Source organism: Miniopterus schreibersii, assembly GCF_964146895.1.
Source record: "Miniopterus schreibersii genome assembly, chromosome: 9".
In the NCBI taxonomy this organism is placed as follows: Eukaryota; Metazoa; Chordata; class Mammalia; order Chiroptera; family Miniopteridae; genus Miniopterus; species Miniopterus schreibersii.
In genome coordinates, this window is record NC_138118.1 from 53,144,283 (window position 1) to 53,432,640 (window position 288,358).

General features: G+C 35.2%; 1 protein-coding gene across 2 annotated transcripts; it reads right to left on the reverse strand.

The window, feature by feature from the left end:
• Nucleotides 1-25,301: 25,301 nt before the first annotated feature.
• SEMA3D (semaphorin 3D) lies at nt 25,302-206,612 on the reverse strand. 2 transcript variants are annotated; one of them, XM_081147361.1, is made up of 18 exons: nt 206,312-206,612; nt 142,660-142,848; nt 124,508-124,668; nt 106,346-106,408; nt 98,078-98,197; nt 93,346-93,439; nt 90,645-90,773; nt 81,793-81,935; nt 66,058-66,172; nt 64,843-64,912; nt 62,053-62,197; nt 50,271-50,493; nt 48,036-48,124; nt 45,506-45,547; nt 42,504-42,661; nt 40,251-40,315; nt 34,261-34,400; nt 25,302-27,150 (listed from the first exon to the last, which is right to left on the reverse strand). In XM_081147361.1, exons 2-18 carry the CDS (start codon nt 142,808-142,810, stop codon nt 26,731-26,733), a joined length of 2,328 nt encoding a protein of 775 aa, XP_081003487.1. In that variant the 5' UTR covers nt 142,811-142,848; nt 206,312-206,612; the 3' UTR covers nt 25,302-26,730. The 2 variants fall into 2 exon arrangements, with proteins under 2 accessions (XP_081003487.1, XP_081003486.1); XM_081147360.1 differs by lacking the exon at nt 206,312-206,612 and adding an exon at nt 202,418-202,438.
• Nucleotides 206,613-288,358: the final 81,746 nt, after the last annotated feature.

Below are 288,358 nucleotides of genomic sequence, written 5' to 3' on the forward strand. Positions count from 1 at the left end.
CTCATCATTAAATAGCAGACATTTTGTGGAATTGATAAATATAGTCTTCAACATTAACTAAATAATCCTCCCAATAGTCTGGTAAAACAGATGGAGAGAATAAAACAGAGAAGTTGTTAAGGGGCTTAACTCAGTCCATAGAGACAATCTTGTGACTTAGTTAGTATTGGACCTCCCTAGTTTAAGTTTATGACACCTTCTCTTCTCTTCCATTTTTTACTTATAAATAGCAACCAAGTCTCCAAACCACAGCCACCCCAACTCTCACTCTCTTGTGCTGGTCTTTAATTCTTTTCATTTAATCAAGAACAGGACACAATGCTGCTGCAAAGGGAATTCCAGCTTTATCATGTGTACACTTTCTTATGTATCTAATCATGAGAATTAAAATGGCTTTTAATAAGAGGTTTTTCCAAATGGATAAATATTTTGGTTTATTTTTTTAAAACGGCCAAATTAGTTTGAAACACATTGTTTCGATCAATCTTTAGGTTACTTTTATTTTTTGCTCCTTGATGCAATCAATTCCTCTTTAATTAAGTGGAATAAGCTCATTATTGATTTCCTCTTGGTGACAAGCACTTTGTTAGCCACTAGAGGAGCATAAATGAGTATAATATGGGGGCCATCTAAAAGAAAACCAGTATGGGAAAGGAAAATGATGGATAAACAAATAATAATATCATAGTAATGTTGATAATTCTTGGCAGTTCATTTTGTTCCAGTCCATGTGTTGAGCATGCCTCACTTCATTTTATCCTTTGATGTAGGAGCTATTTCTATTCTCATTTTTTACAGACCATGAAACTGAAGCTTGCCAGGTTAATGCCTTTTCACATTGAACCCATGTAAATAACTAATACCCCATTCTCCTATTCAAGGCTCATCAAACAATCTTTTAATACTTCAATGTTTCATATAATTTTTTCCACATAAAGCTTGTCTGGCACTTTCAGTTCTCAATATAATTAATACTTTTCATTCTGGTTTATATTTTTATGATTTTTCTTGGCTTGAATTCTAACCCCAAGTCTAATCAATTCTGGGTTAGTGAAAAATAGCATTTCAGAATCTTCAAAGTTGAGAACTATTTTGTCAATTATTTTTAGGTAATGATACCATGTCAGTTTTCATGGTTAGTGGTTTTTCTCTCAAATACCAGCTAATCTTTGGAAACTTTCCTGACTTTCAGATGGATGTGAATGCTACTTTTCTATTGCCTTCTAAAGTATTCCTACATTGCTATATTTATTTTTATACCTTATTCATACAATATCCTTCATTTTCAAATGGTAAATATCTTAAGACAGAAACTAAACCTTTCTAAATTTGGATTCTTCAGGGTCCAAGTTTGGTATATGGTAAGTCTCCATGTGTGTTGAACTAAATTGAATTTTACTTTCCTTAGAAGAGCTATTTTCTATGAGGTCTTTAACCTTTCCTCTCATTACTTATTCAATATTTCTATGTCTTTACCTTTCCTTTTTTATTTCTTCTTGTTTCAGAGGGGTAAAGGTTTCTCCTCCTTTTCAAATGTATACCTTTTCAAATGTAGTACCATTTTTACATTGTGGTTTTAATTGATATATGTTTCTACTTGGCCAGTAGCCACTCAGTATGTATTCCTCACTCTCAGAAGCTCTTATGACCATCTCTTCCTATGCAATTGATTATAAGTTTTATTTATTATTCAATTTTTTAATTCATTTTTTTTTAATTCTCACTCTAGGACATGCATTTTATTGATTTTGGGGGGGGAGAGAGTAGCCTTGATCGGCTGCCTCCCCTACGTGCCTTGACAGGGGATTGAAAGAGAAACATGGGTACGTGCCCTGACCTGGAATTTTAATAAGTGATTTATATAAAATTATTAATAACATATTACAATTGTTTTGGTAGTGTCTTTATAATAATACTAGACATGACACAAATACCTGAAAGAACTATAAGAACAACACTACAGACAATGCAACAAAGTGAAATCTCATCCTACCAAAACAAAGTTGTGTTTAACAGAAAAAACTTATTTTTCCTTGCTTCAGCTTTTAAATAGAAATTAATTAGATTACGTTAAATTCAAAATTCAGTTTCTCAAGCATTCTAGCCTCATTTTAAATGCTCAGTATTTACTGTGGAAAACCGTATAGCTGTACATGCTTTACTTGTTTCTTGTTTCTGTTAACTACTGTATAACAAACTACTCCCAAAATTAGTGCCTTTAAATAACAATAATTTAGTATATCTCATAATTCTTTGAGCTGTCCTTGTAGTTATTTTCTGTTCTTGCTTTATGTCTCTCATCCTTATTGTGGTAGAGAATCACTGGGCTGGAAGGTCCAAATGGCTCTTCACAAATCTGGCTTTTGGGCTGGGAGGGCTGGAAGGCTGGGGTGGTCAGACCTCTCTCTTCTTCCCTGTAATCTCAGGGCCTGTCCTTTACACATGCTCCCTACACATGTGTCGTCTCTCCAGCAGAATAACCAGATTTGATGCATGGTGGTTCAAGACTCCCCAAAGCTCAAAAGTTGAAACTTCAAGGCTATTTTAAGGATTAAACCTGAGACTTGCATATTGTCACTTCTGTACTGTTTAACTATTGCTATTGTTTAAAGTGAGTCAAAGCCAACACAGATCCAAGGTGGAAGGGAAAATACATAAGGGAATAAATACCAGGAGACATGTGTTAGTGATGGTTTTCAACAAGTATTTAATTCACAAAGATTGTCAGTGTTAATTCTTATAATTGTGTACTCTTATTTCAAAGTAACAGAGATACAGAGAAGTAAGACACATGCTCAAGCAAGGGTGCCTCAGGAAGTGGGGAACCTGAGATTCAAACCCAGACAGCTGTTCCGGTTCCTGAGCTCTGCCCTTTTTGCAAATTGTTTAAATATTAAATTCATTGATGTAAACAACTTTCATGGAAGAGAGAGAGAAAGAGAAACGGGTTTACTGAGCAATATTTTAAATCCCTGATGTTATGCTTGTTATCCTTAAAGCTGTCATTAATCGAAACTTCTTACAGTCAGCACTAATTACATTTGCTGTGAAAAGATCTCTTTTTCTTCCTCCCTCTCTCAATCTTGTTCCATCTGGCTCTTGCTCTTATACTCTCTTTCCACAGATAAACTGTGATGGTTGTGTGGAAATTTCTGCCAGCTTTACACAACCTTTTCATGTAGAAGTCTTGGTAAACACATTTTCATCTAATCACCCACCATTCAGGGCTCTTTGTGCTGACCTTAAACTCTTCTCCTTCCTAATCACTGAAGACTCATCAGTGCCATTAGTAGTTCCGTGTAACAGGATATGTTTGCATTCCATATTTTTCCTAGGCAAAGAAATCAACTCTGACAAAGTAATGACCTCAACATAATTGTCGTTAACAAAAAGGTTACAGTGTTCTCACCAGAACCATAGAGCTGGGAGTCATTCTTCTTTGTGACTACATCTTCCTTAGCTCTGAGCTCTTTAAACAAAATAAATAATCATGCCTTATTAAGCACCTGCTCAATGAATTCGGAAAATCAGACTATGGTGACATTAAATCCTGACCTTTGACTTCTTCTGTCAGATGTCAGAATGATTATTTCTATTGGATCTTGGTTTGACATTAGGGAGCAATTGGCTAATCCTCAGATTCTCCAAACTTGCTCTCTGGTCTCTTGTTCTGTGTCTTAGATTTATTATGATTTATTCACCATGTGAGGTAACAGGATCTCCTTTCATCTTAAAGGGACAACGTCTATACGATTTGGAGTCCTAGTTCTCAAGGGAACTTGGGGGGAAATTGGAAAACTTAGAAATAAGCTGTCACCTCTTTTCCCTTTTGTCTCTTTTTCCTGATATAAAATTTGGACAAGTGTTTAAGTGAAGAGATTGGTGAGAAGAAAAGACACCAGGCCTAATTAGTTGGGACTCCTCATGTGAGGGGAAACTATTAGAATAACACCACACCCAGTAGAAGAACTATGGATTTGAATAGCTTTTCCCAATAGTGAGCCTAACATACTTGTTTTGAAATGTAATCACTGGGCCTTTAGTATTTAAAAAACATAGTTGGAGTTAACATTGCCTTTAATTTACAAATATGAAGAAGTTCAGGATTGTGAACAGCGTCAGCCCAGATTATACACAGAATGAAGTTTGAGAAAAAGGGTTTTAATAGACCAGATGGGAAAGAGAAATCTTGGGTAAAAGGTGTACTGAAACAGAAAATGTAAAAAAATGTAAAGCATAGTAATCAAACATCTATCATATGGCAAGTACTGTGCTGGGCATATCATTAATAGAGAGGGAAACTGAGCAATAGAAGTAGTGGCCCAAGAAAAAGAGCTAGAATACAGGCAGTAAAATAGAAAAAAGAAAGCACCATTAAAATAATGAATTAACATAGAACTTTCTTTTAAAGAAACATCAGAATATAACATCTATTTCATAAAATCCCAAAGCAAAGCACCACAGAGCTCTATATCCAACTATGAAAATGTAAATGGAAACAGACATCTTTTGCCAACTCCCATGCAATCTACTAAGCTTTATCAATTTACTAAGCTCCCCAATTCATTATTCCAATTCACTCCTTACAACTCACTCATTCCCTTTTGCTGAAGTTATCCACAGTGTTTCTTTTGTTTGTTTCTTGAGCTGATACTGGTTCACCATCAAACTTTTAGAAATTTTGTGCTGTTGTTGACCCATGTGTCTTAGTTTTGTTTCAGAAAATACTAGCCCTTTAAGGATTTGAGATAAAAGCTGCTAAATAAAGAGTCTAGGTTCAGTACATAATAAGATTGCTTAAGGGGAGGGAGGAAATATAGAGGATAATAATCAGAAGGCTTTATGGAAAGAGCAGGGCTTTTATCAGGCATAGAATGAGAAATTAGCTAGAAGCCAGGGGTTTTGAAGGAGAACAAAAAGAAGGGTAATGGTGATGGTCAAAGAGGTAGCTATGAAATCACTAGTGGCTTTTTGTTTTGTGCTGTTTGATGTTGATTTTGTTTTATTTTATTCCCTCACCACCCACAAAGATTTAAATCTGAATCTCAAATAAGAAATGTTTTTATTGTATTCAGAGATTATAGGGGAAGTTGAAAAAAATAATTCAAAGTAAAAATTGAGAGTGGCACCCTGGCCGGGTGCCTTAGTTACTTGGAGCATCATCTTGTACAGCAAAACTTCGTGGGTTCAATCCCCAGTCAGGGCACATACCTAGGTTTCAGGTTTGATCCCTGGTCAGGGCTCATGTGGGAGGCAACCAATCTATGTTTCTCTCTCACATCGATGTCACTCTCTCTCTCCCCCCTCCTCTCTCAAAAATGAATAAACATATCCTCCACTGAGGATATTGAGAGTGGAATGGTTAGATTTCCAGGAGAATAAAGTTTTGAAAATGTTGGGCCTCATGCAAGGAACTAAGAAGTAAGAAAGAAGTGTAAGAAAAGCTATTAAAAGTGTTTAAACCTCCATGGATTTTTGCAGTGGCCCCAACAGAACTGATTACTTTCAACTTGACCACGCTAACTGAGCAGTAAGAAATTTACCAGAGATACTCAATATACAAATAGAATTGACCTGAGCTACACTAGTGAGACACACATCACCCACACAATTAACTTTCTTTTGTTTTACCCAACGCACATACTCACAACACACATTTACTCACATACATGTGCTCACAGTGAGCATGTTATTATTATTACTATTATTATATCTCAAGCTAATAATGAAGACATCTGGAACTAAGTGATCTTATTGATTAAGATGTCAAGGATTCTGAAGAAGAGTTGTATGGTAATAAAAGAGAGAATAAAATTAGGAGGACATTTCAAAAGATATTTTAACAAAAAGAAATATGGGATGCATGTAGGGCTCTTGGCTCTTTTGTTCAGCTGCTCTCCAGAAGTAAACGCTTTATGGGAATTTAATAAATACTGGTTGACTGAGTAAGTGAATTGTTCAAGGCCAGTGCTTCCATACCTTTTTCATGTCACAGTAGGCTTAGAAAATATATGATAAATAAGGGTAAACAGATGTGGTTTCTTGCAGCTGGAGAGGATTGACTCCAAGGGTTCTAGCCTACCCCAGGTCTTACAGAATGCCCAAAGGATGAGCAGTGCAGTTTCTGAGCACCTGCATGTGTCATGGCCCATTGCAGGGGAAGCACTAGTGGAGTCTATGAAAACTTTGCTTAAATTATACTTTTCTTTAGGTCTGACATTAGCCTATTCTGACTTTTATGACTTCTGGACAGATAGTGCTTTGGGTGGGCGAGGTAAAAATGCTCCCTCTACATGGCTTCCCACTTGGCAAGACCTATGGCTTGGCACTAGATACGATGGGCTGGATTCAATCCCTGTTCACCATCCATTGTGTACTCTTAGATAATATATTCAGTCTACTTTTTTTTTTCTTTTTCTTTTAAGCAACTAATTTTATGCAACCTCCAATCTAGTAGTAAATGATTGCTTTATACTTTTAAATTTATCAGTTTTGCTTCTTGTTTTCTCAAGTTTCAGAGTTCTATATTCTTTTAAATCTATTTGAAAAAAAATAGAAATAAAAAATTGTATCTTCCTCATTATCTTTGTATTGTTGGTTTGGTTTTGCTTTCATTGAATTTATGTTAAATCACATCTTCTAGTGATTTGAGTTGAAGTCAAAGCCCACCACTCAGAGTTTTCAGGAACACACTTGTTAGGATTGGTTGCCATGCTGCTGACATGTGAGTTATCTGGAGAAGTTTTGGAGAGGAGCTTATTATAGTATCGGGGGCTTGGACTAGGTGATTCCAAGAGGAGATGGAGAAAGTGGAGGCCCATTTTGGATTCAGTGCTGTCAGGAAACCGGGGTAGTTCAATGACTGATTGTCATAGTCATTTTTGTTTAGAAGATGAGAGGATTAAAGCCAAGCTAAAGTTGTCGTTGATAAAGAAGCAGTTGTCCCTCAAGTTAATCAGCAAGGGGGCTGTTATTTTTGTAGTTGTGGAGTCCTCGCCTCTGTCTTATTTCAGGCATAATCATGGAGAAACTTTGTCTTGTCCACCATAGTCACCAGGTGGTCAGGTCTGGGTATTGTTTATATTCTGTAAACATTGTTTATGTTTAGTTGAGTTGGAAGCATTAGGCTTAGCTACCAGGCCTCCAACTTTGTTGATGCAGAATATTTTTATCCATGTGTTTATTGTTTTCTATTTGCTTAAACTTCTTCCTAGAGATCTTTTTACTAGAGACTATTGATTTACATTCAAGCAGAAGATGGGATAGATCCTATCAGAGAGTGGTGTTGGTTCCTTCCTGAAATCATTTAATCTACAGAAAAAGAGAAGGCAAATAGAGCTACTGTGGATTTACTCTGCAGTATAAAATACCTCAGCAGAGTCTGAAAAGTCACAGCATGGAATTTTGCGCCCGTGAAGCCACCCTGTGGCACAAATCAGAGTCATAGATGTCTGCATTCTGCCTGGCTTGGCAACACAATTCAAAGGGTAGTTCCCAAATACAGGATCTCATTTTGGATTGATGATCCCACTTACTTCAACTTCTCTCTTGTGGTTTCCATTTGGGGTAAAGGTTATTACTTGGCTTTTGTCAGAATTATTTCCAAAGTGCAATAATATACAAAAAATTCCAAGTGTTTTTTACATGCTATCACTTAAACTTATCCCATCTGTCTAGATATAATGAAGACTGAAATTTCTGGGAGGTCTTCTATTACTTTTACTACTATACTTTTCTTTAGTTTTCCATACTGATAAAGCTTTATCTTATTTTTATATCCTGTTGCTAATTTTGATGGAAGGTGGCAGGGAAAAAAGAGGAAGGGCAGTTGGTTTGGGAGGTAATCATTTCACTCTCTTATTTGGAGAAATGTATGTGATTTCTAAAGACTGAAAGAAAAAAGATATTTTCATAAGTAGTATTTACATTTTTACATGCAAATGATTTAATCTCTGCAAAATTTCATTAACACCCAAATTATCAGATAAAACTTTTCCTTCCAAATGAGAGAAACAGACTATGTAGTAAATAGACTTAAAGATGATCTCAGTGCACTTAGTTAAGGAAAGACTTTGGTGTCCTGCTACGTAGCCCAGCATTTCAAACGTAGACGTATCTGAGAGATGACCACTTAGCCAACTTACGAACTTGCAGGCTTGTTTTTAGGAAGTATTTACTCAATAGAAATTAATCTACTGTTATACTTCCAACTGCCTTCCTCCTCTCACCCAGAAAATCCTAACAAGTGACCCTTGACCCCAATAATTGTAGATAAAGGGAATGAAGGTTTTTTGATGTGCTCAGAAAAATACAGTTCAGAAGTAAAATAGGAAGTCTACACTTTCTGTGTCCATCAGTGTCTGATAAAAGCAAAATAGCTTAAAATCTTTATTTCTGCCACTGCTCACTGAATTAGATGAGATTAATAAAGATTGATTAACTTTTAACTGTATGTTATTTAATTGCTGTCAGAGATACAATCATGGACTTTGAAAAATGAGAAAGAATTTGGAAGTCATCTAACTTTATGTCTCAAACTAACATAAAAAAATGTGATCCAAGTTCAATTAACCTTGTTAAATACACCTTCTCCCCAAAAGGTGAATTGCATTCTTAATTTATTTAGTATTTCATTTATAAATATTCACTGTGAATTTTCAAGATAAGATATGAAAAACAGTATTTCCCAAACATATGTGATCAATCAACCCTTTTTCAATGTCATATCGGTTAAAATTTCCTAGAAGAATATTTTTAAAAACACTGTTTGGCAACATACCTGTGCCAACTTCTTCATTTTCATGAAAGAAACCTGGCAGAGATCATCTAAATGATATATCCATACTCTGTTAATGTCAATTCCCTGTTCCCAAGACTCTGATTTCCAGGCTTTTCCACTGCATTGCACATTTCAACTATATATGCATCTCACCACTAGATGACTACTGTTAAAACCACTTATCTGCATAAAATTATATTACCTCTTTATTATTTTAGGACATACTAAAAAGCTGTTTCATTGTGCAATGAATTAACAATAAAGTAAATAATCCTAAACTGCCAAAGCTGCTTTGCTTTATTCTTTTTATATTTGACTATCTTGCCAAATACATACATACATATATATACACACACATATATATGTGTATATATATATGTATATATATGTACATATATATATATATACTGTTAGTATAAATCAAATAATACAAGACTGATAGGAATAAATATAAAATGGATGATTTTGTTTAAATATTTGATTCTAGCTAGCAAAATAGAGTCAAGTCACTGAAGTTGGCCTCTCATGGTCTCCTTCATTGCCACAACTGCAAATTTAATCTGAATCTAATGTTTATGTATCTATTGCATACTCAGAGTAAAGCACTGATTGAAGCCTCTTTTATAAATAAGCATTTTTGCTATTAGTCAAGTTACACATTTTAATAATATACAAAATATATTAGTTTCTTGGAGGAAAGTATTAGTGGTAAAGTTATTCTGGGAGCACTTAGCTCAAGCAAACAAAACTAGGGTGGGATTGTAACTGTTAAAGATTGAGTCAGGAGAAAAAAATAATGCTGCTTTCATGCAAAGATCTTTTGGAACTTTCCTCTGGAAGGCTTTTAAAATAGGTGGTAAACTAAATAGTAAGTATAATTTTACAAAACTGGAGATAAGTTAGAAAGTAAAATATACCTAAAAATCCAATTATTGCCATTAGTAAGAACAGTTATTTTTAAACTAAGATAAAATTTGAATTAATTTAACCATCTTGTACAACAATTACATTATTATCATACTTTCACAAGAAATTCATTCGTGACTGCTTATTATTTTAAAAAGAATTTTTGATTCCAGTGTCACAAACATTCTAGATAAAAAGTTATCAAATTCTAATGGAGGGTTAGCTATCCATGAAAGGGACTTATTTATTTTTCTTTCTTGTGATTCAGACACATGGGTGTCTTGGTCCTCAAGAAACCTGATAACATGAGGTATAAGAAATAGAATCTTTCTCCTTCCATCTTTCCCCATGTTACTCCTCAGCATGTTTCTCCTCTTTACAGTGTGAAGATCACATTTTAAGTTCTTTACCTGTCCCACCTATGTGCAACTTAAAATGGCTCTAGCCTTTGCATATACCTCTTCTCTGGAATCAGACTTTGGTTATTCAGCCCTATGAAGAATCCAACAGTGAGATAGCACTACACACCTATTAGAAAGGTTAATCCTAAACACTGAAAACAAAAAGTGCTAGTGAGAATTTGGAGCAACAGGAACTCTCACCCATTGCTGGTGGGAATGCAAAATGGTATAGCCACTTTGGAAAACAGTTTGTCAGTTTTTTACAAAACTAAAGACACTTTTACATATGATCCAGCATTTGTGCTCTTAGATATTTACCCAAAGGCACTGAAAACGTATCTCCATACAAAAACCTGCACACAGATGTTCATAGCAGCTGTATTCATAATTGCCCCAAATTGGGAGCAACCAAGATGTTTTTTAGTAGGTGAGTGGATAAACAAGCTATGATGCATGCAGACAATGGAATAATATTTAGCAATAAAAAAGAAATGACTTACCAGAGCTATCTAAAATAGCTCAGGTCTGAAAACAGTCCAAGTGCCCATCAGTAGATGAGTGGATAAAAGAGCTGTAGTACATTTATACCATGGAATACTACTCAGTTATGGAAAAGAAGGATCTCTTACCCTTTGAGGCAGCATGCATGGACCTGGAGAGTATTATGCTAAGTGAAATAAGCCAGTTAAGGAAAGACAAATATCACATGATCTCACTTATTTGTTAAATCTAATGAACAAAATAAGCTGATGAACAAAATAGATTCAGAGATAGGGAAGCACAGAACAGACTGATGAATCTCAGAGGGAAGAGAAGGGTGGAGGGATGGGAAGAGATTAACCAAAGAATTTTTATGCATATATGCATAACCCATAGACACAGACAATAGTGAAGTGAAGGTCTGAGGTGGGGTGGGAGCGGGGTGGAGGAGGTCAATGAGGATAAAAAAGAGGGACATCTGTAATACTTTCAACAATAAAAAGACATTTTTAAAAATAAACAAACAAATACATAAAAGAAATAAGCTATCAAGCCATGAAAAGACATGGGAAAATCTTAAGTGCATATTACTAAGTGAAATAAGCCAACCTGAGAATATTACATACTGTATGATTCCAACTATAAAACTTTATGGAAAAGGCAAAAAACTATAGACACAATAAAAAGATCAGTGTTTGCCAGGGTTGGGGGGTGATGGGGAGGAGAGGAGAATAAGTGGAGCATAGAAGATATTTTAGGGCAACATCTTTATAATAATGGATATGTCATTATACATTTGTTCAAACCTATAGAATGTACAACCCCAACTGTCAACACTAAGGTAAACCATGGACTTTGGGTGATTATGATGTGTCAATGTAGGTTTGTCCTTGGTAAAAATGCACCATTCTAATGAGATTGATAATGGTGAAGTTATGCATGTGTGGGGGCAGGAGGTATATGGGAAATCTCTATACCATCCTTTAAATTGTATTATATAGTAAACCTAAAACTGATCTTAAAAAGTCTTCAATTAAAAACAGAGTCTATATTAGAAGTACCTATTGCTGTGAATTTCCAGCTTGATTCTATATTTATAAAAACAATTTGAAGTGTAAATTATGTTGAGCTGTTTCACAGGATCCTTCAGGAAAAGCGTAATATCAAATTCATCTTTGTGTCCTCAAGAACCAAGCAGTGCCATGCAAGTAATTAAAGTTTGATAATTATAGTTATAATGAACAATGGATAAACACTAAATGAAGTTAACTGCCCAAATTTGTAAAATATGTTATTCTTCAAGATATAGGAGTTTGTAAACAAAATGACCAACCATCTTGGTTTTCCCAAGATTAAGGGTTTTTCCCCAGGAGGTAGGACTTTTAGTGCTAAAAGTCCAGGACAGTATTAGGTGGACAGTGATGATTTGCCAACATATTTGTACTTAGGAAATGAAAGACAGGGAAAGGAAGCTAGAAAAATCCTCAGTAGTTCCCAAGGAAGGTAAGGTTTGCTTCTGTAGCCTCCCAAGTAAGCTTTCTGTCCTTGGTCATTTCCTTGAAAGCTCTCCCTGCCCAGGGATTCTTGACTCAAGCTACTTCCTATCTCACTACTTCTCCTTTTTCACTTACCCTAGACCACCTTCCTAGGACACAGAAATTGGGACAACAGTGCCTTAACCAGCTCTATCCTTGAATAATCCTTTTCTTCTTTCTGTTCATTGAAACTCACCTAATTTATTCTATTTCTTCAGAGGTTATACTCATACTACAATAAATAATGCTGCCATATATTCTAATTCCTGCAGGCATGTATATTTGCATATTCACTGGACAAATATTTGTACTTGAGACTTGTGTCAAGGGTTATTCAAGACCCTCCTCCCCCCAAGACAGATAATAAGAAAAGGCACAGTAACAACCTTCAATAAAATTACATATGGACATGCTAACAAATAAATATATAGTTGGTTCTCTTTGGGGGCTGTAGTCATGTCTTATAAGGCTGAATTATGACACCAAACCACTGCTCTTAGGGGAAACACATAGCTAAGTTTCTGCGAGTCTCTAGTCACATTTTCATCAACCAATTAACACATAACTTTGTTTTATGTGTTTCTGTTTAAAGACATCTTATTCAAATACATTGTTGGTTCATTAACATTGCGCTCCAGGCCAACAGCACTATAACTCATGCCTGTACAAAGCTTATTCACATGTCTGCAAATGACTGCAAGAACACTGTACCTATTGACTTTAGGGTTACAAACCAATCAGTGAGAAGGAAAATTCTCATACACGATCCTCAAATTATAAGGATCAACTATCATTCAATAAACAGAAATATTTGGGGATAAGAGAGCCCCCAGGACTAATGGCCAGATACAGAGTAGGATTTATCAAGGCAGCACTTTTAATATGAGGCCCTAAAGATGTATGCTTGCCAAGTGGACAAAAAAAAATGAGAAGTCTAGGTGGAGGGCACAGCATATGTGGGCAATCAGAAGGGAAACTGCATGTGTTGTTCAAACATAAAGGACGGGGTAAGGGACTAGAGGAATATGAGGTGGAATAGTGGGAAGAAGCCAAGTCAGGAGGGTTTACTGTGACATGAGAAGTTTGGAGTTGGTGAATAATAAAGAAATATTGGAGAATTCTTAGGAAAAGCAGTGGAGTTATCAGATTTCCCCTTTAGAGAAATTTCACTGGCATCTTTATGAAGGATGGATTGGAGAGGCATGAGGCAAGAGTCAGGGAACCCAGAAAGGAAGTGATAACAATTTTGGCAATCCTTCAAGAGACAAATGGAGGTGCCTATATTAAGGCCAAAATAATTGATAGAGGGAGAAGGCAGACATGAAAAGTGTTTAGGTTCTCCTTTGAGTTAATAAACAAGAGTTTACTAAAACAAAATAATGGTAGTTGATGTCAGATTTGGGACCAAAATAAGGAGAAGTAAATTTCTGGATGTTGCCCTCACTGACATAAATAATATGAGGTCATGTGTTCAGATTTATTTTATTTCCAGATGACTGGTAAATCCAGGAAGTGATAGTGAATAGAATGTTTAGCATAGGAGTCTGGAGTTTAGAAGAAGAGGGTCAGTACAAGATGCTTATGTAGAGATCTTTAAAATAGAAATGGCAGACAGAGCTGAAGGCATGAAATAATTTATTTATGTCAAATAGTTATAGCTAATGTTTACATTGCACATTTTATGATATTTTATTATGCCCAATTTACAGGTGGGCCACAGAAAAGATAAGTTACTTTCTCAAAGTCAAATTGCTCTCAAATAGTAGAGCCTGAATTTAACCAAAGGAAGATGGTGTTAGATAACTTAGAATCTTCCCTGAAGTATATAAAAATTTAAGAACTAGACAAAATTATAAGAACCTGAAAAAAGACTTTCTTTACTGGCCATAACTCCACCTTATAAGTCTCCCTATCTCACTGTCTAAAATCCCAAATTCTAAATGTTTCTATGACTTCCAAATCAGTCTTAGAATTTTAGTGCCACCCTTTGAGCCTTTTATTTTCCCTTCTTTCAGGCCTTTCACTTGGCTTCTCATTCAGGTTTTATTCTCTGTTAATTTCTAACTGTAATCTCTACTACTCTTTTGTTTACCAATCCAACCTGCCTCATACCCGTATACTGGCTTTGTTCACTAGCCTTCACTTCTTCACATCACTTCTTTAATTCTTGATGTATCAAAACCTCTTAACACCTGCTAGATGTGGGCATGTTGTGTGTGTAAAATGGATATATATAGATAGATATAGATGATATATAGATATAGATGATATAGATATAGATGATGATATAGAGATAGAGAGATAGAGAGAGGAAAAGAGAGAGAGAGATGATGGAGACAGAGATATATATAAATATAGATATGGATATAGATAGAGATAGAGATATAGAGGGATGATATAGATATAGATGATATTGATATATAGATTTTGATGATGATATAAATATAAATTATATATAGATATAGATGATATAGATATAGATATATAGATATAGAGATATAGATATAGATATAGATGATATAGATATAGATATAGATATAGATATAGATATAGATATATAGATATAGATGATATAGATATAGATATAGATATAGATATAGATATAGATATAGATATAGATATAGATATAGATATAGATATAGATATAGATATAGAGACACATATAGATATAGATAGAGACACATATAGATATAGATAGATATAGATATAGGTGATATAGATATATAGATATAGGTATAGGTATAGATGATATAGATATAGATGATATAGATATAGATTAGATATAGATGATATAGATATAGATATAGATATAGATATATAATAAACAGCTAAACATGACACCTACTATTCAGTGCCATGTGTTCATGTCTAACCAAGATGGGTATGTATTAAGTCCAATGAGTGTGTGGTTGAACACTTGTTACTGGTTAACCTGTGAAGATAAAACCAGGAAGGATATTATAGAGTTTTAGTAGGCTAGAAAAAACTATGGGAATCATATAGGAGATGATTTCAGGAAAAGCAAGAGGTAAACCTCTTTCAACCTCCTAGCATCCTAAGATATTCATTGAAAAACATTGACTTTTCCATGTACCTTTCTGCTTCTTTTTCCCTGATCAGACTGATTTCTTACCCCATATATCTTCAAAGCAGAGGAAGCTAGAAGGGTGAGTCAAGATTGCACACACACACACACACACACACACACACACACACACACACCCTACCTCATAAATATGAAGAGTTTAGATTCTGCATCTAAAGAGATAATTCTAATTAAATCTATCTGATGCTATCTGCACTTCAACCATGACATGGGATCTTCTACAAAAAGGTCCAAAAGGGAAATAAACCCGTCTGTTTTGTTTCACTCTCTCTTATAGTATAGGACAATTACGTAGTGCATATTAATTCACCATGTGTTCACATAATAAATCATTTTTTAAAAACTGACAGGGCCTGGACGGGTGTGGCTCAGCAGTTGAGCGTCGACCTAGGATCCAGGTGATCGGGGTTCAATTCCCAGTCAGAGCACATGCTCGGGTTGCGGGCTTGATCAATGATTCTCTTCTCATTGATGTTTCTATCTCTCTCTCTCTCCCTCTCCTTTCCTCTCTCTGAAATCAATAAAGATTTTTTTTTTTAAGTGACAGGAAACAATTTGAAATAAAGAATAAAATATTGGTGGAAAATTGCCAGATTTACCCCCACTAGTAACCTACAATTTAGAACATTATTAATCAGCACTCCTTTACCTTTTTTCCTTTCTATTTTTGCTCCTAGTAAGTCAGTCTTAGAAAAAGGTGTTCTTTCTCTGGTTCACTGCTTTTATAAGTAACTTGTTGTGACTGCCTGCAACTTGTTTTGGAATCCACTCTTCCGTGTGCAATCATCGGGGTGAAATCAGTCCTGCACCTTGGTCAGCGTGGAATATACAAATGCTGTTCTGGAGAAAAGCACAGCCTGCTCCTATTGATAGTGTCACTTGATTACAAACTTGGCTCCCTGGAGAGAAAGAGATCTATGCCAAAAGGAAAAATGGACTCAGGTCTTCTAAAGCCTCCAGCAGAGGTTTTCTGCCTAAGATGCCTCTTAAAATGGAGCCATAATTCACTTGAGTTCTACAGACACTATCACTCTACTTCTAAGCAAAGGAGCAATAACTTTTGATCAATAGACCATCTCATACTTAGCAGAGAACCTCAAATTGATATTTATGTGATCCTCACTCTGGAAACTACAATTGATCTTAGCTGAAAAGATAATGCTAAAATACAAAAGTAACTAAAAATTATAAAAGGGAAGGCTTTGGTTTCACAAATGTGAATGAATAATTAGAATGCAATTAGCCTAATTTATGAACATGAATATTTTAACTGGTGCCACAACTACCACCCAGAGAATTCAATGTCAAATTATTTTATCAGGTAATATTAAAATGTTTACTTTATTAGATTGTTAAAATAATTTAATGCAGATTGCATTAAATAAATATTGGTTTCTGTAATTATTAGCTTTTAATAAATAGAAACAAAGTTAAATCTCCTTGTAGTAGGAATGAGATTACTTAATATAGGCATTTTTAATATACAAATGGCCCAAGAGACAATATTATTATTGTTAACAACTTGTAATTTAGAGTCAGACAGGCAAGATTTATCTAGGTTTTACAACTATCAGCTTTGTAATATCTGTGATGACATTAGGGCACACATTCTCTGCCAATCTCTGCTTCTTTTTCTGAAAAATGTGGATAATAATTCCTATGCCCAGGATTTTCAACCCTTTTCATCTCATGGCACACATAAACTAATTACTAAAATTTTGTGGCACACCAAAAAATTATATTTTTTGCCAATCTGACAGAAAAATATAGGTATAATTTTGATTCATTCACACCGGAAGTCTATTGTGTAGGCTGTTGACATTTTTTTATTTGATAACCTAAGGGAAAAGAAGAGATCAGTGCCCCTGACTAAATAGTCAGGTATTGCATGTTTTAAAAATTCTTGCGGCACACCTGCTGAAAATCGCTGCCTATCCCTGATTGTTATTGTGAGCATTAACTGAGATCATGTCTGCAAAGTAGCTGCCACATAGCATGCATTCAATAATTGGTAGGTATCCATAACTTTCAGTTTTATTATGTTTCGTGGCTTGAAACTCAAATCACCTTTTCCTCAAGAAACTTTTTTTAAAATTGTGACCAGTATCTTGGTGAAGTCCATGTTATCAATATTTCACTCAAAAATTAACTAAAATAAAAAGCAACATTCCAATGAAAACAGCAATCTAAGTATCCACTTAGGAGATCTGGCTACCTTCACAGGAGGGAGCCCTCTTCTTGCAGTAACATCCGTGATGGGATGTTTACCCATGAAGGGGCAGATGTTCCCCTTCCATGGATGAGTAATTCAGCAGCTGTCCTCTCCTGTTAGTCTCCACAAAGGCAACACTCTCGCCCTTCCCAACCTCAGCTTCAGAGGTTTGAGTTGATTACAGTCCACAGTTCATCACGCATTATTATCAATGGTTCATGCAAATCCTCTTTATTTACTTGTTTATTTTATCTCCATATCTAGGCTAACCCAATATATTTGGAGAGCTATTGAAAGAGTATAAATGGAGGCATCAGGCCTCAAGCCAGTGACTCACTCTCTCTGCTTCATGAACTTCAAGGGGCCTCAAGCATATGTGTGTGAACACCCCAGGCCACACATCTGTATTCCATCTTCCACCACTCCCACATTCTTGGGCCTTGGGATGCTACACTGACAAAGACTCTTTCCCTGACTAAACTTCAGTCAAGCCCCTCTGAGGCCTATTCTCATCTAGGCTTTGACTTTAGGCTTCAGGTCTATCCTGTTGGTCATGCATCACCCAGTTTTTGCCAGAATCCTACCAAGTTGGTTTAGCCAGAATCCACCATTACCCCTGATGTTTCCTCTTAGTAATTTTCCATCTACTGACTCCCACCATGTTTCTTAGCTATCAACCCCTACTTGTCCATGCTGAATTCATAATTGAGCCAAGTTTTTTTTTTTAATTTCTATAGAGGTTGTCCTTAAGATATATATGCCTGTAAATTCAGTTACTGATTCCTTACATGCATCAATATCTATGTTTCCCCACCAGCAAGACAAGATTTGAGCACACTTTCATTTTCCTTTGGTCTGCATCACCTCTCACACCATTATATTGACATTGAGAGGGATAAACTGGAACCTTACCCATTCTGTCATCTTGTCAAGAGATGCCACAAACCATTTCTCCATGTTAGTCATTCCTTTGGTGAGATAAAGTGGAAAACAAAGACGAGTTGCCTAAATGTGTGTGGTGTAAGGTTCCTTCTTAGATTTTCTAAATATACATTTTATCATATAGATCTCAGACAACTCTTTACATACTTGAAAATAATTACTTTTATATTTTTATTAATTAGATTATTTGTACACTTGATATGCAAAATGCTGCTGTATAAATACATTATGAATAGCTTTATTGAATATTAAACATGTGAAAGAGGATTGTACCTTCTTGTTCTTGCTTTTATATACTGAAAAAGAAAGCAAATAGTTCCAAGCTTGGCTAATGGCTAGGAATGTTTGCTTTTCAGGGGCAGAAACTTGAAGAGCTGATTTCTGCTTATCAAATTACACACATCATCCTCTGTTCAAAATAAATTGAAAATTCTCATATATAAGTATTTCACTTTTTAACATACATAATTCATCTTAAGTAATGCTTCTTAATTTTTCTAAGTCAGAGTCAGAAATTAACTTTATTTTGCTACTTAATTGTTAAAATGTGTAAGTGTAACCAGTGTAAGCTTAATCCAACTGCATTTCTGAACCAATAAACAGAGTGAAAAATGTACCAAGAAACAGTGTTGTAACTTTGGTTTGTTCTCATTTAGCACCGGACTTTAAAGGTAGACTGTATTTCCAAGAATTCCTTTTAAGATGTATGTATGTACTCTTTAATGTAAGTTGAATAGGGGAATACTATACTAAAAATAAAATAATTTAAAATATTATTAACCAAAGCATATCTGTTAGAGAAATCTGTAATCTTGACTGTGCTGTGAATATGAACTTAAATCTTTAAAGTTTTCGTAAAAGACCTTGTCAAAGTCCTTGTGTTCAAACAAACCACCCATTACAAGCTATACGAACCTTTCTACCAGTTTAAACCTTGTAGTTTAGGGCACTGTGTCTCCCTGAATCAAACAAAATACTCCAACAACACTTTTGTAATAGTTTTGTTTAAAACAGATGAACATTCAAAATGAAAATAGACCTTCATCAATTTACCAATTTGATTTAAAAAGAAGCACATGGGGTAGGAATTTTAGAAAATGCTTTCATTTGGGGGAATTTTTTCTTAAGTAATGAATCATAATAGTTTTGAGGAAAACTCTTTTGTTGTTTCAGAGCACAGGTTTAACTGTCTTTGTTGTTGTTGTTGTTCGAGTCTGGACTAAACATTAAGAATAAAGATTTAGTCCTCAAGAAATTTAGCTTCCAGTGGAAGAAATAAGGAAAAATCATAAATTTTTAAGTTGTTTGGTACTTTAGAGATATATCATTGAGGTACAGATAAATTAATGATAAGGTGCACCAGGATACACACTAATTAGGGTTCCAAGTTGACCACCCAGTTCTGCTTACAGTCCCTACCACCTTGCTCCTGCCATCTAAGGCAGTGATCACAAAATAATCCCAGCTTCATTTCTCCTGAGCACCAAGCTCATATACCAGCCTGCCTACCATCATCCTCAAATCATCTCAAATTCCCAGTATTCAATGCTGAAACTATAATCTTTTTTCTCCATAACCTTTTTTCTCCTCTATACTTTTTTTTTTTTTTTTTTTTTTAACTCTCATCAACTCAGTTGTAAAGCACAGAAGTCAAGGGTCATTTCTGATTTCATGTTTGTTTCTCCTATGCAAATCTGATACAAATCTCATCATTTCTCTGCTTAAAAATACCACAATGTCTCTCCCATCTACATGATTAAATATCTAGTCTGAATCATAAAGTTCCTGATATTCAGACCCTTACCTCCTGGTCCATCTTTGTATGGTTTCCACACTTAAATAAGGTGTAGTAATTCTCACTCTCAACTTTTCCTATGGTCACTGAAACTTAGGTGTACTTTTAAATGTCCAACAACACAAACCACCACAGGAGATTTTGAGTTTCTATGTGTTTTTCAATAGTAAAAATGGCTTGTAGGAAAAGGCTACGATTATAACACAATTCAATGATTAGAGATAATTACTCAAGTAATTTGTTTCAATATATTAAAAGCTTAGTGGGACATGGACTATTAAAAACCCTTTTCCTGATTCCAAATGATAACTTCCCATCTGGTAAATTGGTTTCATTTTCTTCTTATGCAAGTTTATATACTTTAAGACTGTCTGAAGGTGCCCCCTTATACTCTACAATATGTATTTAAATAGACTAGTCTTTCACTAACCGGACCCAATAAAATTGAGAATTTGCAAAAGGCAAAATTTGGGGTTAAAATTTGGTCCACATAAACAAAACACTCATAGTAAATTAAAAGTGTGAATTAAATTGATAGAGAACCCTCCCTATAGAAAATAATTTGTGGTACCGTTTAAAGACATTTTGCTAGATATAAATATTTCTCTTTCTCTTCCAGTTACCTAAAGAGCATGTGTTGGTTTATAAATTTGATATGTAAACCAGAAAGAAGAAACTCTGTTTTTAAATATCAACCTTGAACAGTGTTCAATCTAAGAAAGGCCAACAGTGTTCAATCTAAGAAAGTCCTTTGGCATATTAAGCACATAGTTCCTTCTCTTAGATGCCTCAGACATTTCCGTAATAATGTGTTGCTTTGAAATTAGACATTATCCCAAGGAACCCGAGGCCAAACAAGGTTCTACCTGTCACGTTTTGGAAATAACCAGGGTATCTAAGAAAGTTCATAATGTAAGAGTAACTGGAACTAGAAGTCTGCATCCATTATGATGGCTGAATATCTAATATTTCTATTTAGTAGCCTTTTCTCTCTTTTCCTTTCCCTTTTTCTTTTACTACTGAGAAATCTGTGTGTTTTTAATTGAGATTTAGATCCTTAATCTACTTTTTTATTTTGAAATATTTCAAGCACAAAGAATTATGTTGAGGGTGATATGTTTAAGTTATAATTCAATGCCCAACTTTATCAAATATTAACATTTAAGTAAACTAGTTCTTACAAATATATGTAACAATATAAATATAATATTGGGTTTAGATCTATTTTTAAAGAAATAAAACATCACTGAAACAACTGTAACTCCCTATGTCTTCACTCTTTCATTACTTAGAGGAAAATCTATTTTGAATTTGATGCATAAATTTTCCAGAATTTTTGTTTGTTTGCTACTTACACATGAATGTATGTATGCATAAGCCGTATCATTTGATTCTGTAAACTTGATATACCCAGTATAATTCTGTTTGCATTCCTATACTACTTGATTCTATTCCTTGAACATTGTGTTCCTGAGATTTTTCTATGCTAATGCATGCAGCTTTATAAAAAAAAATTATACTTCTGTACCCATTAAGTGACTATACTTCAATTTATACATTGTTTGCATAACTTATAGCTTATTCTTTTTCTATTATAATTAACACTACAACAAATACTTTTGGAAACTGCCTATTATTGCACATGTGGGGAAGGTTCTCAAGAGTATATAGTTAATTGTACAAAGCTGGTTTTTGGAGTGTGCGCATTATAAACTTCATCGAATATTGCCAAATCAGTCTCTAAAATGTGTGCTTGAACCAATATATACACAAGAAAAAGTATATGAGCTTCTGAAACAAACAATAAAGTATTTACAGCATCACCTTTCTGAGCAAGCGTTTCCTGGACAAGTAAGCCATGTTAATGAAGATAAGTTGTATGGTTACAAATACTTTTGATTCTCAACATAAATATTAAACTCTTATTTCTTTAGTCCTAGATATCATTCATATAGCTTTCTATATTCAAACAAATACAACTGGGATTTTCTCAATTATTCATCTTCTGTTGCATTTTGTTTAAAGTAATAGCTTGGACGTGATCTAGGACCTAAGAATGCCCTATATAAAAATATTTTTTCTTTTAAAGATTATGCATTACTTCAAACTCTCATGTTTGAAGCTTGTCAGAGTGCTCAGAAAATCTGACATTTCTCCATGCAACATCTCTACAATTTATTTCATTGCCAGGATGGAGGAGATGCTATAATAATATTATCTGCTTGTGAATATAAACTATCCCTCATGTGTGTACCAGATTGGCAAAAAAGTATAATTTTCTCTAGAAGAAATTTAAGAAATGTCTTTATAAAACAAACAAAACAAAACCCTTGGCTTACTTCTTTAATAAATTATACAGCTAAACATATAGATGAGTATTTTAAGAATTCACTTATAAGATAGTAACTTGAAATCTTAAAAGTAGTCACTTGTGATAATAATATTCATCTCAGTCCACCAAACTTTAAATAAAGCTTAACTATATAATTGTATTAATTGGGGAGAATCACTTAATCTTTTTCATAAGGAAAATTATTGTAAACTTACAATGCAGAATATATCTACTGACAATTGTCAGGAAATATTTTCTTTGGTATTTGATTTAGTGCAATATTACTGATAAAATTTAGTTACCATGTTCAGGGGAGAGAAAACAAAACTTGCACACAAAACAACATTCTGTTTATCACCATAGAATACTAATGTTTGTGTTTTATTATAATACAACCAAAATATACATTTAACAAATTTCAATTATTTTAGATTACAAGACTACATTTCTCTTAAAATAGCAAAACTATGAATTCAAAATTGACTGCTAAGCACTTACAATACCAGAATTAAATTATACAATTAACTGACAGATTCTTGCCCTTTTCCCCAAAAAATCATCTATTGTAAACTTACCATAAATACTTTATACTACAAAATATTTAAATGAGAGGTAAAAGTCATGTCTATGTTCCTGCCTTTGCACTGTCAATGGGTAGCATCTTGGAATTTTAGATCTTATTTTTTAGCCTCACATGTAAGTTAATTTATTTAAATATTGTGGTCTTCTTCTGCGAGAAAATATATCTTTCTATAAAAAATTTTAAATATTTTTTTCTAAACTATCCATTCCCAACAAGGTGAATCAATCCCAACATATTGTCAAAGAGAAAAGTAACTTTCTAAACAGAAGCTATTTCAGGTTTTAATTCCATTTGTATTAATTACATTTATGAAATATATATTTATTTAAAATGTTAGTGTTAAATGAATGTTTTTGTTCAATTTAATATTTTTCCGACATCTAGATGATATGAAATTATCCTTAAATTTTAATTTTGATAACGTTCAAAAGGAGGCAGTGCCGACTGTTAACTACTTTTTTTAGTTTAGACCGTACAATCCAGCAGGAACAAACTTGATAGCATATGAAGAACCAAAATATAGGCCTAAGGCAAAATTCAAGACTAAGACCATTTTGCAGGCAGCATATATTAAATAAGCATTATTTAGTCAACAGGTTGATGAGATTGTGTGTCCATTATAGTTCTACTACTTGTGGCCTTTGCAAATTTCTAAATTTCTTTATGGCTATTTTTTCCTTCTCTTAAATAATTTGGTTGGTTTTCAAAAGTGTTTATTGAACAATGTGAATGTAATATTTTGAGCTCTTTGGTAGGGGGAGGGTTTTACATAAATTAATTACTCAACAATCCATTTCTAAACAAACTTTTTAAATTCCTAATAAACTGGATGTAAAATGAGTGCAGACAGGCAGGATTCTATGTAGCAGCATAAATAGCTGGAATGAAATGCAGGCAAAAATAGGAGAGTCAAAGACATATGTATTCAAAATGGGAAGAAAATATGAATCCAAGAACAAACATAGACATTTGAAGACATCTTCATAAAGAGCTAATTTCTAATTAAATGTACTTGAAAGTATTAACATAATTTTATTTTTCATAATTTCAAAGAGAATTTGGTAAAACCTTCAGTGGGAGGAAGTATATATATTGTGCCTTGTCTTACATTGAACATATTCACACTGTTCTTCAAGTGTTCTAGGCAATGAAATGGTTAAGAAATTAAATGTAGCTTAGATGTCTTCTATCTTTATAAATACACATAAATCTTTGTCCATATGTTTTTTTAATTATATGACATTCTATTTTAGCAACAATATTTTAAGTAATTATCATAAATCAATAGTTTTAGATCCAAAGCAGCCAGAATATTAGCTGTAAATTAAAATAGGTTTCCCAAATTTGTCTGAATAACTATGAAAAAAAGAACTAATTTAAAAATGTCTTGGACATTCATATTTAGATGAAAAACAAATTTATTTTCACTAGTCAATCTTAGAATTTGAGCTTCTTGTAATTTTCTCAAAGCCATCCATAATTTGATCATTACTGTCTGACATACAAATATGTGGAAATCTTTAAAAAATAAAACATACTCCCACTTACTTACTCTGAGCTTGCTATGAGTTCTTGGAACATTTTAACCCAGCAAATCAACACTTATAAACACTCTTGCTATGGTATCTAATTAGCTGTCTGATCCTACAACTATTCTTCTGCATTATTAAAAGAGTGATTTGTTCTGGTTTGCTTTTTTTAAAACCTAAGTTTTAAATCCTTACGTTTTTCTTATACAGAAACATCTACAAATATTTATGAGTTTCCTATCAAAAGGGGTACTTAAGCTCATATATCAGTGGGAGTACTTTGAGATAAGTAAGGGGTGTGAATAAAATGAATGTAAGATAGAAAGGTTTGAACATCAAGTCAGACATAGACATGATGCTGAACACTGAAATAGCTGCTCTCTAATCACACAGGTTCTCACAGGCTTTTCTTCCAAGACACGTAGAATGCATGAGAAACCAGCAATGCCTGCTATTTAGTTTTCTGAAAAGCTGCCTTCCATGTGAGGAAGTGACTAATTTTTCATTTCACACTAAAAAGGGCATGAAAAGGCAAAACAGAAGAAGGCTAAGGGTTTGGTGGTTAAGAAGGAAAGGTGAGTCCCGCTCAAATGGGCAGAAAATATACCATGCATGTTCAGAAGTAAAGTCAAACTGGAAATATTTGAAAGTGCTAACAAAATACGAAAAAGGTTTGTTGTGAGCTTGTTTTTTTTACATGCAGTAGGCTTATTTATTATTAAATTACTAAAAGAATGCTACTTGAATTACAGCACATAATCTCAGAAATGCAAAAAGACTGTGTGGAAAAAAAGATGTCAAAGAGTTAACTTAACCCTTTCCGTTGTCAAATTTTTGCATTCGTTCTGTTACTTAACAATATATCTCCCCGCTTCCCACCACCTTTGTCTACCTAATTCTATCTCTATGTATGTATATATTGTTTTCTTCTATTCACTCAAATAAAATCCCATAATCCAATATCCAAGCGAATAAAGGCAGTAAATGAAAATAATTTATAGAGTATGATGAATTTTTAGGAAAAATACTGACATCCCCTTGGTTGTAAATAAATTCGTGTTCATTCTTCCCATGATCCTTTAGAAAATTTACTTTTCCTCAGACTTTTGCAAGCAGTGTTTTTTTATATAATCTAGGATTTTTTTAACAGATGTATTATAAATTGGCAGCTACTTATACTCTGGTGAATAAAGCTACGTTACATTTCACCCACTTTATTTGTGACTGTTCTTCCTTTTTATGGGGCTATGAGTTTTCCCCAAAGCCAGAATTTATAGCTGTCTTTCCTTCTGTCTCTTAACAAATCCCATCTGCATGCCTTCCCATTAGGATGCAGTATACATCATTAGGTTTCCCTTCTTTTATTTAAATGTTTTCCCATATCTTGCTTAAATATTTATTAAGCATTCTGTCCTTGTAAAGCTCGGCATACCATCTAAAAACACATAACTGAGCACCAACTTCTCTCTGTGAACCTGTTTCTCCTGGTAAGTCATAAGGAATCCCGGGAGGAACATTTATAGCCTTCAGTAAATCAATGCTGTAGTACACTAAATGACCCCTGTGGTCTGAAAAAAATACTGCACCTCTCCAAATTCCTAAACCATGCACCAAGAGTGAATGGCTCACTAGGAAAGTTCCTGATGGTATATGAGTGGTCTGAATTTGTGTCTTCTCTCCAATTCCTACCACAAGGTAGCCAGTTCTAGAGTGAAATGATTTATCTGTTCATAAGAACATATGGCACAATAGCATGGTAAACTCCTTGCTTAATGGCCATGCAAGGGAAACAAAGCACCTTAGTACATTATCAAATGAGATGTTTGCTTAGCTCACTTATTTACATGACATCATAAAGTCAAAAATTCAGAACATAAGACATTTACAAATGCAAAGTCCCTATTCTGAGGATAATTCTTATACACTGCGGGTACAAGTTTAGTTCTTGGAAAACTGGTTCAGATGACTTACTTGCCCTTCCTATGCCATAGTCACCATACACAGAGTTACTGATTACTTTTCCCATGCCTTAGCAAAACTCCATGGAAAACTCTTATGAGTTAGTATAAAGGATGTACAAACAGAAGACAGTATTTTGCAGGTAAAGAACTCTTTTCTTTAAATAGAAAACTACGTGGCCACCGCTCTAGGAAGCTTATCTCCATGATGTCTTCGGTTGCGTTTCTTCTTCATTTCCTGCATGTGCTTCCACTTTGGGACGCCCTTGTTTCGCTGTCTCCGCTTCTCCCTGTGCCACATCTGTTCGCAGTACTGGTCGAGGCTGAAGTTTGGGCTGCTAAGGATTTGGATGTAGTCTTTGTATCTTAACCGTGACTCAGCCAACAGATCCTTGACCTGCCCCTCCTCGTGCTCTGCCCTCTGGGTATTTTCCATCTGTTCATTCTCAATGACATTCAAAGTCAGCTTCACTATGGTGTGGATGAAAGTGTGCTCCTGTGCCTTGCAGTAATACATCCCAGAGTCCTTCTTCTGCAAACTTCGAATCAGTAGCCCATATTCTGTTTTGATGATCCTTTCATCGGGTTTCAACTGCAGAATTGGAAAAATGTAGGTAATAAATGAAAACCAGAGAGAGCTATGAGCAAATGAAAACAGGCTACATAGTTTTACTTAGATGAACCTAAGATATGCTCCCTGTTTCTCTGTCATCAAGTATAATATTATCAGCCATAGCCAAAGAGTGAAAAAATTCAACTGAAGTAATAGCCCCCAAAATGCATGTTTGCATCTTATGATACCTAACTGAACCTTTGGAATACAATTAGCTTTTCTCCCAGTCTATGGATAAGAATGAAAAGTTGTAAAAAATGAATGAAGTAAAACTGGAAACTATCAACTGACCACCTTCACAGAGATTTCAGATACTAATGGGTGTTCTAAGAATTTCAGAGGAGAATGTGACACAGACAGTCATGTATAGACTAGAACAATGATTTCAAAAGGAATTTGCTCTGTTTTCTAGATATCACCAAATAAATGATCTGAACAGCATATGGAAACTGTAAGTGGTGACTTGTTAAAAGTCAAATGGAAAGGCATGGATACAGCCTTTTGATTGTCAGAGCTGTAAGTGAGCAGGACCATAGTCAGGAGGTTAGCAACATTTAAAGCTGAATTTCCCTCTTTACTCTGGATTGAATTTTGATACTGTGTGTATATATGATACTTTGGAAGATGTCATTTATGGAAATATTTGCCATACCTCGATATACTATAACATGGTAATGTGATTTCAAATGTGAGAACGCTCATTGAACAAAAAGAACCTCCCCTGAAATGCGATGCTCTTTACCCTTTGAAGCAGCACTACTGAAAGGCAATTCAAACATTTAAGCTGGCCGGGCCAGGCCCACAATCTGGTGTGACTAGCGAACCTATCTTCAATAAAACTAAAGGCATGTTTACTGACACCGGGCCCTGTTTAATGTGAAGTATTGTTAAGTGGCTGGGCATTAAGTAGAATCACAACAACAACAAAGAAGTCTGGAAGATTTCCAGTTTACACATCTGCCCCTGTACTGTAGACTTTCAGTGGATGGAAATCAAGGAGGCATAAAGACGACTAAATTAAATTTATTCACAGTGGGTGGACTAAGCTCTGCATCTTTATGTGAAAAATATGTAGGAAAAATCCCTCAATTCTGGAAATATGAGAAAAGGAAAAGAAACATCTCTGGCTACCAGCCCAGTTAACTAACAAGTATATGGCCAACCACCCTCTGTGCCAGAGAAGTGCAGCTGGTGGGGTACCACGCGAGGCCACAGGCAGGTCACAGAGCAGATCCCTGGCTAATGAGGCTGAATGGTCTCCAGCCCTGCCTTCACTCTGCACGCAATCCACCCCATTAGGGTTTTGTTTGTTTGCTTGTCTCCCTTACTTTGCCCATTTTGTCAGCTGGGTGTGTACTATTTTTTCTAAGGAATTTATTCTAAAAAAAACGGACCTTTTTAAACGCTATTATAACACAAACTAATCTTGAATTCACTTATATCCTCAGTAACCATAGGAGCCTTGTGCCTAAAATAAATGTGAATTTGAATTGTAGGGTTCTAAGAGGCCAATCTGAAACAGAAACTACAATCTCAAATTTAACACGCTAGATATATTTTTTATTTCAAATAATTTTACTGTAGAAATACCTTTTAAAATTTAAATACATCTTATAACACAAAACACTGACTCCATGAGCCTAGTTGCCGGTCCCTATCTGCTAAGCTTCCGATGATAACTCATTTATCTTCCTTGCTTGGTCTCCCATTTATCAAGTTGGTGACATAGCATATGGTGTTTTTTGGGGGCGGGGGTGGGGGGTTAAAAGTAAAGCTCTTTGAAGGTTGAAGTGTGAAGTATTATTAGCACACTATATGTTGTTGGAGAGGTGATGTTCTGAAGCCTTTATTTCTGTAATTCTTTTAGTAGAAAGTGGCCTATGGTTATTAGCATGACAATCAAAGCAGGCAACCTCCTTTCCAGTTCACATCTAGATTTCCCTTCGTGGCTGGTATTCTTGCTAATGTTTAAACTGTTCAATGTGGCTTTAAAGATTGTCACAGCTGTGACGCACTACTTTTTATTGTTCTCTTTAATCTTCTGACAGGAAGAAATTATGACTTTGATTTCACACCAAATATACAACACTCGGTCATTATTTTTGCTATTGTCTTTTTGTATCCTGTTTACTTTGCTGCACTCTGAAGTCTTTCCACACTGCCTCTGTCCCCCCAGGACTCAGAGTTTCATAGACACCTGGCATCTCATTGCTCCATTGTGATCCTTCCCCTTTCCTTTTGTCCCATGGAATGCTTAATTTTTCTTTGGTTTTTGACCTACAGATATAAAACTTGCTTTAATACATTTTAGGCTTTCTGGATTTATCTAATGTCTATCAGATCGTGCAAGTGACTTTTCCTAAAATTTCAAAAATACATAATGGTGTCTCTAACAAAATACATTTTGAATGACATATTTTCATAGGGCTTTTGTGATCGACAGACAGGTATGTGTGACCCAGAAATTAAGTGGTTGATGAACATTTGCCTACTTTACATTCTCATTCACTGTAATGCTTTCACTCTATGCTGGAATTATGCAGACTACATCTCGACCGTGAAATGTCAGCACAGTCAATTTAGAAGATTCAGCTCTTTTACAAAGAGATAATGTAATCTCTGGCCACTAATTTAAACTCATGGAATTTTCTCCACTCTAAAAGTGATAAGTAAAAACTGCTCACCCTTACAAATCAAAACCATGCTTGAACGGGGGTCGACTATCCATTTGCCTAATGTGAACAATGATAATATATTTGGCATTATTAAATGTAGACCTTCAAGGAAGGGCAATTCATTTAAAATGAGAAGAGTAACATGGAAGGGACAAAGGACATTTAGGTACTAAGCAGCAGGTAAAGGTCAGGGACTTCCTTCTCTGATAATAGCAGTCTAACGGTAATTCCTTTGCAGATAATTCACCTGTCATTTCTTTCACAGCGAAAGCACTGCACATGTCTTAGATGTGACTGGGGCTTCAAGAATATCTCCTTTCTCCAACAAACACAGACGGAAGACATTTAAAAATAGTGCTGAGGCAACTGGCTCATTATTTAAAAGAAAAAAATTGAATTTATATATAACTAACTCCTAGATTTATTTAATATCTCTGAGTAAATTTAAGTATAAAATGTAACTTGTAATTTTAAAAATAAAATCATAAAAAATCTTTTTTTCTGTTTCATTGGACAAGGAATTTTTAAACTTAAGTGAGAAATCATACAAGTATAAATCAATAGCTTTATATAAATTATAAATATAAATTATAAAACTTTTGTATGTTAGAATCACAAAAAGTTTCAGCAATAACATTAATAAAAAGTTACTTCTAATATGTATATTGAAATGTCAATATCTAATATATATAAATGGTTTGATAAAATAATTTTTAAATAAATACATTGATGCAGACCAAGCAAATGACAGGGAATTTTACCAAATGCAATTGAAACCAATAGCCAAGAAACATGAGAAGGTAGTTCACATCCAGTAATAGTCAAAGAAATAAACATTAACACAATATAGTATTTTTCCTATCAAACACAGATATTTTCTTAAATTATAATATAAAATTTTGCCTCAGGAGTTCAGAAAGGGCACTAATATGCTGATTTTGATGGGAAATTGGCAATATTCAGTTGTTTATTCGAAGCCACAAAGACAATTAAAGCCTTTAACTCATTTATTTTTCTTCTGTCTGTCTTAATAAAATAGAAAAGTAGAGAAAGATTTAGATATAGGGAAGTTGATTACCTTTCTTTTGAGAGAATACATGAGCTATTTAAATAAAACATGGAACATTTATGATGACTGTGACATCAAGACAATGGGGGTGGGGGACAGGAAAATATGGTCTTAAAATTGAATGACAAGGGAAAATGCTCACAATGTAATGGTTAGTGGGGAAAAGGTGGAATAGACATCAAAATACGGTATTTGTGCTCATCTACGCTTAGGGGCCTCATAGTTCTTTATGTGTTACTATATTTCCACAACCATTGATATCACTGTTATAATAAAAAGAACAAAATAAAACAAAGACCTACACAGAAAACAATGCAAATATTTGAAGATACTTTATAAAATATTTTGAAAATCCACAGAAAAAAGACTACCCTAAATGGTATGAGGTATTGCCTCTCTTATTTATTAATACCCCAAAAGTTCAACAGAAGCCTGGGGACTGCGATTAACTCGCTGGTTATAGCGTAAACATCATCCATTTCCAGCACAGCTTTGTAAGAAAGTCGGCAGATAACTGACTCATGGCCTCCTCAACAGCACCCAACTGTGAGACGGCTCAGTAAGGAAATGTCCTCCCCCTGGCAGAGAAAAGCCTGGTGACAGCCCCTGTGCCACAGGAGATCCTGGTCCCTCCCTCAGGCTTATTTTGGGTGGAGGAAAGATTCCAAACGGTGACCTTCCTGGTAAGGAGCAGAGGGCATCCTGCTGGGAAAAATGTTTCAAACCTCAGCTGGATTTGGCCCCTTTCCCCGGCTCAGGAAGCAGCATGGCAGAGCCTGCACTTCGTGTAACTAGCTATTTACAAAGATAAATGAAAATGCCATTGAAATATTACAGCTCAGATACTTTTAAGTAAAATTCAATAAATATACTATTTCTGCTCCATTGAAATTCATGGAGCATGGTACCCGCCGTGACTGTATGATATACTGTTTAAAAGTAAACTAAAGTAATGCATAACATTTTCAGGAGTATGAAAGATGTGAATGCAAACATGCATAGTCAAATGCATGTATCTGTAACTGGGAGATTACCCCAAGCAAAGGACCATACTTTTTTTTTTTTAAAGACAGATTAAATTTACTATGAAGGAAAAATCACTATTAAAAAATTTTATTTAACTGAAAATAAATGATCAAACTTTATTTATAATAAAAATATTTAAAATACTGGTTTGGAGCATTTAAAAATAAACTATTGCAATGTATCTATGAGAAAATCTGCATGTTAAAAAATTCGGGTAACATTCTTCAATATTTCTTGGATAAAAAGTAAATGCTTTATAAGTTGAAATTAAATAAACTTCTATGTCAGATAATATTTCAATATATACTGGTAAAAGAGGATCCTTAAACATTTAGTATAAATATGGGTATGCCATAATTTTAGAATTTATGGGCATCAATAATAATGAAAAATCAAGTTTTCCTGGAGCAATCTGACATCATAAGGGATGAAATTATTCCCTTGGTATTAAGTATGTTGTGTCATTATTTTGATAACAAATTTTATTCTTAAAGATCGATGAAGAGAATCATATTAACTTTTTAATACAGGGTGGGGCAAAAGGAGGTTTACAGTTGTGAGTACAAGAAACAGTTCTTTCTTGTATTGCTATTTATTAATTATTGTATTATTTTCCATATGAACAACTGTAAACCTACTCTTGCCCCACCCTGTATAATGGTGGAACATATCTTTGAACCATTTTCTTATGATAAAATTTGATTCTCGCCCAGCCAGGTGTGGCTCAGCGGTTAAGCGTGGACCTAGGATCCAGGCGATCAGGGTTCGATTCCCAGTCAGGGCACATGCCCGGGTTGCAGGCTGTAGCCGATCAATGACTCTCTCATCATTGATGTTTCTGTCTCTCTCTCTCTCCCTCTCCTTTCCCCTCTCCGAAATCAATAAAGATATATTTAAAAAAAAAAAAAATTGATTCTCCTACATCAAGGTTTCTCAACTCGGCACTACTAAAATTGGGGCCAGATAATTCTTTATCGTGAGAGATTGTGTTTTGTGGGATGTTTAGCACAGTCCCTGACTTCCACCCACTAGCATCACCCACCAACCCACCCAGGCTGTCACAACCAAAATGCTGCCAAATGTGAATACTCTGAGAGCAAAGTGCCCTGTGGCCGAGACCACTGTTCTATACTAATGTTTAGCTGATTACATGTATTATTTTAAATGTTTATAGACTATCAAGGAGGCTGGTATTTTAGAGAACATTTGGTCATCTCCTGATATGACAGAGAAACTGAGTGTTAGAGAAGTTATAACCTGCTCATAAATCCTCGGCAGTCAGGCTGTGCATGTGATCAGTGCTATTTCCTGTTTTACACATCCTCGCTGAGAGTATCTGCAATTTTATATGCGTGCTTTACACTTTGCTTTGAAATTCACATTCCTGTATGTATTTTCCCATTTTATTTTCACAGTAACTTTTGAATTTATCTTGTTATAAAATTCTGGCCCCCAGGGGCTCAGTGATATGACCAAAGGAATTCTGAACCCTGTATTCATTCCATTACTCATTGCAGTGTCCTTAGTTTAATATTAGGAATTTTATAACTCTAGAGAGAGTAGCAGTGGTATTTTTTTTTTTTAGGCACTGAAATAGAAAAAATATTCTGCCAATTAACCTTTGTTTCATGATTTTCAAACAATATTAATACAGTATTTTTCAGACTACTCAAACTCATCCCCTTAAATTCACATTGTTAGACCTCACAAAATCTCTTGCAATGTGTTTCAATCACACATTTGTGCTAGAATGACTAGACCAGAAAAAAGTAAAAAGACGAATAGAACATTCATATTACTTTTCTCTCTGTAGGTTTAATTTTAATACATAAAAGTGAAAATGTACATATGCCCAGGTACTTATCCAACTATCATAAGGTATATATTTCTTTTCTTTTTTTTATACATACTTGACATGTTTCATTTTAGGTTCTAAACTGAACAGAATTCAAACTAAAATTTAGTCCTTGTGCTACAGTGAAGGGAAATATTGTGTTCTTGTGCTTGGTGAGGGAATTGTTCTAAAATACAGACATTCTATAAAAAATAAAAATTCAAAAACATACAAATTTCTTTTTTAAGCACTCAACCTGCTTTTAAATATATTTTATTAGCACATTTATATTAAATTAGGCTCTTCTTATCTCAAAAGCATTGTTACCTTTGGTGTTAGTGAGTATAAGCTGTTATTTTCCTTTTTATCAAATAGTGATGAGAGCACCATATGGCACTAAAACTTGAACATCCTCACAACCAAAACCTGATTTAAGTTTTATACCATTTTCCTCAAGGAGAGCTTTTTTGATGACGGTGACTTACCTCCTCTCGGTGTTCCTCTCCTGATCGCTGGATATACCACTTAATAGATGCTTGTTGGGATTTAGGTATACATTCCAGAAAGGTTGAATTAAATTCAATGCCAAAAATCACCTTTTCATCAGCAGCTTCATGAGTAATGCCTGGAAAGCAAACATGGAATAGGAGATTAACCTTGACCTGATTTTAAAAGCAATGGGAAAATAGACTGATTTAGAACAGATGCCATGGGGGAAAGATTCATACACATTATTAAAGAGAAAGGAAATTCATATTATAATATTGTTACCTAAAAGTCAAATATTATCTAATAGACTGATTTTTAAAACTCTATCTCTTCCTTGCAATTTTCACTCTTTTGTCAATATATTAACTACTTGCATTTGACTTTTTAAAATGAGAATTCATAAGAACTAACTCTAAACATTGAGCCTCTTTTTCTGAGCTGAAATGATTAAACCATTAACATTTTTTAATGCTTTAATACCTTTTCATTTCTATAAAATATAGCCAGTTTTGTAGATAGTTCTGGAAAAGCAATTTACTTCACCTTTAAATAGAAATTCTATCATAAATTGGTCCACAGAACTGATCATATAACATTAAGAAATTCTGATGTCAGAAAAGTAAGTACAGTGGTCTATACAGAGTTCATTCTTGTATTATTATTAATTATTGTATTATCTTCCATACAAGCAACTGTAAACCTACTTTTGGCCCACCATGTTTGTTCTTTTATTCAAAGAGGGATACTTAGCCCAACATGCATTTGCAGTAAGATAGCTGATGGGATGCTAAAGGAGCAGCATCTCAGACACCTTATTCTCGTAAATCAACTGCACCATCTGAAATACATTCCATCCTGAGTAGCCAAAGGCTGTGTCCCATGTGTGATCTAAGATCTGTAGCTCAAATTTGATCAAATGAAAAATGACGGCTGTTCAGCCTGGCCCAAACGTGCACTTTTTCATCGTCTGTTCAGATGTCTCAATTCCGCAGATGGGCCTACTTAGCATTTTAGGCATAAACCAGAGTAAGACTTAAGAGACCTAAGTGAATCCTAAGTCTACGCACACAAAATTATCAGCAAATGGCATGAATGCACATACATCCATTGGTTAGGCTTCTTTTCAAGAAACTTCTTTTGAACTTATTTGTGTTTTACCAGCAATGGTTAAGTGAGGCATGCCGACATCATTATGATCTGTGTGTCTGTAATGTAACCTTCAAAATGTGTGGATTCCATTTGAAATCTGTGATCTATCCACTGTCTCTGCCAACTGAACAGATTATAACTACAGTTTTCACAGTTAATAAATTCCTAATGCACAGAAAGATCACCAGTGCTGATCTGGAAGAGAAGGACATGCATCATTTCATAGCCACAGACACAGTTTTCCTGAGCAAAGGGGGTTCATGAACAAAGCAGGGAGGATGCATATCGATTATTAGGTGACAGGCAAAGGCTCAAGAGAAACTCAACTGGACTGATTCAACCAAAGAATTGGTCAATTTAGTAAAAGTTAAATGAATAAAATCAACTAATAAAGTGAAATAGTGAACTGACTGCATAAAATTCTTTTTCAAATCAATAAAAAACAGTGACCCTTGGACACAAAGTCATTACTTTAACTGGAAATAATTTTATTGTTGCTTCCAATAATGTTTGTTTCATTTCTGAGTTTTAAATTTATTTTTTTGAATTTAAAAATATATGTATGTATGTGTGTATATATACATATATAACATACACATACATACATATTATATAATACTCTATGACTATCAATGTTTGAAAGTGCAGAAGTTGTTTACAATAATGTTTTAAAATAGAATAGCTCTTCATTAAGTGCAAAATAATTTTAAAGATAATATTTTAATTTTCCAGATTACAGTAAAAAATTTTTCATCATGAAATATCTGAACTATTTCTTTATAACAAATATATGACATGACACTGAAGCCACATTATTAGTCACTTCATCAAGATTAGATGTGGTTAACATGGTTAAAGACAGTTCATCTAGTGCATTTTTGATTGTATGTCATTAATAACCACACATTATCACAGTATACAACAAAGTAACGAAGGAAGGAGGAAGGAAGGAAGGAAGGAAGGAAGGAAGGAAGGAAGGAAGGAAGGAAGGAAGGAAGGAAGGGAGGGAGGGAGGGAGGGAGGGAGGGAGGGAGGGAGGGAGGGAGGGAGGGAGGGAGGGAGGGAGGGGAGAAACAATTATTTGCCAATTTTATTCAAGACTTAAGTAAAGTACAACACATATATATGGTGAATTATAAGCAAGTCATCTCTTTTCTTCTTTACTATCCGCTATTGTTCAAACTTGACCCCTTCTCGCCCTTAAGATTGAAAATGTTTTAGTTTTTAAATACCCTCAATCACTAATTCTCACAATTGAGTCTCTGTCTCTGGCTTCTCCTATTCTAATCAGTTATCTTTAAAGGCATCAATTATTTTTATATTTAAAAAAGACTTTTCATAGAAATATTAAATAGCTCCTTATCACCCACAGGATAAACATTAACTCCATAAAATAACAAGGATATAACACAAACTACCCACCCCTATGTGAGATCTTTCTGATTCTAATTATCATTACTTCATCTACTCTATAAATTTTACTTTCTTCTTATAACAAAGCTCAAATGCTGTCCATCCGAGTATCCTTCCCTTTATCCATGCGTTACCCAAACTTCTTGAGTGCTTCCACACTGACATTGTTAGGTGCTGGGGTACACTGCCGACTATGACAGGCAAACTCACTGCCCTCAAGGAACTTACATTCTAGCGACAGAGACAAAGTAATCAAGTGCAAAAATAAATAAAGAATACAGTAGCTGGCAGTGTTATGCAGTACAAATAAAAATAAAGCAGATTAAGGAATAAAAGGTAGAAGGGGAGAAAGTTATTTCAGGAAGGGTGTCTCTGAGAAACTAACCTTTTAAAGCATATATTAAATGATGTGAGGATGGGGCTTTGTGGATACCTGAAGAGAAGAGTTCTTCAGGTACAGAGGATACAAATGCAAACATAGCTGAGGCAGGAACCAGCCTGGTGCTTCTGATAAAGAGAAAGCCAGTGAGTGAGCCATGTAACAGAGGTGTGAGAGGGTATGTATTAGGAATCAGATCTAGGCATCTTGTAGGCTGTGGAGCTTCTGCTAACTGTTCTTAGAAGCTAGTGGAAGATTTTGAGTAAGGGAATAATATAATCTGACTGAAGTTTTTAGAAAGGTTACTCTGGCTACTGAGTGGGATGTAGACTGAAGGGAGGCAAACATGGAAGCAGGGAGACTGGCTGAGCAGATGCTGGGGAGGGATGGTAGATTCTGTTGTGCTGGCATCTCCGGAGGTGATAAAAACTAGCTGAGATGCTGGTGATAGGATGTGAAAGAAAGAGAAAAATAAAGATAGGACTCCTAGCTGCTTTTTGACCTAAGCAGTTGGGTGAAGAGTTGTGCTATTTATTAATATGAGAAATTCTGCAGAACAGATAAGCTTTGGAGAAGCTAACAAGAATTCTTTAGCAGATACAATTTCAGATGATTTTTAGGCATCTACCAGGGGTTTTTGAGTAGGCATATGAGCATACAAGTCTTGCACACAGAGAAAGTTCAGTACTAGCTTATGAATTTGAGAGTCTGATAGTATTGACACCGATGGTACTAGGGAGTGAATAGGGGGAGATTGGGTATTCAGATGGTGGGATCAAAAAGAAAGTTAGGAACAAAAAGAAACCTGTAAGATAAGAGGAAAACCAGACAGATGTGTGCCGTGAAGCATAGGTGTGCTGGGACACCAGCTCTGAAAATATAAAGCCCTGATTTGCAGTGTTTGCTCATTTTCCTGGTGTAAAATGCTCACTATGGTTGATTTAAATGACTAGTGGTTTAAAACCAGCTCACAAATTTCCTAAATAATCAACAACCAGTTCTCATGGGGCCATAAGAACTGGCTTCAGAACATCACTGCATGGAAGTCAAGTAATGAAAGTGTTTCAAGAAAGAAGGAGTTAGAGATTAAAAATGGAAACTGAAAACTGGCCACTGGCTTTGACAAGTAGGAAACTGCTGGTGACCTTGATTGGAAATGGATTGGGTACAGTGATGATGATAATTAGAAAAGCCTGTGTGCAATGGGTTATAGCAAGAATGGGATATGGTGAAGTGGAGACAATAATTGTAAGTGCCTTAGGCAGCAATTGTGTTTTATATCTCTTCATAACATTTATCACTATCTGACATAACATACATTTTACTTGTTTTTATGTTTATTGCATGTTCCCTCTCCTAATACACACTTGAATATAAGTTCCATGAACGCACAGATTTTCTTCTTTTTTTTTAATTGAATTTATTGGGGTGACATTGGTTAATAAAATTATATAGGTTTCAAGTGTACAATTCTATGATACATCATCTGTATGTTGCATTGTGTGCAGATTGTTTTCTTTTTGTTCACTGATATCTTCTCCAGTGCCTATAATGTTTCCTGATAAATCTCATATGCACATGTGGAAAACTGTACACTTGGCACACAGTGATGATTTTCAAATAAAACACTGGACATGACAGTGAGTCACGTACATATCAGAATGAGAAGTCAAAATATAATTCTAGGCCAGAGTTTATTTTTTAGAAGAGTGAAGTTCTGCCTGGCAGGGCGTGGCTCAGTGGTTGAATGTCAACCTAGGATCCAGGAGATCAGGGTTTGATTCCCAGTCAGGGCACATGCCCGGGTTGCGGGCCCGATCCCCAATGACTCTCTCATCATTGCTGTTTCTATCTCTCTCTCTCCCTCTCCCTTCCTCTCTCTGAAATCAATAAAGATATATTTTTTTTAAAAAAGTGAAGTTATGAATTATAAATAATTGTGGGAGAGCTTAACTAAAGAACTTATACACATGTATGCATAACCCACGGGCACAGACACTAGTGTGGGGAAGGCCTGGGGGGTGGGGGCGGGGGGGGTGGAAGCGGTCAGTGGGGGAAAAAGAGGCCATCTGCAATACTTTCAACAATAAAGTTAAATTAAAAAAATAAATTATAAAACACTGCTGGATCCTAAGTTATGGGCTATAAAATTTGGGTAGTTTATTCAATTACAGGGTGGTTACTAACAATGTGATGAAGGGTGGGCAGTTCTTTTCTTCCTCCAGCTGTGTGTGTGTGTGAGTGTGTGTATGTGCACATGTGCACTTATATTTTCTATCTAATGGCAGAGCTTGGCAATATAAAGTAACTAAAGCTCTAGAATATATAATTTTGTAGATTTTTCCCTGTTTGCACACTTATTCCACAAATTTCTTTTAGTCTCCACTCTGCACTTATCATATTCAGATGCTCAAATTTCTATGAAATTTCCTCTGAACTGTACAGCCTCTGGTGATCTCTCTTTTTGCTAAACTCCTGTATCACTAATTGTGCCTTATGACTTCTCCCCAAAGAATTGTAAGCTCTCTAAGGAGTTTCTTTGTCTCAAGGTATAGCTGAGACAATTATATGCACATGGAAGTCACTAATAAACATTTACTGACTGAATGAAGACCTGAATTAATAAGTGAATAGAAATAATGCATGAGCTACCTAAATCTTCTTTCTAGAAAGTGCCTAGCCTACACTGCCTTTCTGGCAGGGTCTCTGAGTTTTCTCTAAATGTCCATATGTTTTAGACTATATCCTGCTTTATCTTTAATAGCAGTTTTCAAACTTTACAAGGATAGATAAGGCACTAAAAAAGAAAAAAAAAGTATAGAAATTTTAAAGGACATATGGAACAACGATATAACAAAGGATTATTCACTTAGGCACATGGACAGGGTGTTGATTTATAAAATCTCCTGTTGCTTTTCCAGAATATAAGCATTACACAAAACAAGATCTTCCTATATAATAGGTCTTCCTATGTAATGGAAAAGACACACAAAGACTAGGCTTAAAGTTTTAAATGAGAGAAAAGGATATTGAACCTATACTTACTGTCTTCTATGTCCCAGCACTGGGTGATTGGGTCGCCATACTTGACATCTTGGCGTCTAGCTCGTCTAAGAAAAAGGGATTAAACTGTTTAGAACTCCATGCACATTAAATGAAATACAGATAATTTACAGCTAACTCTAATAACAGTGGCAGACGCAGAGCTACGCTTATCTTACTACCCAACTTAAATGCAGGTCAATATTCCAATCACTCTAACATTAAATCAAATATTAGTAGTAGCAGAGTCCTAATGGGGTGAATCCTATTTGGGCAATAAGATGATCTGAATTTTATTTAACTACCACAGTGTACTTTTTCTCTGATTTGGAAAACAAAATAGGTTGACAACTATCATGCAGGTTTTATATACATAAAATGGGAGTAACCATCCCTACCCTCTTTTTTAAGTCAGTCATAGAGTAAGTAATAAGATGTAAAAAAAACTTAGTGAGTAGGAAAGCACACACAAATACAAAACACCTGATCATGTGAAGATTCAGTCTTACATAGATTTGATTAAGCAACAAGTTAAATACTGTCACCTGAAACAGAAGCACAAGTTTGCTATGGTGTGAATAGCCAGATGTTTGTATCTGCTGACACGTACTTCACAGTTTTCTGATAGTAGTGATGATGATAATAATAAAAAAAAATAATGGTTTCATGCATTATTGTCACACATTTTCCTTAAGAGAAAATAGTAACTACTGTATAAAAAAAGAAAAAAAATTGCTACATCTAAGTTAATCAAGTATTACATCATTCCAATCTATCTTCATTTGCTTTGGCAACTTTATATCGTCACTTCATAGTCATAGTAAACCTTCTGCAATCTCTAGAGTGTTCCTAAAGAGCAATGTTGACCAGACGACAACTCTGTGCAAGAATCATCTACCGTACACGGTTTTCAGCTCCTGTGGACCCTACGCTGGTAGGGGAAACATCACAGTGGCATGTCTGCCAGGTCACCCAGAGTCTTGGGAAGTACGTGAAGAAAAACTTATGATGGTATAAGGTACATAGATCAAGAATGTTTTTAAATCTTGACTTCTTAAGAAACAGGGTCAATTCATCAAACTGAAGGTTCATTACCAACTAATGAGCATTCTTGTTTTTTAATTTGAAGAAGAGCAGTCCCCAAGTACTCACTGTGATGAGAACATTCTTGAACAAAATCTCTGGAACAAAATGTAGATGACTTTTTACTTTCAACTTTTAATAATCCCCACTCACACTTAATTCAGAGATTTCAAGAACTATAAAATGCCTCCTAATTTTAAGCAGTATCTGCTATTGTACTATACTTTTAATCTATGATCCCTGAAATTTGCAATTTGACAAATTAGTAAATTTATTTATTTTTTTTAAAGTGCATAAGTAGTAGTGGAACTAACATATGCTCACCTGTTAATCTTATTTTGTTAATAAAGACCTAAAGATTTGAAAAATACTATATATAATTTGCTGTTTTTCCTAGAGGAAAACATACTTTGACAATATTTTAGGAAAATGGTGTTACAACTACATTCCACATTTACAAAATAATTATATCATAATATATTTAGCCAGCATCAGTCATAGTGATGGGCAGTCAGGTTCTTAATAATAAGATGTTGAAATAAGTATCTTTGAACATATATATAACTTTGTCGTACTTTTGCCAGTATGTGTAGCATAAATCCCGAGCTGGGAATTATTTATTCAAAATAGTATTGTTTTTAAGGCACATAAAGCCATGATCTACAAACAGCAGGGCACATTTTGATGTTTAAGTATATATGAGTGACAGAAATTGGCCAAGTTGAGTTATTACCATAAAAGTAAAATTGTACTGGGCTGCTGGATGTGTTATGACTGTATGTAACCCACACTTTTACAAACACATACATCTACACATGATATGCAAAACAGTAGAAATATGAAGGAAAAGAGGAAGGAATGTAGAAAGAGTAAAGTAATAAAGAAAAACAAACTTTTAATGGTGTTTAACATCAATGAAGAAAAAGAATATAAACAATTTATCAGAATTTTTAAAAGTTCCACATTTCAGAACTTCAGAACATTCTCTTTATTCTTCAAATTTTGGTGTTATACAAAACTGTAAGAATATTTTATTTTTAATATTCCTACTGTAGACCATGTTTTCTCTATAATAATGTTTTGTCTTTGATTTAAACTATAAGACAAAGTACTCATGTGAAATATTCATTGTATAGAAAGGAAAGCATCATATTAACTCCATGTGCCTCTTACCTTTTTGAAGTGGGTGTGTATCGAGAGCATGCAGCTCCATCCCAGGCGCAGTAGGGGTCTCTGGCAAGACAACAGTCCGCACAAGCTTTCCCGTAAGTGTCACATCTGTGCAATGAGAGCTGAACCAATCCATCTCGGGAACCAATGTACAATTGTTGCTGCAAAGCAGGCAAAACAAATGAATTAGCAGCATCTTTCAAACTAGTCTTAAGAACTTCCCTTTCTTGAATACCACATCACAGATCTAAATCTGCCTCCTCGGGTATCTCCATAATAAACACTTGTACAGTCACATAACAGGGAGTAAGATAAGTCAATCACTTCTACCTCTGGCAGGATGGTGGCTTGAAGACCTTGATGCTGAAATGGACAGCATTCTCTAGGGCTAGACTAACCTTGGCAGTAATTTAAGAAGGTTAAAAACCAGCTGCTAGACAGGAATTAAGATGTCAAATTCCTTCTCAGTAGATGAAAATATTCTTTGGTAGAGTATATCAAGCACACATGCTATAGGCCATGCTGATGGTCCTCACCTGACATCATTTCTTGCATAAGAGATGACTGAAAAGAGATTTAGAAAACTTTCCTGAGGTTTTAACTAACCATTTCATTTGCGAATGAAGTGCATACTGATTGCTGAAGGCAAATGGGTTATTAGTGGGAGGAAAAGTATTTGGTATCACTGTGAAGAAAGTATTGAGGAGACTTGAGGGATACCATATCGTACATAAAGGCTATAGGATGCCAAAAAACCCAGCAAATAAAATTACATTTTGAGAATAAGTTATGAAAATAATGCACTGCTCTTTATGTGTATTCATTTGAATGTATGTGGTAGTGGTGAGAGAGTGGGGGGAAGAGGGTGGTACAAATGAATAAGCCATAGTCTGTGCCTCCAAGGACTCATGGTCAACTCTACAGGACCGCGTGAACCTTTATAAGGAGAAAAAAAAAATCTGAGAAAACAGATATTGGCACAAATAATATATATGTACTCAACCTACAGAAATCTGTCCTATACCTCTACCACCCATTAAACTGTCACTTGAGACTTCCTGGTGGCTAAATGCAATGTGCATTTTTTAGTATTTGTTTTACTTCAATTCTCTATAGTGTTTGACACTAAGGACTTGAAACCCTCTTTACTTTCTGTTTCTTCCTCTTTATTCCCGCCTGACTTCTGTTTCCTTTGATAATTCTTTTCTTTGCATTAAATGTTGGATCTCTCTCTTTCCTATTCTCACTTATTTACCCTTTTTATTGTGCAAAGAGGTAGAGGTATCTTGAAGATAAAAATGTGGACGCACTGATTCCCCTAAATCTACTCCTGTGACCCCACTTTGGCAAGAGGCACCACCCCAGTCACCCAAGACACAAGTCTGGGAGTTGTCTTTGAATCTCCTCTCTCTCTCCTTCAGTCTGTCACCTTATCTTTTCCACTCTCTCGAAGAGAACTCTCTAATCTATTCCTCCCCTCCCTCCCCCCCCCCGCCACTGCCTTGGCTTCAGTTCTTATCATTTCTTTCCTGGATTACTTCTAAGTGTCCTAATATTTCCGCTGGCTTCAGCCTTGTTTTCCAACAACTCCCACCTCTAACCCAAAGCTCAATCAACCCATCTTCGGCACTGCCCCACCAGACAGATCTTTCTTTTTAAACTGATCTTTCTAAAAGGAAAATCTTATCACCACACCCTCCTGCTTAAAGATTTCACTGTCCTTAGATAAAACTGTTAAACATTTTAGGAGGACACACAAAGATGTACTTAATCTTGCTCTGTCTTATTTCCCCAGACTCATTTCTGGTCCCTTGTCCCAGGAGCACAGGTATGTCCTTTGCTCTAAATGTACAGAAACTTAAGAGAATAACCTGTGGTCTCTCCCTCTTCACAGCTTTTCAAAGCTTCTCCTCTTCCCCACCCCATCTCCCTTTATATTGATCTGGTTGGCTGCAACACCCTTGATGGCTCAGGTTACATATCTCTGTTGGCAGCTGTCTTCCCTGGCCGCCTGGCTTCTTTTTAGACCAGTTCCCCTCCTGTCTCCCTAGTACATGCTTCCAATGTTCTCCGCACTATCAGCAGCTCCTTTGTCTCCCAGCTCCACCATGAGTTTCTAGAGACTAAGGGCTGTGCCATCCATGCATTTCTTTACCCTCCAAGGACAGCAGAAGTCCTTCAAGAACTAAACATTGAGTGAATGAAAAAATTAATGGAAAATACTGAAGAAGCAACTTAGTTAGATCTTTTCCCTAGTAATCCCTGTACCATACCAGGCATAGTAGTCTAAGACAATTTTAGCAAAACTTGAATGTTGAACATATTATCACATGATTTTCTTAAACTTTAAGGGTACATGTAGAAATGGGAATGCAAGTCTTAATCTCTTGAATGAATTGGGACTTGGGGTATCATATCCCAGAACTGTGAAATCATATTAAGTATTAGTTATTATTATTAGCTACTGTTTACTTCACACTTGGTGTACCAGCTGTCAGTCTAAAATTTTGCATTCAGCATCCTATTTATTAGAAGAAGTGGATATTATTTTTCTAACTTTGCTGTTGAGGAAATTGATTCTAAGAGTCAGATGTTAAATGATATATTGGAGGTAAAATGTTGGGCTATTTGCTACCACAGTTCATAGTCTAATTGCTAGACTCCCTGATTAAAAGCCATTTTTAATGATTAGGGCTGGTATTCTACATGAATTACTTTACAGCCTGAACAGAAAGACATCCTCATGAGACTAGAAAAGTGAATTTAATTTTCAAGAGCCAAAGGAAGAGGAGAATATATTATTCAATTAGTGAAATTTGGTTTCATTTCTCTTAAGGCAAGGCTGAAATGGTAACCTTTAGTTATAAAGTAAACACATACTCTAAAGCTTTTTCTATTACTTATAATGTAACTTCCAATTCCAATGGATTTTCCCTAAAAAATGAACTTTGATTCAATTGCCCTGTTGCTCTGTGGTTAATTTTTACACAAAAATTAGAAAATACCTGCTTCAAAGACAACTCCATGTTCAAGATGATTGATGAGTGCTGAAAAAAGAAGTTAAATGTTAATAATCATTAACAGTCTTTTGTAGTAGACAGTATGTTGTTTTATTTTGTACCAAAGATCAATGAAATAAACTTCAAGGCTCCATTATATAGGGGAGGAAATGATCTTAATGTTTGCTATTTCCTCCCAATGGGTAGTGATTCTACCTTAACAGAAATGATCAAAACAGTTATTTTAAAGTATCTGATTAAAGAAAAATCACCTAACTGTATGAGAAACACTACATTGAGAAGCGTTCCCAGTTACCCACAAGGTTTCTCCTTCTCAGTCTGCTTATCTTAACTGCTTCCATATAATTCAAACTAGTGTTGACAAGGACATCTCCATAATTATTTATTACCTTTCTCTGCTCTTACTTAGATCAGTAGTTGAAACACTTGTTCAAGTAGCAGAGTTCTGAAGAGTTATAGTGCTCCTTGTGGATGACCACATTCTTTATGGAACACTGCAAGATGCTGATGCACATGATTTCTTGGTATAAACTAGGGCCAGTTTTATTTGTAGAAAAGGTGGCTCTATGCATGCAATATAAAATCAGAAAACTTGAACACAAAAGTTACCAAACTAAAAAGGATGGAATGTTTAAAAAGTTTTCATCTATCTATCATCTAACATCCATCTATCTATCATCTATCTATCTATCATCTATCTATCTATCTATCATCTATCTATCTATCTATCATCTATCTATCTATCATCTATCATCTATCTATCTATCTATCTATCTATCTATATCTATCTATCATCTATCTATCTATCATCTATCATCTATCTATATCTGTCATCTACCAATTTATCATCTATCTATCAATCATCTATCATCTACCTATCTATCTATCTATATCTATCTATCATCTATCTATCATCATCCATCACCTATCTATCTATATCTATCTATCATCTATCTATCATCTATCTATCTATCTATCATCTATCTATCTATCTATCTATCTATCTATCTATCTATCTATCTATCATCTATCTATCATCTATCTATCTATCATCTATCATCTATCTATCTATCTATCTATCTATCTATCTATCTATCTATCTATCTATCTATCTATCATCTATCTATCTATCTATCTATCTATCATCTATCTATCTATCTATCATCTATCTATCTATCTATCTATCATCTATCTATATCTATCATCTATCTATCTATCATCTATCTATCTATCTATCATCTATCTATCTATCTATCTATCTATCTATCTATCTATCTATCATCATCTATCTATCTATCTATCATCTATCTATATCTATCATCTATCTATCATCTATCTATCATCTATCATCTACCTACCTACTATCTAAATTCATTTATTTCTCACCAGTCAATATTTACTAACAGACAAACAGTAGTATATGTCAAAAATTTAAGAAAATATATGAAGAAAAAATTTTCAAGTGAGAAAGTTCTAGCCAATAACTTTTTGTTATGTATTTAAGAAAACAGGTTCATTATTTAATCTTAACAGTGAAATCCAAACAATTCCCCTTGACCGCTAACAGCCACTGAATGAGACTTATTCTAAGGTACCTATATGTGCGGGGGGCTTTATTTTTGGCCTCTGGATTCATATTTCTATTTGACATCAGCTTCTCCCTCAGAAACCACCCAAGGTTTTGTTTTGGGTAAATGCCAGACAGCAGGTCTTTTTCCTGTTAACTCCTTGACCACTATTATCTTCACTATGTAAACAGGATCCTGTGGAACCCAGCATGTTAATTAACTTGAGCCCCTCACAGTGGAAGGCTCTACTCTCTTTTAGGGCAATAAATGTTTACATGGAAACAGCCCAATTTAATAAACTGTTTCAACAAAAATGTTATAAAAGGCTCAGAATATTTTTAAAAGCTTTTCTAAGAAATACAATTTTATCTCTAATGTTATTTTCAGAAAATAATTTTATATTGAATTTCATTAAGGATCTACGAAGAACATCACAATCCAAATTTACTATTAAAAGTTAAAGACATTCCCCAAATCCAGAGAGCTATTATTTTAGATCTACTCTTTTGATTGGTGAGGGAAATTAAACATACATGAAGACTTATTTTCATGCAAACTTTAAAAAAATTTTCCTTACAGAAAAGCAAGGGCACATGAAAGAATTCTTCTAGTTTTCTCAAATTCAGTTGAGGAAAAACTGAAAAGTAAAATTAATAAAGTAGAAAAGCATCTGGATAGTAAAAGAGACCCAGGCTTGCATCCACTGTGGCAATTTGTCTGGCCATACGCTCAGAGAACGCAGTAATGAGGAGCAACCCCAGGAGCCCGAATTCAGTGGTATTCTACAGGGAAAGGTGAGTCCTAGTCTTAATTGTTTTAAACATGTTTTCCATTGTTTAAGGAAAAGGAGAATAAAGGTGCTATTCACAAAGAATTCTCCTGGAAAAGTGCTGATGGCTTATATCAGAGCCTACTCGGTTTCACCAGAACTCTGGACAGAGTCTTACCTTGAATATCTGCAACTCCTCCAGGACTACTTCTTCCATATTCCACTTCTCCTTTGAAATGCTGACAACTTTTAGGACCGTTCCAATGTCTGAAAAAAATGTTACCCATGATCCTGCTATTTCTCGTTCAATGTTCAATTGTATGTATATTCCTAGCAACCTTCACGTGACACCCTATTTTTTTTTAAATGTCTTTCAAGAAATCAGATTAAATGAAGCATGCAAGAAGTGGAGCTTGATAAATAAGATTCTCCCTTTCTGAAGTATTATAGCTTTTATCTGATAAAATACATATTTATAAAGAAAATATTAAAAGACATATGCTAAGAATATATTCCTAATAAAAACAATATCTATGTCTCATTTAAATATTGGTTAAAAGATAGCAAAAGTGGAATGATATTTTGAAATTTAATTTAAAAAGTTAAATATATTAAAGTAAAAAATTATTTCAATGTAAAGAATATTTATTCAGAAACTAAAGTTTTGTTTAAAATTATTTTAGTTAAATTTAAGGCTATAAAATAATAATATAAACCCAAAATTAACATTTTGAAAAGATGTCTTAAGTATGAATCTTGTTTTGCAGTTCCTCAAGGTGGCATACTGTGACAGAAAGACAGTCTAAAGAACATTTTAGAAAAAGAAAAGAATCCCACTTGCAAATTAACTTATACCAAATAGATGCCTTTAAAGTTCTAAGCACTGGGGTTGGAGTATATTCACATGGATGGTTAAAATCCTTTTTGCAAAAATTCATCTAGATTATTCACCTCTGTTTTTAAATGACTCTGGGATCTTTACAAAATATTAAATATAAATTTTCCAAATGTCCTAATTGAAAATGTATCTTACCATCCCTATAATCTAATCAGTAAAAGTTAGGTAGTACCACCTAGTGGCAGAATGGCATTTATGACATGAAATGTTCAAAACCTCAGAATGAGCTTTGGGTAGGTAGGAGAAGTTAAGTGGCAAACTTGTTAGAAATAGTGACAACACAATTATTTCAAGTTCTGACGTTTCAGTAGCAGTCTCTGCAGCACTGGGAACATCACTTTTTTTCCTTGGCCTTGGCATTCCCATCTGCAACACAGTCAGGTTTGACTAGTTTCTTGAGAGCTATTGGAGTCTGTCACACACAGGCTTCCTAATAAACCCAACTTCTGTACAATCAATATAATTTACCTTATATTTTTAGGATATAATTATTCTAAAGTTGTTCTGCACTTCTAAAAACCTATTCCAATAAAAATGTTCATTTCTTGAAAACTCATTAATTTCTATCATTATGCAATGTTTGATCCATTAAATTACATATTAAGATGTAATGCTTTTGTATTAATGATACATGACATTATTAGATAATACCTTTATTTTTGAGATGTGCTAAATAAGTAATAACTCTCTTTCTGGAAAAAAGACATTTTTTTCATTTAATAATTACTAAGTTGGCAGACAAAATAATAAATAAATAAAACAGGCTCTAATAATGAAAGTGATATTTAATCTACAAAATTCAAGGGTAAGAAAAAATATCTTTAAGAAGTTTCTGCTTGAAGAACTTTACAAAGCAATGGTAACTATTTTGGAAAGCCATCTTAACTCATCTTATGTCACTGATTCTCAAAACTGGGTGAAAGGATTCTTTGGGCTAAGGGTTATCAAATATCTCTGTAGGGATAGGGAAATGTGAAGTTTGAAAATAAAGAAACATCGGTATGTCCTACTTGTTTAATTTTAGTCCACAGTCATTCAACAAATAGGTATTGAACACCTAACCTATAGCGGGCACATTGCAGTCATCATGAGCAACTATATTTTGAAATCTCAAATAAACACTAAAGGAGGCTGGGGGACATTTATGACTGTTAATTAAAAACACATATTATGCAACTTTAAGAAATACTAACGAACAAGTGATCACCTGGGAAAAAATGCATCTATTCTGGTCTGCAGAATTTCCCAGCAAGGTAATCTCAAGAATCTTTAGATACTTAAAACCCAAGGAAAGAACTAATGAGAAAAAGAGGCAGATGTGGGTGTGGAGAGGGGCGAGGGGTAATTTTCCTATAAAGACTGAGGCATTTGAACACAACACAAAAATACTGACTAGATATTAACTAATAATTACTCATTTTGTGTTTGACCAAGAAATATTTTTGAAGTTTTTGTTTTCTTCGGGTAATGGTAAAAAAGGCCTTGGAAGGAAAGCATACTCCTGTTCTCGGGTACCTGTTCCCAGGAACATGACATCATACTGTCCGTCTTCTGCGACCACATGATCCACCACGATCTGCGTCAGCCTGTAGTCCACGTTGATTCGCTTGAATGTTGGCCCTCCGGCCACGGGATATACTGACTTATACATCACAGGGTGCCGCTTGATGAAGCTGACCACATCGTCTGGAAAATCTCGGGTGGACTTGATCAGCGGGTCATAGGTCTTGCTTGGACACTGGAAAGAAACGAGGGTGGTGTTGTTCATGCACCTGAGAAATTCCCACTGCCTTCTAATAAAAAGTCTTATCACAAATAACATTAAAGGAATAGTGAACAGGATCAGTGTGGAGTCACTTGTACTTGTAAGAAATGCAGTTTACCTCAGATATAGCTAAATCCAATCTTTTCTCACCAAATATTATAAATTATATGTATTTATCTGTACTTTCTAAAGTTTCCACAGCAAGTTTTGCTCCCATGAAGATTTTTATTTCTTATAAAAATACATAAGGTTTTAGTAGAAATAATTATGAAGAAAGGAATCTAAACATGGGGATGTGAGAAACCATTATTTTCAATTTCTTTCAATTAATTTAAGATTTCAGTTTTAAATTAAAACTATAATTATAACTGGTGTGGAAATTAATACAGTGAACGACTGAATACTTCTTCCCCTAAAAGATCTCTGAAACTTTCTCCCTTCTGTCTAAAACTGCCTGTGTGCCTTTTAGTGTCCACCAATTCAACACTTAGCATACCCTGCCCCCTGGTGGAAAACAGAAAAATTCTCACTAGTACAATTAAATGATTTGTTATCTTTATCCAAAGAACATGAATAGATAATTACTTTATAATGACTCTTTTTAGTACATATCTCCACTTCTATATTCTAAACCTATTTTACAATTTCAGTATACTGTAATTTAGTAAATTATTGCAGAATAATTCTGTTATCTCATTTGAATTTAACAAGCTAATACATTCTTTTGGAATAGAAAACTTTGGCTATATGATGCAGGCATGGAGAAGAAAATGAGTGACACTGAGGAAAACTTTTAAGAACGTGCTGCTTTCTCCATATTTTAGTTTTTTGACAAGTTGGAAATAATTTCCACTGAACTGAACCATTTATACTAGGCAGACATTAATTAAAATCATGTAAAAACTCCAAAATACACTATACTTCTTGGTTAAAGCATTCAATAGGGTCATTCTCAGGGAACTGATATCTTTAAAGGCACAACATATGACCCTGGCCCAATATTACACCAATGGCTCAGTAAATTTAAAAAAATATTTTTTTAAAAGTTGTACAAAAGACTCTGTTAATGATTTTTAAAATTCATTTGAAAATATCTTTATCACAAAAAAACACACACACATCTTAATAAACCGATCTTTTCTTGATATCTATCTATCTGTCCCAGGCCTGCACCAAAGAGGTTAGAAATATCCTAGAATATTACTCATTTGGTAATTACTTAGCATATTCTCAGCTGGATGCTGGTCTAAAGATCTAAGTCTGTGTCTGCAGGCACTGCTTCTAGCACTCAGGCTTCAGCCAAGTGCAATGTCAACTCTGTAATGGAAGGAACCCCATATTAAATAGATTAAGCTGCAACTCAAAATGGATATGGAGCTCAAATGATTCAAAGCTTTTGCCCAATTAGAGGCTGCATGTTTGAGGCCCAGTTAAAGGCAATTTATAGTGAGCTTATAGCTTACAATGCCTGCGGTACAATCTGGCTGGCCTGTCATTAAAATCAAAGCAAAAGCAAGATTTTGCCTGCATTATGTTTTCGAAACAGTCCTCCAACTTAAGAAGAAAAAAGAAGTCTTTTGACTTTGCAGCTGTAGTTACGCAGTAGCCAAAATTTCAAAAGGAATATGACATTGATACCACAGTTTTTGATATTGAATTTTCAAATAATTAGGAATTTTACTGTGAGAAAGGATAGATGAATGAAGATACGAACATTTAGTAAAGAAACAAGTAGGACAATTTTCCTCATTGCTCACCACTGACAAAAAGGTTTAAGTGTAATAAAATCTAAGAAAAAAAAGAGAAGAAGGAAAACCTGGTTTCTATTGACTATTATAAAATGATCTTTGAAAATGTATGTTGTTTTATGGCAGCTTTTCCTCATGGCATGCTGCCAATGTTTGCATAAGATCTTGTTCCTCTAGGTCGCTGCCCGTGATCTCCCAGGTCCACTATGCTTTCACAAATGAAAGTGATTTGGTAGAGTTGCTCCCTGAGGTTTAAGATAGTACAGTTTGAACCAAATATTGTTATTGTAGTACATTAAAAACCGGAGGAATTTTTCCTTTGATATCATATAGCTGTGTAGCACACCGATCGAAAAATAACCTTGAGATGCTAAGCAAACGATGCAGGTAAGGGAAAAACAGAAAGAAAAACCCCGCAAAGAAGAGGAGAGTGTGGGAAACTGGCACATCTAAAGCACACGAGCATATTTGACTGTTTTCCTTCAGAAAATCCTATAAAATTTTCCTATTGCAGCTTTATATACCAGGTATTAAAAATCTAGTGGATTTTTCTCTGCATGTATATAAATTTTTTTTAAATGCTTTTATTGATTTCAGAGAGAGGAAAGGAGAGATGAGAAATATAGATGATGAGAGAGAGTCATTGATCGGCTGCCTCCTGCACGCCCCCCACTGGGGATCGAACCCGCAACCGGGCCTGTGCCCTGACCGGGAATCGAACCGCGATCTCCTGGTTCAACCACTGAGCCACGCCAGCCAGGCTGTATACACTTTTTAAAAAAATTTATCTTTATTGTTGAGAGGAGTAGTACAGATGTCCTCCCCTTTTTTCCTACGAATTAACATGGTCCATCAGAATATACTGTAGAGGTCCATTTATTTCTGCCTCTAGCTTTCTATCATCTGCTTCACTTCCACTAATTTAGCTACTATGACTGTAGGGAACAAATCAAGGAGCTTATCTGTGTCTCCATCTTCTGTTTTGAAAACTCTAAGATAGATTAAAATTTGAGGGGGGAAAAGAAGAGAGCAATTAACAAAAGCTTAAATGTCACGATCTGGCTGGAAATAATACCGGCAAAAGGGCAGAAGAGAAAAGAGACCTGCCCAGACACACCACGAGATGAAAGGGTAAACCCCACGCAACAAGCCGGGGTTCAGGGCCTATCTCTCGTGGCTGGCGGCCACAGCTGGCTAGGTGTGATCATGTTATGCTTGGCAGATCTGTGTGTTTGTAGAGGGCCTTTAGAAGTGTAGTGGGAAGCAATGGATAAGAGAAGAAAAATGGTTTTTATCCAATGAGAGAACTTTGCCCCTTGGCCAGGCACCAGACAGCTGTTACAAGTTTTCTCCCCCTAATGCTTCAGGCTATTCTCTGCAGGTTGCAGTTTCCTTTTAAACAAATCAGAAGAATGACTAACATGAGGGAAGAATTGGCACAAGGAAAAAACTAAACCAGGCTTTCATTTCTAGCAAACTGGGAAAAATAAACTAAAACGCAGGGAAAAAAAGTCAGATTTTTATTCATAAAGTAAAAAATGCAGGTTTAATAGGGACCATCCTATCCTTGGCTTATTCAGTTCAGAGTCAGTTTATAACAGCCATGGACCAGGAAAGACCCTACATTCAATATCAGAGAGAAAGGCCAGGGGTACAATGCAGAGGTAAATTTGTCTCCCTCTTTCTTTTTAAGGTTCCCTTTCCTTTAGAGGAATTTCTATACCAGAAAAAGAAAAACACTGTTGAACATAATAGGTAGTCTGGGATTTGGAGAACCTAATTTTAAAAGTGAATGTTGGCTCTATGGAAAAGAAAGTTAAAATCAGTTGCCTCTCATCATTTCCAAGAAACACAGCCTACGCACTGCCAAGGGGAAGTGAAAACAATGTTTTGTCATATATCCCCTTCCATGTAGCCAGTGTTAGGAATTTGGCATCAGGAGGCCCAGATTCCGGTCCTGCCTCTGATTCCAAAATCCAAAACCTAAGAGGACTAGAATTAAAGACATCCTCGGTAATTTGGAGAAGCAATGACAAAGTAATAGCTTGTTATCTAACAAGTGGAAGGCCAGGCAGTGAATGCTGAGGAGAAAATAGAACTATGCATTTTCACATGACAGAGAGATGTCTAAGAGCCAGTGATGCATAAAATGAGATTTCCCTAAAGTTTTCCACAGATTTTAAATTAGGAAAACCTTACTTAAAACAAAACAACTAAACAAACAACAAAATGCTAGCTACATTCCTCAGGTGCATAAATAAGAAGATGGCATGAGACACTGTGAGAGAATTCTTCTGTATTTTTCAGTCCCTGTTGGTAAGACTGACAGCCTAACACTCCACAGATCGAAAGGAAGTTCAGGATACTATCTGTAAATTACGTATTTTCTTTGGTCAGGCATACTTATGTTTGTAAGTCAACCTTTAAACATCTCTTATTTACAATATAAACAAGAAAATACTTATTTATCAAATTTAGGAAATTAATGAAGACGTAAAATTCTGAGAATCATCAGCTCTCTAAGAAAATGTGACCGTGCAAAAGCCAAATATTTTAGGTACGTCAGGAGAGAAAATAGGGCACCCAAAGAGTTTTGGAACGTGTGTATTCCATAGTCATCTCAAACCCCTGCTGTTTCCAGGGTAAGTCGGGATTTCTCAGCAATCATTCTGGTTCTAGGTTAAGCACCATTACAGATACAGATGTGTCTGCTGGATAGATTGAGTTATTGACATTAGGTAGCACTATTCTATGATGCAATCCCTCCAGGAATTGCTTTGTTAAAGCAAGATCATAAACCGGTCTCAGTTAAGGCAATGCTTATCTGGCATGTGAAAGTAAAAAATGCCTTTCTAGAACATGTGGATATGCCAGGTCCCAGAGCTGGGCCACAGGAGCATATTTGGTATGATGAACTTTTCAGTGAATCTGGAATCAAAACAACTTTGTGATTTTTCAATGTCTTTTATAGTGTTAGAAAATCTAATAATGTGATAGAAAATAAATTAGGTATATTACACCTATCCACATCCACAACCTGTTTGGAGATTTCATCTCACGGCAGAAGGGCCCTACTGTAAAGGGAGGAAACTATTTCTCCTTTACATTTGATTTTCTCAGAGGAGTTGCACATAGTGGGGCTTCCTGTTTAGTGAAGATTTGAAATGTTACACAGAGGGAGAGATTTCATTAGTTTACATTAAGTGGTAGGTGCAAACATCACTTAAGATTGTTTTTGTAGTGGGCCAGTTACATTAAATAGCTAATATGTTAATATATAAATATTAATTCTGAAAAAGTATTTTTAACTTTTCTAAATATCTGAATTCCCAAAATAGGTTTGGAGAGGGGAAATGTGTATACAGGGGACCATTTGAGATATAACAACTATTACTCCAGTTTTTTACAGGACATTTTTATATTTTTCTTCTTTTCTTATTAAAAAGATAAAGATTTTGGGGGGTTTAAGCTATGAGTGGAGATTGCAATTTGTTTATCATTGACCAACATACACAAAGTAAAATCAATGAAATCAAGTTACAAAATTAAAAAATAGTACTTATAACTATCTCACTTTGCTCCCTACCAAAAACAGAGCCTCAGTCAGAAAATTCATGTGTAAGTTTTGATCTTTAAAAATAAAGTTAAAAAGTTTAACAGTAAAGACAGTAACCATTTGGGGGGAACATAATTGGCTATTTTTACAAAATTAGAGGTTTATAAATTGTCAAAAACTGACAAAATGATTCATGAGTAGTGAAACATACATTTCTTAAATATCTGAACTTCAAAACCCAGTACTTTGTACATTTTGGCTACTGGGAATAGTGTGGCAAGGATCAAGGGGGTGCTAATCCCTCTTCAAGATTCTGATTTCAGCTCTTTGGAACAAATACCCAGATGTGGATTGCTACATCATACAGTTTTATTTCTAATTTTTTGAGGAACCTTAATACTGAATGTGGAAACAACTTAAATGTTCCTTGATGTATGACTGGATAAAAAAACAATGTGGTAAATGTATACAATGGAATATTATTCAGCCTTAAGAAGGAAGAAAATCCTGCAACATATGACAATGGAGACGAACCTGGGATATTATGCCAAGTGCAATAAGTCAGTCACAGAAGGACAAATATTGCATGACCCTACCTATATAAGTTATCTAAAGAAGTCAAACTCGTGGAAGCAAAGAAGATAATTATGATTTTTTTCCCAGAAATTGGAGAGAGTATAAAATGGAAATTTTTAATCAATGGGTATAAAATTTCAGTTACACAAGATGAGTAAGTTCTAGAGATCTACTGTGCAACATTATGCCTATAGATAACAATACTGTATTGCACACTTAAAAATTTGTTAGGAGCTCAGCTGGTATGACTCAGCCATTGAGCATCAACCTACGATCCAGGAGATCATGGTTTGATTCCTGGTGAGGGCACATGCTCAGGTTGAAAGCTCGATCCCCAGTGGGGGGTGTGCAGGAGGCAACCGATCAATGACTCTCATCATTGATGTTTCTATCTCTCTCTCTCCCTCTCCCTCCCTCTCTCTGAAATCAATAAAGACATATATTTTTTTAAAAAATCTGTTGAAAAAGTAGATCTTACATTAAATGTTCTTACTACAACAAAAAAATTTTTAAGTACCTTCTTCTCACTTTTTTGATAACAGACTGGTTTAAGAACTGAAACTCACTTTTAAGTAAACATTAATATTTTGCATTTATGCATAAATCCTAAAATTCCTTATAAAAACAGAATAAAACTACAAATATATATCCTTTATAATAAATCAAATATCAAAAAAGAAATCTTCTGCCTTTAAAAATCTTCCCCAGATTATGAGTTTTCTAGCATCCTGTTATTTTGGGCATGATCTCAGTTTGATTTCCACATCTGGCCTGTACCACTCCCTGTATCGTACATTAGTCTATATTTCATTTCACTTGGAGCTTCTTATTACTAAGACCCGCAGTGTAGTAATGATTTCCAAAGTCCATTTGAGCAAAATGCGGCTTGTTCAGACATGCCATTTGGACACCAGAGGGCAGAAGAATCCCTTGAAGTGAAGGAATTCTGTAAGTGTATCCTTAAGTCTCCAGGCTTATTAATTGACATTGTAGAGTAGTGATATCATTGCAGTGCTAAGCTTTTAGGTTTGACTTGTCACAGGAAGTACATAACTATGTCAGAACTAAAAAACTAAAGTAGCTCTGGCACCTGAAAGTTGTAGTATTTATTTACCTGGGTGGTAATGTCAACAGAAGGTACTCCTGGGAGAACCAGCAAGAACTCAACTCCAACAGCAATATGGATGCAGAAAATGTAAAAGCAAAGGTGGTTCGTAATAATCTATTTAAAATTTTTCACTTGAGTAGAAAGTGGCTTTCAGTCAAGATTCTGACATTTCACAGAATGCAAATTACTCAGCAATGCTTTTATTAAAGTCTGATGTGATTCCCTCCAATTAAAATAAAAGGAATGACAAGTGCAATAAGGCTTCAAAACTTCATTATTATTTGTGCAGAGAACACATCCACCCCTGGGGAAACAATGCCAGGTTTTGTTTGGTTGGTCACTTTTATCTACTATGAAGGTAGAGCGGCATGGAGGGTAATAGCATTTGGTTTGCAGTTACTTAGATCTGAGTTTAATCACAGTCTCATCACTTCATAAGCTATGAGACCATGAGCATGAGTTACCCTCACTGGACTTTTTCTTATCTGTAACACATCTACATTATGTTGAGACAACACGTAAGTCCTTATCACTGTGTCTGGATCCTGAGGCATGTTCAATAATGGGTTTTTTTACTACAATTTCTGACCTGGAGGTTTGTAGAAAATAAGAAGATTCAGAGCTTTACGTAAACAAAAATTATTGAAATTAGGCTGCTTAAAAACATATGAGAGAGAATGTAGAAAACTGTGCAGACATAATTTTAGCGAGGGCAAACAGTGGTGTATCAGTCAGGTGAATTCAGGAGTAGGTGAATATTAGAGAATATTAAAGAATAAAGGAGAGAAGACTGGTCAGAAAACTCCAACATTCTTCTTCGTTCTGCTGTTTAGCAACATAACATTGGGAAACTTAACTATTCTAGGCATCAGTTTCCTGCTCTGTAAACTGAGGGGGATGATGTGGTCTTGGTCACCCATTCCTGTTCTTAGATTCTCAAAATCTTACAAGGGTATTTACTTGTTACACTGGGAAATATAATTTCAATGATTTTATGAATACAGAATTATTTAAAATGGTAAAGTTAGTTTATAAAAAGTATATTTGTGTAACAGATTTTCACATCAGATACACGATGTTCCTAACTTCAACATCAGCCCTCCAAAATATAAAATAGTATGTGGAAAATCCTACTAAATAGAACTGTATGCAAATAAAGAGTAAAATATTTTTAAAAATAACTAAAGTAATGAAGCCAAAAGGTTACTCATTTATTTATGATTTTAGACATTTTCAAATTTGGTCATAGTGATTTCAAAGAGAATATGAAAATAACTAAGTTCCTTAGAAAGAATTGATATCCTTTGGATACTGTAGCTTTCTAGAGGAGAGGCCATCACTATTCTCACACAGAACCAATTAGAATAGATTAGCCAATAAAATGTAAATTTAAAATACCACAGTATTTTTGTTTTATATAAATAAATTCTTTAAACTGCCTTATTTGGTTCCTCCCCATCTAAAATCAGCATAGACATAATCTGAATTTAGTTCAGAACAATGAGAAAGACTCTGCCCCAGCCTTTTAATCAAAACTATAAAGCAAAATACATAACCTCTGACCATAACTAGGATTATTTTTTAAAATCTAAGCTCTATAAATAAGGACATAATCTGCCTGATCAAACACTGTTCTGCTATTTTCCTGAGGGAGACATCATCTCTGTCTCCGTCACCAACAGCAGCCTGACAGTGGGCTATGGATAAAACATGACTTATAGGCATAATTCTCAAAGCTCAGCTTCAGGTGTAAATATGTTTAACACATTTTTTAAAAGTATAGGAATTCAATGAGAAATATTGATGTTTAGAAATGATCAAGGAATAATGCTGTTAAATGGCACTTCCTTATGCCTGATAATAGTTTTCCTTTTTTAAACTGATAAAAGGAAACATACATATTTCTTTGGTAGTGTGGATACCAGCTACTCCCGAGGCAATTTTAAATTCTTCAAAAAAGAAAAACAACCTACTCTGTGAACACCTTATATTTCAAATTCTCAGCAGCACAGACTGGTTTGTTTACCATAGTGTGGTGCTTCTCTTCTCACTGATGAAAAACCCTCCTCACTGACATGTATGTTTTACTATGTGAGGGTCACACATTCACATTTCAGGGAAGTGACTGTGTCCGTATGAAGAGAGTGACATGACATGTGAATGGTCTTTTCGCTTCATGTGGCATTCACAGCTTTTCAGGCTGGGGCAGGGAAGCGGTGACAGCGACCCCCTCTGCAGCACCTCTAACCTACACTGTAACTGGAACCCAATGTAATCTGGGTGATCATTATGATCATTTCAATTTCTTAGTATCATAATAATTAACTGCTGTATGTAGGTATGCAAATAACTTTCCATAATTAATGCGAATGGTTTCAGTCCCTAATTCTTTCTCCTGTAGCATTCAAATGAGTAATTAAAAATGCTTTGTAAAATACATTTTCATTGACTTGAAAGAGACAGGAGGAGAGAGGGAGAGAGAGAGAAACGTCAATCAGCTGCCTCCTGCATGGCCCTACTGGGGATCAAGCCTGAAACCTGGGCATGTGCCTGACCAGGAATCAAACTGGAGAACTCCTGGTGCATGGGACCAACTGAGTCACACCGGCCAGGGCTTAAAAATACTTTTGTAGCCCGGCCGGGCGTGGCTCAGCGGTTGAGCGTCGACCTAGGATTCAGGAGATCGGGGTTCGATTCCCGGTCAGGGCACATGCCCGGGTTGCGGGCTCGATCAATGACTCTCTCATCATTGATGTTTCTATCTCTCTCTCTCCCTCTCCTTTCCTCTCTCTGAAATCAATAAAGACATATTTGAGGGGAAAAAAAACAACTTTTGTAAACGGCCTGAAGAGTCATAGTCTTTATTATTGAAAACAAACTCCTGTAGAAATAGCTCAGAATGTGATAGTCTATGATACTAGACTATCCTAGTATGAAAAAACTTTCCCAGCCAGAGCTCCCTCTGAATTTTATTACTCTTCCTTAACCCCCCCAAATACATAACATTTTCCTTACATATAATATACATGTGTGTGTATAACGTATATTCAGTAAAATATCTTTCATGGAAAGGGAAAATAAATATACTTTAACAGCACAAGTTTTTAATATGGTATCAGTACAAAGACTAAGAGCGTGGACTCTGCCTCCTGAGTATCTGAGTTTACAACTCAGCCGCACCAGTCACTGGCTTCGTGACTCTGGGCAAGTTACTGCACCTGCCTGTGCCTGAGACTCCTCATCTGTAAAATAGCATTAATAATGATAGCACTTACTTCATAGAGTCATTATGAAAGTTAAGATTTGTAAAACCTTTAGAAGAGTACTTACACACTACGTTACTGTTAAATATAAAAATAAGACAAGCAAGTACGATTTTGATGTACAAAGACAATAAAGGGAATCATGAATATCATATTATTTACAAAAAAGTTATTTCCACAAAAGTTGTGATTATCTTTTAATCATCCCCGAAGCATATTTACATTGAGGGATTGTGAAGGAGAAACAGACATGGCAGTAAAGTGTGTTTCCCAAATTTAATTTGGTTATATAACAAGAAGAAGAAAAGAGAATTCAGAGAGCCTGGCTGCCAGCTGTTTCCCCTTTAGGAATGAACATATGAAAAAGCAAAATTCAGTAGAATTAGAAGGGTTAAGTCAACAATTTTTCCCAGAGATTTTGATGATTATTTGTACCTCTTGGTAGAAATATTTATAATGAATCCTAAATTTAAAAATAGCCATTTTCTTTATATCAGTTCAATATAATATTTAATATTCAATATATATTGAATTAGAACAATATTATTGGTTCAATAACCAATCCTAAAATATTTAAATAACAAACTGTTTATCAACAATAAAACAGAAGCCTTCCATTTATAATGCACATACTGATTTTAAACTGCAATGTTTTTTTAAAACGGATGCATAAACTCTAAAACACATTTCTTGTTTCATTTGTGTTTTAAACATGATTTATAGTATTTGAATGGGATTTTGTATGGAGGATTCTCTAAGTATTTTCCCACCTAAAATATGCATATTATTCCAAGGTACAACATAAAAAAAAAGATAAATGTGTAACATGAAATGAAATAATTTAAATGAAACTTTTTAATCGATGTACTTTTTTAAGAGTAGGAGTGGGAACTCTAGCCATATATATTGCTGTGTGGGGGGAATAATACTTATTCAACATTTCCATCTAATTGAGAATATTTGTCATTATAGATACTAAGTCATTTTGATGATTCCATAGACTTGCTGAGGATAAAAAAGCTCTACAGTATATTCTCAGCATAGTCTGCACTTTAGGATGGAGTCCACTGTTACCTGTATTACTCAAAATTCTTACTCAAAAGAAAAATATTAAGTTTCAGTGACGAATGGAAATGCTAAAACATCACTGTAAATAAATAAAAGTTATTCAACAAACCCACAGTACTTGTTGCTGTGTTGAAGAACACAATTTATTACAATAGATTTAGAAAGAGAATAGGGACTTAAGAAAGTTATTTCCTTATTAAGCTGGGTACATACGGTGCCAGGTCGGGGATAAGGGATTCTTCCTTCATACTGCACCCAGCGATGGTCTGCACTTTCCTTATGAGCATAGGGGCCATTAAAAACTGCTCGGATGTCAGCCATGCTGTACACACAAACGGCAGAGCCTTTGAAGATGGAGCTGAAAGAAAGCAACATGATTCAGTCCTGCGCTGGGTCATTCACTGGACACTTATTGAGCACAAATATGATGGGAGCTGCAGACAAAATGTAGGTATGATCTCAAGGATAAAGTGTATTAACAGTTACATCACAGGTAAGTACAGTGAGCTAAGAGCACGTGAATGGGTACCCAATACTGAGCTGTCTGGTAAGTTTTCAGGGAGTAAGTGGCATCTAAATGGACACTTAATGGGTAAAAAAGAATTTCCTAGAAAAATTGGAAGATAGAAATATGTAGAAAAGAGTATTATATTTATCCACATGCCCTTAAATTTTATTTGAAAATATTAGAGCAGAATGCCTTCTAAAGAAATTATAAAGTAAAAAAGTGCATTGCCTACTTTTTAAAAAAATGAATAATTTAGACATGCAGTTAATAATTATGTGTCTGTTTTATTAAAGTGAGTGAATGACCATAAACACTGGCAATTCATTTCCTCATACAATGTTTAATTAATTTAAAAGTCTCAAAACAATCTTTTTTTGCCCCTTGTTGAATCTGAGTTTATGTATGTAACTTATCTGATGCTTAAAATTAATCATAATTACACAGGATTGGAGCACATATAATTAAGAGGCAGAAAAGCTCCATGGGAATTTAACAAAGTTTTGCCAACTAATGATAAAAACTGTTAACACAGCCATCAGATATTCTGTATTTGATTTATTTCTGGAAATTAAAATACATTTTCTCTGAGTCTAAAACTTTCAATGATTCCTGTTCTTAAAAGCGAGATCACCCTTTATAACCTGAGACATATCATCTCAATGCTACACAAATGAGCTAGGAATTCTCTTAGCAGGGGTAACTCACTCATTAATAGTCTTGGGACGACATTCATGGGAAACATTGGGAGCTGACAGTAGACAGGAGTCTGGGAGAAAACTAGCTGCTAAGAAGGAAGGTGATGTTCCCATAAAAATCGCATGAACTGCCTATGATATTTTAAAAGGATGATGCATCTTGCTTAATGACATTGTTATTATTGCAGATTAATTACATCTTCTCATTGGACAAAGGCTGTGACATGCATCCCAACATTACCTCAGTCTTGAAGGCAGCTATAAAAATAAGATAATAAAATGCACCAAGAACAAAGAACTAACTTGTAACTTCACACTCTGGGTGGCCAGAAACTTGGTAAGAGGAAAAGAGAACTATCTTGGGGTTACATCTCCCTGGCACATAGCTATGCCTTGTGTGTGGAACACACAGTGACTTCAAAGGCAGATCTGTGAATGGAGAAAGGCCAAGAGACTAGGGCTGAGATACTTAACTTGAGTAACTACAGGCACTTGCTCTTCCTGCACCTTGTAGTTCAGGAATAAATTAGCAGAAAAATGGAGTCGAAAATAGAAGCTTCTTACAGTATCTTCTTTATCTCACATTTAAATGTTCTCATGTTCTATCTTATAATCAACCAACAAGTCAGACGTTTTCTGATATATTCTGAGCCAACAGTAGATTTGAGTTTATACATAAGGTATAATGTATATGTAAATGACAGTAATGCCACATAAAGGAAATTATAATTTACCTAAAAAAATATTTTAATCATTTAATCAAAAGGAGGTAGTAAGACCATTTCTCTAATACCAACAGTAACACTGCCAATTTCTAAAGTACTAATATAAGTATACATGGATAAAGACTGATAGCAGAGCTGTGGAAAAAGTGCAAAGTATTTCAAAGAATGTACTGTAGGCAGCAATATGTAGCAGGAACAATGGTGCACTTTGAACACTGTCCACTGTAACTTACTGAATTAAATAAAATTAATATTAAATAAGATTAAGTAGGGTTCACGTAGTCGTTAAGAAAGTTTCATGGATGCAAGAAAAACTTTTAAGGAAGTCACCGAGATTCAGTGACAAGTACAGGACAGTATTATGCCTAAAGAAGAAAAAAATGAAGCATAACAATTAGGAAAACACCTTAAGTTTTAGTCCCATTTTTATTACTAACTGGCTCCTCTGTTGAAGGCAAGCATGCAAACTTCCTTTGCCTTTATTAGTAGAGCAGGGAGAATATGGTGATAATAGCAGCCAGACTCCCATCTTCATAAGGTGATGAGGAAGTGCAACTAAGACAGCACGTGATGACATTTTAAACGTCAAGAGTGTCCCACGTCCTGATGACAGCTTAGCCAAAGACTGAGACATGTAGTGCTTTAGTGCTACCTCTCTGTCACGCAATTCGGTATATTTATTACGATGAGTATATGCATACGCCTTTGTGATTTTAGTCTGAGAATTTAGCTCACAGATATACCTGCTCGCACAGGAGGTGACATATGCACAAGGTTAGTCACTGAAGCATTACGGGTACTAGCAAAGGCTTGGAAACAATGGAAACGTCTAGGTGCAGGGCACTGTGGGAATCAATAGTGGCAAATGATATAGGGGACACTGCTGGGGTAAAAGAACAAAGACACATTTTATGTATTGATATTAAAAGATTTCTAGGAAACAGTAGGTGAAAAGAAAAATGAAAAATGCGTATTTTTTTCACATGAAAGGAAGGGACAAAAGAACATAAAACTGTATCTTCTTACTTATACATAACAATTATCTAGAAGAATTACAAGTATTTTTTAAACTTACCTGGTTGTGGTAAAGACTCCATATACTACGGGATTTCTTTCATCTCTTGTGGGGAGTAAGTAAATATCTTCTATTAATGGGAAAAAATAATGATTCACTATATTTTTAGTTCTTGAGTTTACAAGTTTGCTTTTTTCTTTAATAATACAATATTTCTGAGACTGTAAACAGTATATAAAATGAAGATAACAGTGAAAGGCATTACATTACTAAATAAGAAATTAAGGGTAAAAGACTGGTTTTCTTACTAGCTGTGTGACATGAGGTCGGACATTTAACCTCTTAGGTATTTACTTCAATCACCTGTAAATGGAATGGTTTGCTTGGTAATCTCCATAACTATTTCCAACTAGGAGTATGTGATCTCACATAGAATAGAAATGAAAAACATAGGTAATTTTTATCTACCAGTGTCAAAAGTGTTGTCCTGTAATTATGTCAATTTATTAGTAATTCAATTACTTATTTGGTAAAAGTATGAAAATAACTGCACAAGTTAATTACTTGTCTAATTACCTGTGCAGCATTGATACTAAAGTCTGTGTAATATTTTTAAAGATTATTTAAGACGTGAGCATGCTTATAGTTAAAATTAGAGATCATCCATGAATGCTGAATATATACTTTAATACTGCAAAATACAATCCTGACAGAATCATCAATGATACAACCATTTTACATTTCCAACAGAGACAAGTTCAAAAAGATAAAAGCTAGTAATGTTAATCTTACATGAAATTGAAAACATTGCTCCTTGAATTAGCTTTGAGAGGAGTAAAGTGGGGGAATGAAAGAAAGAAGCTCTCTAATGCTTCTCGGAGTATTTTTATGAACAAGTTGGAGAGACAGACTTCACCAAATCTCCCATGCTCGCCAGCAGGGGGCAACCACAGAATAAGGAACCCAAGGTCTTGCGACCTACACACAGACAGTGGCTCCTTCCAAAAGGAAAGACTACATGGCAAATGAATGGGCACTGCAGTACCAGAGCTAGTATCTTTCTGTCTCTTGCTGTAGAGTTTAGGTTCCCTCTTAACTTTGAGGGTGCTTACAAAGAGAAGAATTTCTTCATTACAGTGGGCACTCAGACTTGTGCAAATTTAGTAAGAATCACTCCTGCAAGATGTACTGGGCATTTGGGGCTAAAATAAAATAAATGCTTAATAAATTAGGCAATAAGACTTTTTTTTAAGAAAAATGAAACATGGGACTTACGAAGCTCATCAAAATGAGTATCTGCCCCATCACTTCCAGGAATTGAGCAAATCAATCTGGCCTTAAGAAAAGTCGTCCACTTGTTTATCAGGCTGCGTTGTCCTCCTACATCATTCTGAAAAAAGCAAATCAAGATACAGATTTACCATCATGATTCTATCACCAACTAAAACTGGTGGTGATTACACATGATGTTATTAATGTCATTGCTTACAAAGACAGAGAGCCTACTTATTTCAGTCTTTGAACTTTCAAATGAGGGAAAAGACGGTTTTGTATCTAAACATTAAATGCTTTTCTCATGGCTAACTGAATGCAATGTAAGCAGCATACATGTACTGAATGAGTAGATGCATGAAAGGCTACAAGTAAATAAGGCAGGTTTGGAATCAATCCCATCTCTGCTAATTCTTGCTCAATGACCTAAAAAAGCTATTTACTTCTCCAAGTCTCTGTTTTCTCATAGATAAAACATAATGAATGCTTTTAAACATGATTATTTTGATGACTAAATGAAAAACGTATTAAGTGTTTAAGTATATTAAACTTGTATAAATGCTAGCACTGACTTGTATATTATGCGTACGATTTAGGTCAATATTTGCATCCTTAGAAATAGGTCTCAGTATAGACTTAAAAATAATCTTTTCCAAATTTAGCGCCCTACTAATTAAACTCCAAGGCAACATAAACATATACACAATAACATACATGTAAAAGCAACCTTGTTTTCCCATATTTTATTTTACTCTGAAATATTTAATTAAAATACTTTTTAGATATTTAGTAAAACATAAACATTTAAATCAATTAAATAGAATAAACAGATTTATGTGTGTTACATGCCAGAGTCAGCTCCAACTCCTGGTAACCCTATGAGTGAGTGATGTCCACGATGTCCTGTCCTCAACAGCCCTCCTCAGCTCCTGTAGACTTGTGCCTAGGGCTTCTTTTATAAAGTCAATCCATCTCACATTTCGCCTTTCTCTTTTCCCGCTGCCTTCTATTTTCCCCAGTATTGCTGTCCTTGCCAAAGAACCCTGCTTTCTCATGATGAGCCCTAAGTAGGACAATGCTCTAGGATGCATTTGTTGGTCTTCCTGGCAGTTGAGGCTATCTGTCGAGCTCTCCTCCAACACCGTATTTCAAATGAATTTTTTTTTTCCCTATCAGCCTTCTTTATCCAACCTTTGCATTCATACATAGTAACTGAACATACAAGGGTGTGGATGATCTTAGCCTTGGTCTCTAATGACATATCTTTTTTTCTTGATGATCTTTCCTAACTCTTCCATTGCTGCCCTTCCAAGTCTCAGCCTTCTCTTGATTTCTTGGCTGCAGCCTCCATTTAAATTGATGACTGAACCAAAGTAAGCAAACCTTTAACAATTTCAATGCCATCATAGCCCATGTTGGCATTGTGTGTTTCTTCTGTAGTCAGGATTTTTCTCTTCTTGATGTTTAAGTGGAGTTCCGCTTTGGCACTTTCTACTTTCGCTTTCATAAGAAAATGTTTCAAATCGCTGCTACTTTCTGTTCGGTGAGATGGTGTTACCTGCGTATCTTACATTATTGGTATTTCTTCCAATTTTCACTCCTCCTTCCTCTGAGTAAAGTCCAGTTTTTCATTCTGCATATACAGATAAAACAAATAGGGAGATAAAATGGACCGTTGCCTGACACCTTTGCCAGGAAACTATTCTGTCTCTCCAGGCTCTGCCCTGACAGTGGCCTCCAGGCCACAATACAGGTTACACATCAGGATGATTAAATGCTGAGGCATGCCCACTTCTTTCGGAGCAGTCATACATAACTTTTCATGATCCACACAATCAAAGGCTTTACTGTAGTCTATAAAACATAGACTAACCTTCTTCTGGAATTCTTTGGAGCGCTCCAGTATCCAACAAATGCTTGCAATTAGGGTGCCCCTTCCTTTTCTGAATCCAGCTTGAGCACCTGGCACTTCTTGCTCCATATAAGGTAGAAGTCTTTGTTGCATCACCTTGACGATCACCTTATTTGTGTGGGAAATGAGAGCAATGGTCCTATAGCTACTGCACTCCTTGGCATTTCTTTTCTTGAAAATGAGGATCTATATTAAACATTGTTTAAGGCCATTGTTTTCTTTTCCAACTTCTTGACATTTTCTTGTTAGAATTTTGACAAATTCAGTCTCTGTGGCTTGACATAATTTTGTCGGTATCCTATCTAACCCTGATTATTTCTTCCCAATATTTCCAGGGCAGCTTTTGCTTGTCTTTCTAGAATTACAGGTTCTTCCTCATAGAAATCTTCTGTAGTGTTATGTCATCCTTTTGTCTCTTCCGTATAGGTTTTCAGTATAGTTTCCATTTTTCATTTATTTTCTCCTGGTCTGATAATGCACTCTCTTGTGGGCATTTAGCATTTCTAGTTTAGGTTTGATTTTCCTTTTCATTTTGTGAATCTTCTGGAAGAGATCTCCTATTTTTTGTTTGTTTTTTTTGTTTGCTGTTTTCTTCTATCTCCTTTCATTGACTACTCTAATGATTCTCTTTCTTTCTACCTGATAGTCATTGAAAAACTGTGTTCAGAATTCTAAGCCTGCTTTTGTCATTTTTCACTGTTGCCAGTCTTTAGTAATTTTTAGTTTTCTTCTGTCATACAACCCAACATGGTCAAACTATTAAATAATTCACCATACAAAGATACGGTTATTATTTTTAATTTAATATATCCCTATGAACACTAAATTAATATGACTTTTTGTTTGACTCAACTAGATCTGCTATGCTTATAATAAATATAATGAGACTGTTTCATGGTATATTAAGTACTTAATTTTGATTTACAAAAATTACCTTTGGGACCACTATTTCTATTAATGTATTTATCTTTAAATATAAACTCTATAAAAAATTATATCCTTCATGTAATCTATGATCTGTAAAGTTAATATACAAAGTTCACTGTCAAATTTCAGTCTAAATATTTAGGAACTGCCTTGTGAATGTTTCTTTTATCTCTGAAAGTTAAATTAAATTCCCAAAAAGCATCTAAATGACTACTTCAAACAGGAGAATTGAAAGTCATCTAAATAGTTGCTGTTCTTGAAGAAAGGGGGAGGAGTAGGGAGAGATCCCTTTCAGTATTAACATGATGTGTGACAGGGACATCCAATTTTTAAGATGATATAATGATAGTTACAAAGCAAATCTCAGAAACCTCTTAGATTTGGGGGAGAGCTAAAAAGGCAATTAAGGTCCTCAAGACTGGAGACTCTACCTATCTTTCTAGCTTTAGCACCTCACACCAAGGGTGTACCATGACACCCAGAGTTAATCATGTTTTACGTTCCTCTCTGCTAAACAACAGAATTATTTTCAGGAATAGCTCTCTGTATAATTACTGGTTAATAATTACACTTTATTGGGTTGTTCTTTAGGGTTATAACAAAAATTTTGAAAAGAGTAACTTTGAAATTTTAAAGCATCCAAATTAAAGAACATATTTCATTTATGAACTAAAATTTGCACAAAGCAAACAAGGTATCACACCTCACAGTCTGCACTATGTTTCACTGTTTTAAATTTTGAATGATTCCAAGTCATTGGGAACTTGCTCTTAGAACACGTGTGTAGCTGATGTGGGAAATTTTAGTGGGAAATTGAGCACAGGCTTCCTTGAAGAGTTAGTTCATGTGTGTTGGAGGCTGACTATACATATATGTATACATATACATAATAGAAACACGGTGGTAACTACAGCAATTATTTAGATCTTGGACAAACAAAAACCTTTTCTGGCAGTTGTATTTTGGCACTGCTACTGTTTAGAATTGCTAACATATAGTGATAATAAAAAGGGGAAAAAATCTAGTCAATTTGCTAATAATTTTTAATTCTCACCAGAAAATGTACTCCCTTATATTCCTTTTACCCAGCATCTACTCGAGATATGTCACTAACACCCTGCTTGCCATGTGTTTAATAAACACATGTTTAAAAATTAGTGACTAACTAAAATTACAAGATAAAATTGATGTCTTGAAAAGTTTAGAGAAAACTATAGATAAATGCCAAAAAATCTGTATCTCTTCTGAATTTTCTTTTCAGTGGCTTCCTTGAGAACAGACTTCCTTGAAGAGTTAGATTTAATACTGCCTTTAAAATGACAGGTTGGTTCAGACATGCAGAGATCAGTTCAGGAAATATTCTAAGTGCTGGAAACTAGGGGGAAAAGACAATAGGAGGAATAATTCAGAACATATATGGAGAACCAGGACAAATTTGGTTTAGATGAAGAATGTGATACATTGAAATAGTGGAAGAAAATGTTATAAAAGCAAATTGGAGTAAGATCAAGGAAAGCTTTAATACCAGGCAAAGCAACCATATGTTTTTAGTGCACAATGAAGAATTACTAAAATATTTGGTAATTAGTAAAGAAATGAAACAGGAATTTTTCTTATAAGAAAAAAACACATAATGTTTTATATAATAACTTTCTAGAAACGTGTATAATTGCTCTTAAAATTATATTTTATATACAGATTCTATTAATTATCATTTCTCAATAATAAAAAAATAACCTGAGTGTCAGCTAGCTATTGGATGATGTCATATGTCTGTAAATGTGAAGGCAGCTTTATCTAGATATGATTTTTATTATTAATGTTAATATCCTCAGATCATTTAATAAATATAAATCCAGATGTTAATATGAATGAGGAAATACGTTTCCTCCTAATGTAATAACAAATCGTGCATTAATGTATAGCAGTATTTCAGTGAGAAAATATGTTATCTGGAACTATTTAAAAGAAAGATATTTTCAAATGTATTTAAAAATACAAGGTAAGTTATCTGTTCATCTTTCACATGATCCTTGATTTATAACATTTTAAATTCACACACAGAGCCTTTATGTATTTTTTTAGCAGAGCCCTAGGTGTATTAAACAAAACTTTAGTTAAAACCTTTCTATTTTAATGTATTCTTCTTACACACTTAGATATTTATTAAATTTTCATTGCCTAATTGTATATTTTGAGAGAGCCAGCATAAGTACAAAAAAGTGTTTGATTCAATATATATATACATATATACATATATATATTTGTGTGTGTGTGTATATATATATATATATATACATATATATATATATGAAGAAATATATCAACTATCATGAATATAATACCAGGAACTATGCTTGGTTTACTGCTTTACCCCTAGCACAGGGTAGTTGCTCAAATTATTTTGCTAAATGAATAAACAGACAGGTTGAATATTTGCTTGACAACATTCCCTTAAAAGGTGTACACATCCTACTTGATCATAAAAAGGAGCAGTCATATTCTCTTTTTAACATTTTATTAAATAAAAGTGACAATGAAAGTCCACTTTCAAACACTGTTCCTCTTTCTAATTGCAATTATCATCCATATTTAAAACAAACCATGAAAAAAATTCTACTAGCTCAAAATTTTAGACAGAAAAGGGATTTATGCCATAGTTGCATGTTTTTTAACCTGACAAACAGAAATTGCAATCCTTTGAACAAAAGAATCTTCAAATATCCTTGCCTACCCATCTAGCAGCATTCCCTGGCCCCTCAGGAATAAAAGATTTTTTAAAAATCCAGGTCAGAAATGAAAGCCACCTGCTGTCAGCAAGGAAACAAGTATAGTTTCTGGGATAATAGCTCTCAGCAATGGATTATAAGCATTTAATGACTGGATAGTAACTCTTACAGACATCCAGAAGCATGACCTGGATGGCAAAGTTCAATTCACAAGGAGTTGTATTTCTCTTGCAGGAAAGTGTCAGTTGGCTGACTTTGTTGACCAGCACTCAGTCCCTGGATTTGTTTGCAAATCCACACAATCTCCCCTGAGAGCTTTAAGCCCAGAAGGGGGCTGAAAGGGGAGGTAACCACTTTTGTATTAAAGTGTCACCTCCTTGCTTATTTTTGTGAAGTTCTAAAGAACACAACCTCTCACTAACACAATAGATTTATTATTGAGATGTCAGAATCAGCAGCTTTTAGTCACCCTTCACTCCTACGTGTCTCCACTCTATTTATCACAGCTTCTTTGTGGTCGATTGCCATGAGCCTTGACATCCTCTACACAAAGATGCAGATGAAAGTAACAAAGAAATTAAATGTAAACAAGCCCAACCACATGGGTTCAGTCTGGATGGTGAGTACAGAGGGTCCCTGTTTTCTTATTCCCTATAGTTTTTTATACCTTTGCAGTATTTTTTAAATTTTAAAGTGATTAATATAAAAAAGAAAAAATTCAAAACAAAACAAACTTTCAACAACTTTAAAATATAGTATGTCTGACTCATTTGATTGGGTAATGGCTGCATGCTATGAAATACTATGATTTTCTAATCATAGTAACTACTAATGGGTAGATCAGTCATGAAGCAGGGAACTGGTGATTCCATTTTCCTTCCACTGTCCCAGCAAATGCACATCCCTATAAATCTTACATAGACATGTAGAGTAGCTAAAAGCTGTCACACATGAACTTTTATTGAGTGTGTCTTTTGACCCTTGGGTCACTATGCTGAGGTCATCTGTTAAACACGGTTTTATCTATGTGTACTATCCTCTTGGAGGATCTCTCAGCACTTTATAAATATTGTCATTTTCACCTGTATATTGGGAAACAGAAGCTTGTGGAAAATGTAATGATTGACTATCAGCTCCTATGCTCTTAAATCTTGAAGATTTTATAAATCGATGAAATCTCTAAGACAGTCTTGAACATGTTGTATTCTATTAAAATATGGATGTGAGTTCAGAAATTTGTAACCATACTGGTGAGTTTGAGTTGAAGGACACTAGGCTTTCTGATCAATAAACATTGGAGAATGACATACCTTAAGCACTTTAAAAAAATGATTTGGTGCTGGAGTCAGAGGTTATAAACCCTCCTTTGCTTAAAATTTAGTTCTTTTGCCTAATGCTGCTCTTCTGCATCTTTGTGCAAAAATGCCCTGAAACACTATGAACACCCTAAGCATCTTTCATGCACCCTCTCCCCAGTATAAACCATTAATAACACTTAATCTCAGAGATTTTAACTTGAACTAATTCTGTCCACCTTCTTTTGAAGTGCTATCTAAATACTAGAGCAATCTAAATCAATAAAAATGTGTTTCTGTAACTGAAATTATCACACTGAGGCAAACACAAAGTTGACCCTTTTTACAAATTTAACAAATAATATTAGGGCAATTTAATACTCTTGTGTTTTCAATATAATGTCTGTTGTGTTTCAATACATCGTTCATATTTTTAATATGATATGCCATTTATAACAACAGCTGTACCTAGCAGTTTTAAATAGTCTTGTGCTGAGATATGCCTTCAGATCACCACGGACCCATTTGCACCAGGAAATACTGGAGATATGATCACAGCGACTGACACTTCAGAGCAATTGTACAATCTATTCTCTCTGTGCTTCCTCAGTCTTCACTTAGTTATTTCTAGGAATAGATTTTAGAATCTTTGGAAACTTGATAAGGATGGTCTATATATATGGGTGTGTATAAGTAAATAATAAAAAAATATTCAAATATAGGATGGCCTATTTAGAAGCTTGAAATTAGGATCATGATGTGAAAGAAACAAGCAAAACCTGGAATAAAATCTCAAGGGCCTCATTAGAAGGGCATTCCATATACTATATTAAAATAGATTGTTATACTGAGAAGAAGAACTTAAATGGGGATATTTTAATACATTAAATGAACTAATGAAAGATGGTGAATTCCATCCACTGAATTAAACCAGAGGACTGTTGCATTTTCCTTTTCAGCCTATGACTCTTCTTTTGCAATGTGCTACAACTATGTGTCATGTAACCGTTTCACTGAGATGTCCCCCAAAAGTTCTGACCACTAAAATATAAAAGAAAAAAAAAAGTCTTCTACTTCATCTTCTAATAATCTCAAAATACCCTATGTATAGTAGAAGAAACACAACCATACAAATTCAAACATCTCACACAAAGGAGAGGAGAGGAAAAAGCACACAAAAAGCTTGCATGGCAGGTACTGAACACAGTGGTTTTCAGAGCAATCAACTTTGTAGAAGCTTTCAAGGCAAAATATAATTTTTTCCCTTAAAAAAGAACTCTGGTGTTTAGAGATGACTGTTTTTGATTTGCCATTGAAGAGTCAAAATGGAGAACATGTTTTTGTAACTACTTCAAAATCTTGTAAAAATTAAAAATGCAGTACTTGGGTAACATACAATGTTAAATAATTCAGTTTCTAAGGTTTAACAGATTAAAATGAGGTGAATCTAGGCATTTTAGGCAGTCTTTCTCAGGTAGGATCAGTTCATTAAATTAAAAATAAAAAGCTACAGCCAGCCCTATAAACCCTCGCCTAGGAATTTCTGACAGGAAAACAGATGGTGGTGGAGCAAAAGCACATCTGTAACTCGTGGGCTCTAAATCTCTCATTTAGGTTGTAAGTGACATGCTGAAAGTAAGCAAAAAACCACAACCTGGCGGAGATCAATAAATACGGAAAGTGTCATCAGCCTAAAAACACAAATCCTCAAAGGCAGTAATTGTCCAAATAGGACCATATATCAAAATAGACAATACAAGTGGAATCGAGGCAAAGGGCTATTAATTAGCCCCCCCGGGCAAGTTATGTGAAAGGGCCATCCAAACTGAATTCCTGGCATGGACAAAGGAAACACTGCAGAACAAAGAGAGCACTGGCATAACCTACAGCTGGAATCCGGTGTGGGCTAGCGAAGTAAGCTGCCGGACAATGCTTCCAAAAAGGAATAGAATCCAAAAATCATGCCAAACAGCCTGGAGGCGGAAAGTTGTAAGCAGGCCTCACTGAACTGACTGGAATTTCCACACATTAACTTGCAGGGTGGGTCTTCAAGGGACACACACTCACACACACTCAGCAGTGAACATCACAGAGAAATAATAGTGTCTGAAAGGCCTAACTTGCAAAGCAAATAGCGAAAATTTTTTTCAGAGGTTTTCATTTCATGCTGCTTCACCTGTTGGCTCAGTCAGCATTCATTAACCTCACCAAGAAGATCTGTGTAACTTGCCACCCGTGAGAGCGGCCCAGGGTGTAAGGTGCACCATTCAGTGCTTGAAAATATCGCCTGTTCTATAGAATCAATGAATCAGAGCCCGGGAAGGACTTTAGAAATCATTCTTGGCTAAGTCCCTTATTTTATTTTATTTTATTATTTTATTTATTTATTTATTTTTAAATATATCTTTATTGATTTCAGAGAGAGGAAAGGAGAGGGAGAGAGAGATAGAAACATCAATAATGAGAGAGTCATTGATCGGCAGCCTCCTGCACGCCCCCGACTGGCGATTGAACCCGCAACCCGGGCATGTGCCCTGACCGGGAATTGAACCCTGATCACCTGGATCCTAGGTGGAGGCTCAGCTGCTGAACCACGCCCGGCCAGGCTAAGTCCCTTATTTTAAATATAAAACAACTGTGAAGGTAGTTTGGGAAGTATTGACACAACTAATGGATAATTCATAAGTAAATGTATTCTGCCATGTGCAATGACAAGCATATTGAATTGGAAGAGATTCTTGGATGAAGGTACTTTTTCTCCTGACATTGTCACTGATCAACATACCCCTATGAAATTATCTTCTAAGTCAGTTTCTTTACTATTTAGTATCTCTCCCTGTCCACACCTTTTGTCCAAAATTTGCATTGTTCAAATTATTGATACAATTTCACCAAATACGTCTCCAAATTCTTTTGACTACATCCAGACATAAGATCCAAATATTGCTAAAAATGAGGGCAAAACAATAACAGTAGCTTCAATCTTTAAAGCTATTAAAATATTAGCTCTTTCCAATAACCTTTGGTAGCTAACCTTTCTCCAACCTTCAATACACATACATGACCACTCTTCTGCTCCTAAGCACAGTTAGTTGATCTGGCTCCAAAAGTGTGCATGTAGGACATATGTGTGTGTGTGTATGACTTTTGTTTAACTCACTGTGGTATGACTATGTAGTTACATTATTTACAAGTCAGCCTCTTAGATTAATTGCTTGAAAACAAAAATCTATCTAAGTCACCCTTGTTTCCCGGCACTTCCTCAGTATCTGCACAAATCCGTATGATCTTGTTTAAGCCTTTCATTTGATTGGCAAAAGAGTCACAGAAGAGAGGGGTGTCCTCATTTTCTAGGTTAAGAAACTGAGCTAGGAGGAAGTAGAGCAGAGGTGTAAATCTAGATCTGATCTTAAGTTGAATGTTCTTTTCATTTGGGCAAAAGTTATCATCCTTACTACCTGACTTCATTTTGGTGTTGACTTTATTGACAACTGCTTTTTTCTTGAGGATTTTTCTTTGACATCGGACAATATTCGTGCCCAGCTCTCCGACTAGATATCAAACTCTTTCTTCTCAATTGTCTTTGTAGACATTTTCCTCTGTTCTTTCTTAAATGTCACTTTCTCTTAGGTTCTGTCCTTTCTCTTTGATCTTGCACTACAAATTTTCTTGGGCAATTTCAGACACTTTAATAACTTCAAGAACCACAACTATACTGGTTATTTCCAAATTCATCAGTCCAGACACTACTGAGACTCTGGTTCTTATTTTTCAACTGGATATTATGACAGCATATCTCAGAGCCACAATAAGTTCAATATGTCCAAATATAAAATCTATGCCCTTAAAATTTTTGGTGTCTCTTGTCCCAAATATCAAAATGTATCTCTTTGCACATTTTCTTAACCTCTGCCTTATCTTCTGGAAACCACAATTACTAAGAATATAGGAGTCTTTGTCTTCAGGGCAAGTATCAAAGTCTCTGGGATAGGAGTTAGGGAGAAATAAAATGCATTGAAGACCTAACAGGACAGGAGCTTGTTGCAGACTTGCATATATATGGTAGAGTCAATATCTGCAATATCAGTCAGTCCAACCTATAAATGAGAAAGATAAGGCTTCTGAAGACTGTTGAAATTTTATGTATGTTTTAAAGGGAAAACAGTCACTATAGTGATAATTTTCCACTTACTCATTATAGTCCAGCCACAGTGAACCTCTTTTAATTCCTTAAATGCTTTGAAAAACCAATCTCTGAGATTTCACATGTGCTTTTCCTTCCACCTGGAATTTTTTTTTTTTTAAGTTTCTTTTTATTGTTGAGGTTATTATAGATGTCCCCCATTTCCCTCCCCTTTGCCCCACTCTGCCCAGCTCCCACCCTACCCCTGGCCTTCATCACACTATTGTCTGTGTCCCTGGGCTATGTATATATGCATGTAAGTTCTTTGGTTAACTTCTTCCTACCCCCCACCTTCCTTCTGAGATCTGTCAATCTGTTGCATGCTTCCATGTCTCTGGACCTATTTGTTCATCAGTTTATTTTGTTCATTAGATGCCACATATAAATGAGATCCTGTGATATTTGTCTTTCTCTGACTGGTTTATTTCGCTTAACATAATAATCTCCAGGTCGATCCATGCTGTCTCAAGGGATGACATCCTTCTTTTTTATAGCTGCATAGCCCACCTAGAATATTCTTTTTCATCCCTGCCATCTTTGCCATACAATTTCCTAATAACTTTCAGCATTTGGTTCTAGTTACTTTCTCAGAGATACGTTCTACTCATTCTTCCTACTTGCACCCTTTGATGTTTTCATTATAGTGTTTATCACACTTTCCAATTATATATTAATCTGTTTCCTTGTTTAATGCATATATCATCTACTAGGTTGAAAGCTCAGTGAGTACAAGTATGCCTTTTTCTTCAAGAAAACTTCTATAAAACTACTGTTTAGCATAGTGTCATACACAGGGTCAGTTATCTATAAATGTGTTATGTAAATGAATGCTTTGGTAGTCTACATTCCTATTGTAGCCTCTAGCCACATGAAACTATTAAAATTAAAATTAAACAACATTAAAATCCATTTCCTTGGTCATACTAGTCATATATCAACATGAACAGCCACATGGATATTGTGTTGGAGAGTAAAGACAGAGATACTGTGTTGGAGAGTAAAGACAAAGAACATTCCCCTCACCACAGAAAATTCTACTGGACAGCATTAGTCTACAACAAACAATTAATGAAAGAGTGGTGATAAATTAAGGACCTTTTAAAAATCTACTCATAGATTCTATCTTAGAAATATCTTTTGGACTTACTCATATATCTTCATTCCTACTATCTTTAGGAAACCACCTAACATGTCTCCTAGGCACAAATATTTCTCAACCCAGATGCATTCCTCAAATTATTGCTAAATATATATTACCTATCAAGTCACATATCTGCTTAACAAATTTATAACTTCTCATTGCCTACAGCATAGAGTTTAAACACCTTAACATAGAAACAAGACTTCTTATCTTCCAATTTAGCACCCCAATCTCAAAATGACATGATTCCCATTTACACCTCTGAGTTCCACTTGTAAGATTTCACGGTTCTGGAAACAAAATATACTCTGTAACAACGCTGCCTAAAATACCTGTCGCCTCCCCACTAGGACCCAATTTTTTAGCTTTACTGAATACTCAGAGTTCTCAGATCTGAGCTCTATCACATTATATTGGGATTATCTTTTTATATTTCTATTACGTTCACTGTACTATGAGGTTCTAAAACAAAAAGATAATAGCTTACTTATTTCTCAGTGTCTAGTGTACTGCATTTTGCATAGAACTTATATTTTATTGTTGAAATAATGAAATAATAAAATAGTGAATAAATGGGTTATGAAATTTAATAAGATTCCCTTTATTCTGTAAATGATTCTTTAGTCATTCTTGTGTAATTTCAACCTACTCCCAAAACACCTTCCTCATCACTCACTATATACTGCTCAGTCTGAAAGGAAGATGTTTGACAAGTCAATCAAACAACTTTTACTTAGTTTAGGAGCTGAAGAGGTGGGGAGCTTTTAATTGTCAATAGTTTTTCATTGGGCTGAAATTATTGGTTAAAAATTAAAACAACAATTATAGCAAAAGCAACAAAACCTGAATATTTCCAAATAAATAGGTTCTATGGAAAAATTCTGGTGAAAAAATATTATGAAGGACTTGCATGTTAGTGCAAAGATTTGTAAACTCAGTATAGTATGCAGTTAACTCTTAGTTCTCTCTAACATGATATCATCCCTTCCTTCTTAGATTTTTGCTTATATCTATCAAACACAGTTTTGTTTCATAGCAGAGATGAATTTTGTTATTATTTGTTGAAAATAGAAAAACAATCTTATAATAATCCAACGGGGGTTAAAAAATGAAACAACAGAGAGAAAGATATTCCAAATAATGTCAAAATAACATTTTTTATGTGAAAAAAAAATTTAACAGTAACGATGATGTTGTTGAGTAGCTGTTTGTTAATTACATTTTTTGGTTTTTTTCAGGACAAGACTTTAAAAAAAAAATTTAATCTCGTCAGTGATGTCTCCATTTAGAAATGCTTACTTTTTGCCACATGTTAATCCTAAATTATTAAATAAAGTTAAAGACATGGGCAGGGCATGTTGCAATTGGGAAATTACAAAGAAAGCATTTAGAACAAAATACTATATGTCAACGTTTGACCAATAAATCATATGTGAAGTGGTAAATTCGAAAGATAGTGTTCACTTAAAACAGTGATTGAGTAGAGATATACTAATGTGAGAACCTCTATTGTATCTTTTAAAAAAGAAAACTCATCCATCACATGTCCTTATTTGATCTCACAATTTGTTAGCTTTTTATCCAAAAGCAATAGCATGACAAAATCTTGCTGTGTGGCCTCAGAGGTTTTGTGGTGGGAAGACTCAAGCATTAGAATTCTCTCTGCCTTTTCAGTCTGTAGGAGTTTGTTCATATTTAAATAAAATATCCCATGGCTGACACTTAAAGTCCAGATTATATTTTTAATAAAAGAATTTCATAAATGGGGCAACTAAATTTCTTTTTAATATATTTCTCCACCTCTAAGATTAATTTTCAGTATATTGATAGGATAAAAATATTCAACATTATAAATGAATTTCTATCAATTAATTGAATTAAACCTATCAAAAACTAAGTATTGCACTGGTTCACAAAACACACAGTTGTAAACCAGTTCATCAGAAAGTGACTCTTGAAATACACTTAATTGATTGTAAATCTCACGACATATTTAACATAGCTCACTTATACAAATGATGTCAGGCCATAGTAAGGCCTTTCAGGGTCTGGATCCTGCTATTGTAAGGCATGCTTCAGTACACCAACACATTAGCAACGGCCATTCATCTCCAGGCAAGAGGCTTCAAGAGAATTTAATGTGAATTCTTAGACTCTGAAAGAATGAGAATGCTTTTTAGAGAATCTGTCCCCTGGGGGTGAAGGGATCAGTGAGAGACAGCATTACCGGCTAAGTCACTAGGTAAAGAATCATCTGTGCTCACAGGTTGGCTGCACTCAAAAGTCATGTTTTCATTAGCACCTTTGAGTGCAATGATGGTTTGTATTACTGTCCCTGGAAGTATTCAAAAGCCTGAGGGCACAGATTGAAACAAAAAGGAGATAGGCTCAGATGGAAGAAAAAGTTTGTACAAGGCCTTAGAAGCTTCCCACTGAGAATATTTATTAGCTTAACATCTCTTCCTCTTAATAACTGAGTTTATACTGAAGGTGTCTGTCTATTTAAGAAAAGTTATTTTGTGTGTCGTCTGATACACCAAGGGGTTCTGGGTTCTACTCCTTGTCAGGGCACATACCTAGGCTAGGGGTTCAATCCCGGGTCAGGATTCATATGGGAGGCAACCAATGGATGTTTTTCTCTCACAGTGATGTTTCCCTCTCTCTCTCTCCCCCCTCCCTCCTCTCTCTAAATATCAGTGAAAGTGTGTCCTCAAGTGAGAATTGAAAAGAAGAAAAAAAAAGAAAAAGTTATTTTAGTAAAGATAAATCCAACCAAAAAAAATAACATACTAAAGTTATAAATAGATCCAGTAGCATTATTATTCTACAAAGCTTATATTCACTCAAATGAGAGTTTTGATGGCACAAAATGTGTCTCATAGAGTTTCTGTATTTTCCTGTAACTTACACAAAATAGCAATATTAAAAAACTAATTGTTACCTTCTTTAAAATAATTGTTGTGTTTTGGTTTATTATGGTTTTTTTCCTCTTTATCTCATTTTTTCTCAAACCCTAAACTAGATTAATGTTCTAAACATATTTACTATAGTAATACTATAACCATATTTTCAACTTATTTGATCCAGGTAAAGAAATATTTTAGATGTGCCATGAGATCTGTGTTTTGCTAAAAATAGAAGATATGATTCTTTTAGTGTTTAAGTTACTCTAGGGATTACATTAAGCTGCTTTCAATTTCAAAATACGATTATTAAATGTATAAGAACATTTTAAAGTCCACAAATTAAGACAATGCAGTGATTTTAATGGAATATCAATAACTAGCAAAGGGATACAGCCCATCAGTGAAAGGAGGGAAGTGTCAAAAAGACTCACACCTGGGCAACAGCTCAGGCATGGGAAAAGTAAACCGTAACATTGGAAAAATTGAACCTTTTTTTTCCTTTTGGACCTCAAAAATTATACATGTAAGATAGTATGAATGTATCCTACAACTTATAAATAACGGACATTAACTTTTACTTCCACAGTACATGGGCAATTGTTCATACATACACATATATACCTAAGTAAAATAAATATATCTTGCCTTACAAACTCTTCCAACCCGAGAAAGGATCGTCTTATCGGAAGTACTGCCTTCTTGAGATGATTCACGAAAGAAGAAATATATTTTATCATCATCTGGATTATAGGTGTCTGGTATGGGGAAAGTTCCAATAAATTTGGCTCCTGTTTGAAAGAAAAGAAGCTATAAATTAAAATACTGAAACAATTTAGCCACAACACTACTGGCATCTTTTGCATGTAATTAGCAGAACTAAAAAAAATGAAACATGAGTGTAATGTGGGAAATGAGACATATACAAAAAATAAATATGTCACATGTAGAAACATGTATTTGCATGAAGAGGTCCTGAGAAAGTTCTCTAGGAACTCTGAAGAGCAAGTGAGAACATGACTGGCTGATATTCACAATTTATGCAACTCAACTAAATTACTTAGCCCTTTCAAACCTAAAGATTTTATGACTTATAGTCTTTTTCAATTATGGAGTCACTGCTTTTTAGCCACAATATCTATTATAGGAAGCTTAGGAAAATCTATAAGCATATCCTAAATTTTGTCATATTATGGAATTATTTGCTGTATTTTGTGTATTTGCCAAAGGGGGAAAAATGGGGGAAAAAAACACACAAATACTTAGTGTGGGGGTCAACTCCAGTATAGGCTTTGGAGACATTGTCTCCAGGTTTATATCACGTCTCTGCCACTTATTGGAAAGGTTACCATAGGCAAATTCTTTATTTACTCCAGGCCTCAATTTTCTCAACCCTAATAAGAGGCTAATGATATCATCTACTTCCTTAGATAACTGATATCACAAATTAATATGTGTAAAGCACTTAATATCTGACAGAGACAGACACATAAAAGTTCAGTAATGTTTATTATTAAGATGATTGTGATGATTATCATTATTATTATGACCACAAAAAAGAAAATAATAAAAAACTGTGCACATCCGAACAATTGTTAGAATAATATGTAGTTGCTAATAATAAAATAGTTCTAAATGTGCAGTCATGGAAAGATGTCCATAATACAGAGTACGTGAAAATAATATTGGCAATACTTTAAACCCTTTGTATTGTATCAATGACAAGTCAATCTGAGTTACTAATTCCTTGTTTATGAAAAAATGTTCAAAGTCACTAATCATCAGAGAGATACAAATTAAAACCACAATGGGGTACCATGTCACACCTGTCAGAATGGCTCCATCAACAAGTCAACAAACAACATGTGCTGGCGAGGGTGTGGAGAAAGGGGAACCCTGGTGCACTGCTGGTGGGAATGCAGACTGGTGCAGCCACTATGGAAAACAGTGTGGAGTTTCCTCAAAAAATGAAATATGGAGCTGCCATTTGACCCAGTGATCCCACTTCTAGGAATATATCCTAAGAAACCCGAAACACCAATCAGAGAGAACATAAAACTGAAACTCTACAGAAATTATAAGAATATTATTGGCTTGTTTTAAGTATGTGAGCTTATATGAAGATTAATGCAAGTGGAATTTATCATAGCACTTAAATATGATTTAAATAGATGTTATACATGTAGCATGATGACCTCTGCAACATTAGTATCCTATCAGAAATATTTTTAATGATTGAGCTGAATTTATAAATTTAAAAATAACATAGTGGTACAAAATTTGCATAATCTCTTTCCAGAGAGAAAACAGTCATCTGAATCATTAAAAAGAATTCCAGTGTGAGGTAGAGAGTTGCTTATAAAGTGTTTCTCGGTCACTCGGGTAATAAAAGTGGTTAAGTGGGCCAATTGTTTGCTGTTCACTTGTTTTTAGAGTTCAACAAGAGAAACAGAATTGTACAATAGAGCAGGATGTACACTGTCTAAAAGGAGAACAAATAAATAAAGTAATTCGTATTCTCCGTTGCAGAGATATGCAGAACAACCACTTTGGTTATGCGAAGCATTATCCAAATGTTGCCTGGTATTATCATTTAAAGGGTCAAAAGTTAGAGTCTGACACCAGTCTACATTTCAGAAATTTCATTATGACTTAAATTGGGAATAACAAAGTAGATACTTTCCCAAGTTGTGTTTATTGTAACAGTCAACTAATACAAGATGGAGCAAAAATAGGTTTTTAATTGTTTGTATGAAAAATAATACAATAATTAATAAATAATAATACAAGAATAAACTTTGTGTTTCATGTACTGGTGATTGTAAACTTACTTTTGCTGTATATAACAGAGGTGATGTTGTGCTTATTCTGTGACTTTTGATTTTATTGGACTCTTATTTTTTTTTATTTTTAAAATATGTTTTATTGATTTGAGAGAGAAAGGGAGAGGGGGAGAGAGAGAAGCATCGATCAGCTGCCTCCTGCACGCCTCCTACTGAGGATGGAGCTTGAATCCCGAGGATGTGCCCTGACCAGGAATCGAACCAGTGACCTCTCCGTGTTTGGGACCACGCTCAACCAACTGAGCCACACTGGCCAGGGCTGAACTCTCTTTTTAATGTTGGTTTGTTTTCCAGTACTATAAGAAAATTGTTTGGGAGTACTGTAAGAAAATTGAATGGTGGAACTGTTTAAGCCAAATGTTTACTATATTAAGAAATCTAATTATGAAAAAAAAAAAAGTATCAAACAGTACTAGATTCTGTGATTTAAACAATACACATATTTATTAGCTAAAAATAAATACATGTTTCAAGAATAGAAAGTTTCTTTCTTGCAGATTCAATTGAGGTCTTAGAACGCTGATGTTAGTATTTCATGATGGAAACTCTTTTCTAACTTGCTGCCTAATTTGGGTAAAAATAGGTATCGTGTAATCAGTGTATGACATGCATTGTTGCTGAATTAAATAATTTAAAATCATAGCAATAGACACCTGGGCTCTATTACAGCACATTTCCCCCCTTTGGCGTTTGAAGCACATGTCCTAATAGGGATGGAGTTTGTACTCATGCGTTTTCACAAATGAACTTTTAGCATGACACCAAGAGTCACTGCCAAATGAAAATGGCATAAATCCACGTGGCCTGCAGGACACATCATTTTTATTTCTCCCTGTGAACCTCTTCTCACCCAGATGAGCTCACCTACACCATGGCAATACACAGTGACTTTCTTACTTTCCTTTACTTTTTCTTGTACTATCTTTTCCCTACTACTTTTAAAAAAATGTTATTATTATGTGTGGAAGGAGAATTTAGAGATAACAGAGCACTCCAAAAGAAACCAAGTAAAAACTGCCTCCATATGTTAAAAATGAAAAATGAGAACAAAAGTTCTCCTTTACTTCAGGTAAGGAAACAAAAATATATGCATCTGAGGGGTCATCATTTGTTTTCATTTTCCATACTTTAGTTTTATCCTAAAATTTTCACCAAAACTCCACTGTGTTTGAATAACCACTCTGACTTGTACTTATATTCCTATTTCCCGATATGTTCTAAGATTAAGTTGAGAGGGGAAAAAAGTGTGGAATTATCTAAGCCTTCATCTAGAACTCCCCATACTATTTCTATTTCACCTTTGTAATTTTTCATTCTCCTGTTAGGTATTTAATAGATGGGTTAGTTTCTCAAAGAAAGGGTCAGGATTCTTACTAAGTCTTTTGGAACTGGATTAGACAAAGTCTAGAGAAGTTCTGACAAGGATCCTTGGACTAGTAAGTGTAGAGGTTAACTGATCTCACTATGGCTAATTCTATGCAGAGCAAAGAACAAAATATTGCATGCACAAACATCAAGGATTTTAAACTCCCATAGTGGTTCAGTGATAAAAACGGACTTATAAAAGATTCTTGTAGTGTCATATTTTTAAAAAGGTTAATTACTTAAAATCTGCATTAGTACTCAATTGTAAATTTAAATTTTTTATTTCATTTCAACTTAAGACAATATCAATTTATCTTTATAAGAGTTTAGTTCATCTCAGACATGTAAAAAGTAGGATTTTAAATTGAAAATGGAAGTACAAAAAGCAAAATTTAACAGAAAAAAAAATCTCAAACTGTCTAACTGGAAATAAATAATACAATAATGTAATATATAAGAAGAAACAAATGAGGTATTGACCTTATTGTTTGAAATATCAAATATTTGTCAGTTCTTTCAATCTGGCAACAATTTTACGAAACCCAGGGGTGAGTTTCACATCTACATGCTAAATGAATAGTAAAGAAATTTAGCACATGTGTCGCATTATGCTATTGTGGGCTCTTGTACATAATTAATAAACAGATACACTTTATACCACTGCTGTTCAATAGAAATTTCCATGATGATGGAAATATCTTTTATCTGTGCTATCCAACATGGTAGTCCTTAGCCCACATAGTTATTGAGCACTTTATATATGACTAGTGTGACTAAGAAACTGAATTTTAAATTTCACATGTGGCTGGTGTCTGCCATATTGGATAGTGCACCTATAGAGTAAGTAGTCTGTGTCATTGGTTCTGCTGTGTTAGGTACAGTGCTAAGAAAGAAACGGAGCTTTATCCCCATAACTGCCACCAAAATCAGAGTCAAGCTTCTAAAGTGAGGAGACATGATATGCTGTTCTGTCCAGAATTTGGTATTGTAAAGGAAGGGTGAGCCTGGCAGTTAGGAGACCTGGACATATCCCTTCTTCACACTGTTTCAATCTGTGGAATATGAGGTTGAGTAAGATACTGTCTGAGACGACACTCATTTCCAATACTCCACACAGTCCCTCTAACAATCACTGTGTTTTGTACCTTACACTCCTGATGCTAGCCAGATGACCCCACTGGCCTGTCTTTGGACCTGAGGCTGACTATATCTGAAAAGTGGCCACTTCTCAGAAGGGGGGATAGAAATTCTCCCTAAGCAAGTCCATCTTTTTTGCCTTGGCATGTAAGGTGCTTCCTCATCATAAGAATCATATAGTTTCTGTCATTTCTCCTTTGCTCTGTTCCAGTTTTCGTGGCCTGAGAAACTGTGGACTGACTGGGTCTTCTGAAGCACTGTGCTCTTCTAATTCTGGTCTGCTTGTCCCTCAGCAAACCTCTGACCTGATGTTCACACTCACTGACTCCGGCTAGACTGGAAATTATTTTTGAAAAAAACAATAAAGCTGTATAGCTTGTTTGGCTTAGTGGTTAGAGCATCATTGGCCTGTGGACTGAACGGTCCCAGGTTCGATTCCAGCCAAGGGCATGTACCTCAGTTGCAGGCTGGATCCCCAGCCCATCAGGGCAAGTGCAGGAGGTGATGAGTCTCTCTCACATCGATGTCTCTTTCTCTCTCTCCCTTCCTCTCTCTGTGAAAAGCAAAGGAAAAAACACCCTTGGGTGTGGATTAAAAATAAACAAACAAACAAACAAACCAATAAAATAATGGCAATAAACCAGGGATAAAGTGATGGAGACCTATAGGAAGATGATGGCCATGGAAAGAACAAGGTCAATAGATATTTTGAAGGAAGTAAAGGCCTTAGAGAAAGATTAGATAAAGGGGGTGAAGGAGAGGAAGGAAGCAAAGATAATTTCAAGGTAACTGGGTAGATGAAGTTAAGCAAGTTAAAACAAATAAAATTCAGGGAACTGGTATTAAAGGAAAGGTTACAAAGGGAAAATAAGATAATTTTAAAGTTAGACTAATAAAATTTTAGATTTTAGACATAATTAGTCTTTTATATACCTATCTGCACATCTAAATCCACCTATGTATGTATATATTTGAGGAAATTCAAACAAAGGATCACTACACAGCTTGTAAAAATCTCAGAGCACTCTAGTAGCATAATCAAGGCTAAGGCTTAGATATCTTTATTCTCATATTAAACAACCAGTTTCTCCTAACCTGAGATGAAAATATAAGATATCTAAATAAATATTTTAAGGCTACTTAGTTCCAAGAAAAGGCTGGAAATACAGTTTTAGGAAACACTAGAACACAGGAAATAGATGAAACTATTAGAATGGATGAGTTCACAGAATTATAAAATGTAGAGAGAGAGAAAGGTGGTCAGTGTCAAAAATGCTAAATAGATGTCAGAGAATCAGAGCATTCATGGTTTTAGTCCCACCCTTTACTGCTCTTACTTTCAGGAATAATGATAATGATGATAATGAATTGCTCTTAAAACTGTCTTCAATCAGACCTCTATATTTGATTTAATTTAATCTCTACAACACCCTGTAATATTTTTATTATTCCAAATTTTCAGACAAAGAATTTGGATGCACGGAAATACTTGACCAAGGTCACAAATAAGTGATAGTAGGTATTTAAACCTGGGCAATTAAATTACACAGAAACAGAGCTATAATTTTTGTCTAAACTGGGAAACACTTGAGAGTTAAAGAACAAGAGAGATAAACTGGAAATGTCTAGGCAAACATGGTAATATGGTAACCCTGTAATTAACCACTAAACAATCTGCCACGAATGTTCTAGAACCATAAATGTTCTCTTAATTTTTAATCATTTGCTTGCATTCAATCCATTGAAACTTTCTGCTGTGTATACTTTCTCTTACCTCCAATTTCTTCCTTTCTGATTAATTGCAATTTTTTTCCCAATATCCAAAATCTTCTTTTGAAATCTTCCTCAAATTCTTCTATTCCCAAACAAAGATCCTCTATTTTGAATATTCATTCCTGTAGTCTCCTGTCCACCTCCACTGCCACTACCTTTGTTCCTGCGCCTCCTCAACTTTCTCTTTTTGTGCAACGGGCTCTTCTCTCTCTGTCTTCATTCCCCTTTAGTTTCCCCTCATGCCATTGTCAGTCACCGTCATCAAAAACAAAGATCTGATTCTCTAATTAGCATCAAGGAATGGGGAAGGGGGTCAAAAGGAACAAACTTCTAGTTATAAACTAAATGAACTATGGGGGTGTAATATACAGCATGGTGACTATAGTTAATAATACTGTATTGCATATTTGAAAGTTGCTAAGAGAGTAAATCTTAAACGTTCCCGTGAAAAGAAAAATTTGTTTAACTATGTCTGGTGACAGATGTTGCTACACTTACTGTGGTGATCAATTTTCAATATATACAAATATAGAATCATTAGGTTGCACACCTGCAACTAATATAATGTTATATGTCAACTATACCTCAAAAAAATAAATTAAACCATAAATAACTTCTCATTGGTTTCAGGATAATATTTACAGCTTTTTAGTTCCATCTCCCACTCTCTTCCTATGCTTCAGGCTTTCGTCATCCATGAGGTCAACAACCCTCCTGTATAATCTTTCCAGGCCCACTGTGTAGAACAGCAGTCACTATGCCATAGGCCCTCAAATGTTTATTAAGGGAATGTTCAACCAACTCAAAGGCTTCTTACTTTGTCATTTTCTTTACATAATCCTAAGAACAGCATGCTAGGAAAATAATAGTCTAACAAATATTTCCTACATTTATTGTTCTAGCAGCATTCAGGCTTCTTTATGGACATGTCACAGTTAAGGAAAAGAGTGGAATAATCTTTTAAATGGCAGTATAATGACATTTGCCATCCCAAGACTGGAAAATACAATCTATATTTCATTTTAAAGTCGTAAGTGTATCTTGGTACCTAAGCAGATAACTAAGCTCTTCTGGTGGTGAAATCTACCGGGTCCCTCTCAAATCAAGTATTTCCACAAAACCTCACAATGCTCAGGAAGATTTGTGTTATCTATTAATAGGGTTATCTTTTGGTCAATGAAAATGACATTGTTGTGTAAACAAACAGATCTGGAAGTTCTGACAAAAGAAATGCTTTTCCCTTTTGTTTATATTGTCATTCCTTAAGTGATATGGAGAGATAGAGAGACAGTCCCTAAGAAGTCTCTACCCCTGCCACCTCCACTAAAGCCCAGTACTTATGGTGGGAATGAGAAATGCTGTCAGCCTGGTGACATAGCAATGTTATGTGATTCTGCCATGCAGTGGAATAAAGTTCTATGTTAAATGAAAAACATTAGAAAACTCATGATAAAACCTGACCTGCAAGACAGTGGAGGAAAACAAATCCTTGCATTATTCCTTGAATTAAATAAATACATTTATGTTTTGTTTTGGGTTTTTTGGAGGGATTTGTTTGTTTTATTGAAAACTTGCTGTATGAGTCCTAAACAAAAAAGTAATCAAACTAATGTCAATATTAATATGCTTAAAAATTTGGAGGGAGATGTCTTAATCAAAACATAAATTATCTTCTTTGTTTCTTTCAATCCTCACCCAAGGGTATTTTTTCCATTGCTTTTCAGAGAGAGAGAGAAAAAAACATCAGTGTGAGAGAGGCACATTGATTGGCTGCCTCCTGCATGTGCCCGAACCAGGGCCGGGAATGGAGCTGCAACCGAGGTACATGTCCTTGGCTGGAATTGAACCCGGGACCCCTTCAGTCCGAGTACTGATGCTCTAACTACTGATCCAAAACAGCTAGGGCATAAATTATCTTTAAACAAAGAAGTTAGCATTATAATCTAACCCCTTTCCATTATGGTCATAGACAGAATTTGGCTCAGTCTTTAAAAGACAGACTGCAGGTGAAAGACTGCCAACTTGTAGCCCATCTCTGCAACTAACAAGTTGTAAGACCTTGACCAAATTACTCAACTTCTCTCTACCTCAGTTTACACATCTTTAAAAAGTGTGTAATAATTATATGCCTCATAGGTCATTTATGAATATTCAAAAATCAATTAGAGCATAGAAATGTCAAGGACAATAGCACACGCTCAATAAATGTCAGCTACTATTATTATATACACAATATGTCCAACTTATCGAGAAATTATTTCAAACGTTTTTTATAATGTTGAGCTACATCGCTTATCCCAAAACACATCTGAATGAATAATAATGACTTTCTTATCTTCCCCAAAGCAAGGCAAAACAATCAAAAGTGAGAAAATCACTAACCATTGAGCCAGTAGTGCTCTGAAATGTCAGTTCTGATGTAATGGTGGTCTTGAATAGGCCCGAGGGACCGCGTGAATGCGGTATCTTTGCCAAGGAAATCAGAAGCTGTTCCAGAGTAGAGGTACTCATCTGGGTAGGAAAAAGAATACACAGGACTTCTAAGAGTTTACCAGCAGTGCTATTTACAATATACTAATTTCACAGCATGAAACCGAAGAGGTTTATTGCTTAACATCAGAATATATTGATGTTATAATTCATAAATTTCACATTCAGATTTTGAGAAATTTGCTTAACGAAAAGATAACTCAATAAACTTTGGTAAGCTGATGCTAGATACTTGAATATGAAAAAGGTCAAAGTCTTCTGAATTAAGAACTGCACGCGTACTGGCTGCTCTTATGAATTAGCTCTTCTTTCCCTTCTCCTCACAAATAATTCAATGATATATCATAATTAGGAGTTCCGCCGTAGCAAAACAAAGAAATATTAAAAAGTAAATGCCATAATGAGGAATGGATTGTGTAATTAGTATTTACTTAACCGACACAACCTCAATGACCACAACTTTTCTTTGCCTAATCTCTGCTGAAAGGGAGCTTTCAGCACTGAAGTCATTCTTTGTAATTATAACATTTTGCATTCCTTGCAGCTAGTCATGTCTCTAATAGTTCTGATAAACAGGAATTCCTGAAAGGGGAAAGAAGGGAATGATGTTGCTATTACTGCATACCAAACTTCTTTGTCCTGTTATTTATGTAAAGTGCATATCCATGTTTTATGAGAGAGAGAAAGAGAGAGAGAGAAAGAGAGAGAGAGAGAGGGGGGGGGGGCGGGAAGGGGAAGAGGGGGAGAAAGAGAAATGAAGCTAGAAAGGAAGAAAGGCTGAGAGGGGAAAGGTGGGTAGGAAGATAAAGGAGGGAGAAAAAAAGGAGCCAGGAGGAGAGAAGATGACATGAAAGGAAGGAGAGAGAAGGGGAGAGGGGGGAAAGCAGAGAAAACCATTGGTGGGGGAAAGAGGAGAGGGAGGGTAAGGTTCCTCAGTGACTGTTAGGGTAGTGGAAGGTGGCCTGAAAAGAATGTTATCCCTATAGTAGAATATGTTGTCCTCTTGAGAACTAAGGTTCTAATTCAAGAAATCTTCATAGCCAACTACTTTGGGTTACCCTTAAGAGGCCCAAATAAAAATGGCTAATCTCTACAGAATATTTAGATTTTTTAAATGCCTAAATAAAAGGACAACTAAAGACATTGTTTTGTTACTGAAATCTAATTTTCTTCAGAAACGTATCTTTGGGTTTTTTGGAGGAGTTAAGTATAAGTGATTTAGATACTTTCCATGTAAGTTTTTATTGAACTAATTGAGACAACCAACCTAAATAATGGCAATAGTCAACTTCCCAGGGAAAAAACAAACAAAAAAACACGGAAGAGAAATAGTCAGTTATGTAAATATGTACTATTTGTAGATCTGGTACTGCTTCCATCTCTTAAAACATTTCTCTAAAATATATAGTAAATGGCAATATTTCATTGTGGATCAATTTTTTTAAAATAGAGATACAAAAAAAAAGCAACCCATCAACAAAGACATTATGAAAAAAGGTAAGCGTAAAAAAGACAAATGATTAGTTTGAAACAAAACTGCAAAAATTTGAACATCTTGTCAGAAAAAAATTGTATGTTTCAACTCCAAAACTGACTCTGTAGATTCAGGCTTTAAAACTGTCTTCTCTGTATTTAAATTACTTAGAGATTCCTAAGAGGGGTCACCAATGCCTACCATCTATTGTTTCTTTATTAAGGGTGTGTTAACCCTTCTTGACAGATTAGAATCACAAATCATCTATCTCATTTTTTTTAGGATAATGACTGAACATTAGTCACGATTTTCAAAACACACAAAAACACAAGCTTTCACTTCAAAGGAAGATCACTAGTTCTCACTAAGTGAAAATTAAAATGTCATGGTGCTTCACTCTCATAGACTATTCAAGCATTTGATAGACAAGTTAAATAAAAAGAGAATAAAGTCACGAACCAAACCAACACAAAAAGAGCTCTTATAATGGCTGAAATGGCCGACATTCCTCAGAGCAGACTTCAGACCACACAGTACTGCCTTCTTTAAACAGAACAGTCATCTTATAAGAAAATTTAAGATGTATACAAAGCAGAAGACTGAATGTGCTAGTAAAAAGTAATGAAAATGTGAAATTTTTACTAGCATGTGAAATCAGAAGAAAAGGCGTTATAACATTCTGTACTCTACAGTTTGATTCATTTGTTTTATTCATTTATCCACCAATTTCTTATTATTAATACTTCATTTATATCTTAAAATTTGTAACATACTATATTTAAGGAATTGCTAAATTTATAGGGATATAGCTTAGTATAAGAAAATCTGAGACATTTAAATGTAAAATTTTAGAACAAGTGAATGTGTGTCCTTTGCATTAAAAAGAATTCAACCAGAAGTTCATATAAAATGTAACTGTGCAGACAGTAAGGACGGCCAAGACCTCACTTTATTGATGAGGATGGTAAGTGTAGAGAGATTTGGCACTAAAACACTATAAACCAATAGCCAGTGGAAGATTCCAAAATAATATTTAACTCAATATGAAAATGTAGGTTAATCTACACATACCTTTTTAGAAAAACACTTAAAGCAAGAGCTGCCTGTGATTCATCTTACCTGTCATTACTGAAGCAAAAGGCTGTTGAGGATCAAAAGGACACTTCAGTCTGCCCGACTCCAAATTGTGTGTGTCTAGTTTGAACATAACTTCCTGTTATGAGAAATATTAACACAAGTAAGATTTCTTAAAATACCAGAATCAGCAAGAACATAGGAGGTAAGAATTCAACTCTAACTCATTAATTCATCAATAACTGGTTGCGCATATAGCATGTGCATCATGCTGAGCTCCTTAACTCTTTAGCAAATATTATTTTTGGCAAGACTCAATCTCCATGTTTTGGTCTCACTTCCCAAAAGTAATAATAATAATACTGAATGGATTTTTCAGTCAGAAGTACTAATATACTCATAAATTCATTTAGTCTGGACCACTATCATTATCAATATCACCATCAAACACACATATTTCTTAAGCTTAATAACTAATTTACTGAGCCTAACAAGCCAATTTCCCCATCTAAGAGATAAATTTACTATTATAATTATACTTTCATAGCTATTATGGTCTATTTACCTAAGCATCTGCAACTATTCCAAATTACTTAAGCCTTGTTGTATTTTGTAATTTTAGTGACATAAAATGCTCTAAGGTAGGAAGTTCATTTTCATAGCTGCCTGATGCATGCGGGCAAAAAATATCCTGTTACAGTATTTTCACTATTATGAAAACACTGTACACATTAAAAGCCACATAGTTATTTTGGCTGAAACATTTATTTGTACAATAGTGGCCACAGACAGAATGATATTGGCATGCTTTTAATATTCAGGAAAAAACAACATCTTAAAGTTGAACTTTCCAAGAAAAATATGAATGTATAATGAATATGGTCCCACGAGCTTGAGTGTTTCAAAACAATGACAACACTACCATCCAGCAAAAAGGCTGATGACTCACCCTGCCTAAGCACTAGAGAAATTCAGCATTTCAGACATTCTGTCTAGATGGTGTATCTACAAAGTTCTATCAGAGCACACATACATGTCATAAGAAAGGACCATTCCATGTTACTTACCTAGAAAGCAAGCAATGAAACAAAAGGGATAGAGGAATTGGATTATTTATTGTATTATGTGCCATGTCAGATCTATTTCTTATGAACTGGACCAACAATAGCTATAGCCTTTTAAAAAATAGTAATAGTGATTTAAATAGCATGATTAAAAATTGTTGTTCCATAGTTCCAAGTAAATGCACTTTAACACTAACAGGAACCATGGGCCAGAAACTTTATGTACCTTGTCTCACTGAATCCACACCATAAACCTAACAATGGAGCTGCTTTAAGAATTCCAGCTTTATAAGAAAAATATTGAGGATAGAAGGGTGAAGCACCTTGTTCAGCATCACATAGCTAGTAAGACGCAAAGCAGTAGCTTGAACTAGAGGCTGTCTTCAAAGTTCATGCTTTAATCTACCTCAGAATTCAAACTCATGCACTTAAAGTGTGTGGAAATCAATTTATCGTAGCCTCACAGTGACCATGTAACATCATCAAGCCCAAGTATATTTTATTAGAACAGGTTAGCTAATGACAAGTTATGAGAGTGGAGAGTAGGCAGGAAAAAAAGTCCGGTGAGAACATATTCAGGGCCTGCTTTCCAACTGTGGATGGGGCAGAGATATGTCAGGGGGAAAAACAACAACAACAAAACACTTGTAGGCAGTGGCTCTTTATGTTTAAATATCATTAAGGGAACTTTATTCTTTACAGATCAAACAGAATGGTTGACTCTAACGCCTATAATGGAATATTGTAAAGGGAAAAAGTGAGCTGAATTCTGGTATGCCAGAGATTAGAGTGAAAAGCTGAAAAAGAAAACCAAGAAAATATCTGAGAGAATGTCACAGTTGATGCAGAGTACTAAAAATACTCCCTTCTACTTATACAGACTTCTGTTTTCAAAATGCAACATTTCATTAAATTCTCAAGATAAGCCTGTAAAATGGGTATTTGTAGAGGTTGAGGACAAGGTCTCCCTTATAATCTCTTGGAGAAAGGAGGCAGTAGGAAAGCAGGTTTCCCTGAGTCTGAGTCAAGGACACCAACTGGAAAATGATGTAAAAAATAATGGCTGATTAAATGGGCTTCCTCAGATAAACTGACTGAATTACATGGCACTCCAACTTTTGAGACTTCAACTTTGTAAGATTTCCCCCCCATTTAATTACTTTATTCTAATTAATTATGCAAAAAGCATCTTAAGCTGCACACAGAAATACTGTTGAAATAAAGCAAGAAGAGTGATAGGAAACATTTAATCATCACAACTAGGCAAAATCATTATTAATACCATTCCCATTTAAAGATGAGATTTTCAGCAGCAGAGGGGAGAAAGCACATACTTCCAATCTAATTATTTAATGGCTATCAGGCACTCCAAGCTTTGCAGAGTATATGTATATATGTATATGTATATGTATATGTATATGTATATGTATATGTATATGTATATGTATATGTATATGTATAGCAAATGTTAATTTTGCATAAAATTTATATAATCCTTTCGAAATCCTTGCCTTCCTATGTTCCTGTGGCCTACTATGGCTGAGTATTAAGTGGCTGGAATGTCAAAGCCTATACTATAATTTTCTCATTTTATCCTCAAAATTACTCTGTGAGGTAGTTAGTATTACTATCATCATTTTGTTGAACAAACAGAAGCTTGGAAAGCTTATGCAGTGTACATAAGACGATGGAGCTGGTAAATGACTGGAGCCATAATTCAAGCTCTGGCTCCTCGAGCTCCCATGATTAGTTGTTGACAGCAGCCCTGACTTCTGTCCTGAAATCCAGATCCAACTTCCCACAGGCATGACCTATTGAACATTTCTCAAATGCAGAATGTACAAAATGAATTCACTCTTCTCCCCACGAACTTGTGACTATTCTCACCTCAGTAAATAACATCACTCTCCAACTCACTGCCAAAGACAGAAATCTGGGATTCATTTCAGCCTTTTAATTCTCCTTCCCATTGCCCCAGCTGCACTGAACAGGAGTCCCCAGAAAGGGGATTATCCATACTTCTCTCCTCCACCCCTTTTATATATTAGTTCCCTCTTCTCAATCATCTCCTGAGAAACCTTATTTATTCTATTTTGAAAATGGAGAGCCTTCTAAATTTTCTCTGGAAGAACAATGAGTTCCTGGGACTAATAATTCATTTACAAAGTTAACAATCTTCAAGCAGGGCTGACTACAATTACCTGTACTCCGGGCCAGCAGCAAACTCACAAGGCTCAATACCCCTGTCCCCTCATAATTCTCTTACTCTCACAGAACTTGTAAATTTCACTGTCCTTGGGTTTCTTGACAGTCCCAAGCTAAGTAATTAGCTCCATCTAAATTCCTTTTCAGCACTTGTGACTTTTAGGAGCTCAAGAACACTCTTTGCATCCCTCAGCAGGCTGTGAGTTTGGCCTTTAGCCTCAGGCTTCAAAACACATCCAAGCAGTGGGGCTATCTCATATAATTACACCCTGTGCTGTGAACTATTATTATATATTATCCTTCATCAAAGCCAGGCGAGAGAACATTACACAAACAACAAAGAATGATGAATTCAAGTTGCCAAGTCTCCTAGTGGCTCAGAGATTTAACTATCAGGGTTGCTTTATTTTCAAACAGTTGAGACTGGCTGGTTAGACAAGTTGGTAAATTTATCAACCAACTTCGAGCGAGGAAAATTTATCCAGCCACGGTTGTGGGTTTGATTTCTGCATGAATCAGTTAAATCAATGTAAAGAAACCTGTTCCATAAACTCAGACTTTAAGTTTAAGCATGTAGCCAATAATCCTACAAATATGTGTGGTTGCTCACAATAAGTATATACATAAACATAGGATGACAGTGCAACCCATACAAAGATACACTTTAGAGTACATGTTCTAAAGCTCATGCTTGCTCTAGAGACAGGCTGCTTTGGTTCTGTTTCTTACTAAATCATTTTTCAGTTGGGTGATCTTGAACATGTTACTTAAATCCATTGTAATTTTAGTAACTTGTAAATTGGGAATAATAAAGATACTAACTTCATTAAGAGTGTTGTGAAATTTCAAAGAAACAGTCCATGTAAAGTGTGTGGTACTATCCCATGACACAAGAAAGCACTCTAATATGTTAGTTATTAATTAAATTTCTGAAATCTGCATGTTTCTCATTTATTGAAATGCTCATAGGTAGCTGCAATGCATTATTCCAAATTAACACATATTTTATTCCCACTATATCAATTTGGTCCAGCAGAAATAATAGGTCCCGTGTGCTAATATGACTATATACAGTTATTAGAAAATCATTAAATTTTCTGTACTTAGTGTCCACCATTGTAAACATAACAGGTCAAATTGTTTGGATGGGGAAAATGAAATTTCTTATAAGATACAATTCCATTGCAAGGTCTTTGGGGAAATGGATTTTTACCAACAGCAACATACAATACAGATCTAGCTGTAAAGGAACCTTAAGAGAAAATGAAGACATACAAAGAGCCCATAGAAAACAAGCACTTTCAATATTTTGCACTATTAATTTTTATCATCTCACTAAAAAAACTTTTAATAGAAAAACTTTTATTAGGTAGATAAAGTGTATAATCAAAATGGCAATCCATAAAGTGGTTGGGAACATGGGTTCTTATATAGGACATAAACTATGACTCCATCTTTAGCAGTCAGGTAGTACAAAAAATTGTTTTCAAACAGTTTAATTATATTACCTCTTTGTAGACTCCAAGATCAATATATCCACATATTGGATGAAATGCTCCAGTTCCACACACATAAATGTGAGTTTTGTTATAGGGTTGAAGTACTCGAATGAAATTTGCACATTCTGTCTATTGGGCATAAAAAACACACAAAAGCATTAGCACACAATTCAAGTTTTTGGAAGATTATCATTCATGCCACCTGGTTTTCAAGTAGATAAAGCATTAAAAATAAGGGAAAAAATGAAAAAGACTTGTGAGAAATGTTTAAACACCTGACTTCACAAAGGAGGTAAAACAAATTAGGAACTGGCTTAAATGAGTGACTTTGAAGCTTTTTGAAGTTTTAAAGGTTCTGCACTAATCAGAGTGCGAGAATGCACATCTCTAGAGTGGTACTCAATGCAGTCTAGAGAATGAATATACATAGAATATTAATGAGGTATCCATACTTTCAAAAATTACCTAGAGAACAAAACCCGTAATGTCCTGATGTTCACATATTGTCCCGCATATAGATTCTACTGTTTGCAACATCAACTGTCTCAGTGACACTGAAGAAACAAAGAATACAGGTAGGTATTCCTATATGTGTGTTCTATTCTAATTGGCTGGAAAGCCTTACCATTTTATTTCCATTTATTTTCAATATTACAGAGTCTTTAAGACTCAGGCTAATTCTTGTTTATTCCAAGAATGTCTTCTATTTTCCATGGATTTTTTTAAATAAAAAAGTCCAATTTTTTAAGAGATTTTTACAATTCTAATTGTCTTGCATATGCTTAGGCCTAAAAATATTTCTTCGCTACCTCATTATCTTTATAACAATTATCTATAGTGACTCTCAATTTTTCATAGTCGTTTTTGTTATTATATATTATTTTCAATTTACCTCCCATAAGTGACTTCTTATCATTACAAAACTATTGGAAACAGTTTCTTAACCCTGGCTTCATGATTCTTGGACCCAAAGACTCCTGAGAAAATACTGGGCTGTAGCCTACTTTTATTCTAGATGGACTCTACCCAGTTGCTTAAGACTATATGAAAAAACAGTATTAGTCCCTCAGCTACACAAGTAAAGGATGTTTCTTTATCAGGTAAGAATTAGCCTCTCTAACTGGAGCAGGATCACTGAATGTGGCTACTTAGATTGTACACTGAAGAAAAAAAAGTCATATCTAAGGATGTACAAATCACACTACGGACATGACATATTTATTGTATTGAATATTTTCATGTGTTTAGTTTATGTTCTCATATTTATTATATGTAGTCTCCTAAAAAGGAACATTTTATATTCATTAAGACAATTTTCTGGCAGATAGTCTTGTTTAACAGTATCATATTGCGCCCGATTTTCACCTTCACGCCAAGGTGTTTGAATAGAACTTATTTTCTATTTGCAGAAAGGCACCGTAGGAAATTAGCTTCATGTTTCTTAACATGTTAGGCAATCTCAAGTAAAAACCTAACTCAGAGAGTAAATATGCCACACTAATAGTTTTGAACAAATAATGGGAACACAGTAATATGAAAACGTCAAGGCCAAAAGTGTAAAACTGTATTCAATCACAAGATAAACTGTAATGATGGCTTCATTGCTAAGGTAAGAGGTTCTAATGTTCCTTTTATTTCATTCACTCGTGCACACTGAAGGACTTTTATCTCTTGGTCTTTCCCGCCATGAAGAGATTTATGCAAGGGTGAGATCTACACAAAGAATAGTACACAGGGAGGGTAAGAGTAGAATTATATGGCTTGAGGGAGGTGGAATTGATTCACTGCCAGTTATCTCATCATTTTTTCAAAAGCCCAGTTTACCAAACTGTCCTGTAATTGAAGGGTAATTGTTATGGATTGAATATCTGTGTCCTTCCAAAATTCATAGGTTGAAACTCTATCTCCCTAGTGTGATGGTACTAGGAGAGGGGGAACTTGGAAGGTACTCAGTTTAAAAAGAGGCCATAAGAGTAGGATCTTCATTGATGGGATTAAGAAGAGATTGGGGGGCTTGCTTTCTCACTCTCTGCCATGTGAAGATATGACAGGAAGATGGCCATCTGCAAGCCAAGAAGAGAATTTTCACCGGGAGCCAAATCAGCCAGGAACCTTCATCTTGGCCTTCTCAGCCTCCAGAACTGTGAGAAATAAACATCTGTTGTTTAAGGCACCCAGTTTACAATATTTTGTTAGAGTAGCCCAAGATGAAAAAGACATTAATTCTACAAGATTCTGAACTAAATATTTGTATAAAGAAATAAAACAATTCCCTTTCTAGATTATAAATTATGGAGACAGAAAGATTAAGGACTCTGAGAAACACAGCACTGTTTAAAAAGGCAAATAAGGCCCAGAGGACAGTTTTATACAGGTAAGAGATATAATTCTAGCCCTGGCCAGTGTGGCTCAGTTGGTTGGGCATCGTCCTGTGCACCAGGAGGTTGCCAGTTAGATTCCAGGTAAAGGGCACATGACCCCGGTAGGGGGCATACAGGGGGCAGCTTATTGATGTGCTCTCATTTCAGATGTTTCTTTCTCTCTCCCTCTCTCCCTTCCTCTCTTTCTAAATATCAGTAAACTATTCTTTACAAAAGGATATAATTTTAATGGTTATAAAGAAAAACTCTGAATCACACCAAAAACAGTTCACATCCTTTAACTTTTTAAAAAATCTTTTTTTAAATGTTTTTATGAGAGAGGGAGAGATGGGGGGAGAGAAGGGGAAAGGGGGAAAGAGAGAGAGAGAGAGAAACATCCATGTGAGAGAGAAACATAGATCAGTTGGATCCCCAACACACCCTGAATGGGGAAGGAACCCGAAGCCTGGGTATGTGCCCTGACCTCGCTATCCAACCGGCAACCTTTTGGACTATACCTAACCAACTAAGCCACACAGGCCAGGGCATATCCTTTAACTTTTTGGGGGTACTTTGTTTCTGACTTGGTAAAATATTACCAAGGTTTTGTTTATGAAATCCCTCCCTTCTCTCAGATTGGGGGGATGTGGAATAGAACAATGTATGGATGAGTCCTGAATTACAGGACCTAGTTTACAAAAAAGTCAGCTCTGCTCAAACTTTTCTGTACTGAAACTGATAGAGGTTGATGCTCTACGCAGCCTGGAGGCAATGAAAAGGCACAGGCTGCCAGAAGGAAAGAAACCTGGGACACAGAGATCCTAAAAGATAAGGTCTTGTAATTCAAAATTGCCTGGAGTGGACATTTCAGCCAAACCAGTGATGTGAGGCAAAAACTTTACAATGATTTCCCCTTTAATTTGTAACTTATTTTTTTTGGGTCTCAATGATTGTGTTGTTTTCTTTTTATGCACAAAGTTTCCAAGTTTTGTTTAAATAGTATGAGCAATAATTAACTTGATTTAATTCACTTAGTGACTGGCATGGCTATTAATGGTAACATAATTCTGTGAGGCATGAAGAAAGATAACTTTGAGAAGCAGCTTTTTCAACTTTCCCTGAAAGCTGACTAATTTGTCAGCTATGGCCCACAATGGCAAGGGTTGTTGCCTGTGACCAAACAGTTCAATTCAGTGAGTAACATGCTTGTCTTTGGAAAAGTATTGAATTTCTCCTTCCTTCCCTATTCCTCCCACCTATTCCCCTTACCAGCTACCCCCCCCCCCCAGTTGGAAGAGAGATGGAGAGAAAGAGAAAACAAGCTATCAACCTTTTAAAATTCTCTCAAGTAATGTTTGTTTCAATATTTTACTTCTCACGTACATCCATACATGTTTATGTAACTAACTAAATAAAGCCAATTTAAAACTGAGTTAGCAGTTGGAGAAAAGACAAATATGTTTTAGTCTATGTAGTAACACTTGGAATTTTAGTCTCCGCCTAGATACCTGGAAAAATATTAGCAAAAGAGAAGTACATGTAATTCTCTAGACTTAGATATGGTCCAATTAAATCCAATACAACTTTATATGTATTTCTGATAATTGACTTATAAATTGTTAATTTTTATTTACTTGGGTTATATAGGGAAAGGCAATCATGATTTAAGAATCTGGTCTGTTTCTATTTTTAGTGTATTTTTCAGAACGTTGTGATCATGAATTTTTTTTTTTTTTTTTTTTTAGTGTTTTTATTGATTTCAGAAAGAGGAAGGGAGAGGGAGACAGAGATAAAAACATCAAGGATGAGAGTCATTGATCAGCTGCCTCCTGCAAGGCCCCTGCTGGGGATGGAGCCTGCAACCCAGGCATGTGGCCTGACTGGGAATCGAACCGCCATCTCCTGGATGTTCAACCTGGTCGATGTTCAACCACTGAGCCACGCCGGCCAGGAATCATGAAACATTTTTGACATTCATCACATGCCTGTCATTGTGTCTTATGTTACATTTGTCTAGCAGACCTCAGGTAGAATCCAGTCTCCAGAGATATCTGTTTAGGTCTTATAGTTTTGAAAATATTTTAACACTTCAAAATAAATACACGAAAACGCAAATATCACATTTTTCTCTTAAAAAAGGAAGCTCTAACAAAGGAGATTTCTACAGAGCTAAACTCAGCTGTGGTAGAAGGGCAAAGGTAAACATCCTAAAGAAAAAAAATTGAGATATGCTTACTTAAATATTTAAAAGTTTATATCAACTAAGACAACTTGGAAAGAATATTTTTTACATGAGTGGGTCACAAAGTAATAATATACTCTGTATTTTAAATATAGTTGTATATCTGCAAATCTTGAAAATCTGTAAATAATCAGTAAGGAAAAGGAACACACTAAAATTTAAAAATGAACAAATTGTAGGGATATGCTATTCCAAAAAATAAATTCTAATTTTAGAAGTACATAAAATATTTAGTTTTAATAGTAATGAAAAATTTCAAGGTGAAACAACAAAATAACTTTACTTTTGTTGGCAAACATTTAATATACTTATTTTATTCACTTATGTTTCAGTGTTAAATATTAACTATGTGCTGTACCCAATATTGGCAAGGATATGGGAAATAGACTCTCTCATGAGCATCACCGCTGGTTAAAGCGTAAGAGGCAGAAACTTTCCAGAGGGTCATTTTGCAACGTGCATAAAAAATTTTATATCCTTTGACCAGTAATTCTAGTCAATAGTCAAAGATGTTCACAATATTTTTATATGAGGTTTTTCATGTGCAGCATCATTTACAATAATTAAAATTGGATTTATACCAAACTTCTAACAATAGGGGACTGATGAAATAGTATATAGAGGAATGCAGTACAGCTTTTAAAAGTAGTGTTATAAAAAGGAATTTAATGGCATGGGAAAATGTTCATGGCAATCTGTGAAGTGGAAAAAAAGTGTTTTAAGGGCTACGTATACAATGATTTCAGTCTGAAAAATAGTAAATAGATAAGATAGAAGAATAAACATCCTAATGTCAGCAGCTATCCCTGGGTAATGTTCATGGGGGAGGAAATATTTACAGATGATTTCTATATAATTTGCAAACTTTCTACAATGAACACTTTGTTTTACTTTCAGACGTTCTAAAAAAAAAAAGAAAAGAACATCTAATCATAGAACCTTAGAGAAACAAGATCCTTTAAGTCTATGTAATGTCTCCATTGACAGGTTGTGCGCCTCCACCGTCAAGCTGACGGAGGCCAGGCTGCCTACACCCTGTGCATTCTTTTGCCTGGAGTGACCTGTTTACCCCACTCTTCAGAGTCAGGACTAAAGACATTTCTTTAGGGACTCTCTTTTGAAAAATATCCTAAGCAGAAACAAAGTACTACCAAATAGCTTCCTGTCATCTCTTTCTTTCCTTGAATTAATCTGAGGACTGTGTTCTAGAAAATGGAATAGTTCTCCTTGGTTTCTTCATTTTCTACTCCCTCCCCACCCTAATTAGCTAACTTTCATTACGGTAAATAATTCACTATTTTTCAGTTATATAGTACCTTTGTGTAAAGGGACAGTCTTTCTAAACACTTGTTAATCCTAAACACACTCTGGGGAAGTAGGTAAAAATTACTAGAGAGAAGGAAAAAGAAAGGGCAATGTCAAAGGCAGTAAAAGATGTCAATAAAACCGCTCACTTGTCTCAGTTTTCTGCTGGCAGAAATCTATGCAAGGCTGAAGAATTAGGATCTGTATTATGGTGACACTGAAGAGAGAAATTATTTGAAGGATAACATAGATTTCAGACCTTATATGTGGAGTGCAGACCTTTATGTGTGGGCTATTGTGTTGTGTAAGAGCACAGATTGTGGGGGCATGACTTCTGTTTCAATTCCTGGCTTTACTATTTACTAGATATGTGATACTGGGCAAGTTATTTAATTCTTTCTGGCCCCAGTCTTCTCATCTGGAAAATGAAAAATAATAAAATCTAGCATACAGTGGTCACAGGATTAAATGAGATTATAAATATAAAGCATTAAAAACAATTCCCAGAACATGGTGTTATAAAAGTGTTAGCTACTCTTAGTAACTCTGAAATATATTATTTTAAAGAGGCAAATTAAAAAGGAGACAAAGACTTGAATTATCCCTACACGATTCAACATCAAACTTTACAGACTTCAGTAAAAAGAGAAAAGCTCCTCAAATCTCTAATCTTGGGTAGGCAGGAGGTGTGTTTAAAGGTTAGAGGTTATGACTAAGCTCCCCAATACAGCTGAATTGGAAGAATAGTTTTCATATGCTGGGCCCTATGTGCCCTAAGATGCCACCTCCAGAAAAGTATATCACCCTTTGCTTTAACTTGATAATAGGGGCAACTGAGTTACTATATAACTAGAATTGGTGAACATACTGAAATGGGAACACTGTCACAATTAAAACCCTCACTGACTGTTTGACCTTGAATGTTTATCCCGCATCTGAAACTCCATGGGAAAACTGACATTAGTTTATTGGAGTAAATTTAATTACCCCTTTTTCTACTTGCATTCTTATCACACACTCAATACTGGTCAAACACAAATGGTAAGGTGTTTGTGACAAGCTTTTGCTGTACATCAACAAAATAATTTTGAAACATAAATGTGTCTGGAAAGGTCACATTTAACACTGAATACAAATCAGGCATAATCAAACTTTCTTTGTTTCGTTTTATTTTGTTTTGCAGTACTGGGACTGTGTGTAAGGCATCCTTTGAGTAGTATCTGTATCCCTCATTAGACTGAAAGCTCCAGGACAGCAGATGCTCTATCAGTTTCATACACATATTTATGCACCGAAGAAATGAGTAAACCAATTTGTTGTCTCAGATTCTTAGTCTTCTAATCTTTCCCTTAATTCATTCAGCATCATGTGCCATATTATGTTACTTTTATCACATTAATAAAGTGAGAATTGTAAAATCTAATTATGCTTTCATGTAACACACTATTGGTTGTTATTAAATATGAAGGCATTGCTCTGGTTAATACTCCTGGGGTATTGCCGTTACAGGCAACATTAGAGAGTGTTGCAAAAGAAGCCTCAAGATGTCCAGGTTTCTGCCCAAAGTTAGAACCTCTTATCATCTTGAGTTACATTCAGGAAGTGATTTATTTGCCAAAAAAAAGAAAGCAATTCTCCCTATCACCACAGTGCAAGAAGTCAGGGCAGAACACAGAGCATCTGGCCTGAATCAGAGCACTCAGATGAGAAGAGGCAGGCAGAGCCACAGCACTCCGCAGTCATCGCTGGAGATAAAACAGGCAACACAATTTGGGGGAGCGGGCAGGACGACTTGGACAATGCAAATGCAATCCAGACAGGTCACCCCAAAGATGATTAGGTTGGTCACACGTATCTAAGGCTTTTCTCTGGTCCTTAAGGCAGCTTAAACTAGAAGTTTATATTAGGACCCCACTATTTATCCTTTATAAGTTATTTTATATAATTGTGCTTTGGTAAATTTTAGAGTAAAATATTTCAAGTTTTTATTCCAGAATGTTGTGTCATTCATTCTCAACCAATCTTTCTTAATATCTCTATATGTCAGGTTTTGAAAGAATCCTTTTGGATTTTGTAAGTTTAATTTTAACCCAAATTAAATTAGGTACCAGTTATATGTTTGTAATGCTAAAACTGAGGACTTGTGTACATTCACAAAATGCATACAAGTAAATTCAAAATACATAATCTTAAAAATACAATATTTTCTGATAGTTTATTTTTTAATATAGCATAATCTCCACACAGAATAAGTTAGTGTAGTCTTAAAAATAGTACACTAATGCCGTTAATTCAATAAAGCCCAATATAAATATTTATTATCATATCAGTACCAGTTTAACAAAGATTTTTTTAAAGTCTCATACTTACATTGGCATCTTTCCCAGCTAATTTACATAATTCCACCCGTTCCTTTGCAGCAGGCCAATAAATCTGTAAAACATTTCAACATTTGTTAGAATCGAATATCTAAGACACCTTACAATTCTAATTAAGGAAGTGAATATGTAAATTTAAAGAGTGAATATCAAGCCAAGAACATGTTGTTAGATATGATATGACGTACAAATTTTGAGATTTAAATATTTTCCAAAGTCACCCTAAAAAATTTCTAAGATAAAACTGTAAAGAACCATCTACTTTTATTTGTTAATTTTCTTATTTATTTTTAAAGGCACTTAATAATAAGTCAGTTATGTTGATAGAGCCATAAGTTCTTATTGTGATGTCAACAGAATTTCAGATTAGCATTTGCTTAAGTGAGGAATTCTATTTTTTACCCTGTTTTCTGTGTTTACTCATTGGTGGTGCATTATAAACATGTGCAATGAGGTGTGGGCAACCGCTCTTTGTCACAAGCAAACATTATCACTCCAAGTCAAAAACTAGTGTGAACTTGTTGACAATTCAGGGTGTGGCAAAAGTAAATTTACAGTTGTTTGTATGGAAAATAATACAATACGTTATAAATAACAATACAAGAATAAACTCTGTTTTGTGTACTCACAACAGTGAACCTACTTTTGCCCCACCCTATTTAACACAGATGGAGCTCAGATGCATCCGTGACTTAGCTAAGTATTATATGTGCATCATCTTATTTAAATCTCACAAGACTTTATAAGATAGCTGTACTTACTCTCTCCATGTTCAGGTCAGAAAACTTATTCATACAGCCATGAAGTAATTTGTCAAGGACTGTGAAACTAGTTCACAGCAAAGCCAAAATATGACCCAAACTGTCTCCTGACCTTACAGGTGGAAAGGGGTCTCAACCACCACATAATAAATATTACTGGGGCAAATATAATTAAGACAAGGGCAGCAAACTCCTTGGTTGGTAGCTTTTAATCATATTTTAAAAGTCTTGAATTTATCAAAAAGGGCTTTTTGTTGTTGTTGTTTAACAAATTTTAGAAATTCTGTCAGGAAATTTTTGCAAAATAGGGTTCAAAGAGTTACATGACTCCATTAGCTTACAGAAAGAAATGCTCTCTATTAAGCTAAAGGCAAGAAGAAACAAGAAAAGCAAGCTCTGAATTGCTTTTAATGTTCCAAGAGTTCCCAACAAACCTTTATTATGTTTCTCACCAATGTTAACAGAAAATGTTTTAATAGGTGAGGAAAAGGAAAATATCCTGAGGGAATACACTGAAAGAAACTTGTTAAACCTGGAATTAACAAATGATTTGGAAATCTCTAATGTTTATATGATATTATCTTCATAGCGAAATTTAGGGTTCTATGTTTGAACAAAGAAGAACAGAAAATTGTGCTCAAACTCTCTTAACAGCAATGAAATTACTGAGAATTTTAAATGAAGCAAGGTTGTTCATTTAGAGAACACTTTAACAACCTGCAATCCAAAGGTGTACACAGGCAGGGTGGCTGAGCCAACAGGAGCTCAAATGATGAGCTAACCTTCACATGGTTCATAATAACGACCTAAAGATGCTAGTTATTCAGACATGGTTTAAATCACTGCAATTATACTTGCACACAATTTAAAAAGGTAGCCAGCAGCAAAACATGAATGAAAGGCAATAAGGGTGGATCTTAACAATTCATATTATGTGAAAATAAATATTCCTTAAAATTACAAACAACATGATCCCCTTAGAATAATGTTAAAAACAACTAAAATAAAATAGGCACTTTTCAGGTGTATATATATATAGAGAGAGATATAGATGCAACAAATACGTAAAAAGAAAAGCATAAGAGTCATGAATACAGGATTCAGAAAGATGGTTACCCAAGATTGAAAAGAGAAAAAATTGGTGCTAAGAAGCAAATTATTTACCACATCTTAGCCTTTGTTCTGGATGACACATTTTCAGGTGTTTAACACATAATTCAAAGCAACTAAGGTAAAATGAGTTAGTAATTAAATAAGCCCAAATGGTCCATGGGACAATTGACAATAGTCAGTCATCAACTGGGAATTATGAATAAATGAATAGTAAAAATAAAACACTGTAGCTGGCAGGAAACTTGAAAGTTTCTTCAACTTGTTTTTTATTGGGGTGTTTTTTGTTGTTTGTTTTTAATCTCCTTTAAAAATGGCTTTATAGCCTCGGCTGGTGTGGCTCAGTTGGTTGAGGGTCCTCCGGTGCACCAAAAGGTCTCTGATTCTATTCCAGGTCCGGGGACACACCCAGGATTCAGGTTCAATCCCGTCAGGGTGTTGCGGGAGCCCAGGAAGCAACCAATTGATGTTTCTCTCTCACCTTGATGTTTCTCTCCCTCTCTCTCTTCCTTTCTCTCTCTCTAAAAATCAAGAAAAACATTTAAAAATAAATAAATGAAATAATTTTTAAAAATAAATAAAAATGACACCTTTAATTTATGAAAATTTTGCCCCATATTTGGTCTTTTGAACTCAAGGTATCCTCTCACTTTTTTTCCTGCTAATTCTTTTTTAAAAATGTTTAATTGTGATAATCTATATATATATATAAATTTGCCATCTCAGCCATTGTAAGTGTACAGTATTAAGTATATTCAGTTTTTGCAATCAATCTCCAGAATTCTTTCATCACGAAAAACTGCAACTTTGTACTCATTGGTTTTTCATTATTATAGTGATTTTATAAAAGACAGCTTTGTATCACTGGTCTGAAAATAAATTGTACCCAGAATGCATGTCTATGATCTCTCAATTTGTTCAATCTTTTTTTTTTTTTAAATAAATCTTTACTGATTTCAGAGAGGAAGGGGGAGGGAGAGAGAGAGAAACATCAATGATAGGTCATTGATCGGCTGCCTCCTGCAGGCCCCCAACTGGGGATCGAGCCCGAAACCCGGGCATGTGCCCTGACCAAGAATCGAACTGCGATCTCCTGGATCCTAGGTCGATGCTCAACCCCTGAGCCACGCCCAGCAGGGCAATTGGTTCAATCTTTACCTCATTTTTTTGGTCTCTAATCTAGATTAATATTTGAGTCCTTTAGATATGTTAGATCCTGTTCTTTTTATTTTATAAGATGGTCAGATTTAATCACACTTCAGAAATAAATTTAGAACAAGTATTTATGGATTTGGTCAAAGCGGAATATCTTATTGGTATAAATACTACAGAAAAAAAAAAATCTAGACCTCTCATATAAAGTAAATGAGACTTAAAGAAGAGAAAGGTAATCAGAGGATTCTATTTTTAACCTTAAGCCAGTGTACTGGGTGATTGAGTTAAAGAAAATTGTGCAATAAATTATGTTTCTGAAATTTAAGTATATTTATGGGGGCTTCAAAAAAGAAGGAGTTATTTAAAAATTGACAAAATGTGGAAACAATCTTGTATCATTTTTGAAATCTAAATGAAAGTCCCAAAGTGACCATAAAGTAATTACTGATCATTAATCATTTGTTCATTAGGCACATGATTATGAAGGATATGCCCAGAAAGGTGTGGCATTGAGGTGCTAAGATCTGAGAAAGGAAGCCAGCTCTGTAAATAGAGGAACTGCATTTAGAGTGAGAAGAGAGAGCATGAAGGATGGAGCCACTGTGCTCCAGGGGCTCCAAAGAACACCGAGTGGTAAACAAAAGTTTCTGTCAGTCCTGACATCTGAGCCAATGCTTTAAATTATTTGTTCTTAATAGTTTCAACATTAATGTAATAGTTTAGTTTAATAATTTCAACTCTCATTTTGTCTTAAGAACTTGACATTAAAAGAGTGATTCTAGATTTTTTTCTCTTTGCAAAGAAATATAAACATCCAAAAGATATTTTAACGGCTTTGTACATTTCAGTTACTGATTATACGTCATGTAATTACAAACTGAATATGTCATCCTAGTTAATGAAGCAATAAAACTAAAAGTACAAGTTTCAGAGAATTGGTATTTGAACAGTGGGTAGATGTTATATAAAGATACAAAAAACTGGGAATTTGTTGGACTCCAGAAACCAATTTTAATAAAATCTTCTATTTTCTGTTTATGAAGTGGACATTTTCCCCAAGATGTTATCTCATTTTTCATCATTTACCTTCAATCCCATAAAGTCTAGCACCTGTTAAAAATACAAATTATCCCTGGAACATTATTATTATTGCACAGGAATTCTAAGATAGTATCACAAAGATAATTTTACTTCTTAAGGTAACATTCAAGCCTCAAAAATAAAGATTAGTAGGGATTATATGTTGGCTTATTTTGACACAATGTTGTCACGAATCTAGAAATAACAAATAAAATTACCTAAGTAACAACTACCTAGGAGATATCTGATTACCTTCCAGACTCCAAACATTTACTTAAAAAGAAAAACCACTGTAGTTTTGCCAATATTTAAAAGTTATAATTTTATGTTGGGATTTTCTTTTATTTGCCACCTAGTCATTAGAAGGTGCTTTTGTGTGTGTGTTTTTTTAATATTCCTTTTGATTTCTTTTTGGTTAAGAATTTAAAGAAACAATTTTTCTTAATTTAATCTAAAACCAGAAGAAACTAAATAAACCACACTTATATTTACATAGGGTCTGCAGAAATATGTTTAAGTAACATTTTTGCTTCTCAATAATCTTTTGAAATGATTATGTGATATATATCTCTATCTCTGTCTATGTAAAAACATTTCACCACTCAAGACTCACAGAGGAAGAGATAGCGATTGGGTATAAAATAACGTATTTCATGTATAGCTTTAAGTTCCAGCATAGTTAATACAAACATTCAAGAAGTACCTAACATCCTGAGATTATTTCAGTAGCCCAGCCAGTACACTTTGAGATTACCTCACACTTAGACAGAAACCACACCTCACACTTAAACATACAATGTTCACAATATCTCTAATAATCTCTCCTGAACACTAAGTAATGGAAACAGCTTTCAGGCAACGATTATCAATATTCTCAATGCTTTTTTAATTCATCGGCAGGAAAATAACCTATACATTTCCTTGCCTTGCACAAGCAGTTTCATGCCATATTAAAGTTTCACGAAGCAGGACAAAACACAGACGGACACCCCTCATTCTAAAAGCTGATGCAAGCTTTGTGCGCTGGTAGCATCTAAAGTTCCTGCAGCTGGAAAGTTACCCATAAATATTTTTCCTTTACTTGTCAAAGAAAGGCATACTAGAAGTGGAGATGCCACTTGCACAACTGCCATGTTTTAACTGTCCTGAAATACTCCCACACAATTTTGGAGAGGCGTAGTCTCTGGGGTCTTGGAGCTTAGATATAAAAAATCTCAAATATGTAGAAAAGTTACTGCTGCTTTCTCCACCTACATGCAGGACAGATAGCAGAAATCAGACAGATCTCTGTGGGTCCAGATGAGCCCAAGAATCCCTCTCAATATAATTATCCAGGGTGTAACCACTAATTTTACCACCACTAAATAAGGGGTTGCAAATTGGTTTGAATTTAGTGCCAATCTTATAGATGAGGCTGATAACAGAGAACTGCTGTGGGAAGCAGGAGTAAATAAATTTATAAGATTTCTCCACTTCAAAGTGATCATTTATGGTGTTAATTCTTTAAAACAAGTATGTCTGGTTTTCTGTAACTTACACTCTTAACCATGCTGGTATGTTTGTTTTCATAATGTTTCACAATCAACATTAATCATTTCCAAAAAATTAATTTTTGCATTAAATGAGGAAGAATCAAATAAAAACATCAAAAAATAAATATATGTAGTGTTCTCTTCAGCAGAACCATACACAGATTAGTATTGCCCCTGAACAAAGATGACACACGAATTTGTGAAGCATTCCATATTTTTTTAAAAGAATGTGAGTAAATCTAAATATGTATATATTTTCCTTTTAGAGTTACAGAACATAGATTTACCAGTATGAGAGACAGCATTCTAATACAATGAAAAGTGTACAGTCACTTTACATATGTTCATTTGATAAAAAGTTATATTTTAAACACATTTTTGCAAAAGAGTTTAATATTAATTTTCTAATGAAAACACAGTGGGGGCTGCATATTTTAAAATACAACCTTTGATCTAGTTATTTCTATTGATGTTATTGGTTTATATTTATCCAAAAACCAAAATAGTTTGTTTTGTTTTTGTTTTTTAAGCTTTCTACTTCACTTTGAATACAAATAGGCAGGAGGAACTCACAAGTAAAATACTGCAATATCCCTAACAATTATTGTTTCATTCATAATTTTTATAATTCATTAATCATTAGTTATCATTTGATAAGGTGAAAATGTCAGGCAATTTATTTTTAATTATTTAATTCTAGGCAAGTTACAGGAACATTCAAATAGTGATAAGGCCTTATAACAACATCCTAAGGAAATTCTAATTATATCTGGTCTTTGTTTCATCTTTGGAGAAGCAAACTAATTGACTCAAGTTAGCAAGTACAAGGTCAGTCAGATTCCCTTTGGCCTAATTCAGAGATGCCAGAACAACTGAATAGAATACAAAAGAGGAAGTCACAATTGATCCATAAAACATAATTAAACATAAACAATTCAGAGCCATAAAAATGCAAGTGGCCATCTCTAATGAAGAATAGGATCCAGTTTCTGAATGGTTGCAAAGAAGTTGGGAAAATGCTACTCTGAATGCTGTATGGTACAAGTATTCAAACAATCAGGGGAGCAATCACCACTCTAGCTTCCAAGGACAGAGAGGTAAGAGTTCTGAGCTCAGAGAATGACTATTGCAAACGAAGGTCAACACCACCAAAGGAAAGCTTGCATAATTGAAACTGGCTGGGGTAGACATTTTTACAGATGGGAAGTTTAAATTCTCCAGTCTGGGGTCTGATCTGCCCATGGAGCTTTCTTCATGAAGTCTTGGGTGAGAATAGTGTCCCTTTCTTTCTTAGGACTCAGCTCAAAATTTCTTTTGCATTTAGCTTTCTTCCCCCAACAAACTTGGAATTTTAATACACTTTTGTCTACCATATCCATCTGCCACTTTCTTTCTGCAAGTAAGTTCAGTTTGGAATATTTTCCTACATAAACATCAGTGAAACACACTGGAATTCAAGGACGTGAGTTTGAGTCCCTACTGTACTGATTGTTAGCAGCTAATGTTAAACTTTCAAATATCTCAGAATGAGCTTGTTTTACCTGGAATACTTTTGACCTCCTCTGGATGGTCCCTTCCTATAAATGTCCATGTTATAATATCACCTCCCCAGAAAGGCCTTCTCTGAAGACTGATCGAAGGTAGTTTCTGAAGAATATTACATTTTTAAAATAACACTAAGTGATATTTTCTTATTTTCTTTTCTCTTCTCCATCAACCTTCCCCATCGCCACCCTGAAATTTAGAGGCACCATGAGAACAGAGGCCTAAATGGTTTTAGTCTCCATTATATTCCCAGCATCTAAGAGCACTAGGAACACAGTAAGCGTTCAGTAAATATGTATTGTAAGAAGGTGAAAGAAATGCTATTGTATTACACAAATTTTAAAAAATTTTAAGGATTCCACAAATGGATTGGTAATTTTGAATTTGTGGTGCAATTATGCTTGCTGCCAGATTTCAGAATTTTGTAAGGAATGCAGGTCATAGTCTCCGTTATCTCGTTAAAGGGGTGTATGGCTCATTGAAGGTTAGCGGCCACCACTCTTGAGTGACCAGGGACATTGCCTGTTCTTCCTGCCATCCTCAGCACCTGGCACAGTATCACATACATAATAAGCATTAATTACTACAAAGTGATCTGCACAGTTTCCCTGACAATGGAGACAGAGTTCTTGTCAGAGTCCTGGCAGACGTGTGAGCAGTCTGACAACATCCTGACGGTCCGTTACAGTGACCAGATGGGACCTGCACATCGGCACCCGAGCTGGGGAGCCAGCACATCCATGAACGGGGCAATTGTTTCACCTCTGTGATTACAGACAGTATGTGCTCCCAGCCCAGGCAGTAGGAACAGATTAATCACCATGAAACTAAGCAGGGTGCCTTATACCAAAAGTTAATTTATTGGGTTGTCTGCATGGTTTCCAAGTGTTTATGTTTTCTTAATTTCATGTATTAACTAAGAATAAAGAGGATGGCAATCTTCTTTTAAAAATAATTTTATTTTAAATAAGAAAGTATTCTGAATCTTTCCCCCTAAATAATAGACTTACAGGGTAAAGCATTAGATGAGAATGTCTTATTCAACCATGAAGTGAGTTAATGAACTCGAGTCAGAAGGTCATTCTGATTTGTAAAAGCATTTCTTCTTATATATAAAGCAAGCAAGTATAGAATCCTCATGCATGAAAACCCTCTTGTTTTAGACCTCCTTAAGGAAGGGAAAATAACAGTCTTTTCATGCTACAGAAAGATGGGTGTTTAGATATTCCACTGAAAATATTATATTTAAAATTATAAATTCATTTAGTTTAGTTATTTTCCTAATAAAAATGCCTTAAAACAGGCATAGTTTCATGAATTTCAAGTAATCTGACTAATTTTTATAATATTACATACCTAGTTTTCATGTTCAATTAGAAGAAAAATAATACAATAAGTACATTATGATTGCCAGGTGGAAGAAAAAAATATTTGTAAATGTAGAATTACTCTTTTAACATTCTGCTAAATAAAAAAAGTCAATCCTCTTAAAGTATCCACATTCTAGCATAAGCATTTCATCTTTAAGTTTATCCAATGCTTCCTTTTAAATAATTCTGATTATTTTTTGGTTAAAAAACCAACAGAGTCAAGTTCTTAAGCAAATATGAGGAACTAAATTTTAGCAAGGTGAAATGAAACTGTCTCTAGTTATTCCACAAAAATATGAAATAGACTATATAATGTACACACTGCTTTGGTACATTGTTTTTTCATTTTAAAACCAGTAAGATCCCCCCTCTCCCCAAAACATTTGACAATTTTTTACTTTAAAAGCAAATATAAATACTTTAAACAGAAAAATGTTAAGTATTATATTGCTTTTGCCTTCAATACCATAAGTTTATCTAGAATGATTTTGTTGGGTGGGGCCCAGTTAAAGAGCTTCACTTTTGCTTAGCTAACATAGCAATTCTTTGAACATTTTATGTACAATATTTAATGTTGACAGTCTCAAGAGAGAAAAAATTAATCAAATAAAAAGGAATAAAGATGACAGTATTACCTCAAAATGACAGTAAACTATTTAAAGATTAATTTCTAAGATTATTTAAAAATGGATCAGTACAGGTCCTACACTTTTTTGTTGTTGTTGTTAATTCTACCCCAAGGATATTTTCTCCATTGACTTTTAGAGAGAGTGGAAGGGAGGAAAGGAGGAAGGAAGAAAAAGAAAGAGAAAGACAGTGAGAAACATCGATGTGAGAGAGACACATTGATTGGTTGCTTACTGCACTTATCCCCTGGACTGGGGATCTAATCTGAGACCCTTCAGGGCTCAGTAGATGCTCTAACCACTGAACTACACTGGCCAGGGCTACACTTTTTATCTAGACGCTTGGTTATAGCTTAACTTTGCTGAAGTCCAATAAAAATACTATTGAAAAGCATGGGAAACAAGATGTAAAAGAGCAAATGTTTTTGATTGAGACTATTAATAGGCAAAAGGTAAATAATATAAATAAGAATAATAACATTTTCCATTTGGTTACTCCTATGATTCCAGTGTGTTTACTTCAGGAATGATATACAATGAGCTCATCCACTACATTTGGAGGTAGAGCAAAGCTCATTTTATGGCTTATATAGTATAGCAAGATGTTAAAAGAGAAGTTTTAGCTGAGAAAAAAATTCAAAAAGAGATGCTAGCTTAAGATGCACAAATCTTCAAAGTAGGTGGCCAAGAATCATTTAGATGTTTTCACTCATGTTCAAACTATAAAATAGTTGGAAACTTGAGAAGAATATTTTAACTGAGACAGATGTATCACGTTTCTTACTACCCCTAAGGCAAGGAGAAGGTGACAGGGAAGAGACTTCAGTGGGATGCTAAGAAGCACTTGCTACTGAACATGTAATGTGTGGGACATCATGGACTAACGTCTAAAGGTTGAGAGAGAGACTAACAAGCTACAATGAAAACAAAGAATAGGCTCAATGGCTATATTGGTATCAGCCTGAACTTCCAGAGTGTGCCCAGGAAAACGCATGTGAGCTTCCTATGGAACAGATGGGAGCCATACTCACTCAAAAATTGGATGGCATGAGATCACTTTAGGTCTTGCTCAAGAGAGTCAAGAAAATACTTCAGAAGTTAACACATGGAGAAACTGCAATCGGTTTCAGGATAAAGAATTAGAACATACCAGTTAGAGGAAAAATGCAGTCATTCTAATCCAGAGAACCGCAAAGAAAAGAACTCCAGAAAATGGGAATTCTAAAAACTCAAAAAGGTGCCTATGAAAGGAGTTACCCTCAAACATCTGACAAGGCCAGAAAGCTCCCTGAGACAATGACAGTAGACACTTCTCTGAACCTTCTCCTCCTCCCTTGTCCTGATTTGACTCCAGAGGGGTCAACCCTGTGGTTAACAAGCTTCCAGAAAAGGAAGAGCACTAGGTAGAAGCAGCATCTGAACATTTCCCTACGCTGGGGCCCTCCCTCACACGGCATGCCCAAGCAGGGACAGGTAGAGGGAGAGGAGGTTCAATTTTCTTAAAAAATATTTCTTTATTGATTTCAGGGAGAGGGAGAGAGAGAGAGAAACATCAATGATGAGAGAGTCATTGATCGGCTGCCTCCTGCACGCCCCCAACTGGGAATTGAGCCCGCAGCCTGGGTATGTGTCCTGACTCGGAATCAAACTGAGATCTCCTGGATCCCAGGTCAACACTTAACCGCTGAGCCACGCCCGTCCAGGCAGGAGGTTCAATTTTAAACGAGGTTGGAAGTTTTATTACATTGGACTGAACCTTTTAACTGTTGAATAACAACTGTCTATACTACCCAATAGTGACCTCAAAAGCCACGGACCTGCCCTGGTCAGTGTGGCTCAGATGGCTGAGCACTGTCCTGTGCACCGAAAGGTCACTGATTCGATTCCCAGTCAGGGCACATGCCCAGGTTGGAGGTTTGATCCCCAGTTGGGGTGGGTACCTGAGGCAACTAATCGATGTTTCTCACATTGATGTTTCTCTCTGCCCCTCTCTCTTTCTTTCTCCCTAAAATCAATAAAAACTTTTTTTTTTTTTTTAAAGCCACGGGCCTGCTGAAGTTATCAAATTGGCCCAGGAGAATAACTGAAAGGGATTATGGTAGGTAAAATAAAATTCTTTATTATTACTCTCTATGAGTTCACATACCAGGTGTGATTAGACCAGTAGGTGAAATAAATAATAACTGTAGTCTCAGAGTAAGTTTATTTCTCATTAGTCTACTCATCTGCCTCTATAGCCCACATGAAAAGAAAGAAGGAAAAAGAAACCAAGAAACACATGTTTGAATAAAATAGATACAAAAGCAGTGCTTAGTTTAATAAATCATTCCCTTTGTGACCTGTTTGCTTACATCCTGGTTTAGAGACTCATTCCACCCATGCATGGTTTGAACTGGCTCCAAAATGAGTAACATTTTCAGATGGAAAGATCCCAACAATTCATTAACTCAGAAGCTCAACTAAGTAACATAACCAAACAGAGAATACTGGACATTTTTTTTTCACTGTCAACTATGACTCTATTAAAAAAAGAGGGAGAGACTTTCAGCTTGTGTATATTACTCCTGATGTTTACATAGAGAGGGCCTTGGGTTTTATATGAATTATTGTTAGGGCTACTTAAGGCTGGCTAAAGTGAAGAATGTCCACTTGTAGTCACAGTGACAGATGGCATGTAGTTTAAAATCATTTGTTTAGAAATCATTGGTCCTTAAACCATATTGAAAAAATGTCAAACACTTTCGTTATTATGATGTCTGTCCTGAACAGGTTTCTAATGCATCACTTATAAATGAATGATAAATGGATGTAAATGTCCATCTACAGTTAAACCTTTTTCAAGGACTATTAAAATGCTTTTTATATATACTTCCTCTCACCGTAGAGATAGGGTAGGATATTAAAGGCTAGGGCAGGGAAATTTAGTTTCCTTAACTTAAACCAGCAAGTTTCAACTGGTGTGTCACAAGAATTTTTAAAACACACAATACCTGACAAGTAAGGGGCACTGACCTCTTTCACCTTAGACTGTCAAAAAAATGGCAAACCAACACAACAGCCATCAGGCGTGAATGAATCAAAATTATACTTTTTCTTTTTCTTTTTTTTTTTTTTTTTGTCAGATTGGCCAAAAAATATATCTTTTGTCGCAGAATTTTAGTAGTTTATGTGCAGCAGACTAGATTTCATAAAGCTCGGATTACGTAAAAATAACAGAGAACTTTTATTGAGACAAATAAACTCTTACATAAGCAAGAGAGTATTTGTAAAGGTTAGAAGATTTTTCAATTTTTACCATGCAGGGTGGAGAAAAACAAGTTATCTCAAGGATGTTTATTTGCACTGTATACTTTCCAAGACTATCTCCTAAAAGAAAAATAAATCTTTAAAGATAATTTCTTTATAGAACTAACTAATCTTGATAATTCTCTTCAAATAGACAATACACACTCTTCCTTTTGATTGGCTGAGAAAACTCTTTTTTTTGTTAATCCTTACCAGAGGATATTTTTTCCCATTGTTTTTTCAGAGAGAGTGAAAGGGGAGGAGAGAGAGGGAGAGAGAGAGAGAAAGGAAGAGAGAGAGAAACATCAGTGTGAGAGACACATTGACTGGTTGCCTCCTGCACGCACTCTGACCAGGTGTGGGGGGTGAACCCACAACCCAGATATGTGCCCTCGACTGGGAATCGAACCCATGACCCTTCAGTGTGAGAGGGCCGATGCTCTAACCACTGAAACACACCGGCCAGGGCTGAGAAAATTTTTTTGTTTGGCTCAGGTTACCTATGTTAATGAAAGAAAAAAAATCAGTCCTCTAAGTAAATTAAATTTCTCAGAAAGCTTGGTTTCTATTCCCTCTCACTAAGTGTAGTGATTAGTGTGATTGATTTCCTAAACATTTCTCCCACCTGAGGTAACTGACTGACATAGGCAAACTGTAATTACCAACCCCTCTTTTGAGTTTAAGGATTTAAATGGAAGTGTTTCTAGCCAATGAGATGTGAGGGAGGGTTCTGAGAAAGGTTTCCTTGCTCCTAAGAAAGAGATATAATAAATGATGGTCTTTTATCCCTTCACATTTCCTCCCTGCACGTGATCCATGAAACTGTCCTAGCAATCTTGCTACTGGCTTAAGGATAATGCCAACACCCAGAATGGCAGACGGAAGAGACAGAGAGAACTGGGTCCTTGATAACATCATTAAGCAAATGATATTACCATCTCCATAAAGTGTGAGTGAGGGAACAATGAACAGTGGATAAAAACATGCGCTGGGAAGAGCCTTAGAAGTCAACAGGAATCTGGAGTTCATTCAAGTTCCTCAGAAATCAAGCACTGCCAGAAGTGTATAAGCCAGTAAGAAATATGATGATTTTTATTTTTTTATTTTTTAAAGAGATAACATTGATGGTCATGGTGAATAGATTAGATAGAGAGAAAATAGAGATTCTCTTTTATAAGATAAATCCAGCTAAATAATGGTATTATCACTTACACTAGAGGAAAAAACTGAAATGTTTGCCACCTTATCAGCTTGGCCTGTCAACTGAAGCTTTTGTTGGAACTGCATCAGAGCTCAGCCTCCCTTTGTCTAACACTACTTCCTTAGCGACCCTCTCACATGTGTTGATCCCAAGAACACTACCTTAAAAATATCCTATAAGCTAACTTCATCTCATAGTTAGCTTCTGGGGGAACTCAATCTACAACAAAATAGTCGGGAGTAGTAAATACAGTTCCATGTCTTGCCCTTGGAATGGGATCTCTTCTGACTGGTTCTAATGGCTCTATTGTAGTCTAGTGCTGGGGGAAAGGTATGTCAAATAAATGTGCTTATTTGTCCAAACCTTTCCTAGAGAGAAATCCACAGGGCATTCCTTAACTAAGGAGAGGCCTTATAGAACAAATTTAGAAAAGACTCAAAATGTGAGGTATCACATTTTCAATAGGCACAATCTTGTCTATACAAAAACTTTAAGGAAACATATATCCTTAATTTTGACACTTCATTCAAATATGTTCCATAGAACTGGTGTTTAATTTCCCAGAGGAAATGATCATATGGAATAGCCAACTGAAGACCAGCTAAAAAGAAGTCTTTGGGGAGGATGGTGAAAGAAGGTGAAGTACTTGGCCAAAAAACATGCATAAATAACACTTGGACAGATAACAGTGTGGTAACAGCCAGAAGAAAAGGGGGTTGGGGAGTTAGGTGGAGGCAGAAAAGAGGGGGAAATGGGTGTTGAAAGAGACTTTGCTTGGGGGGTGAGCACACGATGCAGTGTGCAGATGATAACCTATATGGTTTGGGGAGCCAATGTCACCCCAATAAATCTAATTAAAATAATTTTTTTTTGAAATTTAAAAATAAACTTATATAGCTAAACACCAAAAAAACGAACAATCCAATTAAAAAATAGGCAAAGACCTGCATACACACTTCTCCAAAGAAGACATATAGATGGCCAAGAGACATATAAAAAAAATGCTCAACATAAGCCAGGCCAAGGTGGTTCAGTGGTTGAGTGTCGACCTATGAAGCAGGAGATGACGGTTCAATTCCCAGTCAATTCTCATGCCTGGGTTTCGGGCTCGATCCCCAGCATTGGGGTGTGAAGGAGCAGCCGATCAATGACTCATCATTGATGTTTCTATCTCCCTCCCTCTCCCTTTCTCTCTCTGAAATAAATAAAATGATATTTAAATAAATAAGATCTCATATTTTAAAAAAATGCTCAACCTCACTAATCATCAGAGAGATGCATATTAAAACCATAAGATATTACGTCATACCTGCCAGAATGGCTATCATCAATAAATCACAAACAAGTGCCGGTGAGGGTGTGGAGAAAAGAGAACACTTGTGCACTGTTGGTGGGAATGCAGACTGCTGCAGCCATTGTGGAAAGCGGTATGAAGATACCTCAAAAAATTAAAAGTGAAGCTGCCGTTTGACCCAGTGGTGCCACTTCTGGAAATAAATCCTAAGAAACCCAAAACACTAATTCAAAAGAATATATGAACCCCTGCATTCACTGCAGCATTACTTATAACAGCCAAGCTATGGAAGGAGCCCGAGTGCCCATCAGTACATGAGTGGATAAAAAAGACCATGGTACATTTACTCCATGGAATACTATTGAGCTGTAAAAAGGAAGGAAATCTCATCTTTCGTGACAGCACTATGGACTTGGTGAGCATTATGCTAAGTGAAATAAACCAGAGAAAGATAAATACCATATGGTTTCACTCATTTGTGGAATCTAATAAACAGAATAAGCTAATAAACAAAATAGAAAAAGACAGATAGAGAATAGACTGGCAGCTGTCAGAGGGGAGGGGTTTGGAGGGCTGATTGAAAAAAAGGTGAAGGTAGTAAGCAAAAAGAAAAAAATCTCATAGACAGTCAACAGTATGGCGATTACCAGAGAGAAAGGGGAAGGGGGGAGGTAGAAAAGGGTCTAGGGGGAATAAATGGTGAGGGAAGGAGACTTGATTGGGGATGGTGAACACAATTCAATATACAGATGATGTATTACAGAATTGTACACCTGAAACCTATATAATTTTATTAACCAATGTCACCCCAAGAAATTCAATAAAAAAAGTAAAAATATAAAAAAATTAAAATTTCCCAGAGGAAAAAATTCCCAACCAGTCACTCATAACTCAATTATGTGTTATATATTGCTTTCACTCTCAGGAGTACAAAGGATATCTTTCAGCCCACAGAGTTCCAACTTGTGTGGTTTCTTCTATAGAGGAGTTTGGATTTTTGCCGAGCGGCACTGAGCCAATGCAAACCATGTAGGTCTAAACACTGCTGAAGTACTACATCTTGACACTTACTTGCTGCTGTGGAGTACCTTTTAACACTGGAGTGATTTATATAAATGTTAAAGGTGGGTACCTACATAAATATAAATTCATACCTTTACATACATAACCCCGTTATGAATTATACGTTATAAAAATATAAAAAAATATCAGTTAGCCTGAAAATCTCTAGCACAGACCCTAATTTTATAATGTGTTCAAATAACCATTTATTTCAATAACATCATAAGGGAAATCAATATTTCATAAATATTTATTTTATTAAATATTAGCACATTTCAAGAGTGGAATATGGCCAAAGAGAGATTTGCTTAAAATAGTCACAGAAGGAAATTGTGCTATCAGAATTTATTTTAAGCAATGATCTAATACACTCAGTTCAGATAAATGGACTTTTTCTTCCAATCCCTAAAGGCAGGGAACAGCACAAAAATAAATTCCCTTAAAAGTATGAATTGCCTTTTGCTATTATATTAAAACTGAGACATATTTGGGAAAATGCTGTTAGCTATGGAGTATCTCTTAAAGCAGTACAGCAGAGTTGACTAAGATTTTCTTGGGGCTCTTTTAAAAAAGATGCATCCCCTGCTAAGATATTTACTGAAGACTGAGATATAGCTGATGCCATTAATAGGCTCTCCTAGGAGTACTAGTCCTTAAAAAAATTCCTAAAGAAAAAAAACACACCCTTAAAAATAAATGGAATGGAGAGTAAGGGCAAGCTTTTTTAATTCTAGCACACAAGCAACTGCTGATTTCACTTTATTATAAACAATATCCAGGCTATAGAGTAATATTTTTTTTAAATCAGATACACATATGTGCTTGCAAGTGTGTTTAGATTAAAATAAGTCAAAAACAACCTCTGGTAATATTTTTGCCCTTACACTTTCTTCTAGAGATACAGATTACATGAAATGCATGCATATACGTTTGCATTCAAAGACTATTTTTTTTTTTTATCAAATCTGAGTTTTCACTAGACATAACTCCTTTTCCTTCAGTGGACCTCACTCAGAAATGTGTGGAAAAGTTAAAATTTAAAATGATTAAAAAGCAAAAGCCATTGTTTCTAATGCAGACATTAATTAAGCAATATTGATACATATGGAGATAATGTCCCTGTGTGGACTAAAGCCCTGAGTGCCGATAATGTTCAAATAACTGAGCAACTGATATTTAATTATTAAAAGCATCTCAAAATTACAGAGTTAATTTAACGTGGTCCTTGTAGGTGAATGCTAATGAAGTCCTAAGATACCTATAAACAACTCTTTTTGAATGGGGAGGAAGTCTAGTCACCTGAAATCTTGCAAAGACTCCTAGTATTTCTTTTGGAATACTTCTAGAAAAGAAGAAAAAGGGGAAAAAACAAAGATACTTATAGATGCAGAATAGGTCATGTAGAATGTCTTCTCAACCGTCATTCAATCCCTTCTAGCCTTGATATCTTTGCTTGCATAGATACTGATATTTGCTAAACTACTAGTTAATAATAATTACAAGGCCTAAGGTAGGAACTCTTTGCTTTGGGTATCACGGTGTTAGTTGAAAATGTGGAATAGAGCAGCAATTGCCTTTTGTGTTTTGAATAAGTAATATATATTTTCTTTCAGTGGTAAGATTATTTTTATTGAACCCATAGTTAGTGTATCATTAATTTTCACTATCTGAGCGTGATTGGGCCTTAGGAGAAAGCTGTTCAGATATAAATGGGAGTGTGAAGAGAGTGTGGTGTTAAATTGCTACCATAGTCATGTTATCAATTTAAAGTAGGCTTATTTACAAGAATTGCTATGAATAAAATGTTAACACTTGATGAATAACTCACGTGCTAGCTTTTCAATCCAAAACTTTGCATTCATACTGTATAATGCAGTACTAGCTATTTATTACTTTTTCATTTCTTTTATTCATATTTCAAAAGGTTATGGTATTATACTCATTCATTCTTAACAAAGAGCATGTATTTTTACTAAAATCCATAAAAATCTAAAATGTATATCAAAAGAAATATGTTATTTTTTTACATGTAAATGACCAATGGCATTTGACACTGAGTCACTTAAAACAGAGAAGGAGAAGGGAATAGCTGAAAATAAATGCATCCAGTCAACTATATATAAATAAACTGACCTTCTTAAAATTTTTGTTTAAGTCAACCAGACTGAGCAGGAAGATGTGGTCCTTGGCTCCCAGCAGCAGCCTGCCCCTCTCCTCATCTAATAGAATTGTTTGGAAATCCAGTCCTTCTGATGAACCCAAAAAGGGAATACAGCTATTTGAAAGCAGCAAGTCTATGGGAAAGTAAAAGAAGAACAAAATGAAATTAAAAAGTCTTAATATGCACAATATTTATTTACCACAATACATACATTGTTCCACTTTGTAAATGCATAAATATAGCATGAAAACTCCAATTTAAATATATGCAAACAATATACAGTTTTTAGTAAAATACTTATTTAGAAATAGTTGCAATTAGTGTATTTTTATTTTATCGATACATTTATCTTAACTTATAAAATGGATGATATTAAAATGAATATAAAACATGCTCATACAAAAGAAATTAAATGTAAAATATTTTACAACCCCATGTTCACCTTAAGTTATAAATAAACTACTTAAGTCATAAAATAACTACTGTAATATTTGCAAACTGATTAATCAATATATGTAAACTAAGCCTCAAACTAAGTGTGTGGTAAATCTTATAGCATTCCTTCCCCTCTTATTTTTAATAGTGTTTAGATTGATGCCCAAGTTTGCAGGATTACACTGTGCCTATTTCATATATTCAGGAAGACGTAAACAAAGAGGCCGAATCCAAAAAACGTGGATTCTGAAAGAGATATGATCCTAAGCTAGTAATAAAAGCAGAACTGGAAAGCAAGAAGGGACCTTGAAAATCAATTCATGCAAATTTATGATTTTATAAATGAAGTATTTCATTCCAGCAAAGTTAACCACATGCCCCACAAAATTATGTGGTGGCAAAGCTGATAATATGATCTCAGTCTCAGTCTTCATTTCTCTTCAACCCTTGTCTGTAAGTCCTAATTCTTTATTTTATTTATAATTGTGTTCTATTTAAGTTTAGGTCTGGGTTTATAGGAATCCATTTTTATTTTATTTTATTTTTTTTTTCAGATTTTACCTCAAGTACTTATCACACCCTCTCATTTTCTACAACTCTAGAGTACTAAATACCAATAAGGTAATGATATCATTAATCACTTATTAAAGTCCATTATTCCATTATATGCTACTGGATATTATAACAAAATCATTATTTTCAACTAATTCTAGCTCAGTTGGTTAGAGCATGATCCTGATACACCTAGGTTGTGGGTTCAATCTCTGGTCAGGACACATACAAGAATCAACCAATGAATGTGTAAATAAGTAGAACAACATATCTCTCTCTCTCAAATCAATAAATTTAAAAAAAAATTGAAAAGATAATATTACTGAAACAGGCATCTAAACATACTTTTAGAATGTATTATGGCAGTTTCAACCTTTGTAGAATGGATATTTAAGTCCCTTAAATTTAAGGCCAATACATTCCATCTATCAACTGTGGGCTTCATGATTATTTCATATTTTTGAGAATTCCCTTCACTCTCTTTTCTAATTTATAATGATTAAATCTTATTTCCCTTAGTCACTAGGACAGATTTTGTCTTAGTTTTGACAAACCAAAAGGCTATATGTTGAAGATGTGATACTATATGAATTCTCAAGTGAGTGTAGCTTCACCAAACATAAATATCTTACTAATATTTATGAATCATGCTTTGTGTACATTGGATGAAATCTGAACTCTATACTAATTATTTTTCTATTAAACTAAATATAACTTTAGTGGGTTTTCAGACCAGAGACACAATGGAATAATATATTTTAGCATCTCCAAATGCAATAAACCTATTTTTGCAGGGCTAATATCTAAAAAGCAGTCCATACTTACTGTTAAGTAGAACTGAGGAGAGAAGAATGAAACAGAGAGAATAGATAAGACAGATATGATCTAAAGCCTTAACAACAGAAAACATGACACACAAACCTTAATTCAATCAGGCAATTCTGTATCTTCCATGGGAGTTCCCCTTGTTTAACGAAGAATGAAATGGGCAAAGTGGAAAATGTAAGGGGATTTCCAAGAGTATATGTCAACCCAATTAATAGAGAAAAATAACTTATATGATACAGATCCTTATTATTTGAAGTGTCCATGGACAACAATCAACTATTTTGACCCATGCATTGCAATGTTACTTACAAAATGAAACATGGTCAAACCTAATAAGTAAGAGTGGGCGCTTGAGGTGCAGACCTCTGGATCATATCCAGGCCACACAACTCGGGCTGTGTGATCTAGGAAAAGAAATTTCACTTCTCTGTTCATTAGCTTTCTCATCTATAAAATGAGGATAGCCTGGCCAGGCGTGGCTCAGTGGTTGAGCATCGACCTAGGATCCAGGCGATTGGGGTTCGATTCCCGGTCAGGGCACATGCCCGGGTTGTGGGCTCGATCCCCAGTCAGGGGAGTGCACGAGGCAGCCGATCAATGACTCTCTCATCATTGATGTTTCTATCTCTCTCTCTCCCCCTCCTTTCCTTTCTCCGAAATCAATAAAGATATATTTATTTAAAAAAATAAAAATAAAAAAATAAAATGGGGATAATAATAAAATCTATGTAATAAATACCGTAGGTGTGAGAAATAACTGAGTTAATATATAAAGCATTAGAATAGTGCCTGGCACACAGTAAAGGCTATGTAACTTTGAGTTATTATAATGATAATGACGATGATGTATTTTTTAAACTCTATGCAAAATCTATAAAAAAGAAGGAATAATATGCCCCAACTCATATGATTCTCATGAAGTAATTTATATAAAGTTCTTAGAACAATGCCTTGAAGATAGGAAAGTTCAATGAATATACACTGTTATAAACTTGGGGTGGTGAACACACAATGCAATATACAGATGATGTGTCATAGAATTGTACACCTGAAACCTATAAAATTTTATTATCCAATGTTGCCCAAATAAAATAAAAAAGGAAAAACATTAATTGTTATTTTGAACATAATTATTAAACTCCAGTTTGGACCAAATAAGTCCAATAAAAGAAAAACATTATGTCATCATCCATTAAACCTGGCTTATGGAGATTAGAACATCTCTATTTTTTTATAACATTGAAACAATATTAAAAGGCTATTCAGACCACAAATATATATTAGGATCTATCACGTAAGAATTGGGCACATAGTTAAGGTCTTGGAATGACTGAGTCCCACCTTCAAGGGGCTCACAGATCATTGTGCAAATAAACATGTACATAAAATATAACCTAAGTAAAATAAATGCTAATAGAAATATACACAAAATGTCAATACATCTTTTTAATAATTAATAGCTCATCATCTTACAAAAGGAGGTGATATTTGAGAATGGTCTTGAAAAACAGATAAGAGCCTTACAGGAAAGATGTAAAGAAAATTATATTCTAGGCAGAACAACACTAGAATGTAAAACGGCATAAAACACCACATGTTGCAGTTACATCCTGTATTTTTAATATTTCTCCTACTCTGGAGTGGGAGCTCCTTTGGGGCAAAGACCATGTTATAAACTTACCTTTGAATCCCCAGCATCTAGCTCAGAGTCTGAGACAAATTTACTTCATAAATATTTGTGGAATTGAAGTAGTTTAATATGAGGGCACACAGAGAATATGTGGGGTCCTTGAGATGTAAGGCTAGACATGAGGCAGCCTCCAGGTAATCAGGGCCTAAGACGGCAGGCTGGGGAGTTGGGTATTATGCAGGTAACTGGAAGCCACTAAAATATTTTATTAGAAAGTGACAAATACTGTAACTGAATGTCAGAGAATAAGTGGCTGCAGTGTTCAGGATGGAAGAGAATCAGGAAAGGTGGGGGCAGGGAAACTACCCAGAAGTTTCTGGAAGATGGTGGGTCCTGAATTCTGGCAATGCCAACTGGAGGAGGAAGATGTTTAAGAATCCTGAATCTCATGTTGTGTTTCTACTTATACAATGAGGACAAGAAATATAAAGTTGACGTAGTCTTTTGCTTTATTTTCTTTTACCATAACGAATTCTATTGGGTTCAGTTTCAAACAAATTTGACAAAGAAAAACAGCTGCAAAAATAGTGACTAACCTGATGTATTATCATTTCAAAATGATTTAATGCTGCCTTGTGACAATGTTAGCATCAAAACGATTAAAGCATGCTTCACCAGTCCTTTGTAGCCAAACTAAATAATTAGACTTAGGCATTACATATGAAAATTTCTCAGGCTGACGCACACATTTTGAAAAGACCTTGGGACAGGGATTGGGACAGGTTCCCTCTTCCCCAAGCAGCTTATCTTTCTTGCATTTCTGCCAAACTAAGCAAACTCATTTTTGTTTCCACAGGATCATCAACTAAAGCCAAGAGGGGGGGAAAAAGGTTAAGTCCAGAGACTGCATCTTAACACCTAGAGCTAATACACACCCAGGATTTCAGAAATCAGAAATGGATGCTGGCCCTGCAGGCGGCAAACTCATGAAAGTTAAACACCAATAATTTGGCAATATATTTCAGAGCTCAATTTTCTTTTCAAGTGTGTGATTTTTAATATTGTCCACAGTTTATAATCCTTTTGAAAGGGAATTTTGTCTCCCCCCCCTCTTTGGGAGGGGTGTGAGCTTGTTGCTTCTCACACGCCTTTCAGAGGAGGCTGCTCTTCTCTTATTTAACCAGCCCCCCTTTTCTCAGATGCCAGCAGCACATAACTCCACCATAAATGCATTCTTTGTTCTACGTACCTAAACCTTTGACTTAATCCTCCATAATCACTCTTTCTAACTGTTCTTTTAGCAATTCATTGTCCTATCACCTAGTTCTCAGTTTCTAATCTCATTCAATTGCCCAGATCCTCAAGTTCCTACTCTTATATTCACTCTTGGAAAATCTACAAACTGATTCTTTCTTAACTTAACAAAGCAAAGATATGATCACTTATTCCACTAGTTTAAGTCTGGAAATCATGCCCATGATGGATTTTAATGGAATGATGACAGACAAGTTGTTCATGACCCATGATCAGTAAACCATTACAGAGCAACAGAATGATTTTGAGGATCCAAAACCCTGTAAACAACATGATATTTTCATGTTTGTATGTATGGGTGCATTTTCCTGAAGAGTATGTCCAGAGTCTTCATCAACAACTCCTATATCTTACAAGGGGGGGTGAAAAAGTCACAGGGAACATTGTACCTTTCCCAGATATAGCTAATAATTTTAGTTAGAATAATTTCTCATTTCTAGCACATGAAAGTGAGTCACTATCCTCATAAAATTTGAGTTTTGAAGGCAAACAACGGACTCATCTAAGATTGCCAGGTACTTTGCCCCTGATGCAAAGACTGATAACAAGTTCCACTCTCATGGATTTTACAGCCTAGTGGAAAGGAAATGCTTATCCACAATGAAAATAAAAATATACTTTTGAAAAAGGAGACTAGTCCTGAAAGTAATAGACTGTTAAATATCTTTACTAGTAAAATGAAAGGAACTTCCTATCTGCATTTCCTTTAGCAAGCCAAAGAATGCTACTTCACTTCTCTCATCAATAGATGTGGACAGAAAAAACAAATGATCACTAATCTCCTTTCAACACTGGAGACCTATGGCATTAGAACTTTATGTTTAACTTTGTTAAAACTGACGATGCACCAAGTAACAAACTGCCATTCACCTGTCTATGGCCATTGCTTGGAGCAGGTAATCTCCAAGCTTTTGGAAGATTAGAAATACAGTCCAAAGCAACTAGAGCTACAGGAAGATGTTGTCAATAATTCTGTTTGACTCCTAAATTACCAATTCAGTGAAGTGCAGAACAGTTAAACAAGCTTCACAAAACCAGTTTGTTCTTGGTGGTGGAACAAAGTCACAATAAATCCTTTCACTCACAGCCAGAAGTTACTCATATGGGGGGGGGGAGGCTAAAGATCCCATAATCCTTGCTCGTATTTGAAATAATGTTTGTTCTGAAAAAAATTCTTTGTATCTCCCTTTTAGTGTCCCCTAATACAATAGTTCATGCAACCTGAAGAAACATTTGACCTGATGGTCTACATTGTCCTCTTCACCTCACAAAGGAAGGGAGTGGTTAGTCACACTGAATCTAATAAATTTAAGATTAAGCACCAAAGACTTCCTCAATGTCTGCCTGTTAAATGAACGAGATTCCAAACCCTTGAAACCCTGCATTTATTGCCAGAAATCCTGAACTGGGTGGAGTTGACAGTTTCTCTCATGAGAAGGCCATGTAGCTAAAAAATGGTTTCCCATAGTCTTAAAAACAAACAAACCACTTAACAGGAAACTTTTTTTCTTTTTAAAGAAGAAAATCAAGGTAGTTAAAGACAGAACTATACAGGGTAAGAAGAAAATCACCCTTGAGGAAAGTCAATTTCCAACCTACTCCAGTCTAAGGAGAGAATGTTTCCACAGCAGAGATAGCCTACAATCAAAAATGAATCCAAATCAAAACCCAGTCACATTTCCCTACCATCTAAGGATATTCAGCACAAATTCTTGTCCCACCCATTCCTCTTTTCCTGCAAGGAAATAACCCTTATATCTGTAGGGCGGTTCTGAGGCTTCTTAAATACAGTCATATCTCCAGTGTGTTTGCAAAACTGTCTGAATAAAAAAACGAAGAAATTTCTATTCCTGCCATCACCATAAATTCAGCTTCTCTCCTTGATCTTTGAATTCCCAGGGCTTTCATACTGCCTTTTAGTATCCAAAGATTCTCTCTATGAAATTCCTTTCCAGAAATGTTTTGGCTACCAAAGCACCACCCCTACCCCACCCCCACCTTCCACCCTCCCACCAAAAAAAAAAAAAAAAAGCCTATCCTCAGTTTGGATCAGGAATTGAGTAAAGGGAGCAAACTGTTCACTCCAATCCAAAAGGAAAATCAGTCCCTAATGTTTTGGCTCACTGAGTCCCTCTGGCTCTCTGTGAACTGGTATTTGCTTCTCCAGCTTTTAGTTCAAGGCAAAGCATGAATTCTCTATTGGATTCAATCTTTGGAAAATTAACTCATTTTATTTTGGCCCCACCACTTCCAATTGATTTTCTGAGGATCGAGGTAATATGAAAAGATTTTGGTTACTTCCACCTATCAAAAATACCAATTAACCTCTACCTATATACATTTACTCTCCAGAGCTAACTGCTCAAAAATTATCAAGTATATAAAGAAAGAGTATCAGTTAAACCTAAAATCCTTACAAAAGACTACTTCAGAATTATAGGTGCATATTATATTATTGTTATACGTTCCTAGGTGAGAAGTCCAACCATCTCTTCTTCACGTTTCCATCTACATTCATGCTTTTAAATCACAGGTTTATTCATATTTGGCTAGCTTTCAATAGTAGATGTTCTATATAATCCATCACATATGAGATTAGTATTTTATGTTTATGAGGCCTTTTAAATTCTCAAAAGCTTCGCTATGTTAATTTTTCCTATTAACTTATAAAAAAAAGTTGAGATTGCCTTGACCAGGTAGCTCAGTTGTTTAGAGCATTGTCCCATTATGCCAAAGTTGCAGGTTCAATTTCTGGTCAGGGCACATACAAGAAACAACCAATGGATGCATAAATAAGTGGAACATCAAATTGATGTTTCTCTCTCAAAAATAAATAAATAAATAAATAAATAAATAAATAAATAAATATTTTAAAGGTTAGCATTATAAAATACCTAGTAAATTTCAAGAACAATGTGATAATAAAATAAACTTCCTAAGAAATAGAGGATAATTCAGAGGAAGATTGATTCTACTTTGACAATCTTTTTTTTTTTTAATATATCTTTATTGATTTCAGAGAGAGGAAAGGAGAGGGAGAGAGAGAGAGACAGAAATATCAATGATGACAGAGTCATTGATCAGCTGCCTCCTGCATGCACCCGACTGAGGATTGAGCCCGCAACCAGGGCATGTGCCCTGACCGGGAATCAAACAGCGATCTCTTGGATCCTAGGAGAATGCTCAACTGCTGAGCCATGCCCTGCGGGCACAATTATTTTTCTTAACTCCCTTCGAAGTACTGAGAATTTCTCCCTTTTCAAATTTCAAGACACCTGTCATAAATGAATGTGGATTTGTTTTTAATCAAGTATGTGAATTTAATTTTTAAAAACTCAGAAAATCATATCTCAATGCACCATCTACTACTGATTCTAAAAATCAAGACAAATGTGGCCAGAGCAAATAATTTCTCAAACTAAGATCACCACAAATTAATTTATACAGCAAAGAGTTACAAGAATAACTGAAAAGATAACAATTTTTAAAATATTACTTTAAAAACTAATTATATTAATCAAAGTTAAGGATATGCATATCAAAAAGCATTAAAAGGCATATATAAGCCCATCTGTCCCCTCTCCCATCTTCTGGTCACCCCCAATCTATCTCTCACATTAACACATTTAGTAGTTTATTTTTCTATTCATTTTCATATGTATATGTAATATGTATATAATACTATCTTTTAAAGTGTAATTTTTAGACATTTCCATTGAATTTCTTTTTACAGAAGTTGAGAACTTTAGCTTCTTTTTGCCAGCTCTCTTTCCAACCAAGCTCTTATTATAATGTCAATTTTTATGAAACATGCATTTAATGATTCCATTACTAGTGCAAGGTAAATATTCTTCCTTATTTAGAAAAATAGTGTTTTCTGATTATGCTTTCTTTCTTTAAATAATGTTGCTTTTATTAATAATTTCCCAATTATTACATTTGCTTATTATTTCATAAGATCACGATCAAATTTTTCTACACTTTCTAAAAAAATGCCTCCACAAAATTTTCAGACGAAATTCTGTCAGTGTTTTTATTTTTTCTCCTGGAGTTATTCCTTTTAGAGCCTTTCTTTCTCTTTCTACAATCTGAACTGGCTGTTCTCTGGCCTGAGGAACGGCTACCTCAACTTCCATCTACCTCTTTTCCATTATGAATCCGGGATCCCACATTTTCCCCCTTGATTTATTTTCTTAATTTGGTGAGCACATCTTTAGAAGTGTCCTGAGAAAGGCTGACTGAGACTTAAAATTATGGAAACTTTCCAGGTGTGAAAATGTTTCTAATTTACTTTTATTGATAGTTGGGCTCACTACAGAATTCTGGGTTGAACAGCATTCATCCTCAGAGCTCTGGGGCATTATACACTATCTTCCAGCTTCCAAAGTCACAGTCGAGAAGTCTGATGCTATACCTTTCCCAAGCTTTTGAATGTGTCTTCTATTTTTCTTGGTAGTTATTTGAATCAGTGCCTCACTGTTGTTATTATGAAAATTTGAAATAATTGGCCCTAATATGTCTTGGTTTTTTGTTGTTGGTTTTCATTTGTTTGTTTTCATTCATCATGCTGGGTACTCAGTGTGAAGTGATCTGAAATTTAATTTCCATTGATTCAGAAAATTTTCAGTTTGGCTATTTATTCAGAATAAACAGATGCCAATTACCTGTGGAACTTTTCTCTAGGCTTTCTCCAGAAAAGATCCTTTGATCAACTGCCCAAGTAGGATACTGCTGGTATAGGTGTGCAGGGAATTTGTATCAGAATATGCACATGGACTTCCAAAAGGGAGATTAAAATACATTATAAACAATGTTCTCCAGAAATTTAGGCAGTATGTATAGGGTATAAGAAATGAAATAATGTTTCCCATAAATTGTTTTTCTGTCATAAATTGTTAGTTTTCTACTGATGACTTCAAAATAGACAAAACTAAATCCCACTGCCTCTTCAAAGTAACAGACTGGAAAGTATTATGCTAAGCAAAAAAGCAAGTCAGAGAAAGAAGAGTATCACATGATCTCACTCATATGTAAAATATAATGAACAAAATAAACTGGTGAAAAAAACAGATCCAGAGACATAGAAGCGTGGAACAGACTGAGGGATCTCAGAGGTGAGGCTGGGGTGGGTGAGTAGGTGGGGAAAAATTAAAGCATTTATATGCATATATACAAAACTTATGGACACAGACAATAGCATTAGGAAGGCTTGGAGGGTGCGAATTCAGGATGGAGGGGATCCATGAGGGGAAAAAGAGAGGATATCTGTAATACTTTCAACAATAAAGTTAAATTTAAAAAAAAATTCCAATAGCCTGCTATGTATTGTCATTTTCCTTCAAATGTCTCATCCTACTGACTTTAATGACATGACCTAGTCCCCACGCTGGAATTATGAGAATCATTTTTAGGTTCTCTTCTGTATTCCTTTACTCTTTTTTCCCTATTTAATTGGTAGCTCTAAGTCTATTTCATTTCACTTACACCAACATCCAGCTAAATTTAAAGCATTGTAGTTTCCGTCATGCAAGTTTCCTATTCTTCTCATCAAATATTTATTCCTATTGTCAGCCAGGCTAAGATCCATATTACTACTTCTCTAAATTATTGTAACAGGCTCATAAACAACCTTGTTCTATGTACCCCTCCCTTGCCAATCCTTACCACATAATGCTGCCTACTTCATTTTCCCCCCATAAATCACAATTAAATTAGGTCAATTTCATGATCTAAATCCTCAAATGCCAACATACACTTCATTCAGTAAACCTTAAGTTTCCTCCAATGTTCAAAGTTCAATTTCGTACCCATCTGCCTCTGAAATTCTTGTAAATGTTTAGTTTATTTACCCTAATCCTATGGCATTAATTTTTGCAGTTATTTTGTCCCTTAAAAAGAGTAGAGGCCCTTGCAGATAAGAATAATGCCTAAATCACTGTGGTAATTCCTCATCTTTTCTTGCACATAAGTCTAATAAACCTTTAACTAGTGATTTTTCAAACTAGTGATTCTTGTTTGCATTGGTTTATCTACCTTTCATCTAAGGCAGGATTTATTACAGGCTTATTAATAATTTAGAGAGGTTAATGTGCCATTTAAAGATCCAACTGTGGCTCTAATGCTTTGCAATCATAAGAGGCTCCCGCAGTGATCTCCAAATGCTCGTGTGTGTGTGTGTGTGTGTGTGTGTGTGTGTGTGTGTGTGTGTGTGTGGCACGGGGGGAGGGGGGAAAAGGAGGTTGTTCTGAAAAAAACACTCTAGGGCAGTGCTTCTCAGAATTAAACAAGCATTCAAATCAAAGGGGATTCTTGTTAAAATACGACTCTCATTTAGAAGTTTGGGAGGGGGCCTGAGATTCTGCATTTCTAACTCCCAGATTATGCTAATGCTACTGGTCCTTGACCACAGTTGAAATAGAAAAGCTAAAGAACACTGTGGCCCATTGCACTGCAGAGCTGGACGCCTTCCTTCTTCACATGAGAATCTCTCTCAAACCTTTAAATGACGACATGTAGTACTTTATGCAAGATGACCAAATTATTATTTTTTTCCTTTACAGTTCTACATTGGTCAAATCTGTACATCCCTAACTTAATTAATTTAAGTTATAATGAGCTTAATTGCTATAAGTGATAAATGACCTGCTTAGATTAAACCAATGATGTTTTAAACCCGTTTTCTCATACATAGAAGGAAAGTACATTCATTTAATATGCATTAACCTGGAAGGAAGGTGCAAAGATGACAACCTGTGATTTATTAGGGACTTTTAAGTAAATTTCCTGTTACCTGTGGCAGCAGAAATTCTACCTATGATGCCTGAATATAATTATATTTTTAAAGACCCTAAATTTTCATCATATCTTACTTCAATTAATTCAATAACATATGTTTGCTCTCTCTTTGTAGCCTGGCAAACATCCATTTTGTGCTTTATAACATCCAAGGAGGCTTCCCTATATTATTTAATTTCCAAATGAGAAAACCTTGAGTCGGAGCAAACAGTCATTCTAATGCACCATGAACAGTACATGCCAGAGAAAGAGCTAAAACCTATCTATGTCTTTTATCTCTAATCCCCATTAGCCACTACAGCTATAGTTTATATTTTAAGATTTAGCATTACTTAGAAAAACACAATTCTTTATCAAAACAACTCTACTTACGTTTATGGACTATACCCACAGACAAGTTCACTCCTATTGCTTCTTCCACTTCGCCATTCCATTGGGATTACTGAAATATTTATCTTAGTTTCTCTACTGTGTCTAGCACACTGTGGCTTTAGACAAATAAACTTTTTTATGAGTATCTTTCTTTATAAGTAAAAAGCACTTTAGTTCTAATGTATGCCTCTTTTGAATTAATAGAATTAAATCATGTTTATCGGACTCTTACAAAAATGCAAAATGTATATTACTAGTTCTTAAGAAACAGAGGGCCATTTGTCAGATTTTCTGTTAAAAAAGACCCAATAACATCTATTTTTAAAATGTCCATAAATTTATATTTTATACATGTATTGAAAGAATTTACTGTAAAAATTCCTTTAATAAGACCTAAGGAATGAAAACGAATTTTAGGTAAGTGAAAAAATAAAACAAGTAGTTGCATATAAAAGTTTTTATCTCCTCAATAATTTATAGAATAGTAAACCAACTACATATAAAATCTGTTCAAACAAAACATTTTTTAACCAAAAATAGTTGACTGGGTTTAATCCCTCAAAATATTGCCCTTACTTAAACTATGGCCCTTCTAAAGTCCCTTCCACATTTATGTATAACCAAAGACACACCAAAGCATCTCATTGACCTTGCCAGGAGGACATCACTGACCACTGCAGACCTCACTGATTTTTATGGATCTTCTTAATTCCAGGAGTGTGTTTTGTAAAGGTATTTGTATGGCAAGATGACAGCATATGTTACCTCATGTAATTGTGTAACTTCCACCACTTTGTGAACCTCCACAAATTAATTAATGTTTAGAAGAGTGCACCACATACAGTGAAATAGATTTTAATTATTACTGAATAATAGGGTTGGACATAGGTAAGTTGAAGTACAAACACTGTTGAACTGAAAAGTAGACGACTTGGATCAGTTTTTGAATTATCTATTTATGTGACCCTGGGGTTATTATTTAATCTTTCTGGAGTTTTAGTTCCAACTAAACTATACTATATAGTACTATACTATATATATACAGTATAGTACTTATAGCATATCACTATATCAAATTGAACACATTCTTCCTTGAATATATTTTATATCTTTTTACCCTCTTTTTCCATATAAACAACAGTTGACACTGATAATGAACCAAATAATAGTTTATTATGTAAAATAAGCCACTTTTATTAACTTCTAATAATAATAATAAGTTCTAAAAGTAGCCTATTTTTAGAGGGGGAAAAACGGAGTTTCTTTAATATTTTCTTCAATAGTGTATGGATTATCCCATATCTCTTCTGCATCACCACATCAATCATTCCTTTCTTAGATCATTTAAATTAGCATATAAATATGCTGTTATTTAGCACATTAAAAAACAAGTCTCTTCATCACATTGTCCTTCCAGCTACTACTGCCTGTGTCTCCCTTACAGGAAAAGTCCTTGAAAAAGTTACCTATAATTGTCTCTAGTCCCCCAGCTTATGCTCATAAGAATACATCCTAATTGTGCTATGGCTCCCACATTCAGATACTGGTCTCATCAACAACAGTGAAATGTTGATGTCAAATCTAATGTTAATTTTTATTTGTCAACTTTCATAGCACATTAGCTGAATATGACACTACTGATAATCCCTTTTCCTTTACTTTTTGAATTTAACTTACTCTGTACGAAACTCCTGATTTCTCTCCTACACACCTGGGCATCAGGTGGCAAGAGCATGGGCCTTGAACTAGAGAGATGAAAATACACAAGTTAGTTCTGCCATTTAATGGCTTCTTGCTTTGGGGCAAGGCCTTACAGCTCTGAGCCTCAGGTTTCTTATCTATATAATGGGTATAAAGACGATGGTTTTCAGGGTGTCATAAAACTTCAACATGGTATAATCTAAGGAAGGTTCCTGAACCAGTCACTCTCTTGCTTTATATTCTTCATAGCACTTCCCACTATTTTAAAACAATGTTCATTTTTTTGTTTACCTGTTCATTGTCTGTCTCCCTATCTGGAAAAGAAATTACAAGAGGATAGTGACTTTTCTCTGACATAGGACAGTGCGAGGCACAGTGATTGCTCAATACATATTTGTAGAACAGGTGAATATATGGTAACTATTAGGCAAGTTAGTGTCCTTCCTGATGTCTTATATGTGTGGGTTCAGTATTAACTAGCTGGTGCTTTGTAGGTTTACTGTGATTCTTTGGGATAGCAAGACTTTTGTGGGGAAAATATTGAAATGCAATTCATGCCTGAATGCTCATTATAGGCTCTAAAGGATATAGTTAGAAAATAGACTATATAATCTTGGGTGGTGAACACACAATACAATATACAAGATGATGCATTATAGAATTGTACACCTGAAACCTATATACTGTTATTAACCAATGTCACCCCAATAAATTCAATAAAATAAAAAAACAGATCTATATATCTATTATAAGCCATTAAAATATAAGTTAATACTAACATCTAAAATAGTAAAAGAAAAAGAAAGGCTAAAGAGAAGATATAAAAAATTAAAAAAAGATAAAAGATATTCATCTTAAAGATAAAAGATAAAAGATATTCATCTTAAGGGATGGATCTCTATATATTAGTTAACTGTCATTTCTTCTTCCTTTTTAAAGTTTTTGTCCATTTCCTCTTTAGCTATGTTATTTATCTCATCTTCTGGAGTTTTCCAAACAAATAACATTGCAATACTAGTGATTCTACATATAAATATCCTTAAACCATGTGAGTTCCTTCATGATTATGAGATAGAAAATGTTTACACTATTCCTAGATTGAAGTAAATTATCTCTTAAAAATTATTTTTACTTCATCTGTAGTATAAACTGTACAAGTCACTGTGAGAAGCCCATCTTGTAGTAATATATATATATGTTATAAAATATACATATCTTATAACACAAAATCCAGAAATATAGAATTTTCTGACTCAAGGTTCCTTACTTATTACTCAAGAAACAGCTTTAGCATGAATAAATGTGCAAGAATGCAAAATATGCAACTGAAGAGAAATCTCTTTATACAACAATAGAACCAAACAAGCTCCTGTGGATTTAGAGGTTCAAAGCTAAGTCTTTATCAAAAGGCATTCTTTGGATAAAATGGCTGTTACATTTCCTTTGGCCTTTAAGAAATTCCTCAAAATAATCTTCCAGCTGTTCGAAATAGCTAACTCTAGTGATACTGGCTGCGTCTCTGATCAGCACCTAAGGGAGCATGAATTATGGAAAGGAAACAAAACAACGCTGATTTTGTGCCCATAAAAATTAGTTATTTTTGAAACCCAACTTAATTTTTCATTTTGGCTGATTTTTCTAACCTCACATTCTGCTAGTGTTTTACTGCCCAAGTACAAACTTTTAGACTCTATTAAAACTATCTAAGCAATAGGTGGTACTAGCTGATCTCAATTCATTAGTCACAATCGTAAGAGAAAGAAAGGTAGAAAATGCCAAGGGAGATTTTGGTTATTCTCTTAAAAAAGTAGGAAGTGGTATACAAGGAATTTTTCTTGCCATAACCCTAAATTAGCAGTAATTTTTACGTCATAATTTTGTATATTTAGGAGTAGGCCAGTTTTAAGAAGCAGTATGTCAGGACTGAACTTTCTAGATAAGGCAACTGTTGAAATTTGTAAAAGTGGATGGGAAATGTAGACTTCATAGTGCTGAACTGATGATTTCCAAAGAGAGTGCCCACATTCTTTAAAGTGGAAATAGAAGAGTTGTCAGTAATTCTCATAGCCAAGATGACTATTATTGGCATACAACCTGGAAATGAATGGTTAATAGCAGCTACTGGAGCCAGCTGGAGTGTGCCTGTGTTACTACTGAGGTTGAGTTGGGAAGACTTTTCTAAAATTCCTACCCTGCATTCAATCTTTGCTACATTTAGAAACCTTGATATGTAGATAACCTACATGTAGATCAAAAACTAAAAAATACATTTCCGAAGTATACTAAATATAAGAACCATCAAAAGAAGAGTTCTTAATTTATTAATCCAACACTTATACCAGTTCTCCTTTTATATAAGCACTAGGTGCTGAGAGGCATGAGAATCTATGAGATAAACAAGATTTTAATCTCTTATAGGGTTGAGTCCCAGTCCAAAAACATTTATTAATACAAAAAAAACCTCTAACTTGGGAAAAACTTTGTTAATGTTTTTCTATTTTTAATAACATGTTATTTTTAAATGATCAGCTTACTGCATTTGAGTAATCCCTTGTATGAAAATTTGATTATGAACACCAATTATCACAATGACAATCTACTTAGCTTTTTCCAGAAATTTATCAAAGGACATAAAATTCCATAAATCTGTAAGTCTTTTTTGGCCATCCAGTGATCTTTTTTTCTTTCTTTTTGGCCATCCAGTGATCTTAAATATAGCATGTGGTCTTCTTCGACTCCATTCGGTTTTAACTATTGAAACTCATATAATCAGTTAGTCAAATATCAGCTTGATGTTTCAGTAAACTATAAAGTTCACCCTGGTGGGTAAGTGCCTCAAGAAAGAACCAGTTATGTCTAGGGTCTGCAAAATAGGATTAAGCATCAAGGTTCTATTCAGCATAGGTTTGACTCATGAGCTGAACCATGCACTAATTTTCGACCTTGACAAGTTTCTCAGTTTCTCAGCACCTCAATAACCTCATACATAGTAAAGAGAATGAAAATAATTCCCACCTCACAGGGTGGTGGTAAAGATGAAATGACATAATTCACACACAATCCTTACACCAATGCTTTGCTCCTAATAAATCCAGTTACTGATTATTAACTACTATTAAACTTTCTTCACAAGTCTGATTTATTTTATATTGTTCATCTTATCAATGCAATATTCCTGTTATTCACTAATCGTAGAATCAGATAATGTTGCCATTTTTTCTTTAATATCTTTATTTTCAAACTTTCTATATATCTCTTATTGTTTAGTGTTAATATTTGTTTTCTGTTATTTTCTTAAGATAATTTTAAATACATTTTAAAATAAACAAATCTAGCATGTGCAATATGAAGGGTTATGAAAAATCCATATAATTAAATAATTAACATGCTTATGAGAAGAGAGAGCATTTCCACAATCTGGAAAAGTTTCCTCTCTTATCCATTTCCAGTCAATCCTCCCTTGACCACAGAAAGGCAATGTTCTGGATTTTTTTAACCATAGATTAGTTTTATCTGTTCTAGAAATTCCATACGACTATAAAAACTCAAAAATAGTATGTTAATTCATGATATAAATTCCAAACAAATACCAACATATAAAAATGTGTAATAGGTATGCTAATTCCACTTACACTTGACATCAAATTAGATTTTATTATTGATATTTAATTTAAGTTGAAAATAAGTTGTCTTAAAGATCAGAGTATTTTAAAACCACCATTATAGTTTTTTACCTGCCAAGTCCAGAATAGAGGAGTCTACATTCCTCTCATTATTTAAGGTATTAAAGAAGCCAAGAGTACATCATAGAAAAGAGAACAAAAGAAATCTTTGAGCATGAAACTTGGCACTCTGTCTTCTCTCTCATATATATATATATATATACATATATGTATTGTACATACATATACACAAGATGATTAAATATAACTTATATGAACTTAGCTTTTATATTAATTTAAATATTAAAAACCAATTAGCTTAACAGATTTCATTTCTGAAACAGTTTTTTGATCCTTTTAAGCCTTTCATACCACCTTTTTAAAATAATAAAATATGTATATGCTTCAGATGTTAAAGGTATTTTAGTGTGTTAAAATTTTTTTTGAAGATATCTTACTGTGTTTTTTTAAAAAAAATTCCTCTAGGAATAAACTAATTAGTAGCAGCTACATTAAATAATGGTGTGGGGTTTTTGGGGTCTGTTTTGGGGTATTGATTTGTTTTAATACAAAACTGTTACAACTTGCAGACCAAAATTTCCTAATTATACCCATAAGTAGTTGATCATTGTAAATAACTGAATGAAAAGTGTATCTACACGTACAGTTTGGGCACCTACTTTCCTCACAAAATAATAAATAATTGGCCTTTGTGTTCTATATTTTTTATTAACTGAAGCCAACACTATAAATATGTCAGTGAAGTCAGCATTCATTTCTAAATAAAAGAAATACAGTAATCAAAAAGACAATCTGAAGACATTTACATCCTTACCTTTGTAGGTTAGCTTGAGCCGTGGAATATTTTGCTTAGAAGTTCCAATGACCGGAAGAAACAGCATGGTCATGCTTAGCATCATCAAGGCATGAAAAAAGTAAAAATAGTAGCTTTTGGACTTTGGTCTCTCATCTTTATTAGCATTCATGATGAAAACAATGTTCTCTTTGAAACAGTGGAAACAATCTAAAAATAAGAAAAGAACTGTTAACAAAGCAGTTTGCAGATTTTCCAAGACTTACTATTATAAATTTATGAATGTAAATAGATTTTAAAAAAATAACTGCTCCTTCTCTCTTGTTTTGCTCTTGCAAATTGTCGCCAGGAAAATGATTCAAAAATGAGAATGAAATCAAGTCTGGCTTTACTCAGTTGTGGAAATGAATGCATAACTTAAAATCAACAATTTATGTTAATTAGCATATCTTCTACTAAATTTTTTATGCGAATGTAGGAGGAACCCATTCTTTCCGTAACTTGAATTCCTTGATCAGATAAAACCACAGGTAGAAGCGTACTCTTTCCCCATATCATCCCCAAAGGAAAAGATCCCCAAGCAAAAACGAATAAAAGCTGTCGTTTTGAGGGAGTTCTTTTGCTTCTGACTTAAAAGATATTTTAAGTGTCTACCTAAAATTGGGAAAATTGGACATGATCAGGTCAGGGCCACCAGTACAATTTTAGGCCTGGGACAATGCAGTCTTACTTGCACCTATACTATTCTACATAGGACAACACTATGAATAGAAAAACAAACTGTAAAATAAAGGGTTTATGGGAGGAAGGAGGTGGTTATTAGGTTGCCATAAAGAAGCTGCCTTGGTTGTCTTTGTTAAGATACGAACGAGATCAAAACTCACATATTTCAAAATAACCTTAATAACAGTCATTACAAATAACATTCAGTGAGCATTTATATATACTAGATAGTTTTTAAAGTGTCTTACATAAATTAAATGACTTAATCCTATTACATTAATTAAAGAAGGAAGCCATTAGACCAATGTGGCTCAAAGGCCGTGATGGCCTACCTAAGCAAACTGAAATCTAAGCCTATGAATGACTAAAAGTTATGAACTCAAAATGCTAAGGACGGCCAATCACAAAGAGCCAACTAAGCTTTAAGCTACAGCTTATCAAATAATTTCCTTTCTTTGCTTCCGCACTTTCTTTATATAAGTCTTTTCCCTGACTCCTGATGGTGGAGTGCTCCTAACCATTTCTGGTTTGGCACTGCCCATTTCAAATTGATTTTTGCTCAAATAAACTTTTAAGAATTTTAATAAGCCTCCCTTTGTTTTATTGTTTTTATCGATGCCAATGACAGCCAAGAAAGATGGGTAATTATTTCACAGATGAGGAAACTAAGGTAGGATTTATATAGTTCTCTCAAGGTCACACAGGGAATAAGAGATGTATTAAAACATTTGTTCTGGGCTTTAGCTAAAGTTGGCCTTCTAAATCCCTAAGTCTTTGGGTGCTTTTCACTATGGCAGACTCAAGTGATCTTCAACTCTTGATGCAGTCCTTCAACTTCCCTTCCTTCTCCACAAAGCTACTGCTATCTTCCTAAGAAATCACCCATAGAAAGGATCTTGCCATTGCCACAAAACAAAGTCACTTTATCTGGATTAATTTTAAATTATGTGTTTTTGAATTACTCAGACACTTAAAACATACGTCCTTGTAACTTTTCAATTAGACACTTACATAGTAAAATAGATGCATTCTTTGACTTCCTGATTCTCCTTCAAAACTTCCTGCTTATATACATATAAGAATATGTGTGTGCGTGTGCTTATATATATATGTATATATATATATATATATATATATATACATGCATATATATACACATACATACCCACAGTTAATAGTCATTAAAACCACAGCTAAACCTCATTTAGTAAGGTGAAAATAAAGATAAGATTCTTTTCTGAAAAGAGGGGTTGGTTATATACAAATAATTAAATTACCATGAAATAATTCCTAAAATTGAGATATTTCTGGAATTTTAGGGAAGACAGCTCAAAGAAACAGCACATAGGTTTAAGGAAGATTAGTTTCATGGAGGACAGATAAAGGAGAATGGAAAGCAAAAAAGAGGCAGTTCAAGAAAATAGTGAAACCTACTTAAGGGTTCCTGAAAAGCCAGAAGCATGATAGACTTGGTTAGATTGCTGAGGAGAAGGCAGAGACGGCAGTGTAATCCAGTAAGGTGGAAAGAGAAGACACCAAAGAAGAACTTGACCTAACTCTTAAATGTGTCTCATGCCTGTCCCGGTACCTAATATATTATGACGCAAACTGTGCCGTGACTCCCCACTGCCTTTGCTAATAGATCATGGGTGCTGCTTCTGTCCATATTCACCAGGTTTCTCTCATCCCATCTGCCTGTTCCTTTCACTTTTCCCTATATGCACGTGTTAGCAGAACACAGGTATCCGATTGCAGCAGATCCACAGCCTTGACATACAAACATGTATTCCTCCACCTAGCCATACCCTTTGAAAAAAAAAAGCGAAAGGCAAATTGAATGTAGAGATTAAGTATATGTTAAATTTTTCATTAGGCTTAGTTTTTCTGGACCTCTGGACATGTGAAATACTACTTTTTTCATGACATTCAATAATGCATGTAATGTGAATGTATGTTTATGCAAAGAGGCAAAAGAGAGGAAATTTTCCATGTGTGCATTTTATTAGCAATAATGACTTCAGTACAGGACATTTCCTGGGAATTAATGGCCAGTTGGGGTTAATGGCCCTTGGCTATGTATTGAGATATCTACTCCTCCAACTGGTCATTAATCGCTATGACATGCCCTGTGCCTCCAACACTATAAGTTAAGAAGATTGATGTTTTGGTTTTCAATGAACAGTAGTCATACTGTTCCTTGTAACCCAACTCATTAATATTGTTAAATAAGTTAAAAATCAAAGCACTGCTTTCCTTGCTACTATGACATTCTGATAAGTACCTACACGTGCTGAAGCATATGCTAAGGGTGAGGGACAAAATAAAACACAAATCCTGAACCTGCTGGAACTTTTTATTTGACTTTAAATATTTTTCTACTATAAAACAGTCACTCTCTAAAATCTGCTGCTCCTGATTCTTTGTTTTTCTTCCCAACAATCTTTTGAATTCAATAGTTAATCTTTTAATTGAAATAATTTATGGTTTAAATGTATTGCCAACAACCTCCCCACTAATCTATTCATATTTTGCTATCTTCCATTGCCTGTCTATGTGTGTGTGTTTGTCTGTATACATTTTGTATACGCACACACGTGTGTGTCCTGCATCTGGGAAGAATTATAGAGAGAAGTAGGTGCGATTTAACCTCAAGTGGGTGGATTTAGTGAATTGCATAGGTTATACTGCATGCTACTGTCTGTAACAAGCTGGACCTGGAGCCAATTAACTGCATGTAATCTATTCCAGATGTTCACTGGGACAAACAGCACTCTTGGGGATCTTCAGATGTGGAGCCAATAGGGAGTGTTCTGATTATGAGAGATTTTTTACACTGTTCCACTAAATCAGAGATCCAAATGCATAATCTAACACTCAAAAAGGCCTTGTACCATTTTCCAAAAGAATGCAGAGTTCAGAACTTATTAGATGGATGGTAACTCGTCAAAAATATTATTTGAGGAGTAAGGAATAGATGATTTTATAAGTGAACTTCATAGATTTGCCTTCTTTAGTTATATCCATTTGTTCCAAAAGTCACTAAGGGAAGATAATGTATAATTATGGTGAAAAAATTGATTCTATACATAGGACATGAACTGAAATACACACTAAATCTTCACACATGAAAGCCTTAAACACTTAGATTTCAGTTCCTTTCTCAGGGCTGTGTGTGTGTGTGTGTGTGTGTGTGTGTGTGTGTGTGTGTGTATAGGTAGGTAGGTAGGTAGGTATGGAAAGGAAGGAAAGTAACTCATGTGGGGGTTTTTGTGGGGTTTTTTTTTAATTTATAAAGACATGTTCTCCATACCTTTGTAGTGCACATAGGGGAGGTCACTTGAGAACTTTTTTAAACTCAAGAGACACAAGTAGCCATGACCACCCCCAAATTAAAAGTGGAATCTCACTTTGGCCTAATTGTAGCTCATATTTTTTAGTTATTGTTTGATTAGATGGCTTTCCTGTAAGGTACACAAAATTGAATTATTAGTACCACTACTTCATGTCAAAAATACAGACAAGAAACCAAACAGAAATTAAAGAAACTTGAGAGCCAAAGAAACAATATAGGTAAACAAAAAGCTTTATGTTAGCAGAAGGCTATTTTATATTCCACTGATCAAGTGCAGTGTTATCAAAGAAAGCAAGTAGTATGTAGAAAGATCCACCAGGATAGAGCTTGGAATGCTAAGTTGGAATGTTAAAATATACACTTATTTTATCTCATCCTTTCTAAATGTCTTTCTTTGTTTTCTAATATACATAATATCCTGCTACTTCATTGCAGTAAGGGGTAGGCAATCACTAATCAAGTGTACAATACTGTTACCAATGAGTAGAATTTATAGAGCAGCAAATTTTGGTTGAAAAACTTTAAAGGTCCATTAATGGACTTCACTGTTTTCAGATGTTATGAATCCTTCATCAATTGATACATTCCCATAGAATCTGGAAGACCATCTGATTTTTCAGATATCATGTAGAAGACAATCTTTTTTAAAAATTAATATTTATTGTTGAAAGTATTACAGACACCCCCCTTTTTCTCACATTGATCCCCTCCACCCTGCATCCGACCCCCCCAGGCCTTCACCACACTATTGTCTGTGTCCTTGGGTAATGCATATAAATTCTTTGATTAATCTCTCTCCACCCACTTCCCCACCCCCCCTCCTTGCACTGAGATTCATCAGTCTGTTCCATGCTTCTATGTCTCTAGATCTATTTTGTTCCACAGTTTATTTTGTTTATTAGATTTCATATATGAGTGAGATCACATAAAACTCAAGTAGGAAGAATCAGAAAACCTGAATAGACTAATAACAACTGATGAAATTGAAGCAGTAATAAAAAAACTCCCAGCAAACAAAGTCTGTGGTCTGGATGGCTTCACAGAAGAGCTTTCTAATTCTTTAAGTTGTAGGATTAGATAGTTTATTAAAAGTTTTTCTTGCTTTTTGAGATAGACCTGCACTGCTATGAACTTCCCTCCTAGGACTGCTTTCACTGTGTCCCATAGATTTGGGGTTTTTGTGTGTTCATTTTCATTTTTTTACAGGAAGTTTTTGATTGCTTTCTTGATTTTATTGGTAACCCATTCATTGTTTAATAACACGCTATTTAGCCTCCATGTGTTTGAATGTTTTTGAGTGTTTTTACTGTTGATTTCTAATTTCATGGCATTGTGATATTAGATGTTTGATATGATTTCAGTCTTCTTGAACATGTAGAGACTTATTTTGTGTCCTTACATGTGGCCTATCTTTCAGCATGACCCATGTACACTTGAGAGGAATGTGTATTCTGAAGCTTTGAGGTGAAATGTTCTGTAAATATCAATTAAATCCATCTTATCTAGTATGCCATTTAGAGTCACTGTTTCTCTGGTGACTGTGGAAGATCTATTCAGTGAAGTCAGTGGGGTGCTGAAGTCCATGGCTATGACTGTATTGCTTTGATCTCTCCCTTACTGTCCTTAAGGTTATTATTGATAGATCCTTATTTATTGCCATTTTAATTCTTTATGCCTATATATCTCTCTCTGTTTCTTCTTATTATTACAGCAGTCCCTTTAACATTTCTTGCAATGCTTCTATTTCTACTTTTAATTACAGCAGTCCCTTCAACATTTCCTGCCATGCTGGTTTGGTGGTGATAAACTCCTTTAGCCTTTTTTTGTCTGGGAAGCTCTTTATTTCACCATCTGTTTTGAATGATAGCCTTGTTGGATAGAGTAGTCTTGGTTTCAGATCCTTGTTTTGCATTACCTTGAATACTTCGTACGGTTCCCTTCTGGCCTGTAGAGTTTCTGAAAAGAAGTCAGCTGACAGCCTTATGGGAGCTCCTTTGTAGGTAACAGATTGCTTTTCTCTTGCTGCCTTTAAGATTCTCTCTTTGCCTTGAATTCTTGGCATTTTTATTATGATGTGTCTGTGTGTGGGACTCTTTGGATTCTTCTTGTTTGGGACTCTCTGTGCCTCCTGAACTTGTGTGACTTTTTCCTTCACCAGGTTAAGGAGTTTTCTGCCATTATTTCTTCAAACAGGCTCTCTACCTCTTGCTTACTTTCAACATCTTCTTGCACTCCTATGATGCAAATATTGTTACATTTCATACTGTCCCACAGCTCCCTTAGAATTCCCTCCTGTTTGTTAATTTTTTTTTTTTTTTTTTTTTGGATTTCTGACTCATTTTTCCTACCCTGTCTTCTAGTTTGCTGATCCAATCCTCAGCTTCCTCTAATCTGCTGTTTATTCCATCCAATGTATTCCCTATTTCTGCTGTCACTCTTAATTTCCTTCATAGTTTCCATATTTTTTTTTCATGCAGTTGTGCATGCTTATGATCAGTATTCTGAACTCTATATTTGATAGATTGCTTATCTCCATTTCATTTTTCTTTTTTCCTGGAGACTTCTCTTGTTCTTTCATTTGGGGCTTGTTTTTTGTCTCCCCATTTTGGTTGCCTATTTGGATTTGTTTCTATGTATTAGGTAGATCTGCTAGGACTCAGTGTTTTTAGAGGATCTCTGTTGCAGGCCAATGTCAGACGCAGTTTGTTACTGGCCCTGATAGCTCCTATTTGGAGCTATCAACAACTCTCAGTTTGAGGTCTCCTCTGCTGCAGGGTGGGCGCGGTTGGACAGAACCAAGATGCACACCAAAGTCTGCTTTTCCAAGGCTCGGGTCCAGAAGCAGACCAAGCAAAGACTCAAAGCACTCTGAGGTCTGCCTCTGCCTGCAGACTGATTAATGTGATTCTCTTAATGATCTTCAAGCTGTAGAAACTCCACAGGAGGGTGGCTAATTATTATCAGTTTCTTAATGAGCCTCAGACTATAGAAACTCCTGTGGGTAGGGCAAGATATTTTCCAGCAGGGTGGAAAATATCCCCCCCGCCTAGGCAAAAGTTGCTTGGAAGGTAAATGTCTGCTTGAGAAAGATGTCCTCTGCAGTATGGGGGAATGACTCAGCACAGGCATCCAGAGGGATGCCCTCTGAGCTCTATCTCCAGAGCCCACAATCCTAGATTCTCCTCACACAGCTCCAGTCCACCCTGTCTTCCCTCTGCTGGAGCCCAAGGTGAATGGCTGCACATGAAACTTTGTGCATTGGCTGTTTAAGAGGGTGCCTTCATTTTCCCTGGCACATAGAAACCCAGCCACTTTTCACAGCCAGATGGTATGTGGGAACCTTTCTCAGTTCTGGTGCTTTTGGCTGGGAAGCCCACCCTGGGGCTTAGTCCCCAGAGTCCTCAGTGGGAATCCCCCACAGCTGAGATATCCCTCCAGACCTTCAGCTGCTGTCTGTGGGAGCCCAGCCAGCCCTCTCGTGCTTCCGCACTTCCTACCAGTTTCTATGCAGTCTCTGCTTTAGGTCCTTGGTTATGAGGGTGCTCTCCAGCTACCTAGTCTTCAGTTGTAGTTGGTTATTCAAGATTTTTTTCCTATATTTTAGTTGTAATTCCAGTTTGGTCCCAGGAGAGTTCAGTGTAGCTTCCACTCAGTCCGCCACCATATTTAAACTCTTCAAAGACACTTATATTTAATTAAATGTTAATCTATTTTTTGACATCTTTATGATAATAGCCAGTGATATTTCACTACATATAGAACTAAATATGACCATACCAGTAATCAGCTGTCAGTAACTGTCAGTAAAGATAAATTACACTAGTTACATTTTTATTTGCAGTGGTTTAAACACAATGTTTACATTTATAAAATATATTGAAAATATAGTGTTGTGTAAATACTTGCTCAACAAAACACCATTGTTACATGTTGCTTGGGTTTGCTTGCCTTACAGCTTTGTACTTATAGCCAGATGAAATTCTTCAGGATCTTACCCTTAATGAATCCATCTCAATAGAAAATAATATAATAGTGATATTTCAGAAAATACATGTGCAACCTGTTAGATTTAATATAGTGGATTGCATTTTTTCCTGAACATAACAGTAACAACAAAACAATTCTTACATTGTAAAGTGGTCCTAAAGACACAAGAGTCCCTAGGGTCTAAACTGCTCAAATAATTACACATATACATAAAAACAATAAAATACTACTGTAAATAATCTTACTGCTAATCATCTTCCTTATCCTAAATATTATATCAATTTGCTATTCAAAGCAGAGCACTGATAGTTACCAATTTGTAGGTCAGAGAAAGCACAAAAAACATATTTAAATTTTAATTAATCCACAATTCAAAGATTTATGATTTTCCTTTTCAAATTCTCACAATTGAGAGAGCATTTTAAATCATGCACCTTTCCATGACCAAGGTAATCATATTCCTCACCCTTTGGTATTCTGATATGCTTTTTGAGAATTGTAGAATATTTACAGATACTTTATAGAAATATTTATATAAATTATAGAAAAAGTGTCAAATTTTAATGTCTGGCTTTTGTATGCAAAATATACATGTGTGTTATTTAAACTGATTGTTTTGTTAAAACTCAACACCCTCCACCTCAAATAGTCTGGTATGTGCCCCCTACTGTTTAAAGAATTTTATTTTATAAATAGAATATTGAATAAAGCAAATTAGAAATTACTGAAATCAAGAAGGCAAAATAAGTACATTTTCTTGAAATAATAATATAAGAATAACCATATATTTGTTATTAAGAAGGTCCTCTCTCTAATTTATTTTATTCCTTATATCTCTTAGGAATATCATTATTACCAAACTGAGTGATATTTTGGTAAATACCCCAAAATTTTAACTTTCTTCCCTGAAGTACACATTCAGTTATTAGTTTAGACATTGAGTTATATATCCAATAAAGGTTTTCCCAGATTCACATTTCTGCTACTGTGAGCAATAACTGGATTTAAAACCTTTTTTAAAAATTGACTCTCCAATGACAAAATGCACAAAATAGTCTATATGCAAAATAACTTTGTAGCCCATGGTTTTTGTATCAGCAGAAAAACTGTGCACTTGAAAACCTGTCTTTCAAAGTAGCCAAGTTATTTTATTATATTATAAATAAAAAGATCATGCTGCTTGCTTCAGCAGCACATATACTAAAGTGGAACCAATGCAAAGATTACAAAGAGAAGAGCATGGTACCAACATGAGAATAACATGAATTCCTTTTTGTTTCCTGATCTGTGCAGTGATCCTGTATTTTACAATTTGCACATGTAATTATATTTTTCAACTTAAAATATTTATTGAAAAGAGTACTATGTTAAAGGAAGAAAATAAATCTTTTATCACTTAATGCATTCTTTATAGGACTATGAATCAGAGATTTATCTCATCATTACCTCAAAAACAATATGTGGAGGTTATTAGTTACCAATTTGTAAAACTATCAACCTATTATACAAAACCACTTATGCATAGGAAAAAGTATTTAAGTAAGTTCCTATAGTAAATCTAACCTATAACATGGGTCCCCACTATATTTAATTTATAATTTAAGATTGTAACTATTTAAACTAGTCAATAATAATAAACTAGTAAAATCATTTTTAAGACATATAGTATAGAACAATTTTAAGGATTCTCTTTAAAACTAACACTTTTAAATAAAGAAATCTTAGACAGCAACATCTCAGACATCTCTCATAGCAATATGTCTGCTGATACATCTCCTAGGGAAAGGGAAACACAGGAGAAAATAAACAAAGGGGACTACATCAAAATAAAAAGCTTCTGCACAGCAAAAGAAACCATCAACAAAATGAAAAGGGAGCCCACTGTATGGGAGAATATATTTGCCAATGATACATGTGATAAAGGGTTAATATCCAAAATATATAAGGAACTCATAAGACTTAACAAAAGGAAGGCAAACAATCCAATTGAAAAATGGGCAAAGGACCTAAACAGACACTTCTCCAAGATGGAAATATGGACGGCTCAAGAAACATATAAAAAATGCTCAAAGTCACTAATCATCAGAGAGATGCAAATTAAAAGAACAAAGAAATATCACCTCACACCTGTCAGAATGGCTACCATCAACAAATCATTAAATGACAAGTGCTGGGAGAAAAGAGAACCCTGGTACACTGCTGGTGGGAATTCAGACTGGTACAGCCACAATGGAAAACAGTATGGAGTTTCCTCAAAAAATTAAAAATGGAATGGCAATTTGGCCCAATGATCCTACTTCTAGGAATATATCCTAAGAAACCCGAAACACGAATTAAAAAGAACTTATGCACCCCTATGTTCGTAGCAGCACAATTTATAATAGCTAAAATCTAGAAACAGCCCAAGCGCCCATCAGGAGATGAGTGGATAAAAAAGCTGTGGGACATTTACACCGTGGAATACTATGCAGCTGTAAAGAAGAAGGACCTCCTACCCTTTGGGACAGTATGGATGGACCTGCAGAATGTTATGCCAAGTGAAATAAGCCAGGCAGAGAAAGACAAACATCACGTGATCTCACTCATATGTGGAATCTAAAGAAAATAAACTGATGAATCAGATAGATACAGAGACATAGAAGCATGGAGGAGTAGGAAGAATTTCAGAGGGAAGATGGAGGTGGGGAGTGTGGGGGAGAGATTAATCAAAGGACTTATATGCCTATATACATGACCTATGGGCACAGACAATAGTGTGGAGAAGACGTGGGGGTGGGAAATGCCGGGTGGAGGAGATCAGTGGGGGGTGAAGGAGGGACATCTGTAATAATTTGAACAATAGAAAAAAAAATGAAATCTTATCAAATCTATTAGCAACTCCAATACTTAACAGCAACCTTCTTTTTTTAAACATTTACCTTTATTGTTGAAAGTATTGCAGATGTCCCCTTTTTTTCCTCATTGACCCCCTCCATCCTACACCCCAGGCCTTCACCACACTATTGAAAAACAGCATATAACAGGAAAAAATGGAAGCTTGCACTTCATATCCACAAAAGTTCTCCAGGAATGCATGTATTTTGAGATAAAAAACAAACAAACATAGTAAATTAAATGACTCCTATGTTGTCTTATTCTTTTTTAAAGGTAAAAGATGTGCTAAACATATTAACACTAATTTGTTTATTTCTTCACTATTTAATGAAACAGCTCAGGGAATTAAACATTTCTAACAAGGTAAGTTCCATATATATAGGAAGAAGAGTTTAAATAATTCACTTCACAAACATAACACTATCTAGGATTAAAAATAAGCAGTGTGTGAAAGGAACATAGTGGTATATGTAGAATTTAGGAACTCGGTCTTCATATCAGATTTGAATTTCAGGATATTTGATCCAACTTGGCTACTAAAAATTGAATAAATAAAATAACAATTGACTGTAAATGTAATTAATGTTATTTTATATTAATAAATGAATAAATTAATATTGAATTGGACAACTGATTAATATAAAGAAGACAGCCCTGCCAGGCATGGCTCAGCAGTTGAGCGTCAACCTAGGATCCAGGAGATCATGGTTTGATACCCTGTCAGGGCACATGCCCTGGTTATGGGCTCAATCCCCAGTCAGGGGAGTGCAGGACGCAGCAGATCAATGAATGGCTCATTCATCATTGATGTTTCTGTCTGTCTCTCTCTCCTTCTTCCTTCCTCTCTCTGAAATCAATAAAGATATATTTTCTTTAAAAAATATGAAAGCAGTTTTATCCAACAAATAAAAAAAATTGTCCAGCACTTTAACAGTAATAGTTCTTTAATGATTGTTGTTTATATTTCTAGCGATAATGACATAGAGTAATGGTTTCCACCTTGGTTCTATTTTAGAGCCCTATGTCCAGTATATAAAAAATAATCAAGGAGTATTAGCCACTTAAAAATTATTGTATTCAATTTATTCTAATTTTCTTTTAAAATTATTTTAAGTACAACAGCAAATTATGGTTTTAAAGACAGTTAATAACAACCTGAACATATGCTTACAGTTTATAAGTCCTTTATAATAAAGAGATTCCAGGAAAATATTATATAACCTCCAAGATTATGGACCCAAATGCAGAAAATAATTATAGCAGATCATCAAAACAAACAAATGAGCATGCAAGCAGATAAACTCCATTTTTATGGCTTATGAAGAGATAATCAGTAATTTATGAAGAACGAGGCATAATTGTATCTGGAGTACTTCCAATGTTATTCATCTAAATCTAATCATGTAATTTTTCAAGAAAGGAAAAATAACTAGATACCCAATAAAATAATAAAGTCAATATGTATAATACTTGACTTTAAGATTTTCACTTGTATTAAAAAGATTAAAAGAATTGGGCTTCTCTTGGTGTCTTTTCCAGACAGGATACTAGCCTTAAAAGGGAAATCGGAATTTAAATAACCTTCTGGGTTACACAAAATTGAAGGATACAGTATATTTAATGATATATTCAAAGCATAGCATTAACTTTTGCCTCTATTTTTTGTATTGAATAATAATGTTATATATACACTTTTAATTTTTTTTTATTTTTTCAATTACAATTAGTTTACATTCAATATTAGTTTGTATTAGTTTCAGGTGTGCAGCATAATGGTCAGACAATCATATATTTTACAAAGTTTTCTCCCTGTCATTTCCAGTACTGACACCATAAATACTTACTACAATATTACTGACTATATTTCCTATGCTGCACTTTACATCCCCATGGCTATTTTATATCTACCAATCTGTACTTCTCAATCCCTTCCCCATTTTTTACCCAATCTTGCAACTCCCTTATGTATACTTTTAAATTTTTATGCAGCTATCCATCTATCCTATTTAATTCAATGTAGTGCTACTTTGCATTACCACACCTCACCTTTATGTTTAAAATGGGCATAAAAATCTTTAATAAAATCTTATTAAAGTTCTTTGTTTTTGACTTTCGTTAAACAAATTACTATGACTAATTATGATGGTGCTTAAGAAGTTTTCGCAGTTTAATAAATTGCTGACATCGCTTGATGTATATATAGGATTATTTTAATTTTAAAAAATATTTTTATTGATTTTTAGAGAAAGAGGGAGGGGGAGAGAGAGAGAGAAACATCGATGTCAGAACAGAATGTTAATCAGCTGACTTTTGCATGCCCTCTACCTGGGGTGGCGCCCACAACCCAGGTATGTGCCCTGACAGGGAATCAAACTGGCAACCTTTTGGTGCAGGGACAATGCCCAACCAAACTGAGCCACATTGGCCAGGTCACATAGTATTAAATAGGTAATTAAAATAATTTTCCAGCATGAAAAAAAGTCATGTTTAAAAGCAGTTATATTTTATCCAAGATCAATTTTTACAAGTTTTTTTTACTTACATTAAAATTATCATTTTATTATTAAGTATTATTTTGAAATTCCTGTGAGCTTACAAAACATGGATGATCTAACTTCATTATTAACACCTTATAGTATAACAACAAAACTTATTATGTTTGATATATAGTAGTAACTCAAAAATAATTTTTAGCTTATTGGCTATAATAACCCAGAAAACATGGAAGCAATACCTCCTGACTGAAAGTATGACAAAATTAGATATTATGTTAATATTTAATTAGGTTTAAGTAAGTTAAAAAAATACAAAAAACTTTCAATTATATTTTAAACCATTCCAGATCTGTACACATGCCAAGTATTATTTACAATAGGTTTCAAGATTGCTGTATTTATAGCATGCCAAAGATTTGAAGTTGTCTCTCCCAGAAATTCAAAGACCTATTATATCTCTTAGAACATCTTAATGTATCTACTAGCCCTGAGATGGTATATAAATACCACACATTACAAATTACTTCCATATTTAATAATTATTCAAATAACATTTGCATAAGAATTCAATGTTTGTATAACATTATCTTTATTGCTCTCAAAATGAATATTTCAATTCATGTCATTCCGAAACAAATAAAACTAAAAAGAAATATGACTATTGTATAATACCAAATAGCATTACTGTAAAATGATTAAATATTGTTTTATAATTAATACAAGTTTTAAACTTTGTTTATACACACCACCATAAAGTATGACTCTACAAAATTTTATTTCAGAAACACTATTAGATTCACTGAATATGCAATACAGAAGCACAGTGGTAAACCCTGTTAAAAAGTTCAGGGCTAAAGCTAAATTAATCCCTTTTACCTACATTCTCTTAATACATATAAGAGAGTAGTTCCTGGACTCACATATTCATATTTTAATAGGAACTTGCAATTACTCAGTGCATGAGCCGTATACCTATTTAAAGAATAAACTGGGATGCTATCTTATGAAATTGTACAGAAATTTCAACTTCTTTATCAGGCAGCCCTTATTTCTAAACACACTTCTGGTCTTCCTTATGTACACATATTTTGCCTATTTTTTTTTTTTTTGCATAATTGCTCTGTTGAAGCCATGTGCTGAATATTGAGCTATGCAGTTTCCTCTCCCACCCTAATCATATCTTTATCTAGTTCCCTATTTATTAGAATCAGCTTCTTTCTTCTTTTTTGAGATATAATTGATATGTGACATTGTGTATCTTTAATACCAGTTTTTGAACTGCTTAATCCCATCCTTATTTTCTCAGCTATATCTGAAAAACTGGATTTAAATGACCATCTCATATCTTTTTGCCTCACTTAGATAAACAGGGGATTCCTTAGTTGAGCACACAGCTATAGGTGATATTTCCCATTTTTATTTTTTACATATTTCTCTCTTAGAGAAAATGTCCTATCCCCGTCTGCTACGTGACTTCTGAAGTTGACTCAGAAGTGAAACTAGCACTGTAGTCTGGATTTTAAAATACGGAATTCATCTTAAATAATCTCTCAAAATCCTCAATAACTGAATGCATTTATTTTTACCATGTGCTATATAGCAACTGAGATAAAATTCTTGATTCTCCCAGGGGTAACAGAGTCTAAGAAGAACTCTGGCCCTGGCTCTGCTATGGTTTGGGTTGTAATCCTTGTTTTGCGACTTATCAGCTTTACACTCAGAGAATTCACTTAATTTCTCTAAATTCAGTTTCCTCATCTATAAAATAAGATTATCAGTTCTTATGAGATGATTGTTGCCAGAATAACTCATGGAAAGCACTTAGTATCTTGTCTGGCACATAGCTAGTTCTCAAAAAAGTTATCTTAAAGGTTTTCCATTTTTGTATGGACTGTGACAGCAACTAATTTTCCAAAAATATTAATTGAATATGAAACTTAAAAGGAAACCTGGAAACCCCCATTTTCTCCTATCCAGCTTGCAAATGTGTTTGTGTGATTTGGCATTAGAGTTCCCAATCTTCATTCCATATTGTGAAGTTTTTCAATGCATAATTAGATAAGATTCCCATTACAATAATAATAATACATTATTTTCTCTGAACTTCCAATTTGTTGAGTCCAAATGCACTGCCAAAATGAAATCCTAAACAAAATAACACACTTAATTGCTCTAATGGATATGGAAATGGTTAGAAAATAAAAATAAATAGAGTGAAAAAGAAATGTTTTTATTTTAAAATATTCAATTTGGGGTTACGAAATACATTTGAACAAAAGTCTATAAAGGATGTCTTAGAACAGAGATTAATATTTATAAACAGTTTTGACAATAAGCCAACTGAAAGCTACTTCTGAAAGCTTATTTGGATATATAAAAGGCAAAAGAGTTTATACAAATAAAGAATTTTAGCTTTAATTATAATTGTTGTACTTTATCAAAGTATTCAAAACAATAAACTATTATAATACAGTAAAATCACAGTTAAAAAAATACCCTGTTCCCAATAATATTTAGGTCATTGCCTACATCTCACAATTTGCATTTGTACATTCCAGAACAAGTGTGATCTCCATCTAGGGACACATGTACTTCTTTTAAGCCACATAAAGGCAAGGGACATCAATCACATTCACCACTGAAACTCTAAAGCCTAACCTGAAGCCTGGCACAGAGTAGGAGATGACCATATACTTGTTAAATAAATGTTCTTTTTTCTGTTACTTGCTCACCTGATGGTGTATGGCAATGAAGTAGCTAAAATCCCTATATTTAATCCCTGTATGTGTCATCATGAATCACGAAGACATGAGAAACTGTGTAACCTCAAGAGCACCAGAAACATGTGGGAATTTGGAGTTCAAACTGAAATGACCAATGGCTGCTCCAAAGATTCAGGCCTAAATAAAAATAAAAGAAGTAACTGGGTGGGTCAAGGACATTCTTGGTATCCCTAAGGTATCTTTTTTCAAGGATTTTAAGAATCACATTTTTCTCTAACCTTGCTTGAGAATGTTACACAAAACTCTATGTAAAATGGGGCCGTGAAATAGTGAAGAATTTGAAATTTGGAGTCAAGTGAACTTGGGTATGAATTCCAGTTTTATCACTTTCTGAACAAGCAATTCTTCAAAATTCAGGAAAAAATGGCAACTTTCTTGTTATTCAATTTGAAATAATATATAGTAAAGTCCCTACAAGCACATGGTAGGTATAAAATAAACACAGGCCATTGCAATGATTATTCCTTATTACAAATGAGGACAGCCTCATTCCCCCAGCTGGGTATGGTCTGCCAAAGAACCCCGCTGGTACCTATGATTTGGAAGTGAGCAAATGCTCACTAGCAATTCAGGAAATTCTGTTAAGTTCCCTCCAACCCTCCTAACCCCATGGTCTCAGTAGAGAAAGTTTTATGATTAGAAAATGGTATTTTAATGTGATTTTTACTGTCTCCTTATATTTCTCCTTTCTTTCTGTCGATTGTTGAGTTATCCAGAAGATGAAACATAAAATTGAACATTATCAGAAATTAAGCACACATTTAAGAATTACCACGTGGAGGAGATCAATGGGGGATGGGGGGCATCTGTAATACTTTGAACAATAAAGATAAATTTTTAAAAAAGAATTATCCATTTAACATTCATCCTGTCTTTATAATTCCCACATTCCAGGAACATTCATGGCACTTACCTTTTCCTAAGTAAATGCACATCCAGATTAAAAAGGGATGGAAAAGCAGTGTCTTAAGTGATAAAATATGCAAGCCACTTAGAAAAAAAAAGTAGTGATGTAAAGATTATTGCTGTCTTGGGCAAGAAAGAATGTGAAGTTCAATTGTAATAGTGCATGTGTTTATCTTCTGGAATGTCAAAGAAGAACAAAGAATTTTTGACTATTGTATAACTTAAACTTAGACACTGATGTACATCAATTACATCTCAATAAAACTGGAAAAATTCTTGAATAGGAACAATTAAAAAGGTATTTTCCTATCCATGGCACTTCTAAAAATCAGCTTTTCAGTAAAACTCTCAGGCTGCATGACTCTAATAAAATTAAGAGTTTCCTTTCTAAAAGTTACCCTATGTACTGTTCTACTTATTCACTCAAAGAGCGCTAACTGCCAGAAACTGTGACAAGCATCATTATTCAGTAGTCATGCAACTTTGATTTTTCAAATATTGCATTTGATTCATTTAAAACAATCATATGTAATGTATGTAGTGCAAATTTGTAAATTCATATTTTTAGGAAAAATTATTACAATCTGTATGTTTCAAGATTATTTAAGTTTATATCAGTTAAATTATATAATTGTCTACAATATGTTTTTACTTGAAAAACTATAAAAAGGGAAAATCATTACCATCGGAAAGCAAATTATGCCTTATTGCTGCTAAATATGAATTTGCATCAACTACAAGATGACATTTTCAATATTTTGCTATTTACAGATATTTGTCTCACAACTTGAACTATTAAAATCTGACATTTTAAATATATGTCAGCTTCGAGTTATTTCATAAAGGATGCAGAGACATGAGGATGGATGAATCATGTTATAGCACAAAGAGCACTGAGTTGAGAGCCTAAAGACCTGACTCAGCTTGTTCATTAAATTCCACATATGAGTGAAATCATATGGTACTTGTCTTCCTTTGACTGACTTATTTCACTCAGCATAATGCTGTACAGGTCCATCCACGCTGCTGTAAAGGGTAAGAATTCTTCCTTTTTATGGCAGAGTGGTTAGTATTCCATTCTGTGAATGTACCACAGCTTTTTTTTTCTCTGCTTTGCCTCATACAAGACATCTTCTCTTCAGGAATTAACCACTCAAAAGAGTTCTCTTGAGTAAATTTAGGTCATTGATATGTCATCAGCCTTAACAGGGATATTACAGAGTTCTAGTAAAGAACAGTGCATGTAAATATTTTTTAAAATATTAACAGGCAAGATATATGAAGATATAATTTCTTTTAAAAGACACGTTTCAATTTAAGAAAATTAAAATCTTTTAAGAAAAGGTTAAACTTTTTAAATTTAATTCAATTTTGCTTTCTTAAGGATCAGTGTTATTGGATCTTATCTAATGCAGAGTCAGATAACAGAATACATGCTTTTAGATTTAGTCTAACTTCTCTTTATCAAAGAGAAAGGTAACATGTAGAGCAGAAGAAAAAGGGAAATCTGTTCTTTAACCACCAAGCAAAGTTGTCATCAATGTCAGTGATGTCTTTTAATAACGTGCATGTTATTCTGTCTCTAGGATTAACTTTTTCTACCCCATCTTCAAGGCCATTAATGGAGCCCTGAGTTGCTATGACTGTATGCCTAGGTTACCACGGCTGGTATTCTGGACTCTACCCATAGACTCCAGTCCTGGGAGTCCCTGATGTTTCCAGATTTGTTTTCTTAAAGTGTTTGCTTTCAAAATGCCATCTCTAATTTAATAAACTCCTTAGCTTGGCATGCCAGTTCCTTCTTTAAATAAATTACGTTCTCTCTCTGTTCTTCAATGTGCACTCCCTGTTCCAGTCAAGATGGTCAACGAACACATACCATCTAAGTCATGTTCATTTCCTTCTCAGATCCAAGCTCATCCAAACAGCATTTCTGGATAAATTCCAGGTCAAAACATTCACTATCAGGATCACAACGGCACATTTTTCTCTACCACATTTAACTTATAGCCAAATTATCTTGTATATGGACTGAATTGTATGCACTTCTTTCCTCTCTAAAAATATTGAACGATGCTTAAACACAGAAAATGCACACTTTTTTAAAATTTATTTGTATTTTTGACAGTATTACAGATGTCCCCCATTTCCCCCTTTTGCTCTCCTCTATCCAGCCCCCACCCCACCCCACCCCAGGCCTTTACCGCATTACTGTCTGTGTCCATGAGCTATGCATATATGGTATATTCTTTTAAATCCACCTCAAATGGTCCAAGTAGCTGAATAGACTCAAAGTAGAAGCCCAAGAAATGTTTATTAGATAGATAAGAAATAAACCAATTATAAAGGGAAAACAATAAAAGTATCTGCTCTTCTGGCTTAAAACATTAAATGAATTCTGCGCATGCCATGCCAGATGCTATAAATTTTCTAAGAGAAATAAGTGGTATTCTTGAATAACCTGGAAATCACATGTAAATTTGTAATGAAGAATCTGACAAACAGTACAAATGTAGAATGATATTTGCCCTAAAATTATTAGGAAGTAAAGATTTAATATATTTTTATGTGACCAGAAGATAAGAATTAGCAGATTAGATTATCTTTCATCTTTATAAGATTCCGGCTTTCTTGGCCAAACATATTTTGGCAGTACTTAATCAATAGCCTACTGTGTCTCTGTCTTACTTTCAGCATAGAGATGCTATTCCTTATTTATCTTTGCGATGGAATTTCACAGGCAAGTTCTGTATCAGTAACTAGAAAGATAATGCTCCTGCTGAAGTACTAGTTCATAAACTGTTAAAAAGTGGATCAAAAGTCTGATAATGATAATCAACTAGAAATCAATTAGAATTAAAACAAAGAAGGGGCAAATAGAAAACATGACTTCATTTCATGGCTCACAGAAAATGTATGTTTTATCTGCAAACATAATAAAGGCATGGGGAAAAGAAAAGTACAGCCTGGAATTGTTTTATGAGTTAACCTGGAATAACACTACTGATATTTAAAAAATAGCTAATATCAGAATAGATGGTAACACAAATTTTTTTAATAACTCCATCACTTTAAACGCATTCAATGTAATCAGCATAGTCCTCACACAGAGTGCACACTCAAGAAATTTTATTTTCACCCTCTTAGAATTTTTCATTATTTTTAACAGCCACCATAACAGCAATCATTACACCTTTTTGCAATGGTGGAATGGTCTTCAATGAAAAACATCATTGTTAACAAAACATCTGACTATTGATCTGAAGAAAGCAGTATCATCATATGTTCTCAACATGAACTTGAGGTCAGGTTCTGCCACCAGCAAGCTTTTTCTTTTTAGATAATTTACGTGACCTTGCTATGGTCTGAAAGTTCGTACCCCTCCCCAAAATTTGTATGTTGAAATCCTAACCCTCAAAGGTGAGGTATTAGTAGGGGCTTTGGGGAAGTGCTTAAGTCATGAGGTGGAACCCCCATGAATGAGATTAGTGCCCTTATAGAAAGAGGCACCAGGGATTCCTAGCTACTTCATGAGAGGACACAGTGAGAAGGTGCCAACCATGAACCTGGGCGAGGGCTTTCACGAATTGGCAACCATGCTGGACCTTTGATTTTATTACTAATAGATTGTATTTATTACAAAAGTAGTATGCTTGCACTCTGCAAAGTGAAAGCACAGATAAGCCAAAAAAAGAAAGAAAAGCAAAACTCTATTCCTAGTCACACTCCACTCAGAAATCATCACTGTTAAAATCTGGTTCACCTCTCCATATTTTTCTGTGCATATATATAAATACATTTTATCACATGAGCTTATAACAAATATTTATTGTGCAACCTATTTATAATTTAATTATTTCCACTTTACCTGTCAATAAGTTTGCATTTTTTAAATTATCCAATCCGTACAAAATTTTTCAAGATTGTCCCAAACTGTTCTTTATAGCCGGTCTGTCCAACTCAGGATTAAATTTAATGTGACACACTGGACCTAGTAGTGTCTCCATCATTTTTAATCTAGCACGCACATTACCCCTCCTTTACTTTTTCAGGCCATTAACTTGTTGGCAAGAGATAGATTCAAGTTATCCTTTAAAAAATGCTTTAATATCTTCATAACTTCAAAGTTATCAAAAGTTACAAGTTATTTGAAAACCATGTGCTAACTAACGGCACAGTATGCCTATTTCTCAAAGCTTCTGTTGAAATCCTGAGAAAATTAATCATTTTGCTTTCATGGGTCTGAGCTAATTTTAAAAAGATTGAGTGTTCTGACGCTTCTCCACCGGGAGCAGGACATGCTGCACGTCGCCCTGGCAGAGGACACCGCTCACCAAGAACGAGCAGGAAGGTGTTCTGAGGACAAGGGCTCAGCTATTATTCTTTGTGGTCTCTATAAAGCAAGCCCCTGCCCCCCATGTATTCTTTCACCCACCAGACTAAAATCTAAATAAAGGTGTATTAGTGTTGGGCTGAGTACTACCAGTTTACCTAAATTACTGTTTATTTAGTATCTAATAATGTTTTCTATCGAGGGAAGCTGGGCTCTGTTTTCTCAAGGTTTTTGCCAAGTCTCATAAATCTGGGAAAAGGCAGTCAGTGTAACCCCTACTAATAACCAAAGTGGCCACACACAGAATAAACAAGGGCCGAGTTCATAAAGTAGGCACTGAGAGACCCTATTGGGGTAAATTTGGACTTTTCAGTTTTAATTTATGATGTGTGCGATGCACTTTGCACTTAAAGAGAACAGAAAGAGAATTTTAAAATATGCATTTACACAGAGCTTTAATACATTAATGTATAAGTTAAATTGTAACAGCCACCCCCCAAAAAGTAATTTTAAAAAAGAAAGAAAAAAATGTGTTCCTCTGAATTATATGGAAGTTGGCAGAGCATTTTGGTTTGTTTGGGTGTGTAAGAATTTCTAAGCAACAATATATTGACAACACTGAAAAAAGGTAATTTTTCAGTATTTTTCTCCCAATTCTTAAATTATTCAATTGTTTACTTAAATCTTGAGGACTTATTTATCAATATAACAGATTTTGAACCAAAAATATCTAGTCAAATGTTGAAAAAGTGCTTAGTTTTATCTACAACCTCAGTATCAACTAGAGGTATTTCTAGATGAATTTTATTGTTTTAGAGTCAAAATTTATTTCTCTAGACATGAAATTACAACCTTACTTAAAACTTAATAAAAACTTTTTGAGGATGTCATAATTTATTTATTGAAGACACAGACTACATCAGGGAAATGAGGAATCTATCTCATGGTTTTCCTATTTTTATTTAATCATTCTCTGTGGTAATAAGGCATTTCCTCCAATTTGCATTCATCACGGGATCTCAGAAAGCAGGATGCAGACAAGGTTTAGAAAAAAGAACAAAGGCTTTTGATATTTGTTTGGTTTCAGAGATCCCAGGATGAGGTTCTTGATAAGAAAGGAAAGTGGGATGTCATTTCTTAGTGTCTAAAAACCCTGTCAATATTTTCTTTAATTTTATGGCTCCTTTTGCTTTCTCACTAGAAAGATTCCCAGCCCAGCAACATGATGTGAATGTAATAACCTTTTCTTCTTTGGTTGAATGATAGTTTCTCAAAATAAATATAACCCATCTTATATATTTTTTCCTGAATATTTTTCTCTTGAGCTACATTATGAATCCTCTGGGAATGCCAAATGCTAAGACAGTGACACCTTAATTATAAAAAGGAACAGCAAAAGCAAGTCTATTTCTGGCGATTCGCTAAACTTTTTCTCCTCTTTTCAGTCATAACCTTGTCACTCATACCTTACCTATAAGGCAAAAATTATTTCCAAAAAGATCATCTTAAAAATGAATCACAAGCCTGGCCAGGCGTGGCTCAGTGGTTGAGCATCGATCTAGGATCCAGGAGATCGCTGTTCGATTCCCGGTCAGGGCACATGCCCGGGTTGTGGGCTCGGTCCCAAGTTGGGTCGTGTAAGAGGCAGCCCAGCAACAACTCTCTCATCATTGATGTTTCTATCTCTCTCTCTCCCTCTCCCTTCCTCTCTCTGAAATCAATAAAAAAATTAAAAAGAAGTAATCACAAGAATGATGAGTACCTACCTACTCATACCTATCACGATAATACATGCAATTAGGTATAAAACTGAGATATATAGTCAGGCTATAACGTGATAAGCATAGTGCCTAAATATAAGCTTTAAAGTAAATGTTAATAATGTCATTACTACAGTTATTTCAAAATGGTTTAAAAAATAACATAAAAATTGAATTCATATGTAATATAATCCAGCTCAAAAATGTATCCAAGTGCTGTCTAATAGTATAATGAAAGACATGTAACTTAAAACAATTTTTGGAACCATGTATGAAACGTAAAAAGTAATATATTTTATTTAATCCAAAATATTAAAATATAATTTTAACATGTACTCAATAGAAAAAGCATTTTACACTTTCAGCATTCTCCAACTTGAATTCTAAATTTTCTTTAAAAACACTTAATCTGTATTCAGATTTAATAAAATATACAATGAAAAGGGAGATGGAATGGACCATAGCTGTTTCAAACAAACAAAAGTTTTCTAATAACTGCATCTAGTATCACTTTTTTTAAATTTACTTTTAAATTAATTAAAGTAAAATAAAAAGCAAATCTAAAGTTAGCTTTGAAACCTAGGTAAGATGTGGAATCCGCATGTTTCATCCTTGTGGCGGAGGTAGAAAACATATTTTGATGTGAACTAGAGGAATTCCCAGTGTAGAGATGTATTTTTTTGCCTTAGACTACACATGACAGAAAAACGAACAATTTACACAACGACCAGAATTTCTGTGAGTATCTTCAGGAAGGTTTCAAGCATTTACATACAGAATCCTCTCAAGAACTAGCCTGCAATATCCACGACTTTTAAGACAGTCTGGAGCCAAAAATTAAAGCTGCATTTTTTTCTTATCTGCCCCATGCCCTTCACCATTACTTTGAAACATTTGATTCATGTAAAGCAGATACTAATCTCATAGGATTTTATTGGGATTTACCATAGATACTTTAATGTCAATCCATTGATTAACATTTCAAAGTTGGAAGAAACTGTCATTGCAAATCAACCTGGCTTTGGCAGCCACTGGACTTCTCTAAGGAGAACAAATAAGTTTTAGAGAGAAATCCTAGAGCAGCTGGAAAATATACAAAGTCTTAGCTTGGCTTTTATTAGTGTTTAGTTTGGTTTAATTTATTTGTTTATAAGGCAAGGAGGAAAAGTATAATCATTGAAACCTCATTAGGTGTGTTTCAGTGCTCTGCATTGTTGAATATAAATGACAGCATCACAATAATTTATCTTCCAAATGTTTAACCTCTGCCTGGAATGTTCCATTGTGGTATAGAAACTATCCCTTTTTTACTGCTCAGTGTGGTATAATGTTTGGTATATGTGACACATTCAATTAATTTATTATATAGAATGAAAGAAATAATGAGTAGCCCGGCCGGGCGTGGCTCAGCGGCTGAGCGTCGACCTAGGATCCAGGCGATTGGGGTTCGATTCCTGGTCAGGGCACATGCCCGGGTTGCGGGCTCGAATCCCGGTTGGGGGCGTGCAGGAGGCAGCTGATCCATGACTCTCATCATTGATGATTCTCTCTCTCTCCCTCTCCTTTCCTCTCTCTGAAATCAATAAAGATATATTAAAAAAAAATGTCCAGTCTAAGGGATGGGAGAAAATGTACTTTAAAAAAAAATAAAAAGAGCCCTGCCAGGCGTGGCTCAGCGGTTGAGCATCGACCTAGGATCCAGGCGATCAGGGTTCGATTCCCGGTCAGGGCACATGCCCGGATTACAGGCTCAATCAATGACTCTCATCATTGGTGTTTCTATCTCTCTCTCTCTCCCTCGCTTTTCCTCTCTCTGAAATCAATAAAGATATATTTTAAAAAATAAGAAAGAAAGAAGGAAGGAAGGAAGGGAGGGAGGGAGGGAGGGAGGGAGGGAGGGAGGGAGGGAGGGAGGGAGGGAGGGAAGGAAGGAAGGAAGGAAGGAAGGAAGGAAGGAAGGAAGGAAGGAAGGAAGGAAGGAAGGAAGGAAGGAAGGAAGAAAGGAAGAAAGGAAGAAAGGAAGAAAGGAAGAAAGGAAGAAAGGAAGAAAGGAAGAAAGGAAGAAAGGAAGAAAGGAAGAAAGGAAGAAAGGAAGAAAGGAAGAAAGGAAGAAAGAAAGAAAGAAAGAAAGAAAGAAAGAAAGAAAGAAAGAAAGAAAGAAAGAAAGAAAGAAAGAAAGAAAGAAAGAAAGAAAGAAAGAAAGAAGAAAGAAGGAAAGAAGGAAGGAAGGAAGGAAGGAAGGAAGGAAGGAAAGGAAGGAAGGAAGAAAGAAAGAAAGAAAGAAAGAAAGAAAGAAAGAAAGAAAGAAAGAAAGAAAGAAAGAAAGAAAGAAAGAAAGAAAGAAAGAAAGAAAGAAAGAAAGAAGGAAAGAAGGAAAGAAGGAAAGAAGGAAAGAAGGAAAGGAAGAAAGAAAGGAAGAAAGAAAGGAAGAGAAAGAAAGAAAGAAAGAGTAAATGAATAAATGGAGCCAAATATAAGAAGGAAAGAAGGAAAGAAGGAAAGAAGGAAAGGAAGAAAGAAAGGAAGAAAGAAAGGAAGAAAGAAAGGAAGAGAAAGAAAGAAAGAGTAAATGAATAAATGGAGCCAAATATAATTGTAAAGTATTGACCCAGATGTGATGGTCTGAACAACACAAGAGAGTTGTCTTTAATGTTCTATTGGTTTTGAAGGGTGTAGACAAAAGTACAACCCTTTAATCAAACAATAATATAAGCAGAAGATATTGATATATTTGTATTTTATTGCTGTTGTTTATTTTTAATACTAAAAGTATTTAGGAATTGAATCATAAATTAAGAAACTTGGCATTTCAAAAGCTGCCTTGTTGAAAATTGGGAGATTTGAAAATACAACTCATAGGAAAGAATTCCCAAAAAAGGAACAGAGAATTATCAGGAGACAACCGTCTTACTGAGTAAGATAATAGGCTGTGTTTAATAACAAAAAAAGGTAAGAAATATCTGGTAGGGAGAAGGATTTATATTGAGGAATATTATAATGTATTTGCAAAAAGAAATTATTTTTGATGACATGAATATGAAACTTTGAGAGATTCAAAACTCATATACATTAAGAAAAAAAAGGTATAAATGGATAATTCAATCTATTTGTATAGAACTATTTGCATAGTACTTTACAGTTTCTTTATATATATATGTACATATATATATATACACACACACACACACACAAAATCACATTTCACATATTGTATTATTTAAAATCCTTTACTTAATCTACATTTAAAATAACATGCTATTGTATTGGTAAAAAGAAATTAGTCAGATTTTCAAAAAAAATCTAGCACATTTGCAGTTATTATAGATAACAGAAATGGAGTATAGCAGAAGAACCAACTCTCTCACATATTTACAAATATATATGGATGGAAAAACACACAACAAAAATCTCCAGATACTTCTGGTAACACGGCTGCAACTTTTGAAGCAGGCTACAGAAGGAAGTTACAAATCTGTGTGGGTGCTCACAAGAGCTGAACATTTATAGGGACAATTCAAGGAAAGAGCCTCAGGAATAAAAGTCCAAACGAAGGCACTTTGGTATAGCAACCAGGATGAAATAAGTAAACCAGGAAAATGCTATTCATTCGTTTCTGGGGAAGGGGTTCACAGTGCTGCAAATCACAATTTTAACATTATTCTCTCACAGTTCTAGTCACAGGGCTAAAATTTGTGCCCATTTCTCTAAACATCTATATTGTGATCTATAAATATACCTTAATCTATAGACCTGCTACTAGCTACCTAGCTAGAAAGCAATTCGATACCAACCAAGAAAACTATAACTACACAATAAATTTAGAGGCAAAATCTGGAAATGCACACATGTATATGTACATATATATATGTATACATGTAGGTGTACACACTCATTTCTGACATTTAGGTGATGGGATTTCATAAAATGAGAAAAAATGAATTATTTTTTCTTCTCTTATTACATATTATTTTTCCCCTAATGGTTCACTTACATAGATATTGCACACCAAAATATTAGCTAATTTACTGCTTTCTGCTCTTGCAGCTGAACATAACCAGAGTCAGTCCTCTTCATACATCATAAGTGAAGTGCCCTCCCCATTACCTTAAAACAGCCTTCAGTCATATGACCGTCTCCCCGTAGAGTTTTAGGAGTTTTTCAGCTGAGAGAATCCACAAGGTCACAGACAAACCAGCCTGCCCCACACCAAGCCAGTTCTGTGTTTCATTCCCTCAAACGCCTATTGTCTAGTAGATGATAAATATAAAAATTCAACAAATTGTCCCTGCTACTAAAGCCAGCTAATTTGTTACCACAACCAAATGTTATGATGACTTAATCTATTTAATGGTATGAGATGTTTATCAACAAAGTTGGTGGTAGGAAATTAAGATTAAAAATGAGCAGGTAGGAAAAATGAATAACTCACTCAAAATCTGAATTCAAAATCATGAGTATGTCATGTCAGTGACAGGAGCTAGGTATGGCCATCATAACCAGCAAGGCCCTGCTTGAGATATGTGAGAAGAGCTCAATGCTATCATGGTTTCTGTCTTTCATTTCACTTTATATGTAATCTGCTTTCCTTTTCTGTTCTGAGCATTCGCATGGGGACAGTGATAGCTCTCATAATTTATTGTGCAGAAAACATGTATCATCTTGTTTAAAAATTCACATTTGATTTCTTCTAATAATCCAGCTAAGATCCACTGAGATCCTTAGCTTAAAGTAAATATACATTTCTATAAGATTTTTTTTTTAAATGTTTATACAATTAACTGGGTTACTGAAATGCAAAAATGAGATAAAATGGAAAATTAGTTCAAACACCCTGGCTTAGAGCACCCCAAGGTTTATTTGCACTTAGGGTACGTACATGAGAAGACAGAAAGTCTCTCAATACAATGCATCTCATGTGGCTTGTTTAAAAAGCAGCTCTTCTGAGTTGAAAAAGTGTAGTTAAAAACTTTGGAAAACATTTAGTCCAACTCTTAAAATGTCATGTCAAAATTTAAAATGTCTTAACAGACACTGATAATGTTTTCGCAAACAATACAGAAGTAACTTTTGCCTCAAGCAAAGATGATGGGACAATGTACAGCCACTGTGTATGCTGACATCGATTTCTAAAGCCACAGAAAATTACCCTGGGAATCCTGAGAAATATCTGCGGTAACTAGACTAAGGAAACAAGAAAATACTGAGATTAAAGAATAAGATATGAGGTTGTATAGCTGCTTTACAGTGTTTCCCATTCACTTTCACTGTAGCAGAATGTTTCTGACTATTCAATTTTAAGAGTCAGGGTCTATGATTCATATTGGCATTCAAACACTTAAATTCATGATTTCAAAACTGTGTGCCAAGGCACCCTGGAATGCTAACTGAATTCACAGGGCCTGCTCTGGGATATTTTAAGATTTCATGTTAAATACAACAGCGTTCAACATCTGTCAGACACTATACAAACTATTAGTCAAGGTATTTGACAGTTTCAACATTAGAGAGTGAAACATTCCTTTTGAGGGCATCATGGATGTGTGAAGCTGGATTTTCAGCAGGTGATGTGATAAAAAGCCATTACCTGCTGCAAATCCAGGTGGAATAGTTAATAAAATTGATGGCATTTAATCTGTCTCCAAAGTCTGAGAAGTTGTGCAGTGTCCAACATACACACACACATTGCAACTGTGGTTACTTATTAATGAATGAAATAAATATATTAATTTTATTTTTTCTTTCATTTTAGGTTATCAGGACATAAATATTTATTAAGTTGCTTGGCTGTAATTAGTAAGTTATTTGTCTGTAAGTACTTAATAAACAGAGTTCTTGATTTTTGTTTGTTTGTTGGACGAAATGGTGCCAAGAAAATATTACTGAGCCGCTAAGATACCATGAACCAAAAAACTTTGGAAACTTCCATTCTAAGTGCTTTTCTAGAAAATTTGAAAGTGTATCACTGCAAGTAAGAACACCCACCAAATCATATCTGAAGGAGAATTTGTGTATGCAGTATACTAATTGATTTACCACCCAATCTTCAAGCTTGATTTTGATAACTGCCTATAGTCTTCTGTATTTTCCAGCTTTTGCTAGACTTATAACTAGAAAATTATGGCCATTGAATCTGTTCTATGTTGCTGTTTTCTGAGTTTGTCTAAGTTCAGCAGGTAGGGGGAGGCCTGATGTAACAATGTCCTCATTGTAGTACAATTAAGCCCCATTGGAAAGAATCCAAAGCTGACTTTCTTCACACTGACTTCCCCCTGTGGTGATGGTGTTATTTTGTGTTTCCTGTGAATTTCTTTCATTGTAAATGTGGGATAAGCAAAATATTTCAAAACACTGTTTCTGAAGTTTTAAAAATAATTTAACCCAGTTATAATATTTAAAAGCTAAATATCACCTGGAACTTTCTTCAAATGCTAAGCAATATAAATGTTCAGATAGCACTGTTCACCACAACAAAGAAATATACACACATGAGCACTTATGGAATTAGAGAGGTCACCTGACATTACGGAGACAAAAAGGCAAAGAGAGCTACATAAAAAGGACATTGCCACAGAAATCCTACGTAAAAATTGAATAGAGAAAATAAAGGGTTGTTATTAATGAGGTCTGCTCATTTTCTCATTCCTTCCTTTGTTCTGTATTCTTTCCTTCCTTCCTTCAATTTGGAAATCTTCCATAAAACAATGAAAACTTCTCCACATTTACACACATATAAATAATTTCTGGAAATCCTTTCCAATTTCAAATTAAGACAAAACAAAACAATAACAGTGTGATGTTCTTAACAAACAGTAATTATTTTCAGAATCGATTCCAGAAAGTATATAGTTCTTCATCAAAAGAACTAATAATTAGACAAGATAAATTCATAAATTTTAGATCTTCTATGAAATGAATGAAAAGTTTTCTGAGCTTAGTTTGATCAAAATAATGAAAAAGTCCTTAAAACTAATTTTCAGAGAAAACCTCTTACATATGTGTTATGCACCCTAAGTAGTTTTCTTTACTTTCTAATTATAATAAATGTTCTTTATCTTATGGTTGCTATGGCCTGACAATAAAATACAGGAATGTTTTATTGATCTATCATCGCTGTCCAACTTTCTGCTTCCCTTTTATTTATTAACCATATACAGTATTATCACTTTGACTTCTTTCTTGTTCTGTTTTTGTTTTATTTTACATCTACTTATGTGTAGGAAAGTATTTCTTTATCCAAAGAGGGTGCTTTTGGATCTTAGGTACTAATTATTTCAGCCACTTGTTGTAGAAATTTTACTGAAATGTGCGAATAAGTAATGACTGAATTCACCTCTTATTGCTTATTAGGCTAAGCCAAAGCGGCATGTGGAAGGATCACTGTTAGTCATAAGCAAGTGAAAGAGATACCAAGCTTTGCAACTGAATTTAAGACAAACAAATTAAACAATTTGCTAGCCAAAAGAAATCCCTACTTTTGCCCCAAAGGAAATACTTTATAATATATGGCATGTCAGATTTGTGGAGAAGACAAGTTGGTAAAATGAAAATGATGTCAAGCTAAGAGTGTGAAAGTTTAATCATATCTTATAGTCAAAGGAAACGGAGAGATATTGATGATGCCTGGAAAACAGTGAAACAAAAGAATATTAATAAAGCATAAGATAGCTAGTAATAATTTAACAATAAAAGAACGTTGCTAAAATTATGCACCAGTGGCATGCCTCCAACTACATACTGATAATCTCATTATCAAAATAATTTCTATAAAAAGGTATATTTAGGAACCAAATAAAAATATGGATCCAGATGGAAAATTGACCAATTGATTGTTACCCACTTGGTAAATTTTGTTATTCTATAAAACGAATAAGATAGTAAAAAATCCTAGCATAGTTGTCAGTCTTTTTCTTTGGTGCCCATGCAAACCAAAGTCAAGGAGTCTCAGATACTCACGTTTGTTCACACTGTAATTATCAGAAAGCTATGGCTGCTAATTCTGAGAGAGGTAAGTATTTACATGGAATTCCAACCTAGTGATAACATTAGAAAGTATAAAACTAGTAGGACACCCAAGGCATCATAATGACTTAACACATAGCTGTTTCAATCAAAAATATAAGTTATATAGCAGAGACCCAATTATTTTGAATTTATATCATCTATAAAGAATATTGCATATGGTATGGCCATAAGTTATCCAAAGACTACTAGCCTTGGTGAACTATCCTGTAGACTGTCCTTCTATCACCTCAGACCAATGAGACTCTCCTCTCGTTTCTCTTTTTCAGCACAGTGCCCACTGCTTGCTCCTGGCTGCCCCGTCTTTAGGTCGGTCTCTCCCCAGTGCCTGCTGAACTGAGGAATCTTCAGCTGTTACAATCATCAGAGAATTCCTAAGTTCTAAACTCTCTCTTTGCCTCGTTTTCTTAGCTCTGGCTAGGATAGACATTAATTAAAGCTCATACATCTGTAACTTATAGCTAACAAGGGAGTCAGTAAATGCTATTTTTGCTAAATGTTAAAACGTAGCCCAGTACTTTGCAGTTGCAGCTGTAAGCAGGATGAGCTTGACAGGAACTCAACCAGATAATGTAGCCAACAGCAAAGAAGAAATCAACAGGTAATTGACCAAATGGCAGGAGGCAGAGCTTTAGATATGAATCCGGGTCGCCTTTACTTGCTGCAAGTCAATAAAATTACCTTGCAACAACCACTTCTCCTTCTTAAACAGAACTCCCCCGTGACCAACTCCTTGAGTTCAGTAACAATAGTGGCTGATGACATTGACTTTTCAATAGGCTCCTTAAATATTTTATTCTTAAAAAGGTGGAACCAAACTAATAGAAGTTAATAGAAGAGAAGGGAATGGGCAGGGAGGTATATTCTTGGTGTCCCAACACACCTAAGACAAACCCCACCATGTGTGAGGTCTGCCGCTTTCTCTGTGCCAAGACTGACCAGACATTTACTTATTAACACTTCAGAAATGAGCACGTATGAACTACACTTGCCCAGTTTATTTGTGCTTTTTATTGCAAATGAAGTAATGGCTGGGATGGCAACGATTTGAAATACAGTAGTACAGATTGTTTCCTTGTTTATAGGGAACTAGAAGTGCAGTATAAAGTGCACTTTGTAAATGGACCAGAGAGAACCATAAAACTGAATAAGCCCATTGACGAGAATACAGCACAAGGTGATAACTTTAGGTTAGCGCTAAATAATAGGCAGCCGTAAAAAATAATTAGGTTTAAACACATAATCTAGAGAAAGAGTAAAATCTTCCAAAAAAAATCTGAAAAGAATGTAGCTAAAGTTCACATTTACTTTAAAAATATACTTCCCATTTTAAAATATGCACAACTTATCTTTCTACTTACTAGGAACTGTTATTATTGGCATCTACCTTCATGTTTTATCACATTGATTGTTTTCCAAAATGATGTAACAGTCTTTCTCTAGTTGCAAATGTTTTTCCAAAATTTTATTATAAAAAATTTCAAATATACATGAAACATAAGTGTGCAGCAAGCATCCATATACTTATACATGGATTCTACAATTAACATTTTTTGTATGTGTATTTGCTTTTTCACAAATCTATCCATCCTGTCAATCTATCTGAATTTTTTAAATGTTTTTCAAAGTGAAATGAAGATATCTCTTATAATTTAAAAATATGTTGCTAAAATATAATAATTAATGCAATACATTTCTCACTGTGCACTAAATCACTCTAAGGCTATTTAACTTGTTCATTAGAATTTAGTGCTTCTGAGGCTATGGTCTTAGTTTTAATCTCCCTGATGTGTCAGTAAGTTATTTTCTTTTCCATGGGTACATATTAAACCCCTAATAACACTTAGTCATCATACTGAAACTTAATCTGTTTTCAACAAGGCAACCTGCAAGAGTACACAAATCTTTAGTTAGAGGCAAATCAGTGAGCAGCCCTTACTGATGGTGTTAATGAAAGATATTTTGTGAATGATTCATTTACATAGTGACTGTGAGACAGATTTTTTTATTTGAAGAAGTTTAATAAAATAATCATAGCCTATTTATCTTCTAGGTTTATCATGTTTATAGAATGAATGCTTTGTACAAACCATTTACGGAAATTCCCACAAGAAACCTATAACCAAAAGTAAGGGCTCTAAAGCATTCTGTTTGGAATAATGATGCCATTAACACTTGGCACTACAATTCCCAAAGAGAAGTGAGATTGCATAATAGTTTACTCTTTATAAGATAAACACAGTAAGTCACTGTGCAGAGAGGCTCACATGTTTCAGAAATAAATGCCACTTTGAAATATAGAAAGTGGCATTATCCTTAATACAAGTCCACCTTTTTAGTCAGTTGTGTGTGTTTTTTAAATCTGGGTTTTTATTGTATTCCTCATTTTATAAGAAAAAAAGTTCATTCTTATTTGCTTAGCTGAATAAAGAAAGTTAATACTAAAAGTGTGGCACAATATAAATAATGCTAATATCAAATAAGCTAACATTTTAATGTTAATGTTAAAATACTAATGTAGTATAAGTAAAAATAACTCGAATGAAATATTCTATTTTCAAAATATTAATAGGAAGATTTTTTTATTAATTTCTCCAAGTGAGACTAAGTTCCTAAAAAGGTGCTTCTATATAAATAGGTTAATTTGGTACCACTAAACATCTCTCCACCATACAACTTATGTGTCTTTTCTCCACTATTTGACCCTTGCCCAAACCCTATGCACATTATCTAAGTGCTCCTTCTAATATTCTCACGTCTCAGTATTTTGCACAATGGTCCAATGTGATCTGCCATTTAATTTTAATTTTTATTTCCCAAGATTTAAAAGTGAATGAAAAGCATCAATTTACAGCTGTACATGCATCTCTATTATTTGGGAAAAACAAAATAAAACAAATCTCAGTTGGCCAGTATAGTTCCTTTCCCCAACAACTTTTCACTTTAGTCACCCAGAGAACACTGATATCTGCAACATTACTCAGAAGTTTTCCTATTCCACTAAAAACAAAAGCTCAGATTCCTAGGTCTCTTACAAGTTCCTTGAACTTCTTTCACCCATTCCCACCAACTGTGTCTATTGTGTCTACTTGCTTTGTTAACCACATCACTCCCTCATTGCAGCCACTGTTTTCACCTCAGTGATTCTAGACCCTTAGTCCATTAACCCCCTTTGGATATCCCTTCTTTTTCTACTAATACTAGACCCTAACATTAACTTATTTTGACAATGCCTGCTCTTTCACCTGAAAATTTTGTTACCAGTTTTAAGCATATGAATCAACTGAGAGGATAGTAACAATTACAGTTTTCACACCCTGGACTCCAAATATTCTATTTCAGCAAGACACACAAGAGTGTTCAGGAGTCTGAATTATCCATGAAAACACTGCAGGTGGTAAAGACTCAATTCAACCACTTTTGACCAGCCACTGATTTCAAGTTGGTTCCCACATCCACAGCTCACATTTTCTTCCAAGCTCTAATTCTTATCTGCCTTTATTATCTAATTCCTAAACTGTTATAATATTTTCCTAGCTCCTTTTTATAGTCTCCCTCACTTCAATTCTCTATTCATATACAAACCACATTCATGCTCTGAAAGTTTTGATAAAATTCATTTCACAGACAAAATCGGGGCCTTTTATTGTTTTATACACAACTTTTCCAAGTTTTCAAAGTCCTGCTAAATTTGATCTAAAACTTTATTTGGGATTTATCTCTCACTATTCCTATATTTTATTTATTTATTTTTTTTAATCTTTATTGATTTCAGAGAGAAGGCAGCAGAGGGAGAGAGAGAGATAGAAACACCAATGATGAGAGAGTCATTGGGGATAAAACCCGCAACCCGGGCATGTGCCCTGACCGGGAATTGAACCTCGATCTCCTGGATCCTAGGTCGATGCTCAACCGCTGAGCCACGCCCGGCCGGGCACTATTCCTATAATTGTAGTAAAATGCTGTCTTACTCTCACTTATATTTTTGAACTCCACTCTTGTTATGTATAAGAACACAAGTTATAGAATGTAAGTGATTTGATGCAGCTGCACAGTTGATCACTTTTAAAGCAGGGCCTACAATATAGGTGCTGTATTCTTTCCCTCACACTATCCTGCAGATGGTAGGATTTCAGTAACCATTACATGACTGTAGGAAGAATGCAGGAAAAAGAGGAAAGAATGGGGTGAAAGAAGAAAATAAGAAGGATTAACTAGTATTTAAGAAACACAAGCCATAATTTACATTGTAACAGTTTTAGAGATATAATACCTATCATCTTTCCCCAAAAAATATAACCTGTCAATAAAAATTGAATTAAATGTTATTTTTATTAAGTTGCTAAGAGTAGTATTAAAAATAATTTATAGCTCAATTCTCTGAGCAACTGTGATAAAATTAATTTTTCAAGCTCAACAGAATAATGCCAAACTACTTATTGATTTTTTTTTTTCTTTAATGGAAAGGTAATGTTGATACCAGGTGTTAGATGGGTGGAATCAGACCAGACCTTGGTTCAGCAACCTCAGAACCTGTGTTCTGGCTAAGAAAGAATTCAGTCAGGATTCGAACTGCAAGATAACATTTATTTAGAAAACAGAGGCAAAAGAAGGACCCTTGGAGCTTAGGAGAAAGACAGAGGCAAGGAAAATGTGCCTGGGAGGAGGGGGTGGGGAAAAGTGCTAAGTGCTCCATGGAGAGAGCTGCACTGGGTCCTTAGTCTTGAGGGGTTTTATCTGGAAGCCTCAGGGAAGGATCTCAATAGAATATTCAACAGCCTCCGAGGTGTGTCCTTTCAGGGTCCTGGACTCCACTGATTGGTCAGCGCCCTGGCAGGGGCCATTAGACAACGCAACTGGTCCTGATGTCAGCCATGGAATCACTTGTCTGGTTTTACTGCTTTTCTGGGCCTGGAGCTGAAACACAACTGAGGCCTAGATGTATTTGATGCTGGTCAGAACCTCACTGTCCTGGGGGCTTAATGCTTAAGGACTATTCTCTGGCACCTCTGTTTGTTCCCCGTCTAAGGGCATCTAACCTGCATGAATCCAACATTCAGGGGGAGGAAAGGTCAGGGGAGGGTCCCAGCCTCCTTCCAGACCAGTGAAATGAAAGGTCAGGGGGTCTAAACTGCATGATCAGCGTTATGCTAGGGGAGGAAAGAACACCCTGGGGGTAAGGTCCCGGCCCAGTTTTGCCCCTTGCTAGGTACCTGGGGCCCTCCGTATCTGGCCTATCATCCTAGTTCTGCTCATGCTTAACTGCCTATACTATAGTAAGACATTAAAAAATTGTTAAGAGAATAAGTATATTTTTCCCCATGGAGGTCTGAAAGAAGTTGATATGCACATATCAAGAATGGCAGAAATTGCTAATTAACACCAAGTATAAAAATGTACAACTGAGAAGATGTTGGGTTAGAATAAGAGAGAAATATGGAAATAAGCAGATGAATTGTGTCCGGAGTCAGGCAGGAAGAGTAAAATAAAAACAGTTCAAAACAGAGATAGAATTATAAGAGCTAGAGAACAATAAGGGAGAGAGCGAGAGGAGTTGAGATTTTTTACTCTGGAAAAAAGATTAGCCAGAAGGAGTTGCAGAATTCGGGAGATGCAGCCGTGCTTGACTGTGCCTGTAGGGACAGGCTGTGGCTTTCTAATGAGTATCTCCAGGAGCAAGAGGCATGCTAGCAGCACTGGAGGCCACGGGCCCTCCTCGACATGACTGGTGGGACTGCACCTGGTGTTCAGACCCAAGCATCTCATTATCCAGGAGGTTCAGATAAGCTGGAAGGAGTTCAGAGACATGATGGAAGAATGATTCAGATGTAAAGAAAAGTGATTTGTGATGAAAGATTAAAGCACTAAACAAGCACAGCTTGACTGAGCAACAAGCTGATGGGCAATGTAGCTGTCTACAAACAGGCAAAAGGATTAAATAATCTAGAGGAAAGACATTATTATTTAACCTGGTTCCAGGAGGAGAGGTTTATGGAGAATAAATGTAATACAGCAGAAAAGAAGGCAACCTTAAAATTAAGAAGTGAGTTAAAAACATATAGTCAATAGTCCTACCCGTTTTTGCTCAGTGCAGTAGAGCACAGGCTCTCAGACTGAAGGCTCCTGGGTTCGATTCCAGCCAAGGGCATGTACCTCGGTTGCAGGCTCAATCCCCAGCCCAGGTCAGGGCTTGAGCGGGAGGCAACCAATTGATGTGTCTGTCTCACATCGATGTTTCTCTCTCCCCCCGCCCTTCCATTCTCTCTGAAAAGCAATGGAAAAAATATCTGCAGGTGAAGGTTTAAAAACAAAAAACAACCACACAGTCAATAAATCTGTTTGCATCTTGTGGAGGCAAGGCACTGTCCTTGGAAACAGCTGCTATCAGACTAGAAGATATAAGCAACTTGACCACGTGGATGGTCACTATGATTCTAGAAGACAATCAACAGAATTAAGAAATACTGGAATAATTTTAACAGTTCAAGCTCAATTTTCAAAAGGATAGAAAAATGTAGCTTTACCCTCCATATGTTGTTCATACAATGGTCTTCATTAATTAATGATTTGAAGTGGTAAAGTAATTCAGCAGTTTCCAGAAGAGAATAAAATACTAACTCCTTTTAATATTGTTTCTAGTGATTTCTATGCGTTGGTTTGCAATATGGTATTTTTAGAGATTAAAACATAAATGAATCACTTGTGTAATTAGATATGTAGGCAGATAGAAAACAGTGAAATCACTATTCCTGTGGGAGTGTGATGGCTCCTCACAGAAGGAAGTAAAGGATTTTCAGGTGGAACCTGATCTTTAACAACACAGGCTGCTGCACGTCCACATAGGCCATCTGTGTTTTCCCATGAAGCACACTGGAATACCAGAGGAAGAAACTGGGACTTACCCACACATGTATTGTTTTAGGATATGATATCTGGGTCAGCAAAAAGCACACAACAGGTATGGCCTGGCTGGGCGTGGCTCAATGATTGAGCACCAACCTTGGATCCAGGAGATCACAGTTCAATTCCTGATCAGGGCACATGCCCGGGTTGTGGGCTTGATTCCCAGGCCAGGGGCGTGCAAGAGGCAGCCGATCAATGACGACTCTCTCATCACTGATGTTTCAGCTCTCTCTCCCCCTCTCCCTTCCTCTCTCTGAAATCAATAAAGATATTTAAAAAAAACACACAAAAAAACCCAGATATGTTACCCACCCATCTCACACACTCAAATATTCGTAGGTCTACCTAGAAATTTTCTTTTATTAAATAAAACCCAAGATGCAGATTTCAGTAAAAAGTCCTGATGCTCAATTGAAAACTGAATAAATAAAATTCTTATACTGCTCGTCATATTTTCTATTTTTTTTATTTAAATTTTTATGTGCTTGACACACTTTCATCTCTGTGCTTTGAGGTCAATATAAGAATAATCTGTGCCTGTTATGTAGTTATTTACAATTTGTAAAAAACAGGTGTGCTTTTTATCTCATTGAACCACACCTTTGCTGGTGGGTGTTATCAATTCTCCATTTTACAAATAACAAAGCTGAGAACCAGAGGAATCACTGAGAAGCCAAAGTCAAGTTGACAAGAAGAAACAAGAGCAAAGAGGGGCATGGTCTGCGTGCAGGCCCTGGGGTCTGTCCCCTGCACTGTATGGCCTACACAACTCATGTCCTCGATCACAGCACCAACAAACACCAAGAGTTCCCGTAATGGTGATCATTGTGCAAGGCCACATCTCCAACATGAGTTTCTTGGGCGTCATGAAAGCACAATTTTTACATAAGAGGAATGAAAACAGCAGATGCAGTAGATCAGGTAAAAAAAGAAAAAGAAGAAAACTTAGTTGCTTGAGTTTCCAGAACGTGTAGCCATTTGTTTTCACAGAATGACATATCATACAGTTAACTAAAATACAACTCTTGCCACAGTGAGAAAAGACAGTGGACGGTTCAGGTGGATTTAAGCATTCGGCTCACTATTCCCAAGTGAGCTGGGGTGGCGAGAAAATAACACGGCAGAGGTGTGCTCGGGGAGGGAGGTGAAACCTGAGCAAGAAGAATGTGTGGAAAGAGTGGAAGCTCTGTCACGTTTCCAGGAACTGAAAAACCAGCTTACGCACAAAGAGAAACTTGGCAACGTCTTCCCAAATGCACTAAGGAGCAATCTGCAAAACAGAAGTTTCCAGTAGCCTAGAGAAAACACACTAGCAGAGGCAAACATCATCTTGGAACTGAATGAAAGGAAAAATATCATTTAATATGTTCAGACTCCTTGGAAGAAGCAAAGGAACTGAGTCAGCGACTGAATGTCACAGGACAGAGGCCATCCCAAGCAGTGAGCTAAGGAGCCTTTGGAAGGACGGAGGTGTGGTCTGAAAGGCGAGGAACGGGAGAGGGGAGAGCGATATATTTTAAAATGTTAATTTACATTGTGAAGGGAAGAGGAAAATTCCTAAAAGAAATGTAAACCATATAAAGAGCAAAAGGAAGAAAAAGAAAGGCAGCCGTTGAAAATCCTTCTCTAGGAAGTGAGCGAACCTCTAGGGAGCAGTTGAGAGCCTGAGCTCTGGAATCTGAATGGCTGGGTCCACATGGCATCTTCACCACCTGGGAGAGCTTGAGCAAGTTATTTAATATCTCTGTGCCTCAGTTTCCTTACCTGTTAAAGGTAGAAAACAATATCACTCATGACACAATAGAAAAATGATAATTCAGTAAGAACATTCTTGCAAAGCAATGAACGCTTTGTGAGAGTGAACAGTAAATTAATGTTAAAATCTCCCAAAATTCATAAGGGTATTTACAATATTTGAAAAATAAGAAATGGAATTTTGAAAACACAAAGGCTTTTATAAAAATGGTAAATCTGATAGGAAAATAAATAAGAAAAGAATCAAGTGTCCAACAAAAAGTATGTCAGAAGAGTAAGAAAGATTAAAATTATCTAAGACTGCATTTTTTTTAAAATAAGGAAAAATTGAGAGATGTTACTTAAAATGTATCTGATCCAAGGCAATTTACTATGAAAAAATAAAAATTCATGGAAAATGGGCAAAGAAGCCCCTTCTTTCTGAAAGACTCAATTCAGAAATCCAGCTTCAATCATTCAGAGAGATGCCCACCCTTCTTCTCATTCCCAGAACTGCTTCAACTAGCCAAGTGTCTCAATTCTGAGTCAAGTAAATAATTATTTCATGTCTGACTGCCTTTTCAAAAATAGTAAAGACAAGTAATTCCTGCCTATCTTCCAAATATGAAGTTAATTAAGTCACAGATGCCTGGTCTAACAAATACACCTTAAACTTACACTAGAAGTTATAAATATTTACTTTTAAAATGGAACCATCAATAATAACAATAACCAATGTTTTCTGAGTGCTTACCATGTACTAAACCTAACATGTCATGCTCCTGCTGGTAGATATTTTTGTAGATATATATGTCAAGCTCTGGTAGATATTTTTTTAATCCAAATTAGCTTTTATAAAATTTATGCTCAGAGAAGCTAGCGTTTTAGGTCATATAGCCTGTGAGTAGCCGAGCATGGATTTGAATGAAGGTCTATCTGAACAAGACTGCTCTTTCAACAATGCTTCTTCTATATTGAAGCCTTTCTTCAATAATAACTTGAACTAGGCCATTACATCATATAATGTCAGTCATCCTAGATTTAAACAGGTTATTTAAACTAGTATTTTAACAATCATATTTAATTTTGGTAAAAAATGTAACATATTTACCATCTTAGCCATTTTTAAGTGTACAACTCAGTATTGTTTGGTATATTCACATTGTTCTGCAACATTTCCAGACTTTTCATCTTACAAAACAGAAACTCTATGCCCACTGAACAATTCCCCATTTCCCCCTCCCTCCAGCCCCTGAAACCACCATTCTTCTTTTCTGTTTCTATGAGTTTGATTAGATATTTCTTAAGTGGAATAATACAGTCTTTATCTTTTTGTGACTGGATTATTTCACTTAGCATAATGTCCTCAAGGTTTACCCTTATTGTAGGATGTGACAGGATTTTCTTTTTTTGCTGAATAATTTTCCATTGTACATACACACTACGTTCTGTCCATTTATCCATTGATGGACAGCTCGATTGTTCCTACTTCTTGGTTATTATAAATAATGCTACAGTGAACATGGGTGTCCAAATATCTTTTCAAAATCCTGTTTCTAAGTCTTTTGAATATACAGTAGTCCCCCCTTATCCATAGGGGATACATTTCAGGACACACAGTGGATGCTGAAACTGCAGATAGTACTGAACCCTATCTACTATGTTTATCCCTATACATACATACCTTTTCACTAAAAGAAAGCGCTTTATGGCCACTCTTTAGAATATCCAAAATGTCTGCATTGCTACTCTTGCACTTTGGGACCATTATTATGTAAAATAAAGATTACTTGAACACGAGCAGTGCAGTATCTTGACAGGTGACCTGATAACTGACAGCTAGTAAGTGACAAACACGTGGGCAGAATACTCAGTATGGATACGCTGGATGATTCACATCCCGGTGGGCGACATGGAGCAGGATGGCACAGGATTTCATCATGCTTCTCAGAAAAGCGCACAATTTAAAACTCAGGAAATGTTTACTTATGGAATTTTTCATTTAATATTTTCAGAGCACAGTTGACCTCAGGCAACTGAAACTGTGGAAAGTGAAACCGTGGGTAAGGTGGAACTACTGGATACCCAAAAGTGGGCTTGCTGGATCATGTGGTATTTATATTTTTAATTTTTAATAAAAATTCTATACTGTTTTCCTAAGCAGCGGGATCATTTTACATCCCCACCAACAATGTACAAGAGTTCTTATTTCTACACATCCTCATCAATCCTTGTTATTTTGTGATTTTTGCACAGTAGCCATTCTAATAGGTGTTAAGTGCTATCTCACTGTAGTTTTGATTTGTATCTCTTTAAGGAATAGTGATGTTAAGCATCTTTCCTTATGCCTTATAACCATTTATATATTTCTTTGAAGAAATGTGTATTGAAGCCCTTTGCTCCTTTTTCAGCAGGTGTTTGTTGTTGTTGTTTATTGTTGTTATTGGGATGCAGGAGTTCTTCATATATTCTAGATAGCAAACCTTTTCAGATATATGATTTGCAATTATTCTCTCCCATTCTAAAGGTTGCCTTATTACTTTGTTGTTTCCTCTGATGCACAGAAGTTTTGATGTTTGATATAGTCCCCCAAACTCATATTTTTACCCAAACCTCAATCTATCGATCTATTTATCTATCACCTTTTATCTGTCTATCCATGCATCTACCCAAACTCTTGTGACTATGGGCAACTACATTTCATGAAAACAAAGCAGACAGAATTTTTGGACCACTCATCTTTTTAAAAACAATTTAGGGGGGGAAAATCCCCTTAGTCATTCCCAGTTCTCATAGTCTGAGCATCTCACCAAGCTGTTTTTGATTTTCATGTTTAAAGATGCATGGAGTTTTTCATGCAACACAAGCCAATTACTTCATCTGTGCTGAAGTGAAGAATCACCGATTTAATCCAGTGCAGAAGGAAAACTTTCAATATTATACATTACTGAGAGACTGAATGTCAATCCCTATTGTAGCACATAAATGCTGTAACACATTTTATATATTACTTCAGTGACTTTCCAGGATAATATTGACAGTATGCAATTTAACTTTAAATATTGACCTTAGAATTTTGAACTTGTATGAGATTCCACTCCACTGTATTTTGTTTGTAACTGGTCAGTAAAATGTGGTCTTTTACTCAAGGAGATAACAATGTACTTGAAAATGTGTAGCCTGGCCCATGTGGCTCAACCATTGAGTGTAGACCCATGAACCTGGAGGTCACAGTTCGATTTCCAGTCAGGGCACATGCCAGGGTTATGGGCTTGATTGCCCAGTAGGGGGCGTGCAGGAGGCAGCGGATGGATGATTCTCATCATTGATGTTTCCATCTCTCTGCTTCCCCCTTCCTCTCTCTGAAATCAATAAAAACATGTTAAAAGAAAAAATGTGTGTATGAATAGCTACAATTTAGGCAGAATTAAGTGATATAAGAGAAATATAAAATATCAGTTCAATAGTTTAAAAATTATTTCTTGATTGAAGTGGAAGGGGAATGAAGTAGAATCAGTGAAAATTTTATAGTAGTGATGTCATTTGACCTGCAAATAGAGAGTGGGTGATACTTCAAGAGACACATAAGATATGATATGAGAAAAGAGGTGATGTCATTGTTTCATGTGTCTAAGATAAGTGTGATCTAAGCCGCAAACATAGATTACAGCTAAATCATACCAACTTAACACATTTAAACAAGGTTCTGACATTACTTAGGGCAGAGCAGCGGCAATCAGGCACAGTCGATAATGAGGGAAACACATCAGCAAGGGAAAATCATGCCTTACCCACAATGGCTTCATTACTTGTGATTTTTCAACAACTTGATGCATATGTATATTAATTTTTTTAAATTTACATTTGAGTTCACAGCAGGTCACCCTTTTAAACAAATGAAGAACATCAACCAATTTTGATCCCTCTCATATAAAATAAGAACAAGTGTGTATTTTAAAAACCAAGGCCATATGGTCTCCATAATATAAAATTATAGAAGTACACACTTGAGCATATCACATGCTTCAGTAGTTTTTTAATCAACTAAAGAATGTGCCAAGAAGGTGGTTAGCATGAGCAGGTACAATAACCACGAGTATCTAATTTAGCTGGAATGCAGCTGCTTTCATCTTTACTATTTCATACACATATACACATATAAATACTCATACACACATACTACTTAATGTCATTTTTAGTTTTGCTTAAATTATATATTTTTCTATCAGGCTTTGACGTTACCAAATACAGTGTTCTGAACTAAGACAAAGGTTTTCCAATGCAGCATCCTAAATTGGTTAGGGCTTATAATTAAATGAGAACAGGAATGTGAGGAGAGTATTAAATAATTCAGGAAAAAGATCATGAAGTTTTGAACGATGCTGCTGGCAATGAGAATGGAAATAAGGGAAATTTTAAGAAAAACTGCTGAACTAACTGGAAATAGCACAGGAAAGTGATAATAATAGCAGCTAATATTTATGCAGGGATCACTAAGGTACAGACACTATTCTAAGTTGTGAACCCATATTGACTTATTTATCCCCACAGTAACCTTTTAAATATTCTTATTACCCCATTTTGCAGATGTGGAAACTAAAATATAAAGATATAATAAGATGTCCAAAGCTACTAGCCATTAAATGACAGTATGGGAACCCAGAATGACTAAGCTTAAAACCATGCTCTACACTGCATTAGAAATGACTGTTGTATGAAATTCAGATTACTAGTTGGATGGTGATAATAGAAACAAAGAAAAGAGGTTAAGAAGTTCAGTAAAGAAAATAAAACTTTTTAAATCTCTGTTTTATTTTACACATTTTGTGTTTCAAGGCCAAGAAAATAAACAAACTGAGGGATCTCAGAGGGAAGACAGGGAGGGGGGTGTAGGTGGGGAGAGATTAATCAAAGAACTTATATGCATATAAGCATAACCCATGGACACAGACATTGGTATGGGGAAAGCCTGGGGGTGGGATGGATGTGGGGTAGAGGGGATCAGTGGGGATAAAAAGGGGACATCTGCAATATTCTCAGCAATAAAGATAAAGAAACTTAAAATTTTTAAAAACTTTAAAAATTAAAAGTTAAAAAAGTAGATAAGGAAACATGAGTTAGAGTTTATAACAGATTATGGCCAAAGCAACTCATCATACCTTTTTCTGAATGATAGCTTATAAGTGTGGGGAATATTAGTATTAATTATCAAATTTGTCAAAAGGTGGCTGAATGATGCTCTGAAAACATCAAAAATAAATTGGCCCTAGAGAAATATCCACCAGCAAGGGTTGGCTAGTGAACCAGCAGGTATTTTGTTAGACACAGGTGAATAGAAACCCACATGGAGACAACAGAACTCAAGCCAGATTAGGCATCATTATGTAAGAAACTATATCAACTACACCAAAGCATCAGCATACAAAATATTATAACAGGCTGAAAATTTTTGTTTGAAATGTCTTATCTGGAGATCTAGGCTGGATACATGGACAAGTGAAACCGAGAATCTCCGGAAATTTGGAAGGAAGTCAGGGGTGGAGATGTACTAATGGAAACATAAATCATGTCAGCAAGAATGAAGAAAAGAATAAAAAAGCTAGAATGATAGGAGGTTGAGTTATTACAAATATTCACATTTACATGATATAATTTCCTATGAAGCTGATTATCTTGTCAGAGATCCACTTGTTTACATTTTAGTAGGAATATGATTATTTTCCCCCTGAAACTCCCCAGATTTGTTTTTATGATACCCCAGAAATAACCTAGGAGTTATAAGCACTCAAGCTTTACCTATATAGAGATACAATCAAAAGACCAATATACATAAGAAGGGAGAGTGTATTTTTATATCAACTCAACAGTTTAAAAAAATACATCTAAAACTTGGGGAATTATTATTCCAGGAAGGATGGAATTTCCCTCTACAGGAAAATATCCACAATTGAAAGATGTAATGCAATAAATAAATACATGATTAAGATAAAAATAAGATTGCACATCTGCTTCCTGGTAGAATTTTGATAAATACTTGGGAAATGTTTCTTTTGGTTTCTATTATTAAAAGTGATCACATCAAGAAAGCATGATATTGTGTAAAAAATGTTATCTCTTTTTTGTTCACACCCAGATGATAAATGGAAAGTGGCAACATTTTAGATGAGTCTATACCTTCTATAAACAAAGAACTATAAACAACAAACCAAAAGCCGCATTGTATACTGTTAACATGAATATTTTTTATGTGGATATTTATTTTGGATTGAAGTCCACACTACAGTTGAATAATCTGACAGTGTTTTGAACCAGAGTTGTTTAAAAAAACATGGAAAAGGACCCATCTTTGGGTCCTTTAACTATCCATTACTTAACATTTTGAGGGGGAAAAGCAGTTGTGCACCAATCCCAAAAGGACTTCATCCTTTCTAAAACTACACAGAACAAATTATATAGGAAATGATTAAAAGCAAATACTTCTTAACAACTTTTATCAATGTTTAAGTATGATCTATTTTTTTAAATTTTTTTTATTTTAAAGTAGCTGAGTTACTACCAAAAGCCTGTCATTTACAAATGAACCACAGAATATGTATGAGTGCAAGTTGCCTTTAATCTATCTCTGGTTTACGTTTCTTGAGTGATGTTATCCTAAAATTGATAGATAACAACATAAGTTAGATGATAAACTCAAATAAGTAAATCAAATCTTTGAAAGTAAATCAAAGATTTCAGTTTCCAGGTTGTCTGAAAGAATCTTCCTGAATGTCCTAATCCAGTGAGAGCATCACAAAGGACACTTCACAGACATACTCATTCTACTCAAGAATCACTCGTTCATTTAATACTTATTATTGAGCATCTACCATGTAATTATTAGCACTGTGGTGATAACATGGTCAACAAGATAGACACATTCCAGTCTTCATGAAGCTTACATTACAATGGGGACACAGACTAGAAAATAGGCAATATCAAGGAGTGAGTGTAACAACTGGGAGAGGAGAGTTTGATTCCTTATGTGCTTTCATGTTTACTGTTATTATAAAAACTACCTTTACTCAAGACTGTTGGATTTCCCTCTTTTGCCCCAGTGTTACCATAGTAACTAGCCAGCAAAGATTAGAGTAGGAAGAAAGCAATGGGAGGCCAGACATTATAAACATGGTCATCTGGGCAGTTTCCCCAGGAAGCTGCAGTTTCACACTCCCCACAGGGAACCACTGGGCCATTCCCTGCATATCCCTGGCGGGAGATAGGCACAGGCAAAGTGATGTCAGTCTGAGGTAGGGAAGGTGCTTCCTGTCAGTCTAACCTGGAAACAAAGATAACTGGCTAGGGGGTCAGAGCCACTGCAAAAGTGTGCAAATCCTGAAGGCTTACTTGGTTATGCTCCTAGTTAAAATCCCCAGAGACAAAAGAACTCTTTTCTATTTCTGTTGCTTCGCTCCTGCTTCCTGGCACTTGCTGTGTTCACTCCATAGCCATGTCCGTTATCAGATAAAAAAATTAATTTGGTCTTTCAAAAATAGTCATCACTATGTCACTAGTAGTTGTCTCCTTACCTGGGTCTGACGACAATTCCGGTAGAATACCTTCGATTTATTTTCTAAATCATCTGTCAACATCAGTGCAAACCAAAATTAATTTTAGACTATAGTAAAAAATAAAAAGCATCTTTGAGTGAAAAATGAACCACAGCCTGGGAGACACAAAGTTGGGTGGCAACCTAAACTGTGTTCCATGGAGACAAGGAGAGGCCCTCTTTTTATAGCAATAGCAAAAATTCCTGCCCAGATTATCAATTAGGTCAGTTTTATGTAAGTGAAGTGCCTCAACTGTGCAGTTCTGATTGGACAGGGAAGGTCTCAGTCTATCGGTAGAAAGAGGAAACCAAGACTTCCCTGCAGTGTGTGGCCCACAAGCATAAGCAAGCAGGGCCCAGCTGGGAAGCTGAGAGTTCAGTCTGCGGTCCTTCCCGCTGCACAGAGTATGTAAGGGGGCCCCTGTCAGCAGATGGCCACTAGGCTCTCTTATTCTTTACAAAATGGGGGCCCTTGGTGGACCACGGCAAGGTCATCTCAGGAGATACATTCTTTCTCCAGGATCACATCAAATGAATCTTTCTTGTTGGGGTCCACATCGATAAGAAGTAGGACATTTGTCCTTCCAGGAGTAAAGAGACTTCAGTTATAATCCTAGCTTTGTGTTTACTCAGTTGTATGCCTCGGAACACACTGCAAGTAGTGTCTTATAGACATGGATTATGAATTACTCAAGTGTGGGGCCAACCCACTCCAAGAAATCAGCACCCATCTTAGAACACAGATGTCCTTTCATGTTTAAGGAAGGGAGTAAAAGGAGAGAGGAAGAACAGAGGAGGGTAGAGAAGGAGAGGAGAGAAGATACACATTACTTCATCCTCAATCGTCTCTGTAAAATAAAAATTGGACTAAACATTCTCTTAGGTTGTTTTTTATTATTATTCTGAAATATCATGAGTCTAAAAATTATTTTACTATTTATTATTTCTAAATTAATAATATTTCCAAATAGACATCCTGAGACTAACAATTTATTGGGCTTGCACCCTGATTATTTCCAAAGCTGGAATTAAACAAAATTAAAAAGAAAGAAAGAAAGTCCTTACTAGTTCTGTTAAAGTTTCAACAAAATACACTATGTTGGAGAAATTCCAAAATTCTGAATTGGAGATGCACAAGTATAATATATTTAGACTGTAAAACTGAACTTTAGGAATATTATTTTCTGAACACTATCAAGTTGTCTGCTACTTTCACAATGTATTTTTTGTTCTTAACATTCTTTTGAATGAAGATAAGCTAAAGTCAAAATGAACTGATAGTAAGGAGGAAAAAGAGAGTACTTGGATCATTTTCCTAGCTTATTAACTTAATTGTCCAGAAGGCTATGAAAAGCTCATCTTAGCATAGTAACATTTTTTTCATTAAATAATTACTGCTATCTATGAGACTTATTTTAGATGTCTTCTATTTGAGAGAGGGAAAATCATTCTGACTTCCTGATTCTAACTAAAACTGAAAAGAGTAGCTAAAGTACCACTGAAAAGAGTAGCTGAAGTACTTAGTTTATTATTTTCCACATATGACTCAGGATCTTATTTTCAACTCTCACACTCCACCTCAAATTTAATTTTTTCATTTGCAATTAAGAATCAGCAAAGATTGCTATCACAGGAGTCAAGGAGAATGAATTCAAGATATGGACAAATGTCTCTACCTTAAGGAGCTGACAGTTTGTTAGGGGTATATATATATATTTTAAATCAAAATGATTTGTTAAAAAGTGTGAATGTATGTGACAGTGAAAATGAGTTGCTGAACTTTTTATGTTTTGTGAATTGGGAACTTTTGGGAAGTTGTGACAGCTAGACAGGGAGCAATCAGATACAAACTCAGGAATGATAGGGGCACAAAAATAAGAACCTGTATGATTGCTCCGGTATTTTTCCACCTTCCCTACCTGTCTTCACTCCTGGGCTAGGGACCTAGAACAAGAATTGTTACCTTGACCCAGATCATCCTTTTTTAGTGACCCTGTAACCACCTGAAAAAAACACTACAATCCTGGCTGGTTCCATGATGAAATCTAAAAGTAATCATTTGAAAAAGCCCCTGCAAAATAGTTAGGAAAGTAATATAAATTATCTCCTTTACTTAAAATCCCATCAAGAAAGAGGTCAGCAGATTTATAAATATTTACTCACTAAAGTAATAAAAAATTTGATAGGAATAAGAGTGAATTTATGAAAACAAAACTAGCTAACTAAATTAACTCTTGGTTCTAGTCTTTAAAACTGTTCTCTTCTACTGATTTTCTCTAACAAAATTATCCTTAAGAATTTTGCAACATGCAACATGCTAAAGGTATGTACACATATGCCTCTTTTGTCTTTGCATATGAAAAGATAAATGAAACATCTGACACCTATTTATATCTCTTTATTTGCAACCATAAGAAAATATTTAATATTCCTAAGATGAATACTGTTGAGCGATAGGCTTTATGATTATTTAGGAAATATTTCAAATCAATCTTGTTTATCTTATCTCTAACATTTCACTTTCTTGTTTTAAAATATGTTTTTATTGCCCGGCCGGGCGTGGCTCAGAGGTTGAGTGTCATCCTAGGATCCAGGCGATCAGGGTTCGATTCCCGGTCAGGGCACATGCCCAGGTTGTGGGCTTGATCAGTGACTCTCTCATCATTGATGTTTCTGTCTCTCCCTCTCCCTCTCCCTTCCTCTCTCTGAAGTCAATAAAGATATATTAAATATATATATATATATGTTTTTATTGATTTCAGAGAGAGGAAGGGAGAGGGAGAGAGAGACAGAAACATCAATGATGAGAGTCATTGATCGGCTGCCTCCTGCATGGCCCCTACTGGGAATCAAGCTGGCAACCAGGACAAGTGCCCTGACAAGGAATCAAACTGTGACCTCCTGGTTCATGGGTTGACACTCAGTCACTGTGCTATGCTGGCCAGGCGCATTTTACTTTCTATGAAGTAGAAACAGTTTTTTATAAATTGTTATTAATATTAGATAGGTAAAAAGATATATAATTAATATAAGATATATACATAATTTAAAAGTATGACTAATATAAGGCTTATTGATGAATATCCATATGCAAAAGTAACAATTATGGGAATAGAATAATCTGAAACAATACCCAAACAGGCATTAGAAAAGTATTTTCCCATTAAATAACTAGAACATTATTCTGTTTCACTTCCACTTGCTCAGAAGCTAAAGTGACCTTTAAGTTCAAATATCATTGATTACCATACTTTCTGCTTCTGTTAGTTGTAGTCTAGAGAACTGCCAAGCAGATGAGTCAGCAGGGAACTAAGACGCTCTTTGCACATTAGACTGCTCACACCTAGAAGCAGGAGTTACTCATTTCTCTGTGCTCTTCCTAAATTCCCTCCTTGAGAGATGAGGGCTTGGCTTCCTTCAGCCAACTTGATTCCACAGGTTTTTTTATTGTAGGTCTCTGCAAGGTCCCTTGAAATCCTGAATTTAGGTAGTAAAGAATCTTGGCTCTCTTAGCAGCTAAAGAGCGCCAGTAGGAAAAGTTCAACCCTGGTAAATCATCTAGGAAAAGTCTAGTCCCTAGGCATAAGGCTGTACTACAGAATGCTTCTGGGCAGATTTCCAGATCCTCAAGTGGTAGACAGTGAATTAGGTCACTCATTTCCTTACATTTTCAAATAAAGAAGACTAAAATAGAATATTCTGAAACTGAAGAATCATCATATGAGAGGTGACAAGAGCAAGACATGGTTGGAGAGTTATAGAGACAAGATAGTGACCTAACAGTGGAAATAAGCTATGGACAAGAGGATTGAAATGACAGCAGGCCTGTGTTGGAGGGCTAAAAAATAACTCTTCATTGGGTTAAAAAAAAAAAAAAAAGGGTGGGGTGGGGGGTAGGAGGCTGCTGAACAAATCTGTACTGCTTATTAGGGGGTGGAGTATGTCAGCAAGGAAACATGCATTGTTGCAAATCCAGTAGTAGTAGATAACTAAAGCATGGTGGGATGCCAAGAAATAAGGCTGGAAATTAAGATGTGGCACCTAAGAATTGCATTACTTGATGTTTAGCCTGTATAACTAGTTGTTTCTTCTGTGATAACTAGCAATGAAGGGTTCCTTCACCCTGGATTCTCCATCACATCCCTATATCATGGTCTGTTGCAGTGTTCCCCAAATTATATCTCTTTAAACACATTTCTGTGCAAAAGGAGGTGGTAACAGTCAACTCTAAAATTACATTCTCTCATCCAGGAATATAACTGAGGGAGGTCACCAAAGGGCTGTCCTTTGCATGATGTGAACAGGATTCAGCATATAAAAAACAAGGAGGCCACAGAGCAGAGCAGAGATAGCATGAGAATCTACGTGCCATATGCATAATCTGTGTAAGGGTAACGAAAAGATGATGCACAGATACTGTAATGCGCCATACAAAGTCTGAATTTCCTATATTAACCCATCGATTCCTCACAATAACCCTACGACGTTAGGACTTCCATGAACCCCGTTATCCGGTGGGAAACATGTAGAAAGGTCAAGTAATTTGTCTGAATCACACAGCTCCGCGGTGACAGAGGCAGGATCTGAACCTGGGCTGTCTGTCTGCTTTCCTAGGCTTAAGCACTGCACCACGTTCCCGCGCACACTCTAAGGCCCCAGTTTAGTTACACTAATCAAAGACTCTGACACTTTCAGTTACCAGAGTGACCTCCTTATAGAGTACTGAGCAATAAAGACTAATCCATGGGTGTTGTAATGGTGTGGTAAGATAACTGGGACCTGAGAGAGAAACTGGAGTTGGAGGTAATACTCTGGGCATCATCTCCACATAGATACAAGCAGAGTTAGGGAAGGTGACATAATTAAAGGGAAGCTTGTAGAGAGAAAAAGACCAAGACTATGTTTATTTATTAGACTTAATATCACAAAGAGATTGACTTGACCCATGATGATAATGAATCCTTTTATAACGGTCTACTTCGGGAGAACAACCATGTTTTTTCATCTGTATTTCATCAGTGACTTTTATAGTGCCCAGCACATAGCAGGGATTCTATAAATACTTCTTGAATTAAATAAAAGATGAAAGGGGAATTAGAGATAGAAAGGCATCAAAAGTAATATGAATATGTGTGAAATGATCTTTAAGATGAAGGAATATATGTGTGAAATAAACCTGTGATGAATTACATATTCAAAGTAGTCACAAGAGGAAAATATGGAGGCGCTGGACTCTGAACGGATTAATTCCAATTAAAGCACTAGAGAATGTACACTTATTATTGCCCTATGCTGCGAGAATTTGGAGAAGACGTGGAGTAACAGCCATTCGGTCCTTATTCTGCAGAACCTTGCTCTTACGATACTCGAAGAGAGGGTAACAGTTACTAGGGACCTTAAAAGATATTAAGGACAGGAGGGTAGAATTTGAGTGTAAAGCACTTTTCAAAGCAAGATTTAGTGAACATAGGTGAGGTTGGTGTGCAGGCTGAACATCATCTGGGGGCTAGGAAAGGTGGTGGCAATGAAAGACAAAATTCCTCCAAATGAAAGGAGAAAATCAGCACAGCCAGTGTCCCACGGAGAGAAATACAGAGATTGCTGGCCCATGTTCACACTGGTTTATCCTTTATATCGGTTTGAGGAATTTACCAGACTTATTTTTGCGATCGTCCTGACACATTATCTACTTAAAGAAAACACTTTTCAACACTGCATATAGAGGAAAAAGGGGAACCACTCGATCTGTATTTCTGATTATCAGAAATAACCAAGAGTTAGAGATATGGGAAAAGGATGGCTGTTGGCTGTCATGCAGATGATGGTGTGTGGCTGATAAACATCAGGAGAAAGCAGATCTGAATGCAATTGTTATTTTAAATACATCTCAAGTGAAAGTGCACAAGATATGAAATGACTACTCACTGTACACTAACAACTTTTGAAATATGAATCAAAAGTATCATTTCCTGGAATATGAAAGGGCCTATGTGATAGTGACCCAACAAAAGAGCTCTACAATTAACTCCCAGAGATGGGGAAGGGTGGAGTGAGACTTCCGTAGGATCTTAGCCCAAGCTTTCTGAGGGCTTATTGAGCGCACATGTGTGAGCAAAGCATTCCTTCTCTATGCAAGTTATTCCTGCCAAAAACTTGCCCTTTTTCAAACCTGAACAATGAGCACTTTCTGCCAAACCTCATCACAGTATATATAGTCTAAGACAACAATCCCCATGGCTCTGTGAAATGTGAATCAAGACAAAGACAGGGAAATGTTACTCTCTCATCTTTCTATCCAGTAGAAATGCTTTTGAACAGCTACTTCACAGGTGATAAAAGTCTTAACTTCAAAAGATGGTAAGATAATCTTGACTTGTATTAACTTCCCATTATAAAATTACAGACAATTCACCTTACACCATTTCATCATGTAAAATACTTTGCAGACAGATTAGTCTGGCTGCTTAACCTTCTACCAACCTGCTCACGAGCAACTTATAACACACAAACTAGATTATGATATGAAAATATAAGACAGAGGCTAATGTGGCCAGAAGAGTGAATTTTAAATCAGAATATATGTCAAGGATAAGATTAATAAGTGTACAACTGCACTACTATTTAAAGAATTGGTCCTCTAAATATGGAAAGTTAAACCTCAAAACCGATAAGCTTTGAGATGATTGTTTTTATTAACAAAAATATTTTTAAAAATAGCACTCTAGTTATAATTATGAACTCACTAGCTATCAATTACTTGAAAATATATTGATAGGAAATAAAACACGAGTACTTAAAAATTTATTAATAGGAAGTAAAAAATGCAAAAGTGTAAATTGCACATACCTGTATCTCTGTTATACAAGCTAGGTATACACTTTAAAAGTTTTTGGCCAGAATACCATATTTTTTATCCCTCTTTTTGATTGGGTTAAATTACTGTAGGCACGATCTCTTTTTCACAAAAAAAGTTAACTTCTTTTGTGTAACAAAAATGAAAACCCTGAATCTAAGATTCCAGTGAGATTCCAGAGCATATAAGTTATATCCATTTGAGCCTATGTTAGACATTTTCATTGTTTCAAGAAATTCAGTGGGGTATCACCAAAAAATTTTTTTAAAAAGCCTTTTAGCTTTTAGTCACACATTCTGGATCAGGTTCCATAACTTTTCCCGAATAAGACCTTGAAATGTTTTATGCTATGACTCATACAAACTAAAAACTGGAAAAAAAATAAATAAATAAAGCATGCCTAAATTTCTCAACAATTGCCACAGTAAAACACAAATTCAGCAGAAAACATAGTTAACTGTAAAGTACAGAATCTGGTAATTGTTAAACAATTATAAATATGAGGTAACGACAAAAAATAAGACATCAGCAAGTATAAAAGCTTACATAAACCAGTAAAATGACAAAACTTTTGGTCCAACTATAAGGAGAGCTTACTAAAAAAAATATGTAACAATTTGAAACAAGAAAGAGAAGGAATAACATGTGATATATATATATACAAATACATACACAGAAAGTGTCTGTGTAGAGTGAGGGAAAGCTTTGAGAAAACATATATAATAGGTAGAAAGGGAAATGGCAGCTCTTCTTTCCTTCCTACCTACCCTACATTGGCTGGAACACACATCAGTCTCAGTTTCTAGAAATTTGGGGGGAGGTAGAGGACTCCTAGGTATATTTTTAATTTTCAACATAACAATGACATGTGTACTATACATATAATATTTGATAGGAAATAATCTTTAACATACTTAATGTAGTAGATTCCTTGAGATTCAAAGACAGAAAAAAGAATAAATAGTCATTCAGCCATTTTGGCAAGAATTTTGGAAGCTAATCATCATCAATACCTGAAGACATCTGGCACTGATGATAGATCTTGGCAATATCAATAAAACAGCAAAGAAAAAAAGCAGAAAAGAGTTTGCCTTCTCTTTCATTATTGAAGATTGATTTATAGGACATGACTAATATATAGCTTTCTTTGCATGAGAACCTATAATAATGATGATCTGGACATTTTTAATAATCCAAATAATACATTTAAAAATATGTTTTTTATTGATTTTAATGAGAAAGGAAGAGAGAGGGAAAGAGAGAAACGCCAATAAGAAAGAAACATCAATGGACTGCCTCCTGCATGCCCACCCTGCCCCCCACCAGGGATGGAACCTGCAACTCTGGCATGTGTCCTTATCGGGAATTGAACCAGCAAACTTTTGGTTCACCAGAGGACACTCAACCAACTGAGCCACGTTGGCCAGGGTGAAATAATATATTTTACTTAAAAAAATAAGTAATTTTGAGAACAGTTCATTAAAAATATGAGTTTATTATGATAAGATCTATTATATTTCACATCAACAGTATAAAAATGGCAGAATAGTAGTACCTTGAACTAGAGGAATAAAGTAAAGATTTAATTGAATGACACTAACCTTGTTGACCAGAGAAATGTTCACCTTTTATATAATTTTTCACCATGGTTGATCTATATGTTTTGAAATCAAATTTCTTAAATACAGTTTTTTTTCAGAACAGTATTAGAATTATAAAAACACTGAGAAGATATTACAGAGTTCCCCTATAACGCACAACTTAGTTTCTCCTATTATTTTTATGTCTTATATTAGAATGGACACCTGTTACCATTCATAAACCAATATTAATACATTATTACTACAGTAGATAGTTTATTCTGATTTCCTTAGTGTTTCCCTCAAGTTTTTTTTCCTTTCAAGGATCTCATCCAGGACACCACATTACATTTAGTTGTGTTTCTTTGGTTTCCTCTTAAGTTTGATGGTAAGTCAGACTTTCACTGCTTTTGATCTTGACAGGTTTGAAGAGTAATGGTCAAGTTTATTGTAGACTGCCTCTCTTTTGGAATTTGTCTGATGCATTTCTCTTAGTTATTGGGTTTATGGGTTTTTATGAGAAAGATTGGCCAGGTAAACCATCGTTTTCGCTTTCATCCCATCATATCAATCAAGGGCACACACTATCAACATGCTTTACAACTGTTGATGTTGACCTTGACCATCTGGCTGAGATAGTGCTTCCCAGGCTTATTCACTGTAAAGTACTCTTTCCCCTTCTCTCCTGTACTTTTTGGAGGAAGTGACCATGTTCACCTCACACATCAGAAGTAGAAGTTATGCACATCTTCCTTGAGGGCAGAGTAGCTACATATTATTTTAAATTCTGCTGCATGGGAGATTTGTACATTTTCCTCCATTTATTAATATATTCAATCATTTATTTACATTATCATGGTCTCATGAATATTTATTTTATACTTTGGGTCATAACAAATACTACTTTTTGTTCAAATTGTTCCAGCTTTGGCCAAGGAGTTCCTTCGATTAGTTCCTGCATCTCTTTGACATACCTCTGTCATTGTGTGTATGTGGTGATGGCGGCGGTGGTGGTGGTGGTGGTGTGTGTATGTGTGTTAAGCACTTAATTTTTTTGATACTACAAGATGATCCAGGCTCACCTTGTATAGTTCCTGCCCCGGTGCTAGAATCAGCCATTTCTCCCTGGTTTGGTATTAGAAATGAAGATCTAGGCACAAGGTGTCACATATAAAATTCATTTTTAAAATAAATGTCATGTCCAATTGAGAATTAATATATCTTTGCATGTAGTAGATTTATGGATAAGTTTTTACTAACACTTCTCCACTTTATGCTTATGTGCATTTTATAGGTTTTCAGTGACGATCATGAACCATTCTGTAATGACAATCATTCTTATAATAATAAAAGATTTACAAAGAAATACACACCCCATTTCAATAAGAAAACTCAAGTTAGTATCAACTTCTATTGACTCAGTATTTAGTGTTATAAGTAAACAGAAAACTCAGAGAATTCCAAATATTTACCTTTGAAATGCAGTGTTATATTTCAAAATTGAAAGTGTTCCTTCAAATAAGAATAGTATTCATTTTCACCTTAGGAAACACTTCTTTCTTTCATAGAACAATCCCTTCAGATATGAAGAGCAAGTATTTATCTAAAAGCAACAACAACAAATACCAATATCCAAGAATGCCTGAATTTCACATATATAGAGTGGTCTTTACTATAAAATATAAGAAACAAAAAGGTGGGAGTAAAAGCCCAACACCTAGTTTATACATCTCAATAAGGAAAACCAGATTGTTTAGACGTAATTTGAGATTATTACATCATTAGGCATGGGCCCAGCTGTCAATATAATATGCTGAAAAAAGGGTCCCATTGGCCTATTTAAGCAATACCAGGGTACTATTTTTCTGGATATTGTTTTTAAGCAGTTCATACACACTGATAGCAAATGTATCTCAGTTATTAGGTAGGGGTTATAGAGGCTCATTTCTGGAATAAATATGACATAATCATTAAGAGCTGCTTAAGATATGCAAGATACTGGCTAAGTAGAAGACCTAGTAAAATAATTAATATAGAAAAAATAAATTGAACATTTATCTGATGGTAGATTAATAATGTCACCTTCATATACCTATACCATTTTCTTTATTTTCCATGAAAGCAATAGTACTATATCTCTCTTAAGAGGTTCAGTAATTCAGACTTTTTTGCTTATTTGATTGATTTTGTTCTCAGTAGTAATAGTCCCACTTAATGATGCTTAAATGTATTTAATTAGAAAAATATAGCAAATGTTTCCATTTTTTTCCCTGTGATTTGCTAGTAAAACTCACTAATAGAACACACTATTAACCACCAGTTTTAAAAACATAACATGCTGAAGTTATGTTAAATGCCCTATTGAAAAAACAAGGGACATAAGGTAAGTCCTAATTTCTGAAGCAGAAGACACACATCTTTAAAGGGATTACAGGTTCAGATTTAGAAAGATGCAGACTTTTCTAGGAACTTTTGGTTGCTTAATTCTCGGTTTATTTTCTAGATTTCTATGGGAGGGTAATATTTGTAGCTTACTGAACTTTGCAAAAGAATAAGCAAACTGTCTAAATTTACCAGTGGAAGGTTAGCAAGCTGGATAATGATACCCTGATTTATGACTATTAGAAATTACTAAATATTACTAACATGGAGATAAAGGACTAAATATTGATTAAGATAGATTAAAAGTCACCAAAATCATTTCAAATCTAAGTATGAACAGTATATGACATGATATATTCCAGCTTTTTGAAGTACTTAACTATTTGGTTTTTCTTTTTTTAAGGTTTTTGGTTTTTTTTAATATGTCTTTATTGACTTCAGAGAGAGGAAGCTCCGGAGAGGGAGAGAGACAGAAACATCAATGATGAGAGTCTTTGATTAGCTGCCTCCTGCACACCCCGGACTGGGGATCGAGCCTGCCACCCAGGCATGTGCCCTGACAGAGAATCGAACCTCAATCTCCTGGATCATAGGTCGAATCTCAACCACTGAGCCCCACCAACCTGGCACTATTTGTTTTTAACAATTTATATTTATACATGACTAATAATTTAAGTATAAGTCATTACTATTTAAATTTTGAAATAATTTTAAAAGCATTGCATTACTTACCAGCATATTTCAGTTTATAAAGAATTTTGCTTTAGCCCTGGCCTGTGTTGCTCAGTGGTTACAGCGTCACCATGAACTGAAGGGTCTCGGGTTTGATTCCCAGTCAAGGGCACATGCTTGGGTTGCAGGTTTGATCCCCACCCTGGTCCGGGCAGATGCGTGAGGCAACCAATTGATATGTCTCTCTCACATGATATTTCTCTGTCTCTTTCCCCCTCCCTCTCTTCCACTCTCTTTAAAAAAAAAAAAAAAAAAAAAAAAAAAAATCAATGGAAAAAATCCTGGAGTGAAAATTAATCAAAAAAAGAAAAAGAATTTTGCTTTAGCTATGTCCTTCCTTCTAATTATTATTTGGTTAGGTATTATTTAGTTAAGGTTAACTAAAATAGACATAGATGATACAGATTCTCATTTGTCAATTGGGTATTTAAAAAATACAAGAAACAAAAAAAATAAAATAATAACATGTTATAGCATGCAATTGTTTAATAAATATCCTTATACACCTAATTTTACTTGATCATTACACCACTCCTGTATGTTCTGCATTATGATAAAATACTCAGCATTGCACCACAGTTTTCTATGAAAGAGTAAAACTCAGATATAAGAGAAAACTTTCCTTCCTAAAATCTCAGAGAAAATAAAGTATAAAACCAAAGATCTTTAATCTGATTTCCTACAGGCAATAGATTGAAAACCATTTTCATTAAACTGCTTAGATAATTAGACTTCAATATGTGTTAAGTACCTATAATATGTTTAGCATTGTACTAACCTGAAGGTATAAAAAGTTATGAAGACAAATTCCTTCCTTCAAGGTTCTTATGATCTAATCAGGGATCATAAACAACACAAAAAGAAGAAAACAAATTATTGAAAAATTAGAATATTAGCTGGAAAGTCATAATGAACATATAAAAAAGAGGGATTTGGGCCAAGGTTTCCTGGAGTAAGGTAGTATTTTTAACCAAGTTTCTGAAATAAAAAAGAATGTGATTAACAAGTTTTGTCCATGATCAATCACTATTATTATTATTGTTGTTACTGTTTATTTTATAAATGTGAATATTTCTTTTTCCTTTCAAAGAATATGTTATTGAGTGTTGAAATATTATTTTACTTAGGTATTTATGGAAAGAATAATTTTTCAAAATAGAGCCATAGTTACTCATGTTTCTGAAGTAAATCATTCATTAATTGACAAGAATGCTTCCCAAAGAACATGTGTCATCAAAGCATTACCATTCCCACACAGAACAGTAAGAGTCAGTCACATTTTTCCCCAAAATAAAGAAGCCATCACAAATAATCTAGAGATATACTAATATTCATTAAACCAGCACCAACTGGAATATTTCCCCCTTGAGACTAAGAAGTTGATATTCCAACTGCTTTATAAAAATGTGGTTGACTATCCAGTAACTTTATACAAACAGTAAACAAACACCAGGCCACAGAAATACCTGCCAAGTCCAGAAGACATCTTGAGCGACATTTAAGGTCTGTGATAAACCTTTTGATAGTTAACAAATGCTCATGCAATGGAATAAGAATACAGTATGAAGAGTAAGAAATGGGCACCATGAAACTTCCTATCTTAATTTAACTCCAACCCCAAACAATATATTTTCTAGTTTTGGAAAAGTATTCAGAATAATTCAGCTCAATGACTCAAGTTCAAACATATAGTTGATTTGTTAGCCTGTCACTGGAAACACTACATGTACTTCCTCAGCCTTTGTAATTGTTTATATTCTAGACCTTCCCTTGCCACCAAAAATAATTCCCACTGCCACCCTTACCCACACACATGAACAAAAATAGATTAAAAATTCAGTTTATCTTTGTGCATTTTTCCCATGCAAAAATGTAATGCAAATTCATTAACTAAGGCGTAAATATAAAAGCAATTCTGCAAGAAAGCAAAAGAAAAGGGAGATGTTTATTTCCCTACCTTTTACTTCTAGTTTCTGATGTGTTGATCATAGTTCCCTGATAATTCCAAAACATTTTGCATTGCCAGACATTTTCCCTTAACCTCCCTCTCAGAAAGTCAGCAGGACGGTAACAGAAGTCAAATCATTACTCCTCCTAAGTGAATTGGCAACAAACTCTTAACAAAAGTGAACCAGTGGTGCTGAAATATGAAGTGAGGTTTTAGGTATTCAAGTCATGAAGGCAATAAGTAGACTAAGGATATTTTCTCAACATGGACATGGGGTTTCTGTTTGACAAAATATGTGTGTCTTTTTAAAATTTGTCCTTTACAAACATTATTAAAGCCACTAGTAATTCATATAAGCTACAATAAGATCTGGATAGATTATTAATATCACGTACGTATGACTCTTGGTCTCAGACTTGATATGGCCTCTACACATCAACCATGGATTCCACTACTTGAATGTTCTTCCCTTGTAAATTCCAATATACAGATACAGGAGCAAACTGATCCTAGAAAGGCCCTTCCTTTAAGCCGGGTCATGGAAAGATGCCTGAAGATGACCCACATCCAGGTAAACCAGTTCAAGACTCAGCTCAGCCCCTTACTAGCTTATATTTGGACACATCAATTAACACCTTTCCATCTCATTAGTCTTATTTCTAAAATGAGAATAACTGCTTTGTTTATTCCCTTAACCTTCAACACCATTTTTAAGAATTGTATTTCTTTAAGATCCAAAAAACCAAAATGGGACACTAACCATTTCTAACTCTGCATCTGTTTTTACAAATAAATTTTTTTAAAATGACATTTTCTGTAGTATTTGTAAGAATAATAATCGTGATAATGTACAAAACACCTGGGATGCAGTAAGTGTTTGATAAATGTCCCTTTGCTTCTCCACTTATTTTCCATTTCATAAATGGGCAAATTCCATTTGAAATGCTGCCAGTCCGGACCAGATCGGTTTATTGTCTCTCAGTTACCTCTTGACCCTATTCTTATCTCTTCCCACATCACCTTCCTGTATTTCCTGGCCTTTCTCTTCCAAGGGCCAAGGTCTTTTCCCATCTCCCTGACCTGGATCGTCACTTGACAGGCTGTCAGCGGGGCTCGTCTGGCGGCTGCTGGGATGAGCCTCCCGGATTCCAAGGCTGGACCGAGTGGAGGCAACTCCCTCCCGGGGCCGCTCCCTTCCAAACCCTGCCCTTCCTCCCCGCCGTCCCTGCTGCCTGCCTTGGGAGAAGCCAGGCATCGCTGGAGTGATGACATGCGCCTCTCTCCCTTCCCCACCCTGCGCATTTTTCTTCCCACGTGCAGAACCCGGAAGGCTGCGACCGCGCTTGCCCTGGCGGTTGCCACGGTTACACAGTTGCTACAGCAGACCCACGAGGGTCCCATCTCCTCTGCCTCCCCCCACGACCCTCACACACACACACTCAAGAGGAGAACCTTTTCCTGCCATGCTGGAGACTTGAAATCCCTCCCCTCCGGCGGCCCTCTCCTTGGGCCGGTGCAAACAGCACTGAGCAGCTAAGGAAGACTGGGAGGGGTTTGGTGGAGCAAGAGGAGTCCTCCTAGGGACACCTGCTTTTATGTATGGCTCCACTAGTGGCTACATGGCGAAAAGTGCGCCCATTCAACTCCGATCCCTGTACTAGGCAATTCAGGACCTCGGCGGGCCCAGCTGCTGGGCAGGCAGCTCTGTCCAGTGCCCTCGGCGGCGTCTCCTCCTCCGTCAAGTCCCCTCCGCGCGCTGGGACCGAAACGGAGGAATTCAGCACACGAGGTTGAACATAAGTCAAGAAGGGAGACGCAGCCAGCGTTGGAAATGGCCCCAGCGCTGCCCGGGCAGCCCGTTACCGCGCCAACTAGGGGCGCGTCTGTAGGGGGCGGGAGGGAACACCCGGAGGAGAGGGGTAACTCCCTGGGTTACGCTCCCAGCTGGAGTCGAACCCGGGCCTTTCAAGGGCGAGCCCAGCCGAGGGCTACCCAGGGCTGACCCGCCGCAGCCAGAGTGCGTTCGCAGCAACGCCTGTCCCAGGCAGCCAGCTCTGCGGCTGAGCTCTGACTCCGATTTTCCCCTCCGGGTCCAGAAGCATGCACGCTGCCACCCGACGGAGCGTCGCGATCCGCTCGCAAGGGAAAAGGCGTCGTCCCTTCCTCCCCAGAAGCACCACAACACAAACAAGCCCCTGGTCTCCCGTCCCCTCCCCCAGCCCATTGGGAAAAGGAGCGAGCGAGGGCGCAGATGCCCTTGGTCAAGTCCTCCCCAGACGGTCCCCACCAACGCGTCTCCAAAAGAACCTGCAGCCGGCGGCAGGCACCCGGCGCGTTCAGACGCGCTCCCCGCCGCGGCCCGGGAGGGGGCGAGGCAGCCGGGAGAAGGCGTAAAGTTCCTGGGCGCGTCTCGGGAGGAAAACTTTGCGCGGTGCTGGCCGCGGAAGAAGGCTCGGGCTGAGGAGTCTGCGGCGACGGCGGCGGGAGACGGGACTGCGCCCCGGTGCCACGCTGTCCCCGGCGCGGCGCTCCGCGGCGCACCCGTTCGCCGTTTGTTCTCCGCTCGAGTTTCCTGTCCCAGGACAGTTCCTCTTCTCCTGGCCGATCCGCATCCTCACTTCGGACCCACAGCCACCCCCCCCAAATAAAGTCACCCCTGCTGAAAGCCGCCGTCCCTAGCGCGCCCTCCCACTGGAGTAGCAGGTGACCCGTAACCAACCTTACCTGCCTCGAACGCTCCTCGGCCTCCCTCTTTGCCTGGTGTCCCTTCGGCGAGAGGGGGACGGGATGCAGGCTGCGGGCGAGCGAGGCGGCGACCCGGGGCCCCAGCGCGAGCTCCTCGGAGCGGCCGCCCTGGCTGAGCCGCGGAGCCGCCGGCCGCCCTGGCGGAGCGCGGCGGCTGCGGTCGCAGAGGCCTGGCCGGGAGGCAGGGGGCGCTGCTGGCCCCCCGAGCCTGGTGCCGGGACCAGCCGAGAGCCAGGCACCAGCTGGAGCTTTGGGGAGGCGAGGGTGGCGAGGAAAGGCACGCTCCGAGCCGGGAGGACGGCTTTTAAGTTTGTGGTGTGACCGCAGCAGCTGTCCTGGGAGAGACTCAGTCTTTCTAAAAGGGGATGCTCAGAGCGCCGGGGATTACCTCTCCCCTTCCGATCTCCTCCCCCAGCCCTCGGCCCCCTCCCTCTGGGCGCGCCAGGCCTCCCCAGCGGCAGGCCATCCCTGCCCGCGCGCAGGCTGTCAGCGGCGCGGATTAAATGGCTCTCTGGCCCCGCTGAGAGATGTTTTTCCGGACAGGGCTCTCTGTAAAGCCACCTCTGGCTTCGGGGCCCGCGCTCAGACGTGACTTAGGATCTGTTAATTCTATACCATAAAGTCTCTAAGGACCTCCTGCGGAAGAAACAGGACAAAGGTCGTACTAAAAATTCTAAGCATCAAAAAGAGTACCTGTGTTCCAGTATGTAAAACTCCGGCCCGCCGTTACTGGCCTTGAAAGAGCACGCAAGGGAAGGAGCTAAGGAGAGAGATCAACGCCCCACTAAGGGCTGGCACCCAGGAAAGACCAAGGTGAGGGACGCAAACACACACCAAGATGTAAGTCTTCTTCCCCTTTACCTCATACAGGGGATGTGTCACCTGTTCCTGTAGGTCGTTTCCTTTGTAGATTTGCACACACCTTAAGTCATGCAATAGGGAAGTTGGAAGTATATGGGGATCACTGGTGGACCCACATTTTCAGGAGCCTGGAACTTACACGATTTGGCGGTGGGACCCTCTTTAAGAAAAATAATGCAGAAATAGTTTAATTCTAAAGATTTTGCAAAAACGTATGACCATGTTTATTGGGCTGCCCTCAGGGACATGGAAAGGGCCTGTGCAAGTGATGAGTCCTGACGCTTAGGCCTTATTAGCTGCATTGTAAATCTTTCTGTGATTGGAACTAGGTCTATAGTCACATACCTTGCACTTATTAGTCCCCACATAAAGATGACTTGGGGTAGAAGGGGGGGGGGGTGAGTGGGTGGGGAATAGCCATGGGATCCTGCATTTGTCAGCTTGATTTAAGAGCACAGTTTGTATGGTCCCAGAGCTCCCTTAGCATTGACAAGGGTGGTTTTGGTTTGGGGGTAGTGAGCAGACAATGGCAACAATGGAAGAACTGAAAAAGGGGGAGGAGGCTCTTCATTCGAACACTCCCTCAGCAGCAGAGCGCTTTGGGCCACAGAAACGAAGTGAGTCATTTTAAGTTTCAGATGGCTGGTGGCAGAGCCAGGCTTAGGAGGGACTCAAGTTTCCTAACTGTGACCAAGGTTCTTTCCTGTGTCTCATCCTGCCCCATCTCTATAACCCTGGTTTTGACTCTCAACCAAGCAACCCCATAATTTTCCTCTTTGGATACAGGAGAAGTTAAGTTTTTATAGACTATTTCAATCTACAGCATCTTTTGTTCTGAATGCTTTATATTCAAAGTTATGCCACTCATTTTTTAATTAAACATGCCCTTGGTGTGTTTGTTGCATTTCCTATATTTTTATGTTTTTCATAAATGCCCTTGCAAGCTCGTTGTGAGGACAGAATACCTCTTTTGTCTGTCATAGCATTGTTTGGGGTTTTGCACATAGTGGGTTCATAAGTTGGGTTTTTTTATTTTAAAAATCTTTATTAATTTTCTAATACTTTGTCAGTTTATTGGCCAGAATATTGTGCTTAACTAAAATTGCAGTTAACAATGGATTTCCCCTTTCCCCCTCCTGTCTAAATCCTAGCTTAATATACTCAAACCAAGAGACATCTTTTTGCTACTATTTTAACTTTTCCCACAAAGCTGCTACAGAATTAATCACTCCCTTCTATTTTCCCAAAACACTTTGATTTCACTACTATTATAGGCCCTTTTCATATTACACAGGAGTCTAATATGAAATAGCTGACAAATGCAGGATCCCATGGGCTAGGATCCCAAGCTGTGCTCTTAAATCAAGCTGACAAATGCAGGATCCCGTGGGCTATTTTGTATCTTTGTTTCTCCTGCCACTAAAACAATGCCTATGAATTTGCATTGAATTGATTTAGCCTGAAGTACCCTGACTGCACATTTAGTCTGTCTTTACTTAGGCATCCTGAACATACCATGAGAAGACAACATCTGGAAATTGGGTTCTGTGCTTCCCATCCTTTTAATTACTCTGAGCACGCCACAGACAGAATGAACTGCACAGCCCAGAGTTGTGATGAATGGCCTCAGCTGTGTCCATAGCTTTGCAATCCTCAGGCTACTTCTCCGGAGTGTCTTGCATACCGTCGGTGTTTGAGAAGTATTTGAGGGTTAAATGAGTTATTGAAAACAGTGGATATGATGATAATTAGTCATTGAATTTATTCCTGGTTTTCTACAAACTATCTAGAATCTCACCAGAATGGCTTTAGCACCCTTTCTAAGCATGTAAGATTTACTGTCACCAAAAGCAACCAGTAACCTCTCCTACAGAGCTAATATCCCATCTTAGTCCTTGCAATAACATCCAGTGAGGAAAGTCTATTTTACATTAAGTTTTGTTGGAATGTAAGATGTGTTATACAGTTTAGTTTATCTCCAAGGTTAACTATTCAAGATTCAACGAGTGATCCTTAATTATATTGAAAGAGATGTGTATATTATCAGGACTACCTAATGCTACTGTGCTGTTTCAGTCTGAGGTGAGGAAAAGAAGGAAAGAAGAAGGGAGGGGAGGAGGGAGGGAGGGAGGGGGGGAGGGAGGGGAAGGAAATAAAAATCGAAGCACTTTCCAAGTGCTTGGAATAATTGTTGAATAAGTACACTTGTCTTGAGGGTCCAGGCTTCACAGATAGAATATGAGTAAGGTATTCTTACTATATGTTAGTAGATGTGTGTTAGATAATGTGAAATACACAATTTCTCAAAGCATTACATTTTCATAATGAATGAAGCCAGATAATAAAGTTTGAATTGTAGAATTTCAGGAATCATCAATCTATGTTGGGAGCCATGGGGGAAGTCAGCAGGGATGGGTAAGAGTAGAATGGGTATATTCTAGACTTCTCCAATTCCACATATAGCTACCTCTGCCCTGCAAACAGAAGAATGATAATTACTAGGTCCAGAGCTTAAATCTAGCAAAATCTCAGAGGATTTGGCTGCGCTTTCTGCAGAAGGTACTAGCCTGTAGTTCTTTTCCAACAGAATCTGCAGTCCAACTTCTCTCTGTGCAGACTTCTATTCACAAAACAAATGGAAATTTGGTGTATTTAAAGGAAAAATGGATAGATAAAGAGATTGCTAAGTTCTGTGCACACAGACAATGAAATGGCGCTAAAACCCAAGCCATTTAGTGTTCACCTCTATAAAACTAGTCATACTTTGGTCGTAAATAAAACCTCTCTGCTTTATAATAAATACCCTTTATGAATGTGTTCCCACATATTAACATATCGATACTGACAGGTAAATGTTATACTCATATGAGAAAACGGAGACATATGTTACTTTTGCCTAATTGGAACAAGTGATGGCATGAGGTAAAAGCGGCTCTCTCACTCTCTTATCAGGTATTTTTCCCTTATAAACTTCAGGTGTTTTTTCCATCTGTTTCACTTGATCATGGCAATTCACTCATCATTGGATCATTAGGTACATGTTAAGATCATTAGATCATGTTTAGTGATGGAAAGAACACATCTGACTTTTGCTTTTGTTTCAATATTACTTACACATATATAGAACTCTCAGAAGTAAATGTTTCTCTGTTTCTCATCATCAAATAAAGACAGAAAATAGTTTATGGCTAGTTAAGCAGAATGTAAAACTGTCAGAACTTTACTTAATATCTTTGAGTTTTAAGCCTTTATAACATCATAAATAATCATAAACATTCAGAGGTAGGAGAAGCCTCCAGACCTTCTAGCCTTCATGTTATGCATAAGGAAACCAAAGCCAAGAAGATGATCACCCATCTTCTTCTGACTCCTGCTTAATGCGCTTTATAATACAGCACCCAGCTATAGAACCTTTTCTTGGGGGGGGGGGGGGGAATCAGCTATTTTTCAAAACCTTTCCAAGCCAGAATCTTAGGGTTATATTTACTTAGCTGGGTTGGGGTGTGGTGAATAATTAAATTCAGCAGGAATGCACTTCAAAATAAAAATAAAAACACAACCCAACCCCTCTGGCCCAAGTCCTGAGACCTCAGAAAAGAAAACCTCCTTGTCTATGAACATTCACTTGAGGTCGGAAAGGCTTTCTGTTCCTGATATAGGCGTCCACATAGCTATTGCAGAATGGGGAGTTTAAAGTCAAATAAACGACCCTCTCTTTTTTTTAACAATGTTCTTATATCAATAAACAACCCCCAAGGAAGTATTTTAAGGAAAAATAAACAACTTTCCTTTACATCATATAAGGAAAAAAAAATACCATTTTAAGTTTGCTTTTCTTAATACCACATACCAACAGCGCTCCACCCTTAGAGCACACTTTAGATACATGCATTCTTCTAAGAAAGTGGGGGAGGGGGAGGGATTCTTATGATACCTAATTGAAGCAAACCTTATTTGTATAAGGGTGATGAAACCAAGAAAAATATGCCCTCTTGTGGCTTATTTGTTCTAGTTCACAACTAATCAACAGTACTCTATTATTTCCTGAAACTCAAACATACCTAGATTCCAAGTGGAATTCAACTATTCCTTTGTGGAGTAACTGGAGAGAACAGGTCCATGCAGGCAGCAGGGAGGCATTCCAGGACTTCTTTGTTCAAGGTCATAAGCAGCTGCTTAGCCGCAATGAAATCAGTATCCCTAAAAACAGGGGAAGATTATCCAAAATATCCCACAGATTCTCACAGATATCATAAAAATACCTTCCAAATAAATGCATTAGATAGAATTTCTTTCCTAAATAGTGAGGTTTGTTTTGGACAGACTTAAACCATCCATTTCCACAAATAGAAGAAAATTCATGATTTCCTTTCCTGCTGTATTTGTACCTCTACTATTTCTTTAACTGTGGGTGATGCTTATTTTTCCATTAAAAAAATATATTATATATATGTATTATATATATATGTTAAAGCAGTTAAAAGAATACTGATTTTCATACTGCATATTTTTCTCTTCTTTCCCCCTGGTTTACTCAGAAATGAGGATATAACAAATGTGTTAGATCCTATGATTTGCGGATATAATTAATTTTGTGACACCACACACACAAAAAATGCCCACGATGTTTTCCTCAAAGAACAAAGTGGAGATGAGATGGATCTAGTGGGAAATGACCTCTGCTGATCCCAAGAAAGATTCAGGTAACTATGATTTAAATAGCTTAGTAAGTTAAGTGAATGTCAAAGGTTTAGGACAGGCCACTTATGCTAAACCCTGCCCAAACCTATTATAATAATAATAATTATTGTGAGTGACATTATTATCCTTTCACATATAAAGCAACTTAAAGTTAAGTGACGTAAATCGTACATTTTTCATTTGACTGGATCTGCTTGTGTATTAAGTGGGCCAATGCGCCATTTCCTAATCTGCACCTTTACTTTAGCAAGTTGCTGCTGAAACAGACCAAATTGTATCTTACTTATCTGAAAAAATAAATACAACTTTTCAAAGTGTCCAATTCAATACAAGGAGCTATTGTTTTTCTAAGTTACAAGTAAAATAGAACCAGTTTGGACATGATTCTTTTAAGTTGATCTAGGTCAATGACCATTCTACCATTGAAGCACAGATGTACTTTGATTAGAATTAGCATTTGCAAAGAGCATTCATTAAACAGTTCAAAATTTTTAATTTTATTTACTTTTAATTTAGTGAATAATAATGAATCACTATACCATAATATGATCAATAAATCACATTCTCTTTTTACTTGACAGGTCAATAAAATTATCTTTCCCTATGTCAAGCAAAGTTTTACTTCCAAAATTTTGTGGTTTACCAAAAGAGTAACCACATTAAAAGTCTATGATAATACATGTATTTTTAAAATTATCTCTAACTTTACTATATTTGAAACTTCCAATTTAAGAATAGAGACAATTTAAAAAGATAAAAACATGACCATTTAAAAAGAATGTTTTTAAAAATTAAATTAGCATTTCATTAATTAAGAATAAAGACAAGTCATCCATAATAATGAAAGTTGGTATTGTAAGTATGATATTTTTGATGGCATGCCCGATGTTAAAAATGGTGATCTGCCAATATTAGCTATGAAAACATTATAAATTTATGATATTAAACCAGTGATGATGTACTGCTTAGTGAATAAATAACCAAATAATTAAAACAAATCAGAAGTCAGAAAACAGACTTAGATACATACTACAATTCACTTATGTAATGGCAATTTTGTTTTCTGACTCCAAGCTTGAATGGACAATTAATGCCTTCTTTTCTAAAAATTACTTTTATGTAGCATTTGAAACACACACAAAATCGCGTACACGCACAAACACACATACACACACACTAAACTAGAGCTCACACTCACGAATGCACCGCCCAACTTAAGAATTAGAACGTCATGAGTGTCTTTGAAGTTATCTTTGTGTTTCTTCTTGATTCTATCCCTTTGCTTACTATACAGAAGTAAACATATTTTGAACTAAGTGCTTATTTCCTCTCTCTTTTATCCCCACATATGTATATGGCTCTAAACAGTATATTGAATGATGTATTGTCATTAGCTTTGTATAAATAGTACCAGCTTTATTAAAATGTTAATTTTCTGTGATTTTCTTTACTCAGCAATAAAATTAATTTTCCCTATTGTGTGTGCTGTTGTTTTGTTCACTTTGGTTGCTTTTAATTATATCATTGTTGTGCATTCTCATAATGATAGCCAGTTGAGTTGTTTCCAACATTTTGCTATTGCAAACAATGCTGTGTGAAAATGCTTGCATATGTCATCTTATTTTCCCATTACCCAACTTAAAGTCTTTGTATAAGGACCTAGATGAAGAGATGTTAAAAGGAGCAACAAAAGGGAGTTGGAGGAGGTCTGAAAGAGTAAAAGGAAAGACAGAATGAGACTCAGAGATTAGATACCACTAATGCTCCAAGGCTGGAAGTCTCTTAAGTGCACCAGCTGCTGCACGGTCGTGCATGCTGTTCCAGAGCATATTGGTTTACTAAGATGTGCTGCTTTGACCAGGACTGGGTTGCTGAAAGCTGTTATCTCTGCAGTGCTGGAGTTAGAAACACCTTGACCCCATTACCTATCCCCCTGCGACTACCAGAAACTACCAGCACCTGCCTCATTGAGAGCCAGGAGCACCAAGCATTTCTGTTTCTCTTGCCTGCTGATCTACAAATGTCTTCTCTTGGCTAAATCTAACCAGGGGCTAGTTGGCAAAGTGGTACACAAAGTAATTTTCAGATTCCCAGGCCCTGACAGAGTGTAGAGGACAGATGTGGGGTTGACACAAGCTCTCGTTTCTTCCTGAAAGCAGAAAACTTAAATTAGTTGTTTTTAGGTAAACTCAGTAAATTAGTGATTTCTAAGTCATTTAAAATTCTAATAACATTAAATTCCAGAGGTCTGCAATTCTTTACTTTCTCTAAATGGCAGTACTTAAATTCTAAGGAGTTTCAGTAAATCTAGTAGTCGAAAGAAGCTATATTAGTTTGCTAGGGTTGCCACACAAGTACCACAGACTGGGTGGCTTAAACAACAGAAAATTATTTTCTCATAGTTCTGGAGTTTAGACATCTCAGGCAGAGCGATGTGTTGGCAGGCTGTTTCTTCTAAGGCCTCTCTCCTGTCTCCTTGGTTTGTAGATGGCCGTATCCTTCCGGGGTCTTCGCATGGTCTTTTCCTCTCTGTGTATATCTAAGTCCTAATCTCCTCTGTCATATTGGAATAGGGCCCACCTATATGACCTCATTTTATCTTAATTCTTTAAAAGCACTGTCTCTAAATATAGTCAGTTCTGAGGTACTAGAAGTTGGGACTTCATCATATGAATTTTTCAATGTCAACTTCTCAGAATGATCAAACTCCAAGTAGTCCCTGAGCAGGGATCATCTGATTTTTCATCTCTTCTCTTTCTTACCTCTTATTTATGGCATGGACTTTATTACTCAGGACTTACAAACTTAAACACAAACAGACTTTTTGTGCAAATACGAAGCTTTGCTTTTTTGAAATCCTGCTAGAAGTTCTAAGAAATCTACTAGGAAATCTTAAAGCTAAAAGTTGATGTTTTTTCAATACTAAGTCTTCCTTTTAATTTTGATCCCCTAGGACATAGGATATTAGTGACTCAATGACTGGTGGGTGCTGAGGCAACTAGGAACTGCTGAAGTAAAAATATTTGTACCTCAAAAAAGTTGTCTTCAAAATATATTCTATATAAAATCAATGATGGTATTTCAAGTTAGTAAGACAAAGATAATCAATAATTATTAGAATATAATTATTAAACAAATATTGGGACAATTTCGCACATTTTATTTAACAATATTCCCCCCAATAGAATTTACATTCATTAATGTTTTGAATGTAAAAATTTACATTCATTTACATTCATTAATGTTTTGAATGTAAAAATGAACCGACAGGTTCGACAAATATTGGAAATTCAGCATTAAAATAAAAATGAATCCAGAACCCTACTTCACATTTATACAACAATAATTACCAGTGTATTTTAGATCTAAAAAGAAAAGATAAAACAATCTCTTTGAAGGCAACATAGGAGTAGACAAAGACAACTTGAACAGTACATACAACTAATAACCATAAAGAAACAACTTGGCAAATTGGACTATATTAGGTTAAGAATTTCTGGTCATCAAAAGACACCATTAATACAGCAAAATACCAAGCTATGAGGTGAAAGAAGATATATGCAATCTACATATCTCAAAGACTCATATCCAGAATATGTAAAGGAGTTATTCAAATGAATGAGATAAAACAAAAAAATGATTTAAAGACTTGAGCAGTGTTCATAAAAGAGGATATTCAAAGGGCTGTTAACAGCCCTAGTCATCAGGAAATGAAAATTAAAACCACAATGTGATTTCACTACTTACCCACCAGAAGACTAAAATGAAAATGACAATAGTTGCTAAGGATGGAAGGAACAGACCTCTCATACACTGTGGGTGGCAATGTAAATTTGTACAACCACTTTGAAAAACTCTTTAGTATTATGTACTAAATACTAATATATTTCTTAATATTACTCCTAAATATTTTACCTTATTGCTGATATTATAACTGAAGTGTGTCTTTCATTATATTTTATAACTAGATATTGTTTAATAGAAGTTATTGCTTTCTATACATCAATTTTATAGCCTGCTTTTTTTTTTTTAATTATTTTATTGTTTCCTTACTTTTATTATGGATTCTTTTGTATTACTCAAGAACACTATCATATAATTGTTATTATTGGATCTATATCAAAGTTTGGTGGAAATATTTAATAACTATTTTTCTTCTGTGTAAATTTAGCCTTTCTATCTCTACTGGGATAAATATAGGTAAATTGTATTTTACTAGAATGTTATCTATTTCAGTTAGGTCTACAATTTGCATAGAGTTAGGCAAATTGTCACTTAATTTTTATTTTGTGTTTCAATGATTCCTCCCATGTAATTTCCTGTGTTTTTGTTTTCTTTCTTTTATGTCTTTGATTAGATAAGCTAGAATTTATTTTGATTTAAAAAAAAAATAGATTATTCATGTATTAGTTTTACTGTTTTCTGTTTTAAAATTTATTAACTTTTTGCTTTGCATCAATTATTTTCTTCCTGCTGTGTTTTTTTTTTTGTTTGTTTGTTTTTTTTTAGGTTTTCCTTTTTGTAAACTTTTGTTTGGGGAATTTAATTCAATCATTTCATTTTTGTTTTTTATTAACATAAATACATAATGCTATATATTTTCTCCTGGTTATGGCTTTAGTTACAGCCAATAGTGTCTGATATATTGTGTTTTAATAATTATTACTTTTCAGACATTCTATCATTTTATTTCCTATTTCTTCGTTCTCTGATGAATTGAGAAAGATTTACTTTTTAGTTTCAGGAGAAAGAGATATTGTTATTATAGTTATTGTTTAGTTTTAAATTGTATTATTTTCTAAATCTATTGTATCCCTGTAAGGAAATGTTTGTAATATTCTACTTTACAGAAATTTGGGGAATATAAGGCACCAAATTGAGATAAAGTCACTTTTTTCTGTTATTCCATATATTTTCATAAGGTCTATCCTCTATGTGCTTAATTCTTAACTTATTTTTTTTCATCCACTTGATTTCTATTGCACTGAGAGTGGTGTTAATCTCCTATTCTTAGTGATTTTCTATTTCTTTTTCATTATCTGTAGTTTCTACTTTATAAAGTGAGTTGTTTTGATATATGGTCATATATAACCATAACATCTTTATTGTGCATTGTGGTCTTTAGTATTATAAACTGCCCCTTTTGATGCTTTTCACTTGTTCTACCTTGTCTGAAGTCAGAATCACAACCCAGACTTTCTCATTACATTTCTTAATACATTTTTGCCCATTCTTTTATTTTTAGCTTTTTTAATAACATCACTTTAGGCTTACCTCATGAATTCAGCATATAATTGTCTTTTACTTAGTGAGACAGTTTGAAGATGTTGATTTTTTAATAGGTGAGTTAAGCCAATTACCCTTAATATGACGAATTTATTTTGACAAAATTCGGTGATATTATTTTGTGCTCTGTGTACTGTATATATAATGTTATAGTCTTGTAATTTTTTCCGTTATGTTGTCTGGTCTTTTGTTTTACCTTTTCTTCTTTTGCTACTGTTTATTTTGAATGCAAGTGATTTTCATCAGCTGAAATGTTTTGGTTTTCCTTTTATGCTTCCTTTTCACTGAGTTGCATAGGTATGCTTTTTGCTAATTTCTGTTCCTTGGACAGAACAATTTTTCCTAGCCCAGCAAGGACAGGTAATTCTTAATGAGCATTTGAGTGTGTGAATTCTTAAATTTAAGTTCCTATGTTCTAGAATACCCTCTTCTTTTGGTAAAGTAAGAGGCAGCTCTATTCATAGATGGCTCCTTTCACTTCAGGAGAGGAGGGGGTTAGTAATTCTTCTGATTTTGCAATTCTCTTTTGTTTCATAGGATGTTTAGTCCCCACCATCTGTTCTATCTTTTCCCACCAGCACCATTCTCCCAAGGAATGCCTCAGTCTCCCCTAGAAGCTGTGCTTTTCTAAAACTACTAGCTTAGATCCTACACACTTCTAAGACCCTTCTTTCTAATTCCCCAACAGTCCATGCTGTGACCTCTTCTCAGTGTCTAAGTGTGCGATTCATTCTTCTGTGGATCATTCTATGCTTTGTGGCCTTGCTAGACCTCACCACCCTCTCCTTGTTTCTCCTCACTGCTCCAGTGTTGGCTCCAAACTAGTCCTATTCATTTCTGGATGTTTATTTCCTTACTCACATGTAAAATAAGGATGTGGTGCTTTCTGTCTCCTAGTTAAGCTGTAGGCATGAGTTAAGAGTGGTTTCACCTGTGTTCCATCTTGTTACGTATGGGACGCTGTGGGGAGAAATTCCAATGTAGGTGCTTGCCTTTAATCTACAGAAACCCAGGTTTTTCTTTTCTTTTATAAAAACAATTACATTTTGTTTTTAGACTTATGGATGTTATAGAGTAGAGCTAGAAAGATGTATGATTCTGGAGAATTAGGAGAGAACTTCTGGAATGATATTCTTGCATTTGTATGAGAGGATGAGCTGTAGCATCCAAGTTGAAAAGTTACTCTTAATAAGAGCGAGGCCAGTTTGTGGTAAAATGAGGGAGGCCAGAGGTATGTGCACTAAAACCAGGTCAATGGGTAGACATTTTGGCACGAGCTTGTGGAAGTTCTCTTCTCATTGCCTTTCTTTTCTTAGCAATGCAGCAGTGAGGCCAGTAGCTGAAGTAAATATTGGAGTGGAGTGTAACGAGGAGAGAGCCAAAGATTCAGTAGACATCAGAAGAGTGGGGGTGTACTGGTAAGAAAATCAGCATGTTTGTATCTATTTATCCTGATATGTTTTGGAAATATGAATATATTCATATAACGTGTTATATGTTCAGCTGCATGTTTGTATGTATGTATTCTCATATATTTTAGAAATATGGATATGTTCATATAACATGTTATATGTTCAGCTGTAAGTGTTCATGGCTGATTAAACAAAGTGTTCAGTTTCATCAGAATTGTAGTTTTGTCATATGTTTTGAAGACAGAAAGGGACATTTCAAAAATGACTAAACATAAAGTTTTATTGGAGTTCAGAGAAAAAAAGACATAACCTAAGGTTGTGCAGAAGAGATTATTAAGTTAAGAGAATGGATAAACTACAGTTATGGTGGCTTTTGAACAAGGTCTTCCCGGATGAGCAGCAGATAAAGCGCCGGGAAATGAGGGGTTTGAGTGGAGAGGCTGCTGGTGAGGCTATTGCCTGAGACAACCATGTGAATGAAGTGTTGATGTGGGAATGTGGGCACTGTGTTAAGAGGGATATGAAAATGTCCAATTTTCCTGAAATGGGGATCTATAAAAGTAAAGAGTAGGAAATGAGGCTGAAAAAGTAGATATGCAAGATATCCTGGCAGATTTCGGATGCCTAAGAAGCTAGGACTTCACAAATTGACCGAGAGAGATAAAACAAAACCGATGAACCCAACCTTGAACACAGTAGTGATGCCAGTGCTCCTCACTTTAAGCCTAGCCTGCCAATAGCACATGTTAGAAGAGAGAGAAACTAGAAGCAAGAAGTCCTTCTAAGAGACTATTACAATATTCTAGGGTAGAAAGGATCTGAACTCTGGGAATGACCCATAGAACTGGGAATATTCGGGTGTCAGAAATAGTTGAAAATTAGACATCCTATGTAACCTGGATTAAACAGAGAAAGTAGCTTGAAAAATAAATCCTTCTTTTTTTTGTATAATAAATTCATAATAAAGGACGCTTTTAGAACCTTTGAGCTTTTAAAACATAAATCCATATTTTGGCATTGACAGGGAAGAGACTTGGTAGACTAGAATAAATGGTTATTGACTTGACCTTTTCCACTTGTCTGAGGGCAGTGACTTTTCTAGCTTGCTGAAGGCATTTGAAACTGCCTCGGCATCACTGCACAGCACTTGAATGAACAGATCTTTCAAACAGCAGCTATTGATTTAACAAGGTAAAAACAGACTGTCAGCCACACAAAAATAGCCTTCCGAAATCATTTGTTGATTTGGTTTGACTTAAAATTTTCCCTAGAAACAGCAGCACCCAGGCCTAAGCCAGCGCAATAGAGCCTGAACTACTCTGTAACTCATTCCTCTGGAGAAAGTGTATTTGGTTTTTCCATGTGGGATGGTGAGAGGACCCCTCGTAGTGGTGGGTGTGAGTACTTGCTCCCTTCCATATCGTTGGTCGTTCATATGATCAGGGAGAAGAGGCCTCTTGCCCAGTGGTGAGGCGAAGAGGAGGCTGAGTGTCCTGGTAGAGGCGTTCAGCAGCAAGATCACTGGAACTCGTGTCAGTTTTCCAGGCTCACTCAGCATTTTCTGCCTCCAGCCTTAGGAACTGACTCCCTTGAATCCTTTTTTCCTATCAACATTCCTGGTTTCATTTTGTCCCGATCCAGGAAGAACTCCAACACACTAATACTTGTTTTTCTTGGTACTCTCTAGACCCTGAAATAACTTCAAAGATATTTTGAAATTTTCTAATGAACTGTCACATCACTAATCAGGGAAATTAAGGCAAAAAAAAGTCGTTTAATTTTTTTTTCCTTTACCATCTCTCTCATCTTCCTCTCCCCTGTTCTCCTCTCCCCCTTCACTTACTAAAATCAATAATTTAAACTTTCCTTTTAAGTTGTGTTTCATTTCGTTTCGAAAAAAAGTGATCAAACTCTGAGACAATTTGTCCCTCCCTTTGCTTCTTTCTCTGAAATCATGGCCTGGTGTTTCTGTAGCCTCACAGCAGCAGGGAAGTACCAAAGTCTTTGGCTTTTTTCTCTCCTCCAGAGCATATCCCTTGCCCATGAGGGTGATGCTTGCCCTGTTGGCTTCTTCAATGTAGTCCATGATTGTGGCAACTAGTGATCTTTTAAAATTATTATTATTATTATTGTTGACACTATTACAGAAGTCCCTCATTCCCCGCCGACTATGCCTCCCCTCTACCTAGCACTTCCCCCACCTTCACCACACTGCCGTCCATGTTCATGGGCTATGCATGTAAGTTCTTTGGCTAATCTCTTCCAGTCCCCCCCCCCCCAACCCCCTACCCTCTGAGATCTGTCAGTCTGTTCCATGTATCTCTGTGCCTCTGGTCCTAAGTTGTTTGTCAGTATATTTTGTTCATTAGATTCCACATATAAGTGAGATTATATGGTATTTATCTTTCTCTGACTGGCTTATTTCTCTTAACATAATAATCTCCAGGTCAACTAGTGATTTTTTGATTTCACGTGGCCCAGTAGCATTTCATGACTGTCTCAGGCTTACCTCAGCCCTCACTGATTCTAGAGAACACTCCGAGATCTGCCTTCTGTGTCCATGTAGTCATAGCTCAGGCAATCTTGACTGCAGCAATCAATGCAGAGTTTTTTGCTATGACATCTTGACCTTCCTCTCAGTCTCTCCAGGCTCTTAGCTATGTCTCTTTAGCTTTAGGTTCTAAAGTTTAAAGCGAGATATTCAAATGCTTAAAATAATATCACCAATTTGGGAGAAAATATCCAAAAGATCATCTAGATGGCATTTCCTCACTCAAATGTGGGTGAGTCTTGACTCTGGCCTAAGTGGGGGAGGGAAAAACTGCTTACAATATGTTGTCATTGAAGTTTAGCTTCAGACTCACATTTGACTCAAACATGCTATTTGCCAATTACCTACTTTCACGCTATTTTTGTTGTGTCTGAGCTTTTGCAAGATCAATGATTCTATGATTAATAGATTGTCATCATATCAAATAAATTCTGTTTCTGCTTTACCTCCTTACCAACAGCTTTTTTGATCTCACAAAAGTAACAATATTTATAGTGTGGAAATTGAGTAATTTTTATGCAATTGTATAGATAATAAAACAGACATGGTGGAGGTTATGATTAATTAAGAAATCACAACCTTAAAAATATTTTTTATACTCTTTAGTTATGTGTTTTAAAAGTGGTTAAAGTGATACGTGACAGAAATACTGCTCATGAGCAGAAAGAAAATGGGGTGTTTTCATCATTCTCCTTCAGCTAAATTCCATAAAAAAGGAGAGGTTTTATAACTGCCTTTGTGTTTATTTATGCAAGATGTTCCAGTAAGGTAGAATAGCAGCCCTCATGTTGAAAACAATGTTTCAACAAATGTCTTAATACAGTACTTTTCAGATAAAATATACTTAATAAGATCCAATGGTTGCTTGCAGAGAAAGTAGTTTGCCAAAACCAGCTGTAGAAGAAATCAAAATTATATTCTTTCCAAGTGCAAATGTTTCTTATGTTGCCTGCTGTGAAGACTCTACTAATCATTCTTCTCCAGGGAAGATGTTGAAAAAAATGTATATTCAATGAAAGTAGAAATCCAGGTGAAAATTCAGAAATGTTATTTATTTTTATCTTGCATGCCAATTACATTGATCTGTTGTCACATATCTAGATCCAAGGATTATGAATTCTTTAAGTGATTTTGTGAAGTGTCAGGGACATGCAAATATAAATAAAATGTGTTAGGAAAATCATGTTAACAATGTGAAAATACTCAGTATTTTCTTTAATCATTAAAAAAATGATTGAAGTTGTTTTTTGCCTCAACAAAATTTTATCTTTACCAATCTTTAAGCTCAGGAGCTAACATAGAGATAGGTCTTAATCTTGGTCTTTTACTATAGAAAAAAAATAGTTTAATAAATTAGTCATAGCATCACTGTCTACAGTGCCCACTGACAGAGTTAGATGAAAATATCTTATTTTTTTCACTGACCCCAGAAGAGAGTAAGCATCTATCGTCCAACATTTAAATTTCATTTATTTAAATAATTTGCTAAACAAATCCTAATTTACTCAGATTCAGTTTTCAAACTTGCACACACTAATTTATAAAAGAAAGTTCAGTAACTATTAATTACAAAATATCATAAACATTTTATTTACATAAATTACATTTGCCAAGTAACTACATCAATTGCAAAACTACTTATTTTTTTCCCTTTTCATTGAATTTATTAGGGTCACACTGGTGAACAAAGTGTACGGATTGCAGGTGCACAATTCTACAACACATCATCTGTACAATGTACTGTGCGTTTGCTGGAAGCCATTCCATCCTTGCTGCTTGACACAATCCTTCAAGGAGGAGACATCTGCACAGCCAGTGCTCCATGGGACTTGGCGTGTGGCATATCCCTCTTCCCATGCCTGTTCCCCTTTCTAACGCTCTGTGTCCTTACCCGAGTCACTGCACCAGAAAAGGGCATCACCCCAGCTGGAAACTTTTCCCTAGCAGGGGAGTCGGATGGGACTGGAAAGGACAATGATTCAGTAAAAGCCCCAAGGAGTGTGGGAAAATCTTGTGCCGCTTATGAGGAACTCAGACTGTCAGCAGAGAGTTTAAGACTTGTTAGGCCCATTACCGCAGGAAGCTCCCCACCGGATGAAAGGCCTGGGTCCGGGCCCTGCTGACTCGGAGGCTCAGGGCCATCCACAGGGAGCCCACCAGTGAGTTTCCACTAAGGAATGTATTACTGGGGGATGTTTATATTAATGGAAAACTCTGGGAATCCCCACAAGGGAAGAGCAGTCTAGGAAAGAGATTATTTCAATCTACACCTGGACCCTTTTCATACACAGAATATTACAGTGAGGACGGCCTGCTGTGGGGAATGTCAGCGGAGAGACCAAGGCAGGTGCCAGACAGGTGTCAGTCACCACAGCTAAAAACAGCCACACAAAGCTACAGAGCCTTACTTACGACTTGCATAACCTTCACATAAGAAAAGCTGGCTTATTCTCCTTTTAGCTCTGTGGTAGAGCAATAAAATAGTAACTTCAGAATATAAATAAAACAGTAGGAAAGACAAAAATTAACATACCTAAACAGATGTAAATTCTTTAAAAGGTCAGATAAGAAGGTATATTCATTAACTGTGAAAGGCCAAAACAGAAACCGGAACAGAGCATGATGTCACGTTGTTTAACCAGCAACAAAATCAAATAGTATAAATACAGTTATAACAAGGCAATAAAGAAGCAGATTGTCCTGATGCTCTGAACGCTGTCTCTGCGTCCTTCCTTCCTTCTTTGCTGACACAGTCTACATCTTTGGGGACCCCTGGACCTCTGGGGCTGGACCCCAGCATGTGTTTACCACCCCAAGTGAAGTCTCTGTCCATCACCATTAATCCCCCCATATCCTTCTTCTCCTCCCTCTACCCATCTCTCCCCGGGAATGTAAAAACAAATTGAGACACTTCCTTCGTTATTTAATCATTATATTATGATCATCAGAGCAAACAAGTGTTATATTTGAAACATTATATGATATTATAAATTTGCAATAGCATAATGGTATGAACAAAGCTATGGACAATGCTAAGAAATGTGTGCATTTTAATGCCAAACTCTTAAAAATTAACTATTAAAGTTCTTTGTAAAATAATTTTTAAGTAATTTTTTTTCTTACTTTCTAGGAGTTTATTCTATGATGGTGAGATTTGGATTGTCCTCAGGTTAGGCCTAATTTTCATTTTGCTACTTAGATATTTGGCACTCTCCAAAATATAAATTTAACATACACTTTGTACAAAATTTTTGAAAATTGGAAATCTGAGCCTGGAGAAGCAACACTGTCACTTTGAGAAGATGATAAGCTTTCCTTATCTTGACCTACTCCATCAGGTTTCCCCCTACACTACCGGAGGGAAATGTGAGGAAAGAATGGTGACAAAGAAAGTAAGTAAGCCAAGACACTTATAAGCTATGTCCTTCCGTGACACACATTTATATATAGCTTTGAACAGCAAAGAAAATTCAGACGTCATTACAATAATCTAGATATGTTCATTGGAAGAGGGAAATTCTGTTTCAGACTTGGAGAGATTGGTAGCTCTGAGGAAAGACAAGTATGAAATATGAGATATGGGCATATCCCAATTGAAGGTAGTCAAGGACAACTAGTTCTTTTACACCCCACTAGTCTTAACTCCAGTAGACTTATTTACACCCCATTAGTCTTATTTAACCTCAGATCAACACTGCATATGGTTAACTTTTCAATTTAATAAGTAATATAACAAAATATATTGATCAAAGTATAGTATAGAGTACTCTGAGCATGAAATTGCTTTAATAGAAAAAACTCAAAATATATCTATTGATACGCTTCATGGCAAAACTGAATCTTTGAGAAGACCACTTATTTTTGTAGTATATAAGAGTGTAGAATTTGAATATAACATACACATGCATACAAGTACAACTGGTATAATAGTACTAAGGCTTTGTTCAAGTTATAGTCGTCACAGTTTACATAACATGATCCAGTTCCCTGGGTGGGTGCTAGTTAGACATTGGTGAATCAGGACGGTGCCTCCAACAGGGTGAGCGAGGGAGAACTCGGAGTGAGGAACATATCACAGTGCATTTCCACTAAGTAGAGGCTCTGTTTCTCACCAATCCATTATCTAAATGTTTTCAAGAGTAAAAAGAATTATTGTTCTTCACTGATCGCCTCCCTTTCTCCCCATCTTATGCCCCTCATCCCCACATTTCTTTGACATTTTCTGATTTATTCCTTTTTTCTCCCAAATACAATTTTATGTCAACTACCAACCAGTACAAACTCTAACACTCAAGCTGTTTAATTCAATGTATTAAGATTTGTAATAATAAATGATCAATTTGTTTTTAAGCTCATAGGCTCTAAACATTTTACATACAGGGTCTACATATTTAGTTACCAAGATCAACTGAAATATGTTTGTTTGTTTAAAACAGTAACACAAAACTAGTTTTGGCTGCAATTCTCCATCTTTTTCTTGGTTATTATTAAACCTGGCAAACTACTTACAATGTATGCAAATTCTTCATCTGAAAATTTGCAATAACATCAGAACTGGAATAATAAAACCTGAGGCTACCACAGAAAATTGTGGAACTTTAGGCCTAGAATTTATTGCTCCAACCTCTTTGTTTACAGATGAGTAAACTGGAGTCAGAATGGTTTGCCCAAGTGCACACTGTTAGTTATTTGGGAGATCCCAAACTAGGATCAATTCTGTGCTTATTCTGTTACATAGCGCTGTACCATTAGCAGACAAAATTTAAGTAATATCATCACAAACCTTCCTTTATATAATGAAGCATGCAGTTCCACAGCTGGGAAGATAATCTGGTGATCTTTCTTGCCTTTTTCCTATCAAAAAACATCGGTTAATCATTATGTATTCGTAACACAAAAATGATTTTTTTCAATGAAACGTTCTTTTTAAACTACTTTAACTCTACAAAATAGGCTTACTTCTTTTTTATTTCATGTTTTTAGTGAATGTTTCAAATCACAATCAGTTGATCCTCCAAAGTTAACTGGAAATCACCACATGTGGCCCTAGCCGGTTTTGCTCAGTGGTTAGAGCATTGGGCCATGGACTGAAGGGTCCCGGGTTCGATTCCTGCCAAGGGCACCTACCTTGGTTGCAGGCTCGATCCCCCAGCTCCCATCAGGACAAGTGCAGGAGGCAACCAATCGATGTGTCTCTCTCACACTGATGTTTCTCTCTCTCCCTTCCACTCTCTCTGAAAAGGAATGGAAAAAAATATACTCAGGTGAGGATTAAAAAAAAATCCTATATGCATAAATATTTTAGGATCATTAGGAGGTCACATAAGAAAGGTACAATGATAAAAGATTCCAGGTAAATAGGTCTGAAATGAAGAAAAGTGTATCATGGACTATACTTTATTTACATTAGTAACCAATTCAAAGAGTTAATTAGCACATTTAAAATAGATATAAAAATAAACATTCAATAGGATTAAAGATTGTTTTGAAAGAGACCATATTTAGAGGTGGAAACTTTTATCTATTCTAGAGCAACAGAGGGCAAAAAAGCAAAAGTTGCTATGCTAACTTATGCCAAACATTACTCCATCTAGTTTGTTTGATCTGCAAGTATTTTAATATATGAATCAATATAAGATCTGAAGAGCTATTAAGCTTATTGTTTACTATGGTCTTCAGTAGGATTAGGACAAAGGCTTTTGTTATAGTCAACTCTGCTTTTGTTTATTTATTCATTCATCAAATATATTGAATGCCCACTATGAGTCAGACAGTGCTGCAGATGCTCGACAGAAGTGGAGAATAAAAATAGTCTCTCAACTTATGGTTTAGATGAGAGACAGATACTATCAAATCAACTCTGAAATCATTGTGAAATTGGAACCATTAAATTGAGAAGCAAGGTTCATGGTACTATGAAAGATGAAGTCGGGGGGCCTCTATCTACTGTCTTCGACTCAGTGTCTCATACACAGGCATCATTAATGTTGTTTGACCAAGGAGACTGAATAGGTTTTAAAGCAAGTTTAAGGAATTTCTGAAAAATTGGGCCATTAAGATGAGTTCCTAAGTGAGTGAAAATGTAAAGAGAAACGGGACCCAACTCTAAACATGTGTTAACTCTGTTTCTATTTAATTCTCCTTTTCGGTTTGCTAATCTCTGCTGAAGGCCTTTTCCAGATTGAATTCCCAATTTTCCCTCTGTCTTTTTCTTTGCTGATATCTTTTTAAAGGGAATTCATGCAGCCAACCTCTTTAGATGAAGATAGAAAGCCTGAGCATTTTCTTTCATGATATTTTGATTCTTTACATCAAAGCACTTCAAGAGACCAAAACTTGTGTTTGCTGGAAAACTCCCAGCCTCAGAACAGCAGTGTGTGCCTATTAAACCAGTGTTTTTCCTGAAGCAGATTTCAGGGCTAATCAGTTCTTCTGAGAAATATGGTACCTGTGTGGGATCTTCCACTTTTCAGCTTTGATAAGGATTAGGTTTAATTTTAAAAAAAGAAAAGTCTGTTTATGAATTGTGTGTGCGTGCATATATGTGTTTTTGTAATTAGATATTAGAAAAATATTTCTCCTTTTAATATCAAAATTTTATACACTTAGAATAAAGTAACTTTTGTTCAGTGATTTATCAAAGATAACTTTTTTTTATATTAAAACTTCAGCTTTGTGCCCTATCTGGGCGGTTCAGTTGGTTGGAGTGTTGTCCCATACACAAAAGTTTGCAGGTTCCATTCCCAGTGAGGGCACATATCTAGGTGGGGGACTTGATCCCTCATCAGGGCACATATGGGAGGCAACCGATCGATGTTTCTCTCTCATATCTTTCTCTCTCTTCTCTCTTTCTCTCAACATATCCTCAAGTGAGAATTAAAAAAAAAAGGTGTAAAAAACAACAACAAAAAAACTTCAGCTTTAGTAACAGAGTTTTCTTCCAAAATCAACCTAATTTATAAATTTATATTCTCATTTTCAAAACATGTATTATTTATTATTTTTAGATAAATGTTTTACATATCTGTTAAATGAAACCTCATGTATAATGTTTTCTACAGTGCATTAGATAGAATCATAGGCTTGCCTAAAATTTAACCATAAGAAAGCTTGTTAAATATTAAAAGAACTGTTTTCTATTCTTGTGGATTTACCCTAGAAGTTATAAATTATCAGTTTATAACAAAACATATTATAATGCATTTGGCAATTTTAATATTAGTGTTTTTGCAGGATCTGTTTTCCCAAATATTAACAATGTACAGTACTGATTTTAAAAATACACAAATGTCATATATTGGACACACCAGTTATGGTCATTGGCTATCTTGCAACCTATTTTATCAGTAAGCAGATAACTAATAAATTTAGTGTGTTTAGTTTATAAACACACATATAAAGAATGAAAAATTACTTCATTTATGTTTCATTTCACTTCATTTATATGTTATCAGTTTAGCTAAATATTAATTCCAAGAATAAAACTCCTTTCCAATAAGTTTCAGGTAAGAATTTTTGTTATTATTGTAATGCTAAAGCATGTGTTTGTTTTTTAAATAGTCACCCTTTAAATTTTGTGTCTCAAGGGAACTATTTTCTAATTATTGAGTGTATTGATGGTTCCCTTGCATCTGCCACAGTATATTTATTCACAGATGGGTAAAGGGCGTTCTTCTATTTAGTGCTGTGCAATCCATTAAGAAGGCAAGAGGGGACAGTATTCTGGGCATTAAACAGAAGCTGTTCTCCCTTTATCACTTACGATAAGTGCATGATGTCTTTAACCTTTGTGACCCTCCGTATTTGATTAGTACTAAAACTGTGTTTGCGACATGTGTTTTTATTTTTAATTTTCATTTTGTTTGCACAACATTATGCTAAACTTAATTTAGTTTACATCAGCAACATTTCTAGATGTGGCTCTCTTTGGCTGCCTTTCAGTCTCATGGGCTATATAAAAAAATACATAAATTATTAAGTTTAGCATCATTGAAAACATGTGCATCTATCTAAAAATGTCATACATTCAGTGGCTACCATCTGTGGCTGTGGTAATATAAACCCATAAACGTGCACAGTCCTGTATATTGATTCAAATAAACAAAACCCAGTCGGATATATAATCTGATATTGTGGTTTGGGTAGGTACCATTTTATTTTGTGAAACATTAAATGGGAAGAGTAACAGAATATACATATTGTTTTGGTTAGTTGGTACTTTCTTTCTCTAGCAAATGTGATTCACTCTTTAGAGTATAATCACTAATTCAGTGCTTGGATTGATAGCAACAGAATTGCTTCCACATTCCAACATTGGTCATTATTAGCAAATATGGGTAAGTTGTATACATTTTACAATAAAATATTTGCACTGTTTTATTAATTGTATCTAGGGTGACTTCTCTAGTATCATCGTTAGGGAAAAGAAAAAACAAATGTCAAATAAAGAGAAAAGTGTTATTTAATTTTAGCCTTGTGAGGGTGATTTGATTGTTCCTCTAATTAATTCTTTTGATTTAACATCTGTTTTTTATAATGATGGCTTAAGTGGCTATATCTACATATAACCCCTAAATCAAGCATTGTAAGGACTAGTCAGACTATGTATATTACACATTTTTCTCCTCTTTTTTGGACTGTATATATGACAATCATTTTGTAATATTTTTCCTACAGAAAGAATAGGGAAAAAAATCAGTCTTTTCTCTATCAAGGTAATTTAAAATTTGAATTTTATCACTGATAATTTAGGAAAGGGCCTATCAGCTTTATAACTTGTTATAGCCAAGGTCATATAAAGTTTAGGATTGTTGTCCAATTTGCCAGAAATTCTAATATGTATATTAGAATTTATATATATATAAATATCTATAAATATATATAAATATAATATAAATTCTACTACATATAAATACTGTAAGGTTTCAGGACATTTCAGATTTTCTTTAACAGTAAACAGTAACTATTCTCAATTGTCCTATACTCGTTAACTAGTGCCGTGAAAGGTGCTTGTGCAAATCACAGGTCTTAAAGGATAAGCTTTATTAGCTTCACGTGACATCTACCTCTGTAAAGGACTCTATGAAATAGGAATTACTGTTATTCACATACTATAAATAAAGACACAAGACTTAGAGGCATAAAGAAATTACCTAATATCACTGAGCGAGTAATCTGGAGCATCTTTGATTCAGGACAATTTGTTTGATCTGATATGTACCTTTTCATTCCCCTCTAGTCATCTACACTTCTCTAATTATAGTGGTATGAGTTCTACTTATTTAGAGGCTTTCAAAACTTAGGTCAAACTAGTATTTATTTTTGCTGTCTAGATACCACTAGATGATAGTTGCCTACGCCTGTTATCAAGCCAGACTAATATATTTAGTCATTCATTCATCAAATATTTACTTAGTACCTACTATATGTTTACATACTCCTAGACCCTGGAAAGATAAAGATGAGTGAGAGAGATATGGTCCTTGCTTTTACAGGTCTCCTAGTCTAGTGAAAATAATGATGGGGGATTTCAGACAAATAATTAAATGAGAAATTAAGGTATGTGTTCTGGGGCACTTAATTCAATAGATAAGGAAGACTGAGAAGTGGAAAAAAGTCAATATCATAAAGAAGTGTAATACTTAGCCAGTAAAACAGAGGACAGATGAATGAGAGTGTTCTAACTCCAGGAACCAATATATGACAACTCTTTTGTTGTGGTATTTCTTTTCCCAGGAATGTTGTTTGCCAAGTGCTGCCTAAGCAAACACCCTTTTATTTGTCAAGAACAGGTGAAAATGTTATCTTTTATGAAGATTGTTATGACTCTGCCCAGAAATTAGTGTTTTTTTTGACAGTGTTCCTCATTTATGCATGGAAATAAGAAGTGCTTTGGATGAACATTTAGCACAGTGCTTACCATGAAGCTGCCATTTGATTACTGTTGTTATCATTTACTACTAGTACTCTATGATCTCACTATTTTCAGTGATCAGTTGTAACATTCACAGCTAAAATTATAAGGTTTAATAATAATCATTAGTTAGCTAATTATCTTGCCATTTACAGATTTGTCTAGAAAAGAGGAAGTTATTTCTGGGCATGGCTCAGTGCCCCAATAGTGTCACCTGGGTAGGAGTTCCAAAGAAACACAAATTGTTCATTTGAAATAAAAGGTCATTCAACTGTTTTTTGTTTCTTGCATAAAAAGTGGACATTTTGTGAAGTAATATATCCTTTTGAGTGAGATCTCTAGACTTTTCTGACTGCATACTTCTGAGTAAAAACTATATGAATGTATCCCAACACATATATATTTATTTTATTTATAAATGGTATACATTCATGACAGTACTAATACAGTATTCACATTATAAAACATTCATAGAATAGGAATTAGGAAGAGAATAATTATTAAATAATGTATTTTATTTGTGTTTTCAATGTGTTTTTACTATTTCATTAAAAGCATACCATTAATTATCCTTGATATGACTATATTTCAAGTAGTCTTGAAACTTTTTCATGTTTTTATATGATTTCTTAGCATATCTGATGAGATCATCATTGATTTTACTTCACGCTGCATAGTTCAAAGAGTTGATACTTAGGATAGAAATGTCAGCCCTGCCTCTTATTTTTGTATTTCATTTATGTTTGTATGCTTAGTATAATCTTTACCCTGAGATTTAACAGGAAATATTTTAATTGTCCAGTTATTTTAGATAAAAATTAATATACATAAAAGTTGTGGTATTGAATTCCTGTCATTAGCAAGCCAGGGTTGTTTATCTATAATTGTATTTACCATCTGCAATTATGAGATTTCAAAGCAATTTTTATCACTCAGGAAACTTGTTTAAAATTTGGGAATTTTCATGTCCTAAATAACATATAGTTGATTCAATAGTTCCTGGTATGTGTTTTTAATGTATTCCCGAAGTGATTCTGAAACACACTTGAAATTGAAAAGTAGGATATATAAGATTGTAGAATTGTCTATGCACTTATTTTGGAAAACCTCTCTGCTTCTTAATCACGGTTAACAGTAGAACTATCAAATCCAGTATAGCACATGTTCATATCTTGAGTGGCAGCAAGCAAGAGATGCACAGCTTAGAAAGCCACGTCCTCTGTACACCCAGGCTCGCCTGGTGAAGAAGCCTAGGGGAAAGAGTTTATAGTGGCAGAGAAACAGAAAATACGCTGTCCACTAGAGCCAGACAGAACAAGAAAAGAAAAAGAGAGATCTAGGAGCCCTTTGGGGCGTGAAGGGGTTTCTACCACTGAACAGTAGAATTGGTTATGTTGGCTTCCCTGATAATGGCCTAAATAAATTAGACTTCAGTGTGGACACTGGTCATATTTTAATCATTTTGTATTTCAAGCACTTAATTCATACCTGTTACATATTCATAGTTCATTAATATAGGATGGAGGACATTTTGGGTTGCTCAGCCATAAATGAACAATTCTACAGTTATTCTCTATCCTATAGTGAGTTCAATTTACTTCATAGATGCAATATATCTAGTACATTATTAGATATTAACTATATTAGATAGTTAGATTAAAATATCTGGTTTTAAAGAAGATTCCTAACAGAAGTACACATAATCAACATGTGCACCCACACACATGCATGCACTCACAGGAACACTACTCCGGACTGTTGAAGTCTTTCATTGATATGAGTATGATCAAAACATATGTATAACATTGGTGAGATAATGATACTGATGGAAGATTTTCATAATTCTATAATTATGCATGATCAGTATTACACCTAGCAATATGTTTAATCATCTCAAAGGAAATTTGTGGAAGAAAAAGAAATAAAAATTACTGTAAAGTACATTGAATGATAAATCATTCATACAAAAATAAAGAACATACTTAATGTCTCCCACAATTGGCTCATAGAATATTTTCATTAATATTCCAATTTGTCAATAGGAAATTTCAAATCAATAAGGCTTAAATATGTTATCTTATATGTCATTATCAAATCACCAGTAACTTCCCCCAATATATTTGTATGCTAATTTTATAATAAAAAATCAGTGCTTTTATTTTTAAAATTTGCTCTATATGTTATAGTATTCTTTCAGGTGTTATATTCTTTATATTAACAACTGCTAATAAACGCTGGCTCTTCTGAGTTAGATCTGGACACCATGTGTTGTGGCTAAGTTGCTAAACAATTCACTCTTTTAGTGGCACTTTGGTTTCTTGGGCTGTATCAACAAATCAGCCTAGAAACATTTCAATAAAATATACATATGGGTGGCACAGTTTCAGGGTTCATTTTTTTCTCTCCAAGCAAAGTTCTATTCATAAATTTCCATTCAATTTATCATTATTATTTCTGGCCACACTCTTCCCCTAAAAAAAAAAACCAAAAAATGCTTATAAGTACACCGCCCTACCTCATTTTGATTCATACTTTATAAATGGCTCAAGTCAGTCATTTTGGGTGGAAGAGAAAAAAATGACTTCTGATTCAGAAAGACTGATATTATGTCTCAGTTCTGTGCCTTGCTTACTGTGTAAGTTTTGGCAACTCATTTAACCTCTCTGAGTTTTAGCTTCCTTGCATATAAAATTAGGTAAAAGTAATACCTGCCTTGTCTGTGTTATTTTATTGATAGAAGTAATTTAAAAGATAATAAGTATATATGGGCTTTTTAACATCTAAAGAAGACTACAGATTTAACATTACACTTTTGTCTGATAAAGGGACAGTGCTATTTGAAAGACAACTATTGAGATGGTGTTGACAGAGAATGAAAGGAGCTCTCTGCTTCTTTGATCCAACCAGAGTGATCAGTTAAACTCATGGTACAATCAGTTGGTTCAGGTCAGAGGGGCCAGGACCCGACTACAGAGAGAATCATGTTGCACAAACTGTAGGACAAAGAATTCAACAGAAACCTGGATCTGAGTGGTAAAGTCAGAGCAGCAAACTGCACTTTTATTTTATAAGGGTCAGGGTCAGGTAAAAAAGCAATGGGGGAGTCCAGAGGGCCATGGCCTCAGATTATTTCAAGCAGACCTGCTCTCTAATATCATGACCTCAGCAGAGTAACAGACAAAACTAGCGCGGATCCCAGTGACCCATAAGAGAAGGAATGATGAGTCCATGTCTAAACTGTCCATTGTTCAGCCAGGCAATTTCACTTTGGACAGTAGATGCCCATGGTAGGGAGAAGGGAAAATATGAGTAAAAATCAACTCAGAGAAGGATATGATTAAAATGCAAACTAAAATGCAAAAGGAGATAAAATGGAAATTCAGATAGCATTCTGCTGTTTGAAGTAGAAGCTGCATCATTTTAAAGGTAAAGACTCCAACATACCCTCACTTTACAGCTGAGAAAACGAAGCCTTGAGAGGACAGATCACAGCCTGAAGTTCACATACTGACCAGGATCTGAATATAGTTTTGTCTGGTGTTCTTGATGTTCTCACTCGGTAGTCATCAAAAAGTTTATTGCGTTTAGTGTTCTCAATATGTGAGTAAATATAAAACAGGTAGCTATGCATATAGTAGCTCAGTTTCTCTTACTATGGTCACTCACATGAAACGTTTACACAAACATAGAGACAAATAAGATGTCTCATGCAAATGATCAAATAAAGGAGCAAGCAGGAGGGAAAATCCATTTTAAAGTAAAGTTGGCAATCAAAATGTTGTAAATAGCACAAAAAGTAAAGAAATAATAGCATTGTCTCAATGCCATGTACTCCTTTTATAAAAGCCACATGAGTAATTATAGAATTTCAACCTACATTATTTTATGCCGTTAGATTCATCACATGTAGGTTAATAGCCATCAAACAGGTCTTTTCTGAAGGCAAGACACAGAGGCAAACATGATAATCGTTGCAGATAATAAAACTGCTAAAGGTTGCAGTGAGGTTTAGAAATACCCAATGAAATTTAGCTGTTTGTTCTCAAGATGTATACATTAGCAGTCCAATTATCTTAATATGTATTCTCATTGATAGAATACACACCCTTAAAACAAACCAAAAAAAAAAAACCATCTGAAAGTCTTTATCTCTCAAATTTATTTTGCTACCACTTTCACCCCGTGAGAAGCTAAACATTTCCTTGTGTTTATACTTTTGACAGTGAGTTGACATTTTATTTAAACAAAGCTCTTTTCTAAGTAGCTGAAGATAAAATTGGAATTTTGTATTTAAATTTTAAATGACTTTAATGGAAAAGAATTACCTAAGGTGGGTGTTTGAAGATAGATAGAAACTAATGTTTTCAATGCAATGCATATATTAATAATAATAATAAATCGATTCTCTCTTTCTCTTTCCCTCTTTCTCTCCACACATACAGACACACACGTGTGTGTCCCTACTAATGGCTATAGGTTAAATTGACCTGTCATCACTATCCCTTTTTTTCTTTTTTCACTGACTTTTTTTTAAAGATAAATTCAGGCGATTCACTTTTCCGTGTGCGTATGGAGGATCTGAGCTGTTGTAAAGATATGGACAGAATTCATTGATGCTTTCAAAGCTTAATGTGAGCAAACGTTCCTCTTCCTCCCCTTGACGAACCTCGGCCTAGGCGACCCTGCTCTGCCTCACAGGAAGGAAGGCATTGCGCTGCCCTGCAGGGAGGACATCACCAACGAGGAATGTGACCCTGGCCTAGGGGTGGCAGCAGCTATAAATTTGCACTTCTTCTGCCTCTGCCATGCTGTTCAGGGAGTGTTTCCAATGCTACAATAAGTCAGAGAAGGGCTGGGGGAAATGTCAAAGTCTCTTAAAAATTATCTACAGCTTAACAGATTTTTGCCTAACTTCCCCACCCCCCCTGACTTCTTGATAGCACTTTGCAAACAAAGCTACATCTTTTATTTAACAGAAGCACACTAGTGGTACTCCTTTTGATTTCCATAAAAATCACACAAACTGGACTATTTATAGAATTGGTGACTATTAGAGCTTAAAGGAAATCTAGAGATGATTTTATCTTTATTTTTACTTTATAGGTGAGAGAAACGAAATCTAGAGAATTTAAATAACTTTTCTAAATCCCTGCAGCCATCTAGAGGTAGAGCAAAGCCTGGAATGCTGGTAGGTGACCCCCACCCAGTGCTGTGTTCTTTATGGCATACTTCTTCTTGGATAAATGCTAGTTCACCTTGTAACTGCATCGCTTCATGCATTAGTGGAAATATGGAATGGGAATGTTATAGATGAAAGTAATTATAGAGTTCATCTAGTGGAACTTATTTTGCAAGTAAAGGAACTGAGGCCCATGAAACTTGTGTAAAGTAACAGTGAAATTGCCTAAATTTACAGCAATAGATGTGGAACCAGGATGTGCCTATTTTAAACACTAGACCAGTATTAGCTACATCATTGTTTAGTACATCATTTTGTTCACACGGTAACAAAAACCCAGTCACATCTGTGCTCATCCCTTTTCATTTTTATGCCTTTTGCCCTGCCCCACACCATCATTTAAATATTATAGAAAATTTCATTATTAATGTTGATCTTAAATAATCCCCAGATTTCCATTCCTTAATACAATTAATTATCACCCATATAACCAGCCAGCCTGGTATAGTTGTTCCTGGTCTGTGGGCAGCTTCACCCCATGGGGACATTTAGGGAATCAGGCTTCTCTCTTGTGACTCCTTCATCCCTGAAGCCTGGAGTACAATGCATCTGGCTGGTAGAGGGAGAGAAAAAGGGGAGATGACATCTTCTTAAATGCTTTGACCCCTGTGTAGCACACATTGATTCTGCTTGTGTTCTTTAGGACAAACTATCACATACCCCCTTCTAGGCGGGACATTACTTTCCAGTGATAACTGTATGGTAAATGAAAGAACACAGATTTTGATGGACATTTAGCCGTCTCTACTGCAAGATTGCATGAAGACAGTGCTCCAATATTCTTGGATGTTGACTTTGCCAACTAATGAGTCATTCCAAACACTGTCACCTAATGGATATATAACAAACTTTGGGCTCTTAGTCAGGCTTTGGGCCTTATAACAAATTTTCTACAATAGTTCTGCTTTCTCTGATTTTTGTTTCAGTATGATAAAAACATGCATGAAATGAAATTTGTTATTTTATATTAAAAGTAATCAATGTCTACCTATAAGTAGCAATTAACATGACAGCCCCCTTGTTATACCTCAGACAACTGTTACATTTAAAATCATGTCTTAGTAAATACTCAATTCACATTTTTCACTGTAGTGTCATAAAAAAGACCCCTCCAACTAATAAATGTTGAGTTGGCTAAAGCCAGTAAAACAGGTTCAGTAGTCCCCCCTTATCTGAGGTTTCCGTTACCCTCAGTCAACTGCTGTCTGAAAATATTAAATGGAAAACTCCAGAAATAAACAATTTGTAAGTTGTAAATTGCACGCCATTCTGAGGGGTCTGAAGATATCTCACAATGCCTAGCAGGCAGCGTGAATCATCCCTTTGTCCAGCTTCTCCACACTGCATACTCTTCCCACCTGATAGTCACTTATTTGCCATCTTGGTTATCAGATCTAATGCCTTGGTATCCAGTGCCTGTGTTCAAACAACCCTTATTTTACTTAATGGTGCCCCCAAAGTGCAAGAGTAATGATGCTGGCAATTCGGATTTGTCAAAGAGAAGCCATAATGTGCTTAAGTACTGTCTGCAGGTCAATAGCAGCCCAATGCTATGTCACAGAGCCTTCCTCATTCACCTCACGTCATCTCGTCACGTAGGCTTCGTATTATCTCACATCATCATAAGAAGGGTGAGTATAGTACAATAAGATATTTTGAGAGACAAAGAGAGACCACACTCACATAATTATTATTGCAGTTTGTTATAATTGTTCTATTTTATTATTTGTTATTGTTAATCTATTACTGTGCTTAATTTATAAGTTAATCTTTATCAGAGGCATGTATGTATAGGACAACTCATAATATATGTAGGGTTCAGCATTATCTAAGGTTTCATGCATTCACTGGGGGTCTTGGAATGTATCCATCACAGATAAGGGGACACTACTATGGTCCCTAAAAACCGAGATGTCTATCCTCTATGGAAATATTTTTAAACCCATTATTCATTTTGATAAATACAAAAATCTCACTTCTTTCATCCACACCACTACATCCGATCCTTAGCCAAGACGATTTTGTCCAGCTTCATTTTGTGTAGTGTGTATTATGAAACAATATATTTGTTTCCTATTCCAAATACAAAATTATACATTGGCTATGCTTTTCAAACCACAGAATTTGTGGCATTTCCTTTTTGAGAATCGCTGTTCTTGATTTTTTTCAGTGGAATGAGAGCAAGCTGCGATTTGTTAGTTGTGACTCTCCCTCTTTTTCTCTTTTTCCCTCCCCTTTTCTCCATCTCTTCCTGAACTATCGAGCCCCACAGCCTTTAGGTGAGGCAGAGCACAGGAAGCAAGGTGTGAGCTCACCTGGAGATTCAGCCTGGTGACGGAGGCTAAGAGCCAAAGCGAAACAGGAAGTCATCCCTGTGCAGGGGGTGGGCTGGACTGCTGGGGGACATCAGAGCCCAAGTAGAAGCCGAGAGCATCTCTCTGGAGGTTTCAGAGCCCAAGTAAGTTGGGAGGATGTCAATCTGTGGAGTAAATGAAAGTGGGATATTAAAAGCTGAATGGGTGAAGATGGTGTTTATCAGTGCAAGAGTTGGTGAGCATGGTGTCCATGCAGGGATGGGTAGCACTGGTAATGAGGATTGGTTAGTATAGAGGTGAGTCAAATATGTTAATAAATTAAGAATAATAAGGGGATTCAGGTTTCCTACTGTCAGAAAAGGTTACAATTATGGAAATAGAGAAAACTAAAATAAACCCTTTGATATGATTGGTAGTAGGGTGTGAACTCAAAGATTTCCAAAACTATAGATATAGAAATGAATTCCAATGTAATATGTAATGTGTATAAATACCAATGTAATTATAGATATAGAAATGAATATAAATGCAAGCATGTAATATCAATGTAATTAATATGTATGCACATATACTTACCTATATATGTTTTTCTCATGGAAAAGGCCTGGGAGCCATAAGCTAGCCTCCATCTTTTATGTTACTGGAAACTGAAGTCTAACAAGGACTGTTTGAGAATTCTCATTCCCTGACGATCTGGATAATTCTCATGGCTCCTTTAGTGCTAGTCCAAGCATCACCCTCTCTGGGAGCCTTCTTTGACATTCTCCAGACTGAGTCAACAGCCTCTTTTCAGGCTCCCTGGGCCTGCTTCTACCAGAGCATTTATTACCCTGCTTACACCATCCATTTGCTTCTCCCATTTCACACCACAGTGTCCCCCTCTCATTTATTTTGTCACACAGTGCTAATGTAGAATGGATGCTCTCATTAGGGTTTGTTCAACGCATTAGAAGGCGTTTGAAAGAAAGAATAGAGTGCATTGCTGGAGAAAGGACACAAGCTTTGATACTCACAAAATCTTGGTTCATATCTTTATGCTATAACTGCCTGGTTTTGAGACCTCTGATGCATTTCCTAACTTTCCTGAGCCTGAGTTTCCTCACCTGTAAATTTTCAATAATAGTACTTCCCCAATCTTACAGTGTGTAATTTTTATTTTGGGGGTGGTATAAGAGTAAGTATATAATGAATAGAGACATGAAATTTACTTTGAAAATGTTAAACGTTATGTGAGTAATGATTCCTATCCCACACACATGCTGGAATGTAACTTGCTTAGGAATAGACATATGGTGAAATGTGTATGTGACTATAGAAACATATATTTAGCCCTGGCTAGTGTGGCTCAGTTGGTTGAACGTTGGTTGTCCCATGCACCAAAAGATCTCTGGTTTGATTCCGGGCCAGGGCACATGCCCAGTTGTGGGCTAGATCCCCAGGGAGGGGGGGCTGCAGGAGGCAGCTGATTTATCGATGTTTCTCTCTCTCTCTTCTCTCTCTAAAATTAATAAAAAACATACATATTTTTAAAAGGAAACATATTTAATAATTCTTCCTTTATACTATGGTTTTATTTTTTTTATATTTTTTCATAGCTTGAAAACCCTTTATTTCTTAGTTTTTATAAACACTGTTTTAATTTGAGTATGAGGATTTTCTAAAACAACAAATGTTTTCTAAGGAAAAATAAAAGAAACATATGTTGTGAATTACATTTCCTGAAACATGAATGTGTTTTCCATCCTTTATATGTTCATTATGTGTGTATTTATAGTTTGTACTTAAACATCCATTGAATTGGCTATTAGCAAGTCATATCTAACCAGGTTGAAAGTTTAAAAGTTTTTCTGAATAAATTGACATCAATTGTCCTAGTTGCTTGGGCTGCATAATAAAATACACAGACTGGGTGGCTTAAACAACAGAAATTTATTTTTTCACAGTTCTGGAGGCTAGAAGTTGAGGTTAAGGTGCCAGCAGTGTTGCTTTGTGATGAAGGCACTCTTTTTGGCCTTCTCACTATGTCCGCATTAGGCCTTTCCTCTGTGTGTGCACAATGAGAGAGTGAGCGAGCTCTCTGGCGTCTCTTCTTATAAGGACAATAATCCTACTGGAATAGGGTCTCCCCTTATGGCCTCACATAAGTAATTACTTCCTCAGAGGCCCCATCTCCAAATATAGGCTGCTTAGGTCATTAATATATAAATTTTGGAAGGGGACACACACATTCAGTTCATAACATCAATATTGATAGAAACTAATTACTCTTCTAATTGTTTTTTAATATATTTTTTAAACTATCACTTGTGTAAATTTTTAGACAATGGATTGAATAAATCTGATTTACAGACATCATTAGTCAAATTTATTTTTATAATCAACATTTGCCAACCATTTTATTTCTGAAAATTTCACCTACTAATATACTTTAATAAATTACAGTGATATATGTGTACTAGGATTTTATTTCAGCATTAGAGTTATAAGAAAAATGAAACAAATTAAAAGTGCATTTCTAAGTGAATGATTACATAAATTTTAATGTGTCAGTTAGTAAAGTAACATGTAGATATTCACAGGAATTTGGGAGACCTATAAGTACTGATATAGAAATATGTCTACCTAGATTTTTTATGAACAACATGGTTGGGGAGAGTTATTTATATCTATGAGGTTGCAGTAGTAAAGCTATGCAGGGAAACACATGTAAATATTATGTACCTTTTAGAAGGAGACTGGAGGTAAGTGGGAGATAATCTACTTTTTAGGCTATACTCTAATTTAAAATTATGCTAACTTGAGCATACATTATCTTTTGAGTAAGTTTTCAAAAGATTTTCTATAACTGGCAAGATCAGTACATAGAGTGGAGTGGAAGCCATGAGTACCAAAAAGCCTACGGTAGTAAGTGGCTCATTCAGATTTAACACACAGACTTATTGTTACACACATTTTTAAAAAAATGAGTTTACCTTGACTTTGTCTGAAATTTATAACTGTGAAGTTATCATACACATTGTGAAATAAATATTGTGAAAAACAAAAGTGTTACTAAAGTCACAGAGAAACATCAGCAATGAATACACTTATGCTACATCAAAATTTGTTTCTCACTGTAGTTTGTTCCTTGAATTTTCCTAAGCATGTTCTATTGGCATATTTTAAGCCTTTGATGTTAGTATACATTTCTAAAGGAGAAAAAATTGATTTTATGATTTTACACTGCAAACAAGTTTTTAAGAAAGATATTAACTGCATTGCCTTGAAAGTTTAACTTACTGTACTATACAAATACAATGCAAATACAAAACTATACAAGAGGACTATGAAATTTCCACATTGTACTAATTTTTATTTAAAAACAATAGAAGTTTTTCTGTTATATTTATGGTTTCTCTTTCACCCATTCATCATAGAATTGTCAAAATTATTATTTAGTTCCTCCCCATTAAATGTCTGTGTTTTTCTACCAATGCAATATCAATATATTTCTTTTCAAGATTAATTCTGTTTTAAATTCTAGGCTTTCATGTTTTATTCACTTTCTGTCCTGTAAATATTCTTTACCAGCTTGAATTTATATGACAGTATATCAAACATAAAGTTTTTGTGTTTTATGTGGTTTTTTAAGAACTAAGCTCAAAAGTTCAGTTTCAAAAAACTATATACCCATTCCAATTTTTTTTTTTTAAGTTTGGCAAATTAAAATGGCAACTTCATGTTGCAGGTGAAAATTGTAATAACTTGTAGTTTGGTTTTTTTAACTTCAATCCAGAGACAAGTCAGCATCTGTGTTTTCTATAAAACTATTTCACATTCTTTTTGAATGACACACTTATTGTATACTTGGTGACCTCTCTTTCTTCACTTAAATATAGATGAAAATATAAATGATAGTAAATATGCCTTCCATTTCTGCAGATGTGGAAGGACCCCAGACAGCATATTTACAGATTTTGTGGTACTTGTGGCATCAAAAGGATTTTGAATGCATAGTTTGCTTTGATGACATGATTACATAAAAGGAAAGACAGTTTTCCAATTTCAACGTTGAAAACCTGAGATACTGACTAATTTTCCTGTTCATATCCAAGAAAAATCTATGTACCCTAAGCTACAGATTTGCATCAAATTAATTAGTATTGTTTAAAGTGAAAGTTAAACATGGTCTCCTTTTTGGCATAGACATATGGATGGCAAGGGCAGATACTTTCAAAATGCATGCCATGTAGCCTTTTACTGAGTTTATATTGTGGAAATTTATGATACTGTAAAGACTTATCTAGACATCAGTGGATAACTGACTGCAAATGAAAAAAACCTAGTAATTCCTTATAAATGTGCATTAAACATAACATTTATGCTCTTTCACATAAAAACAAAATAGAATCATAAAAACAATAATTGCAATACTTTTCTAATTTTATATTTTTGAAAATGATATTAAGTTAATGGACTATTCTTTGCATTTATACCTTTTACTGTAAAGTATTCTGCTGGAAATTATATCTTTAAAATTATAAATGTTTTGTCTATGGAGTATAAAGAATAAGGCTGAAAATGTTTGAACACAATAAAAATATTCACATCACTATTTTTGAAACATTGTCTATTTATATGACACTTAATTTGAAGCATATGTAATATATATGTGTGAATATGTGTAATGTAAAGTCTACAAATAAAATATTTGTATTCCTTTAGCAGAAAACAAATATATGAAGTTTCATAAATTAGAGTCCTGTTTACCATTTTGTTGTGAAGAAATTTTTAAAGTAAGACCTCATTACTTGTAAATGCAATTTCTCTCAGATTTTTTGTACAATAATTCAAAAGTCATTCATCTGCTTGTGATCAATATATTTGTCCAAGGCAAATCACATTAAAAACAAAGGTTACATTAACAATAAATATGTGAATCAAATTAATTTATAAATTATGATATTGTTCTTGTCTTTCTCATTGATTTTCATACTAATTAACTGGGCATAGAGACATAGGAAAACATTAGTTTCTAATATTTGTTATTATAATGTATTAAATTGGTCATAGTACAACATTATGTTGTACTTTTTTATAAATTTTCTACAGAACTGCAACACATTTCCACTGTAACTGCTTTTTTATGTAGCTTTGAGCTTTTGATATGTTTGTCATGCTGATTGATATTTGAGGGTATCTATTTTTGTTTTCCTTGTCAAACATTTGCTCATGACAAGTCAGTACATACCCTGCATACTACAAAGTTGTAGCTAAATAATTTCAGCGTATTTGAATACAAAGAAGAATCATCCAAGTATTTTTCTACACTTAATATCAATTTTATGAAAGATGACTTTTTCATTTTTTTGATCAGGTATTTGAGATCAAATAAGCAGTATGTTTATTAAAAAATGGAACAAACCAGAGATCTACTTATCATCTATCATCTATCTATCAGCTATATCTATCTTATCTATCATCTATCTGTCATCTTATCACCTATCTATCATCTATATCTATCTATCATCTATCTATCATCTATCGTCTATCTATCTATCATCTATCTATCTATCTATCTATCTATCTATCTATCTATCTATCTATCTATCTATCTATCTATCGTCTATCTATCATCTATCTATCTATCATCTATCTATCTATCTATCTATCATCATCTATCTATCATCTATCTATCATCTATCTATCTATCTATCTATCTATCTATCTATCTATCTATCTATCTATCTATCTATCTATCATCTATCTATCTATCTATCATCTATCTATCTATCATCTATCTATCATCTATCTATCTATCTATCTATCTATCTATCTATCTATCTATCTATCTATCTATCTATCTATCTATCTATCTATCATCTATCTATCTATCATCTATCTATCTATCTATCTATCTATCATCTATCTATCTATCTATCTATCTATCTATCTATCTATCTATCATCTATCTATCTATCTAATCTATATCTATCTACCTATCTATCTATCTATCTATCTATCTATCATCTATCTATCTATCATCTATCATCTATCTATCATCTATCATCTATCTATCTATCTATCTATCTATCTATCTATCTATCTATCTATCTATCATCTATCTATCTATCTATCATCTATATCTATCTATCTATCATCTATCTATATCTATCTATCATCTATCTATCATCTAACTATCATCTATCTATCTATCTATCTATCTGTCTATCTATCTATCTATCATCTATCATCTATCTATCATCTATCTATCTATCATCTATCTATCTAATCTATCATCTATCTATCTATCATCTATCTATCTATCTATCTATCTATCTATCTATCTATCTATCTATCATCTATCTATCTATCATCTATCATCTATCATCTATCTATCTATCATCTATCTATCTATCATCTATCTATCTATCTATCTATCATCTATCATCTATCTATCTATCATCTATCTATCTATCTATCTATCATCTATCATCTATCTATCTATCATCTATCTATCTATCTATCTATCTATCTATCATCTATCTATCTATCTATCTATCTATCTATCTATCTATATCTATCTATCATCTATCATCTATCTATCTATCATCTATCTATCTATCATCTATCTATCTATCTATCTATCTATCTATCTATCTATCATCATCTATCTATCTATATCTATCATCTATCTATCTATCATCTATCATCTATCATCTATCTATCTAATCTATCATCTATCTATCTATCTATCTATCTATCTATCTATCATCATCTATCTATCTATCTATCATCTATCTATCTATCATCTATCTATCTATCATCTATCTATCATCTATCTATCTATCTATCTATCTATCTATCTATCTATCTATCTATCTATCATCATCTATCTATCTATCTATATCTATCTATCATCTATCATCTATCTATCTATCATCTATCTATCTATCATCTATCTATCTATCTATCATCATCTATCTATCTATCTATCTATCTATCTATCTATCTATCTATCTATCTATCATCTATCTATCATCTATCTATATCATCTATCTATCATCTATCTATCTATCATCTATCTATCATCTATCTATCTATCTATATCTATCTATCTATCTATCTATCTATCTATCTATCTATCTATCTATCTATCTAATCTATCATCTATCATCTATCTATCTATCATCTATCTATCTATCATCTATCTATCTATCTATCATCTATCTATCTATCATCATCTATCTATCTATCTATCATCTATCTATCTATCATCTATCTATCTATCTATCTATCTATCTATCTATCTATCATCTATCTATCATCTATCTATCATCATCTATCTATCTATCTATCTATCATCTATCTATCTATCTAATCTATATCTATCTATCTATCTATCTATCATCTAATCTATCTATCTATATCTATCTATCTATCTATCTATCATCATCTATCTATCATCTATCTATCATCATCTATATCATCTATCATCTATCATCTCTATCTACCTATGTATCTATCATCTATCTATCATCATCTAATCTATCTATCATCTATGAAGAGACCTGTGTAACTTGATAAAAAACCTTCTGGTAGGTACACAGTGGTCTAATATTTACTTCCAGTGTAGGATCTGGAAATCTCATCAGATAACCTGTGCTGATGCCTTCCAGGCTGCGGAGTTGAAATTCTGTTCTCTCTTTATGAAATCTCTTGATTTTATTCTTTCTTTGATCACCCACATGTTTTGGAAAATTGTTTTTCAAAAGGGTGTAGTGATCCTTAATTCTTCTGAATTTTCATTTTACTTCTTCTATTTTTCTCCTTATTTTTTGCCATCTGAAAAAGTGCCATTTTTGTGATAATTTTTATTTTTTAATGGAAGTGGAGATGGAAGAATTATGAGAAGGGTGTAGAGAAAGAAAGTCAAATGCCTACCTTGCAACTCATTGATCTAGGCTAAGAGGCAAACAACAACAAAGTAACCCTCACCAGAGTCTTGTGACCTATTTGTTTACAATGTTGATAATCCTAGGGGACAACTGGGTTGTCCAGTTTATACAAAGCCTTACCTAGTATAGCAAAGTGGCCACAATATATCCTGTAAGGATTCTATAAAGTAAAAAAAGGAATCCCTGTATTTGTTTCAGTGGTTTTTTTCTTTTAAGTTTGCTTCCTAAGTAAAATAAAAGCTGCATTTCTTATTTCCATAGTATTTATTTTTTGTCTTATACAAACATTATTCACTGTAAGAGGCATGTTCAGTTATAGAATAGAGTTTTTCCATATTTAATGAAAAGAAAATGTCACTATATTTCAGAAATCTTGAAATCACAGAAAGTTTTAAGCCTTCAGAAGATAAAAATTAAAAACACACATATTAGCTTATGAGATACTTCACTTGGCTTAGAAAGATTTTGCCATTTCACTCTCAGAGTATGCAAAATACTTTTCAAATATACTTAAATGCTGCATTATTAACTAAGCGTCTTGATTCATTGCTAGTTTTCAAAATGCTCTCCACATAACTGAATATTTTGGTTCAATAAAATTCATATAAAAATATTTTACGTATTGAACAAGAATATTTATTGGGAGTAGGATCTACCCCATTGGATCATATCCACAAAAATGGTTATTATTTTTAATAAAATTATTTTTAATAAAAGCTTTATTGCTGTACTCTAAATATACATATACTGTTTGGTAACGTATAATTTTAATATGGGTATATCTTTAATTGTCTTTGATAAAAAAATCAAAATAAAGTGAGAGTTTTATAGTCCTATTTTATTCTGCTAGCATTTCAAATGGAACACTGAATATGATTAAATATACTCTGCCAATAAAAAATTTTACATATTTAACATGTTTAGAATTTTCTCCTCTACTGAATTAACATGTCTGATCAAGCTTATTTCTAAATCCCTATTCTTATTGATCATTTTTTCCCAGCTACCTACTTTGCCAACTTACTACTTACTTTCTGCCCCAAACTTTGGAACCTGGTTTTGAATGTAAACAAGCTCCAGGGTACATCTCCTTTAATAAAAATTATTTTCTCCTTACTGCTTTAAATAAGGTCTAGTTATCTTGAATGGAAAAACTCAGATGTTTTCTGTTTCTGTAGTTCATTTATTGACATTAAATCAGTATATTTCACTCTTTCCACCCCCTCTTCCAGATCACTGCACAGCAAAACAGCTTTGACTATCCATCTGTATCTCTGCATCTTAATCAATGTCCTCCTTCTCTTCACATTCCTCACTCCCTCCATTCTCTTGAATCTGATTTTTGCCACCATGTGGCTCCTCTGTGTCTCAGTTAGCCTCTCTTTCACTAAGCTTTTTAGAGCTCTTACAAAATCACATGCCTCTACTATGATCACCTATTAAAACAATGGAATTTCTTGAATCCTAAGAAGTTCTTATTTTCTTTACATCTTACCAAAATCAAAACCTTGAGTACCTCGACACTATATTTTCTGTGCTGTTAACTTTGGGCTGATCCTCGGGTACATTGCATATGCAAGGAATCAATCATCCAAAGTCTTCAATGTTGATAATCAAATAATTACCAACAGTGTTTCAGATCATTTTTATATTCCAGAATTATACCTTAACCTTCTTAAAACAGTCAACATATCTCATTTCTGCACTGTAGATATTGAGGTAATCCAATGATTTAATATCTCTCTTCTTCACTTCAATATCCATTTTTCTAGCTTTCTTAAGATTAAAGGGCTACTTATGTGTGGAGTTTCCCCTTGCTCATTTAATTTGAATTTAATTCATTAGTGATCACACTTCTTTCATGGTCTTCAAATCTCTTCTCTTCCTTGGCTGTTTGCTCACCATATTTCATGCATGCTTAATTGGCCCCTATATCAAGATGCCTTCCCTCAAACCTCCTACTTTCTCATGTAGTCAATAACCTCTCTCCTTCCTCTCGATGTCAAAGGCCACAAAGGAGTAATCTCTATTGCCTCTTGAATTTTCTTCTCCCCACTCAGCTTTCCTTTCATCTCCTATTGCTCATTGAACAAACTCAACAGGAACACCAGCTTCCTCCTAATAGTGTGCTTTGGTCCCAGCCCTCAGACACTTTGAGCTCAGTTCCTGTGATATTTTACACCTTCTCTTCTTCTAGAAGTGCTCCTTCCTTGATATATTGGTTTTCGTTCTTATAAATCTTTTCTAGTTCTCTCACTGTGCCTTTTTTCATTTATGTCTTCATAGGTTTCTTTCCTTTGTCAGCCCTAAATGTAGACAGTCTCAAGATTCTGTTCTTGGCTTTATCTTCTTTTCTTGCCACCCCATTTACTATGTTAAAATATTTACCCCATTGTCTGTATCTATCACTTTTGTGTAGCTTTGTTCCAGATACATCCCCAGGCCAACAACTCTTCTAAATTCCAGGAACCTATTTCTAAACTGCTGAGAATTCCACCTCTGCAATTCCAAATTAATCATTAATTCCCCTGAAGTTGCTACTCCATTTTTGTTCTTTGAAAAAAAAAGTGTAAGTTAAATATCTGAGTTGAAGTCTCCAATTATCATTGAATTTTTTCAACCTTCACATTAAAACCAGCAATAAAGTCCTGTGGTATCAATTTTTAGTGAGTTTCTTATGTAGCAAGATAAGATGCTGAAGTTTCAGTCTTTGCATTTTTTCTTTTCTTATTACATATGATCTTTTTCAAGTCACTTAATGCTTTCTCATTGACTAAAAGTGGCACTATTATAGGCAAGAAAAAGAGAAAAACAATTTTTCATTTTCGTAAAAAATAAGGTTTCTGTATATCAAAAGAATAGTAAAAGAAAGCAGGAAATAGAGTTTATAAAAATAGTCAAATTAGAAAGAAAATGAAGAAGATTCATCCACTCTATCTGGTGGTCTAAGAGATAGTTGGAGAGTACTTCAGTTGGGACAGGAGAGAAAAGTAAAGATGGGAAGATGACCTTGATGGAGTAGTGTTAGAGACAAAAGAAGGTTGCAGCACTGGCTGGGTGGCTCAGTTGGTTAGAAAGTCATTCTGATACACTAAGATTGCTGGTTTGATCCCCAGTCAGGGCACATACAAGAATCAACCAATGAATTCATAAATAAGTGGAACAACAAATAGATTTCTCTCTCTCTCTCTCTCTCTCTCTCTCTCTCTCTCTCTCTCTCAAATCAATCAATAATTTTTTTAAAAAAGAGAGAGGATTGCAGTAGGTATTGTGAAGAGTAAGTTGGCATCAGACATTGTCCTTCAGGCTTCAGTATTGGGGAATCACATGAAAACTAGGCGAATATCTGCTTGTAACCCATATAAGACTGATTGTTGTGGAGTGTGAGCTTGTGACTTCAATTCACCATTACATCATCCAACAGAACAACCGCCCAAACTCAAACTCTTGGCTAACCCTCATCTAAATTGTCCTGTTTTTCTCATGACTCAGGGCATTTGTAAGAACTTCTAGCAAAAGATGATAGGCTTACACCCAGAGGAGTGGTGGCAGTGAGGGAGGGTTAGAAAAACTTGGCATCTGTGCTTGGGTAATGTAGGACAATGTCCTCCTACATATGGACCAAGGTACAAGTGCTGTTACCTTATGGGTCTCATGCCACTTAAGTTACCTCACTTGAAAATTCTTAACAGAAGGCAAAGAGAAAGTGTGTACATATATGATTAGTTTGGATAATCTGATGAGAAAACAGTCTAGAGAGGATTATTAGATAGTCTGGAACTAGGTTAAATCTGGGCTCCACATATGTTTATCTAGACAAAGAACCCCACCCCCACCCTCACCCCATTCTGTGCAACCTTTACCCTCACCAACTTTGTTCAGTTATTGATAATGATATGGAAAAGAAGAAGGGGGAGATATTTACAATCATCTTGGATGGAGGTGGGGTGGGGGTGGGAGCTAGTCTTACCAAAGTTGATGGCCAGTGTAGAGGAAGAGATATCAATAACAACAATAGGAATAAAGAAGACAATAATAAAAGCTTTTATTCCTACAAAACAGTAGGCCTGTACTTCACAAACAACATGGCTGTGGAAGACAAAGAAAATTGGTAGAACTCTTACAGATTAAAGGAAACCAAAACAACATGACAATGGAAGGCCTTGCAAGAGCCTGAACTGGATCTGGATCAGAAGGAAATGTCATAAATGATATTATTGGGATGTTTGTCAAAAACTGAATGAAGAAAGTATTTTAGATGATAACATTTTATCAATGTCCAGAGAAGCCATGTTAAAAAATATAAAATGCTTGCTTTTAAAAAACTAAAACGATTTTGACAGTTCTAAGAACTAAAGAGGTAAATAGTATTATTCACTCTAATTCTCTCTTTGAGAATTTATAGCTTGGTAAAACAAAGTCTGAAAAATAAGGGGATGGGAGAAGGCCCTCTGAACCTCTGCTGGGTTCTCTATCATACATCTGTTTGAACAAAGAGGCTCCCTCACCAGTGCTGGCCAGCAGCCCTCAGGGGCTCAGATAAACACTGATTCCTAAGGAATTTATCAGCTGCTCAGGGAGTGAGCTGAGCTTGATGGGAGCTGGCACAGGTGTGTATGTCATTAACCTCAGTGAGGTCTTTAGACTACAGGCCATAACTGCCCCAAGGCTGCTCAGTAGCACCAATGGGCATATTAAAGGAGAGGAAAATAGTAGTGGTGATGGACAGTATTATTTTCTCTTCTCTAGACAAATTTCCTGTCTTAGTTCGTGGCAATTCTGCTACTACTGGGGGGAGCAGGGATTTTTTTTTAATTTTTATTTTTTACTGTTGTGAGTTCTTTTTGGATGTATGAAACCTATTCTTAATAGCAGAATTTGAGTGTCCTACAAAAAATGTTAGGACAGGGTATTTTGTAAACAAAAGATTGAGTGCTTCTGTCTTATCATGTAAAATTCATTTCTTTTCTGAAAACAAATCTAAATAACTGAGTGGACATTATTTAAAAATGACAAATCTGCTAATTTTACCATATACCTAAAGCATCTCAATTTCATACCCTTTTCTTAGAAAACAAAAGAAAGTAATGTTTAGGAAAGGTTATATGTTCAGGGGAAGTGTTTTTGTTTTTTAATGGAAGAGATCTGAGCAGGCATCAGCTGAGGACAGGAGTCAATTGAAAGGGTTAGATAGATGATATCTGTGAAAGGGAAAATAATTAAAATTAATAGAAAAAATTTCCTAAGAAATAGAGTTCATAATTTTGAAGCACAAGTGGAGGAATTAGCCTAAAATAATGAGAGACACTTTTAATTGTGTGCCACAAGATGTGTAGCGCAATTTGATGTGAGACATCTGTTTGCTCTGTGAGTAATAGGGACTATGTGCTGGTGCAGGTAGGGAAGCCAGTGTGAGGAGCCTGGCACGTAGCAGGGGAGGGGAATGGGAGAGGTAGCTGGTCAAAGTTAAATATTGGCGTTTTGTTAAAGGGGCATTGTAATTTCTGTAATCTCTAAACTTTAAAACAACAAATTCTCCTTAGAAAATCTTAGATTATGAGTTTCTTTTGTACAACTAAGATTTTGTAAGGCTCCCCTCACCCTTTAGACTATGCCACTCTATAATGTTTACCCCAAATTTTCTTACATGGTTTTAGACACCCCGTTTTTTTGCAGTTGCACACTGACACCTCCAACTGGCTTTCAGATACCAAATTCAAACTCCTATGTGCAGATACGTAACACTTCAAGCTGTTTCCTGCTGACATGTTCTGCAATCCAAGAACTCCTTTTTTAGGTGTCATCATCGCTATCACACCACTTTACATTTGTTGGCTAAATGATTGAAATATTTTAATTTTTAGTACTTTTTTTGAAATTTTATAAAATGAATGGAATACAGAAGAATAAGTGATGCCACTAATGTTAAACACAGTAAATCTCATTAAATAAATATAATGAGAAAAAGTGGAAATAATTAGGCATTTTTTAAAAAGTGAACCTTTGACCATCAATTGCATTTAATTTGACTTAAGCCAGTCAGCTTATTAATTTTGAATAAATTACCCAAGATAAAGTACAAGCACAAAATATTAGAGATACGTAATTAAAACTGTGTATAAGGAAGGAGGTAGAATTAATGGATATTTATTTTGAGATAATTTTATAGTCACATGCAGTTGCAAGAAGTAGTACAAAGAAATCCAGTGCATTCTTTACCCAGTTTCCCATAATGGTAACATTTTACAAAACTCTACTACAAAATTAAACCAGGAAATGGACATTGGCACAATCCACTGGCAATATTCAAATATCACTAATATTACATGTCCTGATAGGTAATGGACTTTATAATCCTTTTTTAACTATCTAAAAATGAAATTCAACATAAGTCTATAAGTCTACAGAAAGATTTAATATTTGACTTGCCACTCTTTTCAGGAATGCATTTTAAAAGAGTATGAAATGGCTTGACCTTAATTTTTTTCTAACATCCTTAGAACTGAAAACTGCCATTTTAGGATTTATTTGGTAAATTACATCTCTGCATTCTTGTCTTGGCAATAAAAATAGTCAGCAACATTAGTGTTCTTTATAGGTGTTGCTTTCAAGAGGTAATTTGTTAATCAGGAGGATAAGATAAGCTTAGAGTAGTATATCACTAGTTTAATTATCTAATATACCTAATGTATATTTTATTTATTCTTTGTGATAACTTTATGTTTATCTATTTATGTTTATAAAACATGCTTTTTTTCTTTTCACTGTACTAGGATAGACTGGATCACCTCAGTAGCTGCTGAGGCTAATACATTTCTATAACCACAATTACTATAGCAAACCCGGTTCCCCTGACTTCTGCAACATCGTGCAGAGTTAGTGATCGAGCTCGTACTAGAAAACAGTCTTTACTTTGGCACAAGCCATGTGTAAATGGGTATAAAATAAATTGCAAAACTCTAGGTTGAAATAGTATGGGGAGCCCTGGCCAGTGTGGCTCAGTGGGTTGAGCGTCATCCTGTGCACTGAAATGTTACTGGTTCCATTCTAGTCAAAGCACATGCCTGGGTTGCGGGTTCAGTCCAGGTTGAGGTGCATATGGGAGGTAACTGATCAACGTTTCTCTCTCCCATGGATGTTTCTCTCTCTCCCTCTCCATCTCCCTCCCTCTGTTTCTGAAATCAACTTTAAAAAAATAATGCAGGGAGATATTTGGCAGTCTGAAATAGTAAGTAAAATATGATAATGGGGTGGAGGGATACAATTCAGGTAACATTTCAACCTAAATTAATTCTTTTTCCAGGAGAAATCCTGAGCGATCTACACAATCTATTGTGTTACTGAACAGAAGCACTGAGAGAAAGTCTTCCTTTTAAAGGAATGCAGGAGCAATTTACAATTTAGAGAGTATGTTGAAAATGCATATATGGTAGATGGAGACACTGAACCTAAAGTGTGAACCTTGTAAAAATATGAAACCCTGACACAAAACCATTGTGATTTGGAGACACAACGTTGAACTATGGAATGGTATGAAGTTATATGAGGATTACTGGGTAACATAGAGAAAGAACAAACACATCTGTTGAGGCAAGAATAGAGATTTAGTGCCTTCATTGTGACATACAAAAAAAGAAAAATTCCTAACAGAATCGTGCTTGAATAAGGATTGATGGAAATTTAATTATAGGTTTCCGAGCAGAGCATTATGTTGTCAATTCAGCTATCAGTATGCTTATTTTAAAGAAAAAGCACCAAGAAAGAAAATATCCTGAAAGCTTTCATCAGCTATAATCTTGACTTTCTCAAAAAAAAAAAAAAAAAATCTTTTCTCAATACTGGTAAAATACTTCTTCATTCTTGTACTTCACATTTAATCAAATTGAAGTTGCTTTTTTTTTTTAAAGTTTATTTTTTATTGTTGACATTGTTACAGATGTCCACTATTTTTCCCCACTTTCTCCCCTCCACCCAGTCCCCAACTCACCCCAGGCCTGTTTTTCCATTTTCAGTACACACATGAAAATTAAACATCTGTATTGCTTAGGAAACAGTTAATCTTTAAATGAACAGAACTAGAAAAGATGAGCTGACTTAATATGTGAGAAAGTATCTTATGTGTAATGTTTTACTTTTATAAGAGGTGAGTGAAACAAAAATGTTATTTTAAAAGGTATAGATTACCTCTCATTATGTCTTCTCTTAGGTTTCTTTACTAAAGTTATAAGTAAGTATGTCTTACATAGTAACAAGACCTGTATATGCTGTCTAAATTTTTTATCTTGCCTTTGGCCGTATCATAATTTGAAACAACTAGGTGAGATTGGAAGAATAAAAGATAAACCAGTAAATCTTCTGGAAACTAGGATTTGTTAACATAACAGAAATGACATAAAAATTTAAGATATAGAATGTATGGGTAAAAAAACAGCAAAATTGGAGTAGATGTTAATAAATAGTTTTATTCTCTGTCCCCATAACAATATGTAAGTGTTAACTTGATTTATATTATTAATACATTCATTTATGCTATGCCATTTTGGTTTAGTCATCAAAACTTTATGCAGGCCCTGGCTGGGGTGGTTCAGTGGTTGTAGCATTGGCCTGTGCATGGAAAGGTCGCAGGTTCAATCCCCAACTGGCATCAGGGCCCATGGGGGAGGCAACCAATAGATGTGTCTCTCACATCGATGTCTCTCTCTCTCTCTAAATCAATGGAAAAATATCCTGGGGTGAAGATTAACCAAAAAAAAAGCACCCAAAACAAACAGAAAACTTGATGCAGGAGCCATCTTCCCACATTTCTAATTTGTGGGATTAGCTTTTCCAGTATTATATTTTTAAACACAACACAGGTAAGACTATTTGAGGGAGATTGAATTACACTTCATTAAGATGAGTTGTAACATTCAACAAGTAAGAGCAGGAATGCCTTTGGAAATATTTCACATAACAGAGCTGTACAAATTTTCCTCATTATTTTACAAAGGTTAAAGAGGCCTCCAGGAACTTCACCTTCCTTCAGTTTTTCTCACTGAAGAATGCAAACTGATTTCTGCAACTGATAATGCAAATAAATGTACCACTGCAATAAGTAAAGATCTCCTCATTGGTAAAAAATGAATAACACACAAATACATGAAAATATATTAAACCTCATTAGTAATTAGGAAAATAAAAATTAAAACCACAAGGAGATACATCTTAGTAGATATATATCTGCCAGTTAGTGCAAATTAAAAGTCTGAAAATGCCAAGTGTTGGTTAGAATATGTGGAAATGCTCATAAAATGAAGATGGGAGAGTGTATTGTCACAAGCACTATGGAAAACAATCTGATGATACTTAGCATTTGGAAGATTAGAATTCCCTGTGGCATGGAATTCCACTCTTAGGTACACACATCCAACAATGTGCCAATAATTTTAAAACCTTACAAAACCAAGTGATGGCAAGTATGAAGAGCAAGTGTATTATATTATTAGATACTATAGTTCTTATAAAACATAATTTATACAATTATTCTGGAAAAAAAAGGTAGCAAAGATAAAAATGCCTATACTCTACGATCCAGCTAGTTCTACTGTTATATAGAGGGTGGGGCAAAAGTAGATTTACAGTTGTTCATGTGGAAAATAATACAATAATTAATAAATAATAATACAAGTATTAATTGTGTTTCACATACTTACAACTGTAACCCTGCTTTTGCTCCACCCTATATATTCATTGGGAGACTCTCACAATTGGACACAGAGGCAATGAAATATTGTTTGCAATTTTGAAATATTAGAAGTAATCTCACTATCCATTAATATTGGAGAAACTAAAAAAAATTTCTAATATTGGTATACAAGTAAAATAAAAGTTAAAACATATAAACTAGAGATATGCATATTTTCAACTTGGATAAATCTTAAAAACCTATTGAATGATGTGATGTACTTTACCTCTCTATTCTTCTTCCCCCAAACTCATAACTCCAGCCTAATCGTGAGGAATACATCAGGCCAATATCAATTGAGGACATTCTACAAAATATCTGACCAATAATGCTCAAAACTGTCAAGGTCATCAAAAATAAAGGAGTCTGAGAAATTGCCACAGCCAAGAGGAATCTAAGTTAGATGTGAAGACTAAATATAATGTGGTATCATGGATGGGATTTTGGAATAAATTAAGACATTATGTAGAAATGAAGGAAATCTGAATAAAGTATGGCTTTTAGTTAATAGTAATGTGTCAATATGGACTTATTAATTATAACAAATGGGCCACGCTAATATAAGATGTTAATAATAGGCCTTTTCTAAATCCCTGCTCCAGCCACCCTCAAACCTGTCTTTTAATAACATTACATCTACTTTAACTCAAGATTTTGTAAAGCAATTGCAGATTTACCAATTTTCCATTTAAAATTATTTCATGTACTCATATGAATGAACATGTGTTAGCATGTGGTTTAGGGAAAATCTGGAAATAACTTCATAACTGCAAGAAACCAAAGTCAAAAATATAATTTTTTGCCCAGACCAGTGAGGCTTAGTTGGCTAGAGCCTTGTCCTGTACACCAAAATGTTGTGGGTTTGATCCCTCAGGGCGTATACCAATCAATGTTCCTCTCTCACATTGATGTTTCTCTCTATCCCTATCTCCCTGCCTCCTCTCTCTCTAATATATATATGATTTTTTTCTCTTAGGTTCTTAAGATTCAAGAGTCCCTTTTCTTCACCAGAAAAGTTCTTTGAAATAACACCCAGAAAAAATCATGGCTTTAGTAAGCTAAATAAAAATTGAATTTTCCAAGGTATTACAGAAAGAAAAAATAGACTAATTCAGTTGAAGGCTTAGTGAACTTAGTTAACTCTCTCTCAGAGTTAGGATAAGTTTTTTACATAACTTTTATAATTCAGTATAAAAGCCAGAGGCAAAAGTAATTTCTAAGGTTAGTTAACTTGTAATTAGTGACTTAATGCTGTCCTGTGTCCCTCTAGGTGACTTAGAGGCCAATGTGGACTTTCATATCAGAGAAGTGTAAGCTCCATAGCACAGAGTAGGAATGGAACTCATTTTAATTCGAGGCAACTTAGGTTTACGTAGTATTGTGTTGTGGCTGAGGTTATAGGAGTTTTACATTGGCAGACTAAGTGAAAATCAATTTATGTTATATTTTCCCCCACCTCCTTTGTGGTTATGTCTTCACCTAAGATGTAAATAGCTAAGAGGTAGCTAGGAAAAGCAGGGTTCCAATATTGCTGAGTGTCTCACCAACCCTTTACTTTTTTTTTGTGTGTGTGTGTTTATTTTTGTTTAAAATATTACAGATGTCCCTTTTACTCCCCAATGACCTATTCCACCCCTCCCCAGTCCCTCTCCACACCATTGTCTGTGTCCTTGGGTTGTGCATATATGCATATGAATTCTTTGGTTACTCTCTCCCCCTCCACTCCCCACCTTCCTCCGTCCCTCTGAGATCTGTCAGTCTCATCTATGCTTCCATGTCATTGAATCTATTCTGTTCATCAGTTTATTAAGTTCTTTAGATTCCACATATAAGTGAGATCATGTGATGTTTGTCTTTCTCTCCCAACCCTTTAATTTTTAATACAATATGAATAGCTTCTTCAGTGGGCTTAAGCATTGCTCTTTCTAATAATAACCTGTATTCTTTAGAGCAGCTTTAAGTTAACAGCAAAACTGAGCAGAAAGTACAGAAAGTTTCCATTTATTCCCAGTCCCCTACGCGTGCACAAACTTGCCCACTATCAACAGCCTGCATCAGACTGCTGCATTTTTTACAATTGATGAATCTACATTGACACATCATTATCAACAAAATTCCCCAGTTTATGTGGTTCACTCTTGGTGTCATATATTTTGTGGGCTTGACATAAGTATAATGATATGTATCCACCATTATAGTATCACACAGAAAAATTTCACTGTCCTAAAAATCCTCTGTGCTCTGCCCGGTCATTGCTCTCTCCCCTCTAACTATTGGTAACTATTGATTATTTACTGTCTCCATAGTTTTGCCTTCTCCAGAAAGTTGGAATCAGTGTGTAAGCCATTTTAGATTGGCTGTTTTCACTTAGTAATATGCATTTATTTCCTCCATGTCCTTTATAGCTTGGTAGGATAATTTTTTAAAAAATATTTGAGAAAAAGCATTAGGTAATATGAGAGAGAAGCAAGGTAAAGGAATGCAGGTTACAACTTTTATCCAAGATTGTCTCTACTTTGTCATAAGATCTGCACAGTGATCCTTTCTTGCTACTTTAAACAGAGCTCACAGATCAAGAGTCAGAGCATAGTAATATGAAGTTTGAAGGAAGTTTAGTTCACACATTTTTTTTGCTAATTTGTCTTAGACATCCAAGTAAATCAGATTGTGTTAACTTTGGAAATAACAGCTTGTACATAAATCCAACTTCGCCATGAAATCTATCCCCATTGTGTTCCCTACTTCTCTGTTAGTGACATCACCAGTCACCAATATGAGACAGGTGGTGTCATCTGATAATCACCTTTGATTCTCCTCTCTCCCTTTGCATATCAAATGGTCACCAAATCCTGCCTCTTCTCTTTATTATCTATTATCTAACATGTCACATTCTCTGTAGCCCAACTTCTCCTCTAGTTCAGTTTCTCATCTTTTCTTATCTTATTGGAAACAGGGAAATAATGCTGTAGTTGCTCTTCCTCTCTGCAGTGAGGAACACCTTTCTATCTCTCCTTTCCATTTTTGAAATTGCTTCTAAAATTAGCTAGATAAAAAGGAAGCCAATATTGTCACTAACTTGAAGAAAATACTTCAAGTATTTAAAGTGATGTACAATGCTCCTAATGATTTGACTTTTGCCCTTCATTATTTTGACTTTTTTGCCCTCACTCAACATTCATAGACATACCAAACTGCCTGTAGTCCTTAGGATATTTGATGGTCCTTCCATATCCTTTACTTTTACAATGTGAACTTTCTCTACTTAGTGGAATCTTATTTATAAACAAACATTCATTCAATTAGTAAACTAATACTGAAAACTTACTCTGTGCCAACCATGGTTCTCACTCTAGGACTATCAACATAAAATGGATAACACAGGGTAGAAAAAAACACATATTAAAATCATGATGTTTAAATTCTAGTGTGGGAACAAAGAATAAAAATAAAATAATCATAATTATATTGTTTCATATGATGTTAGAAAGGAAAGTCACTGCACTCTAGGAGAGAATATCTGTGGGCATCTGGGGGAGGGGGCAGTCTATATTTCATCAGATGGTCAGGGAAGAGCTTACTTTTAATTGAGCTTATAACTAAATGATAAGAAAAAGATAGCCATTCAGATTTCAGGAACAAAGCATCCAGAAAGACAGAACTATAGTGAGAACAGCAACACATAGACTCTGATGCAGGAGGGGCTCTAACTGGTGCTGGGAACTGATGGTAGGCTGGTGTGTCTGGGTGCAGTAACTGAGAGGGAGTGGCATGGGATGAGATTGTGAAGGAAACAGAGACATCACACAAAACTTTTTGGTTCATAATAGGGAATTCATATTTATTCCAAGTGCAGATGGAAGGTTCATAGGGACAGTATTTTTTAATTTATAGATTAGTAGATAGTCTAGTTGCTGTATGGAGAATGAATGGGAAGGAAGGAAACATATCAATGAGAAATCAGTTTGAAAGTGATTAAAAGTCATCTAGTCAAGTGATAGCTGAATGCTAATCTAGTAGCAGGAAAGATAGAAATGTTATAAATAGAAAATATAAAGATAAATACTAAAACTCTTTATGGTGCCATCAACGTGGGAAATAAGAGAGGAGGTATATGATAGTAAAAAGAATAAATGAATCAAAAATAGCTCTGTTTGGGGGATATTGTCAGTAGCAGACTGTAACAACAGTTACTAAGCTGAAGTATCAGATTGAGGTCTAATCACCGGTTTTGTTTTGGATAACTTAACTTTGAATTTCCCTTAAAGTATCCCACTTTAAAGTGTCAAAGAAACAGTTAGTTATATAAATTTTGATCTCTCAAGTGAGGTCTTCATCAAAGAAGTAAAATTGTAAGTCACCAGCCTGTAGCTCTTATTTAAAGCTATGGGAACAGAGGCATCGCCCAGGTGGAGAATGTAAACAGACATGACAGTAGGTCAAGACTCTACTTTGAGGAACTCCAATATGTATAATTTGAGAAAAGGAGATGAAGTCAGCAAATGAGCATCTTGGGAAGCTGGAGGCAAATCTAAAGAGGGTAATATAAGAGAAAAGAGAATTTCTAGAAGGAGTAAAAGGCCAAACTGTTATATATCTATTCTCAAGAGTAATGTATCGTGAAAACCAAATAGTGTTCTTTAAATTTGGCAATGTGGTATGGAGGTCATTGAAGGCTGTGACCTCAGTAGAGTTGTAAAGGCTGAAGCTAAACTGGATTGTGTTAAAGAACAGATAAGAAGTTGTTAAATGTGTTAAACAGTAAATGAGAAGTTGTTAGGTGGAGTCAAGATGTATAAACAATTTTTAAGAGAATTTTTTTGAGAAAGTGCAGAAAAATTGAGCAGTATCTTGAGGATGATACAAATAGGAAAGAAGATGCATGGTGTGTACTAAAACTGATAGAGTATGCTAATGATGATACCCCATTAGAAAGGATAAATTTGAAGATTATAAGTGTTATACCTAAAGTGTGCAGGGGATGGAGTCTAGTAGAAGTGCATGATCTGGGCTTTCCTTTGTTAGATAGAAGGGTGCTTTCTTTTGGAAAACCTTGGTACTATAGGTTGACTTCTACTAGAAAATATTAAGGAATTTATATTTGAAGTATGAGACTATCAGCCACTGGGTGGGTAAGAGAAGGGAGTGTTTAAGGCTGGGAAACATCATTTTCATTGTGAATGAAGCCCTTGGAATTGTTGGGGGGGGTTGCCCCCAAAGCTGCAAGAAGTATAAAGGAAGAAATATAATGTATTCACTTTGGAGTATAGGAATGTGAAACTTTATGAAGAGAATATAGTAAATCTCTGGCTGGTATTGTTTGTCTGCATGACATTTATGATAATGAATTTAAAGTGAAGTCAGTCATTTCAGTTTTTAATTTTTTCTCTAGAAATATTTAAAGGCTAAAATGTAGGCCCAGGGGAAATGGATGATTGAGTTCAGGCAAAGTCAGATTTTTGTTACATAATTATGGTACAATTAGAAGAAGACAAAAGTACTAAGGTTATTTTCAATGTTGTGATTATACTAACAGATCACAAAATTCTAAGCTAAACAAGGAAAAGAGGAAGCTAATGGTTAGTGAAAATAAAAAGAGGAGCTCAAGGTCATGAATAATCTGAAAATCTGTAGTTTGAGGGGCACTAGAGAAAGTGAAATATAAAAATAAAATTACTAGATCAAAGAACAGGATGAACAATTTGGGATTACAGATGAGATATAATCTTTAGTAATAATGGTTCTATTGGGTTTGATAATAGCGGGATTAAGTGATTATGGCAGAGAAGGGGATATAACTCCCCGTTATCAATTCTCCCTTCATTCCTTTTGATAATAAAAGTCCCAAGAGTCTTCAGAAAGGTGGCAGGCCATCTAGAAACCTGTTTCTCTGCCTCTCTTTTATCCTATTTTGTGGTCTTGAGAATAAAGTTGTACAAGGGACTATGAACAGAATTTATGTGGACAACTTCAGTGAGATATTTGTAAAAACAAAATTGTCTGCCCTCTACTTTCTATGTGGATTAATATGGGGACAAGATGCTAGTGAGTATGCTTTGCCCAGGATGAGTAGGGTAAGACCTGGGGTCTGGGAGAACAAAATTCAAAGAAATTGGATCCACATCTGATATTGTGAAATTGAGCCCTAGTGTCAGCTGTGACTTTTAATGTGGGGAGAAACATGATAAGCTTCTTTCTTCTTTGAGCTGCTATGTAGCATGGAGGAACGAGTATGCTCATTCGGGCTTTACATTTTGCAGTGAAAGTGGCATCTTGAGGCAGTAGCCCTATTGGGCCTTGCCTAGTAAACTCTGCTCAAAACTTTCCACCCATCTCTACCCACTGCAAACCAAGTCAAGGCTGCTTCTTCTTTGCCTTTGTAGCCCTTCCAATATTACAGGTATCAAGAGTAGTAATGATGTGTTTGCTTGTTTGCACAGTGATCCTGTGTGCCATTTGAGGGCAGTGACTGTGCTTGTTTTTCATCTTGGTAACCTCAATGTCTAGCAAATGAAAGGAGTGATTTAATAGTCTTTTGAGCGCCAGAAAGAACATAAAATTGTCTAATTGTTGCAAGAAGCATGAATGAGACACTTTCTATCCTCACAGGCATTACAGTACAACCACAAAACCATAAGAAGAAGGGCAGTCAGAAAAATGATGACGAAGACTAGCTCAGAAAAAGGCTTACAATTTCTGCCTGATGCAAGAGAGAGCAGATATCACTACTGAGGAACCCTGAGATCCAGATTCACAAAACCTATTGCTTAATATTATCTGTACTTCAAGTTCCTGTGACACCTCACATGCAAATTGCCACTCCTAATCCACTCTCCCCTGCTATGGATAGTATTTTCACCAACCGATTGCAAAAATAAGAATGTGGCCATCACCCTGGATTCCTCCAACTCTCTCATTTGTAGCCATCCTATTGGTTACTGAGCTCTGTGAATCAGACCTGACAAGTAATTCATGAATCTGTCTCTTTGCTGTCTATCTGCAATTCCACTTGTTTAGTTCAGTCCCTGTCTTTCACCTGTGAGTTATTTCACTTCTCCAATTTCCCAGCCTCTGTTCTTTTGCCTTCAAACAACTACCCAGATTAATTTCTCACACTATCCCAGAGTGTCGTATCTAAAATGTATCTAAGATTATGTTGTTTCTTTGCCTCATAACTATCACCAGTATTTGGTCATGTTGACATAATCACATATAAGACCCTCTGTGATGTAGCCCCTGAATCCAGCTTCATCTACCCTAAGAGCCGCTGTCCAATTTTTACATGTCAGTATTACTGAGCTACCTCTAATTACCCATCATTCTGTTTGTGTGATTGTTCTTTTTGTTCTGTCTCTGGTCAAAACTTTATAGCCCACATCTGGCTTCCCCACCACACCCATTCTTGACCTGCCTTACTCCTAATTAAGTATCTTATTTTCCTGAAAGACTTCTATGTGCTCCCACGCTATTCTGTGCATCTCAGTACTTACTAAATTGTACCTGAAATTATTTGATTACCTGTATGTCTTCTCTTCTAGCTAAGCTCTTCAAAGCATGTAACAAGTCTATTCATTGTTTAAATATTCCAAATAAGAATAATAATGGGTGTTCAAATATTTGCCAAATTGCAACCAAGTATTATAGTCATTAATGAGAAACAAGAGATCTGGTAACCAAAAATTTCCTTCCAGAACAAGTTTTTATGAAACTTAATATAGATTAATAATGAGATGTTTTATTACTATATAAAATATTCAATAAATTTTATTCCACAGCCACAATTTTAACTTTAAATTCAGTTGGCCATGGGTAATACAAGCAATTAAGTGCAAAGGCAATATAATTCCACCTACAAATGTAAAGTTTCTTTCTGTGGATTTACTGGTGCCCTCTTTATTCATGAAGAATAGCATTGTAAATTTACTGTATGAAACAACCTCTTCAGACAACCTGCAGGATTATATAAAGTTGAAGCAGTGAGTGGCATAAACATGCATTGATAACTTAGGAAAAAGTGCAAAATAAGCAAGATTTTCTTGGTCCCATTTTATCTTTTTATCACCCCTCTCCTCTTCACTGTGTCAAGGACCCAGTGCTGGATTTCAGTCTCCAATTATCCACAGCTTATGAATGTCTCTTAGCACGATATGGGGCCCTGTAATTCTTTCTTCATGCCTTTCCAATTAAAAGAATTTTCTTCAATCTTTCAGGGTTTTGTGAAGTGAGCTACAAAACTGGTCTTTGATAAACTACTATCTTAATGTTTTAAAATGAAAAATTTTTAAAAGTAGACTCAATTGTGAAATTATCTCAATCAATAGTGGAAGTTTTACATTCAGGGAGTGATGCTAGATGCAGGGAAATTTGGAAGATTCTTCAAGTCAAATCCCTTAGATTTTACTTTTGTATCCATCTAATATTTAAATAAAAGGCTTACAGATTATAATGGATAATTAGACAAATTATTTTAAAACACTGCATAATCTTTAATACATAGCAAAGAAAAACAGGGTCAAAATATTCTACCATAAAATAAAACAGAGAGCCCGGCCAGTGTGGCTCAGCAGTTGAGCATCGACCTATGATCCAGAAGATTGAGGCTTGATTCCCGGTCAGGGTACATGCCTGGGTTGTGGACCCAATCCCCAGTGGGAGTCATGCAAGAGGCAGACAATCAATGACTCTCTCATCATTGATGTTTCTATCTCTCTCTCTCCCTGTCCTTTCTTCTCTCTGAAATCAGTAAAGATATATTAAGAAAATAAACAAATAAAATAGAGAGACAAAAGACTATCAAGAGGATGAAATAAGAAAAGGTGTAATTCTCATGCTTTAAAAATAACTGATACTCTCCAGGAATTGAATGAAAATATTTATTTATTTATTTATTTATTTATTTATTTATTTATTTATATTTATTTAAATATATCTTTATTGATTTCAGAGAGAGGAAAGGAGAGGGAGAGATAGAAACATCAATGATGAGAAAGTCATTGATCAGCTGCCTCGAGCCCACAACCCGGGCATGTGCCCTGATGGGGAATCAAACCCCGATCGCCTGGATCCTAAGTGAACGCTCAACCGCAGAGCCACACACGGCAGGACGAATGAAAATATTTAAAAGTTTTTTTATATGAGGGGAATTTTATGAATTTATCATGTCTATGTGAATTCCCCATGTGCATGTATTAAACTAATTTTTCTCCTGTTAAAAAAACAAAAAAACAAACCCCCACAAAAGTTCTTTATATGAAAATGAAAATATTTTGAAATTACTAATTACAATAGTTATTTATTTGTGTAACTAGTTATAAGGCATTATCTAATTAGACTTTAGAATATCTTGTTAGGAATATTTCTAGATAAGTTTTTTTCATTAAGTTCAACATTAGGTCAGAATTTGTTTAAACTCTTTAATCATATAGTTTTATAATACTAGAAGGAAAGAATGTTAAACTGTGATTTCTAACATAAAATTCCCAAAGAAATTCTGTAACTATTTTAGGAAATTTTGTTGAAAATATTTGTGTCTGGGTTTACTAGATGGATAAAGTAGCCAATGCAATTACTGAGCAGAGATAAACTTAAATGTCATTATATTAAATGAAGCAAGATAATCCAAAATAAGAAAGCAACGACAGATATTCCCCATGTACATAATGTGGGAAGGAGGGAGCTAAGATTTTCAGGAGATGGGATCTACTTGGGACCGCACCTTGCATACCAGAAATTATTTTACAACTAAATCTTTATACATGATTCACCCTTAGCAATATAAAATCTTCTGTACATTTTGGGTGCAGAATGACATGCCAGCAAAGATTGTATGACACCATTAAAAACACATGAGTAAGACAAGTTGTTGCATGTTATGCTAATAAATAACAACTTAGAACATGATGATTAAATTTTTCTTTCAGATATCTTGCCACCTAACACACCCTTTTCTAAAATATGCCATAACATAACCAGCACGCCCTAGCTTCAACAGACACGTATGTATCTCTTAAAGGGGAGTATAACCCTTTGCCCTTAATGTCAGAAAATCAACAGTGTCCTTCCCTGTTAAACACCCTAAACTTTGTCACTGAGAGACCCATGCTGCTTCTTACAAACCTACCTCCTTCAAAGTTAAATATGACAGCATATGCACAGTCTTCTGCCTACCTCATATTCCTGTTGTGTGGAACTTTCCTTATTTGAAACAAATTAAAATATGAGACCAAAGGTAAAGAACTATACTCACATATGTGGTCCATATTTTTATATAATCATTCATTTCCAATTATTAAAATTGAAATGGAATTATCATTTATAGCTTACATTACCTCTTTACAAGGTAAATCAATATGAACATTTATGGAGATTGAGAATATCATTGAAAGGGTCAAGTAATGATTTGAGACAATTGTTTTGCCTCTGGAATCTTTAGGTGGCCTCAAATCAGCCAAAGGACTCCTTAGATAAATGGAACATGTCATAAAACAATGATTAGCAAAAAAAAAAAAAAAGAAAAGTCAGAAACAAATAGAGAAAATATGGGGAGAAAATGGTTCCTCAGAAATATTCAAAACAATGTTAATTAAAACAACCATGAATTATCTTTTTTTTCATTAATTAGGTCGTCAAAGGAAAATGAACTTCCATATTGCTGGTGGGAGTGCAACTGGACAGCCTTTTCAGAAAGCCATTTGCTAATGTGAAAAAGGAGATATAAAAATATTCATACTCTCTACCAAGTGAATCCAAAAGTGTTATATATATCCTAAGGAATTATGAAAAAAATACTGATGTATATTTTATTACAATACTAATTCTTAAACAAAGACAATGGAAATTAGTTTTAAAGTCCAAAATTGATGCTGGCTAAATAAATTTTGTGAGATCTGGTACATGATAGAATATTAAATCACCACTAAATATTATGGGTATTATTTCTCTTTTTATGACATGAAAATGTTTATATATACTGTTAAGTGAGAGAGTAACATTATTAAAAATTCACATTTTAAATTGTGAGCTATGCAGATGTGCTGAGGAAAGTCAGTAGGAAGTAAACTAATATAGTACGGAAGGATATTACAGTGATGAATTTCAACTTTCTATTTTTCCAAAGTTATGACAAATTTTTAGCTACCTGTATAATAATAATAAAAATATTAAACAAATAAAGTAAAATATAAGCATTGTAAGCAGATTCCAAATTTAAGAAAGAATTCACTAACACAGTGTTGAATAAGTTTAATTGGGTAAAATAAATGAATAATGACATTGATTGATTGATGAAACATCTCTATACTGTCTGGCCCATGTTGCTCAGTGGTTGAGCATTGACCCAGGCACCAAGAGGTCATTGGTTTGATTCTCTGTCAGGGCACATTCCCGGGTTGCAGGCTTAATTTGTGCAGGTCGACGTTTCTCTCTCTCTCTTCGTCACTCTCTAAAAATCAACAAAAGCATATTAAAAAACAAAAAAACACTATCTCCATACTAATTTAATAGCATTTTTTAAATTGATTTGAGAGAGAGAAAGGAGGAGAGAGAAACCTCGATTTGTTGTTCCACTTATTCGTGCATTCATTCACTGGTTGTTTCTTGTATGCCTTAGAGTCATCCTCTAACCAACTGAACTACCCAGCCAGGGCCTGATTTGATACCATTTAATCAGTAGTTATTTGGTTTAACACAGTCTATGTCATTCCTTTACATACTATAAAACGCTAATTTTAAAATGCATTCATTTGCTTTGGGTTGAACAGAAAGGATAGAATGAAGTAAATCTAATTTCTGACTCATAAATGATATGCTTTCATTTGTTTCTTCATCCTACTCAAGCTTTCACTCTCCTCCCTCCTCCTTCACTCTTTCCTTCCCTGTAGTTGCTACTATACTTTTGAAAGTCTGTAAACTTCAAACTATATAGGCAAAAGAAATTGGTATTATATTTCGGATAAGAATGTCACCAAATATTGCCAACAAAATATTAATTAAAATTTTTATTAGAAAGTGTATTTTTATTGCCTTTTTTAATCACTTGTAGTTTAGCTGGAAATTTTGGCTTCCTTCCAAGAGTTGCAATAATAGTAACCAAAGACTTCCTGTACTAAACCATAATTATCATGTATTAAATTCTCTATTATATTCTCACATACAGGGCTTAACATCATGCAAGCATGCATGAAAAAATGTTCCTATCAAAAATGCTTGCTTTTTAAATATCTGCTGGAAATTACAATAAGGAAATATCTCTGTTATTAATATCTATATTTTAATATCATGAATGCCCATCAAATTTGTATTTTTTATTCATATTCTAAAGTAAGGAATGGAAATTTCTCACAAGAGGTAAAACAGCAGCTAAAATCTGATAATGTCAACTATGTTTGTGTTCACTAATTTCAAGATATCTAACTGTACTTACTCCAGAAAGTTCACAATTTTGGTCTTCTGAGTGGCAGACTACTCAGTTGTTAAGGACCCAATATAGACTTCAGGGATTTACTCCTAATTTCAGGGAGGAAATTTCATGACCTAGTTTGCTAAGCTTAGCCACTTTGGATCACAAGTCATAGTATCAGAGGGCAAGTTTCAGTGTCTAAATATCTCTGAAAAATATTTTTATATTTGAGACTGGCTTCTAGTAGGTCATTATCATCATAAACTTAAAGCATGTAGGAGTTGGAGATTATTTAGTTCTAATCTCTTATTTCACAGACAAGAAAATTAAAACCCAAAAGGAGTGAAGCTTGCTGTTTTTCATTAAAAGCTATGAATTTTTACTTGAAAGTAGACATTTTATTTTACAAATAGATGCATCAATATTGTTCTTTGAATACTTTCTTCCAAAAAAATGTAGCATCAGGATCAATCATCTGGTTTTTGAGTTCTCCAGGTAAAAGGCTAAATGCGCATATGGCTGCAGTCAGTTTCTCTTAGGTTCTGTTGTTTTTTGGTTTTTTTGTCTATCCATTTTTCAGGCCCAAACTTTTTCATCTTTGTTAGATTCTGTCCTGACACTATGAACCAAAGCACTCTTCTTTTTCCCTGGCCAACAGAGATTGTCATCTGTATAAAGCAAAGTCAATTAGACTCTCTTTGGAATGCGGTTCTTGAACAGAGTGCCTCAAGGAAAGAAAACATTTGGAGATTTGTTCAGAGGGTGGTGGTCAGATGACATAGCATTTTAAATCAGGAGAGTGTCCTTGGTTTTGATGTGTGGGACACCTTTTGTTCAGCCTGTTTACACTCTAGTAAAATCTTATGTTACTTAAGTTAGCCTGAATTAGTTTCTGATACTTGCAGTCAAAGAATCCTTTATAACTAATTTTCATTCACCTTTCTCAATTTCTCAAGACTATTTGAAATATGGTACAGGCATGGCTAGCAAACTATCTTGCTCTTACCTTAGATAATCAGAAAAGAAATATAAATTAGAGAAAATATATAGTAGTCATAAATTAAGTGCTATAGACTAAATTTGTGTCTTTTCCTTCTTCAGCTTCATGTATGTTGAAACCTAACTCCCAAAGCAATGGTAACTTGGAGGTGGGACTTTTGGGTAGTGATTAGGTCAGGAGGGCAGAACCCTCATGAATGGGACTAGAACCCTTATAAAAGAGGCCACAGATTGTTTTCTGGATTTTTCTGCCATGTGAGGACATAACTAAAAGATAGCCTTCTGTAAACTAGAAAGGAGGCCTTCACCAAATGCTGAATCTGCCAGCACCTTGATCTTGACCTTCCCAGCCTCCAGAACTATTAGAAATAAACGTTTGCTGTTTATAAGCAACCCAGCATACTACATTTGGTTATAGCAGCCAGAATGGACTAAAACAATAAGTATTTATTGATATATGGTAACTAAAATTCCACAGACTTTCCAAATTTCACACTTGCTAAAGCACTTTATCTCACTTCTGATGACTGAAGACATATGAAGATTTTGCTCACTGATTCTGTTGCCTACTACCTACCTATCTACTATCATCGTTTCCCTCAGGTCCTAGCTGTGAGCACTCTCCTGCTTACAGGAGAAAATGAGTGCTTTGCTTTGTTTGTGATTATTTGAAACTACATTCCACAAAGGAAAATTCTTGTAATTAGCTTGGTAAACTGCCATCTAATTTTTTCTCAGGTGCTGATTTCTTTACCTTTCTATAGCTTTATATTGAGTAATGTCACTACTCGCTTTCTGTGGAATGTCACTTTGCAAATCACGAGCATATCCCTCTTCTCCATGGTATTTTCCACATCTCCCTTCATCCCCAGCTATTGAAGGTAGCTGATCAGTGATACTCATGATAACTCTAATATTTTTTTATATTTCCACTTGATTTAGTGCAAATTTTCAGTCAATAATAGCACTAAGTGTATGAAAATACATCTTAATGCATAGTTATTTCCATTTTCAAAAGCGCTTTCTCTAAATTGACTCTGAAACATTAACTTCCGTTGTGAATTTACCAACATCCACTTATGAAGCTTACTTTGAGTTAATGCAGAAAATATTACTGATTCAAAGACTATAATCTTAACTGATTATAAAGTATTGGTTTAAATCATCTTTATTAAGCATCTGAATTTTTATTCCTTCAGGAAAAAAATCTAGGTCCACTTAAGGAGATTTTAATATACAGACACAATAAAGGAATTCTAATAAAAACAATGCTTATAGAAATAGTACATCTTTTTTATTATTTACTGTAATTTAGGTTTGTTGAAAACCATTTCAGTTGTTTGTGTTTTTATCTTTATGCCTCTAAAAGGAGGTATTCTAAGGTATCATAGTTATTCCCCTACTGTATTACGAATAGGGACACTGAAGCTTAAGCATTCTTTCAGAGATTCCAGAGACAATTCCAAGGTTTTAAGCCAGATCTACCTAACTGCAAAGTCCATGGACTTTGTCTCTAGTCAAAAAAAGATAAACTGGAGATAAGAGAAATAAGATGGTCTTTAAATTGTTAAACTTCAAAAAAGATCTGCATAACTTTCATGTGATTAGACATCTGAAATAGTAAGCAAACTAATCTCTGTAAACTCTAATCAAGATCATTGAGGAGCCAGAGTTTGCATAAATATATTTAGTTAATCCCAAAGATTCTCTTTTTGAAAGAGATAGTGTGAGGAAAGAAAAAGGGGTAGTTATCCATTAATAATAAAAAGAAACCCTGAAGGGACAGAAATTAGCCGTCCAAAGGAGCATTGCTTAGAGTCTAGGATGTTTAGGTCAAGGACATAACCTACGGACAGGGATGCATCAACTTGTTCAAGCCTGGTGTCATTAAACACATGAATCACACAGCTGATTCCCATTATTCTGATTCCAGACTCATCAGATACTTTTTTATTTTAATTTGGCTTTCCATGTAGCGTGACAAAAAATGTACAATGGTCAGATGAAACAAACATTCTGGACAGCTAGCCAGAATGCCTTCTGTTACAAATGCATGAAATGCAATTCAAATTGGCTCAAGAAAAAAGGAAATTAATGGATTCATGGAACAAAAAAACATCTAGACAGGTAGAGTAGCTATAAATCTGTGTGACTGCAATCACTCAAAAGAAGTCATCAGGACTTGGGACTTGATCTCTCTTACCCCTAGGCTCTGCTTTTATCTATTCTTATCTATATTGGCCTCATCTCAGGCAACTTTCTTCTTGTGGTGACAAAAATGTCCTCTGACAACGGCACTTTATATTCTACCAGCTAGCATCTCTTTCCTGATAGTTTCAGACAAAATCCCAGGGTTAAAGATACCTTTGTCTGTCTTGGGTCACGTGTCCAATTATGGAACAAGGGTTTGTCTCTGTCTCATCCAAATAACTTTTTAGTGGGTTTAGCTCTCCAAAGGAAAATTTAATTGCTTCAACCAAAGCCAAGATGAAAGAAATAGAGTGGACCAAAGACAGTACATGTCCCCTACAACAGGACAATTTTATTTTTTATTATAATTAATAAAACACTATTTCACATTATCAACATCAATCTCTATATGCTTGATTAATATGATTATAAATTTAATAAATAAAACTACATTTTAAGATGCTACCATTACAAGCTGTCCAAATGCATTGGACACCTCTTGTGCTCCATCTTCAGTTTTTTCAGTCGCTACCCCACCCCCATTCTCCAATCCTTGCTCCCTCAGCTACATTTTTTATTTTTTGCTTTGTGTCCTGCAGCTTCTCTGATAAGTCCTGTGAGATGCCACCTATCACTTCACATATAGGAACCTGGAAAATTAGGACTTAATACCCCATGGGAATCCTTGATCAATGGAACAGGAAAGCCTACAGATAAACACTTTCCTCTTCTGACCCTGAAGTGGACAGTTCTTAGTAACCCTGTGGGACTCAGCCTCTGTGGCCCACATGGTAATGAGCTCATTAGCACACCTTTGATTTGATTGGCTTTCCCCTCTCCAGTTTCACTTTTTCTATTTCCCCTCTCTTGTTCCCTGGGATCTTGTCCCCAAATAAACTACCTGTATAAAAGTCATTGTCTTAATTTGTGTTCTCTGGGGGAAATAGGCCAAGACAGGCACAGTGTTAAATTCTGTAGGAAGGCTTCACAGAAACAAAACAAAGCTAACATTTATTCACCAATACGTGGTGCTAGGCTCTTACTGAGCACTTTCTATGATATATAACTGTCGAAGTAAGACCATCCAAACCTTAGAGAAGTTTTATAAAAATTTATTTGAGCCAAAAGAGGATACACCTGGAAGCAAGATCTCAACAGACTGAGATAAATTCTTAGAATAACAGTTTGCAGTTTCTTTTATGCATTTGAAGTTAAGGAGGGAACGTAAGAAAGACTACACTGAGGTGGAAGAAAGCAAGGTATCGATTAGATTATAGGATAATTAACAAGATTATGTGCTTTTTTGAGTATGGGCTTGCTTATTTCAAAGGTGTGTTAACCTAGATTTGTGGAAACAATGGGCAGGTCTTATGTAAGGCAAAGATAAACCTTTTACTAAAGAAGATATATGCCTGCGGTGTGACTACCCACCCTGACCTGCTCGGTTAGGAATTTATGATCAGATCATCCTGTGAGGTCACTTTCCATTGAAATCTTTTTTTTTTTTGTCAACATAACCACATTTAAATTCAGAACAACCCTTTAAAACAGATATCATTATTTCCATAGTAAAAGTGGAGCACTGTAGCTTAGGAAGCAATGTATTCACTAGTGCTCTTGTCAAAATTTCCAGTTTTCCTAGTTCCGCACTCATGGTAGGATTTATTTTCCTGCACCTTCTGAAGTTGGGCATAGCCTCATGAAAGGTGGGAGACTTTAAAAGCCAGTTTCTAGTTGTTTTTGTTCCCTTCACATTGTTGCATTTCAGAGGGTCGAGACTCTATGAGTCTGAGTGTCACTAAGAACAGAAGAAACAGATTCAACCCCCTAGTCAGTTTGCTATGGACATACAGCTTGAGATGGAGCAAATCTTCACTTTTTAAAGCTACTTTACATTTTTACAGTTTTTGTCACTTAGTCTCTCCTGACTGGAAAGTGAATTTGAACTTGAACAAGCTGAACTTTTAAAATAATTATATAATTCTTATAGGTCCTGAAATAGACAATGCAAAGTAGATCAAATTTAAGTAGCTGAAAGAGAGTTGAAAACTTTCCAAAACAAAAGAAAAATACACTAAACCAAAATCAGGGACGTGGCTGGCAAGGGTAGAGTTCTGAAGGCTGATTACACAGGTGGAGCCAAAAGTTTATTTAAGGGAGTAATCTAAGTTATGCTCAGTGAGATAGGATTGGAGCCAAAATAGGGAGGATTTGGATGTCAGTCTAAAAATTTTATTTAGGAATTAATGTGAATCTATTAAAATTGTTCAAGCCAAGAAAAATTATAAGTATTATGAGATTATTAAATTTATATGTGTGAGACATGATTCCAGAGTGCCTGAGGAAAACTCATTTGGCTCCAGTATAGAAGATAAATCAAAGAAGGTGAGAGTAGCAACAAGGAGGTCAATAGGAAATCTAGGAATGAAGTCTAAAATATGGTCATAGTAATGGAACAGAACTATTTTGAAGGGGAAACATAATGGCACTTTCTACTGAGTGACTATGGGAGAAGAGAGAAGGCCACAAATTAAAGATATTTCAAGGGTCAAGTTTGTGTGGCTAGAAATAAGGTAAGGCTACCATTATTATAAAAATCAGGAACCCTAAGGAAGATAATAGGTTATTAAAAAGGAAATGCCTTGAACATTTTCAATTGGAGCTTAAAATTAAAAATACAGAGCCCTGGCCAGTGTGCTCAGTGGTTAGAGCGTTGGCCCTCACACCAAAGGGTCACAGGTTTGATTCCCAGTCAAGGGCACGTACCTGAGTTGTAGGTTCTATCCCTGGCTTGGGTCAGAGTGAGTACTGGAGACAACCAATCAATGTGGGCCTTTCACATCAATGTTTTTCTCTCTCTCTCTTCCCTCTCCCTCCCTTCCACTCTCTCTAAAAATCAATGGAAAAAATATCCTCTGGTGAGGATTAACAACAACAACAACAAACCTGTACTGGGAAGTTGGAAGATGCAGGGGAAGGCTCTGAAACATGCTAGAACATGTTGGAACATTCAGAAGCAATCTCCTGGGTGAGCTAGGAAACCTCCAAAAGACAAGCTTGGGTTGGGAAAGAGGAAATACAGAATTTTGTTACTTTTTTGACATTGCCTTCTTTTGTAAGTCATGTATAAATGTTATTTGGATGAGTGAACTAAGAATAACTTAGTTCTAAAATACTTAGAACTAAGAAGAACTAAGAAACTTCTTTAAGGGAGAACAACCCCTCTCCCCCAATAAACTCTAAACATATGAAATATTATTTATGTTGTTAATAAACAGAAATGGCTAGGTTTACATGACAGCTAATGTCTGTCTCTAATTCCTAGTTTTAGGTTAGCATATATCATTGGTCTAAATCATTGAAAATGAGAAACCCAAAGAGAAGCTCTCTTTTTTCTAGTACTAAGTCAACTATAATAGCAACTAGAATTATAAGAGTACTTTGCATTAAAAGCTTACTTATGTAAATGTCACATTTATTACCTTGTTATTTTATATTTAAACACCATTTCTTCTCTAGGTTTTATGTAGGGAAGTAATTGTGTTTATTCTTGAGCCCTTTTTTAGTTAGACTTAAAGTGCCAAAAATTATAATAGCGGAAAGGAATAGGGTAGCAAAGAATGGCAGTACCATCATACTAGGGGTAGTAGTGTAGTCTTGAAACAGGAACACTTGTTGGCAACCATCAGCTGAAGCTCAGTCTCCACTTCTTTGCTTTTTCATTATTCTATCAAGGCCAGAAAACTTTCCTCCCATTGATCAAATGTGTTGCTCAAGTATGGAGAAAGCTTTCATACATCTCCCCAGGACCTTTTTACTTTTGTCCTCATGGAGAAAAGTAGTTATGCTCTGCTCGTGTCCAAAGAGTTTCCCATTAACCTTTGCTGGAAAACAGCAATTTGCAAATCAGATGCATGGGGTGATCTTAGATAAGTAGATTTTTTTAAAAAGATTGGTGGTAAACTTTGGTAAAAACATTATCTATTCTATCTTCCACACTCTAAATGGGTGTTTTCTTCAGTAGCTATTTAAAGGTGAGATGTGGTAGAAATGAAATGGAGTTGCATTTTATAAAAGTGGTACGGTTGCAATGTTGTAAAATTATTGGATTGTATTTAAAAGGCAAAAGAGAAAAGTCTATTTTTGATCTTCCATAACCCAAATCATAGAGAAATTTGGTCCATAATTTCTACAGTTGAGGCAAGAATGGGATAATTGTAAACGTGCTGATAATTCTGAAATGAGAGAGAATGATGCTCTAATTCTGGGGCTCTATACAATGAAGTAATGTATGGTCAGAGCTAAGATAGTTTTAAGTCTCACTCAGGGGTGTTTGTGTCACTGTTATATCTTGAATTTTACAATGGAGTTGAAGGAGGAAAGGCATATCCTTTATGCCTTGTAGTCTGTATTAAATTTAATGGTATTAAATTTAATACCATCATGCCAAAGTAACATGGCAAAGTGGGAACATACTGCAATGGAATCCTGACACCTGGATTTTCTAAGTTCCCCTCTGCCATTTCTCACTCAACCTTAGGCAAGATACAGAAATCATCTAACTTGTCTGGAAGTGACTTTTTTTTTCTTTTTAGGTTTTCTCATTTTTTAAAAAATTTATCTTTATTGTTGAACCTATTACAGATATGCCCCTTGTTTTTACCCATTGATCCCCTCCCCCCAGCATCTCCTCACCCCCCCCCCCCAGCCATGCCTTCACCACACTATTGTTTGTGTCTCTGGGTCAGGCATATATGCATATGAGTTCTTCAATTAATCTATCCCCACCCACTCCCCCACTCCCTCCTTCCCACTGAGATTCATCAGTCTGTTCCATGCTTCTTTGTCTCTGGATCTATTTTGTTCCACAACCTATTTTTGTTATTAGATTCCACATATGAGTTAGATCATGTAAAACTGAATCAGGAAGAATCAGAAAACCTGAATAGGCTAAAAACAACTGATGAAATTGAAGCGGTAATTAAAAAACTCCCATAAAAAAAAGCCCTAGTCTAGACAGCTTCAAAGGGGAGCCTTCTAATTTTTTAAGTTGTAGGGTTAGATAGTTTACTAAAGACTTTTCTTCCTTTTTGAGGTATGCTTGCAGTGCTATGAACTTCCCTCTTAGGACTGCTTTCACTGTGTCCCATAGATTTGGGGTTGTTGTGTGTTCATTTTTATTTGTTTACAGGAAGTTTTTGATTGCTTTATTGATCTTATTGGTAACCCATTCATTGTTTAATAACATGTTATTTAGCCTCCATGTGTTTGATTGCTTTGAGTGTTTTTACTGTAGTTGATTTCTAATTGCATGCCCTTGTAATCTAAGATGCTTGATATGATTTCATTCTTCTTGAACTTCTAGAGACTTGTTTTGTGTCCTAACATGTGGTCTATCTTTGAGAAGGACCCATGTGCCCTAGAGAGGAATGTATATTCTTCAGCTTTGGGGTGCAATGTTCAGTAAGTATCAATTAAATCCATCTTATCTAGTGTGTCATTTAGTCACTGTTTCTGTGTTGACTTTTTTGTCTGGAAGATCTATCCAATGAAGTCAGTAGGGGTGTTAAAGTCCATGACTATGACCGTATTGTTGTTGATCTCTTCTTTAATGTCCTTAAGGTCATTATTGATAAGTCCTTATTTATTGCCATTTTAATTCTTTATGCTTATGTTTCTCTGTTTCTTATTATTATTACAGCAGTCCCTTTAACATTTCTTGAAATACTTCTATTTCTACTTCTAATTACAGCAGTTCCTTTAACATTTCCTGCACTGCTGGTTTGTGGTGATAAACTCCTTTAGCCTTTTTTTATCTGGGAAGCTCTTTATTTCACCATCTATTTTGAACGATAGCCTTGCTGGATAGAGTAATCTTGGTTTCAGATCCCTGTTTTGCATTACCTTTAATACTTCATGCCGTTCCCTTCTGGCCTGTAGAGTTTCTGAAGAGAAGTCAACTGACAGCCTTATGGGAGCTCCTTTGTAGGTAACAAGATTGCTTTTCTCTTGCTGCCTTTAAAATTCTCTTTTTGCCTTGAATTCTTGGCATTTTAATTATGATGTGTCTGCATGTGGGCCTCTTTGGATTCTTTTTGCTTGGGACTCTCTGTGCCTCCTGAACTCGTGTGACTTTTTCCTTCACCAGGTTAGGGAAGATTTCTGCCATTATTTCATCAAACTGGTTCTCTAACCCTTCCTTACTTTTGACCTCCTCTGGCACTCACTCTTAAGATGCGAACATTGTTACATTCCATGTTGTCCCACAGCTCCCTTAGACTGCCCTCCTGTTTTTTCATTGCTTTTTTCTTTTTTGGATCTCTGATTGAGTGATATTTTCTACTCTGTCTTCTAATTCACTGATCTGATCTTCAGCTTCTTCTAATCTGCTGTCTAGTCCTTCCAATGTATTCTTTATTTCTGCTATGTAATTCTTCATTTCCTTTATACTTTCCATATCTTTTTTCATGCTGTTGAGCTTCCTTACAATCAGTATTCTGAACTCTATATCTGATAGATTGCTTATCTCCATTTCATTTAGCTCTTTTTTGGGAGACTTCTCTGCTCTTTCATTTGGGGATTGTTCTTTGGTCTCCCCATTTTGGCTTCCTATTTGGGTTTATTTCTATGTATTAGGTAGGGCTGCTAGGACTCTCCTTCTTTTTGGATGGTCTTTGGTGCAGATCAATGTCAGACTCTGTTTGTGACTTTGAGTACCCTGTTTGGAGCTATCAATAACTTTGAGATCCCCTCTGGGGCTGGATGCATTTGGACAGGGCCAAGATGAACACCAAAGTCTGCTTTTCCAAAGCCAAGGTCCAGAAGGACATCAGGCAAAGACTCAAAGCACTCTGAAATCTGCCTCTGCTTGCAGGTTGATTAATATGATTCTCTTAATGAGACCTGGGGTGTAGAAACTGCACTGAGTAGGGTAAGAGGTGTTTCAACAGGGTGGAGCAATTGCTTCCCCCCCCCCCCCGGCAAAAGCTGCTTGGAAAGTAAATATCTGCCTCTGCAACATCAGGGAATGACTCAGCACAGGAATTTAGAGGGCTGTGCTCTGATCTCAATCTCCAGAGCCCACAACCCCAGATTCTCCTCACACAGCTCCAGTCCATTCTGCTCTCCCTCTGCTGGAGCCCAAGGTGAGTGGCTGCACATGAAACTTTGTGTGTTGGCTCTTTAAGAGGGTGCCTGCATTTTCAGCCATCTCTCCCTGACAGAGAGAATCTCTGCTGCTTTTCACAGCCAGATGTTATGTGGACATCTTTCTCAGTTCTGGTGCTCTTGGCTGGGAAGCCCAGCCTGGGATTTAGGCCCCAGAGTCATATTCAGTGGGAACCCCCTATAGCTGAGATATCCCTATGGAACTTCAGCTGCTGCTTGTGGGAGCCCAGCCAGCCTTCTCGCACCTCTGCACTTCCTACCATTTCTATGTTGTCTCCACTTTCTCTCCCTAATTATGAGGGTGCTCTCCAGCTCATCTTCAGTTGCAGTTGATTATTGAGGATGGTTTTTCTATATTTTAGTTGTTATTCCAGTTTGGTCCTGGGAGAGTGTCAGTGTAGTTCCCACTCACTACCCCACCTTATTTAATCTTCTGGCAGTGACTTTTTTCACTTGAAAATTCAGAGGTTTGCATTAAGTGATCCCATATATTTTTTTCTCTTCAAAGCACCAAATATTATTTCATACTATTGATTTTTGTCAATGTATAAATTTGTGATAGATTTTGAGACCCTTTTTCAAGCTGCAGATTCTTAAATAAAAAATATAAATTAGGCCCTGGCTTGTGTGGCTCAGTTGCTTGGAGCACTGTAAAATAGGAAAAAAATGAAACTAGTCCATTTTAGAGTTATGAAAAGGAAATCTTTTCTTAAATATTTTCTTGAAATAAAAAGGTGATTCTAGTAGCTCTTACTAAAAATTTCATGGATAAGGTAATATTTACCTGCTATAGAGAAACCACAATCAAAAACAAAGGAAATTAGTTGAAATTCTCTCACTCTAGTGATGATTAAATTGACACATTAGCAAGGACAGAAATAGTCTTCCTGTAGGAAAAAAGGAGAGATGTTTGTCAGATCTAATTGTATGTGTGATATTTGATGGGTTTCAAATAAGCTAAACCACAGGCAGAAAAAAGAAAGTATCAAGCAATGAATTCACTACTCACTCTATTCATCTAGTGTTTTCATTTATGTAGACAAATCTACTGTGAAATGTAGAACAGAATACATTTCCAAGTTTAATGCAGAATTTTAGATAGCAATACAAAATTTGATAGCCACAAAAAGTTAAGGTAAACATTTTCAAAAGAGTCTGATTTGCTATGATAGTCATGGTACCACTCAGTGAGGTTTACCTTATTAAAATTCTGCATTTGCCATTTGAATTTTGACAAGTTCCTAAAAATATCATGATTCTTTTATGACTACAATTCTCATCACTTCTGGATATTTTAACCTTGTATTTTACTAATTCTAATGACATGGGTGGTTACATAAACCAGAAACATATGAGAGCTCTGTGCTCCGAAAAATACTACAAATCTTAACACAGAGTTATTTACTTCTATTGGGACTAAGCTGTAAGCAAACTCTACCTTGGTGGTCTTCAAGAAGGGTTTTGGAGCCTTGACTTTGTTTTGTAGAACTCATAGAATATCAGCCAAAATTATCAAACTAAAATCTTGAAATCTCTAAGCAGAAGTTAGAGTTCCAGAGACTAATTTGGAAATTAGGGTCTAATGGGACTGATTATATAGTCAGGTCTTTTTTTCCTCCAGTTACAAAGGCTCATAGAAAAGGTAGTCACCAGCATATTCAAGCACAGAGATGACTCAAGCTGTAACAAAATATTCTTAGATAATGCATTACATTTCAAGTAAACATTTCACGAAAACATTTCAAGTAAGCTATCAAGTAAGAAATAATTTTACCCAATCAATACATAAAGATTGTAATTAGCTTACTATATGTTTCTTCAGTGAGTCACTCTAATCAAAACGATATCTTAACTAATTTTATAGACTTTTTAACATTGTAGAACTACTTGTAAGATGGAGCTCAGTTATGAGGCAGTTATAGTTAAATTATGGTTTAATGTAAAAAATTAAATTAATGCTAGAGTAGTGCCCATATAGCTATGGTGAAATTGTACAAAAACATTGTTTAATTTGCAGAGCAAAAACTTAAATATAAAAGTATAACAACCCAGATAATTTTACTATCACCCCAAGTGGTAGTGATATCTACATTTTTTTATTCCAGTTAGATTTAAAAAAAAAAAAAAATGTATTTATTGATTTCAGAGAGAGGAAGAGAGAGGGAGAGAAAGATAGAAACATCAATGATGAGAGTCATTGATCAGCTGCCTCCTGCACTCCTCCTGCTAGGAATGGAGACTGCAACCCGGGCATGTGCCTGACCAGGAATTGAACCTTGATCTCCTGGATCATAGGTGGATGCTCAACTCCTGAGCCACATTAGCCGGGCTCCGGTCAGATTTTATTAACTTGGCTAAACAGTGAATAGAAAAATACCACTATTTCTTAGATGGATATACTACTTTTAATGGTATACTAAGTTCAAAGATAAAATGCTCATCATAACTAAGGTATATATTGAGAAAATCAAGTAAAATGGAATAAATCATAACTACCCTGTGCACTTTTTATCCTCATGCATTTATTATTCATTCAACAAATATTCATTGAATACTTCCTGCATGTCAGACACTGGACCAGGCTCTGAAGATATGATGGTGAACAAAATATAATTTGCTTTATTTACAGTTTTGGAATTTGAAATTTATACTGATAATTTTTGTTTTGTTTTCTTTTCTTGTTTTTTTGTTTGTTTATTTTCAAAACACTAGACTTTGTAAGATTCTAATTTTTCCACCAGCGTAGGAACGGTCTGACATAAAGGCAGTAGTCATAAGGCGGAGCACAGCTTTACGGCAACAGCTTATTGTGTAAAGTGCCAAATCATCTTCCCCAAATAGTAACAGTTCCAGACGGTCCCTCATACCTATGAACACTGACATTTCATAATTTTAAGCTCCAATCCTATAGCAACTTGGAAAGTAATACGTAAAAGATTCTGGGTGAATGAGTGCTGCAGGCAAGACACTGTACTGTTGGTCCCAGTGAAGCACAACCATTGTCAGTCTAAATTTTCTTTTTCTGAATGAAAATGAGAATAAACAGGAGAAGAAAAAAAGAACAGATGGGGAGGGGAAGGCAGCAGAATATAAGGAAGCTTATCTCTGTTCTACAATAAAAGTGAAGTACTGGTTCTAAATTAATTGTATATCTTTATTATATGCATGTCATTGCATATATACAGTTGACCACTGACCAGATGCACCCCTGTGCAGATGAAAATCCACATTTAACTTTGATGCCCCCAATACTTAGTTGACCCTCAGTGTCCATGTGGGATTGGTTATGGGACCCTCATGGATACCAAGATCTGCAGATGCTCAAGTCCCTGATATTAAAGTGGTATAGATTAACACATACAGTCAGCCCTCTGCCTCAGCCAACTCTCAACTGTAGATTGAAAACAGTATAGGTATTTACTGAAAAAAATCCATGTATAAGTGGACCTGTGTAGTTCAAACCTGTGTTGTTCAAAGGTCACCTGTATATACACACACATACACACATGTATATACATGTGTGTTGTATATATTCTGTATATACTACTTACATGTATTTTCAAACTTCTGAAAATCATATCAATTTTATTTTCAAAACACTGAAAAAATTACATCATTATTTTTTTCCACATAAGACTACAAACTGATGGTTTATTACCGTGATCCTATCAGACCCATTTTCTTTCTAGATTTCTATGGATGTATAAATAAGACAGAAGTAGAAAAAGTCCTGAACCAAACAAAACAGTAAGTTGGAAGCTTTTCCTGCAGGAAGACACACTGTGGTTTGTTTTATAGAAACCCTTACTACTTAGAGTATATTTTCTTTGAATCAAAATTCTTTGCTTATTGATAACAACCTCTTTTTTAAAAGATTTTTTCCTTGCTAAATCAATTCTAATGCTTTGTTATGGTCAAGGGTCATTCAAGCACGTGCTGGGCTGTGAAAAATACTGAATAACATGGTTTTATTCTTTATGTTGAAGATTTTTGTGTTGTTAATAAGAAAACTGATCCCTTTCAAAGGTCAATTCTACACCCCATCTCCTGTCACCCAAATACTCTAAAGAACTGGGTGGAAATAGTTTTTAGAGCACTAGGAGTTTTCTAAAATAGAAATTTGTTCTCTAATGGGTAGAAAAACATTCACTGACAGTCACATATTTTTATAATGGAGGAATGAAAAAGTGATTATTTTACTGGAGTGTTTTGTATGTTTTATTTGATTGCCAGAAGACACCCTTGATATTTATTTTATTCTTCTTAGCCAAGTCCATTGAAGTCAAAGTTCTTATTTAAAAGCTCATTGCTATTGCTGAGACCAAACATAAATAATGAAGAGAAAGTACAGCCTACCAGAAATTCCATGTTCTGCTCTCAAAATATCCTCTTTTGTCACTATTTCCGCATGTGGGAAATGAAGTGAATACTTAATGGTACAGCACTTTTATAGTCTAAGTGATAGGTGCTGAAGTCCAGAGAAACTTATTACAGAGCCAGGTTTCTAAATGATAGTGCATTACTTCTATTAGTCACCAATGCTTTGCTGATTTATTTCGGATTAGAGAATAGTTTGACTTCCCAAAGAAATACATCACTGAATACAAGCGATAGGAAATGACCATTGGCAAAATCTACTTCTCCAACTTTCCAGACACCACCATAAAGTCTTACTTTTGTCTTATAAATGAGGAAAGATTTGTGTTGAAAGAACTTCATAAAAAAGAGTTGCCACAGGTTTCATGTGGAAAATCCTATAATATGTCCTGGAGAAAGGCTGGAGCTGAAGTTTAGGGTCTGTATGGGATATTTATACAGGACTGGAATTCTAAGTCTGAATTTCTAAGAAAACATTCGAGACAAGTTGACCCTCCTTTTAGAAAAAAGTTCTTTAACAATATTCTCTTCTGTTCCTGGTCAAGAGCATCAGAGAGAATGGAAAATCTGACATTCTCTCTTATTTTTTGCTCCAAATTCTAGCAATAAAATGAAAAAGAAATATATATATTTATATATATATATATATATTTTTTATTAGGGTGGGAAAAATAGACAGTTTTTTCAATAGTGTCCAAAGGTCCTTATTCACTCCCAACACACAGAAATTACCTCATTTAAGAGTAGGAAAAAAGAAAGGCTGTCTGGCATTTTAATAAGGCTAAGCAACTTGAACAGGCCATGGTACTAAGAGCATAGTTTAAATTGGTACAATTGAATTCACTTATAAACACATTGGTGGCTGAAGCTTGTGAATTTACCAATTGATTTATAAATCTAATTTTAAATTAATATGTATAATATTTTATTCTGTGTATAATATGTAATACATCATATGTCTTATATATTAGTGCTATTAGAATATATAATAGTGTTCATATATCTGTGTAAACAGTTTTAATTAAAATTAATATGTTGGGTTTTTGTTATGCTAATATTAACATAATGTCTAAAATATAAACAAAAATACAATCAAATGATTCTTATTTTATCAATTTAGAGAAAATCTTACATAATTTTTAAATCATTTTTGCAGAAGAAATAACATATCACTTTAAAAAAGAAAGAAGATACCATCTTTAAATTGCTATGTATTATAATATTGCCCAAGGACCTAATACACTTTAAAGTTTTAATTCAATATTTGATATATTGACAATGAATAGCCAACCATGACATTAGTTTTGAGTAATTGCAGAAATTCTTCCAGTGAATTATGATAGTGAGCCTAATGTGAATATTGTTTGAAAAAGAAATCTAAATGCTTGTCTCTTTTAAATTTATCCTAGTCCATAAATCTATCTTTTCTAGAAGATTCTATCATGTAAAATTATTGAAAGAATTGTACTACTTACCCAAAAGAAATTAAGACAAATCTCTTTAAGTACAACTTTTAAAAATAAGAAAATTCAATGTAAACTTTTTTGACATGTAAAACACATTTAAACAAAATATTTTTTATATACTAATAAAATTTTTGAATGTGGATGACAAATTTCGATTTCTTGACCTGGGTGGTGTGCACAAGGGATTTGTCTTATAATAATTCTTGTGGCCATGCACATAAAACCAAAACGGAGTCTTAAATTATTTTGTTATAAGGTATTTTTATAAGGTAATCATAAAATTAAATTTTGAGACCTCGAACTTGATTAAATAATTCTATTTTTTTATGATAGGTATAAAGCAAAATTTGAAGTATACCTAAAGCCACATCTAGCATGTAGTAAACATGTATTAATTTCCAGGGAGCCATGGATCTAAAATCTGGCTGTACATTTAAATAATTAGAGGAGCTTATAAATATTAAGAAGAGCCCCAAATAATTTTGACTGTTCTTTTGTTGTTATAGTCATGTTCATAAAACTATTCATATCACACATATTGCTTTTTTCCAATATATGGGTAGATTTAAGAGATTAGTAATTAGTTTCTTCATAATAGTCTATTAAATGTACATTAAAATTTTTAAATATTCTTTCTCCTAAAATATTCTTTTAAAAGTACATGTATAAATATCTTTATTAGATGTGGTTACTCTAGGATTTATGAAAGCAGTTATTCATGAATGTACATTTTAATGTATAAGTGATATGGGAAATATTTTTGTCATGGAAATCCTTTCCATTCTTATCCCATTAAATCTCACAAGGTCCTCCCATTAAAAATAAACCAAGGAATAAAGAAATCTCATCAGATAGAAAAACTGCTGCTGTTGATAAATTTCAGGCCTAAGGAGAGCCTAATCCTTGGTGTAATTGGATACTGTTAGTTGTTTTACTACTCTTATCTTCAGGCCGCTCTATCTGAGCATATAATGCATGAGGTGACTAGTCAATTAGTCTTTCCTCTCAAGAGAACTGACTTTGGCCATGCACACAATAAAAGGACTCTATTAACTTAATTTTATCTGCAATTTGTGTACATGACCCAAATCACCTCAAAGTAAATTATAATTAGTTGTCTGAACCTACGAAAGAACTAAGACTAGAATCAGACTTAAGGCCCACAAGGGGATGGTAGAACTGTGAGGGGATTGTGTGCAGCACCTGCCCACACTGTGCCCTGCTTAATCAACTGCATCTCCATGGGGCACTGGAAAGAAGGCTAGAAGATCACCAAGAGCTGTTTACACAACTGGAACCATTCCATCTCAACTCAACTGAAGCAGACAACAGTGAAAGGGTCCTCTATTCCAATCATCCAGCAAAAACAAAATGAAGTGGACATCTTGGGAAGTAAATCACCGGGAACATTAAGCCATCTGGGACAGGAGAAATTAAAAAAAAAAAGTAGTTTGATTAAGGAGATTTTTATTGTTTATTTCTAGTATTTACTGTGGGATCCATTGCTTTCTTGATGCACTATGCACAAGAAAGTAAGAAAAAAGTCATATACAAGTTATAGTAAATTATTTTTCTTTCCTCATTACATGCTTCATTGAGCAGGTTCTTCTTTATTCTCATAGAGCTTTTTGTAGCCTCGAGTAGCTAAAATTTCTAAGTACATGAGCTCCTTAACATGTATTTCCTACAAAGACCTCACATAAATTCTGCTATGAATATCTATTCTAAATAAAATTTACTTAAAATAAAGATATTAGATTTTTTCCCCCAACTCTACTCCTAATGTTAAAATCCAAGACCTTTTTCTCCTTTGGATCTTTATAACTCTTATTATGAGCATTTATTTTGGTACTAATGGTTTTTGTTATGCTGGATTAAGAATAATTGAAAGATTTCATGTGAAGGTTATCTGCTTGGCAAAACTGTACCAAAAAACTCTGAAAATGAAGGCAAACAATTGCTGTAATAAACATCAAATTTTATATTCATCACTTCCTCAAAAATGGAAATAAATAATTAAAGTTTACTTTCTTCATGCCAGGTCCTGTGCTGTTTTATGTGCATTATCTCATTCAAATCTCAAAACATAATGAGGTAAATATATAAATATTAACATTAATAATATACTGTTATTACTCCTAATTTGGCAGGTGGAAAAGTAGGAGCTTAGAAATTAAGAAATAGAAACAACTTTGCCCAAGATTATACCATCACTGAGCATTGGACTGAAGATTTGAAATTGGTGTTTCAAAATTTAGAATTTAGTTTCTTAGTCATGACTCTATATTGACTATTCTACAAAACTGTGGGTGTGCTTTCTAATTTATAGAATAAATGTGATTAAACTGTAAAAGAAGCAAATCTAAGGGGGAAAAAGACATCATCAAAGATGTAGGACATTGTGGAAGGTAAGAAAATATTATAAGGACAAATACTTGATAAATGCAAAAATGATAATATAAAACTTTGTGATGAAAAGGAGACTCTTTTCTAAATAAAAACTTTTCCAAAATCCTTATTTAAAAACATGTAAGCCAGTAGCTTGCAAGTGCATCTGCTATTATTATATTTTCAGATCATATTGGAGAGGCAACATAATGTAGTGGTCAAGATTTTAGGTGTTCTTGGGTTCACAGTTCATCTCTTCTACCTATTAGCTTTGTCAAAATGAGGGAAATAATTGCACCCTACTTCTTGGGTTGTTGTAAGAATGAAATGAGTCAATTCATATAAAGCATGTAGAACCTTTCTGGAATATATGAAGCACTAAATTAATGTTAGCCATTTACTTATTTAACTTTTGGAAAGTCTTTTTTTTTCCTTTCTGGTTTACATAACACCCAGTGTGAGTAGAGCAATGAAGGGATCTGAATGAATACATCATGGTTAATGTGATATTATTTATTATCTTGGGATATCTACATATTATTGTGTTCTTTTAATACTTGGAGAGTTTCTAGCTGCTTTTGATACTCTGATTTCAGTATTAATGATGCAGTAATAACTTCGTTGAGCAACTGATCATAATGGAACTCAGCTACGACAATGACGTAAGCTCATGACCGAGATAGAAGAATAAACTAATTCTATTGATAACTGAAAATAGCTGCAATGTGCAAGATTGGGGTATGAGTATGTGTGGCTTGAGATAAAATTTGTTCACAATTATCAGTGCCATATTTTTTTTTCTCTCAGACTAATTAATATTCATGTGAAATGAATTAAGTTTTAAAAAAATATTATAGTGATTCCTTTTTGGAATGCTGAAAGAAGGCAATTGTATAAACACGAGGCAGATTATATATGCCAAAGATGAAGAAACACAGTTGGAAACAATGAAAATTAAAACATTGGTGTGATTAACAGGAGAACACAGCAACAAAGTGTTCACATCAGCATTCAGCAATCAGTCTGTCAGAACAAACACATCACGTTGATTATCAGATAAACAGATATTTCCATGGGCTGACCCAGTAAATAGAGGAGACTAAAAC

Bases quoted from the DNA above. Each gene is read 5' to 3' on its own strand.
- SEMA3D (XM_081147361.1), bottom strand. From the start codon at position 142,810: ATGAATGCTAATAAAGATGAGAGACCAAAGTCCAAAAGCTACTATTTT. The intron at 90,774-93,345 runs GTAAGATGAATC...TTTCCTACCCAG, and splicing joins TTTTGCTTCAGTAATGACAG to ATGAGTACCTCTACTCTGGA. The intron at 48,125-50,270 runs GTACCCGAGAAC...CATTTTTTTCAG, and splicing joins TGTCATGTTCCTGGGAACAG to ACATTGGAACGGTCCTAAAA.